General features: G+C 42.1%; 2 protein-coding genes across 3 annotated transcripts; both read right to left on the bottom strand.

Moving 5' to 3' along the window:
* Positions 1-386: 386 nt before the first annotated feature.
* On the bottom strand, positions 387-99,486 carry ttc17 (tetratricopeptide repeat domain 17). 2 transcript variants are annotated; one of them, XM_048545865.2, is made up of 25 exons: positions 99,318-99,486; positions 75,572-75,661; positions 74,148-74,317; positions 72,196-72,307; positions 70,801-70,932; positions 68,309-68,418; positions 62,705-62,852; positions 58,074-58,213; positions 57,411-57,571; positions 56,586-56,698; positions 54,551-54,703; positions 53,304-53,410; positions 51,829-52,003; positions 49,852-49,920; positions 41,537-41,761; positions 39,521-39,707; positions 32,315-32,476; positions 27,976-28,259; positions 25,919-26,093; positions 24,610-24,730; positions 21,333-21,492; positions 18,317-18,400; positions 11,943-12,062; positions 6,618-6,761; positions 387-892 (listed from the first exon to the last, which is right to left on the bottom strand). In XM_048545865.2, the coding sequence occupies exons 1-25, from the start codon at positions 99,462-99,464 to the stop codon at positions 761-763; spliced, it is 3,621 nt and encodes a 1,206-aa protein (XP_048401822.1). In that variant the 5' UTR covers positions 99,465-99,486; the 3' UTR covers positions 387-760. The 2 variants fall into 2 exon arrangements, with proteins under 2 accessions (XP_048401822.1, XP_059508132.1); XM_059652149.1 differs by lacking the exon at positions 99,318-99,486 and adding an exon at positions 87,627-87,729.
* Positions 99,487-111,666: 12,180 nt separating this feature from the next.
* Positions 111,667-146,000, bottom strand: api5 (apoptosis inhibitor 5). Its single transcript, XM_048545764.2, has 14 exons — positions 145,821-146,000; positions 132,011-132,172; positions 131,588-131,681; positions 128,090-128,155; positions 127,191-127,342; positions 125,382-125,588; positions 123,718-123,822; positions 122,417-122,506; positions 121,801-121,982; positions 117,481-117,574; positions 117,235-117,291; positions 116,561-116,637; positions 114,053-114,186; positions 111,667-113,444 (listed from the first exon to the last, which is right to left on the bottom strand). The coding sequence occupies exons 1-14, from the start codon at positions 145,887-145,889 to the stop codon at positions 113,365-113,367; spliced, it is 1,569 nt and encodes a 522-aa protein (XP_048401721.1). The 5' UTR covers positions 145,890-146,000; the 3' UTR covers positions 111,667-113,364.
* Between the last annotated feature and the right edge of the window lie 97,793 nt (positions 146,001-243,793).

Genomic DNA, 243,793 nt, shown 5'->3' with positions numbered 1-243,793 from the left:
ATTCTAATTTTTGAGATTATACAGTTTCAAAACTAATCATGGCACATGATATTTAATCCTTGAATTGTCTGTTTTTTTGTAAATTAAATATCAAGAATTTAAGCAGAAGACAATGCAACTTTCACTTCTGCATTAATTTACTCCTTATTCTGTACATTGCACCTCACTGCAAAAACCAAGGTTTTTCTAAAATTAAATAAAATCTAAAGAATGTTAGCAGTACTTCTGAATTTTAAGTGAATGGTATAAACTATACATTTTAGAGAATGGGATCTATATCTCTTTTTTAAAAAAAAGCAAGTTTTTTTACATCATGAGTAGCACCTACAGGATTTTACAAGTATTACACAACAAATGTGCACAAGAATACAACATAAAAAACTCAGTCATTAAGAAATGATTTATTGTTCCACCTTCACAAAGGTCCCCAGTATTTCCTAAAAGGAATTAGAAGTTTCCTGACTTGATTTGCATACACAAAGCATTTTGAAAACCATTTAAAGTTTTGTACATTATCATTTGAAATACAAATTCAATACTGCTGTAATCTGTTTGTAATGTAATTTATTTTTTCTTTTCAGTAATTATATTATGGCATGATAGTTACAATACTTTAAAACTTTGTTCCGTAGCTCATTTCATATTCCACCTATTAAATTCTCACACATGAAATCTCCCTTAATTAAACTAGGTGTTCACCATTTTAAACGGTCTGAAGCAGGAACTGGATAATTGTGTCTAATGGTAACGGTGTTAAGCCTTATGGAGAGCGCCTCTCCTTTTTCATTAACAAGTGGCACTGGATGGTGCGAAGACGATCTTTGGCTGGTGCAAATTCTGGTTGCAGCTTCAAAGTAGACTCGTACCATTGCATTGCTTTCTCGTAGTCTTCCTATGAGGAAGATAGAACAATTTTTAACAGCTTGAGAACAATGAATCACCTTTCCGTGCTTTAAACAAGACTATTTGAATGTCTCTGTGACTATACTGCCCTCTGTTGATCTCAATTATAATAGCAAGATTCTAAACAATCCGCTTTCGACTCAAGTTACCAGGGAAGTCTGTAGCTAGGGAATGGTATTTTTACAGGGTACTGAAGACAATGGGTTTGGTCTTCCCAATTCATTCAATGTTGGAAAATGGGCAAGCAGTTTGATCATTTAAAGACAGAAGAGTCAAGAAAGTTAGTGATGACAGAGTGTATTGGTGTCAGCTATTTGTGAAAACTACATATTTTCTGCTAACATTTTGAGAACTATGTTGTTAAGAAATAAATGGGGCTAAGGCTAGATCCACAGGAACTGCTAGATGTAGTGGTGCAGGAAGCAACTTAATGTGATGCTCAGGCTACGGTTTGACAGATGAGAATTAAACCAAGTAAGTTCAGTTCCAACCAGCTGGATGACTAAATGCTGGAAGTGCTGTCTAGAACCAGCAGATGCAGAGTAAGGGGAAAGCATCTTGGATTCAAAGGGGACAAATTCTGAACTCAAGGTAGTTTGCAATTCTCTACATCAAGAGGATGTGGAAGCCAAGTCAGAATATATTCAGAGATGGAGAGGGATATGGTGTTAGCACAGGAAAAGTGGCTCTGAAGTAGATTGTGATCTGGGATGGTACAGCAGGAATGAGGGGCTGAATGAAATATTCTTGCTCCCTCCTTTCCATAATACTCAAAAGGTCTTGCATGACATCATTTACCGTCTTGACAGGAATGCTCTTTCTCACTCCGCTTTGGGAAATCTAACTTACAGTGCTCTGCCTCCAGCTTTTATCTTTCTCTAGCCTTTAGATAGTCCCTTTTGTCTTCTACTTTCTCCTTAGATGTACTTTTCTTTATTTCCAGCAATAGGCTTTTTGGACAACATACAGTAGCTGCAATAATGTTAGGTTTCTCCCCCAATTGATTTTGTTTCAATGTCTCCCTTCTGTTCTTTTAGCTTCTGCATCACGTCTGTGCTGGTGACGCTGCCATAGCAAAACTTTCAAAATGACTGTTATTCATCTAGTTAGCTTCAGTCTAGTTTTCTTCTGCACAGGTTATTTGATTATGCGTGTTCTGTTTCCTAGGCTTCTGCTCTTACTTTGTCTTGCAGATCTTTGTTTTGTTCCATCAGCTGCTACATTCAAAAAATCATCTGCTTTCTCCCCATTCTACTTCCTTGAGGCACAATTCCCTTAAATGACTTCATGTTTCACTACAGTAGATAATACTTGCTCATTTACAGTTTCCAATACTGACCATGACCGCCAGTCAAAGCCAAACAGAAAGAAATATCATGGGGCCTGCTGCTTTTCCTACGTCCAGGTTCCCAATTCTCTGTCCCCCATTAACCCACTCCCACAATCTCACGATTTCCTTTCGAGATTTACCAATAATTACAGCAACATCCTGGCAAAATGACAATGTTCATTACTGGCATCTAACTACAAATATCAACCAATGCATATGCAGCATAGGTCATTAATATAAAGATCACCAATTATATAATTCAGTGATAATTGGTGCAAACGCCAGAGGTGATCCCAATGCAAGTATTAAACAAACCAGAGAATACAAATTTTATTCTAACAGCATAGTACAATATTGTTAAATTCACAAAAAACTATCCCATTAGCTATAACATGGATTTTGGTGACTGCTTCATTAACATGCTCTACACTGCGACATAACAGAGAATTCAAATTAAGAGAAGAATACTTGCGCAAGATGTAGACTACTTTCTCCAGCTTGGATACTGATATTATTCAATATTATTATTTTGTACAAGAATGTAATTGGATTCTATTTCATCAGTAACCTCCCAAGGTGGAAGATCAAATGACTCCAGAGCAACAATATGGAATGATTGAACAACATTGGTCTCACTGTCAGAGAGAGGTTGGAAGCCTTCAGGTATCTTGACACAATACAAGTTGCAAGGGGCCAGAGGACAAAGACTGAATGGTTCACAGCTGTGTCTGCACTTGCTTGATCAATAAATCTGAAAATTTTGCTGATTGCGGCTTCTCACTTATCAACATACTTTTTCAACATCTACTAATTCCACAAAAAAACTTAATAGAGAAGTACCAAAGTAGAATGAGATAATAGATAATTGGGCAAAATTAAGTCAAAATTAAGCTGGAAAAGACTCAAGAATAATGTGCAGTATAAAATAGGTTACTGATTCACCAAGAACATATTATACACTCCTGTCCTGGCAACTTTACCCCACAAAGCCTGCTTATAATGCATTCCGGTCTGCATGAAAATGTTTCTTCTCTCATCTCTTTTGTATCTTTTAGTCATAACATTAAATCTGTGCTCTCCCATTCTTGATCCTTTCATTTGAGAAATTTCTCCTGACTCACACCATCCAAACCCTTCATGATTTTGAATACGTTAAGTTTGGCCTTCTTTTCTGTAAGGAAAACATTATTTCATAACTTAAATATTTCGTTGCTAGAACCATTTTCATAAAACATTTCTGCACCTTCTCTAATGCCTGCACATCATAGAACAGTACAGCACAGGCACAGGGCTTCAGCCCACCAGTGTCTGTGTTCACCATGATGCCATTCTAAACTAATCCCATTTACCTACAAGATAATTAAATGTGAGGCTGGATGAACGCAGCAGGCCAAGCAGCATCTCAGGAGCACAAAAGCTGACGTTTCGGGCCTAGACCCTTCATCAGAGAGGGGGATGGGGTGAGGGAACTGGAATAAATAGGGAGAGACTCCGCCTCCCCCTCTCTCCCTATTTATTTCTGAACCCTCTCCCCATCCCCCTCTCTGATGAAGGGTCTAGGCCCGAAACGTCAGCTTTTGTGCTCCTGAGATGCTGCTTGGCCTGCTGCGTTCATCCAGCCTCACATTTAATTATCTTGGAATTCTCCAGCATCTGCAGTTCCCATTATCTCTGACCCCATTTACCTACAAATAGTCCATATTTTTCTATTCACTGCCTGATCATCTGCCTTCCTAAGTGTCTCTTAAACATTGCCATCATATGTGCTTCTACCGTCCTCTGGCTGTGCGTTCCAGATACTTACCACCCTTTGTGTAAAAAAATTGCCTCTTTTATCTCCTTTAAACATTCGCCCCTCACCTTAAACATTTGCCCCCCAGTATTTGACATTTCTATCCTGGGAAAAGGTTTGCAATTATCCACAACTCTCATAATTTCATATAATTCTATCAGGTCATACAGTAATACAGCATGGAAACCTTCGGCCCAAACTGGTCCATGCTGACCATGGTGCTCACTCAGCTAGTTCCAACTGCCCACATTTAGTCCATATCCCTCTAAACACTTACCATCCATTTACCTATCCAAATGTTTTAAAAATGTTGCTATTGTCCCTGCCTCAGCAACATTCCATATATGCCCATTCCATATACGCACGACTCTCTGCATGAAGAAGTTGCCTCTCAGGTCCTTCTTAAATCTATCCCCTCTCACCTTAAACCTGTGCCCTCTAGTTTCAATTTCCTATCCCTGGGAAGAATACTATATGCATTCATCCTATCGATGTCCCTCATGATTTTATACACCTCATTGGTCACCCCGCATTGTCCTACGTTCCAAGGAATTCAGTCCTATCTTGGCCAACCTGTCCCTGTAACTCAGATCAACAGTCCTGGCAACATACTCGTAAATCTTTGCACACTTTCCAGTTTAACCACAACTTTCCGAGAACAGGGTGACCAAAACTGTACACCACACTCCAAGTGCGGCCTCACCAATGAATTATACAACTGTAACATAACATCCCAACTCCTATACTCAATGCCTCGACTGATGACGTCCAGCATGCTAAATGCCTTCTTCACCATCCTGTCCACCTGTGATGCCGCTTTCAACGAACTATGTACTTGTACTCCTCAGTCCCTCTGTTCCATAACACACTGAGATAATAGGAACTGCAGATGCTGGAGAATCTGAGATAACAAGATGTGGAGATGAATGAACACAGCAGGCCAAGCAGCATCTTAGGAGCAGGAACGCTTCATTTACTGCAGAAGTCCTGAGGCTAGCCCTTAGCCTCTGACATTCTACTGAAAACAATCCAAATTTGCCCAACCTATCCTGCTAGCTAATGCACTCCAATGCAGGCAACATCCTGGTAAACATCTTCTGTACACTGTCCAAAGCCTCCATATCCTTCCTGTAGGATGGCTCCCAGAATTTCACATAATATTCCAAATGTGGCCTCACCAAAGGGAAATTGAAACTAGAGGGCACAGGTTTAAGGTGAGAGGGGATAAATTTAAGAAGGACCTGAGAGGCAACTTCTTCATGCAGAGAGTGGTGCATATATCGAATGTGCCTGAGGCAGGTACAATAGCAACATTTTAAAAACATTTGGATAGGTAAATGGACCATGACTTGCCAACTTTTATACTCAATGTCTCAACTGATGAAGGCAACCATGCCATATGCTGCCTTTATCACCTTATCCAAGTGCTGCCACTTTCAGGAAATTATGGACTTGCAACCCAAGATCCCTCTGTTTATCAATGCTCCCAAGGATCATGCCATTTACTGCTTACTATCCTCTTGCATTCGACCTCTAAAATGCATCACTTCATACTTGTCCAGATTAAACTCCACCCGTATTTCTCCACCCAATGTTTGAACCATTCGAGATCCTGCTGAATTTTTTGCTAACTTCCTCAATATCCACAATCCCACCAGATTTTGTGACATCTGAAAACTTACTAGTTAGACCACCCACATTTCATCTAAATAATTTACATACACATATTAAAAATAACAGAGGTTCCTTGTGGAACACCAGTGATCACACACTTCCAGTCAGAAAATCACTTCTTTACAACTATCCTCTATCTTCTATGACCAAACCAATTTTGTCTCCAATTTATTAATTTATCAACTCACTTTGGATTAACTTGCTCAAATACAAGTAATTTTTCTAGTTGAAAAATGCATTTCCTAGTTACATGCATTTCCTATTTGCTGCTCATATTATGGCTTGGAGAGGTGAATTAGGTGATTGCTTTGTGAATTGCTTTCCTTTGTCCCCAAATGTCACTTCATACTTTCTGTGGCTCAGTCGTCTCACTTTGACCTTGAACTAAGCTCAATGCAAAGTGTAGTTAAAGCATCCTATTTTGCACACAATGGTTTCTATGATAGCGTTATTAACTTCAGATATTTAATGCATGGCAGGGCCTACTTTAACAGCTGACGCTGTCAGTTTCAGACAGGTGGTGAATGGATTTATATTTCATGTTGCAGTCTGCTTATACATACAATTTTCAAAAAAATGGACTGCATTCACATTGACATTCTTAACCTAGAGATATAGTGTGGGTCTCACACAAATGCAATGAGAAACGCATGTTAAATCAAAGCAGAAATCGCAACTAATGGGACCATGGTTAAATAAATCTCAAAGTTTCTCAAAATTTAAAACTAAAAAGAGGGTTAACGGTGTACATCACTTGCATGCAAAACAAAACCTCCTGTTCATGACAGTTCCTGAAAAATCTGCATGTGTTCCAAAGGAGGTTTCATTTCATGCAAAGAGTGAAGCCTGCTGAAGTCAATACAAGCAGAAATTCAGCCCTACCAGTAGACCATTAGAGATGTTCGAACTATTACTTACCATTGCTAAATAGACGTTAGCCAGGGTAAAGTGATTGACAACAAAGTGGGGGGCAATTTCCACTGCCATAGTAGCGACGATGATTGCATCATCCCACAGTTTAGCATTGTGAAAAATATTCGCCAAACTAATGAGAGGCACATCCTGCTCAAAAAGAATAAAACAGATTAAAGAAGGAATTGATAAAATGTTTCCAGTCTAGTTTCCTGCATCTCAATATTACATCATCTACTGGAGATGATCCTACGCAACTAGCAAACTTGAACATCAAAGAAAGTCTCCAAAAATAAGTGAAGCAACATCACAAAAGCTAAAATATTGCATATTATGGAAGTTTAGAATAAAGCTGGAAATTCTGAAAATACGCAACAAATCTAACAGCAACTGCAGACAGAAATAATTTTAGATTGAAGACGTTTAGTCAGGAAATTCCACGAATATTAAAATATCTTCTCATCTTTTGTGTAATTGTGAATGTGGTATAATTTCACATCATGCATTTTCAAACGTTTATTGTTTTAATTTGGATTTTCATAATTCCAAAGGCTTAACACCTTGTGAATGCTGTACAAGGTTTGGTGATTAACAGTAAAGACCATAAGACATAGGAGTGGAAGTAAGGCCATTCAGCCAATCAAGTCCACTCCGCCATTTAATCATGGCTGATGGGCGTTTCAGCTCCACTTCCCTGCACTCTCCCTGTAGCCCCCGATTCCATCAGATCAAGAATTTATCGATCTCTGCCTTGAAGGCAATTTAATGTCCCGGCCTCCACTGCGCTCCGTGGCAATGAATTCTACAGGCCCACAACTCTCTGGCTGAAGAAATGTCTCCTCATTTCCGTTTTAAATTTACCCCCTCTAATTCTAAGGCCTTGCCCACGGGTCCTAGTCTCCCTGCCTAACGGAAACAACTTCCCAGCGTCCAACCTAAAACTACACAGTCTCCTTAGTTTAACTGCAGCATTAGGAAGTCTGAAAAAGTAGTTAAGTTTGGCATGGTGGTCAGAGCTAACAGTTTTATTTGCATGTGAAGAATTTAACAGGTTTAAGTCTTAAACCATAAATATTCAATCTTTTGAAGCTTGGAGTTGCAAATCCTAGTGAAAATCACAAGGGAATACACATTTATATAGTGGTACCGAGCTTGAATATTGCTAATAAAGACATTGGGCTGAAACTAGCATTTGGTTATGTTCCAATTTGTTCAGGTTTCACAGGGGATTTCTCTATGTGAAGTTGCCCAAAAGCGCTCAGTGAATCTTACCAAATCCGTTTCATTAATATGTATCCTGCTCCTGTGGCACAACTCTAGCCCAGTTCTACCCCATCCTACCACCACCCACTGTTCCTGGAAGAATGCCTTATTCACCAGATGTCTGCATGAATTCCTGCTAGATCTTCCTGTTTCCTCCCACATCAAAGATGAGCAGATTAGGTGGATTGGCCATGCTAAATTGCCTGGTAGCATCTGAGATGTGTAGGCATGGTGCATTAACCATGATAAATACAGGGTAATGGGAAGTGGGGAGGGGTGAGTCTGGGTGGGATCTCTTTTGGTGGGTCGATGCAGACTCAGTGGGCCAAATGGCCACCATTTGCACTGAAGGGATTCTATTCCATGATTCTAAATTAGAAAACATTCAACATAAAATATAAAAAATATATGCTAACTTTCTACTTAGGTTCCACTTGCAGATGATTTTGCTTCCCAAAACTTCTGCCCACCACTTCCCCATCTTGAACTCTTACTGTGAGCAAGGGGTTTAAATGAGAAGGACAGCTTCAACAGTCAGAAATAAGAGGGTGGGTTAGAGACCAACAAAGGTTGCAGTATTGGAAAGTCAGCAACCAGAGCAAGAGACTAATGCCACTTGAAAATGGTGCAAATCTGGTACCACAGCCCTACTCTATGCTGCAACAAAACTTCTTTCAAAACAAAACTCATGATGCAAACCAAGAACACATGCCTCATTAGATGATGTCAAAGCAAAGCAAACTAAAACAGGGACTTATTGTATGTGCTCCTTAGGTCTGTTCAATCACCAATGTTCATGATATTTCTGCACTGTGTGTAATCTACAAACTTTTGAAAATCATTGCTTCTATTCTCAATGAAGACCACTAATCTAAGGAGATTGTGGACTCAAAGGATCCCTCCAGCTAGTCTTTAAAGAATGCTTTAGGCTTTTCATCTGGGCTGGTGGCAGATGAACGTTCACTGAATATTGGAATTAAAAGGAGAAATAAAAATGAGAATGACAGACACTAAGGTATGTTACAGAGATTGGAAAACTTAAGTTTTAAAGGATGCAAAAATAGGTTAATTTCAAGCGTTGTGGAAATACCTGGAATGGTTAAAAAACTGCAAGTCTACTGTGGACATTGGTGATTTTCCTCAAACAAGGATTCTGAGAAATCAGAAGACTGGTGATGACTGCTTGTTACAGATCATTACAAATTGGTTTTGATCAGTGAGTGGTGGAGGGGGTTTTTGCGTCTTTTTTATTGTTACGAAGTTGGGTATAGTATTTGATGTTTGTAAAATGTGAAGGGTGTGTTGTCCCTTTAAAAGATTATGTGTTTTTTTCTGGTCTTTGGAAAAATAAGTCTGTAAGCAGTAGCAGATGCAAAGTTCTTGAAAGTGAAACTCTATATCAAAAGGCTATGCTGTGAGCAAGCAAAGCAGCATTTTTAGTGAGACAACAGGATTTTGAATTTAGCTAGTTAATTTAAATCAGGCCCTACATAACAAAACGGAATTAAATTTAAATCTGATGGTTTTAACAACCTACGGGATCAATTCTATTATAAGAAATTAACAGGTCATCAAGGGTATACAAAAAGAGGGCATTTGAAAATCAGTATGAGAGTTAACCGTCATCTGCCATGCCAACAGCTATCGACTATAAAAGAAAGAATTACTGGCTCTGACAGAATTCTTTAACCTCTCAGAAAACCATCATCTGAACTAAAGATACAGCGGCACTCTTAGCTAATATTCCTGATACAAGAATTTAACAGCGACAAGCATTCCTGACTGAGGATCAGCAGAAGAGTGTGGAGCATTCCAGAAGGCTTATCCTGGCTATAATTTTGAAAGATTAAGTCTTCATTTATTTTTTATTATTTTTGTCTGTATAATTGGTACTTCCATCCATTGGAACAACATATCATTAGAATTTTGTATTATTCAGGAATAGTCGGTAGTTAAGAGGGTATTCTTTGGTTTGTTAGTAGTTGTTAATTTGTTCACTGTCAGAATTGACAAAATGTTATTTGTTGATTATAGAATGACTGTCAAGAGTTCATTTCACTTAACCTCTCCTTTATAGCTGATGGGGGGGGGGGGGGGGGGGAGCGGTGAGAGGCAGGTTATACCATTTTTCACATTTCCTTTAACAGATTATGAGACAAGGCAAGTTTCTATGGTATTTTGATTTTAGTTATCAGAGGGTGGGGGAACGACCTCTGTTTTATAACATTAATCTAGTTCGGTTATAAGGAAGCCTTCTAAAAACAGAGCTGGAGGAAAGCTTACTCAAAACAAGCTCCCCAACTACCATCTTTCAATTTTTGATAAGAAAACTGTCTTGTTGAATTTAGGGTGAAATCTCTCTACTCTTTGAATGGGTGCTTGAAGAAGAATCTTAAAGTCATATTTCCTAAGCATGCTGTATCTGAAAAGCTTCAGAGACAACCACGCATGATTAGTGACTTGATCACCCATGTTAGGACATCAGAGGAACAGATGCCTAAACATTCTATGCTTTAACTCTTTGCCTTCAAAGACAATCCTTTGGCTGAAGTGTTACTTCTTTCTGAAAGTTCAAGTTTGTAGAGAAATAAATTTTTTGTTTCCAGTCCTGAACAATCATACAAGAAAGATAGATCTAATGTTTAAAGCCTGATACAGAAAAGGTCGCATCGGTCATACTGGCACTGGAAAAATACTTTAATTTTATGTAAAAATAGTGCATGCAAGAGAAACTGAGCAATCTGGCAGTAACAGCATACCTCATACTAGACTGAAAACATTAACATTTTTAAAAACAAAAACCTTTTCCTCTTTTCTAGATGTTATCAAACCTGCTGAGTTTCTCCAGAACTTTCTGTTTCGATTTAAGACCTCAGCATCAGCAATATTTTGCTTTTAGTTTATGATGTGATGTATGAAGTAGTTGGGCTACAGCAACAGTACACTCCTCTAGCCTCAGGCACAGCAATATTTTTATAGTTTACTTGCTGGTCACCATATTACCCAGTTAAATCAGCTGCATTTAAATCTTAGCAGTATCTGGAATGTTTGAGCTGCAGCTGGAGTACCGAAACAGTTCTACTCGGAACGTAAGGGTCAGGACCATGAGGCAGTGCAGAAAACAGGGAAGTGAATGGATAATGGCATCAGAGGAACCAAAAGGAATGAACGAATCAGGATAGGACATTTACATTGTTAAAAAAAAAGTCATCTTGGAGAATGCATGGCTTCTTTGGATACTTAGCACATTACAGAATTATTTTTTTAAAAAGTACAGCTTTCAGATATGATGAGGCAGCTGTAATTCTGTAGTTTCAAGATTATGTAAGGCAAATTTAGAATTAAAGCTCTAACACTTTCTTAATACGACAAAGTTTTTAAGGGATATGGTATAAAGGCAAGTTTCAAATCAGCTGTGATAACAACGAAAGACTGATAAAGCAAAAGGGGCTAACTGGCTAACCATGCGACTAAGTGTTCCTATGACTAATGACTGTAAGACTGTAAATGAGGTGGTGGTTCGGATCAGAAATGTGTTTTTGCAATAGGCTAGAATTACAGAGGATCTGATGCAAATCTAAGTACCACTAAATTACTAACTTAACCTGATAATTTTGGCTTCAATGCATTTAAAGTCAAAGTTCCTAGCTAACTTCACCTGGCCATCAAAAAAATGACTTGCATCAATGTGAAAGAAACAATATAAAGATCATCTAAGACCACATCAATCTGCGAGTAAACCTTACTATTCTAATTAATAACATGAAAGAAACTGAACTAAGTGTAGTACTCCAACCAGTGATGTGATTTTTAGGTGACAAGTCAGTATAAAGTAAAACAAAGAGAATTCAAGTGCAAATCTGAAGACTTACGTGTCAAGGAAAGTCACAGATCAATGATTTTTCTGGAATTGTGATAAAGTCACTTAAACCTTCATAAACACTGAATGCAAAGGCCCACCAAGAATAACATATGCAGTGTCTACTTTCTTACCCAAGATTATGTTTCTTTCAAACTAAAAGGTGCTTAACAATGTTTCATTAAAACATTACATGTGGAATTTCTCACTTTCATGTGATGCGGTGCATAGTGTAATGCTTGACGTAAGCAGTCAATAGCTTTTTTCCCTTGACCTCTAACTCTCCAATACAGCGCAGCCATACTTGAAATCACCCAGGAAGTTTGATTCTGTTGAAATAAAAATCATAACAATGAACTGATCAAACACTTTGAAAGGATTTTGATTCTGATAGGATAAATATGCAAAAGCTGTGGTTTTATTCCATGTATAAAACCAATGGTCACTAAATAGCTCTTTGAACATAGATGGATTTATATTAGTTTTTGTATTTAGACAGAAGTATATTCTACAGATCTGTAGTGGGACTGAAGTAAACATTTGAGACCACTAGAAAGTGCTTCTAGTCATACAACTACTGCTGCGAGCCACGAAGAGCTACGTGTGGTCAGGTTGGCTTGCTTTAAATCAATTGGAAGTTGTGTGGAACCCTAATGTTTTAATGTGCAGCAAAAGCCAGAAATTAGCATGTGAAAAACGGCAGATTCAAACCCACCTTTTTTAATATTCTGGAACAAAACATGATACATTTTGGCAGAAGATTAGAACATAGAACATTACAACACAGTACAGGCCCTTCGGCCCTCGATGTTGTGCCGACCTGTCATACCGATCTCAAGCCCATCTAACCTACACTATTCCATGTACGTCCATATGCTTGTCCAATGACGACTTAAATGTACTTAAAGTTGGTGAATCTACTACCGTTGCAGGCATAGCGTTCCATTCCCTTAATACTCTGAGTAAAGAAACAACCTCTGACATCTGTCTTATACTTTCACCCCTCAATTTAAAGCTATGCCCCCTCGTGCTCGCCGTCACCATCCTAGGAAAAAGGCTCTCCCTATCCACCCTATCTAACCCTCTGATTATTTTACATGTTTCAATTAAGTCACCTCTCAACCTTCTTCTCTCTAATGAAAACAGCCTCAAGTCCCTCAGCCTTTCCTCGTAAGACCTTCCCTCCATACCAGGCAACATCCGAGTAAATCTCCTCTGCACCCTTTCCGAAGCTTCCACATCCTTCTTATCACGCAGTGACCAGAACTGTACACAATACTCCAAATGCGGCCGCACCAGAGTTTTGTACAGCTTCACCATAACCTCTTGGTTCCGGAACTCGATCCCTCTACTAATAAAAGCTAAAACACTATGCCTTCTTAACAGCCCTGTCAACCTGGGTGGCAACGGATCTGTGTACATGGACACCGAGATCTCTCTGCTCATCTACACTGCTAAGAATCTTGCCATTAGCCCTGTACTTTGCCTTCCGGTTACTCCTACCAAAGTGCATCACCTCACACTTGTCTGCATTAAACTCCATTTGCCACCTCTCAGCCCAGCTCTGCAGCTTATCTATGTCTCTCTGCAACCGACAGCATCCTTCGTCACTATCCACAACTCCACCGACCTTAGTGTCGTCTGCAAATTTACTAACCCATCCTTCTAAAGGCCCTCCGCTACTTCCTGTCCCGCAGGCCTGACCAGTCCCCCACCAACGACACCCTCATCCACCTAGCTGAACTCGTCCTCACCCTCAACAACTTCTCTTTTGACTCCTCCCACTTCCTACAGACTAAGGGGGTGGCCATGGGCACCCGCATGGGCCCCAGCTATGCGTGCCTCTTTGCAGGTTACGTGGAACAGTCCCTCTTCCGCACCGACACAGGCCCCAAACCCCACCTCTTCCTTCGGTACATTGATGACTGTATCGGCGCCGCCTCTTGCTCCCCAGAGGAGCTCAAACAGTTCATCCACTTCACCAACATCTTCCACCCCAACCTTCAGTTCACTTGGGCCATCTCCAGCACATCCCTCACCTTCCTGGACCTCTCAGTCTCCATCTCAGGCAACCAGCTTGTAACTGATGTCCATTTCAAGCCCACCGACTCCCACAGCTACCTAGAATACACCTCCTCCCACCCACCCTCCTGCAAAAATTCCATCCCCTATTCCCAATTCCTCTGCCTCCGCCGCATCTGCTCCCACGATAAGACATTCCACTCCCGCACATCCCAGATGTCCAAGTTCTTCAAGGACCGCAACTTTCCCCCCAGTGATCGAGAATGCCCTTGACCGCGTCTCCCGTATTTCCCGCAACACATCCCTCACACCCCGCCCCCGCCACAACCGCCCAAAGAGGATCCCCCTCGTTCTCTCACACCACCCCACCAACCTCTGGATACAACGCATCATCCTCCGACACTTCTGCCATCTACAATCCGACCCCACCACCCAAGACATTTTTCCATCCCCACCCTTGTCTGCATTCCGGAGAGACCACTCTCTCCGTGACTCCCTTGTTCGCTCCACACTGCCCTCCAACCCCACCACACCCGGCACCTTCCCCTGCAACCGCAGGAAATGCTACACTTGCCCTCACACCTCCTCCCTCACCCCTATCCCAGGCCCCAAGATGACATTCCACATTAAGCAGAGGTTCACCTGCACATCTGCCAATGTGGTATACTGCATCCACTGTACCCGGTGTGGCTTCCTCTACATTGGGGAAACCAAGCGGAGACTTGGGGGCCGCTTTGCAGAACACCTCCGCTCAGTTCGCAATAAACAACTGCACCTCCCAGTCGCAAACCATTTCCACTCCCCCTCCCATTCTTTAGATGACATGTCCATCATGGGCCTCCTGCAGTGCCACAATGATGCCAACCAAAGGTTGCAGGAACAGCAACTCATATTCTGCCTGGGAACCCTGCAGCCTAATGGTATCAATGTGGACTTCACCAGTTTCAAAATCTCCCCTTCCCCCACCGCATCCCAAAACCAGCCCAGTTCGTCCCGTCCCCCCACTGCACCACACAATCAGCCCAGCTCTTCCCCTCCACCCACTGCATCCCAAAACCAGTCCAACCTGTCTCTGCCTCCCTAACCTGTTCTTCCTCTCCCCCATCCCTTCCTCCCACCCCAAGCCGGACCCCCATCTACCTACTAACCTCATCCCACCTCCTTGACCTGTCCGTCTTCCCTGGACTGACCTATCCCCTCCCTACCTCCCCACCTATACTCTCTCCACCTATCTTCTTTTCTCTCCATCTTCGGTCTGCCTCCCCCTCTCTCCCTATTTATTCCAGAACCCTCACTCCATCCCCCTCTCTGATGAAGGGTCTAGGCCCGAAACGTCAGCTTTTGTGCTACCGAGATGCTGCTTGGCCTGCTGTGTTCATCCAGCCTCACATTTTATTATCTTGGATTCTCCAGCATCTGCAGTTCCCATTATCTCTCCTACGCCCTCATCCAGGTCATTTATAAAAATGACAAACAGCAGTGGACCCAACACCGACCCTTGTGGTACACCACTAGCAACTGGTCTCCAGGATGAACACTTCCCATCAACTACCACCCTCTGTCTTCTTTCAGCAAGCCAATTTCCGATCCAAACTGCTATATCTCCCACAATTCCATTCCTCCGCATTTTGTACAATAGCCTACTGTGGGGAACCTTATCGAATGCCTTGCTGAAATCCATATACACCACATCAACCGGTTTACTCTCATCTACCTGTTTGGTCACCTTCTCAAAGAACTCAATAAGGTTTGTGAGGCACGACCTTCCCTTCACAAAACCGTTCTGACTATCCCTAATCAATTTATTCTTTTCTAGATGATTATAAATCCTATCCCTTATAACCTTTTCCAACACTTTACCAACAACTGAGGTAAGGCTCACTGGTCTATAATTACCAGGGTTGTCTCTACTCCCCTTCTTGAACAGGGGAACCACATTTGCTATCCTCCAGTCATCTGGCACTATTCCTGTAGACAATGACGAGTTAAGGATCAATGCCAAAGGCTCGGCAATCTCCTCCCTGGCTTCCCAGAGGATCCGAGGATAAATCCCATCCGGCCCAGGGGATTTATCTATCTTCACCTTCTGAAGGATTTCTAATACCTCTTCCTTGTGAACCTCAATCCCACCTAGTCTAGTAGCCTGTATCTCAGTATTCTCCTCGACAACATTGTCGTTTTCTAGAGTGAATACTGTTGAAAAATATTCATTTCGCGCTTCTCCTATCTCATCTGACTCCACACACAACTTACCACTACTATCCTTGATTGGGCCTAATCTTACTTTCGTCATTCTTTGATTCCTTAAATACCTATAGAAGAAAGCCTTAGGGTTTACCCTGATCCTATCTGCCAACAACTTCTCATGTCTCCTCCTGGCTCTTCTGAGCTCTCTTTTTAGGTCTTTCCTGGCTACCTCGTAGCCCTCACGAGCCCTACCTGAGCCTTCACATCTCATCCTAACATAAGCCTTCTTCTTCCTCTTGACCAGAGATTCCACCTCCTTCGTAAACCACGGCTCCCGCACTCTACAGCTTCCTCCCTGCCTGACTGGTACATATTTATCTAGGACACACAGGAGCTATTCCTTGAATAAGCTCCACATTTCTAATGTGCCCATCCCCTGCCGTTTCCTTCCCCATCCTATGCTCCCTAAATCTTGCCTAATCTCATCGTAATTGCCTTTTCCCCTGCTATATCTCTTGCCCAGTGGTAAACACCTATCCCTTTCCATCACTAAAGTAAACATAACAGAATTGTGATCGCTATCACCAAAGTGCTCACCTATTTCCAAATCTAACACCTGGCCGGGCTCATTACCCAGTACCAAATCTAATGTGGCTTCGCCCCTTGTTGGCCTATCTACATAGTGTCAGGAAGCCCTCCTGCACACACTGGACAAAAACTGACCCATCTATAGTACTCGAACTATAGTGTTCCCAGTCAATATTTGGAAAGTTGAAGTCCCCCATGACAACTACCCTGTCTCTCTCACTCCTATCGAGAATCATCTTTGCTATCCTTTCCTCTATATCTCTGGAACTATTTAGAGGCCTACAGAAAACTCCCAACAGGGTGACCTCTCCTTTCCTGTTTCTAACCTCAGCCGACGAGTCCCCAAACATCCTTTCTGCAACTGCAATACTGTCCTTGACCAACAATGCCACACCTCTGCCCCTTTTACCATCTTCTCTGTTCTTACTGAAACATCTAAATCCCGGTACCTGCAACAACCATTCCTGTCCCTGCTCTATCCATGTCTCCGAAATGGCCACAACATCGAAGTCCCAGGTACTAACCCATGCTGCAAGTTCACCCACCTTATTCTGGATGCTCCTGGCATTGAAGTTGACACACTTCAATCCAACTTCTTGCTTGCCGGTGCCATCTTGCTTCCCTGAAACTTTATTTCGGACCACCCTACTCTCAACCTTTTCTATAGTCGAACTACAATTTTGGTGCCCATCCCCCTGCTGAATTTGTTTAAACCCACCCGAATAGCCCCCCGATTCGGGGAGCGGCAACTTGGACTTAAAGATGACAAGAGATATTGAAAGGGACAAAGTTAGAAAGTACTCCATACAGCAAGGAGGCTAAGGGGAGATTTTGATAAAGGTGTACAGGGTTACGACAGGCAGATATGGACGTGGAAAACCCGTTCCCATTAACTGATTGTACGAGTAATAGGGGACACAAATTCAAGACTTTGTGCATGATTTTTTCACTTCAACGAAGGTGAGGAGTGACCTGATGGAAGTTTACAAAACGATGACAGGCATGGATAGAATAGATAGTCAGAGTCTTTTTCCCAGGGTAGAAATGTCAAATATTAGGGGACACAAGTTTAAGGTAAAAAGGGGGCTAAATTTAGATGTGAGGCGCAAAACTTTTTTTAACACAGTGGGTGGTAAGTGCCTGGAATGTGCTGTTAGAACAGGCGGCAGAGGTAGATACAATAGCAATATTTAAGAGACATTCTGACAGATAATAGTCAGGGAATAGTGGGATACGGACTGCGTACCAGCAAGACATTTTTAATTTAGAAAGCCATCATGTGGGTGGGCTGAAGGGCCTATTCCTGTGCTGTACTGTTTTTTGCTCTTTGACATACAAGGAGAATGAGAGGAAGAATTTCTCCACACAGGTGGTAATAACCTGGAACTTACGTTCACATGGATGATGGATGTGCGAACAATGATTTCTGCAAGAAATTAGATAGATATTTGAAGGAAACAAACTTCCAGAACACAGAGGTCATGTGGGAAAGTGGGATTGTCTGAATTGGTCTGCTGGGATTTGACATGGACTGAACAGCCCTCTCCCTGTGCCACAAACGATTCAGTGATTTTGGGTAGACAGAAAATGAGTCATTCGAGTTCCTTGTAAACCAAAGATTTGCAGGTCTAATCGAAGAAACTTCATTCTTGGCACAGATCTTAAATTAGCTCCACAATTCTCTATACATTCAGTAGAACAGAATGGATGAATGGCAACTGAAACCTGGACATCATATTTCAACTTAGAATTGCAATTAAAAATTAAATTATTAGGAGCAACTTACTTTTTCCAACACCTTGGCTATTCGTGTTCCAACCTGCTCAAATGACTGGGATGGATAATTGTCTTTGCCTAGATTTTGTAAAACCTGTTAGTAAAAACAAAGAGAACCATTAATACAGTTACAATTAGCATTCGGGGAAACTGTCTCTCAACACCCGTTACCATTTTGTTAACTATTTGTACCCTCTGGTTATTAATACCCTTGCCAGTGTAAGTTGGTTTTTTCACTTCCTCTGTTAAAACCCTTAGCAGTTTTGAATGCCTTTGTTAACTTCCCCATAGCCTTCTCTGTTAAAAGGAGGACAATCACAACTTCTCTCACTTCTGCAAAAAACTGAAGTTTTGCACATTTAGCATCTAAGAACTGAGGAGGACATGGCAAATAAAATTACAAAATAGAAACTCAATGTTTGATGTTTAGGCGAACTTTTCAAATTTCATGTCATACAACTAGAAACATTCACTGCCACATGGTTAAAACAAAATGCCCTGTTTAAGCGTTGTATATGGTTCTTGAACAAAAACAATTTTTACATGAAATTACATTGGAGGCACGGCACATAAACAGGCCCTTTGGTTCAATCAATTCACATTGCATTTAGTTGGTAGCCTTTCACCAGAGTCACTCCAGTGATTGGATTTTTTTTCATACATTGTAAACCCTGCTGATAAAGAAATCAAGGGTTATGAGAGAGGGGCAGGAAAGTAGGGTTAAGACCACAGCCAGATCAGCCATGATGATTCTGCAGGCACAGTAAGCTCAAATGGACGAATGGTCTACTCCTGCTCCTATTTCTTGTAATTTTATGTCCATGTTTCTGCCACACTTGAGCACCCTCCTCCTTATCCCATTTAAATCTACCATCATAACCAGCTATTACTTTCTTCCACATATGTTTGCTTAGTACTCCCTCAAATGCATCTACACTAGTCACTTCCACAAATCCCTGTGGTAGCAAGTCTCAGGTTCTTACCACTCATCAAGTGAGAATACTTCTTCATACAGGTTTCTTAATCTTATATTATTGCCCTCTCTCTATCACCTTCTTAATGTTCCCAAACTGTGAGCACTTCACTCAATACACCTGCAAATGGATTAAACTTAAACTGCACACCTATTTTTTCTGGGATAATCAGTGCAATATCAAATAAGAGAAGTGCACTTATAGCAGAAGATTCTAAAACACTGTAAAGCTACTTATGCAAACAATAAACTAATGCAAACTTTAAACATGGCCAAACATTAGAAGTCTTCTTTAACAACAGCCAATATATAAAAGAAAGGGGGAGATGAGAGGAGGTGGAAGACAGGAAGAGAGAAAGAGGAGGGGAGATGACTAATCCAGAACCCCAGGCTAATGCCTAGAGACATGGGTTCAAAGCCCAGGTGAACTGGGAATTCAATAAACAACTTAAACAAAAGAGGTAACTTAATGGTGACCATATAATCACTGGTGATTGTCGTAAAAACCTGTCTAGTTTACTAATGTCCTTCATGGAAGGAGATATGTTACTTTTTCTGTTCTACATGTGACTACAGGCTCACAGTAATATGGGTGACTCTTAACTACCTTCTGGGCAGTTAGGAATAGGCAATAAACGTTGGGTTAGTTGGCAATGTCCACATCCCATTACTAGATGAAAAAAAAGAGAACCAATTAAATCTATTCCAATTTATATACATGCATTAGGGAGCATACACTTCAAAAAGCTGTAAAATACCTTAATAACAATGCTTTATATAAACCTCCTTATTCCAAAAAATTCAGGACCAACTGCTTTTTGAATAAAAGAGATTTTTGTTTTTTGGATAAAAGTCAGTAAAGAGATTTGCAGAATTTTAATCGTTTGTTCTGATTGGCAAATAGGGTTTAAAATCAAAACTACAGTGTCTGTTTGGAATGCTGAATTATACAAATTATACATTAAGGAAATACAAAGAAGAGAATACATTTCAGATGCACTGATCAAAGAAACGGACTTTGAATCTTGCAAGAGTTTCTGTGACCTATTGAGTTCTGCCAACTGTGTTGGGAAATCTTTGCCACCTCACTTAATGAATCAGTTAAATAATTCAGTTTGGAACAAAGCTCACTGGACTCAAAACATTAACCCCACTTTCTCTCCACAGATGCTGCCAGATCTGCCATGTTTTTTCCATCAATTTCTGTTTTTGTTTCAGAACTTCAGTTTCCACAGATCTTTGTTTTACTACATAAATAATTCAAAATGGTTATGACCTCCTGTGATGGCTGTACTCGACTTTTATTGATCACATTGTGTGCACACGTTTGTATAAATAATTATCTGCAGAGGAAAAGAATCTGGGATATAACGATGACCACAGGACTTGCATTTACCAAGAAACACTTAGATCCACTATGGGTCCGTTTGGACCCTTTGGGGATAAAAAAGGATCTTAGTCCAAGTGGGCTTGAATGGGCCTGAAAGCGAAACTCTTTCCCACACCCCCAAGGGCTTAAAAGGATCCAAACAGACCCTCAGACATGCCAGATTTGGGCCCATTGGGGAAAAAAATCTTCTTTTAGGCCTGTTCAGACCAAGCAAAGTTCTTTTCCAAAGCATGTGAATTCAGCGTGTTTACATATCTATTTGGGGCTGCTTTCCAAAGATCTTTGGCTTTTGGACGTGTGTATAAAGGATATCTGAGCTGTACTTTAGGCAAACTGTTTCATCTATGTCTTGCATGAAACTATTCCCAGCATTCCAAAATCATATCACAGTAGACCAATAAAAGGTTGCACCACGTATACTACAGCATGATTTGCAATAAGTCACACGACTGAGAATAATTTGATTGCTTTGCAACATTGTATTTGGTTTTACAGGTAACTTGGAGATTTTATATATTAGTCACATGCATAAGATAATACACATTATTTGGCTGATCAATATAGTAATTTATAAGCTTCAAATTTGATTTAACATGTCATAAATCAGTAAAGAGAATGGGAAATTTCATGACAGAGGTGATTTCTTCCTGCAGTTCAGCTTACCTCCTTCAATTGGCTTTCTCCGGTATAATGTATACTTAATCGACTTGCCACACCATGTAAATGGTCTAAAGTGTGCATGCTGGCAGGAAGGTTAGCATTACAAACAGGTTCTACCGCTGGTTCTTGCAGGCACGTGGCAAAGTCAATATGTTCTGTAATACTAGAAGAAAGGCGCAATACATTATGGTGTGTTTCTGAAAACTAAAGGCAATCAATGGAATTTATTTACAATGGTGACTGCAGTGACACGAAGACTGATTTTCTCGACACTGAATGTTATGAGATTCCAAGAGGTATCTTTGGCATATTAGTTTTGTACTCCAAAACATTGTGAACAGGTTACTTTTCTTACTGTTTTAATATTGGGATTTTATATCTTTTCCAATGTTTCCCTTTTCAAACAGAGCCAAGTCAGTTTACTTCATTAAAAGGGGATGAACATTTTACATCATCATAGCAGGCTATTTGTCCTGGCTCTCTGAAAGAGTTATCCACTTAGCCCCAATTTTTCTGATATTTCTATGTCAGCTGTTTAATTTTTTTCCTCTTACAATTGTTTATCCAATTCTCTTTTAGAAGCCAAAATTGATTTCACTTGAACCACCCTTTCTAGTGATATTTTATGCCTAACAATAATGAAATATCTCATCTAAATTTTCACAGAACAGTACAGCATCAATGGCAGCCAGTGAGCCCATTTTTTTTCTCTAACAGCCAGGACAGATTCAATTTTGTTTGATCCATTTTCCTACTCTTCCCCATATATTTGCAATTTGAAAGGTTGCTGTGGAACCTCTGTTGACTACACTAGATGCAAACTCCAACCACTTATTGGTTAAACACATTTTTCCCCCCCCGATATTACTACCTGTGCAGCATTGTAGCAACATGAAATGGCTAGCTTCAATTATTGTTCAAATATTTGAAACACCTTATCTTTCTATTTGTAAACACATGCATTCCAGGTTAGAAATTAGTGGTCTTATGCCCATTCAGGAATTTGTGTAATATAAGGCAAATAATGACCTGATTGAGGTAACAGTTATCTTGCAGGATAGTCTTGATGCAGTCCATTTCAGCATCAAGTCTACAATGTAAGCAAATAGCTCAGGAATTATTCACAATGATGTTGATAAGGCAAATTTTATACCACGTGGAACTGCAGGAATTCCACCCTGTATATTGGCCAGTGACGGTATGCAGACAGACATACAGACCATTAACAGATTTCAAAAGTGGCATGTCAAAGAATGGAATTGTGTTGGAGTGCTCCATTATAAAGGTGAAAATGAGTGTGTGATCTAGCCTATTAAGCTATGTATGAAAATTCCTACATGTGGCTGCAGATTCACATGTCGCAAGCATATCATATACAAATTGCAAATAAACCAGGCGTAGGAAATTAGGAGTCATTCCATCAAAAATTGGTGGAATAGAATTTCCTGCGTAAATGGTGAAAATGTTCATAATAGGGATAATCCCATGCCTCCACCATCTATTTAGGCATACATGGTGCAATGTTAAAGTTGAGATTCAAGCCTGGAGGAAAATAGTGAATAAAACCGGTGACATAACATTCAGTGTTTAAACTTTCGGTGCACTTTTCAAATTTTATGTCAAATAACAAACAATACTAACTGCCAGACAGAGGTACAAAAGTACCCTGCTTAACAGCTGCACACAGTCCTTGATTGGAAGCAACTTTGAAATCAGGCAACATCGGATATTTGGGAGAATTAGGCCCTTTAATTCAAATTTTAACTGTTCATCAGAACTCATTCTAATTGTGGAAGTTTTCTAATGTATTGTAAAATATACTGACAAAGGAGTTCAGTGTTATGTGTACAGGCAGGAAAGTGGAGTTAAGAGTGCAACCAGATCGGGCATAATTTTACTGAATGGCAGAATGGTTTATCTTGCTCCAACTTTCTTAATCTTATGTTGGTGTTTCTGTTCTGCTCAAATTTCCTCCCTGCTTACACAACTCGAAACTCCTGTCGTAACCAGATTCATACAGCTGTATGTCTAGGTCATCATGATGTAGTGACACATCACAAATGTCTTGAGCTGCGTAAGTGAATGGGCTTATTGTTCAAGAAGCTCAGGGACATTACAATGTGTAGATCTTGGATAGTTTTTAAGATGAAAGATTCTTCCACCCTTCAAAAACTTAGCATGTCTAATTTTCCTGCAAAATTGGATAATTTTAAAGTAAAAGTCAAATATAAAAAAAAACAAAGCTATAACACCATAAACGAGATAGATAACTTTTTATATTACTACAAATTCATAATTTTAGAAGATGATCCAGGCAGCACAGAAAAGTATTGAGAGTGTAAAAGACAAATGTCACTGCAAAAACTTCTACATACAAAAAAGCTACTAATACGCATGAAATTTCCCAAACACAAATAACATTGCAAGAGTCCGAATGACAGACACAGAATAAATAAATTTCATATCTAGAACCAAAGTTTTATTCTTGCACCCTAAAACAATTAATCAATATTTTCAATGATGAAATTAAAGTAGTTTAATATTTTGGATTTTCTGTTACTTCTATATAAATTGCCTATTGCAGATTTATTCTCAAAATAAGAAAAGGTTAGGAATGAAAAAGACAGGCTGGCAACAATACTCTTCCACCTCTCGCTATGTAGGTTCAAAATTCATTAATGCCTTGAGTGTTTTTGTTATTTCATCAAATCTTCTGGAAATCAGACAATGTCACAATTTAAAACATTTTTAATGTTGGATAATAACAACTCATAGTATTTTAAATCTTGCCCTTAAAGTTGTACATACTTTAAAAATTATATTTATTTTTAAAATTATCCTTTCAATATTGAATTTCTGGTCATGTTCAGTAAGACTTAATTCATTTCTGAAGAATGCAGCTTGGATATGCTGGTTTTACACTGCTGGTGAACTGAAGTGCATGCATGGGATAGTTTATGCACATACAAAGTTAGACGAAATTATTTCATTTCAGCATGTGCTATTGCCCATATTAATTTGGTAGAAGTCCAATGATGACAACTAAAACTGTTTCAGCATGTATCACATTGTTATAAGTCAGCACACCACTGCCTTCTTGAGGTCAATTAGGGGAGTACAATAAACATCAGTCTAGCTAGCGACGCCCATGTCGTGTGAACAAATTTAAAAATCCCTCCAAAAATAGGGACTACCAGGCAATGTTAAAGTATTTGAGGATATATATATATACACGATAGAACAGATGTGGATTATCAAAAAGGAAAGAAATCTGGCATACTCTATATTTTTGGCTGAAACTGCTAGCCACGTGCTTGCAACCATTGTGAGCTCCACTCTTCGGATTTTCATACATTCATCAGGGCTAGGCCATCCAAGGCTGATATAATCTCGCTTCTTTCCTGAAAAATACATAAATATGAAGACACTGAAACAGAAGTATCATGTATCATAAATCTTTTTGTTCTTCATAATGCACCATTCCTAAATTTTAGTCAACTTGCACAATGCAAGACATTAAAGACATTTAAAAGGCATCTTCAGAAATACATGAATAGAGTGGCAATAGTGGGTCCTTGGAAGGGTGGGGGGAGTTTGAGTCGTCTTGGGCAACATGTTGAGGGCCGAAGGGCCTGTTCCTGTGCTGTAATTTTCTTTGTTCTTGTTGTATTACAAAGTCCATTCAAATTTCTCATAAAATAAGAAAACAAAATTATGTAAAAATACTACCTTCCAAATCAGACACTGCATCTATTTGCAGCAACTGAATTTCAGCAGTACTGCACTGGGCTGCCAGATGGAGCACTGCACAGTAGTATAGTGCTTCATCGCAGGAACTGAATGCCTAAAATTTAAGTTCCTTTTGTGACTACTAAAAAAAAGTGACACCTGCACTGACTTTCAAGCAGTGCTGCAAAGACGAGATCCAAAATTTCGATTTACCATAAATTGAAAGCTTATATCAAGCATTTAGGTCATTCTATTATTTTCACAAATCCGATGTGACAATGAGGATTTGCTGAGAAAAATTAGACAAAGTGAAACGCACCACATTAATACTGCTAACATTTAGGTATAGAAAAAGCACATGGATTTCAGTGATTTGCAATCATGCAATTTAACAGATATACAAAAGTTTCATGAGTATAACTGAGGCATGTGCCAATCACAAAGGAGTACACAGGCTTTGAAATTACAAATTGGTAATATTGCAAACTTTTCACCGAGATGAGGAGAAATCCCTTCATTTGTAAGGATATGAATCTTTGGACAGATTTTTCATCTCTAAGGGAATCAAGCCATAATGGGGCAGGTAGGAAAGTGGAGTTGAAGTCAAAGATCAGCTATGATTATACTGATTGGCAGAACAGATTGGATGGGCTGTACAGTCTAACCTCGCTCCTATTTCTACTATTTACGTAACGTCATAATCATTGATTACGGCTTTACTCTATCGAAGAGTTATCAAATTTCCATTCAGGTTAGACATGTGTGAAAGAGAGTCTGGTCCGAAGGAAAAAGAGATTGGTCCATGCACAAAATAAAGTAATATGAATGAATTCCAACCCAACAATTTGATAACCATTTACCTTGTGGTCCTGGAGATGGTATTTTAGGGCCACTTATTTCAAATGCAGACCGATAATGATCATCTTCCTCAGTTACTAGGTAACTGTCACTCTTCTCATCATTATGAATACTGTAGTCTGGATTATCTGCACTGTCTACTTTTGACTTCTTAATACGTTTAACTTGGACAGTTATCTTTTTCAAACAAAAATTTAAGAGTTATGATTCAAGAACATAAACAAGCAGCACATTTTGTCTTAACTGCAAAAATAATAATTGTTAAAGTATGAAAAGAAATCTGTGTAAGAATCAATACATATCTTGGGCAAATGCAATTGCTGACCACAAATATTACTTTCTCTGAAAAATACACATGAACATATCACAGCCGTGCTTTTTTTGAGCCTCTGTAATATCTAAATTAAAGTTCTAAATAAAAATCAAGTATGATACATTCCACAATAACATGATTAAATTTACTCAATAAACAGATTATTTTGTGTATTTTAATAGCTTCATTAAATCTTTGAATTCAACGTTTTGAACGATGCAAACAGCCTGAGCTCTGACATGTCATTAATATATCAATAACTGATTACTGTTTAAACCCCATATGCGCACTCTGAACATCTACAGTTTGCGACTTTCCAGCTTTCAAATTATGCATAACAGTTTTGTGGTCCCGAGAACATAAGAAATAGGAGCAGGAGAAGACCACACAGCCCAATGGGCCTGATCTGGTGTTCATTATGGTCATGATCTATTTTACCTATCTGCTCCCCATCTCACTTGGATCCCTGAAAGACCAAATGTCTGTCTACCTCAGCCTTAAATATATTGAATGATAGAGAATCATAATCCTCTGGAGCTGAGAATTCTGGAAACTCAATCTTTTGCATGAAGAAATTTCTCCTCATCACAACTCTAAATGATCGCCCTTTTAGCCTGAGACTGTGCTCCCTTGTTTCAGATTCTCTGGTGAAGTGTATCCAGCCTTTCAGCGGATAACTTGTCAGGTCCCTTAAATGTTCCACTAAAATTTCCTCTCATTCTTCTAAATTCCAGAACACGTAAACCCAATTTACTCAGCCACTCAAAGGACAGCAATAATGTCCAACATACCACTGCCTTTCATTTCGCAAGGATTTATTTTTTGCACGTTCATGTTAAAAACTGAGGTCTCTCAATGGCTCGTGGCTCCATTCAGTAGAAGGTTCTGGGGTTGATCCTTCATTTCTGTGCTAACTCACAAGACCTTACCAGGGCACCAGGAGTTCTCAGTGCCCTAATCAAGGGAATGAATTGAGGGATGAAAAGCCTGAGCTACTTCCCACCAATTCTAAATCTTCCCCCAATCCACTCGAAACACACATCCACTAAACTGACAAACTACATTCTTCACTCATCTTGCACCCTAACCTCCATACCCCAACATTTAACTTGTATATTAACCTTTCACAGTGGCCGTCAAACTGACTCCTAAACATTTAAGCTGTAAAAAGGGGGCATGAATTAGACTGTGGTTCTCACGATTAATGGCTTCAATGTTTCCTGGACAGGTCTTTGCTGTTTTGTAACAGAAGGCTCCTGGTCAAGGAATTTCCACAGCAGTAGCCATTTAATCATAAGAAAAGTTTTATGTCCGATTAGGGTCGGAAATAAGAATTCTAACCCTGATTGCACTCTCTTGGCCAACGTTTCAAATTTCGTTAGCTACCTCCAGGAGAATTCTGAGCAAACATGGACAGCATGGTTTATTAACATTTATATGAGGGCTATTGTCAGATGTGATCATCTTTAAAGGGGATGAAGCAGTGATTCTGGGCTGAGATGCAAAACTCCTTAATAAGCTATCGTGACCAGGGGCCAATGGAATATGCACATCTATACGTGTGTGTGTACATATATCAATAATTTATGGATCAGTTTATAAATAACACAGTAACTCACGGAAAAGAAAATATGACCAAGTGACATCAACAGACTCTCTCGGCTTATCCTACTAACCATATTAGTTGCAAAAACAGCATTAGTGCAAAAGAAAATTAAATTCCCTTTATTATCAAATTAATCTTACCCATTCGGCTTCGTCATCATCATCATCTTCACAATCTCCAAAACAGGATCCAGGTACTCCATCCTGGACACTTTTCTTTAAAACCCGAATACCCTGTAAATCTACTCGATGACCTTTAACTTCAAATGTTCCTTCAAATGCTCCTTCAAATGCTCCCAGAAGGTCTTTTTCGGAGGGCCAAGTATTTTCAAACACTTCTGACGTGGCAGATGGATTTTCATCAGTCTCCAAGGTTTTAGGAATTTCTCTTTCATTAGTGCTGTTGTTTTCTGCTATAATTACAGCTATAAACAGAAAGGACCCATAGATTAACAATAGTGGAACAAGAAGTAATGATTCCTTCAGGGTGCAAAACAAAAACAACATACCTTGAAGAACTGATAACATGATCTTGAATTGTCTGGAACTGATACAGTAGAACATACTATCTCTGCAGCAGAACAGTAAATGAGTCAAGAAATACTATGGACTACAAACAAAAGTGTTAGTTGTCTCATGTTCTGTTATCTACATGAAAATGTGTTATTGGCTTGTTTGATCACAGACGGACTACTGCAGTAGTGTCTGCCCAGATGTGCTCAAGCTTCATTTATGCAAACATACTCTCGTGCAGTGGCACAGCATTAGACCAATTATCCTCAATTCCAAATGGCTGACTGGATATGTAGACATGTTCCATTTTACGAAGAAGCTCACTTATCCCCTCACAACCTGTACTTCAATTTGACAGGAAACAATTACAAATTCCTAAAAGAACCACGGTTGCTGGAAATCATAAAAACAGAAATTGCTGGGATAACTTTGCAGGTCTGGCAGCATCTGTGGAGGAAAAGCAGAGCTAATGTTTCAGGTCCAGTGACCCTTCTTCAGAACAGAGCCTTCAAGGTTCCTGCATGCAACAACTTCTGAAACTGGAAGTCCATCTGTTGGTTTGCTGACCACACTGATCAATATGTGGAAACCCAGAAGGGCTGCTTAGCTGTGCAGCTTGCAGAGAATGTTGGAAGGATGGTGGGTGTTGTCTGAAATTTGGTGAGCATCATAATAAGATTAACAAACAATATTCCTCTTTAATAGGCAACTCAGGGCTACCTAGTGAGGATCTTACCATAGCATCCAGAATTTAGTTAAAGGACACAGTCATTCGCTCCCAATGTCAAGACAGATCTTATGGACTTCCAGTGTGATATTGCCACATTACTTGATATGACCCTCATCATTCAGGTCCCAATAAAATTCCACACTAATGCTAATGTACTATTAGCTACTTTTTTTTGGCTTCCTAAGCCAAAAGACAACATTTAGTGCACTTTCTTAACAATAATATTGTAAACTCCGACATGCTTCAACACTGATCTGGAATACTGGCATTTGATCATGTAAACTGTTAAGTCCACTGACTTTCCAAATAAATGTCTCCTTGCTTTCCATGGATTTCATTTGAAATTTTTTCATTGACTAACAGCAAGGGTATTTCATTTGCTGTTACATCTGTGCTGGCCAAGTGTTTTCACTCAACTATTTTGCAGGAAATCACCACGTCTTTAGTAATTTCTGTATGCTGTCATCTCCAAACCTAAAGCAGATAGAGCTTGCAAATTTCTTTCACTACAGAGGACTAAAGTAAGATTAAAGAACATTTTAACTAATCCACACACTGTAGATCTGCATCCACTGTCCAGCACAGTGTGACTGTTCAAGTCTGTGACAGAAACAAATATTCATTATTGGGCTGAAGTTTCTTATAACTCTTCTATTCTGCCTGATCAGTATCACTATCTTCACTTTCCAAACTGTCTGTGTGAAATGTGTAATTTCCAAACCCTTGCACTCTGTTTAGAACAATTAATTGCATAATGATATTATAATCCTACCATAGCATGGACATTTCTGAGATTCATTCTTCTGTTATAGTTCCCAGCTCCTGTCAACTGCCTATAAATGCCATAAGTGTCTCTAGCTTCATTCCTTTTAGTTATCATTCTTTCATACTGACGCTTTCAGCATTTATCTTGCTAATGTCTTGTTGCAGCCACAGGTCAATCCTCTATTCATTGTGTTTATATCAACTGAATGACCCATTTAAGCCATGAAGGTTGCTAAGAAATGTAATTTTCTCAGGAGTTCTTTTAATCCTTCTGATATCTGTTTCAAAAGTGTGTTTCTTTCTGAAAATCTAATTCCAGCTAGTACGAAGAGTCCGAGATAACAAGATGTAGAGCTGGATGAACACAGCCGGCCAAGCAGCATCAGAGGAGCAGGAAGACTGATGTTTCGGGCCGAGATTCAGAAAGAAGTGTCTAGGCCCGAAACGTCAGCCTTGCTGCTCCTCTGATGCTGCTTGGCCTGCTGTGTTCATCCAGCTCTACACCTTGTTATCTCAGATTCTCCAGCATCTGCAGTTCCTACTATCTCTAATATGAAGAGTCTATCCATTTTGACACCTAAGCGCAGTCCAACATTTCTAAAGGTGATTTCTAAGTTGGGAATCTCCAAATTTTTTCAGTCTTTAACACGGGAGTTGCAGATTCAACGCTGCCCGTATATAGTTGCATTACTCTAACGTTATTAAGTCACTGGGACTTGGAATCTCACTGCACATGATCAGATTTTTTTTAACACTGTAGATGACCCGATTGGCGCTGTTTTGCTGTCTCGCTCGCTCAGACTTGAGGTTGAACTGTTCCCAGCCATCCAACTTTAGCCTCTCTATGGAGCCTACAGTCTGCAACAGGCAGCTTCTGTCAACCATGACTGAGCCTATCTCTGACTATGCATCAGCTCAACAGCAACCTCAACACCTCCCCAACTGCCAACACCTCGCAAAACCAACCGTACAATATGGATTTCAACATCAATAACTGAGCCAGTATTTACTGTCCACCTCAAGTTGACTTTAGGAAAATGATGGCGAGCTGCCATCTTGAAATGCCACCATCTATTTGGTGTAGGTGAACCCAGTGATTTTGCTACCAACAAATAAAAACTGCAAAAACAAAAAAAAGGCTAGCCAGATCACAGGAACATAAGAGCAAGGCCCAGGTCATACATTCCTTCAAACCTACTCCACTATTCAATAGCATAATGGCTAACCTTGCTGTGGTCTAAATTCTATTTTCCTGCCTGGTCTCCACAATCCTAGATGCCTTCGTCAATCAAAACTCCACCTAACTCTGAATTTATTTGAGACAATCATCCAGCCTTTATTACCTTGAATTCCAAGGATAACAATCTTGAGAGAAATTAAAAAATCCTTAGACCTATATTAAAAGGCAAACTTATTATTAAACAGTGTCTCCTCGTTCTAATCTGGCCAAAATGAGGAAATCTTTCAAGTTCATTCAGGAAATTGTAAGTACCTTGCAGCTGCCATAATCTTAGTAAACAATGAGACAGACTTTAGCGAGTGAATGATCAATTCCTGTTCCTAGTTTTGAGGCTGGCTGCCAAGAAAGAAACAAAACTTCCCTTATTAATAAATGCAACTCAACCATCACTTCAACTCAGAAAGATGGCCTCAGAAGTTCTTTCCTTCAGGATTGCTGTTGACATCTTCAAGAAAAATAATCCACCTCTGCTCACCTGCTATGCAAAATTCCTTCAAACAGATATTTTGCATAATTTTCTTCTGCTGCGTATGGAAATCAAGCAGAGGAAATAATTTTGCAGAACATACATTGTATTTAACCCACGACAAGGTTAACTCATGGATGTAAAATCAAAGTATGTTCATTGGCATCAACTACCTTTTCTGCACCTTTCAAACAACGATTTCTTTGTGTGTGTAAATTGTCATTTAATTCTCTTTTAATCTTCAATTCTGGTTCTAAATGTGATTGGAAAATGACTGTTTTCAGCTGAATTTTACCAATTTGTATTTCAATTTTAATTACTTCACAGTCACTAGGTCAACACAAGTAAGCAAGAATGTTTTTAAGTTTATCATGTCCATTACAAAGTCCAGATGCATTTTGGGGCAGACAGTGATGTCGTAGTAATCCAGAGGACTAGGCTAATGCTCTGGGGATGTCTGTTTAAATCCCACCACACCAGCTGGTGCAATTTGAATTCAGTTAGTAGATCTGGAAATAAAGCTAGACTCAGTTACGATAATCATGCTATCATTGTCATTTTCAATATCATCCAACTGGTGCATGAATGTTCTTTCAGAAAGGAAATCTGTCATCCTTAACTCGTCAAGTGACTCTAGATCCACAGAAAGGTGGTCGACTCTTAAATACTCTTTGCACTGGCCTAACAAGCTGCTCACTTCAAAGGCAATCAAACGTGGATTATAAATACTAATCCATATCCCATGAAAGAATAAAAAATGACTCACATTTAAGTTCCGATGGTGATGAATCCCCTTGTGAGGGTCCAGGTAGCTGGGAATCCTCTTTGAGGATGGCTTCCTCTGAGGACTCTATTATCCTTTCTGGATCAGTAAAATACTTTTGATGTTCATGAGCTGATAAGTCATGTTCTCTGCTGTTACAATGGCCTTCCAGGAACAACAACAACATGCATGTTTTATATTATACTTGATTTGCAAAACTTGTAAAACACTTTTATTAAATCTAACAGAACGGTTAATAGATCAACATGTTTTTAAAATAGACATGACTTTACTTGGTAAGAAGCTTCATTTTCAAAACATAATAAAAACATACTAAACGTTGGGAACACTCAGTAGTCCAGACAGTATCTGCAGTGACAGAATTGTTTCAGATCGACAACCTTTCTGTCACAAAAAACAAGATACTGACTGTGCCAAGCAGTTTGTGCGTGTCAAATTTACAATTATGTGATTCTACAACTGGATAATATTTGGTATATAATCCCAAGTGCTTTGAAAATAATAATGAAAAACTAATAATGATTGCCACTTGGGTTTGCAATATGGTGCACTTGCTTGTACTGGAATATTTTAATACACAGGACCCTTTCTGCAGGCAAAAACAATATGTACATAGACTTCACCTGTTTCATCGCAATAAGTTAAGTGACAACCATTCTCTGGTTCATTTCTCAGGACAATATCTTGACCAGAATCAACCTGCAGTGTTTAAACAAAACCTGATGGTTGACTGACAGTCATCATTAACTGGTAGATTCTCCATGACAACACCTCCAGCAACCAGTTCATTTGCTAACCAATTAGCACACTGATAAGGGATAAATGCTATATTCCCTTTAAATTGGTAATTCTTCTGAATTGTGCTAATGACTAATGCAAGATGAAAAATGTAAGCAAAATGTCTCTTTTTCATAAATGTTAAGATTGAGGCCACATCTTAAAAATGCAACTAATGTAGAGATATAGATGATGACAGATGTGGAGACAAGGCGGCAAATTCAAATAAACATACACAACCTCCTATATCATGCAAGGCACTGGAGTAAAAACCAAAGCAATTTTCAGGTTAAACAAGATTAGAGAAGATAGGAGGTAATTTGATTAAATAATCTGAACAGACTTAATTCCTGATTTGAATATAATGTTATGTTTAGATAATACATTTTTGTATTTTTTTTAATACAGTTGAATAGGGAAAACAATTTGGGAAGTACAGAAGCACACTTATGAAGACTCACATTTGGCTCAATCTGGGTTTACGAGCTATGAAATGTAAACATTGGCACTAAAGCATCTACTGGTAAAGGGTAAAATTACTGCATGAAAGGTTTATATAGGCAATATCTACTGTAACCAAAGATAGCAAGGTGTAGAGTTGGATGGACACAGCAGGCCGAGTTGACATTTCGGGTCTGGACCCTTCTTCAGAAATGAAGGAGGTTCCAGACCTGAAATGTCATCCTTCCTGCTCCTCCTGCTATGTTCATCCAGCTCTACATTGTGTTATCTCAGATACTTCAGCATCGGCAGTTCCTACTGTCACCAACATGTTTTCTGACATGATCTGTCAGAGGGCCGAGTCCAGAGAAATTACACCCCTATCTCTATCTAGACATATATCCTATATCCCTGTGGAACATTGTGAAGTTGTTCACTTTGGAAGAGACAATGAAAGCACAGTATTATTTAAATGGAGAGCAACTGTCTGTAGAAATGTGATTCTTGCACATGAAACACAGAAAAGTAGCACACAGGGATAGCAGGTAATCAGGAAGTCGAATGGAACATTAGCCATTATTTAAAGATAGTGGGAATATAACAGTTGGAGTGTTTTACTGCAGCTGTACAAAGTTACGGTGGGACCACATTTAGAGTACTGTGAGAAGTTTTGGTTCTCTTATTTAAGGAAAGATATCATTTCATTGCAGGCAGCTAAGAAGAGGTTCACTAGAATGATCCCCGGTATGTAGGGATTGTTTTATGAGAAAAGGTTTAACAGGTTGGGTCTCGACTCATCAGAATTTAAAAGAATGAGGAGTTATCTCATTGAAATATGTAGGATTCTTAAGGGCCTTGACAGGTTAAATGCTGATAAGCTGTTAACGCCTCATAGGAGAGTCTAGGATTAAACGACATTGTGTCAGGACAAAGGGGCACCATTTAAGACTGAAATAAGGAGGAAATTCTTCTTTCAGAAGGCGAGTGTTTTTGAAACACCTTGCCACAGACAGCTGTGGGAGCAGAGTCCTTGTGTATTTTGAAGGCTGAGATAAGATTTTTCATGAGTGGGAGAATCGAGGGTTACAGGCAAAGGATAGGAAAGTGGTTGTGAGGAATGTCGAATCTCGCTTAAGCCTGCTCCTGTCCCTATTTCTTCTGATTTTATCTGGGTTTTTGTTAAAGGATAGTGTCAGGAAACATGCTAAAAGTTTGTTCTGTTCTGTGCTTTGAGGTCTTTCAAAGTGTCTCCTAGATTTAGACAGCTTGTTTTTAAAGAATAAGATCCTTTTGTGTAATGAATTTCTGTTCTGTTGTTAAAGAAAATCTGCAGTCTTGAGTAAATAGGTCTTAGTAACTGAAGGCCAGGTTAACTAACTAAATAAAATATATGGTTTATGTTTCATTCTGGGGCCAGATTTGATCAGTGGTGGCATATGCAAGGATCAGAGCAAAACAATGATCATTTAAATTAAAAGCATTGCACCTCGAAGTATAGGAACAGGAGTAGACCATTCAATCTATTGAGCCTGCCCTATCATTTAATGCAATCATGGCTGATCGAATACTTTATTTCTCACACACACAATCCCCCTAACCTTTTATGCAATTGGTAATAGGAATTCTATTCTATCACTACTCATGTTGAACTTACTTAAACTCTGAGGTTCCACAGTCCACTGTGGACAATTGCAAAGATACGCAACTGTCTTTCATCTCAAGTCGTCCTAAACCCCTCTTATTTTCATGTATGACTCCTGGTTCTAGAGCAAAAGAACAAAGAACAGTGCAGCACAGGAAGCAGGCCTTTTGGACCACCAAGCCTGCACGGACATGAGGCCTGGCTAAACTGAAAATATTTTGCCCTATGCAGTCCATACCTCTCTATTCCCTGCCTATTCATGTATATGACATGCCTGTTAAACACTGCTGTTGCACCTGCTTCTACCACGTCCTCTGGCAGCACATTCCAGAGTCTTGCCTCTCAAGTCTCGTTCAAACTTACCCCCTTTTACCTTAAACCTATGTCCCCTAGTAATTCACCTATCTACCCTAGGAAAAAGACTCCGACTATCCATTCTATCCATGCCTCTCACAATTTGTAAATTTCAAATCAGGTTGTCGCTCACCCTCTGGCACTCAAGTGAAAACAAGTTTGTCTAAACTTTCCTCATAGATGATACCCTCCAAAATAGTCAACATCCGGGTAAATCCTTACTGTTCCATCTCCATCCTTCACATCCTTCTGGCAGTGTGGAGACCAGAATGATGCATAATATTCCAAGTGTGGCCTAATTAAAGGACCTATATACCTAGAGCCTTCTGCATGTAAATGCTTCTACGGGTTCTGCCATTTACTGTACACTTTCCTCCTGCATTAGACCGTGCAAAATCCATAACATTGCATTTGTCGGAATTAAATTCCATCTGCTATTGCTCTACCCAAGGTGTCTATCTCCTGCTGCATCCTCTGGCAATCTTCCTCACTATCCACAGCTCCCCAAATCTTTGTTGTTCACAAACTTACGAATCAGTGGTCACAGATCTCCGGTCAGAAAAACACCCTTCCACCACTACTTGGTCTTCTATGCCAAGCCAGTTCTGTATCGATCTTACCAGCTCACTGCCGATACCATGTTATTTCACCTCCTGTATCAGCGTGCCACGATGAATCTTGTCTAAGACCTTGCTAAAGTCCATGTAAAAAACATCCACTGACCTGCCCTTACCAAGCATCTTTATCATTTTCTCATAACACTCAATCAAGTTTGTGAGATACAACCTCTGCTGCACAAAGCCATGCTGCCTTTTGCATATTTTTTCTAAATGTGAGTAAATCCTGTTGATAAGAATCTTCTCCAATAAATTCCCCACCACTGACATAATGCTCACTGGCCTATCATTTCGGATTATCTCTATGACCCTTCTTATATAAAGGAACAACACTGGCTATTCTCCAGACCTCTGGAACCTCTCCTTTAAATAAAGATACAAAGGCTTTGTACAAGTTGCAAGCAACTTCCCAACAATTTCTCCCTCAGTATTCTGGGACAGATCCAATCAGGTCCTGGGGACTTGTCTGTCTTAATGCTTTTCACAACACCCAACAACTAGGTTTAACATACGATGAATGGCTGAGGATCCTGCGATTATATTCATTAGAGTTTAGAAGGTTGAGGGAAAATCTAATAGAAACTTACAAGATAATGTATGGCTTAGAAAGGGTGAACGCTGGGAAGTTGTTTCCATTAGGCGGGAAGACCAGGACCCGTGGGCACAACCTTAGAATTCGAGGGGGTAAATTTAAAATGGAAATGAGGAGACATTTCTTCAGCCAGAGTGTGGTGGGCCTGTAGAATTCATTGCCAAGGAGTGCAGTGGAGGCTGGGACGTTAAATGTCTTCAAGGCAGAGATCGCTAAATTCTTGATCTCACAAGGAATTAAGGGTTATGGGGAGAGTGCAGGGAAGTGAAGTTGAAATGCCCATCAGCCATGATTTAAATGGCGGAGTGGACTCGATGAGCCAAATGGCCCTACTTCCACTCCTATGTCTTATGGTCTATGGTCTTAACTCTGTTATATTGACATGCCCGACTAAATCAACATTCTCCTCTCTAGACTTACCATTCACCGGTGTCCTTCTCCTTTATGAGCACCATTACAAAGTATTTCTTAAGGACCCCAACCACGTCCCCTAGCTCCAGACATAAATTCCCTCCTTTGTCCTTGAGTGGACCTATCCTTTCCCTAGCTACCCTCTTGCTCCTTATATATGTATAAAATGCCTTGGGATTTTCCTTAATCCTGTTTGCCAAGGGCATTTCATGGTCCCTTTCAGCCCTCCTAACTTCATATTTAAATTCTTTCTTGCTTTCTTTATATTCTTCAAGGGCTGTCTGCCGTCTTTGGTTTCCTAAACTTCACACATGCTTCAATTTTCTTTTTGTCTAAGCTTACAATATCTTGTCAGCTGAGGTTCCCGAATCTTGCCATTCTTATCTTTCATTTTCACAGAAACACGCTGGTCCTGTGCACTAAGGAGATGGTCTTTAAAGGATTCCCACATGGCAGATGTGGATTTATTCTCAAGCTGCTGCTCCCAATCTACATTCCTCAGTTTCTGCCTAATATTTTTGTAGATTGCCTTAGCCCACTCTTATCCTTATGAATAAGTAACTTAAAAACTTTAGAATTATGGTCACTGTTCCTGAAATGCACCAATACAAAGTATTGAAACTCAAATCACCTGGCCAGGCTCATTCTCCAATACCAGGTCCAGTTCCTTCCCTAGTTGGGCCTATTTACATATTGCTTCAAGAAACCTTCCCAGATGCACCTCAAATCAACCATCAACATGCGCCCTCCCTCCCACCTATGCCCCTGGTACTGAGGGAGATCCAGTCAATATTGAGGAAGTTAAAAATCACTATTTTTTACATTTCCCACAATCTGTCCACATATCTGTTCCTCTATATCGTACTGCCTGTTGGGAAGCCCACAGTACAACCCCAATAAAGTGACTGCATTCCTATCATATTCCTGAGCTGTACCCATATGGCCTCACCGATATAATTTAGTCATACTACTGCATCAAAAATAAAAATATCAAAATATGTAAATGCTATATATTTTCTCCCAACATCTCTGGAATTTCCCCAACAATACATCCATGAAAAACAAACATTTATATTTAATGCAAAGAACACTGTCATATTTAAAGATATGGCGCACAGTATACTCAACAACCTTCCAGTACCTGTAGTTAAGATATCATTTTTCTTTAGTGCATGTATGGGATTTAGCCCTGAAAAGTTTGTGGCAATGCACATGGGATTAGACTAACAATGCATGGGATTACATCATAATGGCAGGATCCTAGAAAGTGCTGAATATCAGAGAAACTTTGGTGTGCATATTCACAGATCATTGAGGGTAGCAGGGTTGGTAGATATGGTGGTCATGAAGGCATATGACCATAAGATATAGAGCTGATGTCGGCCAGTCAGCCCACTGAGCCTGCTGTGACATTCAATGAGATCATGGCTGATCTGACAATCCTCAATTCTGTTTTCCTGCCTTTTCCCAATAATCCTGGATTCCCTTACTGATTAAAAATCCATCTATCATAAACCTCAAATATAACAGTGACCCAGCCTCAAATTTCCTTTGTGGCAGAGAATTCTACAGACTGGATTCTTACCTTTATTAGCTAAAACAGAGAATACAAGAGCAAGAAGATGCTGGTTGGACCATAATTGGAATACTGCATGAAGTTCTGATCACCATATTACAGGTAGGATATAATTGCACTAGAAAGGGTGCAGGGGTGATCTACCAGAAGGTTGCTGGGCTGGAGGATCCATGATAAGGAAGGATTACACAGCCTGGGTTTGTTTTCTTTGGAACATTTAAGATTGAGAGGGTATCTGATAGAGGTGCATAAGATCACAAGGGAATAGAAAGGAGAGATACAAAGGCACCTTTTCTATTAGTAGAGGGGTCAATTACAAGGAGACACAGATTCAAGGTAACAGATAGAATGCTAACAGGAGAAGTGAGGCGAGTTTTCAGAGGGTGGTGGGAGTCCAGAATATTGTGTTGTGCTACCATAACCTCCAGGGTTTTAGGCCTAAAGCAGGAAAATGGGATTGGTGAAGTCAGGCATTTGTTGATGGGCCAAATGGTAACCTTCTATGTTACAAATGATTATGAAATCTACAGTTTGAAATGAGATACAACTCTTAATTATTAAGACTTCAGGCAACATTATATACTTGTAAAATGTCTCATGTCCATGTAGATGAAGCTAAATGAAATAATGCACATCTTTCTTGGCAGAGATTTTGTTTGCACTCTAACGAACACAAATACATGCTTCTAGAACTAATTCTTTAATGAACATTCACTTAAAAGATAACTGAATTATGGAGCTTCCTTTTTGCCTCCCTCAAGATCTATTCCGTTCTTACCTGTACACTTGGAAGATGTAAGGTTGTATAAGAAAGGATAGAACTGTAGGCAGCGAATTAACTTCAGGTTGCTGTCACATTCAGGGCATCCAGTTGTTCTGTCCAGCGCTGTTCGAAAGGCTTGAAGAGCAGCACTAATGTTCCTCAGAGCCAGATAGGCATTCCCTAAGCTTAGAAGGGTTAGAGGCTGGAAGAAGCAACATAATACGGGTTAATTCAATGCTCAGACAAACTAAAATGATGCAAATTTTGTCAGCTATTGCACTTAGAAATAAAGCAAACTGCCACACTCAACAGTTGGGATATTTAGTACCTTTTGCCTCTGTTAAGTTTACATCTAAAGTATTCAAAATGTGCAAGTGGAAAATTTTAAACATATCTTCTCTCAAGTGGAAATACCAGTATAGATTTGAGTACTTTTATGACTAATATAGAGATAAAATGAGGTATGAGCTATTATGCTGCTATGTGATAAGCACAAAGTGGAATAACACTATTAAGCCTGATGCGTTCAATTTGTCTACCTCTATATTTAAGTCCTTCATAGTTGCGACGCTACATTGATGGATCTTTGTTTATAACCAAGGAGACAAAGAAATGACAATGGTTAAAGTGCCAAGAATTAAAAAAAATTCTAATTTTTTTTTCTCAGATGGAGTTTGTGCCTACAGACTTTCATTAATTCCAGAAAGTGTTTGAAAATTGTATCTCATAACTTCTTGGTCATGATATAGTCCAGGCCTAAATTCTCATCTTCAATCTGTGCTCAGTCAACTAATCTTTGCCACAGTTCCAGTTTAAAACACAGAATTATTCAATGATACCTTACATTGTGCAATTTTTGGGGGGTGCGGGTGTTGAGACGGCATTTAAAAAATATACTTTTCTAGGATGTGGAAAGTGCAGGCAAACTGCAGTGCAAACTCCCCATTTCTTTTTGTAAATTTTACAAAATCTTGTTTAACTAATGACTGAACACCACACTGTTCCATTTTTTCTGAGTTACTGGAAAAAGCAACTAGTTCATTTTCAGTAACCCAGTAGTATCCAAACTTCCATTTTCTTTGCTGATGTTTCCAATTCAAATATGTGTAGTTCTTACAACTGACAGAACCACTGCTGTCAGGACTAGCTGACCATTGGGTCATTGATTTCATACTGTTGTTATTTGGTCAGTTTCACTCAATTTCTGCTGTGCATCTTTGTTGAACTTGGAAAGGTGTATCGACAGCATGGATCACATGCACCAAAAGAATCCAGGGTTTAAAAAAAAGGATTTAGACTTTTAAACTGCATTTCAAACTGTGAAAGACAGCCTAGTGGCTCAGTAGCACTGCTGCCTCACAGCACAAAGTTCAATTCTAGCCTTGGTTGGCTGTGTGGAGTTTTCACATTCTCTGTGTCTGCGTGGGTTTCTACTGCGTGGTCTGGTTTCCTCCCACAGTCCAAGGATGTGTACATTAGATGGATTGGTCACTGTAAATGTAGGGTTACAGAGGTAGAGCAGAGGGCTGGGTTTGTGTGGGCTACTCCTCAGACCATCAGTGCAGACTTGATAGGTCAAATGGCTCCTATGAAAAGGGATTCTTTGCTGGACTTGGAAGAGATTTGCAAGGAGGCTGAAAGAGAACCCAACCCAGAGAATGCTGGATGACATTGGGACCTCAATCTTTGTCAAATTCAGTAGATACAACTACTCCACATGCACTGAAACTCACTTCCTGTTAGGTGGGAAAATTCTTACCTCACATTTGAGGAGGCTGAAGCAAAGACTGCCAACCCATTAATACTAGCACAGTTTAAGTTAATTTAAATGCAATGCTCAAAAGGTACTTCAAAGTATCATAAATGCTAATTAGATCATACAACTTAAGGTTAATTTTGAATAGACTAATCATTCTTTGATCACTTTTCCAAGTTTAACCAGGTCCTTTATATAAATAAAATACATTTAATCTTTCTTCACTCTGAATTGACACAGTGTCAGTTTTTTTTTAATTTATCTGGTTAAATTACCTCTGTGCTGTTAATAACCAGTGCTTTTTGCAAAAGAGCAGCAGCATCCTGGTGTAGCTCAATGTGAATTAGCAGATTAGCCAGGTTGACAAGTGGAATGTCCATGTAATCTTCTGGAACCAGATTCAATGCTTGTCTTAAACAGTCAAGAGCAGAAGTTGTATTCCCAATGGCTCGCCAGTACAAACCTGCTTCATTCAATAGTAACCACATTGGTGCAGCTTGCTGGAAGAGAAGCAGATCTACTGATTTTTTCAAATAAAAACTGCTCACGTCATCACCAATATTATATATTAATCAAGAAATAACATCAGATAGTGTTAACAGTAACACGAACTGAAAACATTTTTCCCAGTCATGTACATATTATGGAAAGATGTAGGAACAACAGGGCGGTGGTGATGGGAGATTTTAATTTTCCCAACATTGACTGGGATTCACTTAGTGTTAGGGGGTTTAGATGAAGCAGAATTTGTAAGGAGCATCCAGGAGGGTTTTATAGAGCAGTATGTAAATAGTCCAACTTGGGAAGGGGCCATACTAGACCTGGTGTTGGGGAATGAGCCCAGCCAGGTGACTGAAGTTTCAGTAGGGAATTATTTTGGGAATAGTGATCACAATTTTGTAAGTTTTAGAATACTCATGGACAAAGATGAGAGTGGTCCTAAAGGAAGAGTGCTAAATTGGGAAAAAGTCAATTATAGCAAAATTCAGCAGAAGCTGGGGAATGTGGATTGGGAGCAGCTGTTTGAGGGTAAATCCACATTTGATATGTGGGAGGCTTTTAAAGAGAGGTTGATTACAGTGCAGGACAGACACATCCCTGTGAAAATGAGGGATAGAAAACTATGGATGACAGGTCAAATTGTGAGCCTAGCAAAAAGGAAAAAGGAAGCATACATAAAAGGTCCAGGCGACTGAAAACAGACAAAGCTTTGGAAGAATATCGGGAAAGTAGGACCAATCTGAAACGTGGAAATAAGAGGGCTAAAAGGGGTCATGAAATATCTTTAGCATACAGGGTTAAGGAAAATCCCAAAGCCTTCTTATTCGTACATGAGGAACAAGAGAAAGGGTTGGCCCACTCAAGGACAAAAGAGGGAAGTTATGTGAGGAGTCAGAGAAAATGAGTGAGATTCTTAATAAGTACTTTGCATCAGTATTCACCAATGAGGGGGACAGGAAGGATGTTAAGGTGAGGGATAGATGTTTGATTACTTCAAGTCAAGTTGGCATAAGGAGTTGGGGGGGGGGGGCAAGTGTTGGGTATTCTAAAAGGCATTAGGATGGAAAAGTCCCCAGGTCCGGCTGGGATCTATCCCAGGTTACTGAGGGAAGCGAGAGAGGAAATAGCTGGGGCCTGAACAGATATCTTTGCAGCATCCTTGAGTATGGGTGAGGTCCTGGAGGTCTGAAGAATCACTAATGTTGTCCCCTTGTTTAAGAAAGGGAGCAAAGATAATCCAGGTAATTATAAAATGGTGAACGTGACATCAGTGGTGGGGAAGCTGCTGCAGAAGATACTGAGGGATAAGATCTATTTACATTTGGAAGAAAATGGGCTTATTAGTGATTGGCAGCATGGTTTTGTGCAGGGAAGGTCATGTCTTATCAACCTGATAGAATTCTTTGAGGAAATGGCTGTAGATGTCATATAGATGGACTTCAGTAAGGTGTTTGATAAGGTTCCCCGTGGTAGGCTGATGGACAAAGTGAAGACGCATGAGGTCCAGGGTATACTAGCTAGATGGATAGAGAACTAGCTGGGCAATAGATGACAGAGAGTTGTAGTGGAAGGGAGTTTCTCAAAATGGAGAACTATGACCAGTGGTGTCCCCCAGAGATTCATGTTTGTGATCTGCAGGAAGGTATAGATGGTCCGATTAACAAGTTTGCAGATGACATTAAGACAAGTGGAGTAGCAAATAGTGAAGGGGACCGTCGTAGAATGCATCAGAATATGTAAAGATTGGAGAGTTGGGCATAGAAATGGCAGACGGGGTTCAACCCAGGCTAATGCGACATGATACAATTTAGAAGATCCAATTCAAGAGTGAACTATATGGAATGGAAAATCCCTGGGGAAAATTGATGCATGGAGATCTGGGTGTTCTGGTCCATTGTACCCTGAAGGTGGCAATGCAGGTTGATAGAGTGGTCAAGAACGCATACGGCATGCTTTCATTTATCGGACGGGGTACTGAATACAAGAGTTGGCAGATCATGTTACAGTACATAGGACATTAGTTCGACCACATTTGGAATACTGTGTACAGTTCTGGTCGTCACCGTACCAAAAGGATATTGACGCTTTGGAGAGGGTGCAGAGGAGATTCACCAGGATGTTGCTTGGTATGGAGGGCGTTAGCTATGAAGATAGGTTGAGTAGATTAGGATTACTTACAGTAGAAAGACAGAGGTTGAGGGGGCACCTGACTGGTCTAGGTTGAGGGAGAACCTGATTAGTCTACAAAATCATGGAAGGTATAGACAGGGAAGATAGCAAGAAGCTTTTTTCTCGAGTGGGGTCTCAATTACTGGGGGGTCACAATTTCAAGGTGAGAAGGAAAAAGTTTAAAGGAAATATGCGTGGAAAGTTCTTTACACAGAGGGTGGTGAGTGCCTGGAACGTGTTGCCAGTGGAGGTGGTAGAGGCGGCCACGATAGCATCATTTAACATGTATCTAGACAGTACATGAATGGGCAGGGAGCAGAGGGATACAGATCCTTGGAAAATAGCGACAGGTTTAGATAGTGGATCTGGATCAGCACAGGCTTGGAGGGCCAAAGGGCCTGTTCCTGTGCTGTAATTTTCTTTGTTCTATAAATTTCTATATTGTTTTTATCGTCAGAGTAACTTAGTCTGACTTGTATGAGTTTGAGTGAGCCATCAGCATAATGAGTCAGAAGAATCTGTTCTGTCTCACACAAAAATACTAGGTACAGATTGAAGTTTGACATCAACAGAACGCATTGCATAATAGTTTAAAAATAATTGCTCAGTTATTAGAATGGTAAACATATGCCACGTAATTATATAATAAACAAATAATTTTGAATGTAAATTGAGAGGCTAACCTTCACGTTATCCAATGAACAATAGCAAAAGTGCAATAATTCAAATCCACCCATCATGTTCAGGAGTCTAAACACATGCAATATAAACTAATTGGTCCAATTTTCAAAGGAGTAGAAGCTTGAGAATGTAGGAATATCTTTGACGGTGACAGACAAATTTCAGCAAGCTGTTAAAAGCTTAAGAAATTCTTGGTTTTATCAATGGAAGAGGAGTACAAAAGTAACTGTTATACTGAGCCCTCATAAATCATTTATGAGTAGTCGGGTTTAACTCAGGACACCAAACTTTAGGAAAGTTTGTCAGGGCTTTGAGAGGTGAGAAAGAGATTTGCCAGGATGGGCAAAGATAGAAAGATGCGTAGGATAGCAAAAGGGCGGATGGAATATCACATAGGAAAATATGATGTTGTCTACTCTGACAGGAAGGAAATAGCAGTTTATTTAAATGGCAGGACATAAAGAGGGATCTGGGTGCACTTATATATGAATCAGAAGTTAGAATCACAGCAAGTAATTAGAAAGACAAACGGCATGTTTGGTTTTTATTGCAAGGGGAACTGACTGTTCCCAAATGTATCAGCATTTCGAAGGATGAAGGGTGATCTTTGTGAAACTCAAGATTTTTGAGGTTGCTTAATGGGATGGACGTTGAGAGGATATTTCCCCACAACAACAAAAATAAAGTTGCTGGAAAATCTCAGCAGGTCTGGCTGTGTCTGTGAGGGGAAAAAACCCAGTTAACATTTTGGATCTGGTGGCCCTTCCTCAGAAATGTTAACTCTGTTTTTTTTCTTCACAGATGCTGCTAGATCCGCTCAGCTTTTTCAGCAACTTTGTTTTTGTTCCTGATTCAACAGCGTCTGCAGTTTGTTCAGTTCTTATTTAGGATATTTCCCCACATGGTAGAATTAGAAATGGAAGATTCTGGTCAAAATAAGCGCTTTCCACTTCAGACAAAAATAATGAGGAACTTCTATCAGAGCATCATCAGTCTTCAGAAATCTCTTCCAAGAAACGGAGGCTGATTTGCTGAAAATATTCAAGGATAGGTTAGACAGTACTCCGATCAGAGGGAGAGTCAAGGATTATTGGGGGGCAGACAGGAAAGCGGAGTTACGACAACCAGATTAGCTATGATCTTACCGAAGTTTGATAAGCTAAATGAATGGTCTACTCCTGCTCCTATTTCTTATTAGTTTATGAATTTGGTTATGTTTAGAGAAACTGGGCTCATCAGATTAAGAAGAGATTAAATGGTGTTCAAATTTACAAATAAGGAATAACTATTTCAATTGTTGCAGAGATAGCAGGAACTGCTGATGCTGGAGAATCTGAGACAACCAGGTGTAGAGCTGGATGAACACAGCAGACCAAGCAGCATCAGAGGAGCAGGAAAACTGACATTTCGGTCTAGACCGCTCTTGTAGTATTGCACACTGACCTCTACATCCCCCAAGCCAGGCGCCAACTCTCCAGCACCACCTCCTAGATCATGACTCCACCCCCAAACACCAAAACATCATCTCCCAAACCATCCACAACCTCATCACCTCAGGTGACCTCTCACCCACAGTCTCCAATCACATCGTTCCTCAACCCTGCACCGCCCGCTTCTATCTCCTTCCCATAATCCACAAACCTGACTGCCCTGGTCGACCCATTGTCTTCACCTGCTCCTGCCCCACTGAATTCATCTCCACTCATCTAGACACCATTTCCTCGCCCTTGGTCCAGGAACTCCCTACCTACATCCGTGACACCAACCCCTCCAAAAAGTCCGAATCCCTGGTCCCCAACATCTCATCTTTACCATGGAAAGTCCCTATATACTTGCATTCCCCATGCAGATGGCCTAAAGGCCCTCCGCTTCTTCCTGTCTTGCAGGGCCGATGAGTCCCCCTCCACTGGCACCCTCATCCGCGAATCCGAACTCGTCCTCACTCTCAACAACTTCTCTTTCAATTCGTTTCACTTCCTACAGACAAAGGGTATGGCCATGGGTACCCACATGGGCCCAAGCTATGCCTGCCTCTTTGTAGGATACTTGGAACAATCCCTCTTCCAAAGCTACACTGGCCCTATCCCCCTCTTCCTCGGTCACATTAAGGACTGTATGAGCACCGCCTCGTGTTCCCACGAGGAGCTCGAACAGTTCATCCACGTCACTGACATCTTCCACCCCAACCTTAAGTTCAACTGGTCCATCTCCAAAGCCTCTCTCTTCTTCCTGGACCTCTCTATTTCCATCTCTGGCAACCACCTGGAAACCGATATCCATTTCAAGCCTATCGACTCCCACAGCTACCTTGAGTACATCTCCTCTCACCCACCTTCCTGCAAAAAGGCCATCACCTATTCCCAATTCCTTCGCCTCTGCCCCCGAGATGAGGAATTCCACTCTCAGATATCCCAGATGTCCTCGTTTTTCAAGGACCGCAACTTCCCCTCCACAGTGGTTGAAAACGCCCTCAACTGCGTCTCTTGCATTTCCCGCAACTCATACCCCCTCCCCGCAATAACAACGAAAACAGAATCCCTCTTGTTCTCACGTACCACCCACCAACCTCTGGATCCAATGCATCATCCTCCGACACTTTCGCCAACTGCAATCCGACCCCACTACCAAAGACATTTTCCCTCCCCACCCTTATCTGTTCCAGAGGGACCACTCCTTCCGTGACTCCATTGTCTGCTCCACACTCCCCACCAGCCCTGGCACCTTTCCCTGCAACCGCAGGAAGTGCTACACCTGCCCCTACACCTCCCCGCAAACTCACATCCCTGGCCCGAAGAAGATCTTCCACATCAAACAGATGTTCACCTGCACATCTGCTAATGTGGTATACTGTACCCGCTGTTCTCGTTGTGGCCTCCTCTACATCAGGGAAATCAAGCGGATGCTTGGGGACTGCTTTGTGGAACATCTACGCTCGATTCCCACCAAACAACGCACCTCCCAGTTGCAAACCATTTCGTCTCCCCCTCCCTCTCCTCGGGCCTCCTGCAGTGCCACAACGATGCCACCCGAAGGTTGCAGGAACAGTAACTCATATTCCGCTTGGGAATCCTGCAGCCCAAGGGTATCAATGTGGATTTCACAAGCTTCAAAATCTCCCCTCCCCTGACCACATCCCAAAATCAGCCTAGCTGATACCCACCTCCCTAATCTGCCCTCCCATCTATCCCCTCCTCCCACCTCAAGACCCACCCCCATCTCCTACCTACTAACCTCAACCCGCCTCCTTGGCCTGTCTGTCCTCCCTGGACTGACCTATACCCTTCCTAGCTCCCCACCTTCACTGGCTCCAATCCCGCCTCCTTGACTGGTCTGAATCCTCTTCACCTATCTTCTCCTTTATCCATCCTCGATCCGCCTGCCCCTTTCTTCCTATTTATTTCAGAATCCCCTTACCCTCCCCCATTTCTGAGGAAGGGTCTAGACTTGGAATGTCAGCTTTCCTGCTTAACTATTTCAATTGACTTGCAGATAAACTCAGCACTCTTATATTTATAACATTTATAATATTCTTTATATTGTGAATTATTGTGATCTAGAATGTATTGCCTGAAAAAGTGATAATAGGCTCAATAGTAGTATTCAAATGAGCATAATATACATTTTTTAAAAAATGGTTACAGGGAAACAGCACTGGAACAAGACCCATTAGACACTCAACCAAAGAGCTTCCATTGGCCTGATAAGTGAATGACACCTTTCTGTGTTGCATCATCTTATGATAGGGTGCCAAGAGTTCATTGTATTAGTCCAACATAATACAGGGCAAGTGGCAAAAAGTACATTGCATTTCATTCTTAAATGGCTCTATTTAAGTGAAGTGAAGTGGCATAAGTCAGCTACAATACTGGCTATTCGGAGATACTGCTTCTCTCTATTAAATGGAAATTGTTGTGGTGTTTATGGATTGGGAGCACAAATATTAAAAGCGGACATTACATACAGGACACCATATTTTATAAGAAATATTTCTGAAGCATTACAGATCCATAATTTACACTAAAAATCAGATTCTGAAATACAGGATGGTTGCATGAAACAGTGAAACTTAACAGTCACAACCCAAAATAGAATATGAATGCTTAATTGCTCAGAATTGGCTGTAGGCTGGCATGTGTGATGCTGGGGACCTTTGGGGGAGGGTGGATGGATCATCACTTGGAACATTAGGCTGAAGATTGCTGTGAATGTGTCAGCCTTATCTTTCACACTGACGTTTGGGTTCTTCCAAATTTGAGGAATGAGACGTTTGTGGAGCCTTCTCCTCCAGTGAATTGCTTCATTGTCCACCACCATTTATGAATAGACGTGCAGGATTGCACAGCCTGGATCTTATTTGCTGGACGTGGAATCACTGAGCTCTATCTGCCACTTGTTGATTATGCAGTTTGGCATGCAAATGGCCCTGTTTAATAGCTTCATCAAGCTGACACCTAATTTTTAGGCTTTGCCCTGGTACTGCTCCTAGCATGCCCTAAAATCATCACTGAGCCAGATTTGATCCCCTCCCAGCTTGAAGGATATGGAAGAATGGAGGATATGCCAGGCCATGAATTTGCAGATGTGTTGGAGTATAATTTGGATGCTGTTGATGACCAATTAATTGCTAGATCTGTTCAAAGTCTATCTCATTTGGAACAGTCACTGAGCCACACACACGATGGAGGATATCCTCAACGTGAAAGCAGAGTTTTGTTTCTATGTGAACTGTGGCATGGTCACTGTGACCGATACTGTCAGGGGCAAATACATCTGTAGGAGGCAGACTGGGGACGATGAAGTCAAGTATGTCTTCCTTTCTTTTTGGTTCCTTAACCACCTGCCAAAGACCCAGTCTGGTAGCTATGTTCTTTAGCACTTGAGGATCAGCTCAGTTAGTAGTGGCGCTGTGAAACCACTCCTGGTAGTGGACACTGAAATACCCCATGCAGAGTATATTCTGTGCCCGTGCCACATTCAGTGCTTTCTCCAGCTGTTGTTCAACACGGAGGAGCAATGATTCATCAGCTAGGAGTCTGGGCAGCGGGTATGTGGCAATCAACACGTGGTTCCATGTCCATATTTGACCGGATTCTATGAGGCTTCATAGGGCCCAACATCTGTGTTGAGGGCTATTGGGCAATTCTTTCCTGAATGTATACCACTGTGCCACCACTTCTGCTGGGTCTGCCCTGCCAGTAGGAGGCATCTTTAATTTGACATACTAAAGTTATCAGCTTACCTTTTCAATAGCTCGCGAGATGACCTCTCCAACTTGTTCCTCAATAATACTCAAGTGAGAATACAGAGCCTTTTCAAAGAAAAGCAAATCATAGTTGCAATGCAAAGTACAAAAATGTAGCCTTGGGAGCATACATGCAAAAAATAAACGTAGACGTCTCCAGTGGATAAATGGAAGTCATCATTCTTCACAGTATAATAGTGCAGGAGGCAGCCATTTGGCCCATCATGCCTACATCAGCTTTTTACCCTCGTGTCAATATCCTCCCCACCCCCCATACCCTTGCACACCATTTCTATCCAAACATTCATCCAATGTCCTCTTAATGCCTCAATTGAACTTGGGGCCGCCATACTTCGGAACAAAGCATTCCACATCCTAATTACTCACTGAGTGTAAAAGTATTTTTTCATATCACCCTTCCTTCTTTTGTACATTATTTTAGATCTGTGTTCCCTTACGATTGGCAAATCCTAGCTACCTACCTACTCTATCCAGGCCACTCATGATTTAAAAACGCCTGTGACATTTTCTCTGGCCGTTCTCTCCCCAAGGAGAACAGGCCAGATTTTTTTCAACAAACCCTTCATAACTGAAGTTTCTCATTCTTGGAACCATTCTTGTATGACATCTATGTGTAAAATGACACTGCATGAAACATGACATATTTTGCAACTGTCAAGCCTTCTCCAAAATATCAAAACTGCCAACTCAGTTAGCAAGCTACAAAATTTCTTGAATGAATTGACTTAATCTAGTGTGACCCATAGCAGTTTTTGCATTACATTTTCAATTGAAATACAAGGATCATTTGTATTATTTTTGTCACTTTTATACTGTAGTTTATAGTTACTGCTCTGTACAAGCAGAAAACGGCACTCTCAACACTATCTCTGGTGCTTTGAATGGCAACTTATTAATTCTTAAAATAAAGTGGCAAACAGGTGAAACAATATTGAGGGATTTTTTTCAAAGTAACCAGATAGAAAGGAATGGTAAGATGAGGCTCTATCATGTGTCAGGAACCAAATGAAAACGTACACAAGGAATACATAGACCCAATTATAAAGTGTGAACATTAGAAGGGGTAAAGCAGGGTAATGACTGTGTCCTGCATTGGACTATAAATAGAAGGGATATCATCCAAAAACATGGGCTAACTTATCAACTTAGGACAAAACACTGCATTTACTTTTTAGCAAGTTTGACACCAAAGGCCTTGGTGCAAGGGGACTGGGGTCCAAGTAGGACAAAGTCTTGTTACAAATCAAGCGGGCTTTGGGGAGATCACATTTGGAGCACTGTGCGCAGTTTTGGTCTCTATATTTAAGGAAGGATATACTTGTCTTCGAGTCTATATAGTAAAGGTCTGATAGAGTAATTCCTGAAGTAATGGGACTGTCCTACAACGAAAGGCCAAATAAGCTTGGGACATATTCCCTGGAGTTTATAAGAATGATATGATCTCACCGAAACATCCAAGATTGCGAAGGAGTTTTGTAGGGTAGCTAGACAGGCTGTTTTGTCTAACTGAGGAATCTGGAACTCGGGCTACAACCTCAGGACAAGGGACTGATTATTTAGGCTGAAGGATAAATTTGTTGACTGAGAATGTTGCGAATCTTTGGAAATTTTTGCTAATGAAGATCATGGAAGCTTTGTTGTTAAACCAATTGAAGACTGAGAAAGTCAGATTTTTGGTCCATTAGGAAAATAAGACAGATCAGGGAGTTGGGTGGAAAGGGAAATTGTGTCAGACAATTAGCAATGAACTACTAAATGCAAGAGCAGGCTACAGGAGCCCAAGGTTTGCTTTGTTCTCAAAATCATTTTATTCTGGCTTATTGCTCCATTGCAGGCTCTGACACCAGTTCCTTTTTTACTGAAACATGCTCCAACATTTTTTTAAACATTAGCATTAACAATATTCAACAAGTGTTATATAATGTGGCCTTCGGTTAAGAAAACAAAACTTACCTGCTTGGCATAGTAGTCTGGTATTCCTGATTTCAAGTCTGGTGTATTTTCCAGTTCTTTCACTAGTTGATAAAGCTGTTCATTGCTGTGGAAATCTAACATCGAAGAACAGTCAGGAAGTCTGCCAGCCATATCTCTATCTTGGTTTCCTGAAGGCATCAGAACTGACCGGACACTAGTAAAAAGAAAAAAAGTTTTAATTGTTTATTGATTCACAATTTAGCAATATATACCCAAAAATGAAAGCAAGCTATATATATATGTAAGATATTAAATAGGATTAATGTGCTTAATCCTTGTAATTTTCCTGGGTTGTTCAAAATACGTTTATATGAGTATATGACTCGCGGTGGCAAATCCCTATTTGGATACATGGTTGACATTATATTACTCCATTTTATAAAAAACATTACTTTCAAGGGGTTGGAGATGAAGATCAGCATTAATTGCCCAACCCTACCCAACTGCGTTTGAACTGAGTGGCTTGCTTGGTCATTTCAGAGAATATTTAAGAGTTAGCCACATGACTGTGGGATTGGTGTCACACATCAGACATATGAAGTAAGGATTGAATATTTCCTTCCCGACAGAATGGGTTTCATGGCAATAAACAATAGTTTTTACATCACAGATTACTTTTATAATTCCAGGACTTATGAACTGAATTTGAATATCACCAGCTGCTGTACTGGTATTTGGAACTCTTTCCCGACACCATATGTCTCTGGATATCAATCCAGCAACCTAACCAATGCCATATCTTTGGACTTCTGAAAACATTTTCATAAAAGCATTCCCTCACAAGAACAGACATAAACCATGGTTTCAAACATATCTCAGAACTGAAATAACTGACAGTTTCACTCCTATATTTTATATATTCTGAACCACACTGGCTAACAATTTTAGAACTCTTTTAATAACAAGGTAGATACTAACAGATTGTTTCCCTTCATGGGTGAATCTAGGACCAAACGGCGTAACCTCACTCATTGACGGCAAGATAAGGAGGAATTTCTTCTCTCAGATGGCAATGAATCAGCGGAATTTTTACTGCAGAAGGCTGTAGAGGGTGGGTTAAGTATATCGAAGGCTGAGGTAGACAGATTTTTAATCAGTAAAGGAATGCTGAGTTTTGATGAAAAGGCAGAACGTTAAGGATTGTCTGATCAGGCATGATCTCTCTGAATGGTGGAGCAGACTTGAAGGGCTAAATAGCCTATTTCTGCTTCCAGATGTTATGATTTTATAACATGGTCAAAGCCTTGATATCTCTTGGCACATGACTTTAAAAAAACCAAAGTTTTAATACTAGAAAATAAATCTGTATGCATTACTGTTTTGCTTACATTGTTTTGCATCTGTGGTGTTATTACAGCAATGACTTACACTTTGCTGCTGTTAGTTTGTTGTTAAGATGACATCCCTGTACCTTACAAAATAGCCCAATTTTCCACAAGTCTCCAAATTCTTACCCAAATCCTCTGTATTCTGGAGGTAGAAAGTATGTAGGAAGATCAGCTGCCTTGGGAAGGGTGGGATAACTGTGTATGCAGTCCAACCTTTTTGGCCATAACATATCCTGGCAACGCAAGGAGTACATGAATAAATATTTCACATTTTAGTATTCTATTTCTAAAAGTAGTGTAACTTTTTTCTTGAATACTTACTTTTTTTTCCTAGCAAATTTCTAAGAATTATAAACAAGTCAGTATCTAAACTTGTGGTAATTGTTGAATAAAATAATACTCTAAACTACTTTTTGCAAACAAATATTTTTTACTTAGCCCCATTCCCTGCAATGAGTAGGTAGGCGATCTGCTAGCATAAGCCTGACTACTCCGTGTTATAACTAATTGGGACTGAAGTAGGCTATTGGAAAACTGGGGTGACCCCCTTGAACTTCTTGCCTTCCTTGTATGGGGCTTGAGCAACAGAACAAGCATAACTGTCTGCGCAATACATTGGCCAAGGAACAGACAATGCTTCATCACTTTGGGAAGCAGCACAAATGTTTCTGCGTCAGAACTGAAACAAAAATGTCATTAATAAGAATTATCAAATAGATTCAGAGAGTTATAGAGTAATACAACATGGAAACAGGCCCTTCGGTCAAACTGGTCCATGCTGACCATGGTGCCCACTCAGCTAGTTCCAACTGCCTACATTTGGTCCATATCCCTCTGAACTGTCCCCACCCATGTGCCTGTCCAAATTTTTTTTTAAGATGTTGCTACTGTACCCGCCTTAACCACTTTCTCGAGCAACCTAATCCATACACGCACCACTCTCTATCATAGCAGTGGCCCTAGTCTCTTAATACAGCATTTACCACAAGTTCAAAGGACATACCAATAAAGTATGGCAATCCTAAATAAAAATGGAACTGAAACAATTTAGCAAACGACTTTAAATAAATCGTTTGTCTCAAAGGACAGCTTCAACAACTTTGCCACACAATGTAAAATAAAAATAAATCAGAACAGAGGAAGTAATGGAAACTTAATGTTACATGAATATATTCAAACCAATACCAAAGGTTTGGTTTGGTTTGAATGAAATCCTGAAGAAAAAGAACTGCACTGAAATTTTTACATATAGGTGTTGGTTTGGAACATTATCCTGGCTCAAGGACACTGCTCTTGTAAGGATCCACAATCTAAGGGAGCACAAAGCAAAACAAGTCTCAAATTCTAACCCGCCCTGCCTCTCTGTTACTTACATTGTAGCTTGAGAAATCCTTTCCCCATATATTCAACACTGATCGACCTGGTGGTGATGATGGAAATTGCTGCTGTATGTTATCCCATGTCATATTCATCATCAACTTCATCTCAACAGGCATCATACTTGAGGTGGAACTATCCTCTCCGAACTGAAAGAAATGCACACTTGCATTTATTTAAAAAAAGGAACAGTTAAATACTTGAAAAAATATTGACTCTGCGCAATATTTCAACAATGTAAGATATACCCAAAGCAGTTAAACCTTCTGAAAGTGAAATCTTACAGACATCGAGAAGTGAAAGAATAAAAATGTTTGGTAGAAAATCACTGTACAGCAATCTGAAAGGGGATGAAAAATATCTGCAAGCTATTGGAATGATTTGTTTTGAGTAAATATGATGCAGTTAGTGAGTAACACAAAAGGGAGAATACCTTAAAATTCTTTCAAAAAATGACAGAGCCTGCAAAAATGTTCATTGCAAAAAAGCTCAATTAAGATAATATTTAAAAACTTAACTGACATTAACATCATAAAACAAAAATTTGATAGGGAGAATTTTTTAAATCCCCAAATTTTGCAGTTGCAATCATGGTCCAACTGTCAACATTTGTTACAATTATGCCATGAAACTGACAGCAATTCTGCTGTCCAGAAAAGTGCAGAAGAGCTGCTGTTGATTCTTTTCAACCTGAATTCATTAGGATAGAATCACATGAATACCAAAAACTCAAAGGGAACAACAATTCAAAGTGCATAAGTGATTGGCTGGCAAGCAGACTGTGATCGGTAGAAGTGGTCTTGTGGATAGTTCACATGTGAATGCCTTTCTTCCATACTTTTCGCTGGCTGAAAATCACACAATGTGTGGACATGTGTTTTCTGCTTGCAAAGGATAGGGACCATGTCACAGAGATTGCTGGATCTTTCTGCGCAGCTTTCAAGGTTAGATGTGAGTGCTGTCAGTTTGCTACTGACTGCAAAGTCTTGGCCAATATTTTAAAGAAATTGTACAACCTTCAAATTCCAACCTGCAGTGCTACTACATTCAGGAAAGGCATTTACACATCAACTGTCATCAGAAATTTCTGTCTTTCAAATTTTAAATTTCAATTCACTATTTTTTTTTAAGGACAATCTTACCTCAACAAGTAAATAGTATTTCTATGGCAAAGTTTTGGTGTCCTTTTTGGTGACCTTACCATTTTCTTTAATTTTATCAAAATTAATTACTACTAACGTGCAGTTATCCTGTGGCAGTGTCCAGAGGAAGTTCTGGATCTGGACTGGCCTCTAACATTTACATAGTCCTTAAGCAATTTAAAGCTATAACATTCCATCTAGTATTGAAGAATCACACTATAGTTTCAAGAAAACAACATGCAATCCTGATGTTGAAAAATAAAAGGGACAAATATTCCTAGCACTATTTTGGTCTGAAAATGAAGGTTGGTAAAGGATACAGACACATGGAAAGGGATCATGAGCAGGATGCCAAATATAACTTGGAAACGGGAACAGAAAATAGCTTTACAAGTTCACAGATGACAGTGGATGAGGTTAGGTAAATTAAGGAGCTGGGTTGATGAGTTGTTCACATTAAGCAAGACATCCAATGAAAGGTGACAGATTGAGGAGGAGAAATATACAATCTCTAGCCACTCTGGATTTTGCACACCCAAATGACTGGTGGGTACTGATGGTTGTGCTACTGCTTTTGCTAATGATGTTACTGAAATAGCATTCAGAAGTCTTGATTAATGGTCCAGGGTAACTTTGTTGACAGTTCAATAACAGTTAATTAAACAAATGTGGAACAAAAAGCAAATGCAGCAATGGTGACCATAAACCCTGGATTGCTATTTTTAAAAAAAAAGCCTAGAATATCCGGATCTTACAATGAGTTAAGGAGTTGGATACAGTGGAAGTGAACTGAAGATGAACAGGTACACCAAAATTGTAAAGGTGAGCGCAAACTGCTGTCACCTTATACCAAACATTAATTAAATTGTTATTTTACTTTAACTTATACCTGTACATGTTCTACTGTGTCAAAAAGATCGCCTCTGGTATAGCGCACAGGACGATCCCACTGACAATGTAAAATTTGCTGCTTGTTAATCCAGCGACAAAGCTGGTGGTTTCCTAAAAAGAATTAAAAAAAAACAAATTTAACCTAAATATTGGCCTTTATACTATTGAGTAATTTCTGATTGACCCCAATTCTGCAGTAACACAAGTTAAATAAATTTTGACATATTTTGTATGAATCTGATCACTTCTAGAAAATGGCGCTATAACATACAAAGGCTCAAGTCCAGACAAATTACACCACTTTCTCAACTTTACTTTGATTCAACTGACTCCCAAGAGTTTCATTAGATGGCTTGCTTTTTTTTGTACAATAAACTTCTGTTATTGAAGAAAATCTGCAGTCTTGGGTGAACATGTCTTGGTGACTAACCACATTAACCAGCGAAACACAAATAAAGATCAACCCAGCTTTCATTCTAGGATCTAATTTTTCCAGAAGTACCACTAGCTAGGATTGTAATACCTGTAAGCTACTTTTTATTAAGTTGCCTCTTGGATAATGTACTGGCTAATATAACAAGGAAATAGAACAAGTAGATGCAAAACTGTTTCCAAAAAGAATTTACAAATTAAATCGGTTAAATATAATTCAAAATTTAAATAACTGAAACCTGGAAAGTGTAAAAAAGACTGACTCTTGCACTTATGGCTAAATACAAAATAACCATCCACCTTCAGACAACTGTGAAAATACTCATTTGAGTATGATGGTATTTTCCAACAATGCTGTTTGATAATTTGCATCAAAAGACAGTGAATTTACCTAGCTGAGTTTCTTTAGCCATTTGTGTTTCATGGATTATATTTCTCAGCAGTTGCTCATCTTGCATAACTTTGTGCTTCTCCAGCAATTCTTGCTGCCTCAAGTAATTATCATGTTGCTTCTGGTATTCCTTCAGTTCATTTAACGTTCGCTGCAAAGATCTAAATACATGAATCACCATAATAAGTCCCAACAATCCAAAGGAAAAATAAAACTAAACGAGGACGAACTTGTGAGCGAAACATGTAAATTTACTAGCATTACAAACTGACACATTCTCCCCACTGAGCAATATCTGCAAAATATCTTTTTTAAGAATAAAGGGTAAGAATAGATCCTTTGGTGCAGTTGTTCGCTAAGTTAAAGGAGGGTCATTGCTCAACTGGAGTTACTTGCATGAACTAAGAAAAGCATTGACATTTATTATGTAAAGCAGATTCAAATGCTGTTTCCAAAAGAGAATTGGATAAATGGTTTAAGGAGAAAATATAATGCAGGAATATAGAACAATAGTATGTCAGTGATACGAGAGGATTGCTTTCTGAAAGATTTGGCTTAGACTTTCTTAGACTTTGAGCTGACTGATTTCCTTTTGTGCTGTACTTTCCTAAGGCAGCACACGAAAACAAAATTGCAACCATGTTTCTGTTACATGCATCATACCTGTGCTGTGCCTCCAATTTTTGTTCCAATTTCTGCTGGCACAGTACGGCATGTTTCCTTCTCAGCGCATGTTCAAAGCCTGGCCTTATAAGCAATGCTTGATCGTAGCATAGCACTGAATGGTTATATTCTCCTAACATCTGGGAAAGAAAAATTACAAGTCATATCAACATTTCATTTCAAATGATTAATAATTCTGCAAACACTCTCATGCTTGACTTGATACTGATGGTACCGTAAAATATGGTAATTTTCCACTTCTGTGCACTGACTTCCCTACTTGGTCATTACAGTTATTTGGAACTTAGTTTTGACAATCTCTACTTGTCCTCTACTGGCTCTTCATTGGCAGATTTGTTATCTAAACTGTCATATTGCAGAAAATCACATTGTTGATTGATTAATAAAAACACTGGTGTTTTAATTTAGGGACATTCACATCATAATTTCCTAGCCCTCAGGTATTTTCCTAGTACGATGGGTACTTCACAGGATGATGGAACACATTAATGCATGCTAACTGTAACTGTACAACATATTGAGTTATACTGATGCAGTACAATAGTGAAATTAGCAAATATATATATACACCATATGACAATTTGTTTACTTATTTGGAAACAAATTTTTTGAAAAATTTAATACAATATAGAAAAACAAATAAAAGTAACTTGTCATAAGAAAACAATTTCATTTCTGATTCGCAATAGATAAATTACCTTAACAATGCTTAAATGCAGCAAAGAACATTTATCACAGTCTATATGTAAAAATCAACAGAGGTTGATCTGTTGCACTAGGTTGAACTAGATGCCCAAAATTCGAATTCTAGTTCTAGGGAACAAAAGGGAAAGATGGAGCGGGGAGAAAGAGGTAGGAAAAAAATTTCCAAATTTTGAAATTTCAGTCAAAGATGTCGTAGGCAATGACTAGCAGAGTATGGCAGGGATCAGTACTTGGGCCCCAGCTACTGACGGTATATATTCATGATTTATATGAATTAAATCTCCAAGTTTGCAGAGAACACAAAGCTGGGTAGGTAGGTAAATCTGTGAGGAGGATGCAGTGATGCTTCAGTGTGATTTGGAGAAGTTGAGAGAGAGGGCATATGCATAGAAGATTAAATATAATATGGATAAACAGGAGGTTATCCGCTTGGGTAGCAAAGAGGAAGGTAGATTATCAAATGATGACTGATTGACAACACTTGGGTATCCTTACTGAAAGTATACATGCAGTGCAGCAGGTGGTGAAGGCGGCAAATGCTATGTTGGCTTTAGAGCAAGAAAGATCAAGTACAGAGCAGAGATGCCTTGCTGCAATTGTACATGACCTTGCTGAGGCCATAACTGGAGTATGGTGTGCAGTTTTGGCCTCCTCACCTGAGCAGTATGTTTTACTTATGGAAGGAATGTAACGAAGGTTTACCAGAGTTATTCCTGGGGCAGTAAGACTGAAATATGAAGGCAGACTGGATTGGTTACAACTATATTCACTGGAGTTAGAAAGATTGAGGGAGGTATCACATAGAAACCTGTAACATTCTAACAAGACTAGACAGTCTTGTTAGGAAAGTTGCTCTCGGACCAGGGAGTCCAGAACCAGGGTCACAATTTAAAGACGACACATAGGTCATTTAGGACTGAGATAAAAACAAATTCCTTCACCCAGAGAGTGGTGAGCCTGTGGAATTCTCTGCCATAAAAGTAGTTGAAGCCAAAACATTGAATGTTTCTAAGAAAATAGATATAGTTCTTAGAACTAAGGGGATCAGAGAGTACAGGGAGAAAGAAAGAACAGGGTATTGAGTCTGATGATTAACCATAATCATATTAAATGTCAGAGCAGGCATGAGGGCCCAAACGGCCTACTCCTGCTTCTATTTTCTTTGTATCTAAGTGGAGGTAGCCCACAGCAAAGCTGCAGTGAAAATCTGGTTTCTCTCCATAATATCTTTTGTGAAGGAGTAAATTCCCATTTTCAGATAACAAGAGGAAAACATAGGGGGCAATACATTACATACCATACACTGTCATGATACAATACAGGATACTGTTTACCAAATTCCAACGGCTCATTTCATACCTTGGACTTTAATAGACAGACATGGTCTTTTTAAACAAAAGCGGACCAAAATATAGCCTAAAATGGTACTACATAAATAGGCTAGCCAAGTTTCATGGAACCAACATGGAACTGACCAAAAACAGCCTGAAATTCATATTTTTCACAAGGCGTCTGAAATTAGTAATTAAAACTGTGGGAAGCACAGGTTTGATTGACATGGTGGCTAAGTGACACCAGTGCCTCTCAGTGCATTGACCTCAGTTCGATTTCAGTTTTGGGCAACAGTCTGCATGGAGTTTGCACATTACGTCTGTGTCTGTGCTGGTTTCCAGACAGCGCTCCAGTTTCCTCCCATAGCCTAACGGTGGATTAAGCTATGGAAAATGCAAGGTTACAGGGACAGAATGGGGATGATGGGACGCTCTTCGGAGGATCGGTGTGGACTCAATGGGCCTAATGGCATGCTTCCACACTGTAGAGACTCTTATGATTAAGAGAATCTTCATATGTTGGAGATGATACATCTACTGCAATTGAGAATCTAGAAACAATAAGCTCCACAGACAAAGAATACACAAACAGCTTCAACTTCAAAGAGCTTTTTGGTAGAATGGTGGAGATAGAATTTGGAATACAGCACTGAAAACAGGCAGCATCGCCTCTAAGTGGCAGTGCTCTGATGTTACATGCGCAGTGATTGGCGTGCCTTCAGGGATTACAGCACTGACTTCAAGTTCCAGAAATCGCTACTGAGCATGAGCCTCAAAAGGTCTACGCAGAAAAGGGAAAGCTGAACACAGGCTAAGAAGGCTTTTTCTCTCTGTCAAGTAGGAAACAGTCTGGTTGGCAACATTGAGTGAAAGGAACACAAACGATCCTGAGAATTTTAAACAACATAAAACCCATAGTTAGAGTCAGGGCAACACTGGATTTAAACTGTTGATACAGCAACATCACATCACAGATCTTGAAAACCACTGGAAATTTAACTTCTTGTTGAACTTTTAAATGCTTCACCTACCTCCACTCTATAATTCAAACTTATTTTACTTCGTATGCTGCATGTATTCATGTGAAAAGGTTGGGCTGGAGAATGGGATTATTGATTTTTTTTGGAAAAGGTTTTACTTGTAATTTTTTTAAATCCTCAACTGTACTTTATTAATAAACATAGTGAAAGAAAAACACGGAAGAATCTCTCTGATTTGAGCCTCATATCATGTATGACTAAGATATACAAAACTGGAACATAAAATTCGTGTCATACCAGTCTCTGATACAGGAAAAGGAATGGAATTTATTCACTGCTCTAGACTTGTACCAACGGGTTTACATTTCAAATCTTTACTTCTGTCAGGACAAATAGAATTAGTATATCCATTTCCACTAGGACACTAGAACTTTTTTTTCCCCAAAGATCCTGTTAGATCAAATGCAATATCTTTTTTCTTCAAAGGCAATCCCTCTTCTTGCTGCAATGACAATCGGCTACAGCCATATTATCATTCATCTTAAATGACCCTCCTCTACATCTTTGCATACAGACTATTAAATACTTCTGTTTTAACTGACCTATTACCTTCTTCCTTGAATCAATCATCTTTTAACTTCTATCCCTGTCACTGGCAATTGAAGGCATGGTTGAGCTGATGACTATTTAATGTGTTCTAAATTCTTCCTGCAGCTGAAAAATGTCAAAGTTTGCGGAATGAATAAATCAAAACCAATTAGGATTCACCAGTTAGGAATGAAGAAAAGCACAGATTTCCTGTTGGAACTCCATTAATTATCAAAATATTAGCCAGTTACAAGTGTTTAATAAGTTTTTTTTAAAATTCCTTGTGAGTACAGAACTTGAAACATTGTAAGAGTTCATCTTGCACTCATCAGGGCTGGGACACAATAAAAATGAAAGGGAATACCAATGCATACAGCATGAGGAAAGGGCACTGAATACAGTTCAATCATAGTTAGCTTATTAAACTCAGACCAGGCACGCAAACTGTAATTGGTCAAGGCATGACCATGGGGAATGAAGCTGGGATTGGAGATTTCTGTAACCCTTTCCTCAACTGCAAAGATGCATCACAGGGACAAATTCATTTTGCATAGAAAGAATGGGGTCCTGCTTGTGAATAAGATTTTTTTCTTGTGTGAATGTAAAACAGACGAAGTTCAAAATATATTCACACAATCCATTTAAAATACAAAATAAAATGATACAAATGTAATAGTCCCCCTTTTAGTTCTAACTTGACTGATGTTAGACTGCTTAGAACTCAAGTGTTGTTTAAGAGAGACAGTTAAGTCATCATTTTGGTTCATCATGTACTCATCAGCACAAAGGCACGAAATCTGGCGTTCTTATGTTTGCGGTGATGAGTGCAAGATGAAAAGCTTCAGTAACACATCTCTTTGCAGTAATACCTAATATGACAGTTGAATACTTCTGTGTGCGTAAACTATGTCAATGAGAACTGCTGCATAAAACTTTAAAGACCTTTAAACACACTAACAAGAATGTAAACAAAATTAAATCGTAAAGAGACATTCAGCATACTCACAGCATAAATGTTTCCAAGAGTGTAATGACTTGTGAGAAAGTCCGTGGATACATCCAATGCTGCGTGAACCAGTATGGCCGCATCTGCTGAGAAATGGGCTCGGTGCAAGACATTGGCCAAATTCATCAATGCTACATCTTTATGTTGCCTGTTTAAAAAAGTATATGTATACAGCATAATGCAGGAGTTTTGAACTTTTTTTCTGCTTCTGGGAATGCCTTTCCTGTATCGTAAAATTCCAGAATCTCTGCAGCAAGTTGTTCTTCAATACAAAAAAGATCATACAATTAACTGTGAAATAACACAATGTGGAACTGGTGGAACACAGCAGGGCAGGCAGCAGAGGAGCAAGAAAGTTGACATTTTGGTTTAGGACGCTTCTTCAGAAATGGGGAGGGGAAAGAGAACTGGGAAATAAATAGAGATGAAGGGTAGGGCTGGGGTAAGTAGGTGGGATAGTGATAGGTGAATGCAGGCAGGGACTGAAGGGGATTGGTCAATGGGATGGGTGGGATGGATAGGTGGGAGAGATGATGGACAGGTTATGTCAGGAGAAGGACGTGGGGATGAAAGGGAGGACTGGACATGGGGAGATTATAAAACTGGTGAATTCTATGTTAAGATCATCGGGCTCTAGGCTCCCGAGGCAGAATAAAAAGTATTGCTCTTTCAGTTTGCATGTGGAGGCATTGTGACACTGGAGGAGGCCTAGGATGGACATATCATCAGGGAATGGGAGGGTGAGTTAAAATGGTGCGGACTATAAGTTGTTGTAGTTTGTCGCGTTGAGCGCAGATGCTCTGTAACGGTCTTCGAGTCTACGCTTGGTCTCACCGATGTAGAAACCACATCGGGAGTAACAACAAGTTGGAAGATGTACAGATGTACCTGTCTGGTATGAAAAGTTTGCTTTGGGCCTTGGATGGAGGTGAGGGGAGAGTATGAGGCGGGGGGTAAAGAGAACATGAGAGGAAGGGAGGGAAGGGGGAGGGGATGGGGGGGTAGGGGAGGAGACAGTGAGGTGGGGCAGGGGAGAAGAGATGTCAGGGCAGATGAAGCACTTCCTGCGGTTGCAGGAAAAGGTCCCAGGTGTGGTGTAATTAGTGGAAAGTGTGGAGCAGATGAGGGGATCACGGAGATAGCAATTCCTACAAAAGGCAGATAGGAGTGTGGAGGGAAATATCTCTTTGGTTGTGAGGAGGTGGTGAAGAATGATACGCTGAATGCGGAGGTTGGTGGGGTGGTATGAGGGGACTGGGGGATTCTGTCTTTATTTTTGTTGGGTATATCTAGGATTTAGAAATTGGCTGGCAAACAACATTGGGAGCAGGGGCAGTTTGATCAGCTGATAGGTCATGCTAAGTTCTGTAAACAGGTGCTACATATGAGCAGTGGTGCAATGCTTAAGAAATAGAAAGTGAAGTCTGTCATACATTCATTGACCTTTGATTAATTCCTGACCTTTTCCTCCACAAAGCAGGCATCAGATTCCATCAGCTTCTGGCACTGCTTTTCTCATTTAATATGGCATGCAGGACAGCATGCACACTTACAGGAAAAAAAAAAGTTGATGTCAATTGTCATTATGGATCTGAGGAAGAAGTGACACTCTCTCTTTGAATATCAATGGCAGTAGCTCCTGTACATTCTATTTGTGCTTTTTTAAATTCATTCATGGGATAGGGACTTCAATAAATAGGTCAACATTTATTGCCCGTCCCTAGTTTTTGTTAAGAAGGCAATGGTTAGCGGCCTTCTTGAACTGCTGCAGTGCATTTCGTGTAGGTACACCCACCTCACGGGGAACGAGTTCCAAGATTTTAATCCAGTAGTGAGAAAACAGAAATATATTCCCAAGTCAGGATGGTGAGTAGCTTGGAGGCAAACTCGCAAGTTGTGGGATATGAGCCACCCTTGTCCGTCTAGATGTAGTCATGGGTTAGGGAAGCTGCTCTCTAGGAAGTCTTGGTGAAATTCTAAAGTACATTTTGTAGATGCTCCCAGCTTCTATGAGTGTTAGTGGTGAAGAGGCATGGAATTTTGCAGATGTGGTGCCATTCAAGCAGCTGCTTTTTCCTGGATGGTGTTAAACATCTTTAGTGTTGTCGGAATTACACTCATCCAGGAAGTGGGATGTATTCCGTCACACAGCTGACTCATATCTTATAGATGGTGGACGGGCTTTCAGGTGAGTTATCTGCTGCAGGATTCATAGCCTCTGACCTGCTCTTGTAGCAACTGTATTTATATGGCTAATGCAGTTCTTTCTCTGGTCAATGGTGATGTTCTGGGTGTTGGTAATCAAGGCTTCACTGATGGTAATGTCAATTAATTTCAAAGGGCAACGATTAGATTCTCTTTTGTTGGAGATGGTCATTGCCAGGCAATTGTGAGGGGTGAATGTTACTTGCCACTTGTTGTCCAAACTTGGATATTGACCAGGTCATGCTGCATTTGGGCAAGGATTGCTTTACTAGTTGAGGAGTTGCTATGAGCGTTAAACATTTCGCTCTTCTGAACTTAAGATGGAAGGAAGGTCATTGACGAAGCAGCTAAGATGGTTGGACCCATGACACTACTTTGAGCAACATGTGCAGTAGTGTCTTGGAGTTGAGATGACTGACCTCAAATACCCATAGCTATCTTCCTTTCTTCCAAGTTGGACTTCAACCAACAGAGTTTTCCTCCAATTCCCACTGACTCAAATTTGCTGGGGCTACTTGACACCACACTCGAAGATATAATACAACCATGATGTCACAGGCAGTCACTTTCACCTTACCTCTGGAATTCAGCTCTTCTGTCCATGTCTGAATGGGGTTATAACGAAGTTACAAACTCAGTGACCTCAGCAGAACCCGAACTGAGTATCAGTGAGCTGCCTATTGTGTTCAATTCTGGTCACCATACTACAGGAAGGATGTGGAGACTTTGGAGAGGGTACAAATGAGGTTTATCAGGATGCTGTCGGGGATTAGACAGTGTGAACTATAAGGAGAGGCTAGAAAATCTTGGGTTGTCTTTTCTTGAGCAGTGGAACTGAAGGAAGACTTGATAGAAGTCCGTAAAATTATAAGTTGCATAGATAGGGTTGACAGTAAGAATCTTTTTCCAGAGTTGAAATATCTAATACTATGGGGCATGCATTTAAAGCTGGACGGGGAAGTTCAAGGGAGACATGAGGGGCAAGATTATTTTTTACGCATAGAGTGATAGGAGTCTGGAATGCGCTGCCAGGAGTGGTGATGCAGGCAGATACAATACAGGCAATAAAGGAACTTTCAGGGAAGCACACGAACATGCAGGGAATGAAGGGATATGGGCCAATGGCAGGCAGAAGGAATTAGTTTCATTTGGCATCATGTTCAGCACAACATTGTGGGTCAAAGGGCCCATTCCAGTGCAGTACAGTTCTATGTTAGGAAAGATTAGGAATAGGCCAATTAGCACCTTGAGGTTATTTAGTGCTATTCAATGAGATATGATTACAGTGGAAAGAATGGAGAACAGATTAGCCAGGATGTTGCTGGGTCGCAGCATTGTAGTTCTGAAAAGGCACTAGAAAAGGTTCAGATAGTTTTCTTTGATGGGCGCCTGACAAATGTAAAAGATTGGGAGGGGCATGGACAGGCTGGATGGGAAGGAGCTGTTCCCTTAGTTTAATGGTCAATAATGAGAGGCGCTAAGTGAAAAGCAGGAGGTTTAGAGGGAATTTGAGGAATAAAATTTGTACTCAGAGGGGATGGGAATCTAGAATGCACTGCCTGAGGGGGCCAGCAGAGGCAGGAACCCCTCACAACCTTAATAAAGTGTGTGGATGAGCACTTGAAATGGCATAGCATTCAAGGCTATGGGCCAAGGGCTGCAAAACATGACTCATGAAGATAGGTCATGGCAGGCTTCATGGGCTGAAAGACCTGTTCAATGCCGTATGATTCAATGACTGAGATTTTTGCAAATATTCAACAGAAGTACAATTGCATTTTCCCTATTCCCTTAATGTCTTTAGCTAGTAAAATCAGTTTGAAAATTAACAATTGGTTCAGCCACCAAGTGTGGTTTTTGAAACAGAGTTCAAAAATTCTACTATATTTTAAGAATAATTTCATTCTTGTCAGACATAGCTCTGATAGCAGTAGAGGTACTGCTGAAATTCACTAAAGATTCACTTTTCAAACCCTTGGAGGAGGACAAAGGCAGTAAAGTAACATAATCACTTGCAAGTCCCCTCCAAGCTACTCACCATCCCTAATCTGGAAAGTCATACAATACAGAAACAGACCCTTTAGTCGGACTTGTCAATGCCAACCTAGCTTCCCAAACTAAACTACTCTCATTTGCCCATATCCCTCTAAACATTTCCTATTTATTTTCTGGTGCAAATGTCTTTTAAATGTTGTAACTGCACCTGCATCTGCCACTTCCTCTTGGCAGTTCACCCCATTAATGAACCAGCCTTTTTGCGAAAAAGCTGCCGCTCAAGTGCCTTTTAAATTTTCTCTTCTCACCTTGAAAATACGCCCTCTAGTTTTCAACTCCCTAATCCTAGGGAAAAGACTTTTGCTAATCACCTCATCTATGCCCTTCATGATTATATAAACCTCAAAAGATTAACCTTCAACATCCTACACTTCAGTGAAAGAAGCTGCAGGTTATCAAACCAATCCTTGTAACTCCAACCATCCAGTCCCAGCAAGATCCTTGTAAATACTTCTGAACCTTCTCCAATTTAATAATATCCTTGCTATAGTAGGGCGACTACAAGTGGCCTCACCAACGTCCTCTACAACTGCAACATGACATCCCAACTCCTGTATTCAATGGTCTGGGTAATTAAGGCAAGCATGCCAAATGCCTTCTTTATCACTCGGTCTACCTGTGACGTAACTTTCAATGAACTATATCACTATTGCATCAGAGTTCCTGGGAGAAAATCCTGGAATCCCCTCTTAACAGCATCATGTGTCTACTTGCAGCATATGGACTACAGTGGTTCAAAGGTCAGTGCACCACCACCACCATCTCAACAGTAAAATGGGTTGAGCAATAAATATTGGTCCAGCCAATGACACCCACTTCTCATGAGTGAATAAAAAACATGTCCTTGATTCCACAATTAGCAACAGAATTTTCTCCATTTGTTACCCTTAATATCTTAAAAACATGATCAAATCAACTCTTAATCTTCAAAATACCATGGATTACAACCAAAGTTTATTTAATCTCTCCTAGTAACTTAAAACCTGGAGTCTAGGTAGCACTTTAATGAATCTATATTGCCCTCTATGCAAGGCCAGTGTATCCTTTCTAAGATGTAGTGTTCAGAACTGCTCACAGTACTCCAACTGTGGTCTAACCAGAGCTTTGTATACCTGAAGCATGACTTCCACGCCACGGATTCAATTTTATCACACTGCACACATTGTCCCAAAGCATTTTACATCTAATTAGTTCTTTCTTCAAATGCAGCCACTAGTCATGTTCAACTAAGCTGCCATTCCACACAAAGAAAATGAAAAAAAGTAAACACTGTGAAATATTGGTCAGGATGCAAGGAGAAACCCTATCAGTGTTAAGTTTATCACTTGGCTTTTGAAAGCTTACCGTGGAGAAAAATGTAATGCCCGAATGACACATTCTACCACCTGATACGGCTCATTCTTCATCCTCCAGTAAAATGAAGCCATGTTATACAACACCCATGATGATGTATTCTAAAAATAATGAAAACATTGCAATAACAGAAACATCAGATTAATAGGAACGATTGTATCATTGTGGACACTTGAAATCGGCTATTTTAATCCATTGCAAGGTATTGCAATGTGACCCTGTGATCACTGTGCTCAACTATTAAGGACTTAACAATTTAGTCCCAGTAGTCATGTGAAAATACATTTCTTTAATAATTCTTACTTAGGTTTGTGAACAGTTTAAATATTAAAGAAATATTGATCATGCTCTTTTAGATTAATGACATTTCTAAATGTTGCACAGCCCTCAAACTGAAGTAGAAGTATCTGAAACAATAATTTTATGGCACTCAATATGATTTAGAATTGATGTGACAATTTGGTGATGTATTAATATGGTAGATTTCAAAATATTTTCAGTCACATCCTATTTTACATACGTACAAATTGTGTTGAAAGGATAAATTCGTTTTATGTTTACCATTAAGCTTGGACAATATTAATGTGGTTGCAGAGAAATGGTGCTGAATAAATTGATATTTAACATACAAAATATAGTTTGTAAAATGGGTTTGGAAATTTCTTACAATTATGGAAACAACTTAAACAATGAAAATTATTTATTGAGCTTTTCCTTGGAAATGTCATCAAAATTATCAAGTTATTTATCGTTACACCATCACTTTTATTTAAAACGTTACTATTAGCAAAAACTCTCCTTTGAGAATAGCAGCTTCGGAAGTTGCAGAGACTAAACCTAGTTCAAATCTCCTCAATTCTTAGAGCAGCTGAAAAGAAGGATGGCAACTTAAGATTAGGTCTGAAGTAATGCAATCAAAAGTGACTGCAATTGAGTATGCTACCCAAATTCACAACTGTATTTCATTCCAATTAACATTTTGGATGTATTAGATAAGTAGGTGTTATACTGTTTGTCCAATGCGTAAATAAATTGAATGGAAGATACTGGTACAAGATATCAGAACCAGAGCTGACAAAGAGCAGTGGCATTATAATGTCTTACAATATCATCTGCTGAAGGCTCAACAGAGTAGGAAGATATTCTACGTTTTTAACAGTAAGAATTTAATGATGTATTAATTTTAGAAGGTACTAAGAACGCATCTTGTTCACTGTCATTTTCATGAAGTAATAAATGACAACCAGCACAATTTTTTAAAGGCAAATTGTGTTTGATTTGATAGAGATTTGAGAATGAAGATAGCGTGGTTAATGTGTAACTATCAAAAAGTCTTTGCTAAATTATCACATTATTAATCTCACTGACTACAAATTTTCTAATCAGTCTAAGCGATAGCAATTTCATAAACATCAAATTAGTTAAGGAACAGAAAGTAGAGAACTGTGGTGAACTTACTCGTACAGATCAGTAGGAAGCCAGAGATGAGTACAAGACTACATTGCTTTCTGATTTATATTAATGGAATGAAGCTGGGTAAATAGCTCCAATATAATGTTCAAGCTTTCTAATTGCATGAGAGTTTGAAATGCACAACAGCAAACAGAATAGTCATGGGCTTGAAGCAAAAGTATGGCAGATGGAAGTTAATGGAAAATTATGAAAGAAAGCATTTTGGTACAAGTATTGAGAAATGGCAGCATGAATTGAATAATACATTTAAGAGGGGATCAGAAATAGACACAAATTCCAATCAAATAATTGGAGGTGACAGGGCAAGATAAGGTTGTTAAAGTGTGTATGGTCGCTTTGGTTTTATAAATAGAAGCAGCATACAGTATAAAATGAAGTCATCTACTGCCCTTTGAAAGTCTGTATTCAACTGCCTTCCGACACCTTTTAGGTAGTGCATTCGAGAGCATCACAACACATGTAAAGACAACGTCAAAAGCTTGCAGAGTGGAGAACTCCTTTAAGTATGGTATCATTTAAATAATTAGAGGAGCTTGGGCTGCTCTTTCTACAGCAAATAAGTTGAGGGAAGATATTATACAGATACTCACAAATGTAAAAGTTTTGATAAAACAAACAACGATAAACTGGTTCCAGTAGTAGCAGGGCAAGCAACCAGAGGTCAGAGATTCAAGGGGGCTGATGAACGAACTTGCGAGAGATTTCTTTTGACACAATAATGAGCTAGATTGCACTGGCTAATAGCATGTTGAAACTGATTCAACAATAACTTCCAAAGGAAACAGATACACCCAAAAAGGGGGAGAAAATTTGGAAGGCTGTGGGGAAATGCAAGAAGGTGGAAGTAAGTAGACTGACATTTCAAGGAGCCAACAGCATGGGCTGATTTGCTTTATCTGAACTTGAATACATTGCATGAAATGCATGCACAGCTTACATTACCTGTATTCACATGCTAACAGTTAATAAAAGTCAGATGTTAAGTGAAGATTACAAAATGTAAATCGTACCTTCAATAAGGCTGCATTAATTCTATGGCCTATTTCTTCAATACTTCTACCTAATCTCCTTGATAAGCTGACAAAGATAGGATCTTCTTTTGATAATACTGGTGCTGTAAGATTGATCCGTTCTTGGATACCCTAGAATTAAAGTTTAAAGTTTAATGCATTACTTGTCATTTCAATTTTCAAATCCTCAAACTTGGAAAGTATAAACTGTAATCTTTTGGCTAAAGGGTCTAGGCCCGAAACGTCAGGTTTTGTGCTCCTGAGATGCTGCTTGGCCTGCTGTGTTCATCCAGCTTCACACTTTGTTATCTTGGATTCTCCAGCATCTGCAGTTCCCATTATCACTAGTTCTGTCGTAGTATCATTTTTTAAAATCTAAATTAGTTCATGACACATACTATAGCATGTTGATAACTTTTCTGGCCCTTCATGCTGCGTACAACACTCTACATCGATACGTATTAGTACAGGAGTATCTTTTGAGTAGGACAATTAACTCTGCTATGTAAAGATGATTACATTACGAATTAGATTAACATGAATGGTAAGATTATGTCACTATTTGACTGTTAGCATTCAATTGTTTTTTAATATCAATTAATTAAAAACACAGCAAATTCATATTTCTCTTAACACCTCGCAGAATAAAACTGCTACCAGTTATAAAAAAGATTAATTAAATTTAGTTTTAATTAGGACCTATGCAACTAGTACATAGTATTTTAAGGTCCTCATGTGGCAATGGATTTCAATGCAACTCTCAAGGGTTAAAGGTCATGTCATCCAGCATATTCTTTCAAATGAAGTCCTCATCAGAAGCAGACAGTGGCTTAAAAACGCTCTACATAAAATAACATTCGCACAGTTGTTTTACATTTGTTGGCACTTTCTGGGTATAAAATTAAATTGCCAATAGAATTACACACTTCCTTCCTAGGAACCTCTAGGCCTGCTATTGCACACATAGAATAGCTTAAAAACAAGACTTTTAGGATACCTGTGGTTCAGCAGAACTAGGTTATTCGTGGTAGTTCTAGGCTGCAAGTGAAAATGTCACTTTATTGCACCACAACTTTTCATAGGGACTAAAACATTTTCCAACTGTTGGCTTTGTAATAGAATTGATGAATTTTACAGTACAGAAGACTCCTAAAAGAGCTACACAGCTAATTCTCCCATAGACTCCTCACCACCTACTCAGTCTCTACTGTTTTCTTCACGCAAAGCAATTAGATGGTCTTTTACATGAAAAGTACTATAAAAATGAAAATTACTATTGCATTTTATTTAATTAATAAATATTTAAAAATTAAGAAGTCCCGTAAATAATCTCAGAAGATTTTAATTAAGTGTTATTTTAAGTTCAATTCTTGTTATGATCAGAAAAACATTCACCCTCAAATGCTGAAAAGCATGAATACTAAATGGAAGATCCATCATTTTCGTGCAATCAGGTGTGTCTAGGTCTTGAGGTAATGGGGCCTTTGTATCAATGTATTCTTCAGGGCTATAAGAGAAGAACTAAATGTTAATTTCTGCAGTTTACAAGAAGCTGTAGCAAAATCAAAAAAAAGTCTACTGGAAGGCGAACTGGCTTATAAATACCATATTTACGAAATACAAATGTATAAAAGATCTATATAGACACATATATATCAAGAGGGTTGGAGTTATAAGGAAAGACTGAACAAGCTAGGACTTTTTTGACTCATGGAGCATGGGATGCTGAGGGGTGACCTTACTGAAGTTTGTAAAATCATGTGGGCACAGATAAAGTGAACACCAAATGTCTTTTCCCCAGGGTGGGGAGTTGAAAACTAGAGGGCAGAGGTTTAAGCTGAGAGACAAAAGCTTTAAAAGGAACCCGAGGGGCAGCTTTTTCACGCAGAGGGTGTTTTGTATATGGCATGAACTGCCAGAGGAAGTGGTAGATGCAGGTACAATTGTAACATTTAATACATACATAAACATGTAGATTAACAGGAAAGGTTTAGAGGGATGTGAACTAAATGCAGGCAAATAGGAACCACTAGTTTGGGATACCTGGTCAGCATGGTCAGTTGGACCCAAAGGTCTGTTTCCGCACTGTTTTAATGTATAATATATATGCAAAGTGAAAAAATATCCTTTAAAATCAAGTTTCCATAGATCCACAGAATCCCTACAGTATGGAAACAGGCCCTTCAGCCCAGCAAGTGCACATCGACCTCAGAGCATCCGACCCAGGCCCATTCCCCAAACCCCCTAATCTACACATCCCTGAACACTATGGGCAAGTTAGCATAGCCAATTCACCTAGTCTGCACATCTTTGGACTGTGGAAGGAAACTTGAGCACCCGGAGGTATCCCCAAGCAGACACGGGGAGAACATGCAAACTCCACACAGACTGTTGCCGGAGGGGGAATCGAACCCGGGCCCCTGGCACTGTGAGGCAGCAGTGCTAACTACTGAGCCACCGTGCCGCCCACAATAGTTTATAATTTAAGAATTAAGAGCCTGTACATAAATTAGTCATTTTTTGTTTTAGCGAGGCCTAGATTTCACAATTCAGTGGCTTCAGATTTTAAGTCTATATCTGAAAAATACTGTATTCATCATTCCATTTGATAGAATTCTGTCAGTTCTTGGTATATGCCTTTGCAGTCTCAAAGTAATGGAATTTGACCTCAAGAGAAATAACTGGTTTTATCTTTTTATTTACTATTTCTTAAGTACTTTTTGGATATCAATTTAATGAGTTAACAACTGAAAACAGGTTCTGACTTGAATTCACATTTCATGCTACTAAAAAATGGCATTTTCACAACTTATTGCCAACTGCTTCGCATCCAGAAAAATAAACTGGTAATACTGTAACTTTACCACCAGCTCACTTCTGTTATTAAGTTTTACTTTTCGGAGGTCCCTCTGCATCAGACACAAAATCTGATGTTGCCATAAACAAATCATTTCATTAGGAAATTCTTGAGATCAAAGTCAAGCTTGAAAAGAATGAAAATTAGGAGACAATTCAAAGCATAACTCTAGGAAAACTCTTGTTAGCAAATATTTCCCTTCCTCACTGGCTCCCACACATTATTTAATGGGCTATCTCAGTGCTGACTTCCAGAGCTTTCATTGGAGTAATCCCTATACTGCTTCATAGTTAATATTGCTGCAGCAGCTCCATGATGTCATTTAACCAGAAATGGCTGATCTCAGATACTAGTCAACGTAAATTAATCTCTGAACTGTCATGACCGTCACAGACGTGAAGGTGAATAGCCTTCTTATCCATCAGCTGGTGAATGATACACAGTTGACTGGGAAGCTAAAAGAACACGTTTTTAAAATGCCTTTTTAAACCTGATATCCTTGTTTTCCAGAGGAATGAATGTTCCATCATATAGATCGAGGTCTCCAAGAGGTACTTTGGCTTTAATGCAGTCAGAATCCTCTTTGTAGTGTCTCTGTTCCAAACCTGTGTCTCGATCTTCATTTTCTTCTATATGAATTTTCTGAGCAACCAAGTGTTTCTGCATATAAAAAGGAGAATTATTGTATCCAACAGCAAAGATGAGGCTTTAAAGATTTCATTTTATTCCAGCTGAATAAAGACACACTACATCTCTTAAAGTAACTGTTTCAAGATTAGTGGAATTCATACTGAAATTGTTAAATCATGCACAATTGAAGTAAGAAAGATTTGGTAATAGGTCTTTAGTAATAACTTAAAGATAAATAATACCCAAGTTCAGATTCTCCTGGAGCCTACATTCTTTTCCTTATCAAATAAGTGAAAACACTCATCTTCTCCAGACAGCTAAGTTGAATAATGAGTGGTTTACCAATTTGATGTCCAAAATTAAAATAAGGAATTAACAAGGAATAAAACCAAAATTTCCTACTAATTTAATAGCAATGTTTTTCTTCTATCTTATCCAAATGCCCTGTTCACATCCAAATGCTCTGAATGTTACATACTGGAGTTCGTATATGGGATGGAGGAGCTGGGGGTGGGGGGGAAAACAGTGTCAGCACACGATTAAGACTGCGTGAGGGACCGTTCCTTTATTGCTAGACAAGGTCACCCATTTTCAACTTTGCTCACTAACATTTTACCCATACGTAATCATTAGTTTCCATTCTGATGATTTTAATAACCTATAGTTTCACTAAAATGCCACATTCTCCTCCTGTGAAGCAGTGCATTTGATAGCTAATGCGTCAAAAGTCTCTGTCCTTCAGAGCATAGGTTAGGATCTTTAACCTGTGATTTGGAAGAGTTTGGCATGTTCAAGATTATAATCGGATCAAGGTTTTCCTTATTTCATGTGGTGTCCACAGCAATTTTGTTCAGATTATATATCCGTCTAACCACAAATTCTCATGAAATCCTGTCTACAAAGGATTTTGATTCAGTGACACCAATCCAAATAAATATAATAATTGAGCACTTGCCTAACCCATATCAAATTGGAAATTTTCAGTGATTCAAAATCTGGATGGAAGGGACTAAAAATGAGAAATTTTGACACAAAGCCGATAATAATAGAAGCCACTGTACAGAAATTTTTAAATAAACTAAAATGGGTAAGTGGGACTAGCCAGCTTGATAGTTATAAGTCTTGCAAGTTGATACTCTTTAGCCTTTATTACAATATAAAACTTGATATTAATCGTTGCGAATAATAGCTGCAAAATATTTGAAACATTCAGCTGTTTTACTAAAATTCGTCTTCTCTCATGTTTCATGTACCATAATCAAGCAAAAGGATTTTTCGACTTACTTCCAGCTCTTTGAGGTAGTTGAGTGTAGCTTCCTGTCTCATAAATACCACCAAATCATGGGGATGCTTCAGATTAAGAGGGGAATCAACCTGCCATCAATAGAAACATTATAGCACTTCCAATCATTTCAAAATACATTTTTACAATGGCATAGCCAAATTATCACAATTTGTACACATTTTAAGATGGCATTTACATGGCGTAGGATTGAATTATTTTTCCAGAATTACCAATTTTGGTTCCATTAAGGTGTTTTGACCAGAGATAGCAAGCTATGACTTAAACCCAATCTTCTTTGATCATCATCCACTCTCACAGACAAAAAGACAAAGTTAAGGGATAAATTAAAAAGAGAAATAAAAGAATCACAATTAAACAGTTTCAAATAATGGAGGCCATGTCTCCATGCAATCCTTGGATGATAAGATTTCCACAGGCACAACTGTCTAATTTTGAAGTCGCTGGTGAATTCAAATAATTTCAGTAGATTCCCAGAATTTTTTTTACTGATTTCTTACAGGCTGGGATTCTTTTCTCAGGATATTCAATAATTCTTTAACTGAACAGAAAACTAGACAATTTTTTAAAAAAAGCAGACAGTCCCAAAGTTCCCAAAAATATCTCTGTACCTACAAAACCAGTATGAGCAGGATTTAAAAAAAAATCAATATTCTCTCTGGTTAGCCGGTTAATATTGGTCCTCTCACGATTGACCAACTCAATATTAAACCAGCTGCCAGTTCTGGGCATGGTGAAACATTGGGTTGAATTGTCCCGTGTGTTCCTTAGATTAATAATTAAGTTACATTATTTTCTGGGCTAGTCATCAACAAACCTGTGAGTCTGTTCTCCCTTTATTAAACACATAGGTGTTAAAAGTTCAACTAACCCTAGCCTCAACTAGGTCGACACAGGTCTACCAAAAAAAAGGAGCCAACTAAAAATAGTAAGGGTCTCTATATAAGCAAGTGAGGAATTAAATTATATCCTGTTTGAGCGTGATTAGTTGTAAAACATTTTCAGCAAGGAAGAAAGCCATATGACACAGTTCAAACCACAAGCTCATTGGCTGATTGCTAAAGGACTCAAATCTGGATCTTTTGGATGAGAGGGAGGGGTACTTCCACTATAAGAGTTCAAAAGTATGGCAGTTTTTATGACTCAGGATCATGTAAACAGACCAACAAATAAAAATGCTTTGAGGTAAGATGCTTTGTTTGAAGCTCACAGGAATGTTTTAAATTTGTTTAGTTGTGAAACTTGAAGTCTATTAGGTCTCTTGGAAGACAAAAGTTTGTATCAGTCTTTGGAAAATGGCCATGTCTTGGGCTTTATTAGTTATTGTGGAGTCATATGTGCTTCTTTTAATTAAAATATAATAACAATGTATCAGCTAGAACATTTGACGTACAGTTAATCACTGGAAGGTGACAATACATACTCAAAATAGTTAGATAAATTGTTCAGCTAGTGCCAGTTTATCTTGGTAAGGATAAATGAAGTTAGTAAACTGAAAGAGAGAAGCCATTACAAAATGGAAGATCTTACAAAGTCAATGGCACGTCAAAGAATAAATCAGGAGATAGTGGGAAGTGATGTCACTAAGGCGACCATAACTTTTTAAAAAAATCAGGAATTGAAAAGACAATATTGAGCTCATGCAAAATTAACAATGAACTGCCAACGCACAAATAAGCCAATTAGTGCTAGAGAAGTCTCTGATCATGCACAGGGAGTATTGGCTATCAGGAGTTAACAGGTTGTGATTCTTAAAGGTTCGATACACAAGGAAGATGACTGCAGACAGGAGAACTTCAGTCATGAGAAGAGAAAAAGAGACAAGCAGTTGGCAAATCACTACCATTATCTGATGTTATAAAATGGCTGAAGATAGCTTTTATTGAGTATCATTTCTTTCATGACAAACTTAATATGTTCCGTAAAACTTGTGAGAATACACCTGCAGCTGTAACTGGGCTTGCAACCAATTAAGATCATTAAACCCTTTAGATTAACTCTCTCAATACAATTTATAACTGTTTAAGTAAGTTACAACAATAAGTGCTACCACTTCTGGGCCAGAAGACCCGAATTAAAGTTTAATCTGCTCCATAGGTGTGTCATTACATGTCCCAGCAGGTTGATTAAAAATGAGTAAAACTGACTGTCCTACCCATTATTCCAACCATGTGTGCCTGATTCGCAATAATAAGACCACTGATATGTTAACAGATGTACAGGCAATGTTAGAGGTGGTGCATAAGGGATGATTGAAGCTTGGCTCCACCTCAGTTTGCAGTATTTTTCTAAGTCTCTATGCATGCTGTTCCACCTATCCAGCTATGCCTGGGACTATTTTTACCTTCTTTCCACACTGCGTGTCGTTTCATAACAGGAATCATAATTGAGTGTTCAATAAAGAATGGTAACCATGCCAATGATCATTTTCATCCCCTAGTAATGGGAACGGATGCTGCATTGTTCACTGTATCATGAAAAGATATGTAACAGCAAGAAGATCTACACTGTTAAAAAGATATCAAATTAGCTTGGATAACTTCAAGGAACTAACCTGAACACTTAGAAGGGTTTATATGGGTATGTAACTAGATTTGTATCCGAGGACAACCTTTACATGCCTCAGGTCTCACAATTAAAGACAACGTGAACCCAAAATTACAAAGCATCCTGCATACAACTAATTAAGATAGATGTTTGATGAAGTCAATGAGACGACTGTACGCAAATATTTCAAATGTCTTAACTTCCCCTGAAGCTTGGAAGTATCAATTTAGAAGCAGCTTCTATTGGTTCTAAGAACTTTAAAAACTTTAAATTCAATGTTGTTAAAAGCCGAGAAAAGAACCTAGCAGCTGCTTCGCAGGTTGGATCAAAAAAAATCTTGTGGACCACACAATGGAAATATCCCACAGTAGGGTAAATTCTGAATCTGGAGTAAAGGGTATTGTTGGAACAAAGTTCAAGAAGCTCACATTCCAAACATAAGAGCAAATCTCTTTCATTTTGGCAAGTACACAGGTTCAAGCTTTTGTGGGGGGTCAACTGCAGAAACATTTGCAATGTTCAGGCTTACGTCTGCTCTCCTGTATCTGTGGACTTGTTTTGATAGTTAGTTTCCAGGCTTGACGTGAATGCCTGTGCAGTATGTACACAAATAAGATGCTGTTCAAAATTACCTCAGTTGCAAATATTTGGCAACTTGCTAATTTTTAGATATTTTATCTTGAATGAAATATTGAGTGAAATCAGGACATCAAGGGTAAATTGGAGATTGTTAAAATGTATTTTTTAAAAATTCAATGACTTTTCTTACATTCACTGATGAATTATTTTGGTAGCGGTAATAACTCCAAAGGCTCCTTAGACTAATAACCTGTAGAATGCGTTGTCCCTGGTTATATTGATTTTGAGGCCTTGAGTTGATCATTTCAAAGCATCCATATTTGTCTGTCATTGCAGAGGAGCTCGGTCAATCACTGCACAAAATTTTAAATGGCATTTTGGTCAAGGAAACTGGATTGACTAGCTAGGTATCAGGTATCCCTAGGCCAAAAAATTACTGGAGTGTACAAAATAGCTTGACATTTAGTATTATATTCAGTTGTTGCACTTCAAACAATGCGCCCAATTCCTTTAAGAAGTGAAAGACGTTTTGAGGAATGAAATATAAAAAGAAATGTGGACGAGAACTTTGCAGGAAGCATTAGGAAAACCACCTGTTCCAGGAGATGGAAGAAAGGCACTGAAGTATCCCAGAGCAAGACAACAATACAATACCAAAAGGGGAAATCAGTTATTGCACAGAAAATTATATTGATAGAACCGAAAGGATTCCTGGGAACTTTGTCCATAGGTTGACGATTCTTAATTTCAAGTGGAAGCTGAATAATTAAAGCAGTTGAATTACCTATGTTCACAAGGGAGTGGGGAGCACCCTATCAAACAAAACAGTTCAGCTGATAATGGACTGTTTCTGGACACTGGACACAGGCTACTACATCAAGGAAAGAGATAAAACAAACTTAACTGCGAATCTGAATAAGCCCAATTTCTCTAATGTATCCTTGTACCTAAAATCCTTCGTTCCTGGCATCATTTTGGTAAATCTCCTTTGAACTCACTCCACGGCTTTAACATTCTTCCTGAAATAAGGTGTCCAGAACTGAACACAAGGCTATGATCAATGACTTGTAGAGGCATAGCATAACTTCCTTGCTTTATATTCTCTGCCTTTATTCATCAGCCCAAGGATACTATAAGCCTTCCTAACAGCTGTTTCAACTTGCCTGGCTGCCTTCAGAGAATCGTGCATGTGAACCCAGAGGTCCCTCTGCTCCTAAACCCACTAAAAGTTGTACCACTGAGCCAGTATTGTCTCGACACATTTCTCCTTCCAAAATGCAATATCTCACATTTCTCAGCATTGCAATTGACAGGTGTCTGCCCATTTGAGGAACTTGTTTCTCTGAGGTCGATCAGCATCATCCTATCAATTTCTCATTCTTCCTAGCTTAGCACCATCTGTAAATTTAGAGATTTTGCTCTCAACAACCACCTCGAAATCATTTATATAAATCAGAAAACCAAGGGTTTTCAACAGCAATCCTTCGGGGACACCATTTTCAACTCTTCTCCAATCTGAACAATGGATGTCAGTTTGCTCGCTGAGCTGGAAGGTTAGTTTTCAGACGTTTCGTCACCATTCTACGTAACATCATCAGTGAGCCTCCGACGAAGCGCTGGTGTTATGTCCCGCTTTCTATTTATCTGGTTAGGTTTCCTTGGGTTGGTGATGTCATTTCCTGTTCTTTTTCTCAGAGGATGGTAGATTGGCTTCAAATCAACGTGTTTGTTGATGGAGTTCCGGTTGGAATGCCATGCTTCTAGGAATTCTTGTGCGTGTCTCTGTTTGGCTTGTCCTAGGATGGATGTGTTGTCCCAATCAAAGTGGTGTCCTTCCTCTTCTGTATGTAAGGATACGAGTGATAGTGGGTCATGTCGTTTTGTGGCTAGTTGATGTTCATGTATCCTGGTGGCTAGCTTTCTGCCAGTTTGTCCAATGTAGTGTTTGTCACAGTTCTTGCAAGGTATTTTGTAGATGACGTTTGTTTTATTTGTTGTCTGTATAGGGTCTTTTAAGTTCATTAGCTGCTGTTTTAGTTTGTTGGTGGGTTTGTGGGCTACCTTGATGCCAAGAGGTCCGAGTAGGTCCTCTTTTGGATGACTCAAAAAAGATAAAAACATTCGTTATCCTACCTGCAGGCAAAGGACGCTTGACAGTCATCTTAAACCGAACAGACTACATTGAGAAAGCGAACACACTGCTTGCACATACTGACACTTATCAACAGGTGGCGATAGACCCGACCCCACAACTAGAGAACCGAATCACAGCCTTACTCAAAAATCTTCAAAAATCTGGCGAATTAAACAAGAGAGGCTTCCAAAAAAATGAAACCAGATGGATCCAACACACCACGCTTCTACGGACTACCAAAAATTCACAAACCAGGAGTCCCCCTCAGACCCATAGTGTCGCTACCTGGAACACCAACCTACAGATTAGCCAAGGAATTACACCAAAGGCTAAAAGTAGAAGACTCCCACCACTCCATTCGCTCCACCCAAGAATTCCTGAACACCAAAGACACCGAGATAGAAGATGATGAAATAATGGTCTCCTTTGACGTAACAGCCCTGTTCACATCCATCAACATCAACCTGGCCAAACTGACTACACTATTACAAGAACTGAAGACACATACACTGGACACCACCAACCTCATCAGCAAGGACAACATCACCAAGCTAGTGGACCTATGCCTCACCACCCACTTCACTTTCAACAACAAAACCTAGAGACAAACCAACAGTACACCCATGGGATCTCCGATATCAGGGTTCTTAGCAGAGGCAGTAATGCAGAGACTCGAACAAACAGCGCTGCCAAGCATCCAACTCAAACTTTGGGTCCGTTATGTGGTTGACACCTCTGTCATCACTAAACAGAACAAATTAGAGGAAACCTTCAAGACCATCAATAACACCCTTTACTGGCGTAACATTCACAAAAGAGGAGGAAAACAACAGCAAACTGCCATTCCTAGATGTCACAGTAGAGTGAACAGTCAATGGGGAACTTCAAACCAGCGTCTACAGGAAAACAACACATACGGACCAAATACTGAACTACAGGAGCAACCATCCCAACACCCACAAACGAAGCTGCATTAGAACATTATTCCAACGAGCCACCACACACTGCAGCACAGAGGAACTACGCAGAGCAGAGGAAAATCACCTATACAGCGTATTCAAAAAGAACGGGTACCCTATGAACACAGTCCGCCGATTCCTCAGCAATAAACCCAAACAAACAAAACGGGCTCAGAAACCATAACCACTCTCCCCTACATCAAAGACGTTTCCGAAATGACTGCCAGACTACTCGGACCTCTTGGCACCAGGATAGCCCACAAACCCACCAACACACTAAAACAGCAGCTAATGAACTTAAAAGACCCTATACAGACAACAAATAAAACAAACGTCATCTACAAAATACCTTGCAAGAACTGTGACAAACACTACATTGGACAAACTGGCAGAAAGCTAGCCACCAGGATACACGAACATCAACTAGCCACAAAACGACATGACCCACTATCACTCGTATCCTTACATACAGAAGAGGAAGGACACCACTTTGATTGGGACAACACATCCATCCTAGGACAAGCCAAACAGAGACACGCACGAGAATTCCTAGAAGCATGGCATTCCAACCGGAACTCCATCAACAAACACATTGATTTGGAGCCAATCTACCATCCTCTGAGAAAAAGAACAGGAAATGACATCACCAACCCAAGGAAACCTAACCAGATAAATAGAAAGCGGGACATAACACCAGCGCTTCGTCGGAGGCTCACTGATGATGTTACCTAGAATGGTGACGAAACGTCTAAAAACTAACCTTCCAGCTCAGCGAGCAATCTCCCATCCAGAACCTCAACCTGAGCTACAAATCTTCTCAATGCTCGCTAATCTGAGCAATGCCGATCTGTTTCCTTTTAGCCAATTTCTAATCCGTGATGTCATGGGCCCATCAATCCCAAAACGTTCTAATTTGATAAACAACCTGCCACGTGGCACCACATCAAATGCTTTCTGAAAGTCTAGGCACACAACATCGACAGCACTGGGGAGGCAATGGCCTTGCGGTATTATCACTAGATTTTTAATCCAGAAACTCAGCCAATGTTCTGGAGACCTGGATACAAATCCTGCAATTGCAGATAGGGGAATTTGAAATCAAGAAAAATTTTGGAATTAGGGTCTAATGATGACCACAAAACCAATGCAGATTGTTGAAAAACCCATCTGATTCACTAATGTCCTTTAGGAAAGAAAAACTGTTGTCATGACTCCAAATCCACAGCAAGTTGGTTGACTTCTAATTGTCCTTTGGGCAGTGAGGGATGGGGAATAAATGCTGGCCTGGCTAGAGACACCTATATCCCACATTTGAATAAAGCAAACTACCCTCATCCATTGCCTGTGATACCTCAAAGAACTCAACTAAATTAGTCAGACATGACCTGCCCTTGACAAAGCTATGTGGACTGTATTGTATTAACTTATTTTTATTCAGGTGTATATTCACCTTAGCTCATATTATGGCAACCACCATTTTTCCCACTATTGTTGTCAATCTGACGAGTTTGCCACTTCCTCTGTTACCTTTTGCCCCTTTCTTCAACAACAGTGTGGCATTTGCAATTCTCCAGGCTCCCCCATCCCTTCCCCCATCAGAACTAATCTGGTGTTCAGAGAGGCCTGGAATATTTCTGGGTCATTCCCAACTACCCTTTCTTTTACCTTGCCTTCCTTTCATTCTCCCACCACTCTGTTCTTCTTGGGTTTATGCAGATGACCGAAAAATAAAGGTTCAGTCTTTTAGAGCAGCTCATAATTATCAGTCAGTACTGTGTCTTGTAACTCTGGCCCTCCATGAGTTCTTATTACAAAGAGGTAGTGAGTTCTTAAATTCTTCCAAGTATAGCATACATGGATTCAATTCCTAAAACTCGAATCCACCTGTCAAAATTATTTTGCTTAATCTTTCAAATTCAATGCAAGTTTGCCGGGCTGGTTCCTTAAATTTCAAAACTTCTGCCTGTATGCTTCTCAGACATACGCACTTAATACAAATCTCTGAAACTGAAGCATAAAATTCTTTTGCTTTAGCAATCAACCTACTCTGCATGGTCAATTCATTGATCTCACTGTTTTCCCAAATTACCTGAAGAATGCCCTCTGATGAAGGGTCTAGGCCCGAAACGTCAGCTTCTGTGCTCCTGAGATGCTGCTTGGCCTGCTGTGTTCGTCCAGCCTCACATTTTATTATCTTGGAATCTCCAGCATCTGCAGTTCCCATTATCTCTGATACTATTTCAACCTCACTGCGAAGCCTCTTCCAGGGATGCCTAACCTGAAGAAGTTACCCTCCTCCCTCCGGACCAACCTCAGGGAATCTCTCTCCCATTGCAACTCTCTTGTAATCTCTTCGGCCTTGAAACTGCTCGACCATGTCCTGAAGCAAACCAGGTACCACAGCCACATCACCTTCCTCAGCACCTGCCTACGGAACCAGATCATCCCAAAGGGACTACAGTCCACATTTCAGCCTTCCCAATTTGGCCCCAACCGTGACCACCTCTACACCCAGCTTATTCAGACCCTTCAGAAGCGTTTCTCCCTGCGACTCCTGAAACAGACTCTCGCAGCCATGCGCCGGCACCTCCAGGCACTGCAATCCAGCCTGCCCCAGCTCAGAGCCTCCCTCTCCCAGACCTGCAAAGGACCCCTGCTGTTTTTCATCCTCCGCAGGATCCACAGACTGAACACCCAGTTCCACTCAGCTTTACTGGACACCAAAAATCGTAAGTACAACAAACTCACTGGCCCCTGCCCCCCACAAGAGGATTCCTGCGCCTCCCAAATCCCGAGTCTGTCCCTGCCCCTCCCCCACCATGCACCCGCCGCCATTGACCATGAGGACACGGCCGGAGGCCCCACCGATGACGTCACATCCGCCTCCGCCGGCCACAGCACTTCCGGAACCGCTGCTGCAGTCACCACCTCCACGTCCAGGTACTACACCCCACACACCACCCTCACCTCAGCTGCTGCCGCCCACCCCGATCCTCCAACCGCCGACGGAACCCCGCCCACGGTCGACGCCGACGGAACCCCGCCCACGGTCTCCGCCGACGGAACCCCACCCACGGTCTCCGCCGACGGAACCCCGCCCACGGTCTCCGCCGACGGAACCCCGCCCACGGTCTCCGCCGACGGAACCCCGCCCACGGCCAACGGAACCCCGCCCACGGCCAACGACCTCATCGCTCCGCCCACAACCTCCACAGCCTGCAACCCCAGAGGAGACAGCCACACTGAGCCCTGCCGCATCTTCACCATCCCCCCAGACCTCCCACTGACTGAGGACGAACGGTCAGTCCTTAGCAAGGGGCTCACCTTTGTCCCCCTACAACCACACATCAACGAATACCAGTCACGGTTGGACATAGAGCAGTTTTTCCGCCGTCTTCGCCTCCACGCCTACTTCTTCAACCGGGAACCTAACCCTCCTTCCACTGACCCCTTCACCCGCTTCCAACACAAGTCCTCCTCCTGGACACCACCCCCAGGCCTCCTACCCTCCCTCGACCTCTTCATCTCCAACTGCCGTTGAGACATCAACCGCCTCAACCTCTCCACCCCTCTCACCCACTCCAACCTCTCCCCCGCAGAACGGGCAGCCCTCCGCTCCAACCCCAACCTCACCATCAAACCCGCACACAAGGGTGGCGCAGTGGTAGTATGGCGCACTGACCTCTACATCGCCGAGGCCAGACGCCAACTCTCCGACACCACCTCCTACCGCCTCCTCGATCATGACCCCACACCCGAGCACCAAACCATCATCTCCAACACCATTCACGACCTCATCACCTCAGGGGACCTCCCACCCACAGCCTCCAACCTCATTGTTCCCCAACCCCGCACGGCCCGTTTCTATCTCCTTCCCAAAATCCACAAACCTGCCTGCCCTGGTCGACCCATCGTCTCAGCCTGCTCCTGCCCCACCGAACTCATCTCCCTCTCTGATGAAGGGTCTAGGCCCGAAACGTCAGCTTCTGTGCTCCTGAGATGCTGCTTGGCCTGCTGTGTTCGTCCAGCCTCACATTTTATTACACTGAAGAATGCCACCAGGTCCTTTTGCTCAAAGTTTGGTCGGGCCAGTACAAACATTAACATTTCCTCACAGAACTTTGGGTAATGATATACAGTTTATGATTTTCCCGTTAGAGTCTGCATCAGCAATTAGATTTTTTTAAAAAGTGCATCACTTTAAGCTAAAATTCTTTTCCTCTCTCCTTTGCATGTGCAGTTCAAGCCTCTCAAATTCTTCTTCTCATGCCATTTCCTCAAATTCCAATCTTTTAGTTCCATTCCCATCCACTGTTTCCATCAAGCCCAATGCTGTACTAAATCCTCAGTTATTTCTATGTTTTTTGATTTGGCAGGTAATTCCACATCCAGTTTACTTGCTAATTCACACAACCTGGCTTTTGGATTCTCGTCAAAGTTTGCCAAGGGTTTCTCTTTTATCTGCAGGAAGGTTTGAGCAGTTTCTACTGCAATCTTAACTTTCCTTAGTAGAAGATCTGTTGTTTTTTCCCCTTTTGGTCCCTTATCACTTACTAACTTAATAGTCAATCTTCTATTACCTGCATTATAAAATCCTAGTCACAGGACTCAAATTGTGACACTGGGTTAGTGCACTGAAAATCAAGTCCAACAACTCCAGATACAGCATACATGTCAAAAGATTGGTCAAACTATCCAAATTCTCCATTTTCCTTGACTGGATATCTCTGATTTAATGGGAACACTTGCCTGTTGCATACTTAAGAAAATAACATTATTCCAAACAATGTTTCTTTCAATGGCAATTAGGAAATACGCATTGCTAACTGAAACTCTACATCTTCCCAAATACACAGCTGAAGGGATATGCTATTTGATGTGATAAGCTGTATCTCCCAAAGACTAGCTTATGTAACTGGCATCTCACCAGCACTAAATTCATATACTACATTACTCATTTGTGTGATAAGCAGAGCATCTTTCTGGCTTGAAGGCAGCAGCCTGCTAATGATGAATACTACTCACATTGCTAATGCATAGTAATAGTATGAGAAACATGCTGCCGCTCCAACTTTGGAAACACTTAACCCTTAAACTTGACAAAGAAAGACTGCCTTAGATCCAGTCATGAGTTTATGTAATATACACTAAGATATGGTCTGCTCAGGGTAGCCATTATCCTGCAGGATGGCTCTGATGTAAAAACTCAAAGAACTATGAATGCTGTAAATCAGGAACAAAACCAAATTTGCTGGTAAAGCTCAGCAGGCCTGGCAGCAGCTTCGAAGGAAAAAACAAAGTTGACATTTTGGGTCCGGTGACCGTTCCTTAGGACTTTGTTTTTGCTGTTGACTCTGATGTACCCTCTTTTAGCATTAAGTTTGCGCAATACACACATGGTTTTGGTGCTCTGTACAAGGTTGCTGAGAAGGCCAATCTTACAGTGTATGGAACTGTATCAAACCTATGGAGCAAAACGACTAGTGAAGGTAGGTTTGCAGCATTGTCAACCAGTGTATTGTGGAAAAGAAATTTCTTCCAGTTTTTGATTTGGTCCATTAAGTCACAATGTTGCTTCAGTAGAGGATTACATCATAAACAGGACTCGTTTAAAACATGCCTGGATTGTAAACTTACTTAAGTGGAAACACATTGCCAATGCAATTAACAATGTCACTAAACACAGTATATTTTTCTGACTTTGTCCTGTCTGAAAGTGAGTTTGTTCTTGCACATGATTTAATCTTTGGTGAATCTTCATCTTTTAATCAACTTTAAACTTTGAACTCATCTACTATACAGCAAATCAGTACACACCGAAGGCAGTGAATCCTTGAAGGCACGGCCAGATAATCTAGTGCAGATACCACAGGATTTTTAACTACTTGGCTGATGTTCATTTCCAACGTGAATGCCTGGCAGCATTGTGAGGACTCAGAGTCAAATTGGACATGTACGTCAGTAGCCCTGACAAAAGGAATAGAATAGTCACCAATAAATAGCATGGCTATATCAGCAAAGTACATGCCACTTTTATTGACAAGTCCAAACATGTATCGATCAGGCCTTTTGCTCAGTATGACTGGACAAGCATTATTCAAAAGGAAGCTGAAAAATGTTTGCAGGACTTGTGTCTGAATAATGAGCTCATGATTTATATACAATGGGGTTATACTCACACTTACTCCATCCACGTACACAAGATGCTCAGAGTGCACATACGTTTGTCACTTTGTGCCCAATCCGAGTGCACAACGTAAACTGGACAAATGGTTGGGTAAAATTGCTACAACCAGTTTTGAGCAAGCAGAATCCATGTACTCATCTGACATTACTAGCCTATTCACCAATGTACCACTCAAGAAAGCCATAGACATCAGCGCTGCAGCATGGTAATCTAGATCCACCATGACTTCATGAATCGGTATTCACTGAACTTATGAACTCAGTTTTAATAACACCAAGCACGCCTGAATACATGGTTTGGCCATTAAATCCCTAGAAGGCCCAGGTCCCATAAGTATTCTGGTTGTTTTCCACAAGAAGTGCATTTTTGAAGGAATGACACCAACTTCATACTATGTGCATATTTTTGACATGAAGAAAATCTGCTTACTATGCTTGGATCTTCACTTACATCTTACAGAACTCCAGGTCATGTTCAAATTCAAATTTAAAATGGAAGTCAAGTGAGCTACCTGCATTCAACGTCCAATTCAAAAATCAGCCAAGGGTTCTCTAGTAGTACCTTACCTTCTGCAAACTCACCTTCACAGGTCAGTAAATATATTTGGATCCTCACTGTTTCTAAACAGTGTAACACTAGCTATTGGCAATCTTGTGAACAGGACTCGAGATATGTGTTTACTGTGCAAATTTGATGCAAAAATTGGGCACCATAAAGCCAGTGGGATAATGGCTACCTTGATCAGATCATCTCTTGCTGTACACTGTGCAAACTCCTGATCGAGTCAACAAGTCCTTGCCTTGAAACGTGCTGAGTCTACCTCGCTTACCTTGTAATGGCAAGGTATTTCAATAAGGACATAAACAAAATGCACCTTTTTTCAGCACTACAAGCATGATTAGACTTTCTACTTAATTTTAAAACAGCATTACAAAAATCAGAGTAATAAAGAATTTGCATTCAATACCCCAAAGCACTTCAGTTTATTATCTTATACATTCCTCCACTTTATAGAGACCAATGCTATAGGCCAAAGTTTGCAGGGTTAATTTTGTCAAGAGCACATACAGTACTTCCTTTGGAAGTGCAGTCACCGTTGCCACCTGGGAAACATGCCCACCAATTACTGCACAGCACTGTCCTACAAACAGCAATAGAGGAAAAAAAAATGTTTCTGATAGTGCAGATTGTGACATAACATTTGCACTGATAATAGTGTCCTTCTGGAGCACTGGATATTTCAAAGCAATTTGCAGCCAAATCATTCAAATTTGAAGTTTAATAAGTTTCAATGTAGAAAATGCAGAAGACCCAATTGTGCATAGCAAACTCTAGCAACAGCAAAGGAGTAATGGTTAGATAATTTTTTATTAAAATGATGCTGATAGAAGAATAAATATTGGCTAGGACTTGGGAGATAACTGCCCTCTCTTTCTTTTACAAAGTCAGTTGGAAGGACAGAACTTTATGAAGACAGATATGTTTTCAATACCTTTCATCTCACACACATCAGGACAACACAAGATTACCAAATTTCACACAGATACAACTACTACTATCACGGGAGAAAAGGGTGCTGACCAACTGATTGGATAAAGCATTCCAATACAGAAAGTTATGTGGAACTACAGGCTCCGCTAAGCTCTAACATAATTCAAAAACAGAGACAAGGCTTAAACACATTCCTTTTGTTTCCAGAGAATGGCTCAGTGAATGTATGCCACTGCTACCAAGTGAAATGAGCCACATTACAAGCTTCAAAGCTTCACTGTTAATTGTAAATTTGTTGCTAGTACAGCTGGGATTGTTTAGCAAGTGCACTTAGATCACACCAAAATATTTAAAGAGCAGATATTTTGTTTAGATATTCGCAGGTGTGGACTCGTCTTTGCTTTGACAAAGCCGTTAGGAAGGGAGGTCTGGATTTTTTGACCAGCAACAGTGAAGGAATAGCAATATGGTATTCCCATGCATTTGCTGCACTTTTCCTTCTAGGCAGTAGAGGTCACAGGTTTGGATGGTGCTCTTGGAGTCTTGTAAGTTACAACAGTGCATATTGTACATGGTGTACACGGTTGCCAGGGTGCGTCAGTGACGAAGAGAGTGAACACAAGTGGTAGATAGGGTCATAATCACGTGGCTCTGGAAGATAAAGGTTTTTATTTTCTGTGTGTTGAAGCTACAACCAATTCAAGCAAGTGGAGAATATTTCATTAGGGTGAAAGAAGGTGAGTTGCTTGCTGTAGAATTCCTAACCTCTGACCTGTTCTTGTAGGCACAGTATTTATTTGGCTGGTCCAGTAGAGTGACAATGGCCAAGATTTTGATCGTGTGGATTCAGTGGTGGTAATGTCATTGAACATCAAAGGGTGATGGTTAGATTCTTGCTTTTTGGAGACAGTCATTGTTTGGTACTTCGGTGGTGCAAATGCTGGCCAAAAAAAAATGGTCAATTCTTGCTGTAATGAGTAGTGAACATTTTGCAAGAGAAAGATAATTGATGGAGCAGATGAAAATGACCTCCAAAACCATAATCATCTTCCTAACCCTATTGCAGATGCATTCACCTGGAATTTAGTTCTTTTGTCTTTGTCTGACTAAGGCCTAATGAGGCCAGAAGCCAAATGATCCAAACTGAACATCCTTTTGCCAACGTCACTTGTTAGTACTGTTAATTACCTTTGCCAATGAACAAGAGTAGACAGACGTGGCAGCAAGTAGCTACAATAGACTTGTCCTGCTTTTTGGAAACAGAACCTTCCCAGGCAAATTTCCACAATGTTTAGTAGATATCAGTGTTGTTCCTCTGTAATTTGTAATGATGAGTGTAGATTTACATATTAATGTACTCTATAGTGTGAGAGAAAATTTACTTTAGTCTAAAATTTCTCAGCTATTAAGTCAAAGATAAGTGATAACTGAAGACCAGCTGCTTCCAATCAGGTTTTGAAACAACAATCAGAAGGCAAATAGGGTCTAGGCCTGAAACATCAGCTTTCCTGCTCCTCTGATGCTGCTTGGCCTGCTGTGTTCATCCAGCTCTACACCTTGTTATCTCTAATGTATATTTGTACTATTGGTTTTGCTATAACATGATTGCTGCACTCCAGCACAACACTGCATTACAGAAAATCATGCCACAGAAATGAGGAAGCCTATGGGAAAAGTGGGGTTAGGGCAAACCACCAAAAAAACCCCCTCAAAAATCGATCGAAAAAAACACTCAAAAGACAAACAAAGGATAGCACAGTATGAATAAATGTTTAATTCACATCGAAGAATGAAATAAAGGGCAATTTAACACCTTATCTTGAAAAAGTGTCAAAATGACTTGCTGGGGGAGGAGTCTTGGACATTGTTCTGTTGTTAATACAGGGGCTGAGGGTTGTTGTTGTCGTCATCATCATCATCACCAGTACCTTCAGTTACAGTTGTGTTTGTAGGGTAAGAGTGAAAATTAGTTAATCCAGAAGTGGATGGCTGTGGTTCATTGTCTTCTGACTGTTTAATTGGGAGTTGGCTTAAAAAAGCCATCCAGTTTTTGCTGCTTTGCCCTTTTTCCTTCTTTCATGAAGAAGCTGTTCATAAGGTGCCAAATAAGACCTAATCCCTCAAACTGCTACTCTGCTGCGTTCTGCATTGTAATCGTAATTCTCTAAGAGCTAAAACTGCTTCTCAATATCCCTCAGGATAGAAGACAAAACAGAAGTGGAAAGCTCTGTGGCACTGCATTCTGGACTATACTTCTTCATCTCCAGCTTCCACTATCCTGTCAGCGACAAGTTGTTGTACATCAGCTGTACAGGTCTTCACAGTGGGACTCAAGCAACTCTTCAACATCCTCACACTCCCCTACTTCAGATCCAACTTGTTTTGCAAGATCAACACAATGTCTTTGAATGTTGAGAGCTCCTCTGATGGATCAAAGCCTTTGAAATCTTGAAATAAATCTGGGAGAAGCTTCTGCCAAACTGCATGCAAGCAAGTCCTTATGGACATTAACCTTCACAATAATATCAACTTAGCCTTCACAATAATATCAACTGCATTCTTAATATTAAAGCTCTTCCAAAATTGAAGAGCAGTCTTTATCCCCCCTCAGTGGCTACAATCAGTCCCTTAAATGATAAGCTTTAAAAGCTTCTATTGCACCCTGGTCCACGTATTTAAGGAGAGAGGTTGTGTTTAGAGGTATAAATAGCACATCATTTTCAGAAAGCTGGCCGATGGTGGGAAGATGGCTTGGCGCATTATCTAGGATGAGGTGAATCCTGAAATCCAAATTTTTGTTCCAGCAACACTTTCTGAAAACATCTTCCAAAACATCAACATAAGGTCAGAAGATATTTGCTCTGTCATCCAACCTCTTTTGTTTGACATAAAGTAGACACTTGGAGTAGGCTTAAGGTAACTTTTCAAGGCTCATGGGTTGGCAGAGTGATACACCACCAAAGGCTTAAGTTTTAAGTCTCCACTGGCAGCACAATCATACTACCCTTTGCTACCTTAAAACCTGCAGCATGTGCTTCATTCATAGAAATTTAGGTTCTTGATGGCACTCTTACCTAAACTGAAAATTTGATCTAAACTGTAACCTTTATTTTAAATCAATTAATTTTATTTTTACTAGGGGAGGAAATGCCATTGTATGCTCCGTGTCTGCATGAGAAGATATGCCACATAACTTTACATCGTGAAAAACAGTGGTTCTTAATACCAGCAAATCAGCCACTGCTAGCACTAAAGGCAGGGACAGCTGAAGGATTTCCAGTTTTATTTTGTTAGATCTTCATAAACTGAAACTCTTTTATGGTGAGAAAGGTGGTCCCAGATCGCTTTTTTGTTTGATCTTCTATCCATACACTTAGAAGCTGTTCCATCTCCTCAAGTTCCTTTGTCCGTGACCTCTCAGATTTGCTAGCACTCACACTTGTTCCAGCAATATGGCATGCTTTAATCTTTTCTGCATTGTCTCTAATGGTGCATAAGGTAGAGTCCTTTATTCCTGTCATGCAAACTGTACCACATGTTCTCTCATTACGCTCAAAACGCTTTATAATATCTAACTTCTCTTCCAATGTTATAGCCTCTCTTATGTTCACCACCCATAATTTTATCCCCAGAATGCTTCTTGCTAACATTCTTGTCACTTTGTTTTCCTATTTATTTTGGGTAACACAGCATAATTTTCAAAAGATATGAAAATCACAGTGAACAGCATCTCTCACAGAGAGTGCTTCATGCCAAAGTCTGCGAAATGAACGAGATGCCGGTACCGAGATTCTATCGGCGCTAACATTGCACATGCTCAGGACGAAACCTGTGAAATGATCATGTGATGTCACGCGTATTCTTCCGCAAACTGATGGAATTGTGTCATAGCCAACACGAGTTCCCAGTTTAGAAACAGCGTTGCCCTATTCGTGTTGCCAGTACATGCGTTATAGCAGAACCAACTGCACTGCCAAGCAGCTAGCTAAACTGGCAGAATCACAGAAATCATTTGAATAGCTCTAAACCTAGCAATGGTGCACTGAATGAATAAACAGGGAGGCCTAACAGGGAAGATACAAACCCAAGCATATTCACTTCAAAATATTCAGCTTTACTGAAAATCTTCCAGCATTCATTTTTAGCTTTATCAAATTAAAGATTTTCAATGCACATCACTGTTTTGCTTGAAATTTTGGGTAGTAATAATGGTGGTAATGGCCATTATTGTTGTTACTGCATAATGCTGAGTGTAACTTCTGGTACTCACACATGCACATGAAGTGTGGAATTTTGAAACTGCTATCAGCAATAGCTTGCTCCTGTCCAGGCTGTGCTGTTGCAGTCCTGACATCACTGGTTCATTGTGAACATCTGCTACTGACCTATTCGCTTTGCAAAAACCAATGCGAATATTATGGCTTGTTCAATATAGGAGTAACTGAATTTTGAACCAGCATATAAAGTTTAATTACTGAATAACCTCTCAAGAGGTGTAAAATGAATTTTACAAGCTGAATTCTCAGTTGTTCTCATATGTTTCTCCAAAATCCCAAGTTATTTTCCAATCTTCACTTTGCATTCTGTAGAAGTGTTTCAACTTACTATATTTCATGTCCTATCTCACAATCAGTGTGAATGCTTCAAACAGTTTGTTACTGCTGTGTTTGTGTGCATCATAAATCTATTGTAGCTATAGTGAATTGAACTGGCATAGGAAAAGAGGAAACCTACACTCGAGAGCCTGTTAAACCTCTATGGCCAGTATAACAGGTTGCTTACAAAGCCAGGCCACTAAATATTTTATGGGTCAATACCAATGAGCAATTGTTGCGCTTGGAGCCTGGTTTGTTCAAATAAAAGAATGAATTCTCTGCTAATGGTTGTGTAAAGGTCCTGCATCAGCAAAATTACCAAGAAATTTCATAAATATTAAAAATGCAAAACTTGGTACTAGAATACAAAGTAAAGTCAATTTCCCTGCTTGGCAAAACTAATTTAGGCAACTCAATTCAACTAAACATTCATTTTATTAAATTTTGCATAAAAAGGTTGAGCACCCATTACGTTTTCCGTGTAGTACATTCAGACATTGAGAAGCTAAAGTTAACAGACACAAAAAGGCATACTATTAGAAAGATCAAGCCATTGATCTTGCAGATAAAGATGCTGTGCCAGCCACATTTGTGTACTTAGTCATTTTGTTAGGTTGAAATTAGGGCTGAATCTTATTGTTACTTAACTCTGCATATATCAGCATTGCACTGCGCATTGCGTAAATTTAAATGATCTTTGTTGAATCATAGATACCCTACAGTGTGGAAGCAGGCCATTTGGGCCATCCAGTCCACAGTGATCCTCCGAAGATCACCCCACCCAGGCCCACCTCCTAATTTATCTCTGTAATCCTGTATTTCCCACAGCTAATCCAGCTAGCCTGCACAGCCCTGGACACCAAGGGCAATTTAGTACAGCTAATCCACCTAATCTGCACAACTTTGGACTGTAGAAGGAAACTGGAGCACCCAAAAGAAACCCACTCAATGAGAATGTGCAAACTCACAGTTGCCTGAGAGTGGAATCAAACACCAGCCCCTGGCGCTAATGAGACAGCAGTGTTAGCTCCTGAGCCGCCATGCTGCCCCTATCTTACATTTAAATTTAGACATGAACTTTAAATCTGCAGCACATATTTCCAAACGTAACTAGAATTCAACCCACTTAAACACTGGCTGAAAAATCAGTTTAAAAATGCAAGTTATGAATAATTCTATTAAGAGTGGGGAAACTTACAATAAAAGACAGCCAGAAAAATCCGAATTGAGTATTTTTTTTTAGTCCTTTTAAGTGTAAAAGCAAACAATTAATTCAATTTATTTCAGGTTAAAATCCGATGACTTCGATAATGCAAAAGTATAGATAAAATATTCGATTTCTTACAACTTCAATTGGCTTGTAATATTTAAACGTACTGAGTAGTTGTGAATAAGGGCCAGAATGTTTTGGCACAAAAGAGCTTTTTTAGCTTTACTGTCTGGGTGGTAATCTGGTGAAACAGATGTGTCACCAATTTTTCAGGGTTCTTAATTTTGACTCCACTGTGGAATGAAAAGTGGATTTAACAAGGAGTGACTCAGTGTGTCAAGTTACCGCCCAAGCAATGATGCTGATGTTACCTCACCAGATTTAAGTTCATCAATGGGCACAGCTCAGTTTTGTCGAACTTGCAAGGCTATCAATCACAGATCACAAAGGTTGCTAGTTTACGTACAAGATTATAGAAGTGTGCAATTAAAAAGCGGTCCCATGGATGCCATCAATTCCATTAAAAGATGAAACTATGGCACTTCTGATTTAAGTTTCCCTCTACAATAAAAGGTTCATATCTCAACATACAGAAATTTGTGAATTTGTCATTAACCCTAGGTTTTGTGTGTGTTAAAATGTTAAAAACATCTGAAACTTCCCCATGCCAAATCAAATTGTAACGATCATTTAGTATTTTTTCCCGGAGCAATTCAGCAATTTTCAAAAAGATTTTAGGAAACTGAGATTAAGAGATTGACAGTCTTGAAAGATGAAGGAAAAAGCAGTTGGGCCAATTTTATATTGCTCCTTGGTTGATAGCGTACGAAAATTAATTTCCAATTTGAACTATTCTTTTGTCTATGCAGAGGTACGGGTAAAGAAACTGAAATGCTTCAGTGTTTTTTTTTCTGCTGCTTGATCTCTATAACAAAGGTCAACCTGTCACAGAAAATCCAAATGCTATAGTATTAAAGTATCAAAAAGGTATCTACATGTGACACTTCGACAACTTCTAGCATTGTATTCTAATCACTAGCTCACACTAAATACTTGGTGGCATGTATCTGATTTTCCAACACAAAAACAAGCATTTTAATAATAGATCAGATTAAAGTCAATCTATTTCTTAGCATCTCACAGTACAGGAGAGGCGCTTTGGTCCATCAGGTTGGCATTGACAAAAATACACCCGAAATCTACAGAGATAGTGGGAACTGCCGATGCTGGAGAATCTGAGATAACCAGGTCTAGAGCTGGATGAATACAGCCGGGCCAAGCAGCATCAGAGGAGCAGGAGAGCTGATGTTTTGGATCTGGGCCCGAAACATCAGCTTTCCTGCTCCTCTGATGCTGCTTGGCCCGCTGTATTCATCCAGCTCTAGACCTTGCTAACTCTAAATCTACAGTAGTCCCATTTTCCAGTATTTGGCCTATAGTTTTGAATGTTATAGCATTTCAAGTTCTCATCCAAGTTCTTTTTAAAAGGTTGAGGTTTCCGGCCTCAGCTACCCTACCAGACAGTGAATTCCAGATTTCCGACACTGAGTGAAAAAATTTTTTCTCCAATTCCCCTCTAAAACTCCCGCCTTTCAACTGAGAATTATGTCACCTTGCTACTGATCCTTTAACTAAGGGGAACAGCTGCTCTCTATCTAGCCCATCCATGCCCCTCAATCGGGTCCTCTCTCAGCCTTCTCTGCTCCAAAGAAAACAACCCAAGCTTGTCCTGCCTTCCTTCAGATCTAAAACTGTTCCATTCCAGGCAGCACCCTGTGAATCTCCTCCAAACTCCCTCTAGTGCAATCACGTCCTTCCTTTTGAACTGTGACCAGAAATGCGCACAGAACTCCAGTTGTGGTCTAACCAAAGTTCTGTACAGTTCCAACACAACTTCCTTGTTCTCATGACTGATAATGACAAGTGCCTCATATCTTCTTAACGACTCTATTAACCAGTTTTCTTGTTTTCAGGGATCTGTGGACAGGCACCCAAGATCCATGTCATCCAAGATGTATCAAATCACTTACCGTACAACTTCCATACTTCAGCTAAAATACGTCAAACATATATAATATGCATCAGAATTAATACCGACTCTAAGAGGGTCAGTTACTCTTATGTAAAAGCAGATGCAAAGCCGATACTTCTCAGGCATTTTTTCTGACTATCATAAATTATGTATGCAAAGCCTGGATAAATTTTTCGAAGCACCTCTAATCCTGATTTTATATTTACATACACAAACCGTTAAATCCTATTAAACTACTTCTTTGGGAACTTGACAGGGTAGATGCAGAAAAGTTGTTGCCTCTTTTGAGATAGCATAGGTCCAGAAGGCATCATCTCAGAAAAAGGATCCTCTACTGAAAACAAACAAGGCAGAATTTCTTCTCTGAGGGTAGTGAATCTGTGGAGTTCTTCACCTCAGACAGCAGTAGAGGTTGGGCGGTTAAGTATTGTCAAAGCTAAATAGACAGATCTTTAATCAAAAGTTATGGGAAAAAGGCAGGAAGGTAAAGTTGGAAGACTGTCAAATTAGCCATCATCTCACTGAATAGGACAGAAGACCTGATGGACTGAACGGTCTACTTCTGTATCTATGTCACACGATATTAAACTAAACACAAATGTAGACTATCATTTTCTTTTTAAAGAATAGCGTTCTGGGGCACAATGCATGAACAATGGCTGTTATAGTTTTAATTGCATCATGGTTTTCTGAAACCAAAAGTACCAATGCAACGTTCTGATCAACAGAATACAGCGATTTGGCCATTGTCTGGAAGATAACACAAGCAAAAAGTGAGTGTCTCTTTACCTATCCAAAGAGAATTCATAAACTTGAATTGCTTTTGATATGAATCATTGACAAGCAAGCAGTGACGAGACAAACTCTCGAGCAATGTGGTCCTTTGTCATGCTAGGCTCATGAGAAGATGCCATCCTCCAAGACACAGCACTTTGGTAAGCAGGCTATGTCTCCCTCAAAGAATCACTCAAGACAAACTACATCAAGGTGCTAAACAGAAATGATACGATGACCACTCAAAAATGTGTCTAACGTGGCAGATCACCGCCCTGGGGAAATCGTTGCAACTAATGTGGTGACAAGCTGAAATTTGGGGTTTGGCACAGTGGGGGACAACCATGGCAAATCCCATCTCAAAAGGTCCTAGAACATGGTGATGCACCATCCTGAACTGTTACAGTCTTTATGCAACAGGTATATCCGTGGTGCTGGAGGAACTAAGTCCCAATTTGCCCTGGCAACAGTGACAAAATGATATATTTCCAAGTTGGGCATGTAGCTTGGAGGTGAACCTTTCGTGTTACTATGCACCAGCTCCCTGAGTGCTTCTAGGCAACAGACAATGTAGATTTGGAATTGAGTGGTGGCACATTGTATTTGACATGCCCAGAAGAGGACAAGATGAAGGAGGGAGAAAAAAAAACAAAATTCTGAGGAAAGGTCACTCGACCCAAAACGTTAACCCTGATTTCTCTCCACAGAAGCTGCCAGACCTGCTGAGCTTTTCCGGCAATTTCTGCTTCAGTTTTACAGCACTCGCAGTTCTTTCGGTTTTTTATCAGGACGAAGGAAGGACCATTCCGTGGGCACGCGTGCCACCCTGCTCTTGAGTCACGGGGAGGGCACAGTGGAAGCCGGAGTCACTGGCTAATTGAGGTCGAACAGGAATCAGGAGGGTTTTAACCACTGGCTTCGATCAGCAGGTGAACCCGCCCGGTGGGGAGGGAAGGCAGAAAGGAGAGCGAAGCACGGCACAGGTGGCATTGCGAAATGGCCTCTCACCTCCACAGTCCCCTCCCAGGCCCGCATCGGCAAATAAAATACACACAGACTTCGCCAGCACCGACTAGGCTTGTTTCAGCAGCAGCAGCAGCAGCCATGCCTATGTCTCTGTCAGAGAGTATGCGTGTATGTGTGTGTTGGGGAGGAGAAGACAACAGATAAATCACAGAGACGCTCATCCCCCTCACCTGCCCCACCTCCCGGCCCGTACCTGCTGCTGAATCTTTCCGTCCTCGGTCACAATCCAGTGCGTCGTGCCCAGCGACCCCCCCAGAGTGCTCAGGAAGACGGCCAGGAGGAGGCGGGAGTGGCAGTGGCCGTGGCCGCCGCCGGCTGCGCCCTGGCTCCGCGGCGCCATCTTCAATTCCGAACGCCCTACCTTCTCCCGGCCCACCGATCGGAAGCACGTGACTCGGGGCCGCAGGAAACGACGCCATCATGGTGCGGGGCATGTCCACAAGCAACTGGACGTTGCCGGCAAAGGTGCCCCTCACAATTATGGTCAGCGGTCACTCTGGCGCAGTGAGCTTCGCCACAATAGTTCCTGGTGACCAAGGGTCAATGACCCCCTCACTGTAATGGCCAACATGTCTCATTGTCCTCACCAGATTGATCACCTGCCACTGTCCTTCACTCATATAGTCACAGGCTCATGAGCCACAGTCAGGGTTCATTCATCATAGAATCTCCGCATTGGGTCGACATCGACCGTCCAGAGGGCATTCCACCCAGACCAACCCTGTCCATAAAAAGTCCTGCATTTATCATTGCCGATCCACCTAGTTTACCCATCCCTGAACATTCCAGGGCAATTTAGCATGGTAAATCCATGCTTGCTGATTGATTGATTTTATTATCCCATGCACCACATTATAGCAAAAAAGCTTTGTTCATGAGCAGTAGAGGCAAATCACAGCAAACAAAGGATATACAGATCAAAAAGACTTAGAACAATGGAGATTACATTATTTGAGGCTAGAGTCCATTCAACAGTGCAATACAGCCAGAAAGCAGCTGTTCGTGAAGCTGCTTGTATGTGTGTTCAGGCCATTGAACAGAGGGGTTGGGAGGTCATTTTACAGCTCTACATGACATTAGTCACACCTCTGTTGGAATACTGCATGCAATTCTAGTCTCCCTGCTATAGAAAGGATGTTGTGAAGCTTGCAAGGGTTCAGAAAAGATTGACATGGCTGTTGCCAGTGTTGGAGGTTTTGAGATGTAGGGATAGGCAGGACAGACTGGGGCTATTTTCCCTGAAGCATGAGGCTGAGGGGTGACCTTATAAGGATTTATAAAATCATAAGGGCATGCTTAAGGTAAATAGACAAGGTCTTTTCATAAGGGTGGGGGAGTCCAAAACTAGAGAGCATAGATTTAAGGTGAGAGGGGAAAGATTTAAAAGTATCCTTTTTCACGCAGAGGGTGGTGTACAAATGAAACGGTGAAAGCTAATACAATTACAACATTTAAAAGGCATCTGGACTACGATATGAATAGGACAGAAGGGATATGGGCCAAATGCTGGCAAATAGGACTAAATTTATTTAGGATAGCTGGGCAGCTTGGACAAGCTGGACTGGAGGGTCTGTGCCTGTGCCGTATATCTCTAAAATCACTGCCCTTCACAACAACCAAACTGCAACAACAAACAGAAACTGCACGTACTTTATCAGTGACAGGATGCCATTAGACAGGAAACATGACCCAATATTGTCTGGCTTAATATATGAGTGGAAGATGTTTTGATGAGTTTGCCAAATGCACTGCAATGATCTGAAAATTGCTGCCAATCCCCATAAAGAAAGTATGGTTAACAAACATGCAGCCATAACAAGCAGGTTCCACAGTTGTGCACCAATCCAGCTAGCACAGCAACACTTCTATTACCAGCTAGTGTCATTTATGTAAATACCACCAGAAACATTGTGATGCTGTGGCAGTTTCACTGGTCAATTGGAAAATAGGTAAAAGCTTTCACAAGATCAAACTGACTGGCCTATAATTCCTGGACTTACCTTTATGGGGCTGTTGTAGTTCAGTGGTAATTTCTATGCAAAGTATGTCTTATTTAGTAATTAATTTTCAAGTTGGAAGAAAGAGGAAGCTTTTTTTGGATGCTACTTTGTTTTTCCCTTTTGTGGCATGGCATGGCTACATTTCCATAACTCAATTTCATATTTAAGGTTTACATACTAAAATGAATGCTCTCTTCCCCTTGGCTGGTTTTCCAATTGAATTATTGAATTGTGCAGCACAGAACAGGAAAAACAGCACAGAACAATGTCAGAGCATGGGCTTAAGCATTCAAACCTGAAGAAACACAGCTAATAGGTTTTGTTAATTAGAGATAATGGGAACTGCAGATGCTGGAAACTCCGAGTTAACAAAGTGTGGAGCTGGATGAACACAGCAGGCCAAGCAGCATTTTAGGAGCACTAAAGCTGACGTTTTGGGCCTAGACCCTTCATCAGAAAAGGGGGAATGGGGAGGGACTTCTGGAATAAATAGGGAGAGAGGGGGATGCGGATTGAAGATGGATAGAGGAGAAGATAGGTGGAGAGGAGACAGACAAGTTAAGGGGGCAGGGATGGAGTCAAAGGAATGGGAGGGGGAGTTAAAATGGTTCACGACTGGGAGGTGCAGTTGTTTATTGCGAACCCAGCGGAGGTGTTCTGCAAAGCAGTCCCCAAGCCTCCGCTTGGTTTCCCCAATATAGAGGTAGCCACAACAGGTACAGCGGATGCAGTATACCACATTGGCAGATGTGCAGGTGAACATCTGGTTAATATGGAAAGTCATCTTGGGGCCTGGGAGAGGGGTGAGGGAGGTGGTGTAGAGGCAGGTGTAGCACTTCCGGCAGTTGCAGGGGAAAGTGCCGGCTGTGGTGGGGGCGGATGGGAGTGTGGAGCGGGATCCCGGAGGGAGTGGTCTTTCTGGAAGGCAGACAAGGGTGGGGATGGAAAAATGTCTTTGGTGGTGGGGTCGGATTGCAGATGGCGGAAGTGTCGGAGGATGATGCATTGTACCCGGAGGTTGATGGGGTGGTCGGTGAGGACTAGGGGGATTCTCTATTGGCGGTTATTGCGGGGACGGGGTGCGAGGGGTGAGTTACGGGAAACACGGTCGAGGGCGTTCTCGACCACTGCAGGGGGGACACTTGGCAGTCCTTGAAGAACGAGGACATCTGGGATGTACAGGAGTGGAATGCCTCATCCTAGGAGCAGATATGGCGGAGGCGAAGGTATTGGGAATAGGGGATGGAATTTTTGCAGGAAGGTGGGTGGGAGGAGGTGTATTCCAGTAACTGTGGGAATCGGTGGCTTGAAATGGGCATTGGTTTGTAGGTGGTTGCCTGAGATGGAGGCAGAAAGGTCTAGGAAGGTAAGGGATGTGTTGGAGATGGTCCAGGTGAACCGAAAGTTGGGGTGGAAGGTGTTGGTGAAATGGATGAACTGTTTGAGCTCCTCTTGGGAGCATGAGGTGGTGCCGATACAGTTATCAATGTAATGGAGGAAGAGGTGGGGTTTAGGGCCAGTGTAGGTGGAAAGAGGGACTGTTCCAAATAACCTACGAAGAGGCAGGCATAGCTTGGGCCCATGTGGCACCCATGGCCACCCCCTTAGTCTGTAGTAAGTGGGAGGAATCAAGAGAGAAGTTGTTGAGGCTGAGGACGAGTTTGGCTAGGCAGATGAGGGTGTTGGTGGAGGGAGACCGGTTGGATCTGCAGGACAGGAAGAAGCGGAGGGCCTGTAGGCCACCTGCTTGGGGAATGCAGATGTATAGGGACTGGACATCTATGGTGAAAATGAGGTGCTGGGGACCGGGGAACTGGAGGTTCTGCAGGAGATGGAGGGTGTGGGTGGTGTCATGAACATAGGTAGGGAGTTCCTGGACCAAGGGGGAGAAAATGGAGTCCAGATGTGGTATAAACACAAAAAAAATGCAAAAAGGATCAAAACGTGAAATAATGGTCAAAGGGTAAGATTAATGGCTCTTTACGTGAACATACAAATTAAACACACAAATACAGGGTAATAGGTAAGATCTTGTAGCTATTTCAGAGGCATGTTTAAAGAGAGATCAAATTGGATCAGAAACAACTGTAGTAAGCTTAAAGGTAATTACAAAGGAATAAGGGCAAAGCTGGCTGGCATTGACTGGAGAAGGAATTTAGCAATGACAACTAAGGAACAAAGGCAGATGTTTAAGAAATTATAGCTATCAGGGAAATTAAGGATGCTAACGGAGTAAAAGTAGTATGAAAGATTAGTGGTAAGCTAGAGGATTGGGAAAGTTTTAAAAATCAAGGCTGACCAAAATAATAATAGATGATGAAAATTAAATTTCAGGCAAAACTTGCAAGTAAGATCAAGACAAACAGCAAGAGTTCCTTCAAATATACAAAAGGAGAAGCACAAAAGTGAAAACAGGCCCCTTGGAAAATGAGGCCGGTGAAATATAAATGGGGGACCATGAAATGGCAGCTGAATAAATACTTTCATCCGTCTTCCCAATAAGAGACAGATATCATTCCAAAATTACTAAATATTCAAGGGGCAAAAGGAGTGAAAATAAATACAATAACTGTCACCCAGAAAAAAACATGCTAGGGAAACTAAATGGAGCTAAAGTCAGATAATTCACCTGGACAAGATGGAACAAATCCTAGGATATTAATGAAAGAGATATTGGGTGCATTGGCAATAATCTTTAGATTCTGGAAAAGTCTATGAAGATTGGAAAACTGCTAATGTAACACCTTTATTTAAAAAAGCATGTAACCATAGACCAGTTAGCTTAAAGTCTGTTCTTGGGAAAATATTACAGGCATTTATAAAGCAGGTAACAGCACAGCATTTAGAATGCACATGATCAAACAAAATCAGCATGGCTGCATGAAGGGGAATTCTTTCAGGCAACAAGGATAAACAGGAAGCAGTTCATATATTTTCAGAAGGTGTGTGATAAGGAAGGTAAATGTCTTATGGTCAAGTTTGTGGAGGACAAAAATAGGCAAGTGGTGTGGAGGATGACAGTCTGCAGAGGCACACCATCAGGTTACATGAGTGGGCAAGAGCTTGGCAGAAGGACTATAATGTGGGAAAATGTGAGGTTATGCATTTTTTCTAGAGGAATATAGCAGTGAAAAGTTATTTGAATTGAGAAAGACTGCAAAAAGTTACAGATGAGGGGGATTTGGGAGTCCTTGTCAAGTGAATTACAGTAGTCAATCATCCAAGGTCAGCAGGTAATGGAGAACACAAATGGTCTTTATTGCAAATGAATTGGAGAATAAACGTGAGTATTTTTTTCAAAAACTCTACAGGGTATTCATCTGACCACAGCTGGAATATTGTGAACATTACATCCACTGCTGCTTCTTTATCCTGCTTTTGCCCCAAAGAATTTCCCTTCACAAAGCCATGCTGATTTTGTTCGATCATTTGCATTTCTAAATGCTCTACTATTGAATGTTTTATAATAGACTGCAACATATTCCTAATAACAGACTTTTAGCTAACTGGCATATAGTTACATTCTTTTAGGGCTACTTAACTAAGTAAAGATGTATGGGCCTTGGGACCCGTGAAGTGAATGTTCTCCGGGCTGATACCAGGTATGGAAGGGCTGTCTTATGAGCACAGGTAAATTGGAATTTAGAAGAATGGAAATAGCCTTACTGAAACATACACATTTTTAGGGGGTTCAATAGGACAGATGCAAAAAATTTGCTTCATCTTGTGGGATGGTCTAGGACCAGAAACATTAATCTCAAAATAAGAGGTCTTCTCAGTGTTGTGAACCCGTGTAATTCTTTACCTCAGAAGACTATTGAGGTGTGGGCATCTAGTATATTCAAGGCTGAGATAGGCAGTGTTTAAATCAATTAGAACAAGAATGGTTGTGGTGAAAAGGGAAGCAAGTGGAATTGAGGATTATCAGAGCATCCATGATCTCACTGAAGTGCAGAACAGACTTGATTGGCCTACTTCTGCTCTGATTGTGTCATCTTCTAATCAGCTCCCAGTAAGGTACTGGCTGGGGTTGCAGGATGGTATGGGCCACTGGAATTTTTTTGCACTGTTATAAGGTATCAACATTATTAGTAGTAACCTGGACTGAGTTATCACTGGAAAGAGTAGAGAGAGCAGGTTGAGCCAAGTTTAGTAGCCCTGGAGAGAAATGTGTCCACTACATTGGGCTTGCAACTGAGACAAGAATGAAGTTTCAAATTTAAACAGCAAGTATTTCACAAACAAAGGTTAAATTCTTGACATTTTCATTATATCAATGCTGTACATGAAGCAACATTTCAGTGGCATCCCAAGTCTGGGGACATTCAGAAGTGCAAAAGGATTTTTGCTTGACATGAAATCCCCTGCTGCTCTTTTGCTTTCGGTTCCTGAGTATAATGACAAGTTCAAATATACATACATCTCTAGAACTCTTGACCAGCACGAGTAATGAGGCCAGAAAATTCTAGTTCAAGTTGATCAAAAAACATGATACCATGAATTGAACAGCATACATTAATTACTCAAAAGTCGTGCAAATAAATTCCAAACTATATACGAACTTAATCAGCACAATCATACTTCGCAATCACTATCCTTGGATGTGCTGTTGCACAGGCATCAAAAAGCAAGCCGTTTTCTGGTCAAGTGTTGATTATTGGACAATACATTTGCATATAATTCAGTTCCCATTTTTTAAAAAAAAGTCATTTTATTACTGCAGAAATCTGGATTCTGTACGGGTTATGTTAGAAATTAACTGCAATGTGAACATTTAAATTTCTCTGTAATGCAAAACTGTGGTAATACACTAGCACTATTGTCAGAATGGCATAATTACAGTGGGTCTAATTTGCACAGCAGTTTCTATTCTAAATGTTGACTTGGGAAAATTATAAAGCCAGAAGTTGACAAATGTGACAAATAACATTTTGCAGGCAGGAAGTGTGTGCAGACACATAGTTAATATATTAAAGATATAATTGATAGTTTATTTTTGTACATCGATAATTCATCACACATTGCATAGATTAAACTCCACACAATATGAAACTGCACAACATGGTAATAGCGTTTTATGTTCTCCCTGTAATTCCTACAGAATAAAACAATTTACTATAGGTTTTAAACTGCAAAAATCAAAGAACTATTTTTATCCAAGACATAGCAAACTCTAGATAATTTACATCTGTTGATGCCCTCTTCCCATGTGGCTCAATCAAATGAACTTCTTAGATCTTAAGAGCTAAAAATTTTGTACAAATTAATTGTTAAAAATAAACACATCTTTAATGATTTTCTGAATATTTTTCATGCAATTACTTTACAACAATTACTAGTTCTTCCAGTAACGTTATTTTGGGAAATCTATACCTTAGGTTGATTCATCAATTGGGTTAGATTCTTTGCATTGGTGCAAAACAGATGAGTGAGCTTGGTTGCCTGTTTAATGTCTTCCCTGTAACTGTGTTCATTCAGACCTGCATTTAACCTTTTTCCACTTGTAATGATTTGCCCTACTTGGTTGAATACAACCCACACGTTCTCAAAGCGTCCCCTCACTTTTACTACCTATTCACAGATGTTTTGTATTTTCATCATCAGGTTTAATCTTTGGCTTGTTGATGACAGGTTTTACACATTTTCACCCTCATTATGCTATGTTCATACCAAACATACCTCAGGGCCTCCATCTTAATCCTGATTCTTTTGACTGGTTCCTTAAATTTTCCTCAGAGGATTCCTTTTAGTTGTTTCCTTTTTCATTTATAATTATTTTTATTTGGTGCATTCCCTTTTATTTTGCTTCAGCTACACTGCATTTGTTCACGCTAATGCAGTGCTGACGTGCTTCCTTGTGAAGTCTGACCTTGAGACCATAGATATCCAAAATACTACAAGTAGCCATTGTGATTTTGGATAAGTTTTAAAATTCAGAAATTTGAGAGTCAGGTGCATAATCATGAGACAGCCAATTAAGAGGCAATGGATTAGGTATGGTTGTTCTGCAATTGAATGATGGGCTGAACACCTTTAAGAAAGGATGCAAGGCACGTGGGATAGTTGTACACGCCTGAAATTCACGGGCATAAACCAGGCAAGTAGTAAATTAATGGACCAATAAAGAGAAGAGGTAAAATCCCAAAGGAAGCAAGTGAAAGGTGTTTACTGGGGTTAGGAGATGAACAAATGTCATATACATGAAAAGGGTGATTCAAGAACATGGGTTTCCTAGAAAAGAAACAACACCAGAGCCAAAATGTAACGAAAGAAGATTCTTTCAGAATGTTAGCGGATGTGTAATCAGGAAAGATGCGAGAACCGTAAGGTATGCTGATAGGCTGGAAAAGAAGGAACATACGTATAAAGCATACTGGGTGATCATTTCCTTCAACAATTCCATTTGGGAATACATTATCAATATTCCACACAAATAGTCCCAAATATAATGATTCTGACACATAGGAAATGCAGTTTAGGATCAGAAGTGCTTCAAAAACAGTACATCTCCCAGTGCCCAGGGGTAATTGACATCTAAGTATAAATGTGGAGCTTTTGAAGATATTGATAAACTGGACTCAAGAGGTATTGAAGAGGTGCTAATAGATTGGAAAAGACCCTTTTAAACAAAAAAGTGACAAAGCAGACACAGGCAACTAAGTAATGCAAGACTAAAGATTAGCTGGACAATTGCTGTCAACATGGGCTGAAAATTACAGATTCTGCCTGACAAACTTGCTTGATATCTTTAAGGAGAGTCCAGGAATGACAAAAATGCATCATACCTAGACTTCCAAAAGACATTTGAGAACATTTCATAATTATCCAGCTCAAATCAGTAGGGATTCAGGTAAGGTAGTTGCTAATAGGATTAACTTTGAATTGGGCAAGGAGGGTGGGCGGGAATGGGCAAAAGATTAAGCAAAGTGCCTTTGGGATCTATCTGGGTTGTGGCAAACTTTTTTAATTTATTCAATAGTTTGGCTTTAGGAACACAAGTAAATTGGGAAAATTTTCAGAATAAACAAATAAAGGGGGAGTACTGAAATCAAAAGGAGGAGTTGGAAATTATGGACTTTAAAATCATGTTAACTACTTGAAAAATCATCTGACATTTAATGCAAATATGCAGAAGATTAAAAAAGGTAAATTATATAGGAAAGGAGGAAATGGGAAATACATATAGTTCATGAATAGTGTTGAAACAGCCAATGGAAGAGACACTGGAATATTTATAATCAACGTATCCAACCAATATACAGCATTAAACAATTGAGAGAAGATCAACTAAGTAGCCACAACAAATTCAAATCATAGAGAATAAATCTATAGTTTTCTGATCCAATTATATTTTAAATATGATGTTCTGGTTATCACAGCAGATTATGACACTCAATCTTTTCCATAAATCTTCTTGGCAACTGCCTCTTCTATTCCAGAGACAACCAGCGCTTCTTCAGGCACTAGGAACTCAACTTTGTTAATCCTAATCTTTTTGAAACAAGTTACTGTATCAAAATTATATCACTATCAGGCTGGGAAGAAACACATGAAAGATCAGTTATTAATCCACTCTAGACAAAGAAAAATGTCAAGTTTCATTAAAAAGGTGCAGTTATAGGCACTGCATTGTTTGACCAATCTGTATCCCTCTTCTTTGTCATCCACTCAATGATATTCAAGAACTGAGAGTACAGTATGAGGCAGTGTGGGAATGCAACAATGTTAAGTTGCTTTGATTGGAATTAAGCTTTTAAGAAGAATTCTTTCCAAAAGTAATCCAGTTTCCATTGGACCTAAATTTCAATTTCATACTTAAAATTAGAACTAAATATGCAAATGACCAGATTTGACATCAAATTGCAGACAGCAAAAATGTACGCAGCGCACGTACTACATCTAAAAACACTTGATATTTTAGTATTTTCATGAAGCTGTTGAAACCACTTTGAAGCATTTCAGTAGTACAGCAAGGCACTAGAGCTTACATATAACTTTAATCCTAAGATTATATTTCATCTGAAAAAAATCTTGGGTTCAATTCCCTTCATATGATTCCTGTATTTTTTTCATTTATTACTTTTGTAGGACAATGTAAAAATGGGTGTTGCTGTTTAGAAACAAGGAATTAGCCATTTAACTCAAAGATGAGGAGAGGGTCAAGTGACTTTGGAATCAAAGTTTTTGAATATTTTTAAGGCAGAGATCGATAGATACCTGGCAAGCAAGGAAGTGAAAGGTTATGGGGTGTAGGTAGGACTGTGCAGTAATCAAGTCAGCAATGATTTTATTGCATGGTGGAACCAGGGATTGGGGGGAGGCTAGTCTTGTTCCTAAATCATGCCTGCAAATTACAGCATTCTAATAAGCATTTATATATAAAAGGTAAAGCTAAGAGGTAAATATTAGAATCAAATTTGCAATCACAGAAATTAGATGAAAACTTCATAAATCCACAAATACCACATATTTTGAGCGTTCATATACATGACAATAAATTCATTCAAATGTTAGAATGTCTAAGTAGCTGAAGACATTGTGCACTTTATATGGGGCCAGATATCAGCTCACAGGAAAAATCATGGCAATTTTACTGCAAATCACTTGAAACAAGCGAGAAATTTGTGGTTTACTTTGATGCTTCCTTACAGTATGACTTATTGCATAATTTGTCAGACCAAGATATTTCCAAATTAGTACAATTTATTTTCCGGAGGGGGTGGGTTGGAAGGAAAACATTTCATGCAAGGTGACAAACCGTGTAAGAATGAGACACATGCAAATTCATTCTGAGAATTGCTGTCAATATATTTTGGCAAACAATAAAAAGTCATTTGCTCTTCAATTTTCTGAAGCTGGTCCAAACATGCCACCTTTTGCCAGCACATGGTTACACACATCCTCACAATTAGAAGTATTTGCCCTCCCAATTAGAATTCCTATTGCTAGAATGCAAATGAGCATCCAATTTTGCTTTCCATCTAGGAAGAACATCTAAATTTTGACTGAATGTGTCAGTATTCAGCAACTTGCTGGGGTTCTGTACCATTTACTTATTTTCTGGATTTTGCAAGGTCACACATTCTAATGACATACTGTCTAAGCTGCTCTCAACACTGCTGTACACTAAAAGAAGTGCTCACCTATACAAACAGATCAAACATACAGGCTATATAAAAATACTTAAATTTTTTCAATAGTTATTGGTTAAGTGTAATTCTTGAAAACCTGATAGTTGACAATTTACTTCCGATCTTCCATCACAGTTTACGAATTGATTACAGGTGCACAGTACAAAAATATCCGTATGCACCATTACTGTACAAAAGATAGTAGGAACTGCAAATGCTGGAGAATCTGAGATAACAAGGTGTAGAGCTGGATGAACACAGCAGGCTAAGCAGCATCAGAGGTGCAGGAAAGCTGACCTTTCGGGCCCGAAAGGTCAGCTTTCCTGCTCCTCTGATGCTGCTTGGCCTGCTGTGTTCATCCAGCTCTACACCTTGTTATCTCTTATTACTGTACAAAATGTTGTATTCCAAAAGGATGGGGCAACACACATTTCCTTCCACTGAAGGAAAATGAGGCAGTGAACAATTAAACTTTGTTGCATTTCTAAACAGAAGCTGCAATGGCATTAATAAAACTAGCAAAAAATCTCCAAAATGCATTCTCTAAATATATATGAGCATCCTTATAAGAAGGTTACATGCAATTATATCTTTCCTAAATAAAATTTGAACAAATTGCTTTACCTACGGCCTTACAGATGAAATTCATTAATTACTTTCTACATCTCAATTTGCATTTATTTAAAGCAAATGTTGAAATAAATCTTTCTGCACAAGCAAAAGACAGTTGGAACTTTCCACATGTTGCTACGTCTTGCATTGTTATACTGCAAATCAAAGACTAAATAAATGAAAAGGTTCCACTATATTCCTTTTTCACAAAAGGAAAAATGCATCTTTCCCTCAAATACCTTCTTTATCAGTAATGTATTAGGTAACTTCCACGCAAAGAAACTGTACAATAACTGGCTTTTAGAAAATCAATATGAAAATATCATTCATGCACACTTGTGCCTATTGTATTCATTCACCTCCAACAGCAAGTTTCCAAAATACAGCTTCTACTATTTAAGTATGCACTATGATAAATTTAAAATCTAGGTCGTTAAGCAGTTAAATTGTTCAGCATTACTCATATCCGGAAACACATGTAACATTGACAACTGGCATTTAAGAACCAACATACATATATGTGAATGTTAATTCAAAACCATTTTGTTTTGTCACTTAGATTTCTTTTTTCACAGTTCAAATTTTGACATGAACATTAACAATCCCCCGTGGCCTTTATCACCACAATGTGCACAGTGAAAGAACTTTGCCCAATTTTTGTATAGCTGCTTCACCTATGCACAGCAGTTACTGCCTTGAATTGACTGTTGTTCCTTCAATTTAGATACCAGGGTTTTTAAAGCTGGGCTCACAAGATCACTAATGTAAGTGAACATTCTGCAAGATCATGACGCAATAATGCATGACAACTTGCAGTTTATTCACAATCGTACTGGTGTTTGTCACATTCAGATAACAATAACAAGAATCATAATGTAATGCTTTGTGTAAGTATGCTAGACATGAATTCCCACAACCAGAACTGAAGTGTGATAATGTATCACTTAAAGCATTTGAAGGCTTTTGAAAATAGATTAGCAAGGGTTAACCTGCTGCTTATGTAGGTTTGCTCAAGACCACAATCAAATGGCAAATGATTCTGCTATATAGATGTAGTACTCAGCCCAATAGAAATATGCATATAATCAGAAAAAAAAATAATGTATGAAAGTTAATAGCTGTCTGTTTACTGGGACAGAGGGATAAACTGAGGAATTGATCAGAAAATTTACCTCATAACTGTTTAAACCTGACATCAAAATGAAGCCCATTGCACGATGCAAATGCACAATAAGGTAATATTGATGTCAAAAGATTACTGACTAGGCAACTTGGCAATGAAGTTGGGATCAAAGCACAAATGCAGACAAAGCTTTTGAATCAAGCAATCATTCTTTTTTTAAAACTACAAGTACTTTTTGAATACAGTACTTCAGTGCTATAGCACTCAACAATTAATCCACACAGATCATAAAAATGCAACAGGTTATGTAAATATCGCACAGTACTAAAGTTTTATCACAGCATGAAGCCTTATGTTCATTAATAGGGATAGTGCCATTCATTTGCCAAAGGACACATACTGAACTGGGTTTGGGTTGCATCCACCTAAATTCAGAGGAGGAACGTCTGACCCAGTCCCAACAAAGTAGCACACCGTATATGAATACACCAGTACACAAGTGTGCTTTTACCCATAATTTCAACACAATTAAATTCACCAATCTCAACTGGGAAGAAGAGAAGGCAAAGGCAAAATATAATCGAGAGAGATAATGGGGGGAAAAAAAACATTTTAAAGTTCCTATCAATTGTTAGTCATAAGATGCCAGCCTTTGAAAACCATTGCTAATCTGCTATCAGACTAGGAAATCTATTGCAGGGAGTTAAAAGGTTAGGTATTTCAACATGAGGAGCACGAAATCCGAAGTTTGGAAGTGCTAGTGCTGCAAGAGTGTTTTCATGAACTGTTACCATGATGCTACTTGGTCTAGTGGCACATATTTATTTGGAAATAAAACAATGGTACTGGGAATCCAGTACAGCTCGAAATTTCCCATACTGGCCAGAGATCACAAAAGGGCTATTTTCAAACATTGCTGCAAATGCAGGTTTTATGTCATATAATGGGAAACTGTCAGTTGGATAATATGTAGCACACAAGAACTGTTCACCAATTTCCTACCATATTTCAATTTATCCTAGTGCTTTTGCCAAGATGGATTTTGGAATGTCAGTTGTTGCTGTGCTTTATGTTTTGAAAATTCCTCCCAGCCTACAATTATTATAAATGTCAGAACTGCAGTATAAAACAAAGAAAGAGAAATTAAAAGCACATTTCAGAACAATTGTGGGGGCTTGGAAAAACAGCTTCACATTCCCACATATAAACATAGATTGAAATGTACAAAGTTATTTTCTAGAAATTAGGTTTGCTTAAATACAGAATTCTCCTTTGAAGGCTACTAGCAGTTCTTGTAGGTGCTCTGTAGCAATCCCAAGATTATAATACACAGTAACTACTGCACAATGGACAACGGTGAAGAAGCCTTCCATTCTAATAGAGGCGTCCCCTGCTACGATTTCCTCGTCCACCCCAGCCTCGACCTCTACCTCCACGGAAACCTCCTCGTTGTTCTGTTAGAGAAAAACAAAAAAAATTGTGCTTGATGAGCTTTCTTAACAAATTGTAACTTGAATAGCACTGTTAAGGTATGAAAATTCTACTGAATTATACAAGTGCCTACTTGTCACGTGAGCATGCAGTTTAAAATTTTGCTCAAAACTTGACACCTAACCAAAGATTAATCTTTGATTTTAACAAAGTGTTCCTTTTCCAAATGAACTAGCTGAGGTAACAAAAATTCAAAAGGACAAAAATGTATTTCTTCTAGCCGCTTCTTCTTCCAAAAGGTATGCATGGCCTTCCCAAGTTATTTTCTCCCTTTATTGAAAAAGTAAACTAAATGAAGACAGACAACTGAATCCAAATTCAATCAATGCTGGTTTGACCCAATTACCAAACACAGGCTGAGCAACAGACTGACGCTTTCTCTTGTCACATTGACATAATACTCGAGTTTTGTAGGTGGCACTTTCTCCACAACAACACTGCTGAGATGAGAAATCTAGTCACTTAGCAGCTTACAGATAAACTCTCATTCCACCAATGATGCTATTCAAATTGAAACATCATCAGAGAAAAACCAACTAGCCAGATCTACAATTCGATTCAGATAGCTTACCATAGGAGAAATTACCAAGATTACTGCTGTATTTGCCACTGGGTGGATTGTAAATCTGCCTGGTATCCCGTTTTTGCGCTGGAGATTGTTTCTTGGGCGGGGATGAAGTATTTTCTTCAGCCATTCGTTTTTGCCTATTAACATGAAACACATGAATTATCCTTGACGTTCCTGTTAAATAAAGTTATAAATTCTGGCAATAAACATTCTGACAATGCAGAATGTAAGTACTTTATTATCGTAGTCATTGGTCTTTTACCCATGGCTACCTGAAGCTCCAGGGAAATTGTTCTTTGTCAACTCATATTGTGCAACTGAAAGAAAACTAATAAAGCTGGACAAAACCAACAATCATGGCCTTAATCCTAAAACACTCAAGTTTTACTCTAGAAATTTAGTACAAAAGCTCATGTCCAAAGGGTGTCATATTTCAAGTGAATATAGTTCAAAAAGTAGCACTTGGTTGAAACAACCATTATTTGTATACTTTCTACTTTAAATATTAAGTTAGGCATACAGCAAATAAAAATTTCTTCTATTCAGCAGACAGGAAGGCCAGTTCAGAATTAATAAGTACTATAAGCCTGGTTTGCTACTCTTGTATCAGCACTAATCTTCAATCTTAATCTACCTAGCACTTTCACATTTAAGAAAAAAATCATTCAAAAGAAATCTGAAGATTCCTACATACAACTAAAAAGTAATATCATGAAATAAATTATTTAATAAATAACTATTCTGAAAATAACTGCAAATCTATTCAGAATATATTTAAAAGGTTACAAATCCTTGTAACAAATTATCTTGCATTGACTTGCCCTTCTTATTGGACTCTGGACCTTGATGCCAATGTTGCAAAGGAAGTAAGTAAATACTAGAAGTAGTTATGTTAGCATCAGTCAGATGATATCAGTTCAGTTCATTAAATTTGCAATTTAAGAGTCAGCTGTCATTCAGATAGTAACTCTCATGCCTGAGTCAGAAGGTTATGGATTTGAGGCAAAAAATGGAGGTTGACACTCTTGTAAGGTACTGAGATATGTTGCACTTGTTGGAGGTACCATTTTCTTAAAATGAGCATTAAACTAAAGTTTAATGATGCAAATGATCCCACTGCATTATTTTGGAGGGGAGCATGGGAGCTATCCCCAGTGTTCAAGTTCATATTTATCCCTCAATCATCACGACAAGAACACATTACTTGGTCATTATTACATTGCAGTCTCCGGCCGTTTGCTCTGCGTTTGCTTCTTCCTACGTGACAATAATGACAACACTTCACATGCACTTCAATGACTGAAAGCCATGAATGGCGCTACAAAAATGCAATTTTTAATTTCATTTTGCAGTGATATGGAAACTGTGGTCATATTTAGGATATCCCAAGGCACGGTCAGTATCAAAAACTTCACATTAGTTTCGAACTTCTCAAGCCTTGCCAAAGGACATAAAAATACAATATTAATTTAGCTTATCTAATTCTTGTCTTCCCATGTGCTCCCTGCACTCATACCTTCAATGTTACTGTTCTTTAACTATTTAGCATCCCAGTTCCCAGGTCAGCTAAATAAAACCACATCAAGTCTAAATTTTCTAAGCCTCCTTTTGTTTTGAAAGTAGACTAAATGACATGTGAGGGGTACTCCAAAACAACTGTAAAAATCCTACTACCTAAAAAAAATTCCATAACGGCTGTACACTCCAATTTTCTAAAACAGCCCATATACTCCCAGAGGATTCTTGCAGTCCAGGCATAACTGACGTTTTTCACAGAGGCAAACTGTACGAGCTAGAGTGATGGTGTCCACTCGTGTATACAAACCTATTGCAGAAATTTGTTATTCCTTGCATGACATCACCACTGCCTCGTATCCATGCACTGGTGGTTCTCTTGGCACTGGAAAACATATTCTGATTCCCCCTTTACTAGATAGATTTTTATTTAAAAATGCTGAAGATAAGAGCTCTGAACTTTGTTGATAACTAAAAGAGCAGTAAAACAAGTGTAACATTTGGCTAGTTGCATTTGGGTTGGCTTTCTCTATTTATTCTGCCTCTAATACCCATTCCATAGATCCTTAAAAAATTAAGAAAATAATTTTTACCATCTCCCTTTGTTCTTTTTCCAACTTAGAAATCTTACAAGTCTGAGTTCTTGCTTTACTTGCTCTTACTTTTCTCTTCCACAGAAAAGCCAAGGTCAATTTGTCTCACATCTACTTAGTAAATCTCTTCTGTATTCTACCTTTGGTGTTCAAATGTTTTCAAATGGGTAGCCTAAACTGTTTCATCATTCATTTATAATTTATAAAATCTAATATAAAATCTAGGATCCCATAGGTCTTTTATTTTAAAATGGCAACAACTAAGGCAAATAAGTTTTAGGGATCAGGACTTCAGCAATCATTTAAAAAAAACCTTGAGTTATCAGTGCTGTTTCTTACAGTTAGTTTATTTACGAGAAATGAAAACAATGTACAATGGTAGGAAATACAAAAGTAACCTTACCCTACTTCAACCTTCTGTACAGGTTTCCAAGAAAGGGTGACCGTGCTTTTATAAGAGGGAGGGTTGTGGAACAGATCCTGACCAAAAGAAAACATGCAAATTACTCAATGCTGTTTTCAGATCAGTAAAGTCACCACCAGTTTCAGAGGATGATAAGCTTGCAGTCTTAGCAGAAAGACATGACGAGTAGTGAATTTAACTTGAGGATCACCATGTCTGAGACTAGGGGCTAGATTGAAAAGGCAGAACACTCATGGTAACCTCAGCCAGTGTGGGAACTGAACCCGTACTGTTGGCACTAGTACACATCAGAAACCATTCAGCCAAACAAGCTAACCAACCAGGCCAGCTTACAGAATGAATCTACGCATCTAGAAAATAAGTTATATTATAATCTATTTGCTTAACTGCACAAATATGCAAGGCAGTAACTAATACCATTTAAAAATTCCCATCCAAAAAAGGCAGATGACTGTGCATGGCAGTGCAATACTTTAGCTTCGCTTTGCAATTTGTTTTTAGAACACCAATCACTTTTACAAAAATGCTGTTATGACAGCATTTTAGACAGTGCCAAGCTTTGTCAGGAACTATTATCAATTTCCAACTGCATAAAATCCCAAAATAACACAACAGCTGCCCTTTTTTGCAACAGATATGATAAAAATGATTACCTTGATGAGAACATTAATGTTATTGGTTATCTTCAAAGCAACAACTTTAATTTTGTTCTGTGGAAAAGAAACACTTTGTGAAATACACATTTTTGTTTGGAAATATATTCCAAAATCACATGGCTACAAACTTCACAATTCTGCCCTAAGAAACAATTCAGCACAATGTAGTTTCTAGAAGTATCTAGCCTTTCCCCAGCAGTCTCATTTGATTCTGAAAAACAGCCACTGTGCTAGACTACATACCTCTTCCGTTTTCAAAGCTTCACCCGTTTTTCCTTGCAAAGCAAGACGTAGTTGTCTGATGTAAACTTGCAGACCTCTTGCAAAATACTGTAATCTGAACATAAAAGTACACAATTAAAGTCAGGGGACTGGCTAGTGTGATGTATTCCACACTGTTAAGTTTGAGACCAAAATTCAATCCAATACTGACTCCGTTATAGTACTGAGGATGACTGTAACAATACAATAAAATGTGCAGAATACGATGCTTGGCCTGCTGTGTTCATCCAGCTCCACACTTTGTTATCTTGGATTCTCCAGCATCTGCAGTTCCCATTATCTCTAGGCATATGGGTAGTTGTCTTGGGAGAAAAAGTTGAGCAGATTGAACTTCCTTTTACTGGAGTTCAGAAGAGAGATGACTTGATTGAAAAAGAACAGAGACCATTGATGCCACAATGGAATCAACTATAGAACAGTCCAACTTAGACTGAGTATTATGCAATGAGAAAGGAAAAATTGGCAATGCTCACCTTGAGGGTAAGCAACCATAACTGGACAGAAGTCTTCATCAAGAAGAAGAATAGGCTCCTGAATTTTAATAGGGGAAACTAGTAGTATGAAGTGCGTGTTGGCTATGATGGGTGGGGAAATGTTTCTGAAAGGAATGACAAACATTCAAACAGCAAATGTGTGAGCTACAAAATATGTTTCCGCCTGCCTGGTACCAGAGTGCAAAGAGAACAGTGGCCAAACCATGGCTTACAAGGGAAGTTAGAGACAGTAAGAAACATTCAAATTGACAAGAAAAAAAACAACAAACCTGAAGATTGGAAACAGTTTACAAGTCAGCAAAGGAATACCAAGTGATAATGGGAACTGCAGATGCTGGAGAATCCAAGATAACAAAGATTGGAGCTGGACGAACACAGCAGGCCATGCAGCATCTCAGGAGCACAAAAGCTGACGTTTCTGGCCTAGACCCTTCATCAGAGGCTCTGATGAAGGGTCTAGGCCCGAAATGTCAGCTTTTGTGCTCCTGAGATGCTGCTTGGCCTGCAGTGTTCATCCAGCTCCACACTTTGTTATAAAGGAATACCAAGGATTGATTAAGAAGGGGAAAATAGAATATTTGCAGGAAACATAAATTAATGTTGATCCCTAGAGTCAGAAGTGGGGGAAAATTATAATTGGGAACAAAGAAATGACTGACAAACTAAATTCATACTTCACTTGTCTTCAAAAAGGACTTGAATAAGATGCCAGGAATGATGGGTACACAGGGTTTATTAACAGGGACAAATGGAAGCAATTCTGCATTAGTACAGAAATAGCATTGAAGACTGAAAAATCCCCAGGGCCTGACAATCTACATCCCAGAGTGCTTAAGGAAGTAGTCCTAGAAATAGTAGATGCATTAGTGGTCATCGTTAAACATTCTTTAGACTCTGAAATAGTTCCTACAGATAGGAAACTTGTTAATTACCTGTTATTTTTAAAAAAAATTGGCCAGTGAGTATGACATTGGTAGTGAGGAGCATCCTAGAGTTTCATTTATCAAGAATTTTATAGCAGAGCACTGAGAAAACAGTGAGAATCAAACACAGTCAACATGGACTTATAAAAGGGAAATCATGATTGATAAATCTACCAGGATTCAAGGATGTAAATAGTAGAATTGACCAGGGTGGGTGGAGAGCCAGTGGTTGTGGTTTATTTGGACTTTTGAAGTTATAAAATTATATAAAGTTATATAATTATATAAAATTAAAGTGCTTGCAATTGGAAGTAGCATATTGAGATGGATAGAAAATTACTTAGCAGACAGGAAACAAAGTAGAAATAAATGGGATAACAAGGTGTGGAGCTGGTTCGGGTCTGGACCTTCTTCAGAAGAAGATCCAGACCTGAACCATCAGTTTTCCTGCTCCTCTGATGCTGCTTGGCCTGCTGTGTTCATCCAGCTCCACATCTTGTTATCTCAGATTCTCCAGCATCTGCTGTTCCCACTATCTCTGCAGAAATAAATGGGTCTGTTTCTGAATGGCAGACAGTACCCCAGTAGTCACTGCAGATACTAGGACGCCGGTAATTCACAATATATTTTAATGATTTAGTTGAAGGAATGTTTTTAATATCTCAAAATCTGCAGATGATGCAAATTGGGTGCATTATGAGGAGGATGCAGAAAAGTTGCAGTGTGATTGGGACAGGCTGAGTGAGTGAGCAAATTCTGTATATTACAGATAAATGTGAGGTTACCCACTTTGGGTAGCAAAAATATTTACTTTAATGAATATAAACCAAGAGAGAGGAATGGTCAATAAGACGTGTGTGGCCTCATGCACCAGTTGTTGAGAGTAAGTGTGCAGGTGCAACAGGCAGTAAAGACAACCTTTGTAGCAAGAGGATTTGAGTACAGGAACGAGAATGTCTCACTGCAATTATACAGGGCGGCATTAGTGAGGTCAAACCTAGAATGTGCATGCAGTTTTGATCTTATCCAAAGAAGGATGTTCTTACTAGAGAAGTACAGTGAAAGTTTATGAAAATTGATTCTTGGGATGGCAGAACTAACATGAGTCAGGATTATATGCACTCTGTTTGGATGAATGAGGAGAGAATTTCATAGTAATATGCAAAATTCCAACAGGACTGGGCATGTTAGACACAGGGAGAATGATCCTAACAGCTGGGGAGTCCAAATCAAGGTCACTGCTTAAGAATAAGAGGTAAACCTTTTAGGATTGAGATGTGAAATTTCTGCACCCAGCGAATGCACAGTCCGTGAAATTGACTACGACAAGTTGTGGATGAGAGTAAAACTTTGCATGTTTTCAAGGAAGTAGTAGATATGGCTTTTGTGGCTAAAGGAATCTAGGGATGTGATAGGAGGGCAGAATTAAAGTATTGAGCTCCATGATCATATTGAATGGCAGGGCAAACTCAAGTTACTTTGGAAAGTGTGGTTGGTTTGCTCAGCGAGCTGGTTCGTTAGGTAGCAGACATTTGATTACCCTGCTGGGTAATATCATCAGTGCAGCCTCCGATGAAGCATTCTATTTTCCCGCTTGTTGTTATTTAAACTTTGGAGTCCACTGGAGTTGATGAACTCATTTCTGGTTTTTCCTTGCAGTGGTGTGTACATAAGGTTTAATTCTGTGTGGTTATTGATGGCCTTCTTAGTGGAGAACCAGGCAGATACGGTACGCCCCGACATACTTGTCACCTTAAATCAAGAACGTATCTGAACTCACCACAAGACTCCTATGGCCACTGGGCATCAGAGTAGCACACAAACCTATATCAACCCAACGCCAACTGCTAACAAGAACCAAAGACCCCTTCACCCATAATGGACAAAACCAACATAATATCCAAGATTCCATGCAAGGGCTGCAACAAACATTACATGACAGACAGTAAGGAAGCTGGCTATGAGAATGCATGAACACCAACTAGCAACAAAAAGACATGACCAATACTCAATTGTCTCCATACACACAGGCAAGGAGAACGACCTGTTTGATTGGGACAACATCAGGATCCTAGGACAAGCCAAACAGAGACAAACATGACAATTTCTAGAGGCTTGGTTCTCCACTAAGAAGGCTAGCAATAAATATGTAGAATTAGACCGTATATATAGAAACCACTGCTAAGAAAAACGGGAAATTATGTCATCAACTCTGACGCACTCCAGAGTTTAAGTAACAAGCAGGAAAACACAATGCTTCTTTGGAGGCTGCACTGATGATGTTACCCAGCAGGGTAATGAAACATCTGCAAACTAACAAACCAACCACAGTATCCACAACCCGAGCTACAAATCTACTCGATAACCTTAGACTTTGGAAACTGTTCCAACCACTTTGTTAGGCCTGAACATTCCAAATTACCACCAACTTTACGTATACCAAATAATTCCTAATGTTACTTCAGGTTCTTTTGATTAAGTCTATGTTCGGTAACTACTGGTCTTTCTGCTCGTGGAAACAGTTTCTTATATAATCAATCAAGCTCCATGATTTTAAGAAACTACCAAATTTCTCATGTCTGCTTTAAGGAGAGCAATCCCATTTTTCCAGCCCCTCAAAATAATCAAATGCAGTTCTAAATCATCACTAATTCCTTCTAAACTATCTAGAAAGTGAACTAGACACCCGTTACAATTTTTTGGGAAAACAATTGATTTTTGCAAATAACAGAACAATTTGAGTCAAACCACTTACCTTGGAATGAACAGACATCAGAATTAAATGACCATAATCAAGTTGGCTTACTTTCACAAAAGAGAAACAACTTTTAGTTGAAGGACATAAACAAATAACATTTGCCCACCTTATTTTGAAGTCCTTTAGTCGATCGGCATTGAGTTTTGCTGTAAGGAAATCAGGAAGTTTCTTTCCGAGTTGATGAAAGCCAAATAACAGACATTCAACATAACTAAACTGTAGTTTTGGCTCTTCATTGCCTGCGTTTTCACCATTTTCTGCTTCTTCTGGGGGTAATGGCATATATTCCTAGGTTTTTCAGGAATTCAAAGTTATACGATATACTTTGTGTTTGATTGACAAATATTTTTAAGAGGCTGCACAAGCATTTCTCTTGCATATGTACAATTTTCATGCAGCCACAGTTCATATATAGTTAATCTGTTCTCTATCTTTACAACTATTAACAATCCAAATCAGACAAGTACTTCAGTACTTAACATAGCCAGCTGCTTTGAAAGAAATCAGAATAAGCCAAATATGGTGAAATTTCTATAACTGGCTTGTAAAATTTAGATCTGAATGAAGTGATGTTGAAACAATGCAAAATAAAAACTGTGAAATTAGCAAATAATGTGATCCGCAATGCAAAGAACAATTCAAAACAGATGTTCCTCTGAATGATATACCGCAAGTGAATTTATAAAGTAATTACAGTTTCCGGAAAAAAGCTGCATGCTTACCAGCAATTTTTCAAACAACTGTTTCAAGTTACTTTCTAACTTTTCCATATCACCACAGAAAGGTGTCATTTCTCCCAGCAACTTTAAAACCTACAAGGTAAAAATATTGAACTGTCACTGAAGAATGAAAGGAAATTAACATTAAAGTACAGCTAAACAATAAGCTTTAAATATGAATGTACTCAGATTTCTGCACTGGACTTCGATCTGAAACTAATCTGTGACCTTAGGTCAACATTTTATGGAGCAGTCAGTGCCAGGGTTTTGGGGGTGGGTCGAAGAACAGAGAGGGAAGGGGGTAGGTTGAGGTATGTGCATACATGCTTGATCTGTGTGTGGTTTTGGACAAGATTGGAATTTGCAGAGGGTGCATGTGGCTGCAGGCCTCCAACACTATTGTGGAATGTGTAGAACCATTGGCACAGATCCAAAGGAATACGTGTTTTTCAACTGGAGAAGCATCTTGGGCTGCATGGTGGCACCGTGGTTGGCACTGCTGCCTCACAGTGCCAGACACCTAGGTTCCAGTCCACCCATGGACAAGTTAGCACACATGCCCCGCGTCTGCGTGGGTTTCCTCCCAAAGTCCAAAGACATGCAGGTTGGATGGATTGGCCATACTAAATTGCTCCAGTGTCCAGGGGTGTGCAGGTTAGATGGATTCGTCATTGGAAATGTAGGGTTACAGGGATAGGGTAGGGGGCTAAGTGTGAATGGGATGCTCTTTAGAAGGATGGTTTGGACTCGATTGGCTGAGTGGTCAGCTTCTGCACTGTAGGGATACTATAAGGAATACTGTAGAAGGTGGTGATGGCCTAGTGGTATTATCGCCGGACTGTTAATTCAGAGACCCAGATAATGTTTTGGGGATCTGGCCTCAAATCCTGACATGGCAGATGGTGGAATTTGAATTCAATAAATATCTGGAATTAAGAATCTAACAATGACTGTGAATCCATTGTCGATTGTCAGGAAAAAAACCCACATGGTTCACTAATGTCGTTTAGGGAAGGAAACTGCCATTCTTACCTGATCTGGCCTACATGTGACTCCAAGCCCACAGCAATGTGGCTGACTTTGAACTGCCCTCTGGTCAATTAGGGAGGGACAACAAATGCTGGCCCAGCCAGCAACACCTCTTATCCCGTAAATGAATAAAGAAAACTGCAGAGTGCATGGGCTTGGGAACAGGGATGTATGTATGCAAAGGACAGAATCCGTTACTAAGAAACTTTTCCACACAGTTCGCAAATACTTTATAATGGGTCATAAACAGTAAATTACTCAGGTTCACGCATTACCTCCAACTGAATGTCAAGTCCTTCCACTGGGCTGGTAAGGGAGCTGAGGTTTGGCAGTACTTGTTCACAAAAGTAGGTGACAAACCTGGTTGAATGGACATTTTTCTGAAAAAGTGAGCAGAAATCAAACTATGCACAAGACAATGCTAAAATAACCACTTCCTCTTAATTTGAGACAACAAGGTGTGGAGCTGGATGAACACAGCAGACCAAACAGCATCTTAGGAGCAGGAAGGCTGACATTTCGGGCCCAGGCCCTTCATCAGAAATGTCGGAGGGGAAGTGGGTTCTGAAATAAATAGGGAGAGGTGGATCGAATTTGCTGCATTTTTAAGTCCGTCAAGAATCAGAGTGTTAATGTTTACACAAGGCATTATTCAGAACACATGTTCTAACTTTACAAATCGCCTCAAAATATGGATAAGCAGCATCATGGATAAGCAACGGCTGCAGTGTTATAGAAGATGCTTTTAATGTGGAACATCTGCCATAAAATGCATTTTAATTAAGGTGTAACGTACTTTCTAAAGCTTGAAAATCTGATTGCTCTCAAAATACACAAAACTTGAGCAAATATATGACAGAGGTAACACGGTGTGAAGCTGGGTGAACACAGTAGGCCAAGCAGCATCTGAGGAGCAGAAAAGTGTGATGTTTTGGGTTGAGACTCTTCTTCAGAAAACTGACTTTGTAAGATGCCTTGGAAGAGATTTCTCTGTAATAATTTTAACCCCGCTGCAAAAGTCAGTTTTGTGAAGAAGGGTTTTGACCTGAAACGTCAAACTTTCCTGCTCGGCCTGCTGTGTTCATCTAGCTTCACACCGTGTTATCTCAGATTCTCCAGTATACGACAGAGGTTATTGTTCTCAGTTTTGCAGTTCTACTACTGTTGGTTCAATTGTACAAATTGACAAAACATTTGCCACCCATAAATATCTGATCAGGTTTCACAGGTGCGTAGACAATATTCAGCTTTGCCACTTTACAATCTCTAACTCCATGTATGACACTGTTTGGAAACTTTTCCAGCATTAAGCTGATGATTCACTCCAATTCTCCAGCTACTTGCATAACCAAATTTCTTCTATTCAGTTTGAGACAGGCTCAATTTCTACTTGAAAATCTATTCCCTCTACCTGGCTACAGTTCGACTAAGCATTTCACAAATTATTCTTGCTATTCTCAAGAACTCTTCAACAGCATTATGAAATATTCAAAATTGACACATTCAAGTTCATCTGAAAGACACTAATAAACTATGACCACTAAAATGTTGAATCACCTGAATGAATGTGAATCACTTAACTAAAGAGATTGTTAAACTCTGCATTAGTTATATTTGATCCACTTCAAAACAAAATAGATGATGAATATTAACCATTTTTTGATGCTACATTGAGAGCATCCAGAACTTCATATTTTCAGGATTTCCAAAGAGGCTCAGGGTCAGAAAACTCTAGATTCTTCTCACCTTCAAAACAACACAAATGCCTATTTGTAACAACAGATTCAAAGACTTTTTCCTACGTTAATTGAAATTCAAATGCAAATTCTCAGGTTTATTCAAAATGTCTGGCTAAGGAAACAGTTATGTAGCATGTCCTAAAGTCAAAAACAAGAACAGATCAACAATTCTGAAATACACAAATTAAATTTAGTCTTACCGAGAAAAGTGGAACTGCCTGTCTTGTGCACTGTAGTAGTCTGTCCACAGAATCTGGATCTGCAGGATTAAATACCTGCTCTAAATCAGCTTGTTCAGCCACCAACTCCACCAGCTGTTGTCGACCACTTACAGTCTGAAGATTCTTAAGGCTAGACAGAATCTTCATGAATAAAACAAACTCCTCTCCTGTCACATCATCCAGTACCTGAAAACAAAATAAGTTCATCTACATATGGAATAAGATGGCGTTCCCTACAAATTATCTTCTTGCTCTAAAAAACCCTGGTGGTAGAGGGTGGGGGACATGTTCATCATTGAAAATATACAAGTTAGATTGCCTAGATTTAGGAACTTCTCAGTTCAATTCAATCCAAAAAAAGTAGTAACAACCTGAATATAGTTCTTTGGTATTAACTCTTCTCAAAAAAAAAAGGAAAAGTACACTTGGGATTGATTTTCTTTTTTATGTTTGACTTTTAAATACAAAGTAGCAGGAACCTGTAAAAAGTAAATGGTCAACATAAAACATTTTAGTACTCAATTATGTGGGTTATTTTTCAGTTTGAACCAGATAAATGTTTTGGTACTGAGAGTTCATAATGGTGTATATCAGGAAAAAGGCTTAAATGGAATGTATTATTTTTCACAAATCCATTTGAATCCTCCCATTAGAAACTGCGATGCATTCCAAAACACACCAGTTGAGATCGTACTGCAGCTCAAGCTGGATTGAAGTAGTGGCATATATCTCTTTTCAGTCATTTCCTGCCTTATAGAAAGCATTAAACTAGCAACACTTCAGTGAAAATTTTAAGATCATAAAACAGAAGAGCAGATGACATTCAGTCCATCAAGCCTGCTCCACCATTCAATAAGATTATATATAACCCCACTGCAATTTTACCCACTTTCCTGCCTCCTCCCTATCAGCCTAAATTCCTCTACAGGACATTTTACAGTATGAGGAAAGCTCTCTACTAGAATGCACCCTGACAAAAGGTTAACTACCTAAAATGTGAATTTTTAGATAATTCTTTCCTGGGACATGGAGTCACTGGCAGGCCAACATCTGATGCCTATCCACTGATATAACGTTGCCAGTATTCGAACCTGTCGTTACAGGTTGTAAACTAAGCTCATTCCACAATATTGTTTTACATTGAGTTGTCAGAAATGTCCAGTGCCACCTCATCTTCATAAACACAATACATATGCCTGCATCCACAAAATCCCAATTACACTATGCTTTCAAATTAATTAACTGACTGACAAATTAACCTGATTGATTTTTAAGCACTGTCTAAAGACAGTCTTGCAATTTCCAACATCACACAACCCAGTGCACAACAATTTAGATTACTTACTGTACTGAATAGCCCTTCAGAACAACACAGAAATGATACAGGGCAAAGGTAAAGTTTTACCAGACCATAGGGCTTCCCCTCCATTAGTGACAGACGCTGGTAGTTTAATGAGGGTCACTACACCTCAGTTGAGGGGAGAGGCCTTCACCGCTACTTCAATTCAACACAGTACACTGCTTCTAACACACCACTATTTTGAGGGGTCCGTTCTGTTTGCAACAACAGTGAACGGCTGCACTACATGAATAACTTTAATTCAATCAGAAGCATTAAATCATTCAGGAATATTGCTCCCATCTCACTCCCTTTTTGAAAGGTATCAAGGTTTCTTTTGCGCCCACCGAGACAAATTACAAGAAGTATCTATTCAATATTTTAAACATAAAAATGGTTAGAATTTTCCTTATTGCAATTAGGTAGATGATGCTTTATTAACGAGTTACCTTTTTGGACTCCACAAAAATGTATTCTTCTACTTCTTTGGTCATTACTTCCTCTGGTACTATCTTCAGTTTTGTCGAAAGGAACTTTATGGCACGCTCTCGCACAATGTCCTCCCCCTGTATTATCTGTGTGAAAAGACCACCTAAGGTTCCTTTGCGTAAAAGAGTAAATTAAGAACACAATTAATTTTAAACTCAGTGTGGATATATGAACATAACAGTTTGTAAAATAGGCATAACATTAGCCAGTAATAACGCAAGTGATACATATGTACACTCAAACAACTGGTATTTCACAATGCATTTTATGTTCCATTAAGCCATTGATAATGTACCAAATGACCCAAATTTAAATACTTGTCATTGTTATGCCTAAGAGTAAACTTATGTCACCTGTCCTAATTCGCCTCCTCAATCCTAAAAAGATCTTACAAGTGTTAGTACTTAACTTTTCAAAAACACTTTTGCTGGTTTTAATTTTTCTTCTCTGTCACACCAATTTTCCTGCAAATTCCAAATGTTTCAATTTATTCCACTTCTTACAATTCTGCCACTTTACATCTTATTGCAGGTATCTAATCTGTCAGCCTTCACAAACAATTGCTACTAGATGACATTTCACTGTGACAAATTCAAGATAGATGAGATAAAAGACATAAGTCTTCCTGTCATTAGTCAATATGCAGATACTGACACATCAAGTTTTTCAATATTGTGTGCCTTCTCCAAACAAACTGCATATTCAGTAGTGTGAGATAAATGAACAATGGAAGAAAAAAATAATTTTGTATTACGCCCGTGCATGGTTTGAAACAGCCATTTTATTTTCATACCATATATCCAACTAATGTGTACCTTGATAACACAATCACAATAATGAGGAAGAAAATGATAGTTACCTTTGGCATCAATCTTGAATATACATATTAATGCATTATTAACCAAATTGAACTCCGCACTATCATCTGCGAAAAACAAAAAGGGGAAATTCTTGTAATTCAGAGCTGAAAGTAACTCGTTGAAGTAACTCACAGATAGTAAAAACCGCCGATGCTGGAGTCAGAGATAACAGTGTGGAGCTGGAAGAACACAGCAGGCGAGGCAGCATCAGAGCAGCAGGGAAGTTGTTGTTTTGGGTCGGGACCCTTTTTCAGGAATAGGATCTGAAGAAGGGTCCCGACCCGAAAAATCAACTTTCCTGCTCCTCTGATACTGCCTGACCTGCTGCATTCCTCCAGCTCCACACTGCTTTATAGTTGAAGTAACTACAAGGTTTGGAAATCATTTATCTTTAATCTGAACTGATAATAGCACATTGAAAGATAAGCTTAATCTGGCAGCCCTCAACTGCTCCAGATACTTTGTTAAAACCCTAGGTGATAAATTGAGTTTGTGTTGCAAAATAATTGATCTTATACTCTTCAAAGCACAAAACAAGTTAGTGTAACTTGAAATGCAATCACATACAAATGTATGACATTGGAGTAGGAGTTGGCCCTTCAAGCTTGTTCTGTCCTTAATTCCAACATCCCTGCCCACGCCTTACAATCTCTGAAACCCTTAGTAGTTAAGAATATGTATCTATCATAAAAACATAGACCCTGCCTCCCGTGTTCTCCAGAGAAGAAAGTTCCAAAGACATATAACCTCCTGAAAGAAAAAGGTTCCCTTTGCAATATCCGACAACAATACATCTGCCTTTTTAAACACTTGCTGTGCCTGCATAGTGAAGTTTTGAGATTCATGTACGAGGACAGCAGACCCTTCTGTGCTTCTCAGTTCTGTAGGCTTCCTCAATTTGAATAATATGCAGCTTTGCTTCTTTTTCTGCCAAAGTTGAAAGTCCATTTTCCCACATCATGCTCCATCTGCCCATTTTTCCCACTCACTTAACCAATCTACCTTCCTCTGCAGACTTATGACCTCTTCAGAGCTTTAACTCCCACTCTGACAAATTTTGCAATCGTACATTCGACACTTAATCCGAGTCATTTATGTAGACTGTAAATCATTGATGCCCCATCACTGATCCCTGTGTCCCAACACTCATCACATTCTGCTAATCCAAAAATGCATTTACGTCCATTCTCTGCTTCCTATTAGCCTGCTAATCCGCTATCTTTCCTAACATTACCCCCTACACCGTGGGCTCTTGTTCTGACCCTTCAAGTGGCACCTGGTCAAATATCTTCTACAAATCTAGGTACAAGACAACTACCAGTCCATCGCTATTTATATTGCTTACTCATTCCTGAAAAATCTCTAATCAATTAGTCAAACATCATATTTCTTCCACAAAACCATGGTCACTCTGCATTATTGCATTAAGATTTTCTAAGTATTCTACAATAACCTTAATAATAGAAAGGTTAACATACATAAGGATTACACTGCCTCGAAAACAGATTAGGCTGAGAGTGAAGTGATGGCCCTTTTTCTACCAGCAAGTGGCAGGGCATAGAAATTGCACAAACAAAAGCAAGTAGGAGCATAAGAAGGGGTAGTGAGGGCACGCAACAATCAAATAATTGGCAACCCTGGACCACAAAAACTCTAGCTAGTGTCTGCAGTTCACAGGAATTCAACTGAATTGTTGAACCTGAGTTCAGGGCATAAATATATTAGGAAGGGGAAAAGAGTTACCTTCATTCCCTGAGGTTACATAATAATAAATAGAATCATGAAATGGTTACAGCCCAGAGGATGACATTCGGTCCCTGCACCCGCTTGCTCCAAGAACAATTCACCTGGTAATAACAAAGCCCCCAATCTCCAACTTGCCCAAAGTTATGCTGCAAATGTTTCATTTCAGAAAATGATTGTGCTATTTTTAATCTTCCTCCACCACACACTCAGACGGTGCATTGCTCATGTCACTGTTAATTCTTATGTCAAGCATCCTAAGCCAGTGCCCCGTGGTTCTCAATCCTACCATCAATTGTTACATCTACTTTATCCAAAATATCTCTTTCAAATATCCACTTAACCTTTGTTTCTTGATGGAGAAATGCCCCAGGAACTCCAAGCTATTTTAAATTTAATTTATAATCCATGGAATCATTCACTGCTTGTCTTTTCAGCACCCTTCCCATCCATTCTTAAGTGTGGCATACGTAAGTTGAAGTGCCACCAGCATTTTTACTTAGGCTTTAATAATAGGTCCATAGAGTACAGAAGCAAGGTGGTTATGCTAAACTTGTATAAGACATTAGTTAGACCTCAGCTGGATTACTGTGCACAACTTTGGGCTCTACCCTTTCAGAAAGACTTAAGTGCATTGGGGAGTGCATTAGAGGCTTTTGAGAATGGCTCCAAGGATAAGAAATTCAGTTGTGAAGGCTGATCAGAGATGTTTGGAATTGGAGAAGAGATGGCTAAGAGAAGATCTGATAGAAGTTTTCACTATGAGGGGCGACAGACAGGGCATACCGTTTCATCTCTTAAAAGAACTGAGAATGAGAAGGCAGGGATATTACACAGGGAGTAGTTCAGATCTGGCAGTGTGTTGGAAGACAGGTTCAATAGAAGCATACAAGAGGACACACTCGGGGCGATGAGGAAAGGGAAGGAGAACGGCATCAAATCATAATGCTTAGAGGGCAATCGCAGACATAATCGCCTAATTCACTTTGTTTTCGGACGTAATAATTCTGTGATTATACAGATTCATCATACAGAGGATGTGGAAAGATGATGGTGTAAAGGTAACATTATTTGAATAGTAATCCAGAGGCTCAGGCTAATGGTCTTGTGTGAAGAAACTATCAGTTGCTTTAAAAATACATCTGGTTCACGAATATCTTCAGGGAAGGATATCTGTCATCCCTACCTGTTCTGGCCTACATTAAATTCTGGATTCTCAGCAATGTGGCTGATTCTTAAATGCAATCTGAAAATGGCCTGGTAAGTTCAACAGCTAAATGATTGGGAATGAAATGCTGGCCTTGCCTGTGACACTGGACCCTACAACTGAGGATTTTTAAAATTTTCAGCTCATAGTACTTCCATGTTTCGTGCAATCTGCAAATTTTCAAACTGTGCCCAGTACAACTTTAAATCAGGGAGAGAAGGGGTGCTAACATTGACCAACAGGGAACCAGAACAGAAACTTTAATCTGCACAAGTTGCTACGTCTCTCACGATTAAATTATACTAATTCAGACAGACAAGGATTCAATTAAAAAGAAAATTCTTCCCAAAGAAATAACACTCTAATTATTCATTTTCCATCTGCTTTGCTCAACTTCACAGGTGAAAAGAGCAAATCACAAAGTGTAGAAATATAATTCATCCAATGTAAAGGATTCTTATTATTCTCACAGGAAGTAACATGCTTAAGGAGTTTTCACAGCAGTACAGGATGAACTAGAGCTCTGTATCGAAAACAAAATACATACCGGTTTGTAAAAGCTGTGTTAATATATCAGCGACTCTTGGTAGGTTTTCACCTGTTGCAAACTGAGGCAATTCTTTAATGGCTTGACGACGAATCTGAACAGAAAATTTCACCCTCTTAAATTTTACACATTTTACTTGCAATGATGTAAAGTTTACTTAATTGTATGTATTAAGACAATTTATATTGCTTTACAACAAACTTGTGAAAATTCAACATTTAATTCTTCAGCACCAAACATGCAACTTTCAATGCCCTGCTTTTTGAAAGTTAACAAAAACTCAATAAAACTAAACTTGTGTCAAAGAGGACTACTGAAAATCAGAAAGAATAGAATAGTCATCTTCTCATTTTCACCCTGCCCTACCCATCTAATCAAAATTAACAAATTCAGATTGGAATAGAAATGGAACATGACCCTTACAGAAAGATCTTCATCCTCACAGAGATCCAACTGGGCATTGATAGCACTATCAGCCAACTCAGGAAAATGTTTGAAAAACTTGGGAATAAATTGTGCTGCCAATCTTTTCTCTTTGGCTCCGCTCTTCACACCATCAAGAATGGCCTGATATGCATCTTTGTACTGCAAAATAAAAATACATTTTGTCATAATTTGATCTAAACCCCTCAAAATATTCATATCATTCAGCTTAATAGAGATCCACTTTTTGCTTCAGGGATTGAGATGCTCCTTTCGTGAAACCATGAACTTTCAGAAGCTGGGTGTTATAACACCGTTTTCGGAAAAATAAAAAACTTAAACAAGTGATCACAATCAGAAGCACAATTTAGATAGCTGCCACCTTCTCAGGAGCGATTATTGACAGGCAGTAAATGTTTGACTTGCCAGGGACTCCCAAATCCCCTAAATGAATAAAATACCTGTGTTTCAAACAATGCATGGTTCTCTCCATTCACTCCCTGCACCCATCCAGAAGTGTTGAGCTCTTCACTGGTTCACATGTTCTTTTAATGGCAGATTTTCCAGACCATTCAGAATTATAAAAAGGACCTGTGATGTCAGCTTTTAGTGGATGACACTTTGTCATCATTAAATGGACCAAATTAGGAGAGACAAACTCAAACAATACCCTCACCAGAATAAAATTCACCAGAGAGGAGGAGAAGAACAAACAACTCCCATTCCTGGATGTCATGGCAGAGCACAAGACAAATGGGGAACTGCAAACAAAAGTACACCAAAAAGCCACACACACAGACTAGGTATTGAACTTCAATAGTAACCATTCCAGTACACACAAATGAAGCTGCTTGTGAACACTATTTAAAAGGGCAACAACACACTGCAGCAACATGGAACTACGCCAACAGGAGGAGGAATATCTCTTCCAAGTGTTCAAGGATAATGGATTTCCAAAGAACTGGGCCAGGAGATGCCTACAGGTACAGCAGAGAGATTCCACATGCCCCAACACACTCATCACACTACTCTACATCAGAAACATGTCAGACTCACCACAAGACTTCCACCATCGCTGGGCATCAGAGTGGCACACAAGACCACATCAGCCCTACGACAAGTGCTCACCCGAACTAAAGACCTACTCCCTCCATGGACAGGACCAATGTTACCTACAAGATTCACTGCAGAGACTGCGAGAAAACACTACATCAGACAAACAGGAAGAAAACTAACAACAAGAGTACATGAACACCAACTGGCTACAAAAAGACACAACCAACACTCACTCATCTCAATCCACATGGACAAAGAGAACTACCCCTTCGACTGGGACAACACTAAGATCATGGGACAGGCTGGGCAGAGACAACCACGAGAATTCCTGGAAGCATGGCAATCCATGAAGCATGCTACTAATAAACACATGGAACTCGACCCCATATACATTCCACTATGAAGGATAACTGCAAGTGAGGCAATCCACCTCAATGGACCTCAGAGTTTAAAAACCAGGCGGAAAAACACACCTACGCTTCATTGGAGGCTGCACTGAGGATGTTACCAAGCTTGGTAATGAAACGTCTGTGAAATAACAAACCAGCTTAGTGAGCCAACTAACCTCAACACCCTCAACCCGAGCTACAGATCAACTCCAAAACCTTCAACAAACTTCCTCTGGGAAGTCAGAAAACATAACTGTTATAAATAAACAGACTACGATCATTCAGACCTGGTTGACTGGGCAGAAAGCTTTGCAGATGGGTAAAGCTTTGTAGTTTTAAAGTGTAACTCAGAAATTGTACACATTTTAAAGATAACTTTGGAACTGCAAATGTTAGATCTGTATTGCATATGTATATATTTGCACATATTACTAATGGTACCCTGTTTTATGTTATATAAAACAAAATATATGTATTAAGATGGAGGTGTGACATTTTAAGACACTAATGATTCAGAACAGCAAACACAGGAGATGCACAAGTCGAGATGCACAACTGACCAGACAATCCAGCACATTAAAACCATTTCCTCAGAACATCATCTTTCAATAAAAGGTTTTACTTTTCTAAATCGGTGAAATGTCTACATGTATCAATATACCATCTTTAATTTCTTGTTCACAGAATGTTACATACAGTGCCCTTTTCTAAGGGGAAGCAGTGCTACACATGCAGAGCACATTACATTATTCTACTGCTAAATCGTATAGGTATATCAATGAATCTACAAGATGTAGACTTTACTTGAGGGTATAATGGCTGGATCATAGATTAGAATTGTTTAAGAACATGTTTAATTATTCAATAAGGGTACTGAATTGCATCAAACACGGTCAAGTTATTCTAAATAATGGAAAGCGCAGGTTAGAGGAGCCCAGACCTTTTTTGCACTGGCCCTTCCTCTGTTTGTATACACGTTGTAAACAGAAATATGGCATGCATATTTTTAGTATGTAAAAACACATTCACAACGGCCAGACTTCAAAACTAGTAGTAAAATGACTGGCCCTGGCTTCAAAGAAAACCAGGTTTGTAGTCTGGATTATCTACAATGTGGATTTCCCTGGATTTAATTTGGAAATGGCATAAAGGCAAGGAATCCACAAGTCTTCAGTAGCAGTGATGCAATCAAGCATCATTAAACAGCCAATCACACAATTACCCTCTCAGACAGCAAACCAGGAAGTAAAATGGAACATTTTTTAAAAACTCAATTATGATGAGATTAAAATAATTGACTGGGCACACACATGATTGTAGTGGAAAGTGAAATGCCATTATTTAAAAATTAAACTTGGACTTAATCCTAATGGAGAAAATTGACATGCCACAGTATAAAATCAGATTTCAGAACCAGAAGTAGTCAAGAACGGAGTACACTCTTCAAATCTGAGTTAGAAAACATTCAAAAGTTTTTCATTTGTGTGGCTTCAGCTATACATCTTATGGAACTTAGAAACACTGACAGGAACCTTCAGCATTCACACTCAGGCAAATTCAAAATATCACTGTTAGTTTCAGAGGTGTAATAGTGTTGTTACTCCTGCAAAACCCACAGCAATTACATTAAACCTCAAATCAAATGAGACTTCTGAATACAAAATTTTCTTGTAATATTTTTTCACAATTGTCAAATTTCTCATGTTATGAATTTGCAGCTCCACATCTAATAAAGCACTGTGTTTCTGTGTCGAGATACGAACAACAGCAAGGATATTGATGCTTTAGAAGATAAATGTAGATTCAATACAATGTTAAAACCGAAAAAAACCTCCTAATGCTGAAAAATCTCAGAGGGCATGTCAGCATCTGTGGACAGAGAAACCCAGTGCCCTTCAGTTCCGAGTTTTATTCAGCGACTTCTGTTTTTGTTTCCCACCACTGGGAAATAAATATACTGAATTGCATTTTGTTTGAACATTACGATACACAGAACTATGAAAATTAGATCAATGCAGATTAAAGCAGCACGTTTCAAGTCATTGTTTCAAACAGCACAGAAAAGGCCCTCGGCCCATCGAGTCTGCACTGACATTAGCTACCACTAAGGGGCGCTAATCCCAATTTCCTGCACTTGTCTCATATCCTTGAATATTATGATATTGCACATGCTCGTTGAAGGTCCAATCAGAAGTTAACTGGCACAAAAGTTAAAAGGAAAAAAAATTAAGTAGAGAAGAATAAAACACAGCCACTGACTTCCACCTATAAGAGCAACCAGAATCTTTGCTGTCCTCACTTTATAAAAATATACCAGTCATGATCAGAATATGTTAAACACAGAATATTAAGGCAAATGACATGCAACTATTCCCAGTGGGCGAAAACAAAATAGTCATTGAAACATTCAAGAAAAAAATCTGTAGATACAAAATAAAAGCAAGACTCAAGGGGTTAAAAAGTTCCTTTAGAATTAGGAGTCGCTGGAGCTTTGAATATATCCAGATTAGACTTAACAATGGATGAATAAACCAGCTTAAGGGGAGATGAAAATAGAGTCGGCAACTGCGACTAGAATGATTTGCTTACAGGAAAGCCAAAATGTCAAGAGGAACTGATTGGCCCTAATCCAGGTTCTGACTTGGCTTCACAACAGAAGTCACCTGCCACAGAAGCTACTGCATAAGTTGACCTCTGAAGCCTAGCAAAATTTCTCTTTAAAAATAGGTGTTGATTAATACATAGGGAAAGTTTCAGTCACAATTTTATCAAATGGCAGAGTAGGCTCCAAGCGCTAAACTACCTACTCTTGCTCTGAATTCTCAAGCTCATACATCTACAAGTAGAGGTAGTAAAAAGTGGAACCACCAACTTGGACAGTGGCTACTTTGGGTAACTCCTCTGTGTGGGCCTATATTAAACATCTTCACAATATAAGTATCGGAGGGGAAGGGGGAAGGACAAGGATGATCAGCGGGTGGGGGAAAACCACTAGGACAAGTGGAGGGGAAGGTGGGAAGAGGATGAGGTGGGGGTGGCAGATTGGAAGAAATGATGACCAGAGGAAGGTTGTTTTTTGGACTGGAGGATTGTGACTAGCAGTGTGCCACAAGGACTGGAGCTGCGGTCACCGCCTTTCATCAGTTGCATTAAAAATTTGGATGTGAATATAGGAGGAATGGTTAGTAAGTGTGCAAATGACATCAAAATTGGTGGTGAAGTTGACAGTGAAAAAGGTTATCTTGGAGTACAATGGGGCATTGTTCAGACGGGCCCAGGGATAGGAGATAGAATGTAATGTATATAAATGTGAGGGGTTGCATTTTGGTAAGGTAAATCAGGGCCAGACTTCTACACTTAATGGTCAGGACCTGGGGGGTGTTGCCAAACAAAGAGACCTTTCACACCCTTGCAAAATTTTTGCAGGTTCACAGTTCCTTGAAGGTGGCGTTGCAGATAGACAGGAGAGTGAAGGCAGCATGGTGCACTGAATACAGGAGTGGGGAGGTCATGCTACACCTGAACAGGACATTGGTTAGGCCACATTTAAAATACTGCGTTCAATTCAAGGAAGGACGTGTGGGGTTGGGGTGGGGGTGGGGGTGGGGGGTGGGGGTGGGGGGTGGGGGTGGGTAGGAAACGGGGGGGGAGTGGGGGTAGGAAACGGGGGGGGAGTGGGGGTGGGGAACGGGGGGGGAGCGGGGGTGGGGAACGGGGGGGGAGCGGGGGTGGGGAACGGGGGGGGGAGCGGGGGTGGGGAACGGGGGGGGGGAGCGGGGGTGGGGAACGGGGGGGGAGAACGGGGGGGAGCGGGGGGGGGGAACGGGGGGGGGGAGTGGGGGTGGGGAACGGGGGGGGGAGAGGGGGTGGGGAACGGGGGGGGAGTGGGGGTGGGGAACGGGGGGGAGTGGGGAACGGGGGGGAGTGGGGAACGGGGGGGAGTGGGGAACGGGGGGGGTGGGGAACGGGGGGGGAGGGGGGGGTGGGGAACGGGGGGGGAGGGGGGGAGGGGGGGAGGGGGACGGGGGAGGGGGGGTGGGGAACGGGGGGGGAGGGGGGGTGGTGAACGGGGGGGAGGGGGGAACGGGGGGGGAGTGGGGAACGGGGGGGAGTGGGGAACGGGGGGGGAGTGGGGAACGGGGGGGGGGAGTGGGGAACGGGGGGGGGGAGTGGGGAACGGGGGGGGGGAGTGGGGAACGGGGGGGGGAGTGGGGAACGGGGGGGGGAGTGGGGAACGGGGGGGGGGGAGTGGGGAACGGGGGGGGGGAGTGGGGAACGGGGGGGGGGAGTGGGGAACGGGGGGGGGGAGTGGGGAACGGGGGGGGGAGTGGGGGGTAGGAAACGGGGGGTAGGAAACGGGGGGTAGGAAACGGGGGGTAGGAAACGGGGGGTAGGAAACGGGGGGTAGGAAACGGGGGGTAGGAAACGGGGGGTAGGAAACGGGGGGTAGGAAACGGGGGGTAGGAAACGGGGGGTAGGAAACGGGGGGTAGGAAACGGGGGGTAGGAAACGGGGGGTAGGAAACGGGGGGTAGGAAACGGGGGGTAGGAAACGGGGGGTAGGAAACGGGGGGTAGGAAACGGGGGGGGTGGGGGTGGGGAACGGGGGGGGTGGGGAACGGGGTGGGGGTGGGGAACGGGGGGGGTGGAGGTGGGGAACGGGGGGGTGGGGGTGGGGAACGGGGGGGTGGGGGTGGGGAACGGGGGGGGAGAACGGGGGGGGGAGGGGGGGTGGAGAACGGGGGGGAGGGGGGGTGGAGAACGGGGTGGAGAACGGGGGGGGAGGGGGGGTGGGGAACGGGGGGGGTGGGGAACGGGGGGGGAGTGGGGGTGGGGAATGGGGGGAGTGGGGGTGGGGAACGGGGGGGGGGAGTGGGTGTGGGGAACAGGGGGGGGAGTGGGTGTGGGGAACAGGGGGGGGGAGTGGGTGTGGGGAACGGGGGGGGATTGGGTGTGGGGAACGGGGGGGAGTGGGGGTGGGGAACGGGGGGGGAGTGGGGGTGGGGAACGGGGGGGGAGAGTGGGGGTGGGGAACGGGGGGGGAGAGTGGGGGTGGGGAACGGGGGGGGAGAGTGGGGGTGGGGAACGGGGGGGGAGTGGGGGTGGGGAACGGGGGGGAGTGGGGAACGGGGGGGGTGGGGAACGGGGGGGGTGGGGAACGGGGGGGGTGGGGAACGGGGGGGGGTGGGGAACGGGGGGGGTGGGGGGGTGGGGGGGTGGGGGGGTGGGGAACGGGGGGGGGAGGGGGGGGGTGGGGAACGGGGGGGGGGAGGGCGGGGTGGGGAACGGGGGGGGGGAGGGCGGGGTGGGGAACGGGGGGGGAGGGGGGGGTGGGGAACGGGGGGGAGGGGGGGTGGTGAACGGGGGGGGAGGGGGAACGGGGGGGGGAGTGGGGAACGGGGGGGGAGTGGGGAACGGGGGGGGGGAGTAGGAAACGGGGGGGGGAGTAGGAAACGGGGGGGGGAGTAGGAAACGGGGGGGGGAGTAGGAAACGGGGGGGGGGAGTAGGAAACGGGGGGGGGGAGTAGGAAACGGGGGGGGGAGTAGGAAACGGGGGGGGGGGTAGGAAACGGGGGGGGGGGTAGGAAACGGGGGGTAGGAAACGGGGGGTAGGAAACGGGGGGTAGGAAACGGGGGGTAGGAAACGGGGGGTAGGAAACGGGGGGTAGGAAACGGGGGGTAGGAAACGGGGGGTAGGAAACGGGGGGTGGGGAACGGGGGGTGGGGAACGGGGGGTGGGGAACGGGGGGGGGTGGGGGTGGGGAACGGGGGGGGTGGGGGTGGGGAACGGGGGGGAGAACGGGGGGGGGAGGGGGGGAGAACGGGGGGGGAGGGGGGGTGGAGAACGGGGGGGAGGGGGGGTGGAGAACGGGGGGGAGGGGGGGTGGAGAACGGGGGGGGGAGGGGGGGTGGAGAACGGGGGGGGGTGGAGAACGGGGGGGAGGGGAACGGGGGGGGTGGGGAACGGGGGGGGTGGGGAACGGGGGGGGTGGGGAACGGGGGGGGTGGGGAACGGGGGGGGAGTGGGGGTGGGGAACGCGGGGAGTGGGGGTGGGGAACGGGGGGGGGGAGTGGGTGTGGGGAACGGGGGGGGAGTGGGGGTGGGGAACGGGGGGGGGAGTGGGGGTGGGGAACGGGGGGGAGGGGGGGTGGAGAACGGGGGGGGAGGGGGGGGTGGAGAACGGGGGGGGAGGGGGGGTGGGGAACGGGGGGGGTGGGGAACGGGGGGGGAGTGGGGGTGGGGAATGGGGGGAGTGGGGGTGGGGAACGGGGGGGGGAGTGGGTGTGGGGAACAGGGGGGGGAGTGGGTGTGGGGAACAGGGGGGGGAGTGGGTGTGGGGAACGGGGGGGGATTGGGTGTGGGGAACGGGGGGGAGTGGGGGTGGGGAACGGGGGGGGAGAACGGGGGGGGGAGGGGGGGTGGAGAACGGGGGGGAGGGGGGGTGGAGAACGGGGGGGGAGGGGGGGGTGGAGAACGGGGGGGGAGGGGGGGTGGGGAACGGGGGGGGTGGGGAACGGGGGGGGAGTGGGGGTGGGGAATGGGGGGAGTGGGGGTGGGGAACGGGGGGGGGAGTGGGTGTGGGGAACAGGGGGGGGAGTGGGTGTGGGGAACAGGGGGGGGAGTGGGTGTGGGGAACAGGGGGGGGAGTGGGTGTGGGGAACAGGGGGGGGAGTGGGTGTGGGGAACGGGGGGGGATTGGGTGTGGGGAACGGGGGGGAGTGGGGGTGGGGAACGGGGGGGGAGTGGGGGTGGGGAACGGGGGGGAGTGGGGGTGGGGAACGGGGGGGGAGAGTGGGGGTGGGGAACGGGGGGGGAGAGTGGGGGTGGGGAACGGGGGGGGAGAGTGGGGGTGGGGAACGGGGGGGGAGAGTGGGGGTGGGGAACGGGGGGGGAGAGTGGGGGTGGGGAACGGGGGGGGAGTGGGGGTGGGGAACGGGGGGGAGTGGGGAACGGGGGGGGTGGGGAACGGGGGGGGTGGGGAACGGGGGGGGTGGGGAACGGGGGGGGGTGGGGAACGGGGGGGGGGGTGGGGAACGGGGGGGGTGGGGGGGTGGGGGGGTGGGGAACGGGGGGGGGAGGGCGGGGGTGGGGAACGGGGGGGGGAGGGCGGGGTGGGGAACGGGGGGGGAGGGGGGGGTGGGGAACGGGGGGGGAGGGGGGGGTGGGGAACGGGGGGGAGGGGGGGTGGTGAACGGGGGGGGAGGGGGAACGGGGGGGGGAGTGGGGAACGGGGGGGGAGTGGGGAACGGGGGGGGAGTGGGGAACGGGGGGGGGAGTAGGAAACGGGGGGGGGAGTAGGAAACGGGGGGGGGAGTAGGAAACGGGGGGGGGAGTAGGAAACGGGGGGGGGAGTAGGAAACGGGGGGGGGGTAGGAAACGGGGGGTAGGAAACGGGGGGTAGGAAACGGGGGGTAGGAAACGGGGGGTAGGAAACGGGGGGTAGGAAACGGGGGGTAGGAAACGGGGGGTAGGAAACGGGGGGTAGGAAACGGGGGGTAGGAAACGGGGGTGGGGTGGGGGTGGGGAACGGGGGGGGGTGGGGGTGGGGAACGGGGGGGAGAACGGGGGGGGGAGGGGGGGAGGAGAACGGGGGGGAGGGGGGGTGGAGAACGGGGGGGGGAGGGGGGGTGGAGAACGGGGGGGGGGTGGAGAACGGGGGGGAGGGGAACGGGGGGGAGGGGAACGGGGGGGGAGGGGAACGGGGGGGGTGGGGAACGGGGGGGGTGGGGAACGGGGGGGGTGGGGAACGGGGGGGGTGGGGAACGGGGGGGGAGTGGGGGTGGGGAACGCGGGGAGTGGGGGTGGGGAACGGGGGGGGGAGTGGGTGTGGGGAACGGGGGGGGAGTGGGGGTGGGGAACGGGGGGGGAGTGGGGGTGGGGAACGGGGGGGGGAGTGGGGGTGGGGAACGGGGGGGGGAGTGGGGGTGGGGAACGGGGGGGGGAGTGGGGGTGGGGAACGGGGGGGGGAGTGGGGGTGGGGAACGGGGGGGGGAGAGTGGGGGTGGGGAATGGGGGGGGAGAGTGGGGGTGGGGAACGGGGGGGGAGAGTGGGGGTGGGGAACGGGGGGGGAGAGTGGGGGTGGGGAACGGGGGGGAGAGTGGGGGTGGGGAAAGGGGGGTAGAGTGGGGGTGGGGAAAGGGGGGGGAGTGGGGAACGGGGGGGAGGGGGGTGGGGAACGGGGGGGGGAGTGGGGAACGGGGGGGGAGTGGGAAACGGGGGGGGAGTGGGAAACGGGGGGAAGGAAACGGGGGGGGTAGGAAACGGGGGGGTAGGAAACGGGGGGGTAGGAAACGGGGGGGTAGGAAACGGGGGGGTAGGAAACGGGGGGGTAGGAAACGGGGGGGTAGGAAACGGGGGGTAGGAAACGGGGGGTAGGAAACGGGGGGTAGGAAACGGGGGGTAGGAAACGGGGGGGGGGAGTGGGGGTGGGGAACGGGGGGGAGTGGGGGTGGGGAACGGGGGGGGAGTGGGGGTGGGGAACGGGGGGGGAGTGGGGGTGGGGAACGGGGGGGAGTGGGGGTGGGGAACGGGGGGGAGTGGGGGTGGGGAACGGGGGGGGGAGTGGGGAACGGGGGGGGAGTGGGAAACGGGGGGGGGGTAGGAAACGGGGGGTAGGAAACGGGGGGGGGTAGGAAACGGGGGGGTAGGAAACGGGGGGTAGGAAACGGGGGGTAGGAAACGGGGGGTAGGAAACGGGGGGGGGGGAGTGGGGGTGGGGAACGGGGGGGGAGTGGGGGTGGGGAACGGGGGGGGAGTGGGGGTGGGGAACGGGGGGGGAGTGGGGGTGGGGAACGGGGGGGAGTGGGGGTGGGGAACGGGGGGGGGGAGGGGGGGTGGGGAACGGGGGTGGGGAACGGGGGTGGGGAACGGGGGTGGGGAACGGGGGGGGAGTGGGGGTGGGGAACGGGGGGGGGAGTGGGGGTGGGGAACGGGGGGGGAGGGGGGGTGGGGAACGGGGGGGGGAGTGGGAGTGGGGAACGGGGGGGGGGGAGTGGGGGTGGGGAACGGGGGTGGGAGTGGGGGTGGGGAACGGGGGGGGGAGTGGGGGTGGGGAACGGGGGGGGGAGTGGGGGTGGGGAACGGGGGGGGAGTGGGGGTGGGGAACGGGGGGGGAGTGGGGGTGGGGAACGAGGGGGGAGTGGGGGTGGGGAACGAGGGGGGAGTGGGGGTGGGGAACGAGGGGGGAGTGGGGGTGGGGAACGAGGGGGGAGTGGGGGTGGGGAACGAGGGGGGAGTGGGGGTGGGGAACGAGGGGGGAGTGGGGGTGGGGAACGAGGGGGGAAGTGGGTGTGGGGAACGGGGGGGAGTGGGGGTGGGGAACGGGGGGGGAGTGGGGGTGGGGAGTGGGGGTGGGGAACGGGGGTGGGGAACGGGGGTGGGGAACGGGGGTGGGGAACGGGGGTGGGGAACGGGGGGGGAACGGGGGTGGGGAACGGGGGTGGGGAACGGGGGTGGGGAACGGGGGTGGGGAACGGGGGGGGAGTGGGGGTGGGGAACGGGGGGGGAGTGGGGGTGGGGAACGGGGGGGGGAGTGGGGGTGGGGAACGGGGGGGGAGTGGGGGTGGGGAACGGGGGGGAGTGGGGGTGGGGAACGGGGGGTGGGGAAGAGGGCGCGACGCGCGGCGGGGGGTCTCGGGGGGTGGTCTCGGGAGGGACGTCTCGGGGGAGGGCGGGACGTGCGGCGGGGTGGGGGAGGGCGGGTTGTGCGGCGGGGTGGGGGAGGGCGGGACGTGCGGCGGGGTGGGGGAGGGCGGGACGTGCGGCGGGAGGAGGGCGGGACGTCTGGTGGGGCACGTCTGGGGGGGTGGAGAGGAGGTCTCGGCGGGGGAGGAGGGACGTCTCGGCGGGGGAGGAGGGACGTCTCGGCGGGGGAGGAGGGACGTCTCGGCGGGGGAGGAGGGACGTCTCGGCGGGGGAGGAGGGACGTCTCGGCGGGGGAGGAGGGACGTCTCGGCGGGGGAGGAGGGACGTCTCGGCGGGGGAGGAGGGACGTCTCGGCGGGGGAGGAGGGACGTGCGGCGGGGGGGAGGGACGTGCGGCGGGGGGGGAGCGGGGCGGCGGGGGGGGAGCGGGACGTGCGGCGGGGGGGGGATCGGGACGTGCGGCGGGGGGGGGAGCGGGACGTGCGGCGGGGGGGGGAGCGGGACGTGCGGCGGGGGGGGGGAGCGGGACGTGCGGCGGGGGGGGGGGGGAGCGGGACGTGCGGCGGGGGGGGAGCGGGACGTGCGGCGGGGGGGGGGAGCGGGACGTGCGGCGGGGGGGGAGCGGGACGTGCGGCGGGGGGGGGAGCGGGACGTGCGGCGGGGGGGGGACGTGCGGCGGGGGGGGGACGTGCGGCGGGGGGGGGGACGTGGGGGGGGAGCGGGACGTGCGGCGTGGGGGGGGAGCGGGACGTGCGGCGGGGGGGGGACGTGCGGCGGGGGGGGGACGTGGGGGGGGAGCGGGACGTGCGGCGTGGGGGGGGAGCGGGACGTGCGGCGTGGGGGGGGAGCGGGACGTGCGGCGTGGGGGGGGAGCGGGACGTGCGGCGTGGGGGGGGAGCGGGACGTGCGGCGTGGGGGGGAGCGGGACGTGCGGCGTGGGGGGGGAGCGGGACGTGCGGCGTGGGGGGGGAGCGGGACGTGCGGCGTGGGGGGGGAGCGGGACGTGCGGCGTGGGGGGGGAGCGGGACGTGCGGCGTGGGGGGGGAGCGGGACGTGCGGCGTGGGGGGGGAGCGGGACGTGCGGCGTGGGGGGGGAGCGGGACGTGCGGCGTGGGGGGGGAGCGGGACGTGCGGCGTGGGGGGGGAGCGGGACGTGCGGCGTGGGGGGGGAGCGGGACGTGCGGCGTGGGGGGGGAGCGGGACGTGCGGCGTGGGGGGGGAGCGGGACGTGCGGCGTGGGGGGGGAGCGGGACGTGCGGCGTGGGGGGGGAGCGGGACGTGCGGCGGGGGAGGGGACGTGCGGCGGGGGAGCGGGACGTGCGGCGGGGGGGGGAGCGGGACGTGCGGCGGGGGGGGAGCGGGACGTGCGGCGGGGGGGAGCGGGACGTGCGGCGGGGGGGGAGCGGGACGTGCGGCGGGGGGGGAGCGGGACGTGCGGCGGGGGGGGGAGCGGGACGTGCGGCGGGGGGGGGGAGCGGGACGTGCGGCGGGGGAGCGGGACGTGCGGCGGGGGAGCGGGACGTGCGGCGGGGGAGGGCACAAGCGGCGGGGGAGGGGACGTGCGGCGGGGCAGCGGGACGTGCGGCGGGGCAGCGGGACGTGCGGCGGGGGAGCGGGACGTGCGGCGGGGGAGCGGGACGTGCGGCGGGGGAGGGCACAAGCGGCGGGGGAGGGGACGTGCGGCGGGGCAGCGGGACGTGCGGCGGGGCAGCGGGACGTGCGGCGGGGCAGCGGGACGTGCGGCGGGGGGGGGTCGTACGGCGGGGGGGAGCGGGACGAGCGGCGGGAGCTGGACGTGCGGCGGGGGGGGGAGCTGGACGTGCGGCGGGGGGGAGCGGGACGTGCGGCGGGGCAGCGGGACGTGCGGCGGGGGGGGGTCGTACGGCGGGGGGGAGCGGGACGAGCGGCGGGAGCTGGACGTGCGGCGGGGGGGGGAGCTGGACGTGCGGCGGGGGGGAGCGGGACGTGCGGCGGGGGGGGGGAGCGGGACGTGCGGCGGGGGGGGGGAGCGGGACGTGCGGCGGGGGGGGGGAGCGGGACGTGCGGCGGGGGGGGAGCGGGACGTGCGGCGGGGGGGGGAGCGGGACGTGCGGCGGGGGGGAGCGGGACGTGCGGCGGGGGAGGGGACGTGCGGCGGGGGAGCGGGACGTGCGGCGGGGGAGCGGGACGTGCGGCGGGGGGGGGAGCGGGACGTGCGGCGGGGGGGAGCGGGACGTGCGGCGGGGGAGGGGACGTGCGGCGGGGGAGCGGGACGTGCGGCGGGGGGGGTCGTACGGCGGGGGGGAGCGGGACGAGCGGCGGGAGCTGGACGTGCGGCGGGGGGGAGCGGGACGTGCGGCGGGGGGGGGGAGCGGGACGTGCGGCGGGGGGGGGGAGCGGGACGTGCGGCGTGGGGGGGGAGCGGGACGTGCGGCGTGGGGGGGGGAGCGGGACGTGCGGCGGGGGGGGCGTGTCGGGTTGGACGGATTTGTGGGGGGGCGGGGGGGGTGCGGGAGTGGTGTTGCGAGTAGGGGGGGGCGTGTGTGTGTGTTGGCGCGGGGCGGGTAACACTTTGATGGCGCCGGGCCTGGACGAAACGTAAACGCCCCAGCCTCCCTGTCCCCAGGCCAGGCCAGGCCAGGCCCGTGCCCGAGGGCCCGACCCGCCTCCCCAGGCCCCCACACAGGCCCGTCCTAAACAAAGCGCATTTACCGCCTGATTTCCGCCGCCCGCGCACTCACCTGACCCACATTGTCCGTGGCATCTGCCAGGATACCGTAGTTACGGTACAATTCCTCCACCGTGGTCATTGTTTAACCTTCCCCCCCACCCCCCGCCACCGGTTATTGCTGTTACTGATGATGTGATCACGAACGTGAAGCCACGGCTCACGATTCTTCACCGCCGCCTGTCAATCAAGCGGTAAACCTCGCGACAACCTCCAGCGACACCGCCACCTCGCGCTCGGGAGTTCCTCCGGCGACACCGCCACCTCGCGCTCGGGAGTTCCTCCGGCGACACCGCCACCTCGCGCTCGGGAGTTCCTCCGGCGACACCGCCACCTCGCGCTCGGGAGTTCCTCCGGCGACACCGCCACCTCGCGCTCGGGAGACTGGAAGTGTGTAGTTGGACGAACACAGTCGACCAGGCAGCATCAGAGGAGTTTCGAGTCAGGACCCTTGTTCAGACTACTCCTTTCCTCCAGGTGCTGCCTGCGATGCAGTGTTCTTCCAGCTTCCTGTTTGTCTGCCTGATTTGATTTGATTTTCATTTTATTGTCACGTGTACCTAAATACAGTGAAAAGTTTTGTTTACGAGCAGTACAGAGATCGCAGCAAGCAAAGGTGTACAGATCAAAAAGACTTAGAGGCATACAGGTTACATTGCAGGATAAAATCCGCCGCCAGACCTGCTGAGCTTCTCCAGCAACTTTTTTCTGATGAGGGGTCTAGGCCCGAAACATCAACCTTCCTTCTCCTCTGATGCTGCTTGGCCTGCTGTGTTCATCCAGCTCTACACCTCGTTATCTTGTTTTTGTACATTTCAGACTACATTATTTGAGGCTATAGCCATTCAATTGTCTGATATAAGCTGGAAAGAAGCTGTTCCTAAATCTGCTTGTGCACATGTTAAGGATTCTGTAACTTCTATCTGATGGAAGAAGTTACAGGAAATCATTACCAGAGTGCAATGGTTCTTTGATGATGTTGGCTGCCTTTCCGCGGCAGCGAGCCATGTAAGTACACTCCATGGATGGAAGGTTGGCTCCGCTGATGTTCTGGGCTGTGCGTACCACCTTCTGTAGTGGGGAGAATAGTTGCCGTGCCAGGCCGTTCTGCACCCGGACAGTTTGCTTTCAATGGTGCATCTGTAGAAGTTGGTGAGGGGCCTTATGGACATGGCAAATTTCCTGAGCCACCTGAGGAAGAAGAGGCATTGTTGTGCCACCTTGACTGTCGCATTTACGTGGGACATCCAGGAGAGATGGTTGGTTATTGTCACACCAAGAAACCTGCACTTTGTCAACCTCAGTTCTGTTGATGTAGACGGGGCAATGTTCTCCTGCTTTCTTTCTGAAGTTGATGACCAGTTCTTTAATTTAGCTGACATTGAGAGACAGATTGTTTTCATTGCATCACGCCATCAAGCCCTCTATCTCCCTTTTGTATTTTGACATGTCATTTGATGGTGTCGTCAGCGAACTTGTAGATGGCATTTGTTCAAAATTTGGCAACACAGTCGTAGAATTTGTGAAAGTTAAAGAACAAAAAAGGTCCATTTACGATGCTTGGTGTAGGCTTCAGGCCGCCAACTGGTGGAAAAATATGGGGAACAAATTGCAAGGAAGTTACGGAGAGAAACAAAAATGATGTAGAGCTAATGGGCATTGTTAGTTATCCCAATGTAGATTCGGATAGCCATAGTGCAGGTGGCCTCTTTCAGCATTTCTCAAACAAAAATCTGCAGCAGCCACATGTTCCGAACAGTAAGGGGATTGCTAGACCTGGCACTTGAAAATGAGGCGGATAAAGATGGTCATGTAGTAGAACATTTAAGCGACTGTCACGGGACCAGAAGTGTTAACTGTTTTCTCTGCACAAATACTGCCCAACCTGTTGAGTTTCTCCAGCATTTTCTGCATAATAGTGTCTCAATAGAAGAGTCTACCTTTGGGCGACTGTCCATGTGTCTGTGTGGGTTTCCTCCAGGTGCTCCAATTTTCTCCCACAGTACAAAGATATGCAGGGCAGGTTTGGTGGATTGGCCATGCAAAATTACCTATAGTGCCCAGGGATGTGTAAGTTAGGCTGTGGGATGGGACAGAGTAGGCAGGTGAGTCTGGGTTGGATGTCCTCGGTAAGTCAGTGTGGACTCGATAGGCCAAATGGCTTGCTTCCACACTGTAGAGATTCCATGATTCCAATAGAAGAGTTGCTGGAATTCCCAAGTGTAAGAAATGATGAATCTTGGTAGAGACTGAGATGCAGCAGAGTTGGACATCTAAGGGAGCAGTCTCTTTGCGGTGCAAAGTGGAACCTGATTTGCAAACCTCATGGCAGCATAACCATGAGGACTAATCAACTAAGAGTTGTACGGGTGAAACCATAGTGGTAGCAATCGAGACTCCACAAGTTAAAACCATGCACTGAAGTTTATGAAGTGAAGAATCAGCAGGCCTCAGCAGGAAAAACAGTCAGAGACTTGCCGAGGTCAGAGGTGTATTGAATCTCATGATGATGGCAGCACCAGTTCAGTTACTGCCCCTACCAACACTTTGAAAATGCAGAATGCACACAGAGAGGTCAGCATCGAGAACTGTAGTCAAAGCAGTTCTGATGATATTGAACAGCAACAAGTTCACAGCTCAAGGAGCAGAAGCACCAGGTTAGTCTGTTCCTATCACTTTTAATGTTCTCATGTGATCACTACAGATTTCAGGCTCACCCATAAGGTATTTGAAACATATTTAAGCCCAAAACAGAATTATACATTGTATGAATGTGATTTGATCAAAGATCCTACTGAACAGGGGAATTCAGCACTTGTTTCATGTGTTTTAAATTCACTTATGGAATGTGGATGTCACAGGCTGGGCCAATATTCATTGTCCAGTCATAGCTGCCTTTTATAAGGTGGTGATGAGTTACCCTCTTGAACAACTCTTGTCAACTTAGTGTAGGTGGAGTAACAAAGCTATTTGAGAAGGAGTTCCAGAGTTTTGACCCAGCAGGAGTGAATGCCTGGCAATATTATTTCCAAGACAGGGTAGTAAGTGGCTTGGAGAGAGATAATGGGAAATGCAGATGCTGGAGAATCTGAGATAACAAGGTGTGGAGCTGGATGAACACAGCAGGCCAAGTAGCATCTTAGGAGTGCAAAAGCTTTTGTGCTCCTAAGATGCTGCTTGGCCTGAGGTGTTCATCCAGCTCCACACTTTGTTGTCAGTGAGTGGCTTGGAGTTGAATTTGCAGGTGGCAACATTCCCATGTGTCTACTGCCCTCGTCCATGTACATGGTAGTGGACATGGGTTTGGAAGGTGCTTTACCAGGAGTCCTAGTGACTTTCAGCAATGCACGATAGCACATGTTCTATTGGTGGTGGAGGGAGTGGATCCTGTGGATGTAGAGCCAATCAAGCGGGCTGGTTTGTCCTGGATGTCGTTAAGTTTATTGAGTGTTTTTGGAGCTGCATTCATCCAGGCAGGTGGGGAGTATTCCATCATATTCCTGACTTATGCCTTGTCACCATAGAATCATAGAATCCCTACAATGTGGAAACGGGCCATTTGGTCCAACAAGACCACACTGACGATCAGAGCATCCTGGACCAGACCCATCCCCATATAACACACCTAATGGTGGTTAGGCTTTGGTGAATGAAGATTCAAAGCCTCTGACCTGCTCATGTAGCCACTGTATTTATCTGGCTAGCCCAGTTCAGTTTCTGGTCAATGGTAACACCCAGGATGTTGATAGTGGGGTATTCATTGATGGTAACACCATTGAATGTTGATGTGTGATGGTTAGATTGTCTCGTATTGAAGATGGTCATTACCTAGCATTTGTGTGGCACGAACATTACTCGCCAGTTTTCAAGCCCAGGCATAGATAATGTCCAGGTCTTGCTGCATTTGAGCATGGACTGCCTCTGTATCTGAGGAGTCGCAAGTAGTGTTGAAACATTGTTATTATCAGCAACAACCCCATTTCTGACCTTGTGATGAAGTGAAGGTCATTGATGGAGCTGTTGAAGATGGTTCAGACCGGGACACTGCTGTGAGAAATGCTTGTAGAGGTGCCTGGAACAGAGCTGATTTATCTCCAATAACCTCAGCCATCTTATTGACTTTTTCCAGCTAGCCATTACAAATATGGGGCATTACAAGATGAGCTGATTCACGATTGGGTTGTTGTGAGGGCCTGCAATGAGAAGTCAGTTTTTTTTTCACAGTTAAAACAGGATTTGACTTTGGAGTAAGCGATTCATTCCGTGATGTGGAGTGAGCTCAGATGGGCCATTTTCAGAGGAAATCTGAGGCTTTGGCTGATTTGGTCAGTTGGGCCACAAGAGGGCAGCATTATCCTTCAGAAAATCTGCACTAAATACAGAGAGAGTGAGAAACTGCCTCCAATGGCCACTTTTGAATGTTCACATTGTGGAGCAAAGCAATTCCACAGATACTAGGAATGCCTAGTCTTAGAAACTGAGAGTTGCCAATGCCTTTTGTATCTGTAGTGATCGCACAAGAACATTAAAAGCAATAGGCCTGATTGCATTCAGTAACAGACTAACTGGGTGCTTCTGCTCCTTGATCTGTGAACCTGCTGCTGTTCAATATCATCAAGACCTTATGCAAATTTAAGTGCACATTATCACTACAGAAGCAGAAAAAATTGGCAGTTAAGAGAAAATTCCTGAGAAGAAAATTTCTTGAAAAGTAGAAAATTTAAGAAATTACAAGTGAAGAGCAACAAGGGAAGAAACGTTTTCTTAGGTGCACGCAATCAGAGATTCTGGATATTAGCACCAGAAGTGAAAAGCTTCATGATAGCTTTTAAGTCAAATAATGGTGCAGCAGTTTAACTTTTAATGTTAATTTCAACCAGTAGTTGCCTGTAAGTAAGAATTAAACTACAAGTCCAAGGGGCAAAGAACTTAAAAGCTGAGGCCAGTTAATTGCTATACTTATCAAAGATCAAGGAGATACTTGTATGTTAAGGAACCAAGCAATATCTCTTTTAAGTAGGAATTCATGTACAAGCAGTTCCCAGGTTCAGCTCTGGAGTCTGTTTGCACATTGATTTGTATGTAAGTTGCAACACAATGCAGGACAATATAAAGAAGCCGTTCATAAGTACAGGAAATGTTTGTATTTCTGGTCTTTAAAATTACACTCTGGGATTGCGTTTGTGAGAACGAGCGTTTGTAACACCTCAGCGATAAAATGTCGTCGGGAATTCTTCTAAAGTCCACGAAGAACGTCATATCCCATTACTTCAGAATGCTTAAATCCAAGAAAGAGGCACACAATTAACCAGCAAGTAACAACAGACCAAGTATTGGGAACAGTTTATGATTCAGCAGAGGAGGACTAAGAGATTAAGGAACGGAAAATAGAGTATGAGAGCAAGCTTGTGGGGAACATTAGAATTGACTCTAAAAGTTTCTATAGATACGTGAAGAAAAATAGGTTGGTGAAGGCAAATGTAAGTCCCTTACAATAAGAAATACAGGAATTCATAAGAAGACCAAATAAACGGTTGACCAGCGAAGTACACACATTGATTCTGTGCTCATCAGGGAGGAAACAAATAACATACCAGAAATGTTGGGGTGCACGGGGCTTTGTGAGAGGGAGGTACTGAAAGAAATCAGAATTAGTAGGGATATGTTAGGATTGAAGGCTGATAAATCCCCAGAGCCTAAATCTACATCACTGAGTACCTAGGGAAGTAGCCCTAGAAATATTGGATGCATTGGTAGCCATCTTCCAAGGTTCTGTAGACTTTGGAACTGTTCCAACAGATTGAAGGGTAGCTACACAATCCCTCTATTTAAAACGAGAGGTAGAAAGAAAACTGGGAATTATTGATCAATCAGCCTGACGTCGGTTGTGGGGAAAATGCTGGAGTCCATTGTAAAATACATTAATAGCAGAGCACTTGGAAAATGTGCCAGGAGTGGACAGAGTCAGCATGGATTTACAAAAAGTAAATAATGTTTGACAGATCTCCTGGAATTCTTCAGGATGTAACAAGTGGAGTTGATGCAGGGGAGCCAGTGGATGTGGTTTATTTGAACTTTCAGAAGGCTTTTGGGAAAGTCCTGCACAAGCGATTAATAAGTAAAGTTACGGTATATTATCACCAAATCTTCCAATGAGACAATGTTGGATGGGAGAGTGAGTTGTGAGAAGGATGAGGAGACAATTCAGTGTGATTTGAACAAACTGAATGAGTGGGCAAATGCATGTGGCATGCATTACAATGTGGATAAATGTACGGTTATCCACTTTGGTAGCAAAAACAGGGAATCAGATTACTACGTGAATAGATATAAACTGAGAGAGGGGAATGTGCATTGAGACTAAGGTGTCCTCATACAGCAGTTGCTGAAGGCATGGGTGCAGGCCGTAACGAAGGCAAATGGTATGTTAGCCTTCATAGTAAGAGGATTCAATAGAAGCAGAGATGTTTTGCTGCAATAATGCAGGGGTTTGGTGAGACAACACTTGGAAAATTGTGTGCAGATTTGATTTTATCGGAGGAAGGATGTTCTCACTATTCATGAGTGCAGGAAAGATTTACCAGATTGACTCCTGGTTTGTTGGGACTGACGTACGAGGGGAGGTTAAATTGTTTAGGGTTATATTTGCTGGAGATCAGAAGAATAAGGGGGGATGGTGGGCATGTCAGAGAAACCTACAAAATTCTAACAGGATTAGACAGGGTAGATGCAGAAAGGACGTTCCTGGTGGCATGGGAGCCCAGAACCAGGGGCCACAGTAAACCATTAGGACTGAGGTGACGAGAAACAGCTTTGCCCAGAGATCGGTGAGCCTGTGAAATTTGCTACCACAAAAGGCAGTTAAGTCTACAACATCAGATGATTTCAAGAAGGAGTTGAATAAAGAACTTGGGGCTAAAGGGATCAAAGGACATGGGGGAAGAGTGGGAACAAGCCATTGAGTTGGACGTTCAGCCATGATCATAATAAACAATGGAGCAGACTCAAAGGGCTGAGGGGCCTAATCCTTCTATTTTCTATGTTTCTACATTAATGTGCCAAGCCAATATGTTTATAAACACACTGGAATCTACCAGAGTTCCTACTATCTTGGAATCTACCAGTCTTTGTTGAGGAAAGTTCAAGTACAGTTTGACAATGTGTATACCCTGTAACATACCCTGACACAGAACCATTAAGGTGGTCTACAGTGCTTGTAACAGTTTCTAAGCCAAATGGTGAACTTAAGTTGTGTCTACACCTCATACAATTGAGAAGCGCAGTCCACAGAGAAACCCACCAATTTTTTTTTAATGGATGACAATCTGACAAAAGTAGCAGGTAGTGTCCCCTTTATGAAGTTAGACATTATCCTTAACCACTTTTATCACATCATTCAGTTGATTAGCTTCAATAGCAAACCTTTTAAAATATCAACTTCAACTGACAATATCTTGAGTCCGAGGAGAAAGGAATTGAATTGAACTGAATGATTTATTGCCACATGTATTCCATGTAAAAATACAGTGAAAAGTGTGTACCTTTGCTGTACATACATAGTGCCATTCACATTAACTTACAATGAGGTAAGAAAAAAAACTTAAGAGAATCCAAGTGATAATGGGAACGGCAGATGCTGGAGAATCCAAGATTACAAAGTGTGAAGCTGGATGAACACAGCAGGCCAAGCAGCATCTCAGGAGCACAAAAGCTGACGTTTCGGGCCTAGACCCTTCATCAGAGAGGGGGATGGGGAGAGGGAACTGGAATAAATTTGGAGAGAGGGGGAGGCGGACCGAAGATCGAGAGAAAAGAAGATAGGTGGAGAGAGTATAGGTGGGGAGGTAGGGAGGGGATAGGTCAGTCCAGGGAAGATGGACAAGTCAAGGAGGCGGGATGAGGTGGCAGGTAGGAAATGGAAGTTCAGCTTGAGGTGGGAGGAAGGGATGGGTGAGAGGAAGAACAGGTTAGGGAGGCAGAGACAGGTTGGACTGGTTTTGGAATACAGTGGGGGGAGGGGATGAGCTGGGCTGGTTTGGGGATGCAGTGGGGGGAGGGGACGAACTGGGCTGGTTTTGGGATGCGGTGGGGGAAGGGGAGATTTTGAAGCTTGTGAAGTCCACATTGATACCATTGGGCTGCAGGGTTCCCAAGCGGAATATGAGTTGCTGTTCCTGCAACCTTCGGGTGGCATCATTGTGGCACTGCAGGAGGCCCATGATGGACATGACGTCTGAGGAATGGGAGGGGGAGTTGAAATGTTTCACGACTGAGAGCTGCAGTTGTTTGTTGCGAACTGAGCGGAGGTGTTCTGCAAAGCGGTCACCAAGCCTCCGCTTGGTTTCCCCAATGTAGAGGAAGCCACACCGTGTAAAATGGATACAATATGCCACATTGGCAGATGTGCAGGTGAACCTCTGCTTGATATGGATCATCATCTGGGGGCCTGGGATGGGGTTGAGGGAGGAGGTGTGGGGGCAAGTGTAGCACTTCCTGCGGTTGCAGGGGAAGGTGCCGGGTGTGGTGGGGTTGGAGGGGAGTGTGGAGTGGACAAGGAGTCGCGGAGAGAGTGGTCTCTCTGGAAGGCAGACAAGGGTGGGGATAGAAAAATGTCTTGGGTGGTGGGGTCGGATTGTAGATGGCGGAAGCGTCGGAGAATGATATGTTGTATCCGGAGGTTGGTGGGGTGGTATGTAAGAACGAGGGGGATCCTCTGGGGGCGGTTGTTGTGAAGTAGAATATGAGTTGCTGTTCCTGCAACCTTTGGGTGGCATCATTGTGGCACTGCAGGAGGCCCATGATGGACATGTCGTCTGAGGAATGGGAGGGGGAGTTGAAATGTTTTGCGACTGAGAGGTGCAGTAGTTTGTTGCAAACCTAGCGGAGGTGTTCTGCAAAGCGGTCGTATTCCGCTTCAGAGAATGACACTGTATCATGATGCATATTGGGAGAGCCAGTGTGGACGTGATGGGCTGAAATTCCTCCTTCTGCACTATAACAATTCTCTGAATATTGCAATGCTGCAGTTGGAAGCTCAGACTGAGGTCATGAAATATTGTTAGTTGGCTATGCAAACCCAGGCTGCTGCTACCATGACTGCAGATACCAGTGCTCAAAGAGGTTTACAAGGTCTCACAGCAGTATGACAATCCGTGCTCAAGTACATTACAAGGATTGCTAAGATGCTGCCCTGGGGAGTAGCACCAATCTGTTGTCACCTAAGAATGGTAATTGAAATTGTAACCTTTCCCTGAAGCACTAACCTCCCAGAATGCATTTGATGAGACATCTACCAAGGCTCTGATGACTCTCTCATTTGGATGTACAAAGTCTCATAAATGTATTGTTTTGAAAAAGAACAGCAGACTTATCTCTGTTGTTCTAGACAATACTTACTTCTCAATCAATACGTAAGAAAAATAGATATCTGGTTATTGTTGCATTGCTATGTGTAGGAGCTTGGAGTGTGTAAATTGACAGCCACGTCTTCTTGCATTATAACAACAATTGCTTGAACAGCATTTCATTAGGATGTAAAGTACTTTGGAACACCCTGAGGTCGTGCAAGGTGCTTCAAAATTGGCAGTTTTTTTTGTGTATACTTGATCTCCAGAATAAATTAGATGTAAAGGCTATTCAATACACCAGGTGGTAGCAGAAAACAGTGTAACTAACGTAATGGCCACTTGTAGGAGGGGAAGAGTTTTGAAAAACCAAATTAAGTATTTCCCCCGTGACTGCTAAAATTAATTCAGTCCACAAAGCATGTAATACTTCAGTTCGCTAGAATGGATTTATGATATGGTTCACATGAATGGTCAAAGAAAGTTTGTGTAGATATCGACAGAGAGTGGGATGGGAACAGGCAGATATTTATTAAAATAAATAAAAAGTGTATAAAATAATAAAAGGTTGCACAATAATGAACATTTCAGGATACAAATAACTATAATGTTGTCAATATGCAGGTTTCCTTAATTTACAGAATGGAAATGAAAGAACTCTTGCATTTTATATTAAGGTCCATAGATTACATTTTAGTGTAATACAAAGATATAAAACCATTTTTATAATGTGATTTTACAATTAAATCGCTGATCTAGGAGGGGCAAGAACTACGTTTAAGTAGAGACTAATGAGGAATGTTGAGATATGGCTGGCATTTGTTTTGGTTAGATGGAGGGTGAACGGGAGTAAACATTTTTGACAGAACAGGGGCTAACAACCAACAAATACAGCTGTACAGAATAATAGACAAACACTGAATCCTAAAAGAAAGCAAAAATCTCTGAAAGATAATGAGGGTGCTCGAGCATTATTAGGAAAATGCTTAAAATTGAAGCAGCGTGTAATAAGAATATTACAATTCAGTTCTTATTGCAAACAAGACACGTCTACGAATGCTGACGAAAGTTCAGATCTGAGAAGCGTAAGCATAGATGTATACGTCAGAGATACACGGTTGGTTAAAAATGTTGATCATATGAGAAGCAGAAAATAAATATATTCTGGAAAGATATTTTTAACAAGAAAACACAGAGCAAACATCAGGGGTCTGTTATAGACTGTCACAGCAAAAAAGATATTCGCTTGCTGTGTGAAGTGAAAACAATGTTACAGAAAGGACAGTTATTTTAGATCAAGACTTCAATCACTAAATATAAACAAGGTACAGCTGAGTGGTTTGGAGTTGAAATTAGTAAATGGAGCGTTAGAAATGTATTGCTTCATCATACGATAACGAGGAAACACATATCCATATCACCAGATAGCAAAATGTGAAGCTGGATGAACACAGCAGGCCCAGCAGCATCTCAGGAGCACAATGGCTGATGTTTCGGGCCTAGACCCTTCTCTGATGAAGGATCTAGGCCCAAAATGTCAGCTTTTGTGCTCCTGACCTGCTGTGTTCATCCAGCTTCACACTTTGCTATCTTGGATTCTCCAGCATCTGCAGTTCCCATTACCTCTATTCATATCATCATCTCACTGACAAAGTAGTCTATCTCTTTTCACTGTCAAAACCATTGGTAACATTACTAAATCTTTGCACGCTTCTTTGTTTCAGTCAAAGGAATAGTCATAGCCTATAAAGAATGTGGGAACTTAGGACTGAGGAGCAGTTGTCTGTACAGCCTTTTAATTTGTTCTTTCAGTAAGGCCACGGCTAATTTGGTTTGGTCTCAACTTTACTTTCCTGTCTGAATTAGAATCGAATTAGGTTTATTGTCACGTGTACTCAAATTACAAAAGAACAGGAGTAGGGTGAAAAGTGCCCAATGTCATGGACATATAGCACCATTTCAGATACAATGTATTTATGTACAAAAAAAAAGAAAATAAAGAAAAAAAAGCATTAGACTACACTACAGAAATACATAGTATAAGTCAGGAAAATAAGAAATAACGCTTAAAAAAAATGTTACAGTCTTTCTAAAAGGTGGTCTTCCCAGAGTCCATCAGTTCCCAAACAGTAGCTATTTTCTCTCCTGGCCAGCCAGCCATTGCCTTCACTTCAGGCTGTTGGCTGCTCCCACACTGCTCCAGGCCACCGGCCACTGTCCTCGCTCTATTATATGCCATTACCCCGAGCTCCCTGATCGTTTAAAATTCTATCTAACTCTGGATTGAATAAATTCAAGTCTTTACTGTTTTCTGACAAAGTCAGTTCCAAAGTCAGTTCCAAAGACCCATCGAGAGAAAAAAAAGTTCTCATCTCAGCCTTAAAAGGGAAATCTCTCATTCTTAAATCGAGTCTCCAAGTTCTGGATTCTCCTATAAGGGAAACTTTCTCCCTGTTATCTGCCCTATCATGTATCTTCAAAATCTTATATTGCTCAATAAGATAATGTCTCACATTCTTTTAAGTTCCGGTTGATACTAACTCAATCTGTTCAACAGTCCTTCATGAGATACGCCACTGATTCTATAGTTGAGTGAGCCTTCACCGAACTGCCTCAATTTTGCCCAGTCATCTTTTTCCCATTAGTTTAAGATGATGTTCCTTATGCCCAAGCTGAAATCCAGTATATTGATGATGATACCATTGCTATTTCTCAATAGATGCACAAAAGTGACAGCTGGAGACTGAGTGCAGTGAGGCTGAGTACTAATATGGTAAATGAGGGAATTTTAAACCTGGATTTCTTTCCAGCATATAGCCAAGGTTGCATGTTGCATTTAACCTAATTGTAATGGTAAAGTGTAATTTTTCTGAGTCTATCAGTGTTAGACAAGCTCACTGCTGGAGGCAACTGCTGGGGATTTGTTAATTAGGAAGCTAGTTGGAATTTTTGTGTGGAAAGGTATGATGAAGCAGCTTAATATATAATTATCATTTGGGAATTTAGATTTTCATTGATGTATTTTCCTTCTGGTTTCGTGAATGTACTTTTTTTGTTAAAGCAATAGGCAAGTCATATGGCAGAGTAACCTAAATACATAATTTCCAAGAAAGTAAGTGACTTTGTAAAAGCCTAGCAGATACCTTTGATGTTAATTGATTAAACGTTTATACTGCTGAGGATTTGGCATAGAGAAAAACAAATGATTGTGGTCACGAGTTGTTTAGTTTGAGTTCAGTTCAGAAGAATCAGGTTACCATTCATTCTGAAAGAACTATTAGGTTTTCAGTTCAGACAACAGTTTTGCCCTAAGCTGAAAGGCAGATTTGTGAAATCTTCAAGCTGTGAGAGTTTTTATATAAGTTTTTAAGGGGTCTGAACTGAAAATAGATATAGGCCATCAGAACGGGTAAGGTGTCTTACAGCCATTTCAGAAAACCTAGAAGAAAAACTGGAAAGAGACAGTTAAAGAAAAAGTTAAAGAGTTGAGGTAAGAGTGATTTTCCTCTAGGATTGAGTATCTGAAAGAATATTGTTGGGATAAAGATGAACAGCAAGTGTTTCTTTCCCTAGAGTGGGGAACTTCAAAGCTAGGGAGCATATTTTTAAGGTGAGAGGAAAAAGCTTTGGAAAGGTAATGAGGGGCAACTTTTTTACACACAGAGTGGTTCAGGTGTAGAATTAACTGCCAGAGGAAGTGGTGGATATGGGTACATTTACACCGTTCAAAAGGTATTTGGATAAATGCATGAATAGGAAGGATTTGGAGGGATATGAGCTAAATGGCGGCAAGTGGATCTCGTTTAGTCTGGGACCATGGTTGCTGTGGGCTAGTTAGACTGAAGGTTTCCATGCTGTATGACTCTATGAGTGCTTTAAGGTGATTATCCATTATTCAGAGTTAAAAGAAAGAAATCTGAGAGGGATATTTACCACAAGAATGAATTAAGATTCAGTTGGAAATGAGAAAAAAACTTGAACCTACCTACCATGTATGAGATCCTGCCCCTGTCTTCATGGTCTAGTATTGCAGAGCACAGTGTAATTAACTTTTTCATGAAGACCTTAGGGGCTAATAGTGCAGCAAGAAAAATAGCTGCTGATTTATAAATGCATGGAGCTTTCAACTAAATTTTGAATTACTGCTTTGAAACAAACTGGTGGCTGGCTGTGACATCTTGTCTATGCAATTTAGTTTGGTATTACATCCACTAAGAAGCCATTGATCTACAGTGTAAAGGAGTTGAATGTTAAAATGAGAAGACTGAGTTAGTTGCTCTATAGCAAGCACTGCTAACTTATTTAAATCATGCTGTCTGGCTCAAACTGCTCAATGCTAACATATTATTTGGCACTCTTTTTATTATATTTTGCAAGAGCTTATACTTAAGTGCATTTTTGAGTGTTATTCTCTATTTTAATTGCACAAGTGCTATGGGAAGAGCATGTTTATACACAAAGTTTTCCAGTTATGATTGTGATTAGATTTGTAGCCGTGTATGTTCAAGGATTGATATAATTTATTTATTCTTCGTTCCTGACTTGAGCTTGGTTGGGTACCACATGTATCCTGCTAACCAGTGGTCTTTAGAATAGGGATCCAGTTATGGCTGAGGCTGCTGGAGTGCACTGCTCTCTCTAGTCCCACAACTCAGCTTGTCATATCATAAATGTATGTGTTTTACTCAAGTATGAGATGGCCAATTGCATAATTTGTTTACATTAGGATTCACATAAAGGGATCCATCTATCAGCTTCTTTAATTTTAGTAATATATTGTGAAAACAGGTCTTATTCAAAAATGATATAATTCAGATTAACACATAATTTGAAAACTAATCGTGAGAATGAGCAGATTGCCTTATGAGGAAAGGCTAGACAAGCTAGGCCTTTATCCTCTGGAGTTTAGAAGAGCCATGAGACTGAAAAGGAATCCAAGCACTCAGAGCTAAAAAACAAATTACTTTAGGTTGTCAGAACTAGAAAGAGTCAATTAAGTAAGAAATGAAAGAGTTGAGATGGGATTGAGTATCTGTAAAGGATACTGTGGGGAGGAAGGCTGAATTTATCATTTTGCCAATTGTGTTAAGACTTTTTAAAGCTGCTTCATATGTGTATAGCCCTCTTTATTTCTTTCTCTTTAACGTAATAAACATTTGTTCTTTTGTTAAGTGAAAATGTGGGAAATTGTGAAGTTGTTCATTTTGGAAGGGAGAGCAAAATAACAGAATCCCAGTGAAATGGAGAGAAACCATAGAAAGCAGCAACTCAAAGGGACTTGGCCATATTCATGCACAAAACTCAAAAAACTAGCACACAGGTACAGTAAGTAATCAGGAAGGCTAATAGAATGGCCCTTATTTACGAATGGGGAAGTCTAACTGCAACTGTATAAGGTGCTAGTGTGGCCACCTTTGCAGTACTGTGGGCAGTTTTGATCCCTTATTTAAGGAGAGATAATTTAACAAAGGCAGTACAAGGAAGGTTCACTTGGATGATCCTTTGTGAGGGGAAGTTTTCTTATGAGCAAAGATTGAGTAAGTTGGGACTCTATTCACTAGAATTTAGAAGAATAAAAGTTCATTTCATTGAAATAAATGGAATTCTTAAGGGGCTTGACAGAGTAAACGCTAACAAATATATTTCCCCCCCACAGGAGAGCCTAGGACGAGGGGGCATAGTCTCAGAATGAAGAGATACTAATTTAAGACTGAGATGTGGAGGAATTTTTTCTCTCAGGGGTTGTGAGTCTTTTGAATGCCGTGTCACAGAGTACTGTGGGGCACAATCTTTGTGTAAATTTAAGGTTGAGATAGATTCTTGATTAGTTGGGGAATTAAGGGAGAAAGGACAAGAAAGGGATATGAGGAACATTGGATAAGCCAAGATCCTACTGAATGGTGCAGCAAGCCTGAGGGACCAAATGGCCTACTCCTGTTCCTTTCTATTCTTGTCGTATGGTCTTAAAGAGGGCGGTAACCAAAGTGCAAAAATTAAAGTTGTCTGATCTGGAATCATTGCCTGTGTGAAATGAGTACACTTTGGCACAGATTGTATCCAGTTTAAGCCCATAAAGTTGCTATTAGTCTGGCATTCTGTTATCTGTAACTCATTTTTTTCAAATATTGGCTATCTTTAGTTTTCTGGAAAGATCTCTTTCATGCTGTTTGTAATGTGAAATCACAAAGAGCTCCTTTGCAATGTTGTATAAGGGAATAAGTCTGACTATGCAATATGTTACTGAGACATTGTACATGTCATTCATAGGAGGTGATGGAATGTCACATGATCTTTCTCTCTCGCATCCTCGTGGCTGGATGAAGCCACAGTAAAATTTTTTTTTAGTAAAATTAATATTTTCATTTCCTCAGCATATTCTGTAAATGTGCTTTAGCAGCAGGACAAGACCATGAACATGTCTCTCATTTGATTCTAGTTCCAACCTGCTGAGTTAGTAAATCACCTTCACTTGTAAACAACTCCTCAGCTTCTGATCATCTGCGCAGTGCAGGAACCAAAGGTACAAAAACAGGGTTCACAGAACCACAAAATTTTGGAATTATCAAAACACAGAAAGAGGCTGTTCTGATCTTCATGCCTGCATCAGCTGTACAAACAAAGATCATTTCCAAATGCCTCATTAACTTACAGTTATAACATTTAAAAGATATTTGGACTGATACATGAATAGGAAACATTTAGAGGGATGTGGGCCAAACACAGGCAAATGAAACTAGTTGAGTTTGGGTAATTTAGTTGGCATGGCTGCATTGGAACAAATGGCCTGTTTCTGTGCTGTATGGCTCTATGACTGTATGATTCTACTGTAAACAGAAGAACACCATTGCATCCTGGCCTTACATGTGTTGGCTTCACATCTCAAACTTTGCGTGAGAACTTTGCTCCTTCTTCAACTAAAATAAAGGGAAAATTATATAAATATTATTATTATAAATTATTGAAGTATATAATGTATCACCAAAACCTATATTGATCGCAGAGATCTCCATATATTAATTGAATAAAAAAGCTTTCAATGATGATCTTTGTTTAAATACAAATAACTAATCATCATTATTTCCTCCTGTTGAAAACCATAGTCCAAATACACTCAAAGTTTCAATATATTAACATCTAGCCATTTGACTAATTCTTATGTGAGGATGACAAAGTGACAGTGATTTTTCTATTCCTGCTACCTGTACGAAGAATGGAGTAGTGATTATTATGTATTTATACAACTAATGAGGATAAGACAACATAATTTTTCATCACTTGACTTGCATATTATTTATTTGAACTTGACCACTGTAATTCAAAGAAAAGCTATTTAAAAAATATTAGAATGCTTAATTTGCTCTGTAAGTAAGAGATAGCACACACACTAATTGTGTTTCAAGGGGTTGTAATTTTCTTGCTTGATACAATTAATTGTTGCAGCTTTTGCATGTGCTTCTGAATATATCCCAGGGAGGAAAGACTTTTAACACTAAATAATGAACATGTTGAATATTTTATTTTGGTTATTAAGCAGTTATATATCCTTCAAGGTGAGGAAGGTTGTATTCAACATGAGGGAAATTTATTTGGCTCTTGGCAGTTAAGGCCAATTGAAACCAGTCAGATTCTGCTGTAAAAAGGACAGACTACCACATGTTATGGACCAGACCAGGCTCCCTCAATACATTTAGAGAAGATAAACTAGCCCTAAGTTTTTCTTATTTTAAAGGTAGATAAGAAGTGTTGCGTTACAGGTGCAGTGCACTGATCAAACTACTCAACGTTAAGCAGAACACAATTTATTTTAACACTTAAGTTAAAAAAAACAAAAAAAGAGGAATTTAGAATAATTTAACAATTGGAAAACATAACCAAACAATAAATCCAGTACCTATTACTAATTAACTTTTCCAGCATAGTAACATCCATAAACACATCACCTGGCAAAAAGACAAATTCAGACATGGATTCTCACATGCCGCTCTCCAATCCAGGAGGGAAAAAAAAAAATCAGGAGAAAACTCAGAGAAAGTAGCAGCTGGGAGACAGTCACTGAAGCTTCGAACTCTTTTGAGACTCCAAACACTTCTGCTTAAAACTAAACATAAAAATTTAAAAAAATGTCTAGAAAGACTGGTCTGTGAGAGCTGGCCACATCCAGGCTGCTTGCAATGTCCCAACTTTTCAAAAAGGCCCCAAGGCCTCATAAATTGTGTACTTTTTTAGAGACAGCTCAGGACCTCTGCCTTACAACCACTCTTCAAAAAACAGGACAAAATAACCTCTTAAAGTGACAACATCATCATACACAGATGTTTGAGTTTTGGATGAGTTACTGGATTGAGATTTCCTTTCCTTGAATTTTCTTTTTGCCTCTGAACTAGGTTGCATTTGAAAGAAGTGGCACTGATTTTAATTTGTGATCCTGAGTGATCTTTTTCCAGGACCGGAAAGCAATATCAAAATATCTAAATGAAGCTTTTGGGTTGGTGAATTAAATGGCAAATTATGTGGAACAGAAAAATTAACTTGGATGCATTTCACATCTTCCTAGTTTTTAAAGTTAAACCTCGTATTAATCAATGGAGAGGGTAATTGTGTTGAAGACTAAGCAGAGCATAAAAAAATTAACTATAATCTTATGCCAAATTTAGATAAAGATGTGGAGAAGGATGAGAAAAAGGAGCATCAGAACCTTAATTCTTGAAGTTTAAGAGCGCAGACAATGGAGCAGCTAAGCCTCAGTTAGACAGTATGGGCTGTGTACAATTTTATTCTCCTCACACAAGGAAGAATATAATTGCATTAGAAGCAATTCAGAGAAAGTTCACTTGACTGATTTCTGGGATGAATGGTTTATTTTATGGGAAAAGATTGAACGGGTGAGTCTATACCTATTGCAATTTAGAAGAGTGAAAGGTGATATTGTTGAAATCTGTAAGATCATGAGAGGTTTTGATAGGGAGGGCAATGAAAGGATGTTTCCCCTCATAGGAGAGACGAGCACTGTTTAAAAACAGGTTACACAGTCTAAAAATTAGCGACCTCCCATTTAAGGCTGGGACCAAGGGAAAGTTTCTTTTCCCAGAGTGCTGCTAATTTGTAGAATTCTTTTTCCCAGGGTGAAGTGAAGGCTGGGTCAATGATTAACTCCAAGGCAGAGTTAAATAGATTTATGATAGACATAGGGTATGTGATTTATATGGATTAATATAATTTATTTTAGAGTTTGGATTTTGAACTGTGGGCAGATATGTTTGGCCTACATGTGTGAAGATGTTTCATAATTTGCTGTTCACTCTTTCTGGAAACATGATTTTAAACAAATATGTCTCAGGCTGAATGTGACTGGATCGTTTCTGGAGGGATAATGTAAGATTATTTCTATTGTGAGAGTTTTACAGTTGGACAGAATGAATTTTGAACGGCATCAGCTTGATTTTGGTTTAGAAGAACCAACGCTGAATGTTATTTAGAAAAACCCATAGATGGGAAGGCTTTTGTTTTCAGTTCACACAGTAAGGACTGGAGGACAGACAGTGAAGTTGAGATCAGAGATAATGGGAACTGCAGATGCTGGAGAATCCAAGATAACAAAGTATGGAGCTGGATGAACTCAGCAGGCCAAGCAGCATCTTAGGAGCACAAAAGCTGACATTTCAGGCCTAGACCCTTCATCAGAAAAGGGGGATGGGAGAGGATTCTGAAATAAATAGGGAGAGAGGGCGAGGCGGACCGAAGATGGATGGAGGAGAAGATAGGTGGAGAGGCGCGTATGGGTGGGGAAGTAGGGAGGGGTTAGGTCAGCCCGGGGAGGACGGACAGGCCAATGGGGCGGGAAGAGGTTAGTAGGTAGGAAATGGAGGTGTGGCTTGAGGTGGGAGGAGGAGATAGGTGAGAGGAAGAACAGGTTAGGCAAGCGGGGACAAGCTGGGCTGGTTTAGGGACCCTTTAGTTTTGAATTCTCCTATCCTAGGGAAAAGACTCTTGCTATTCACCTTATCTACGCCCCTCATGATTCTATACATCTCTATAAGGTCACTCCTCAACCTTCTATGCTCCAGTGGAAAAAGTTCCAGCCCATTCATCCTCTCCCTATAACTCAAAACCTACAGTCTTGGCAACATCCCTGTAAATCTTTTCTGAACCTTCGCCAATTTAATAATATACTTCCTGTAACAGGACAACTAGAACTGTACACAGTACTCTAAAAGTGGTGTCATTAATGTCCTGTATAACGTCAACATGAGTCCCCAACTCCTCAATGGTCTGGCCAATAAAGGTAAACATGCTTAACACTTTACAAAAACTGAAAGAACTGCAGATGCTGTTAATCAGGAACAAAAACAAAGTTCTGAGGAAGGGTCATCAAAAGGTTTTCAATGCTAAACACTTTCTTAACCATGAACAAAAGCAGGAGTTGCTGGAAAAGCTCAGCAAGTCTGGCAGCATCTGTGAAGAATAAATCAGAGTTAAAGTTTCGGGTCCGGTGATCCTTCCTCAGAACTGAAGGTAGCTGGGAAAACGTCTGTTTAAATGCAGAAAATAGGGATGGGGTTGGGATAGGCAGTGAACAATAGGATAGAGCCCAAAGAGAGAGACAAGCAGTGGAATAGACAAAGGAGTTGATAATGATCTGGCTAGGAGGATGAATAATTGTTAATGAGGACTGTTAATGACTAACAATAAATGGTGTGTAATGGCAGGCTATATGATAACAAGGCCTGGTGCCCCGGGTAGGCAGCTAGGACACGGGAGAGTTTAGCCCCTAAAATTATTATTGAACTCAATATTGAGTCCAGAGCTCTCCAAGTGCAAAGTGAAATGTTGTACTTCTAGCTTGTGCTGAGCTTCGCTGGAACACTGCAGCAAGTTAGAGACAGAGATGTTGATCAGGGAACAGGGTGGTACGTTAAAGTGTCAGGCAACGGGTAGCTCAGGGTCTTTTTTGCAAGCAAAATGTAGTCACCCAGTCTACTTTCTTAACCACCCTGCTTACCTGTGATGCAACTTTCAAAGAATTATGTACTTGAACCCCTGGTTCTCTCTGTTTGACGACACCCACCAGGGCCCTACCATAACTATATAATTCCTGTCCTTGTTTGTTTTACCAAAATGCAATACCTCACATTTATCCAAATAAAACTCTATCTGCGACTCCTCAGCTGATTGGCCAACTGATCAAGATACATTTGTAATTTTAGATAAACTTCATCACTGTTTATTGTACCACAACTTTAAGGTCATCCACAAACTAACTAGCTGTTCTTCCTAAATTCTCATCCAAATCGTTTATATAAATGACAAACAGCAGTTGACCTTGCACCGATCCCTGCAGAACACCATTGGTCACAGGCCTCCAGTCTGATCAACAACTTTCTACCATTGCGCTCTGTCTCGTACCATCAAGCCAATTCTGCATCCAACAAGCTCCCCCTGAATCCCATGTGATTTAACTTCACGATCCAGTCTACCACACAAAACTTTGTCAAAAGCTTTACTAAGATCCATGTAGACAATATTTACCACTCTGCTCTCATCTATCTGTTCGGTGACATCCTCAAACAACGCAAGTTTTTGAGACACAATTTCCCGTCCACAAAGCCATTCTATCCATAATTAATCCTTGCCTCTCCAAATGTATGTAAATCCTGTCTCTCAGAATCCCCTCCAACAACTTACCCATCACTCATTGGTCTACTGTTCCCAACTTGTGTTTTTTTCAGAGAACGTCCCTGTTTATGAAATGGTGTCACTTCTGGCACACATAAATGAACCACGTTATGAGCTTTGCTGATTGTCTTAAATTAGTTTTTAGTGTAGCTTTTAGCACACTCAGGATTGCTCAGCCAGTGCTGCCTAATTGCAGATTCACATCTAACACGTTGCTTTCTTCCTAATTTTTGGAAATGTGTGTTGGTTGTAGTACAGTTTGTATTCTACCTATTGCTAACAACTGAAGGATCTTGTTTCGATCAGGTAATGTCTGAATATATGGCCAATATACCTGACACTACATTGGCCCTGTCAGTACCAGGCACGGAGACTGTATAATTGCCTCCTGGGGTTCAAGATGGAAAGCTTTGGCAACATGCTACTGTTTTTGATGGTAGTCTGTACTGTTGAGTGACTGTTCCTAATCTCTTAGCTTAGTCAAAATAAATAACACTGTTCTAACCTTTGCAAGTACCTATGCAATAACGTCTGAGTGGACATGAGGTGAAATCTGGAAGACCTTCTCAATGACAATGGAGCTAAGAACTAGAATGGACCAAGTGACCACGTATCCCATGACCAAGTTCCCTTTTATTTACACATGGAGAGTCCTTGACACTGATCCAGATTCCTCAGAGCCAGCTCTCAGTGTGAACAGGATGTCTGACACTCCTGTTTATATCTGTCAGCCAGGGCTCCATGATTGGACCAGATTAACAGCCCTAATCAGGGAACTCATATTCTATGAGGACTGCCTGTCTGATTTCATGACGATCATGACACGAATCACTGAACTGGATCGTTGCAGGGTCAAGCTCCACCCTGAGGCTTGAGCACAAACATCAATGTTGACACGCCTGCGTAGCAACAACTGAATACTGCCCATCAAATGATGTGTTAAACTGAGACCCTGTCTAATCCATCCTGGGATGTATGAGATTCCCATGGGACTATTCTGTAGGAAAGCAGGGGAGTTCTCCCTGGTATCATGGGTAATAGTTATCTCTTTTATCAATATCTCAGAAACAAACTATTTGGTCATTAGCACATCGGCTTTTGTGGAAGCTCGTTGTGTAGAATTGGTGACTGTGTTTCCTTCCTTTCAGCAGTGATTACACTTGTACAGGCTGAGATGATCTTGTCGGGGTGCAAGGAGTGAATGATGGAGTGAAATACGCAGAAAGTGCTGGGAATACTCAGAAGGTATGGTAGTGTCTGGGAACGGAAGAACTGCTCAAAGAATGACCATGTGAAGGGTAGAAATTGGAGGCAATGTTGATGAAACTTTCCAAAATGTGGTGAAAGCAGGAAACAGCACCGTCAACTCTATTTGGCTAAGGAGCTGACTTGCCATCCAATTGGCAATCCTTTCCCTCATGCAGTGTTGTTTGTCCTTTTGAAATTTGGCATTTTTGTACTTGTCTTGGTGATTACCCGAGAAGAGCATTAGCAGCACACTGTTCCAGTCGCAGGCCCTGTGTTCGCCAATTGGTGTGCTGATGCATTCAGTTCTAGTTTCCCCAGTTGTTGCTGCGCGTGGGCCTTGGGGTCCTAAAAAGGGATTGGAAAAATAGAGGGAAAGTTGGAGGCAATGGCCAAGTGGTATCATCGCTGGACTGTTAATCCAGAGACCCAGGTAATGGTCTGGGGACCCAGGTTCAAATCCCACCAAGGCAGATAGTAGAATTTGAATTCAATAAAATATCAGGAATTAAGAATCTAATGATGACCATGAATCCATTGTCATTTGTTGGAAAAATACTTCTGGTTCACTCACGTCCTTTAGAGGAGGAAATTGCCATCCTGACCTGGTCTGGTCTACATTTTACTCCAGACCCACAGCAATGTGGTTCACTCTTAACTGCCCTGTGGGCAATTAGGGATGGGCAATAAATGCTGCCTGGCCACCGTCGCTCTCATCCCATGAATGAATAAAAAAAAGGAGGACCACATGACTCTGTTTCCAGTAGCACCTATATAAAATCAAGAAGGCTGATAATGAGAAACCAGTGGGAGGCTCTGGGTAGGGAAGGGTCTGCTAAGATGAGGAGGCGTCCAGGCCAACAATGTGTCAGCAGAGGTGAAGATGTCAGAAGAGCTAATGGCTGGTCTGAACTTGCAAATCAATGGGAATCTGAATGGGTGTAGCTGAGGGCTGTGTCGAGCACAGGTCCTGTCACAGGAGAATGTCAAAGTGAATTGCGAAAACCAAGTATGAGATCACAATGAGAGATGGGATCAGAGAAGAATGGAAGTGAAAATGCATCTGAATATTTTGTAATTCTGATTTCCAAAATATAGGAGAACGCAGATGGTGGTGTGAGATCACAGTATGCAATATCTCGAGTAGGTCTTGCTGTCAAGGCCTTTGTGTCATGTCACAATATAATTAAATGTATGGCAGAAAAGATGCTTTCTTGTTCATGGGGAAGAACAATTTTTGCTTTCCACATTGACCTGTGATGAGGGATATGAAACAGTGAGTTCTGTAGAATTTATAACAATCAGAGAGTCTGGGTAGCACAAGGCATTTTGCATTTTCTCTTGTGATTCTATGGTAATAGAAAGGATTTATTATTCAGCTCATGCATGTTATATTTTGAGAAAGTTTTGTATATAAGTTCATGTTTTGGTTCAAGGCCATAGAAGATTATAAGAGCAGTTTTATTAAGTTAAAAGCAGCTGATGAAACTTGGAATATATATGTGTGTATAATATGTACAGTTTTATTATCAGAAAATCAAACTGCTTATAGATCTATATTTTATTATTCTGTTTATACCTGATGTAATTTGAAAATGTCATTTTTCCCCCAAAGAATTTGTTGACATTTGTAAAATGATGTCATCATGCACGTGCATGTCGCAGTTTCCTTTATGATTTGAGTGGACTGTAATAGTTTAAATTTGAGGGAAAAGCTCTCTCCCACAGAGTTGAGACAACAATTTAAAATAAGAATAATTTGCAACGTTACTGAAATGGGTTTGCAGCTAGGCCATATTACTGCATGATGTCCTGTGCTAACCTCCAAAACTTTTATTTGACCATATTCTCAAACAGGTTTCATACATAAGTCAGCAAATGCCTTCAGAATTATGGGCTGAATCTTTTCAGAAATCAGTAAATGTCAGTTTAGTCAAGTTTCAAGGAGAATTCCCCTCAGCGAGTGCAATTTCTCACACGGTCATCTCAAGTTCTCCTCAATAACTGGTGCCACGCCTCTGCGGCATCATTCTTCTCTGACACTAACCTGATTCTCTCTCTTGCTGTAGGCTGAAATATGTGTCACTGCTGACAAATCTCAACATCTTGGGTGCCATTTTTGATCTGCAGTCGTGTGCCTGTTCAAGCATTGTCTCGGGTTGCCCTTCACCGCTAATGTAGTGGCACAGCAGTCACAAAGTAACACGTTTCATGGCACGGAGTTGGCATGGTGACATTTCCTTGAACTTGTAACTGTGCATTCCTGCTCCGATAGCTGTTCAGTCACCAGACCGCTTAGGTTTACCTGTCCTTACCAACACGCCCTCTGATGACCCTCTACATCACTCTTACTTTTACCCCAATACCTTCTGTAGCTCAGCACTTATTGTTGTTTGATGTGAGACCATTATGCACAGGGAAGACTTCAAGTATTTCAGAATGTTAACTTTCATTCACCAAAAGTGAACACAAATCAAAAGAAATAAGTGAAAAGAGACCTACTGCTTGCATGTCAAGTGCCAACAATTTTACAGTTGATAAATGATCACTGCACGCAGCTCTCATCCACAAGAATCAAGTATCAATTAAGTCCTGAGATAACAAGATGTAGAGCTGGATGAACACAGCAGGCCAAGCATCATCAGAGGAGTAGGAAGGCTGACTTTTCAGGCTTAGACCGAAACGTCAGCTTTCCTGCTCTTCTGATGTTGCTTGGCCTGCTGTGTTCATCCAGCTCTACACCTTGTTATCTCAGATTCTCCAGCATCTGCAGTTCCTACTATCCCTATCAATTAAGCCCCATCTGGTTTGTAGTGCCTGATGCTACACTATGTTGAATGTGATATTCCTTCTGTTTAAATCCTGCTCCTTCAATGAGTGCTGCTGCTCTCCCAGGTCTGCAGCATCCGTTACATCCCCTCTTTGCCTGCTCCAGATGTGTGCAACGACCAGTGGTCTGATGTGATCTGGCTTATATGGCCTCTGCAGCAGCTTTAGTACGTTTGTGGTGGGCTATAGCGAGATCGCATGCAGATTCTCTTTGGCTCCTTTCAAGAAGCCAGTTGGAGAAGAGCTCAACATAACTACCATCTTGACAACCACCAGGATAAGATGGCTACTCACACCCTCACCTTGCAGGGTCTATCCCACCAGCTGTCCTGTGATAGTGTCCTAGAACATCCTTTGTACACACTGCCACTTTGTCTTGCTCAAGTGGAAGAAATAGTGCTGGGATTCTTGTACCTCCTGCACATTCTGAGGCAACCTTCAGCTGTGACCTGTTGATGTGGAGGCTTCTCAGTCATTGAAGCAGCTTAAATGCAGCAAGACCCAAACAATATCAAGGAGCAGTGGCAAGTAACATTTGTGTTACACAAGTATCAGACAATGACTATCTCTGATAATAGAGAATCTAATCATCAATTCACTGGCATGCAATGGCATCGCCATCACTGAATCCCCACTGTCAACCCTCTGGGGCTACCATTGACCAAAAACTGAACCATAAAAACAATCCATGTAAATGCAATGGATACATGAAAAAGCCAAAGGCTACAAATCTTGCAGCGAGCAGCTCACCTCCTAACTCCTAAAGCTTGTCCACAGCAGTGCGTGCACTATTCCCCAATGTCCTGGATGAGTGCAGCTCCAATGACACTCAACATGCATGGCATCGTCCAGGTCAAAGCAGGCAACTTGATGGACACCACATCCATTCCTCCCGGCACTGATGCTCAGAAGTGGCAGGGCTACTAAAGCAAATCTCATCCTTACATGCTGAGCGCTATTACCACAGTCTAGTTCTGCTAACCATCATGATGAGCACTTGTCCCTCCATCATCGCAGGTTGCTGCCTCTAATTCCCAGTGTTGCGCATCCCTACTTCTCTAATATAACAGTGTTTGCTCATGCACTTCCCTGCCCACCTTGATATTCATTGATAATAAAATGTGAGGCTGGATGAACACAGCAGGCCAAGCAGCATCTCAGGAGCACTCCTGAGATGCTGCTTGGCCTGCTGTGTTCATCCAGCCTCACATTTTATTATCTTGGATTCTCCAGCATCTGCAGTTCCCATTATCTTTGATATTCATTGAGTTGAGCCTCCAGGACTGACTATGGACCACTTCCCCTATTGACTTGGATAGACAACCCCGAATGATGTCTCATTGGACCCCTGACTGATTTCTGTGCAGATCCCTGACTGATGTTTTGTGAATCCCCTGACCATGTGCATTTGAACTGCTGGTGTGGTTGTAGTCCACATCCCAGATTATGGAGAGATGTAATCCCTAAAGTTGGCCGTGCAAAGCAGATGGCTGACTGTGCCCAAGCACCTGGACTTTGTTAGAGAAAGCTGCCCTGGCCTGTCTGCATTGGGACCCCTGACTACGGCATCCCCACTTGAGGTGACTATGGGTTGCTCCCCCTTCGAACTAGAGGCTTGGCATTTGATTGATGCACATGCAGTGGTTTTGCCAAGTAGGAAGCTGGCACATGCTGTCAGTGAGAGTTGACAAAGCACAACATGTCCATCCCTTGACTGATGGCTTTTACAAACTATGCTAAGCTACCTGGCTTTATGTCTATGCTAAACAGCAAATCAAGACACAAGCACTGTGAGACTTTAACACCTTGCTAAGGGGGCAAAATGCAAAAAGGCAAGGCAATTCAATGCAGAGCATTGCAGGGATGTCGTGAGCATTCGGGTGGACCTGAAGTGAGTGTACGCTAACAAAGGAAGTGAGCAACCTTGCGATGCTGTTCAGTCCAATCCATAAACTGCAGCTTGTCAGCTCTCTGATGAAGGGTCTAGGCCCAAAACGTCAGCTTTTGTGCTCCTGAGATGCTGCTTGACCTGCTGTGTTCATCCAGCTTCACACTTTGTTATCTTATTGTAGTAGAATTTAGTGTCTTGGTTTTATTAAGAGAAAAACAGAAATGATTAAAAGAGGGATGTAGGAATGGTCACTTGAGCCACATGAGAAAAGAACATGAGTACCTATTTACTCTTAGAAAAACAGCACCTTATGGAAGCTGGAAACCTGAAATTAAAACAAAACCTGTTGAAAATACTCAACAGGCCAGGCAGCATCTGTGGAGGGAGAAAAGCAGAGTTAACATTTCAAGTTCATGATCTTTAATCAAAACTGAAATGTTACTCAGAGAGAGATAATTATAGGAATGTGATTTGCTTATCTTGGCTATTTGGATAGTGCCAATATTTTGTCTGCTGCAAGCATATTCTAATTATTATAACATTAATAAAGTAGTGTAAAGTCACCATAGTCCTCTCAGACAATAGAGCTGCTCTCTTGTTAGAGTCTGAGGGTCACCATGCCGCAGGAAAGGTTGGGATAGAGAGTCCTTCATGGTAACCCCGGCCGGTGCAGGGATTGAACCCACACTGTTGACATCACTCTGTGTTGCAAACCAACTGTCTGTGCTAACCAATCCCTGAACAAAGTTATGCTGTACCAAAGAGAATGTTGAGCAAAATTAAACAACACCAGCTGGATTCATAGATAATGCAACATAGAGCTGAAGGAACACAGCAAGCCAGGCAGAATCAGAGGAGCAGGAAAGTTGATGTTCCGGTCGGGACCCTTCTTGCCTGCCACCAAACACAGACCTCTTCCACTGTCCAAGTCCTCAACCCTAGCCAGGACCTCCCCTACAATGTGCCTGGTGCCATTGACCATGTGGTCACCATCATATCTCTGACTCCAGCATTGGCAGTTCTTACTATCTACAAGCTGCATTCATGTAGCGATGGACCTAAAAGATCTTTGTGAATTATGCTGAATTGGTAATAGATTGCCCCATCATTCCAATGACTGGATAGAGGTGTACAAAATGATCAGAGGTATAGATAGAGAAGACAGCCAGAGACTTTTTCCTAGGGTGGAGGTAGCTTTTATGAGGGGGCATAGTTTTAAAGTGAGTGGAGGTAGATATAGGGGAGACATCAGAGCTAGGTTCTTTACTCAGAGAGCGGTTGGGGTGTGAAATGCGTTGCCAGAGAGGATGGTGGAGTTGGCCTCATTTGGGGCATTTTAACAGCTGTTAGACAGGCATAAGGATGGTAGCACAAGGTAGGGGTGGAAGTTAGATAGACTTTAGGATTAGGGTTTGGCACAACATCATGGGCCAAAGGGCCTGTACTGTGCTGCACTGTTCTATGTTCTATTACTGGCAATACTGTTATCTTGATGTCATCTACAAACAACATTTACAGATTAGAACATGAATCATATTACAATGGGTTTTTAAGAATTGCCACACAAAGAGGAACTTAAAGACTGATTGACCCAAGCACAACCTCTGGCACTATTTCATAAGGAAGAAAAATGTTTAGTAATCTGTAACAGTGCTAATTCATCTCTTCTACAGTATTAGTTTGCAAGATCTTGGCTTATATGTTTTCTATTAACCTTGGAAGGTTCCTTCCCTTGCTTATTCAATGTAGGATTTGTGAGAGAAAGGCATTTGCTGAATATTGGCAAATGTTATTTGATTTGATTTTGGATGGTAGGAAGTTAATCATCTTGGAAGCAATGGTGATAATGCTAAGCAATAAGGATGGCACTTTTGTAGAGTTGCATTGGCTTTGAAGAATTGTTTTATTGTGTAGAGCAGCTGCCTATGTTTATACGTTGTCTTTAATGCGTCCAATTAAATATTGGAAAAGACTAAATTCACCATCTTCAGTCACTATCACATACCCTGTTTCTAAGCCAATATCTCCATCCTCTTCCTGGTCATATCTGAGGTTTCATCCTGAGCTGGGCCATTTACGATTTACCCACTTCAGCCACTTAAACCTCTCATTCTTGTCATTAATGAGCCCAGGTTTGGCCATTATTGGAAGGTAAATCCATGTCTTTGTAACCTCTAGACTTAACTTTTCCAATGCTTTTCCAGCCAGCCTCCCAAATTCTACCCTCTATTGCTCATGTATTAACTTGCACTGAATTTGTGGGTGAAGTCATGTTCACACAGTCTCTTCTTATGCTGGTTGACACTAAGACTAACAATGCTTGAATTTTAAAGTTCTCATTTTTTTGTTCAAATTCATCCATGATCTCCATCTACACTATGTCTGTAACCACCTTCAATCCTGTAGTCATCTGAAATCACTGTTCTTCTCTGATTCTGGCCATTTGTCCATACCTAGCAGTTCCTTTTAAACCTTTGTGCCTGCCAACACCTCTTAATTCCTTTGAAGCTCCTTAAAGTCTACATCCTTGACAAGTTTTGGTCATCTGTCCTAATGTCTCCTTATTTGGCTTAGTGTTAAATTTTGTCTGAAATTGCTTCGGTAAAGATCCTTGAGACATTTCAAATTTGTTCATTGTATAATACTGAGGAAAGAAACATACTGTCAAAGCTTTTCATTTTGCATTCTTGAAGGACAGAATCATGAAAATACCAAATCTCAAAGGAAATAGACAAATTATACTGTATTAAGAAAAGTTTGCAAGTTGACTTTAATTAATAGAGGCATTGTGACGCAGTATAATTTGTTGGTCTTGCAAGCCCAATCTAAGTGAAAAATGTATATGTTTTCTCAACAATACTCATGCTCTGTACCACCAAGTGGCATTTTGCAAGTAGCTGCTACTGTTGGAGCATCTATTTGGATTTCTTGACGGCCTTTGACAAAGTGCCGTGGAGGAGGCTGCTAAATAAAATAACAGCCCATGTGCTAGGGCCAACGTACCGGTATGGATGGAGGATTGGTTAACTGGCCGAATGCTGTGAATGGGGATAAAAGGCTCTTTTTCAGGATGGGAGCTGGTGACTCGTGGAGTTCTGCAGGGGTCAGAGTTGAGACCACAATTATTCATATTATACATTGCTGATTTAGAATTAGAAACTGAAGGCGTTGCTGATAAGCTTGCAGCTGGCACAAAGGTGGAGGAGCAGGTAGTGTTCAGGAAGTAGGGAGGATATAGAAGGGTTTAGACAGGTTAGGAGAGTGGACAAAAAAGTGATGGATGGAATACAATGTGATAAAGTGTGAGGTTATGCACTTTGTTAGGAAGAATAGAGGCATAGGCTATTTTCTAAATGGGGAAAGGCACCACAAAGCTGAAGCACTACAGACTTAGTAGCCCCTGTTTAGGATTAAAGTTAAAATGCAGGTTCAGTTGGCAGAAAGAAAGGCAACTGCAATGTCAGATTCATTTCGAGAGGCTAAAATACAATATCAGAGATGCATTGTTGAGGCTGTGTAAGTCTCTGGTCATGCTGTATTTAGAATATTGCAAAACGTTTTGGACACCATATACAAAGAAGTATGTGCTGACCTTGGTAGGGCTCCAGAGGAATTTAACAAGAATTATCCTGAAGCTGAAGGGCATGCAATATGAAAGGTGGTTAAGGACTCTGGGTTTGTACTCAATGGAGTTTAGAAGGATGAGGGAGGATCTCTTTGAAACTTACAGAAAACTGAGAGGCCTGGACAGAGTGGACATGGAGAAGATGTTTCAACCAGTAGGAGACACTAGGATCCAAGGGCACAGCCTCAGAGTGAAGAGATGGCCCTTTAGAATTGAGTTGATGAAGAATTTCTTCAGCCAGAAAGAGTAGGATTGGTTGATATTATTGCTGTGGAAAGCTGTGGAGGCTAAGTCATTGATTGTCTTTAAGGCAGAGACAAATAGATTCTTGATTAATAAAGGGATGAAAGGTCTCTGGGAGAAGGCATGAGAATGTGGTTGAGATATCAGCTACGATTGAAATGTGGAGCAGACTTGATGGGCTGAATGGCCCAATTCTTCTCCTATATCTTATGGCCTTACGACCTTCTGGACTATGATTCCGAATATTCACTCTCCTTCATCATCTAGAATGGTTTTGTTAATATCCTGGAAAATCATGTACACTTTGAGAGATGCAACAATCTGGTTAGATTTAGATCATGAGTTCTTTTCAAATTTTTTTTATTAATGTTTGTGAGCAGTAACACTTCATCTAGGAATACAGTCCGTTCTGCTATGTGTGTTCCTACAGTACGAATTGGCTACAACATGACAGACAAATGGGGGGAAGCTATTTCAAAAGTAGCGAGGGGCATGGAAAGGGTGAATAGCTAAAGTCTTTTTCCCAGGGTAGGGGAACCCAAAACCAGAAGGCATAGGTTTAAGGTGAGAGGAGAAAGGTTTAAAATAGAATTAAGGGGTAGTTTTTTCACACAGAGGGTGGTGCGTGTTTGTGATAGTACGATTCCATCGGTGCTTCTCATCCTGGATAACACGCCAAGCCATCCTTCCACCATTACTGAACTTTCTGAAGACAGCAAAGTGCTATTTCTACCCCCAGACACAACTTGTCTCCTTCAACACATGGAGCAGGATGTAATAGCAGCTTTTAAAGCTTCTTATTTAGGCACACATTTAAGAGGCTGATTGTAGCCACTAAGGGGGATTGGGACAGTTTTCTCCAATTTTTAAAGACCTTTAATATCAAGAATGCAGTTGAAATTATCACGAAGGCCGGGGTAATGTCCATAAGGACTGCTTGCATGCAGTTTGGCGGAAGCTTCTCCCAGATTTATTTCAGGATTGCAAAGGCTTTGATCCATCACAGGAGCTCGCAAGATTCGAAGAACATTGTGTTGATCTTGCAAAGCAAGTCGGATTTGAAGAAGTGGAGAGTGAGGATGTTGAAGAGTTGCTTGAGTCCCACTGTGAAGGCCTGTACAGCTTGGCACTTGTACCTAAGATTAGATTAGACTTCCTACAGTGTGGAAACAGGCCGTTTGGCCCAACAAGTCCACACCGCCTCTTGAAACATCCCACCCAGACCCAGACCCATCCCCCGATAACCCACACACCCCTGAACACAATGGGCAATTTAGTATGGCTGATCCACCTAGCCTGTATATCATTGGACTGTGGGAGGAAACCGGAGCACCTGGATGAAACCCACGCAGACACGGGAAGAATGTGCAAACTCCACACAGACAGTTATCTGAGGCTGGAATCAAACCCAGGTCCCTGGTGCTGTGAGGCTGCAGTGCTAACCACTGAGCCACCGTGCCACCCCATAAATGATGTACAACAACTTGTCGCTGAGGGGATAGTGGAAGCTGGAGATGAAGTATAGTCCAGAATGCAGTGCCACAAGAGCTTTCGACTTCTGTTTACTCTTCTATCCTGAGAGACATTGAGAAGCAGTTGCAGCTCTAAGAGGACGATAATTACAATGCAGAAAGCAGCAGGGTAACATTTTGTGGAATAAGATCTTATTTGGCGCCTTATGAACAACTTCTTCATGAAAGAAGAAAAAGGGCAAAGCAGCAAAAACTGCATGACAAAGTATGGGGCTGGATGAACACAACAGGCCAAGCAGCATCTTAGGAGCACAAAAGCTGATGTTTCGGGCCTAGACCCTTGATGAAGGGTCTAGGCCCAAAACGTCAGCTTTTGTGCTCCTAAGATGCTGCTTGGCCTGTTGTGTTCATCCAGCCCCACACTTTGTTATCTTGGATTCTCCAGCATCTGCAATTCCCATTATCTCTGAAAAACTGGATGGCTTTTTTAAGCCAACCCTCAAGAAACAGACAGAAGACAATGAACCACAGCCATCCACTTCTGGATTAACTAATTTTCACTCTAACCCTACAAGCACAACTGTACCTGAAGATAATGGTGATGATGATGACCCTCAGCCCCTGTATTAACAACAGAGCAATCTCAAAGTCTCCTCCTCAGCAAATTGTCTTGACATTTTTTCAAGGTAAGGTGTTAAATTGACTTTTATTTCATTACTAGATATGAATTAAGCATTTATTTAAACTGCACTATCCTTTGCGTTAAGCTTTTGGCTGATTTTTGAGTGATATATTTTGAATTATATTTTTTGGTGCTGTGCCCCAAACCCACTTTTCCCATTTACTCTGTTATTTCGATAGCACAATTTTCTATAATACAATATTGCACAGGAAAGCAACTATTGCATTACAGCAGAACTGACTGCACTGTAATCAATAGAGTGATTTTTCCAAATGATCATGAAATTACTGTGTGAATATTAGTCCTAATCAAGTAATACTTTGAACAAAATACAGATGTTATCAGTTGTGAAAAGATGTCAAGAATCTCCACTGACTCATGGGAGATCTTGACTGGTGACCAACCAATATCAAGAAGGTCATTTGGAAATCCAATAGACATGTTGAAAGACTTCATCTGGGATATGTTGTGCAGAAATTAAAGCTTTGGAGAGGGAACATAAACCTTCAAGTAACTCATTCTCTTCATCCTTTTACAACAACTGTCCTGCATGTGGCAGATTCTGCTGACCGCACATTTGACACATCAACCATCTCCGAACCATCGAATAATATAGACCAAAGCATTGTATAGAAACATGTAAATAATCAAATCCCATTATCAGCAATGTAATTTCAAGCTTGAGGTGAAGAATTAATAACATTCTGACCATTAACTTATTCCTGAATGAACTTGTACACGAACTTCTCTGAATACAATTGATTAATATTAGTGCACTACACAGTAAGATTTTAAAGCCCTGGCCTTATTTAGCATTTTGGATTCAGAATGCTGTTAACTAGTGGTTAACCTTAACCATTTTAGAAGGTACTAATGTTCATGGGAACAAGGCCCCTTTTGAGCCAGTAATTTTGAGTAATTTGACTTTCTACTTAAATTCCTCTTCATTTTACTGCATTTGTTTTACCCAGAATGGTGTAACAGAGGATGGGATGGACAGAGTGCACTTGTTTCCACTGGACTTTAGAAGTATGTGGAGTGACTTGATGGATGTGTGTGATACCCTGAATGCTCTCGAGAAGGTGAACATGGAAAAGATATTTCCTGCTGATAGTGGATAATGAAGGATAGTGAAGAGGGCATTCAGTATGCTTGCCTTTATTGGTCAGTGTGTACTATATAGGAGTTGGGGGTCATGTGGAGGCTGTACAGGTTAGGATCACTTTTCGAAAACTGCACTCAATTCTTGTCTCCCTGCTATGGGAATGATGTTGTAAAACTTGAAAGGGCTCAGAGAAGATTTACAAGGATGTTACCAGGGTTAGAGGTTTTGTGTTATAGAGAGAGGCTGAATAGGCTGGGACTATTTTCCCTGGAGTATCAGAGACTGAGGAGTGACCGTATAGAATTATAGAAATTTATAAAATTTTGAGGGGCATGGATAATGTGAACAGCCAAGGTCTTTTCTTAAGAGTAGCTGAGTACAAAATTAGAGGACATAGGTTTAAAGTGAGATGAGAAACATTCAAAAGGGACATAAGAGGTAACATTTTCATGCAGACCGTGGTGCAAATATGAAGTGAGCTGCCAGAGGAAGTGGTGGAAGCTGGTACAATATGAACAGTTAAAAGGCATGTGGATGGGTATATGAATAGGAAGGATTTAGAGGGATATGGGCCAAATGCTAGCAAATGGAACTAGGTTAATGTAGGATATCTGGTCGGCATGGATGAGTTGGAGTGAAGGGTCTGTTACCATGCTGTACAACTCTATGATTCTGGTAGGACAGTTCGAACTAGGGAGCTCTACTTTGAAATCAGGGCTCACTCTTTCAGAATGGAGTTAAGAATTTTCTTTTCCTCTCAGAGGGATATATGACTTTGAAACCCTCTGCCTCAGACAGTGGTAGAGGTGATGGAGGTGCATAAACTTTTGATAGGGGAAAGATTGGATATTGGGGAAGATCAAAATGTGGAAATGAAAACACACACAGATCAGCCACAATCAAATAGTGGAGCAGGCTCAACAGGCCAAATGGCTTATCTCTGATCTTGTTTCATGCATTCACAGGAGGTAGCAAGCATTCCCTTAGAATCCCTACAGTGTTGAAACAGGCCGTTCAGCCCAACAAGTCCACATTGACCATCAGATCATCCCACCCAGACCCACCCCTCCTATAACTCTCCTAATCTACACATCCCTGGACACTTTGGGCAATCCACCTAGCCTGCACATCTTTGGATTGTGAGAGGGAACCACAGCACCCAGAGGAAACCCACACAGACACGGGGAGAATGTGAAAACTCCACACCAACAGTCGCCCAAAGGTGGAATGGAACCAGGGCCCCTGGCATTAGGACAGTGCCATCCTGTAATTTGAGCTTGACATTCAATAACTGGAATTCTCCAGTGAAAATCTGGCTTGATGGTATAGAGAAATGATGATCTTCTACTCTTTAGTAGTTCCTGATCTTGGAAATTTAAAAGTTGAGCTAACGCTGATCAAAATATGAGGCATTAGAATTCAAAGGCAGAATGAAAGAGTGAGGCTGTACAGAACCAGTAAATGCTGAACAAAAAGGGGAAGCTGAGGGGTGACATAACCAAGATCTTTAAAATTATGGAACAGTTTGATAAGGAACATGTGGAAAGAATGTTTTCACTTATTGTCAGCACTCCTATCTCTGAGTTATACAGCTGTGTGTTTGCTTTCCACTCGAGAGAATTAAGCACAAAGTTCTAGGTTGATACTTCACAGTATTATGCTTTGAATTATTGTGAGACCCTGTTTGAGTTTGAAGGTGGGAGTAAACAATCCCTTCACTACTTGAAACAAGAGCAGGGGTATCCTTCCTGGTGTTCTCACCAATACTTATACCTCAGCCAACATTAATGTTGAACAAACATAACTATTGCAGTAAGTGAGAGCTTACTGTGTGCTAATTGGATGCAACATTCACAGTGCAACAACTGAAAAGACACCACAAAACCAAATCTTTCCATTTTTTATGAAGTTGTCCAAAACAGATGGTTCGCAAATGTAAAATAGTCACCAATAAATCCAATAGGAAATGCAGGAGAAACTGCTTTCAATGAGAGGATGCAAGAATGTGGTTGAAAAAAGACACATTTTATCAAAGCCTTTTGTCTCTTACTGACTGGCCATTTAACAAGAAATACCAGGGTAAAGAGAAAACAATATTATACTGTATGAGAGTGGAGCACCGATTGATTGGCTAGCGGACACTGATTGGTACAGGTGTTGCCATGGCGAATGCAACAGAAAATGGTTGATTTAAGGCTGGAATGGTCTGTGCATGTGTTCTTTCTGTCTGCAAAGAACGACTCCCTGTGTGTTAATATATGTAGTTGGTAGTATGCACAAGTCAAGTTCACCACACAGTGAGCCTGATTTGACAATCTTAAATTGATTGTCAGTGTAATTCTTGGCAGAATCTGGATTATTTAACGAATCTTGTCCAATTGTGGAAGCACATATTGAAAAGGAACAAATATATCCACTTAGCCATCTAAACCTGCTCCACCAATCAATAAGATCATGGCTACCAGATTTTAATTCCACATTGCTGTATACTCCCAACAATTCGTCACCCATTGGTAATCAACAATCTATCTACCTTTGACTTAAAATATTTAATTCTTCTGCCTTTTAGTGTAAAGAATTCTAAAGACTCATAGCTCTCTGAGAGAAACATTTTTTCCTTATCTTATTTTCAAATGTGTGACCCCTTATTTTAAAAATATGACCCCCAGTTCTAGATTCTCCCACAAGAGGAAACATTCTTGCAATGTCCACCCAGTTAAGTTCCTTCGGGATCTTATATGTTTCAGTTAAGTCATTTTGACTCTTCTAAACTCCAGAGGATATAGGTGTAGCCTGAGTAGCCTTTGCTGCTAAGGCAATGATTTATTCCAAGTGTTAGTCTGGTAAACCTTCTCTCTAAATTGCTTCTAATGCATTAAAAGCCTTCCTTAAGTATGAAGACTAACACTGTACGCCATCCTGTGGGTGTGGTCTCAGCAATGCCCTGTAGAACTGAAACATAGCCTCCCTACTCTGCATTTAATTCCCTTCACAATATGCTATAACATTCTATCACCTTTCCTGCTCACTTGCTGCACTTGTAAACCAACTTTCTGTGATTCACGCACTTGGATACCCAGGTTTCCCTGTTGAATGGTTGTATTGTCTTGAGCTAATGCAGTGTGTAGCTAGAACCTGTTTAACCAGCCTGCAGTGCTTAAAGTTAGCTGTGCATCTCAGAACTCTGTAACCTCTCACTGTTTAGTTAATACGCTTTTAAAAAAAATTCTTTCTGTGAAAATTAACAATTTCACACTTTCCCAAATTGTACTCCATTTGCCAGATCTTTGCCCACTCACTTAACCTATCTATATCCCATTCTCACCTCATCACATCATCTTTACAACTCACTTTCTAGCTGACCTTTGTTTCATCAGTAAATTTCGCTATCATATCTTTGGTCCCTTCATCCAAATTATTGATATAAATTGTAAAGAGTTGGGGCCCCAGCACTGACCCCTGTGGCACATCCCTCATCACACCCTGCCAGCTTGAAAAAGACCCAGTTATTCTTACTCTTCACTTCCTTTGTTAGCCAGTCAATCTTCTATTCATGCCAATATGTTACTCCCAACAGCATGAGCTTCTTTTTTTTGCAATAATCTTTGATGTTGCACCTTATCAAATGCCTTCTGGAAATCATATTTATGGCTGGAAACTATGTTCTGAGCTTTGCAAGTGTGGGCTGGTTGAGTCTAGTCACTATCTTACTTTTGTGAACTGCTGAAATTATACGCTATTTAATATATTTCACCAGTTTTGGGACATACTTACACACCTACATACCTCGTCTAAGTGCCTAAGGCTGTCAATCCCAAAATGTTTACCTCAGATTCTATGAAAGTTTTCAGAAATGTTTCAGCAATGGGTGAACCTAGCTGCCTCACGCTGCTATTATGCAGTAGAAACATGAATAAAGACGACAACTGATGAGATTCTGCCTTCAGACCAATAAGACAATTTGCCTATCACACAAATGAATAATGTATATTTCAGTGTGATACCAGCTATGTAGGCCATTTGTTCCAAAGACTATATAAGTTGCCAAAGAATGTATAAAACAGACTATGCCTATGGCTATTCACGACAAATAAGGTATTAACTACATCATTCAACTCTACCTAGCAATGACTTCTGAACATCATAAAATCAATTTTGAAAATATTCAGAAATTAACTTGCAGATATCAGATTGTTATTTGACTTAAGTCGTGCTTACTTTGAAAAGGTTTTAGAACTCACTGTTCAAAAAAACTTTCTGAGCTTAGTTAAAAAAAGTCACCTTCCTAGAAATGTACACTTCTGAGCAATGCTTATTCCAGTTTTGAATCCAAACTCTCAAATAATAACAATACACAACAAACATCACCAAACTTGCTACCGCAAGGACTAGTTGAGACAAATAGCATTGACACTTTGAAGAGGAAGTTAGATAAACACACGAGCAAGAAAGGACCAGAAGAATATCACAACAGGATTAGATGAGTTATTGGGTCAGTTATTGCTCTGTCAATGGTGGTGTCCTCTGAATCGCAGGTTCTGGGTTCTAGGCCCACCCAACGGATTGAGCACAAACTCTTCGGTGCACTGTTGGAGGTGCTGTCTTTCAGGACGATGTGAATGACCTCATTATAAGAACAACGGAGTTATTCCCAATGTGTCAACCTGTGTCACGGAATCACAATCTCATTGTGCCTGCACTGGCTTTTAAAATAAACTTCATTACTTGCTGCCAATCCCCTGCTTTCCCCCCATTCCCTTGCACATTACTTTTATTCAAATAATCATCCAGTGCCCACTTGAATATCTCAATTGAATCTACCTCCACCACATTTCCAGGCTGTGCATTCCATACCCTAACTAGTGATGACTGAAAAGATTTTCTTTTATCACCCTTGCTTATTTTTCACATCACCTTCATCATATGCCTCATTGTTCTTGTTCCTTTCTCAAACACAAATACTTTCTCTCTATCAATTCTACTCAGCCTGCTCGTAATTTTGTAAACCTCAATCAAATCTACACTCAGAGATAGTAGGAGCTGCAGATGCTGGATAATCTGAGATAACAATGTGTGGAGCTGGATGAACACGGCATCAGAGAAGCAGGAAGACTGACGTTTCGGGCCTAGACCCTTCTTCAGATATAGGCTTTCCTGCTTCTCTGATGCTGCTTGGCCTTCTGTGTTCATCCAGATCTATACTTTGATATTTCAGATCGACACTCAGCCAGCCATCTTCACTTGACGGAGGACAGGCTCAACATCCTTAATCTACCTTACAATGCCTGGAACCATTCTTGTAAATCGCTTCGATACTCTCTCACATCCTTCCCACCATGCGGAACTATATAGAATACTCCAGCTGAGCAGCAGCAGTCTTACACAAGTTAACATCATGTCCTTGCTCTTGTACTCTACACCCCTCTTCATAAATTCAAGAACACTGTGTCCTTCACTTACTGCTCTCTCCATCTGCCTGCCATCGTCAATGATCTGGACACATATACACCCAGTCCATCTACTCCTGCACCCCCTTTAGAATTGTACCCCCATTTTCCATTTATCTTTCAATCGACATCATATAAAAAGAAATTTGGTGATTATTAGCCACAATATTTCTGGTGTATATTCATAATATATACACACATGTAATCATAAATGTTGGCAGCATACAGATATTAGTGTGTAATGCTGACGCAACTACAGGGGGTGCCCCGTTTTTGAATGGCCCAACTTGGTGCTTGCACTCACTAAAGTGATCCCATACAGGGGTGTAATTTTAAAGATCTGAGTTATGAACATTCCTTGTATTTATGTACAGCTGCTTTATATGGTCCTGGATTGTGTTGTGATTTGGGTATAAATTGACAAATGAATGGAAGCCGTTTGTAATCCGGGGATTGCCTGTAAAGTAGAAGGAGTGTTGAAGGAGACTCATGCATGTTACAATCACTAACACACACTAGATTGAGCCAAAGGGCTTGTTTCAGTGTTTACATTCCAATAGATTTTCATCGGAATGTTGCCTGCGTGCCATTCTGAATGCGAATTAGATTTGTCTTCATTGTCATATTATCTACAATGACAAGCCAATCCACTGGATGGCACTATTACACCAACAATATTATCTCAAATAACAAAGTGCGGAGCTGGATGAACACAGCAGGCCAAGCAGCATCTTAGGAGCACAAAAGCTGATGTTTCGGGCCTAGACCCTTTCTCATGAAGGGTCTAGGCCCGAAACGTCAGCTTTTGTGCACCTAAGATGCTGCTTGGCCTGCTGTGTTCATCCAGCTCCACACTTTGTTATTTCGGATTCTCCAGCATTTGCAGTTCCCATTATCTCACCCATTATCTCTGATACATTTTTTCAAATACTTTGTTTAAACTCACCCATTTAACTTAGGTTAAATTAGGGAAAGGAACCTGATAAAAATGGAATCAGGAAACTTGATCCTGCACTTGTTGACTGCATTTCAGGCCTTGTGCTAGCTAAGTGGGAAATACTTCAGCATCCAGCAGCACAAAGTGCTTTGTTGAATGCTTGTATGGTCTTGAGCTAATGCAGTGTGTATCTAGAACCAGTTTAACCAGCTTGCAGTGCTTAAAGTTAGCTGGCTTCTCAGAAAGAGGAGGCGTGTTGTGCCTCGAGCAGGCACTGATGACTGTGTAGGGAATGAGTCTGACCTGGGAAGCATCAAAGAAATACTGGAGAGTGGAGGCTTCTTGGACATTGCCCAAGAGGTCCTGGCAAGGAAGGAGATGTGTAGAAAAAATATTCAGGATCAACGAGATGGAGATGGCACAAGACTCTTCAGACATACTCTCAGAAGATCCGGATCATAGAACATAGGACAGTACAGCACAGTACAGGCCCTCAGCCCACGATGTTGTGCTGAATTTTTTCCCGAAACCTAAGGTCTATCTAACCTCCACTGCTATGTTATACTATCATCCATATGTCTATCTAATAGCTGCTTAAATGCCCCTAATGAGGCCAACTCCACTACCTTCTCCAGCAATGCATTCCACTTCCCTACCACTCTCTGAGTAAAGAACTTACCTCTGACGTCTCCCTGATATTACCTCCTTTCATTTTAAAGCTATGTCCCCTCATAAAAGCTACCTCCACCCTTGGAAAAAGCCTCTGGCTGTCTACTCTGTCTAAATCTCTGATCGTTTTGTACACCTCTATCAAGCCACCTGTCATCTTTCGTTGTTCTAAAGAGAAAAGCCCTTACTCTCTCAACCGTTCCTCGTAAGACCTTCCCTTCATTCCAGGCAACATCCTGGTAAATCTCCTCTGCACCTTTTCCAACACTTCCACATCTTTCCTGTAATGAGGTGACCAGAACTAGACACAATACTCCAGATGTGGCTGAACCAGGCTTTTGTATAGCTAAATCACCATGAAGGGAATGGTGGAAGTCTGGCCTAGATGCAGTGCCACAAGAAGATCAAAGAACTCACATGGCCACTGAAAGTCAGTGAACATATCTTCAAGCGTCACATTCTACCAGGTGTACCATTAGACTCTGGCACTCCCCAATCCACTGTAACCCCATCACTCACCAACCAACAACCTCTGTTGCATACCCAACATTTGTGTGATCCATTGCACCCTACAGTTTTGGACCTCCCACTAGTCTCAGTTCCATGACTCACAGCTTCCGTACTCTGCTAAATATTCAACCATGACAGCCACATCATCCAATCTTTTTTCATTCAAGGTGGCTCACAACCAGAAGCAGCAATAGGGAACCGGAAAGGTAGAGGTCACCCATGTCAGCGAATTCTCCCAGAGGAAGCAGTGTTGGCCATTATTGCAACAGGCACTGTGGATACCGAAGCCATCAATGATAACATGGGGCAAATCTTATAGGGGCCTGAAAGATGTGGCTCACAGTGGGAAATGTTGCAGAATCAAGCAAGGCCTATCCCACTGGGAGCAATTTGCTGCACCTTTTAACTAAGTTTCAGTTGTTAAAACAAGGTTCTCACTAGGCAGTGGTGAGTTGCTTACTGAGGAGGATTAGCCTTTGTTGATGACTTTATTAATGGCACACGTCAGCTCAAAATAACCATCCTACTATCCTACTACCCATTATGGGTAAACTAGACTTCAAAAACTCTCAGCATGGAGGCCAGAGCAAGTACCTAGTGACTTCAAGTTGCCACTGACTCCCAATAGCCTCTGCAATGCCAAGTACACCATGGCACAAGCCATAGGCACCAGCCCCATGCAAGCCTCGTGCACGGATATTGGCGTCTGGGAACTGCCAACCTCTTAGCGCGCTCCTTGTACCTCTCCAATCTATTTTCAGGAAGTGCCAACCTACAGCGCAGGGCCACACTAAAACTAACATTGAAAGGGTGCTGCAAAGGTAGTTTGCAAGCAGAGACAGGTACACACCTCCGGACTGCATGTCAGGGCTTCTCACTTGTTCTCTTAGTGCTCACTCACTTAGCACCAACCTATGTGCTACAGTGCCCACGCATTACCTAACTTTGCCATATCTGTTGTTACATTGGAACTTCAGCCACACTGAGGGCAATCAGAACGGTCATATTGAAGGCTTCCTTTTGCACAGATACGCAGGCAGACTGCTTGACACACTTGGAAATGGGAATCTGTCTGGGATGGAGGAATCCATCTTGCTGTCTGGCACACTGAATCATCAATGCAACTCTGACAGTCAGTGCAAACACCCTGCATGTTTATTCAACGAGTAGCCGTGACGTCAAGTTGTTCGCTGAGGGGCGTGAGGTCTGGGAAGGGGCTTTGTGTCAGAAATTTGCCAAAGATCCTCAGGGTGATCACATGGGAATTTTGTATCATCAATAAGGAAGCTGCAAAGCCAGAAACCAAGGGTCTGGTCAGTCTTTTCTAAGGGCTGTTCATCTCAAGAAAAATCAATGCGATGTTGAAACGTTAAGTCCGTTTCTCTCTCCACAGACCCGCTGGGGTTTCCCCAGCATTTTCTGTTTTCATTTTGTTGTACAGTTACTGCCATTGGATTACAAACATTTCCGTGAGCCACAAGCTACAATCAATGCAAGCCAATGTCAGAAAGTGCTGGGCTGTGAAGAAATTGTAATTAAACTTGTAGCCTTAACTTTGTTTTTTAAAAAATCGTTTCATGGGATGCGGGTATCACTGGCGGGTGCTAACATTTATCATCCATCCATGATTTCCCTTGGAGGGCAGTTAAGAGTCGATTGCATTGCTGTGGTTGGGAGTCGCCTGTAGGCCAGACTGGGTAAGGATCACAGATTTCCTTCCCTAAAGAACATGAGTGAATCCTCTTAGTATTTCCAACATTCAATGATGGTTGTCGTTTTCTTTTATTCATCTGTGTGATGTGGGTGTTGCTGGTTGGCCAGCATTTATCACCCGTCCCTTGAGAAGGAGGTTGGCTTTGACCCAGCAACAGTGAAGGAATGCTGATATATTTCCAAGTCAGGATGATAAGTGGCTTGGAGTGGAACTTACAGGGGGTTGGTGTTCCTAAACATCTGCTGCCCTTGTTCTTCAAGATGGAAGTGGTCACGGGTTTGGAAGGAGCTGTCTGAGGATCTTTGGCAAATTTCTGCAGTGCATCTTGTAGATACTACACAATGCTGCTACCGTGTGTTAGTGGTGGAGGGAATGGTGCTCATACTTGTCGTGCTAATCAAGCAGGCTGCTTTGGACTGGATGGTGTGAAGCTTCTCGAGTGTTGTTGAGGCTGCATTCATCCAGGCAAGCAAGGGGCATTCTATCACACTCCTGGGTTGTGCCTTGTAGATGGTGGACAGGCTTTGAGGAGTCAGGAGGTGAGTTAATCACTGCAGTATTCCCAGCTTCTGACCTGTTCTTGCAGCCTCTGTGTTTACGTGGTGAACCCAATTGTGTTTCTGGTTAATGGAAACTGCCAGGATGTTGATATTGGGGGATTCAGTGATGGAAACACCATTGAATGTCAGGGGGTGATGGTTACATTGCCTCTTATTGGTGATGGTCACAGCCTGGCATATGTGTGGCTACCATGACTGAGATTAACTTTTATTCCAGATGTTTTGTGATTAATTGAATTCAAATTTCACCAGTTGCTGTAGTTGGGTTTCATGGCCCTAGACATGGCCTCTAGAGTATTAATCTAGCGTCAGCTCCATTATTTGTACTCTCCCATGCTCCCCCGATTCCCCTGCCTCAGAAGCTGCTGCATCCTGCTGAGTATTTCCAGCATTTTCTGTTTTTAGTTCAGATTATCAATGAAATCAGTTTTTGGTGCTGGTGATATATGGGTGAATCTTAAGTAAGACACCAGGAGTGTTCTGTGCTCCTCTTCCCTCCACTTATGCCAGTGGGGCTAATAGAGCAGGCACTTGGGACTTAAATGAATATTCCAGATGAGGGAAGATAGCACCTGCATTACACCACTCCTCAGTATCTGAACTCAGTGATTAGTTTGAATTTTGTGCTTTTACCCAGGACACAGATTTAAAACCCTATCCTGCAGACCCTGGGGAAAGCTAACATTACACTGCAGTATTGATTGAAGGGAAAAGATACATATTTTGATATATTTTCCTTACTAAATTGCTCAGTCATCCCCTAACTGTCTGTCTTGTATGCAAGGGGACGGGGGTGTTTGGGATACTGAATGAAAGAGAATTAATTTATTGCAGAAGTGACTCATTTTTGTCTACTTCACTAGCTTAACAGTGCTTCATGTTCCGTTTTGGGATAAAACACTTGTCTCCTCGTGTGAGGCAGTGGAAGTTCTTTGCAAGGTGTACTTTTTCATTTAAACCTGACTTTGCATTTGGCCAAATCTTACCCATAAATACAGTTGCAGAATTTTCATTAGATTTTGATCCAATAAGTGGGGTTTCAAGGAGCCCATCATTTAGGACTGAGATGAGGAGGAATCTCTTCACTCAAACGATTGTGAATCTTAAGCATTCTCTATCCCCGATGACTGTGTGTACTCCATTGCTGAATATATTTCAGCTTGAGACAGACAGGCTTTCGGTCTCTCAGGGAATTGAGAGATTTAGAGGGATGGGGATGTGGGATGCGTGCAAAAGGTGAATTTGAAGTGGAAGATCAGAACATGACAGAGCCCCTTGATGGGCTGCATGGTCTCGCCACGTTCCTGATATGTTTATTTATGTGTTTAAGTTTTACAGCATTATTGTTTCCAGTCTCAGTGCCATTGTTTTTTTAAAATCACAAAATAATGTCGTACAGAAAGAAGCTGTTGGGTGCATTCAGTCTGCAATAGGTCATTGGAAGAGAAATTCTGTCAGGTCTGCTTCTCTACTTCCACTGTACCCCTGAATTTTTTTCCAATTTAAGTATTTATTCAATTCACTTTTGATGATCTGTATTGAATCTGTATCCAGCATCCAATCAGACAGTATGTTCCAAATCCTAATTCTCATTGCATAAAATAACTCATCACCATGTAACTTCCGATTCTTTTGCCAGTCACTTTCTGGTTATCAACTCTTTAGCTATTGGAAACAGTTTCTCTTCAACTACTTCATCCAATGCCTTTCTGACATTGAGCTGCTCTATCCCACCTCTCCTTGAACTTCTCTGCTCTAAGGAGAATAAATTAAGCTTCTCTCATCCAGTGATAGGACTTTGAAGTCTCAATGATGTTGGAATCCTACCATTCACTGCTTGAAGTTCTGGTAACTTTGACAAATCTGTAGTCCACATGTGGTGTCCCTGAGGACAAGAATGTTCACACTGCTGTTTGAATTGACTTTGTGTTATCTAGTTCTATTAACATTGTTGATCAGTACACATTGTAACTTCCAACACCAAATACCAATGGATTTTGCCATGTTCAGCTTAATTGTATTTGTTAAACCGGCAAAAACTGAAGAAGCAATCATCCGTGATTCAGTTTTGAAGACAAAACAGTCAAAAACAGCTGATTTTGTTTAAAATAAGCCTTATTACAGTAATGTTAATGTAAAAAAAATTGGATTGTTTTCTCACCCTTGAATTTACTTTGAGAGTAGTCTGGTAAAGTTTGGAGGCAATGCCTCTTACATGTTTTAGTGAATGCAATTTTACAAGTTGCTTGATCTGAACTGGCCCTACCAGTGGATTTTGACATGGTAATTGTCCCTGACTAAAATGGATGTTTTAAGATTCACCTGGATTAACTGGAAGCAGTCATACCTGTCCAAAGGTTGCGGTGGGAATCCCCCACTTTGGGATTACCTTGGTTCATTGATTTGCCTTAGTTGGTGACGCATAGCAATAAAAATATGAGCAATCCAGCTAGGAGGCACCGCATCGAGAAGAATAAAGATGAAATAAAATTTGGGTGATTCTGCAGCTTTGTAGTACATATTTAAGCAGCTGGTTATAGGTAGTACGGGAGACATTTCCTGAATGGTTTTGGAGAAGTTCTTGAAAATGTATAAATATCTCGTGTGACAGGCCATTTGTCAGAAATATAAAAGTTAAAAATTGATGGAATCCTTTATAATGCAGTATCCTGGCCCTTTCTTGCATTGTTCAGAGATTATTTGATAACAGCTGAATTGTGTAATGTACAAACATGAATCACTTAAACAACTTGCTGTCATTAGAACCCCTCAAATTAAACAGGAGGTGCAATTTCCCTTGAGTTATGCAAAAAATTCTATGACTAAGCTGCTTTCATCAACACAATAGCAACATAAACACATGACAAATGAAACTTGCCACTGCATAGATGGGCCACAGATAAACTTGTCGTTTATCATATTTGTCATGTTAGAATTGCTGCTTTTTGCTTTTAGGCTTCATTGTGCAGTGAACCTTAAATCAGTGTGCTAGGAGAATTGCTATCCTATGTGTCACACGTCAGGAAGCAGAGTATTTAATTGTAGGGGATACATTAGTTATTGGCAAAAATATTATAACATCAAAATCTAAATGAATTGAATGAAAGATCTGCAGGCATAAGGAACAGGGTGACATTATAGCCTTTTGAAATTACAGGTTATCTGATTTCATAGCAATGCATGAACAGAAGGAAGTCATTCTACCCCTCAAAACTGTTCTGCCATTTTGTGAGATCACAGCTGATCTGCAGCTGAACTCCATACACTTGCCTTTGCTCTCTATCACTTAATGCCCTGAGCTGACAATGCGTATCTATCAAGGGGCTAAAATTAACAAATTGCCTAGATGTTAGCGTGTTTTGAGAGGATTTGTAGCTCAGGTTGAGGTTCTGGATGTGAGTTTGCTCGCTGAGCTGGAAGGTTCGTTTTCAGACGTTACGTCACCATTCTAGATAACATCATCAGTGATCCTCTGATGTCATAACACCAGCGCTTCATCGGAGGCTCATTGATGATGTTACCTAGACTGGTGACGAAACGTCTGAAAACGAACCTTCCAGCTCAGCGAGCACACTTACATCCAAATTGCCTAGATTCAATTGCCATCTGTGGAAGTGAGTTTCAAACTTCTGTCATGGTATAGATCAATGAGTAGCAGCTCAACCATTAGACAGGTTCAAGATAGAAATTGATAGGTTTATGAAGACAAATGATATTGAGGGATACACAGTACAGAGATAATGTGGGAAGGTGCCACTGAGGACATGGTCACCCATGAGCGAGAATTGCAGAGCAGGTTTGATGGGCCGAATGTCCTATTCCTGCTCCGATGTCTGCCTGACTTAGCAGTGACTCCAATCCCAAAACAACATGATTGACTCTTACTTTCTGTCTGAAATGGCCCTAGCAATTTACTCACTTCAACTTATGAGCTACAATTCTGTGATTTATGCACAGGACACTGAAACCCGCTGTGTTGTAGGTTTCTCTTACTCCATTCAAATAATATTCAACTCCCCTACTTTTTCTGCCACAATGCATGGCCTGACGTTTTCCCTTATTCAGCTCCATCTGCTAGGTTTTTGCCCACTTGCAGAAGGGGAAAATGTGTCTGCGTAGCCTTGGAGGGCCAAATGGCCCGTTCCTGTGCTCTGTTGGTCTTTCTCCTTTGGTCTTTGTTCTAAACCATTTATATTCTTGTGCAAAGTGTGGAGCTGGATGAACACAGCAGGCCAAGCAGCATCTCAGGAGCACAAAAGCTGACGTTGCGGGTCTAGACCCTTCATCAGAGATGGGGATGGGGAGAGGGTTCTGGAATAAATAGGGAGAGAGGGGGAGGCGGACCGAAGATGGAGAGAAAAGAAGATAGGTGGAGAGAGTATAGGTGGGGAGGTAGGGAGGGGATAGGTCAGTCCAGGGAAGATGGACAGGTCAAGGAGGCGGGATGAGGTGGTAGGTAGGAATGGAGGTGCGGCTTGAGGTGGGAGGAAGGGATGGGTGAGAGGAAGAACAGGTTAGGGAGGCAGAGACAGGCTGGGCTGGTTTTGGGATGCAGTGTGGGGAGGGGATGAGCTGGGCTGGTTGTGTGATGCAGTGGGGGGAGGGGACAAACTGGGCTGGTTTTGGGATGCAGTGGGGGAAGGGGAGATTTTGAAGCTTGTGAAGTCCACGTTTATACCATTGGGCTGCAGGGTTCCCAAGCGGAACATGAGTTGCTGTTCCTGCAACCTTCGGGTGGCATCATTGTGGCACTGCAGGAGGCCCATGATGGACATGTCGTCTGAGGAATGGGAGGGGGAGTTAAAATGGTTTGCGACTGGGAGGTGCAGTTGTTTGTTGCAAACCGAGCGGAGGTGTTCTGCAAAGCGGTCCCCAAGCCTCCGCTTGGTTTCCCCAATGTAGACGAAGCCACACGGGGTGCAATGGATATAATATACCACATTGGCAGATGTGCAGATGAACATCTGTTTGATATGGAAGGTCATCCTGGGGCCTGGGATGGGGGTGAGGGAGGAGGTGTGGGGGCAAGTGTAGCTCTTCCTGTGGTTGCAGGGAAAGGTGCCGGGTGTGGTGGGGTTGGAGGGGAGTGTGGAGCAGACAAGGGAGTCGTGGAGAGAGTGGTCTCTCCGGAAGGCAGACAAGGGTGGGGATGGAAAAATGTCTTAGGTGGTGGGGTCGGATTGTAGATGGCGGAAGTGTCAGAGGATGATACGTTGTATCCGGAGGTTGGTGGGGTGGTATGTGATACAACATATCCGGATACAACGTATCATCCTCCGACACTTCTGCCATCTACAACCCGACCCCACCACCCAAGCTATTTTTCCATCCCCACCCTTGTCTGCCTTCCGGAGAGACCATTCTCTCCACGACTCCCTTGTCTGCTCCACAATCCCCTCCAACCCCACCACACCCAGCACCTTCCCCCGCAACCGCAGGAAGTGCTACACTTGCCCCTTCACCTCCTCCCTCACCGCCATCCCAGGACCCAGGATGACCTTCCATATCAAACAGATGTTCACCTGCACATCTGCCAATGTGGTATACTGCATCCATTGTACCCGGTGCGGCTTCCTCTACATTGGGGAAACCAAGCGGAGGCTTGGGGACCACTTTGCAGAACACCTCCGCTCAGTTCGCAACAAACAACTGCACCTCCCAGTCGCAAATCATTTCCACTCCCCCTCCCATTCTCTAGATGGCATGTCCATCATGGGCCTCCTGCAGTGCCACAATGATGCCACCCGAAGGTTGCAGGAACAGCAACTCATATTCCGCCTGGGAACCCTGCAGCCTAATGGTATCAATGTGGACTTCACCAGTTTCAAAATCTCCCCTTCCCCTACTGCATCCCTAAACCAGCCCAGTTCGTCCCCTCCCCCCACCGCACCACACAACCAGCCCAGCTCTTCCCCCCCACCCACTGCATCCCAAAACCAGTCCAACCTGTCTCTGCCTCCCTAACCGGTTCTTCCTCTCACCCATCCCTTCCTCCCACCCCAAGCCGCACCCCCAGCTACCTACTAACCTCATCCCACCTCCTTGACCTGTCTGTCTTCCCTGGACTGACCTATCCCCTCCCTACCTCCTCACCTATACTCTCTCCACCTATCTTCTTTACTCTCCATCTTCGGTCCGCCTCCCCCTCTCTCCCTATTTATTCCAGTTCCCTCTCCCCATCCCCCTCTCTGATGAAGGGTCTAGGCCCGAAACGTCAGCTTTTGTGCTCCTGAGATGCTGCTTGGCCTGCTGTGTTCATCCAGCCTCACATTTTGTTACCAGTCCAACCTGTGTCTGCTTCCCTAACCTGTTCTTCTTCTCACCCATCCCTTCCTCCCACCCAAGCCGCACCTCCATCTCCTACATACTAACCTCATCCCACCTCCTTGACCTGTCTGTCTTCCCTGGACTGACCTATCCCCTGCCTACCTCCCCACCTATACTCTCCTCTCTACCTATCTTGTTTTCTCTCCGTCTTCGGTCTGCCTCCCCCTCTCTCCCTATTTATTCCAGTTCCCTCATCCCATCCCCCTCTCTGATGAAGGTTCTTGGCCCGAAACGTCAGCTTTTGTGCTCCTGAGATGCTGCTGGGCCTGCTGTGTTCATCCAGCTCCACACTTTGTTATCTTGGATTCTCCAGCATCTGCAGTTCCCATTATCACTGATATATTCTTGTGCAGATTCATTCAATTGTCCTCACCACTTGCCTTAACACCTATTTTTGTGCCATTCACAAAGTTAGCTATAAAACAATTCCTTTTCTCATCCAAGTCATTAGTCTGTATAATTTTGGCCCCAGCACTGATCCCTGTAGCACTCCACTCATTATGGGTTGCCATCCTAAAAATGCTCCCTTATCCCAACTCTCTGTCTCCTATTTGTTAGCCTGTCCTTTATCCATGATATTGTATTATCTCCAACGCCATGCCTTCTTAGTTTATTAAGCAGCTTAACTTGCAATGCCTCATCAATGTCTTCTGAAAATCCAAACATATTTCCTCTTTATTCATCTTACTTGTTCCCTTCTCAGGTAATGATATAAATGTATTGGACATGATTTCCTTTTTCTGAAGTGATGTTGACACGGCGTGATTATATTCTATATGTCTAAATGCTCTGCTTTTACATTCTTTATAATTGACTCTAAGATTTTCCTAATGTCAGATGTACCTCACTTGGAACAGCCTGCCATCCTGAGAGTCCTGTCTGTGTACTGACCAGTTTTTTAAATAAAGTAATATATTGGGTGTATTTCCTCATCCCCCATGCTCTAAGTTTATTTGGGAGACTTTATGGAAAGCCTTCTGAATATCGAAATGCACCACATCCACATTCTTTTCTGTCTGTATTACCAGTAATATTCTTGAAAAATCTCTAAATTTCTCAAACTCTTTTTTTCTGGCCTGAAGCTTATTGAGGTTGGGAGATTTATCATCCCTCAGCAATTTCTTTAAGTACTACCTCTTTACTAATACTCATTACTTTCTGCTCTTCAGTTACACTAGTCCCTTGGTTCTCCTTCTGTTCGCATCTGTAATGGTCCCACAGTTTGCTATCTTAGTCTTTTCTAATTTTTTTTCCTTTACATATTAATAGAAGCCCTTAAGTTCTGACTTTATTTTCCTCGCTAGGTCCGATTCATAGTCTCTTTTTAGTTTCCTTTTAGTTTCTTGAGCCTTCTTTGCCAGATCCTAAGTTGTTCCCAATCCTCAGGTTTACCTATTCCTTTGATCTAATGCAGATAGATAATCTTTAACTTATTTCGTTCGACATCATTGACCCATCTTTCCCTTTGGGTATTTGTGTCCGCAGAGGAATAGATTCTGTTGTAGATCTTGCAGAATATTTTTAAATTGCCTCTCCACCATCAAACGTTTAATGTATTTTCCCTGGCTGGCTCTCATACCCTCAGAGATTTCTTTGTTCAAATTTAAGATCCTAGTTCCAGAATGAACTATGCTCCATTCAATCTTCAAGTATTACGGCCACTACTTTCCTAAGGCTCCTTTATAGTACTGTTATTAATTAACCTTTTCTCATCTCACAACATTAAACCCAGAAATAGCTCAATTCCTCATTGACTCCTTAACATACTGCTCTAAAAAAACCCATCACGTACACACTTGAGGGCTTTGTCCACCATAGTATTAATATTGACTTAGTTAACCCAGTCTATATGCAAATTGAGGTTACCCATTATCACTGCATCACTGACATTACAAACATCACTAATTTCTGATTTATGGTGTGCCAAGCATTAACACCACAGTTTGGTGTTCTTTAGACACCAGGAATTTGTGTATATGTTCTGTTTGCAAAGAACACAAAGCTACATGTATTAACTGACAGGACCCTTTCTATTGGGCACACACAAAGGACATGTACATGCATTGCACCTGGTTTAACTCAATGAAGTAGATAAGACCTGAAGTAACTGCACAGAGGCTGGTAAACATCACCAAGCCACCCTTTATTCACTTGTACACAGTACACACTGGCTGTGATCAGCCAGCTTGGAGTCAGTCCTTCATTGAGGAGATTCTAATCTCCTGGTCATAGTTTTTGTTACAGTCATATTTATCTTCCCCAGTGCCCTTGTTGTGCAAGCACAGTATTCAAAAAAGTGTGCAAATAACTTTATTAACATACCACCGGCAGGAAAGTCAGCCATGTGACCAAAGCATCAGTATCAAGTGGAGCCCCTGTAGGGACAATGCCTACGTGAAAGAAAAAGTGAGGAGGAGGGTAGGGATCAAATTAAAATAGAGTTTGTGGGGACACCATGCCGTGCCATGCCAACGTCTCCCAAAAGGCATCAAGAGCACCAGCATATACCACTTTTTTTCTCCTCCGGGGACACCAGAGCACCAACATAGCCTTGGAAGGGAGGCAGGTCTCCTGGTTATATTGGTCTGTCAGGGCTTTCCTGATTGGCCCAGGGTAACAACCCCAATCAATGACCTCATTGTCATTGAGGTCAACCTGATTTCAATCACTACAACAACTCTTGGTGGCTCATTTCTCAGGGCCATACCAATCAGAGTCAAGCTGTTTGATTTAAAATATAAATAGAACATGCAGTTAATTGTCAATCATCATTATTGGGTACATTCACCATGTCAATGCATTTACAATCAGAGTCCACTTGACAACTTATCAGCACTTTCCTTTCATACAGTATAAATGATGGTGAGCCTTTTAAATTGATATTCTTGTGAACTATTTTGTAAAAAGGAATATTGAAAAGCTTCAAAAAAGTTCTCTTGCTCAGCAATATTCATGCTCTGTAGTACCAAAGAACAACCATTGACATTCTACCCCTCCCCCTCTTGCACAGACAGAAAGATACAAACTACAAGATAATGTTCCTCATTCCTCTTCTCAACATCCAAAACACCCATATCCTACTATCACACAAATGAGAAACATATCATACATCCCTCAGCCAATCCTGCCCTTTCCAATTTCCTGCTTTCAGACGTCCAAAATTGGCTAACTGAAAGAGTTGTGGATGCTGTGAATCAGAGACACAAGTGGAGATTGCTGGGAAAATGCAGCAGGTCTGGCAGAGTTAGTGTTTCGTGTCAAATAACCCTTCCTCAGAACATCCTCTATTTTTGTCCAACATTGGCTAACTGCCCAGTCTTGGGGATCCCAGACTGAAGAGACGGCAATAACACAGCACTAATGAAGAGCACCCATACATAACCTGAGATTCTCTGCCACCAGGTCAGATACTGGAAGTGCATGTAACTTAGAGACTTGTGTAGAGCTGGACGCTACAGGCTGAACCAGCCATGAGGAGAGCACAGTTTATGTGCAATCTTACCGCAGGCAAAGTCTAAAATGAAACTTGCTCTACAGAATTTAAATGCTGACTTGTGGCTTACAGATGTCTATATGTGAAGTTCATTGGCTCACCTGTCAGACAGCTTCTGGTCATTAACAAGGAGCATGGAGGAATCCAATCTGAGCTTGCCAGAGGGCATGCAACCTCTGTACCGACTCTCAGCCACACTGTAGGCTCTGAAGCACTGCCACTGCAGTCCCATTACTTTGTGACCGTCACGCAGACAAGTTAACAAATTCTCACCCCTCTCCTTGATGATGCACTAATGCTGTCTGACAAAATCCAAGAGCCCAAAAATGTACCTCCAAAACACACTGCCTAGTGAGGTTATTCTAAATAATTGCACCTGCAAGTTATGCCTTTCTCTTGAAGTAAAACTTCTGTTAATTCCTTCTTGAAACTGAACACATGTGTTTTTGTGAGTGACAGGCGAATACCGAGTGTGGATTTGTGAGGCCAATGTGTGCAAACTGTGAGTTAAGTTGGCTGAGCGGTTTCATGGCTACACCAGTCAAGCGGTATGCGGTAGGTCCAGATGAGATCTGCATGAATAGCATCCTCTGAGCAGGATCACACTAGAGGTGGCTGCAGCCTTGCTTGGTGGACCTTTGATGTTCATGGCCTGTCGAGATCTGGAGTTGCCTGCTCTTTCAGCAGCGTAAGTCAAAACTAAAGACTAGCTTCTCTCTTCACTATATAACACCATGATACCTTAATCAATACAAAACTGGAAAAATACATTATAAACGGTAGCCAGTCAAAGAAAACACCTCTCTATCACTTCTGACCACCCAATGGTGAAGATTTCAACATGTTCACGTTGCTGGAAGGAAGGTTTGTGTTGCTCGGCAAGGCGTTATGTAGTAATACATCTCTACGTGCTGCAGTGTATTAGTGTCTGTTTGGATGGGCAGATGTGTGCTTAATGCAATCCTTATATTCTCAGGGCGGGTAGTTTTAGGATTGTCTTCTGTCAGAACGTGAAGCAACAGCCATAAATCATAGAAACAACTGCACGGCAGCAGCAGCCAGACCTTTGATTCCACTTTACAAAATGCGATAAAGCTGTGGATACTGGAAGTCTGAAACGAAAACAGAAATTGTTGGAGAACCTCAGCACACCTGGCAGCAACTATGGAGAGAAAACAGAATCAATGCTTCCAGTCCAGTGACCCTTATTCAGATTCAGTCGTAGGGGAGGGTCGACCCAAAAGATTAACTCTGTTTGCTCCAGACCTGCTGAGTTTCTCCAGCAGTTTCTGTTTCTTTTTCTGTTTTTATATTGTTTAGTGGCACTTTGTTACATATTTCTGTTAACACATGGATGACAATCTAGAGACTGGACTATCCTCGAACTGGGCCCAACTGGTGAAAGGAAAGGACATGTGTCCAAAGCCATGGAGTGGCCATATTTAGGCAGTATGAGTGAGATATGGCTGTCAGTTTGCGCAAGATAAGCAAGACTGGTCAGCAATGGCAAACCGCTTCTGCAAAGCCGAGAGGAGGAGGCAATAAAGGATTGGGGCAAATGGTGACCAACGAGTGGTGACCCTTTAGATTAAGAAGGTTAAGAAGGTGTTTAGCATGCTTACCTTTATTGCTCAAACCTTTGGGTGTAAGAGTTGGCGTTTTTATTTTGAGGTTGTACACGACAATGGTGTGGCCTCTTCTGGAGTACTGTGTCCAGTTCTGGCTTCCTTGTTATAGGAAGGATATTTTTAATCTGGGTTCAGAACAGATTTACCATGATGTTGCCAGGAATGGAAAGTTTGAGTTATAAGGATAGGCTGGGACTTTTCGACTGAAGCATAGAACCTTAAGAGGTGACCTTATAGAGGTTTATAAAACACATGAGCTGTATAGATAAGGTAGATTGCAGGTGTCTTTTCCTTAGGGTGGAGGACTTCAAGAGCAGGGGGCATATTTTTAAAGTGAGATAAGAAATACTTAAAAAAAGACACGAGGGGCAATTCTTTTATACAAAGAGTGGTTCATGTTTGGAATGGAGTTCCAGAGTAAGTGATGGATGTGGCTACAGTTACAATGTTTAAAAGCTATTTAGATAAGTACATAAATAAGAAATGTTTGAGGGATATGGGCTCAGTGTGGGCAGGTGGGACTGGTTTAGTTTGGGATTATGATTGGTGTGGACTGCTGGACCGAAGGGACTGTTCCCATGCTGTGTGAATCTATGAATTTATGAAGAAGAACTGCAGTCCAGCTGTATGTATGAAGAAAGGAAGCTGAAAATGGCTAGTTATCTAGTTGGGTGGCAGATTTGTGTGGTCCCTTCAAGGGTCACTGATTTGGTTTGGTTGTCATGTGATTGAAAAATGTGATTGTAGCCCACAAGAACTGTGCTGTCTTCAGTTGATCCTTTTGAGTCTGCCCTGCCATTCAGTTAGGTCAGGGTTGATCATTTACCGGAATGTCACATCCCTGCACTATCTCCACGTGCCTTTGTGTCCCAGAGACCCGAAAAAAGCATAAAGCTCCTCCCTGAATTGTTAGAATCTAATCAGCAGTTTCAGTCGTCAGTGAACAATGTGATGCATCATGGTGGGTGCAGATTCCTGCATAAATGATAGCACCACACCAGCTGCTAATGTGAACTTTCATACTTTTAATTGCAGCTCAATTTAATTCCTAGGCTGTGTTGCTTTAAGTGTTTAGTTATATGACATTCCAATCAAGGTAATTAACTGGAAGGTTAACACAAAACAGCAATTTTAAATTGGTACCAACTATCTTCTTGATCTTTCTCATCTATTTGTTTTGTTACAAGAGGTTGCATTTCACCAACAGTTGTAATTCATCAATGTTGATTATTACTTTAATTAGGAAAAATAACAAATCACACTGATTAAAAAAGATGGAAACTTATAGTAAGGCAATAAATTTTCTTAGCCTAAATTGGTTTATGGATATAGCTTGCGCCGAACAATTAGATAAATTGTTTTCTCCCAGTTAACACAAGCTACCAATCTGAGAGAACATTTCTGAGTTCAACAACCAACTGTAGAAAGCTGCCCAGTGGGAATATTAGAGTTGACAAGATAAAACTACTGTCTTTATACAGAGGAAACATGAGACCAGCGAGCTTTATGAAAACCTTAGTTCACCTTTTGAAAAGTGCCCTTCACTTGGACATCCCTAACTTAGTTGAAACACAGAACATCTACGTTGTCCTATCCAACACAATAGTTTTCATAATTTCACCTGAATGATGTATATGTGTGGTGTCCTGCACATGTGATAATTACCTGTGGTACTCAGTGCAATACGAACATTCTAAGATTGGAAGGATGTCGTTTACTAGATCATCAAACTTTAGAAATAACGCTGAGAAAAAAGCCTGGCCTCAGGAAAACTCTGCTTCCTTTATTCATTCTTGGAATAGGCATTGCTAGCAATCTGTTGCCCAATCTTAACTGCCACTGTTCGATGACTAAGCTAGCAACCATGTTGCTGTGGGGCTGAAGTCACATGTAGGCCAGACATAGTGAGGGCAGCAGATTTCCTTCCCTAAAGGGCATTAGTGAGCCAGATGGGTTTTTACAACAATCAATGATAGTTGTCATGTTCACCCTTACTTATAGCTTTATATTTCTGATTTATTCATTGAATACACATTCCTAGTCCAACAGCAGCTGCATTGGGAAATATACAAGTACAAGAACAGGTCAGAGGAATCACAGCAAAAGTAGAGGTGGAGGTGTGTAGGTGTCAGTGAGAGTCCCCAAGTTCCTCATGTTCCATGCCTTGATTGGGCACTGTGCACTCCGTATGAAGTCATGCCTGCCTGCAGCTTAGTTAATCACTGCAGTGTTGGTGTGAAGCTCTTCATTGGCTGTCCCCATAAGGGCTTCAATTGGTGGCAGGACAGGTAGGTTGGCCACAGGCCTTCCCCACCCAAGGGATATTCGTGGCAGAGCAAGGATGTTAGCGAAATGTAAGTTTTTGAAAAGATCTGTAGCTTGCATTGTGGGTGAGGCTGTAGACTTGCTCACCGAGCCCGTGTGTTTGATTGCAGATGTTTTGTCACTCTGCTAAGTAACATTGTCAGTGCACCTCCAGTGAAGCATTGGTGTTCCAACCCGTTTGTTATTTATATGCCTCACTTTGCTGGGCTGGTGAGTATTACTTACAGTTTTGGACTTTAGTGGTTTGTATATTGGGCCCAATTCAATGTGTTTATTGATAAGACTTCCAGGTGAAATGCCAGGCCTCCAGGAATTCCCTGGCATGTCTCTGTTTGGTTTGTGCTATTATGGATGTTTTGTCCCAGTTGAATTTGTGTCCTCCTTTGTCCGTGTGTATTGAGACTAGTGAGAATTAGTTGTGTCTCTTGGTGGCCAGTTAGTGTTTGCGTATCCTTATTGCTAATTTTCTTCCAGGCCTATGTAATGTTTTTCACAGTCCTAGCATAGTATTTTGTAAATTACATTAATTTTGTTGGCTGTGGGTATGGGATCCTTTATGTTCATCAGTAGCTGCTGTGGGATGGCTTTTGATTTGTGGGCTACCCTGATATCTAGGGAGCTGAGTAGCCTTGTGGTCATCTGAGGTACGTCTCCAGTGTATGGTAGAATGACTAGTGTGTCTGGTCATGTTGTGTTTTCTTGTTATGGTTTGTTGCGGAGGTAATGGAAGATTGTGCATTTTGAGTATTCATTCCCTTTAAAAACTCTGTATAAGTGCTCCTGTTCTGCTTTGCGCGATTCCAGGTTGCTGCAGTGTGTTGTGGTCTGTTTGAATAAAGTCCTGATGCAGCTCTGTATATGGGTGACGGGCTGGTTGCTGGTCTAATTAAGTATCTGGTCCATATGCGTGGCCTTTCTATGTACACTAGTTGGGAGTTCCCCATTGTTCTTATGTTCTACCATTAAACCAGGAAGGGTAGTTAATTGTTGTTCTTTGCTTTTGTGAAGTGTAAGTATACATTAATCACATGACATCACTCCTCTGAGATCACCACCATCACAAGCCCATGAAATCATACCTTTTACCAAAATACCTGGAGCAGAATTTTTCAGTCTACCACTAATGGGCGCAGGCGGTGGGTGGGCACCTATTAATTTGCCCTGGTGACATTCCAAACGACCGCCTACAGGCCCCTAATCCTGGTCCACAACTTTACTCTGGCTTGCCCACCGTGCCCTAATTGAGGCCCTCTACTGGCCAATCATTAGTCATTTATTCCCATGCGACTTCAACTTTCAGACTCGTAGGAGCAGTTCCAGGGCAATGGGACATGAGGGTGTGCACGGGTGGGGAGGGACTCACAGGGACATCTTTGGTAAGAAAGGATGTGCTTCTTTTTCAAGGGCCTCCTTCACAGGAGTCAAGATCTGCCCCAGCAAGTGTTTGATTTCTACTCCACCCTCATCCTCTCCCCCAGTAGCACGAGCATTGTATTTCTCCACACCTCTAGGGGGGGTCTAATCTCACTTTAACACGCTGCTTGACCCCACACTCACCTGCTCCTGATTCCTGGACCCGGATCCTGGCACCGCTTCTAAGCCTGGGCACTGCTGTCACTGGCGCTGCTGGAACAACAGGTCCACCAGGCAATCAGATTGGCAGGTGGCCATCTGAATGCTGATCAATTATTGCATATTTTATTGCACCAATGATCCCCATGCTTCCATGTCCTTGGGAGGCTTTGGTGGCCTACAGTAGTCACTTGGAACATTGGAGGGATATTAGTTGTGGTGGTCATCCAAATTGGAATGTAACAAATGCAGCCCACAAGCAACGACATTCCCAAATTCCCATCCCAATTACACAGAGGGCAGAAAAGAGTCAACCACTTGCCAGAAGAGCATTAGTGAACTGGGTGTGTTTTCATAATGATTGACACCGGTTAGACAACTGCCAATTGGCTAGCTTTTAATTCCAGGTCTTTTTATTGAATTGACATTTCATCACCTGCCGTGGTGAGATTTGAATCCATGGTATCAGACCACCAGGCTTGGCTTCTGCATTACTAGCTCAGTGACAATCATCAGGCTATCATCAGGCAAAACTAATTCTTTAGGCAAAACGTGTCAATCGCATGCTTGATGTAATATTTCCAGAGCAATGATAGTCTACTCAAAAACTTGCTTGGGGCAAGAGACTCCCAGGAGGACAGTAGAGATAGTTTACACTTAAGCTGTAGCAGCCTACTTTGTAGAGTGAAGAGACCTGCAATCTCTAACTGACAGGCATTTTGACCTTCTGAGGCAATCACTTTAAGTCATCACTGAGGAGGTCAAACATATCCACTGACTCGTGGGAGTTTGTGACTGACCAAAATGGAGAAGGTTAATTCGGGAAGACACTGAACATGTTGAGACAGTTTGCTGGGAAAGGGCGGAGGTGAAGCTGTGACATCAGAGGGAATGCAGAATCCTCCAAACAATCATTCAGATACCACCTGCCCTACAATTGCAGAGTCTGCAGGTTGTGCCTTATGCATACCAGTCACCTCAGGAGCCATCGAACCGGATTCAAGTCATCCTCAATCCCAAGTGATTGCCTTAGAAGTTCAAAATGCCTGTCAGTTAGAGATTGCAGGCCTCTTCACTCTACAAAGTAGGCTGCTACAGCTTAAGTGCAAACATGATGTAGAAATTACTGAAGTTCATTTGTCCAAAACACAAAAGAATAATCTGGTTTCTTCAGAGGGGTTGATTGGTATTCATTACAGTAACTAGGTATAATGTGATACTCACTGAAAAAATGGAAATCCATTGATGCCATTGGAAGTATACATGTAACTTTAAACCAAAATTCACATACACAATGCGTCAATCCATTATTCCATAGCCTTCTAAGTAATTATACAGGGATTATTTTCATGAAAATGATGTTGTTTGATCGTACGATTGAAGCTAATGGCCCATCACACTCAATTTCCATTTAAATATTTATATGACCTTAAGGGTACACACCTCTGCCCAAGCTGGGGGAGAAATCACTCAACAGTTCAAATATTTGATTATGTAAGTGTTTTAAATTTGATCTTTTCAGTTCTCAATCTATCCTCAATTTAAACACCATGACCAAACTGTGACAGGTTTGCTTAGAGATAAGTTCAATTACCTTGTGACAGCTATTATCCCCTTGTGAAGGTGAGAGGATGCCTAGGGATCATTTCATTTCACTATCAGGCATGCAGGTACATTCCTTGGAGAGCAATTAAACAGCATTTCATTTGCAAAGATTAAAAACTGTCAAAATGTTTATGTCTATATTCTCCAGTTGTTGCAATTACCTAAGTAAAAGGAGAATTATAACATTAAATAATTAACATGAAGACAAATGAAGTTTACAAGACAACATGTTTGCAAGGAAGATGAAGCATTAATTGATGACTTATTGTTAATACATTTATAATTCAAATCTGCTTTTTTGCTAAGATCACCATTAGTGGCAATTAAAAGATGACATTCATAAATTGAATAAAAAGATAATTAAGTTGCAATAATGAAATCATTAGTGGATGCTACTGAGGTGGAACTGTGCTATAATTAGTTGCTGATACATTAAGCTAGTTTGGGATGCAGTTTATTCCTGATCTAATGCCAGTTGAGTGACTGCCGGGGTCAGTATTCATTAGTAGAAACTCATGACCTTGGCATTGACATGAGAAACATAAAAATTCTGTTCAAGATATCTGCAGTTGGACATGATTGCAATGTTGACTACAGACAAACAGTAGACAACAAATTTTAAAAATCACAAGGTGAAAACAGAGGTGGAGCCTGCTGATAATGAAATGATAATGGATTCTTGATTCGCTCAGCCGTAAAATGCAACTGCAATCATGTTACTGAGCGCAGCTTTAGAAATAAATAGTGGTGAAGACTATGTTGCTACAGTTATATTTAATGTAAAATTTATATCTTTGCAACTTTCTTTATATATCAAAATATGCATTAGTTCCCCAGTTATAATTATCTACACAGTGGCTCAGAAGAACTCCATTATCACGTCACAGAAACAATGAGTGTTAACAACACTGGAGGGGGCATCAGACCCATCTTGTCCATGTCGGCTCTTTGTAAGAACTACTTTCATTTCTGTATCTTATCCCCTGCTTGGGCATTTTTTTTATCTTCAGTTAATCATCTAACTCATATTTTGAAGGCCATAATTGAATCTGCCTCCACCACAGCCTCAGGTAGCATTTCTTGACTACGCACAGATTATTTGGGAATTTGATTTGCTAACCGGTCATTGAAAAGATGCAGAAGTAAGGATGTTGTTTTGCCTCAAATATTTTTCTGTGCTTAATAGAGTAGTTCCAAAAAGATATTTTTCTTCCTGCTATCTATGATCTTTCTACCACACGCTATGCAACATTATATAAGATGTTGAATGTAGTTATCAGTTTACATCAGCTGACCAGTGTCACTGACTAAAGTTTTATTTATTGTCGAATTGGAGATGGGGTGGGCTGAAGGCATATATGCGAATAAACATTTTACAAAGACGACTCTTGCGATAGCGATCTCTTTATAGCCTTACAATTTCAGCTGATGATCTGGGCCAACCAAACTTATCTTAAACTTTAAAAATTAATGTCTATAAAACGCAAGAGATTTACCAGGATGTTGCTGGGTATGGAAGGTTTGAGTTATAAGGAAAGGCTGGATAGGTGGGTCATTTTTCACTTCAATGTAGGAGGTTGAGAGGTGACATTAAAGCAGTTTATAAAATCATGAGGGGTATAGATAGAGTTAATGGTAGGTGGCTTTTCCCTAGGGTGGGGCAATTCAAGACATTTGCATGCTGTATACCTCTATGACTCAAAAATAGGTCATAGAGTCATTGAGATACACAGCATGGAAAACGATCCTTTGGTCCAACTTGTCCATGCTGACCAGATATCCTAAATTAATCTAGTTCTGTTTGCCAGCATTTGGTCCATATCCCTCTAAACATTTCCTATTCATGTATCCATTCAGATGCCTTTTAAATGTTGTGATTGTACCAGCCTCCACCACTTCCTTTAACAGCTTATTCAATACACATACCACCCTCTGTCTGGAAAAAGTTGTCCCCTAGGTCCCTTTTAAACCATTCCTCTCTCAACTTAAACCTATGCCCTCTAATTTTGGACTCCCTGGTAGTAATGGGAGATCTGTGTCAGTGGACACTCTTACAAAGAGCCCATTATGTTTCTGGAAAATAAGTAGTTATTTACTTGAGCAACAATCACGATTCTCTAAAATTAATGTGTGTACAGCAAATGCAATACTAGTACAATGGATTGACTTCTCGCTTAATTGTACCAGTGTGTGGGAGTTGGACATTTCTTAAAAAGAACAAACTTTGACCCCTGTTTTGTTTGAAAAGCCAATTGAGACCATGAGTCAGGAGAGTAAAGAAAAGCAATCTTCTCAAGCAGTTAATTAATATTCACCATGAAGGACTTTGAATTGTTTGTGAAGCTCTGACAAATAACAACTCTGCTCAGGGCAATGTCTGGTACAAAAAAAAACAAGAGAATGCCATCGTGTGACTGAATTTTCTCTGAATGACCTGACATGGTCGTTCAGCTTTTACTTCATTTGAACTGTATTATTTTGGTATGAAAAAAGCAAAAATGTGTACAGAATTTAAGGAACCAAAACAGAAGTTGCTGGAAAAGCTCAGCAGGTCTGGCAGCATCTGTGAAGAAAATTTAGAGTGAACATTTTGGGTCTGATGATCTTTCCTCAGAACTGAATGTACGTCCACTGACCTTATTCCAAAATATTTCTGCAACACACTGTGCAGAAGCCAAACTGCTAATGATTCCATTGCTCTAACTCTTCTTTATAACTCGGTCCATATTATTGACAGCCACTGTACTTCACATTCCTGAATTCGCTTTCCGTATAGAACTCTTCTTAAAAACCACAACAGTCCCAGAATGATATTTTATAGCAGAAGAAAAGGTTCATTGCCTGCACCCAATAAGAAAGAGTTATCAGGTGTAATGTCTCCTGCTTTTGCTCTGCAGCTTTGTAGTCTATAGCATTACTTGATGACTTGCTCAGTCATCTGTGTAGGGGCTTCTGTCAAATTACATAAATTGAGCTGGTCAATGGGGAATGGCTGAACTGCCCTATAAAAGAGCAAATGCCTTGATAAAGTCTCCTGTACTTTTCCAGAATGACATTGTGGCATAAATATTGAGAGTTTTGGTCACATTGACAACTTTCATACTCTGAACATCATTTTGCAGATCTAGCCACATCAGAGACCAGAGCCTTATGCCTGAAGCTCAGCCACCTGACATTGAGCATCAAGGGATGATTGTCATCTAAATTAGCCAGAATGGACAGACTCTGTTGAATCAGCAATGAGCAGTGATGGGAGAGTTTGGAGCTTCTCCTTCAACAAGAGATTTGATCCTGTCAAAAGAGTAGAGACCGGTCTAAAACATATTAAAAATTGATGTGTAATGGTTTTAATCTGAGTTATATATTAAGGACATGTAGTACAATGGGACTGATTGGAGGAGTGGAGTAGATCAGTGTGACCACTGGAACACTGAATCCGATCCAGACGCCTGTTGTAATTATAAAATGAATTATAAAACTAGAATTATAAAATGCAAGTTCTAATATATAGTCCTAATTGATAAATGCTGCTCATGGAGATGCCTTGTTAGAGAAGTGAAATTGCCAATGTGTTACATAGGGAATCCTATTTTCATTGTTTATAATCAGCTGCTGCACATAAAACCCACTTCTTTCATTAAGAGCATTTATTTTAATAAACTTATCCTTAGTCCATAATTACAGCTTGGCAACTTTGTTTTTTTTTGTTTTGTAAAAGAACATTCTTGGAAATGCATATTAACTATAATGCACGGTGGCTCAGTGGTTAGCACTGCAGCCTCACAGTGCCAGAGACCCGGGTTTGATTCCAGCCTCAGGCGACTGTCTGTGTGGCGTTTGCACATTCTTCCCGTGTCTGTGTGGTTTTCCTTCGGGTGCTCTGGTTTCCTCCCACAGTCCAAAGATGTGCAGGTTAGGCTGATTGGCCATGCTAAATTGCCCTAGTGTTCAGGGATGTGTAGATTAGGTGGGTTATAGGGGGATGGGTCTGGGTGGGATGCTCTGAGGTTTGGTGTGGACTTGTTGGGACAAGGGGCCTGTTTCCACACTGTAGGGATTCTATGAATTCAAAGTAAAAGGGGAAGATGAGTTATATGGAGAGGCTGAATAGACTGGGGCTATTTTCCCTGGAGAATCGGATGCTGAGGCGTGACCCACTGAAGTTTATAAAATCATGAGGGGCATAGTTAGGATGAATAGCCAAGATCTTTCCCCCAGAATAGTGGAGTCCAAAACTCAAGGGCATAGATTTAAGGCAAGAGGGAAAAGATTTAAAAGGAATCAAAAGGGCAACTTTATCATGCAGAGGGTGATGTATGAAATGAGCTGCCAGTGGAAGTGGTGGAGGCTCGTATAATTGCAACACTAAAAAGGCATCTGGATGGGTATATGGGTAGGAAGGGTTTGGAGGGAAATGGGACCAGACCCATTTAGAATATCTGGTCAGTATGGATGAATTGGACCATGTTGTTTGTCTGTTTCCATGTTGTAAAGTTCTATGACTCTATAAAATAGTATACAAATAAGATAGTCACTAACAGATGAGATAAGGAATGTAAGAAGAATTTATTTATTCAGCATGGTGGAAGTGTAAAGCTGGTGGCCGCGCAGACTGGTTTAAGGAGGTAAAATAAAAACTGTTGTATTTAAGGGGAGGTTGATTCATATGAAGATGAAGAGAATAAAGAGAAATTGGAGCATAGTGGGAAGAGTAATTAGAGTGTGAGAATGTTCATTTGGAATATCAACATAGGCATATACCACAGAGTCTGTGCTAAAGATTCTATGTATTTCTTTCTGAGACATTGGATAATGTATCACCTTTTATAAAAGTAAATACAAATGCTATTTTGTGTGCTTTTTGACTGCTTCATTTCACAGAAGGTGGAAATAATCTGCTTATGTTATGCTATACTGTCACAAGGCATTCAACATGGTTACAGAGATATACATGTATATGTTAACTTTCTACAAGTAAAAGAAATGTCAGATAGGGCAATCAATTTACTTGGGATGAAGCAAAATACTCAATTTATTTTAGATAGCACAGAATCTTAAAATAAAATTAATATGCAATTTGTGCATCTAAACAGTTTGCTGTGTAATTTGACTTCCTTTTTTGTGCGACTGGGGCAACGACTTACATTAAATTTTCATTTCCATTCTCACATTGACAGTAATCAAATTTCAGATACTGTCAAATTGAGTAAAGATTCTACAGCCCATAATACATGTGAATACTAACAAAACATGAACTATTTTAAAAAATGTCAACGTTAACTGTGGTGATATCCACGTGTGTCCGTGTGTTCAGAAATTAGAGATTGTGGAGAGAGAGTTAGTTGGAGAATTGTAACTTGCAGGGGATGTAGTGACCCAATATTACATTACAAAGTTACATTTAATCCTACCTAGTAATATGGGAAGTGTTTGTTGTAAGTTTTCTAAAGAAGGGTCCCGACCCGAACCATCAACTTTCCTGCTCCTCTGATCCTGCCTGGCCTGCTGTGTTCATCCAGCTCCACACTGTGTTATCTCCGACTCCAGCATCTGTAGTTCTTGCTACCTCTCAGGCTTGTTGTGAAGTTTGTAACAGGCTACCCAAAACTGTTCAAGTGTCAGTGATCAACTGTTCAAGAATCAGAGTCAATTTGAGTCAGGTGGTTGGCAGTAGGGAGAGGTGACTGTACCCTGAAAGGGGTGCTGCTATCACAGATTCTAAGACGTTAGGGCTCAGGTACATCCTGGGAAGCAGTCATTGTGCAGCTAAAGGTTGGGGCTAGGTATTAAAAAAAAATCCTGGAGCTGTGAGAGCTCAGAACAAGCCTGTGATCCATTAATAGCTCAGTGCAACTGCGAATGGGCTGAAGGAAGCACACAAACAGAATTTGCTTGATGCAGGTGAGAAATATTGTAGCTTAGAGAAAGCTGGGGCAGTACTTGCATCGTAAAGCTAGCTGTCTGCTAAAAAAATTCTGTAAGTTTATGTCCAACAGGCCCAGAGGGAAGAATCAAGACTTTAGAGGAGCACATTACCAGGAAAGGAGAATGAACTATCAAGATGTAAGAGGTCAGTGAGTTAGTCCATTGTTGAGTGACTTTTGAAGGAATTTCAAAGCCAAATCTTCAAATGTGAAGAATTGCTGACAGTCCTGTGGGATCTGTCTTGAGTACATTTGTTATTAGATGTGTCCTATGGAATTTCAACCATAGTTTACCTGCTGCCTATATTTACCTCTGGGCCTTAGAGTAAAGTGTTATGATCTCATCTAATGGTGATACAAGTCAAGTCAGATCCTAGTATAAAATCTAGTTTGATAAATCATAAGATCACCCTAACAGATAACAAGGTGTAGAGCTGGATGAACACAGCAGGCCAAGCAGAATCAGAGGAGCAGGAAAGCTGATGATTTGGGTCGAGGCCCTTCTTCAGAAATGTGGGAGGGGAAGGGGATTCTGAAATAAATAGGGAGAGAGGAGGAGGCAAATAGAAGATGGATAAAGGAGAAGATTGGTGGAGAGGAGACAGACCGGTCAAGGAGGTGGGGTTACAGCCAGTAAAGGTGAATGTAGGTGGGGAGTTAGGGAGTGGGTAAGTTGGTTCAGGGAGGACGGACAGGTCAAGGAGGTGGGATGATGTCAGTGTGTAGGAGATGGGGGCGGGGCTTGAGCTGGGAGGAATGGTTCAGGAAGCAGGACGAGTTGGGCTGCTTTCGGGATGCGGTCGGGGAAGGGGAGATTTTGAAGCTTGTGAAGTCCACATTGATACCATTGGGCTGCAGGGTTCACAAACGAAATGTGAGATGCTGTTCCTGCAACCTTCAGGTGGCATCATTGTGGCAATGCAATGATCTTAAAGTGGTGAGAGATAACAATGTGTAGAGCTGGATGAACACAGCAGGCCAAGCAGCATCATAGGAGCAGGAGAGCTGATGTTTCAGGCCTAGATCCTTCAGGGGCCCATCTTAAAGTAGTGATGGTTAGAGTCTCTCAGTTTGGAGATGGTCTTTACACGAATATTAATTGCCACTAAGCAAGCTCATCATCCTGGTCTTTCCGAATGTGACTTGAGCTGTTTCAGAATCTGAGCAGTTGTGACTGGTACAATTGTTTGTGAACTTCCCCACTTCTATCCTTTTGAGGGAGGGTGGGTTGTTTATGAAGACTGTTGGACAAAAAACATTACCCTGATGAATTTCTACAGGGATGGCCTGGGACTGTGATGGTTGACCTCAAACAATCATAAAAGTCTTCCTTTGTGCCAGGTATGACTCCAATCAGTGGAGAGTTTGGCCCCTGATTCCCACAGACCCCAGTTATGCTTGGGCTCCTTGCTGCCACCAGCGGCCATAAGGTGCCTTACTGCCAAGGGCAGTCACTCTCACCTGGTTTCCGGAGTTTAGCTCTTTTGCCCATGTTTACCTCAAGGTTCTAATGAAGTCAGGAGCCAATTTGCCCTGGTAGAACCCGAACTGAGCATCAGTGAATGAGTTAGTACTTTGCAAATCCTGCCTGATGGCATGTTCAACAACACTTTCAAACAGTTTGCTGATGACCGCGTAACTTATAGGTTGGTAATTGGCCAGCTTGGATTTGTAGTGCTTTTCCACATAGGACATACCTGAGCACTTTTCCATAGTATTTCTTATTTGACAGTAATGTAGCTGCTGCTAAATACAATTGGCACAATTTTTTTGTGGCCATTGGAGGAGTGGGACAAGGAAAGGAATCAGCCCGCTCCTTCTAATTTGGTCATGACACCATAAAATAATAAGACCATCTGAGATACATTGTAAAACCTCAATAGTTTGAGCAAGGGAGTAAAGAGAATTCTGGCTAATATTCTGGGATCACCACACTAAATGTTCTATATATTTTCTAATAGAACAGCATATATTATTGCAAAATATGAACAGGGAACTTCATGTCTTACTGAATCAGTGTTTTGTAATTACGTAAAAGATCATTAGAAGGAAAGATTATTGATATAAATTCATCAGACTCTATGTTCTTTGCAAAAACCAATGATACGGGGATCCAGGGCTAATGTAACCATACTAACAACCCAGAGTTGTGGGTAAATTCTCCAGAGCCAAGAGATCGAGCTCCATTTGGTAGCTGCTGGAATTTAAATAAAATGAATGAATTAATTTAACTATTTTTTTTACAAGCAACTATTAAAAGATTTAAATGGTCTTGAAGCCACTGTGTTAAGGCAGCTAGAAACTAGCAACAAATGCTGGCCCAGCGATGACCACATCCTACGAAAGAATGAAAACAGTAAGGTATACAACACATTTTTTGAGAAATTGACGCATACCTTGTGGTCTTGGAATTGTTGGCAAAAGCCTAGTTTAACTCCTGACTCCAGCAGCTGCTGACAAACCCCCAGAGAATCCCCTTGACCTTGTAACAGCGCCCCCCGACTCCCAGAGTCCCGGCCTATTCACCTACCACCTTATTCTCCAACACCCTGCCAGTCTACTCGACGAAAACCTTTTGTATCTACTACCTCACCACCCCGTCACCCTGTCTCCCAACCTGTCTGACTGACACTTTTTGAAAGATGCAAGCCAAATGTGTTTAAAATTCAATGTGGAGATAATGACGACCATTTAGAAATTAACGTATTTAGGTTTTGATAGAAATTTGATAAAGCTCCAGTTTAGCTTTCAAATGAGATTGAGCTGCATGGTAAAACCTGTATTAATAAAAATTAATTTGGAATGGGTTGCAAAGAAAATGCTAGCATTTTGAATAGCTTGAATTTGTGGGTATGTGTTTTTGAGTTATTTATCAATGGGTACAGATATAACAATGGCCTGGAAGTTCCACATAATTGGAGAAAGATCAATATTGTCAGTCACTGGTTCCTTTAGAGCGAAAACTGACATCTGCCCGAGCAATACTGACAGACCTACAGAGACAGGTCATGAGGAATCACAAAATATGTAAGATAGAAATGTAATAACGGTACTTTTGTACATCAGAGATCACCCGATATCTGCAGTATTTTGCTTTTGAAATCATGAGAGGTTGTGATTTAAAGCCTTCAGCTCTTCTAAGATACGGGAATTAGTATTCCTTTACCCAAGTGCTATTCAGATTTCTATGACTTTCTGTGTAGCTGTGTGAATGTGGGTGGCACTGTCATAGCTTTCAGTAAATGATTGCTGAACCTGTAAGGGAATCAGGGTAGATTCTGACTCTTCCATGGAATGATGATCCAAAGTTGACAAAGAATATATTTTATTCAGACTTAAAACAGCTACGTTTTTTCTCCCTAGTCTCTTTTAGATTGCCTTTGAATACAAATGCAATCCCTTGATCAATAGTCAAGGAAAACAAGGATCTCCTCTAAATATTTTTAATCAACTCATTCTGATGTCTGGAGCAGGTAGGACCTCAACAAAGGAGTTCTGGCCCAGAGACAGGAACACTACCACTACACTACAAAAGCCCCTCGAGCAATCACTTTGATCTTCTGTTTTAGTTATATTTGCAAGAACTGTAGTATAAGGGCTTCGATCTGACAGTATACATAACCATAGGAGGCAGCACAATGATCATGCTGCCTCTCACATCCTCATAATAAGATGAAGCCGCAGTTAGTTGTTTTTTAGTAAGATTAATGGTTTCCTTACCTGAGCATACAGTAAAAATTCTTTAGCAGTCCGTGACAAAGAATTTTATAAAACTTTAGCAACTCTGAAAATTTTCCAGAACATCCGTACACTACCTACCAATATTAGACTATAAATATTGATATAGTTGGGAATTAACTCTTAATTAGCACAAGATCAGAATTGACAAGAAAGGTTTGGTTGTGGAGTAGGTTTATTAAGAGAAAATGAGGACAAATTTATGTATGTAAAGTTCAGGCAGTGGATTGCAGAAGGATATGAGCTGTATATTTCCCTGGTAGAATTTTGTCCTTTCTTGAGCCTTGTGGCTAATGGTGAGAAATGAGGGAAAGTACAGCAATAGTGACAAAAGCAGAATTATTTCCCTTAAAATTTAAAATGTAAATTCAGAGTCTGGCTATTGAGCAATGACAACATTGTTTCCATGCATCTGCGACTCATTACTAGTCTGAATCTCCTCATTTCTGTGTGGTTTCCAATTCTCTTCTCCCGTCCTGAGAAACTAGATGCCACAAATTCCCAAACATGATAGTCAAAGGGGGCTTTGATCTAATGCTGTTTTCAATGTGGCATCCCTGCATGTGCATGAACACTATCCTTCTCCACCGAGAAAATTGCCATCAGCACCATTGATCATTATTTGGTATCAAACCTGCTCTTGGACCGACTCTCACACCACTTCAGCCCTTCAGGGTTTCATTTTGGGGCTGAAGGACCCCCGTGACTTGCATATTTCTGCCATGCTGCTTTGAGCACAGGGACACAAACATCTCATGAATCTAAATGACAGTTGCTGTCATTTCTTAACACTCACTCACTTTGCTACCAACCTCAATGCTTGCATTGTCTCTCCTCCTGCACTGAAGAGCAGTCAGCGGGTGGTTCGGAATACCGAACAGTCAAAGGAGTGGACACGTCACTGTTTGTCACCATGCTGCATCAATTTCATACCCATAGCATGTAGCAACAATTTACAAAAACACACTGCACATGCTTCAAGGAAGTGATGATATCTTAGTGAGGCTAAAGGAAACTTCAGTCAGTAGGCAAATGCTACCACAGTCTAAGAGGCCTTTTGATTCCAGGTCGGGGGTTGATCATGGCCAATCAAACCATGATCAACCCCCGACCTTACAGGGCCCAGGGATCCATGTCTTTTGCTCTCTGGGGATTGGACCATGGTCAGTCCTGCAGATCAAGTATAACCGGTCTGGGGCTTATAGGCAGGTTAACCTGGATGCTGTGGAGACATTAGTCCAGTGGGTGCACTGACTTATGCTAAAATAAGATCTATAGGACATAGCAGCAGAATTTGGCCATTCCTCCTATTGAGTCTGCTCCTCCATTTGATCAAGGCTGATCTGTTTCCCAAACCCATTCTCCTGCTGAGAGACAGAAATCACTGCAGGTTCTGGAAGCTAGAGTCAAAAAATGTGGAGTTGAAAAGCACAGCAGGTCTGACGGTATCCGAGAAACAGGAAAATCATTTTGCGTCAGAACCGGTCTTCAGGGTTCTGAGCCAAAGCACTTGCTTTCCTACTCCTTGGATACTGTCTGACCTGCTGTGCCTATCCAGCTCCATATTTTTTGACCCATTCTCCTGCCTTATCCCTGCAACTATTGAACCCTTTGCTAACCGAGGAGCTATTGGTCTCTGTATTAAATATATTAAATGGTTTGGCCTTCACAGCCTTCTGTGGCAATGGGTTCCTCAGATCCATCATATTCCGGCTGAACGAATTCCTCCTTATCTCAATTCTAAAGGATCATCGCTTCACTCTGAGGTTGTTCCCTTGGCTGCTAATCTCTCCTACTATTGGAAACATCTCCACATCCACACTACTCAGGCCTCTCATTATTCTGTAAGTTTCAATGAGATCCCCATTCATTCTTCTAAATTCCAGTGAGTACAGAATCAGAGCCCACAACTGCTCCTCTTATGAAAAGACCTTCACTCCTGGTATCATTCTTGTAGACCTCTTCTAGACTCCCTTCAGGGTCTGTGCACTCTTCCTTGGGTATAGGACTCAAAACTGCTCACAATAATGAGACAAACAGAGAGATCGACTGTGATGGAAGTGAGGGACGAAAGAGGTAGTGAAGTGTCCCATATGAATGAATAGGAAGCTCAAAGGGCAGGAGGAGATAATAGTTTGGGAGATGAGGTGGGCGAGAATGATTGAGTGATCATGATGTGTGCAGTAGGAAGAGTTATGGAACATGAGCCTTGATGAGATACATGTGGAGAGACAGAGTCAGAGAGAGGGGTACACCTGTGAATGCGAGATGATAGTGGTAAAATGGTGGCCTTATTCTTGTTGGGCTGGGAGAGGAGGTGGAAATATGAACTGGCTTGCTGTATCTGGTATAGGGTCTAGAAGTTGGTCAGGCTAGCAGAGATGGGCTAGAGCAGGGTAAGGCTGGTGGGAGTGAGGGTGTAAGGTCAAGATAAAGGCAATGTATTGGATTTAGAAGGTTTGAGTTGGTTCCCAGTGGGAAATGGGATGGTGTTGCGATAGTGGGTGTCGGCTTGAGGGTGTCAGAGTATCTGGGGGAGTTGCAGTTCAGGAAAGGGGCTGGTCAGTGGTAAGTCAGGGTGGTCATTATAACATTTATCTAGGAGTTAGAATAGCTTTTTAATCCTCTAACGTTCACTGAGTAGCTATAAAGATTAACCGAGTTGGAAAGCTGAAGTTTTTGATATTTTATTGACTTTTGGGATCGTGGGGGCGTGTGGGGGTGAGGGGGTGGGTGGGGGAAAGGGGAGGGGAGATTATAAATTTTGGCATGGCCTTGATGAGGCACGTTCAAACGATCGGTATATCTAGGCCTATCTGTTGAATTCGCCATTTGAGTTTAATGACGCTACATGACTCCATTGTATCTCCTATTTACAATAAGACACTCTGAACGATATCATACAAATTAACCGAACACAACATTGTACTGATTTAATCAATTAAACAAATAACTCTAAAATAGCACACTATCTTTAAAGGATGTGATAATATCTCCACAAAAGGAAATAAATTCACATCATCAAGGCCATGCCAAAATTTATAATCTTGCTGTTGGATTTAGATTTTCATTTTTGCATTTAATTTATTGGAAATCTCTCAATTCTTTGCTCAAATTGTTTTGCTGGAATGCAAGAAACTGTATAACTCTCTAGATGAATATTAATCCTGGGGTTTGAGTTAAATTTTAATTTTGAATGAAGATATTAAATTTCTCCCATCAGGTAACAATTCATACAGCTTATAATTAATGTACTTGACTGGTTCTGATCTAGTTCAAGGCATAAAGCTCAAGTACACAATACTATTTGGAGTTAACTGACACTAAAAGGAATGTGGAACCGCACACTGTAGCACACACAGTTAAACCTTCAAGGTGGTACTTCCATTTTTTTGCCCAGTCGTGAAATAATTGTCACTGCATCTCATTTGTAAATGCTTGTCACTGTATTGGGTGTAAGGTTGCAATCATCATTCACAATATGTGCACAGAGTTGAAATTGTTTGAATTCAGAACTCTCTCTGGAAATTTTGACCAGTCTTGCAGGTTTTGACTTATAATAATATTAGCTGGATTTAGCATTTTAATTATCCATGATTTTATTAACAAATCAATGACTATCCAATGGGATGTAAAATAGATGAGGGTGAAGTAGGGGGTACTGTTTAGGTCATTAAAATGTTCAGGAGTTGTCTTATGAGCAAACGTGAAACAGGCTCGGCTTTCTGGATACAAAACTGGCTGTCCAATAGAAGACAGAGGGTGGTAGTAGATGGAAAGTACTCAGCATGACCAGTGATGTTCCGCAGGGATCTGTTCTGGGACCTCTGCTCTTTGTGATCTTTATAAATGACTTGGATGAGGAAGTGGAAGGGTGGGTTAGTGAGTTTGCTGATTACACGAAGATTAGCGTGGCTGTGGATACTGTGGAGGTCTGTTGTAGGTTGCAACGGGACATTGACAGGATGCAGAACTGGGCAAAGAAGTGGCTAATGGAATTCAACCCAGAAAAGTGTGAAGTGCTTCATTTTGGAAGGTCAAATTTGAATGCAGAATACAGAGTTAATGGCAGGATTCTTGGCAGTGTGGAGGAACAGAGGGATCTTGAGGTCCACGCCCATAGATCCCTCAAAGTTGCTACCCAAGTTGATAGGGTTGTAAAGAAGGCATATGGTGCGTTGGCTTTCATTGGCAGGGGAATTGAGTTTAAGAGCCATGAGGCTATGCTGCAGCTTTATAAAACCCTGGTTAGACAGCACTTGGAAAATTGTATCAGTGATAATGGGAACTGCAGATGCTGGAAAATCCAAGATAATAAAGTGTGAAGCTGGATGAACGCAGCAGGCCAAACAGCATCTCAGGAGCACTTGGAAAATTGCGTTCAGTTCTGGTCACCTCATTATAGGAAGGATGTGGAAGCTTTAGAGAGGATGCAGAGGAGATTTACCAGGATGCTGCTTGGACAGGAGGGCAGGTCTTATGACAATAGGTTGGGGGAGCTAGGGCTTTTATCATTGGAGCGAAGAAGGATGAGAGGTGACTTGATAGAGGTGTTCAGGATGATGAGAGACGTAGATAGAGTGGATAGCCGGAGACTTATTCCCAGGGCAGAAATGACTATTATGAGGAGGCATAATTTTAAGGCGATTGGAGGAAGGTATAGAGGAGATGTCAGAGGTAGGTTCTTTACATGGAGAGTGGTGGGTGGGTGGAATGTGCTGCCGGCAGTGGTAGTGGAGTCAGATATATTAGAGACATTTAAGCAACTCTTGGATAGGCACATAGATGATAGTATCATTTAGGGTATGCAGGGTAGTTTGATCTTAGAGTAGGATAATAGGTCGGCACAACTTTGTGGTCCAAGGGGCCCGTACTGTGTTGTATTGTTCTATGTTCTATGTTCTAGGTTGGAGCTCTACCCATTGGAATTTAGAAGAATGAGAGGTGAACTCATTAAAACAAATAGGGTTCCTAAGGGAAAATAAAAACCTAAAGAACTGTGGATGCTGTAAATCAGAAACAAACGCAGAAGTTATTGGAACTCAGTTCCAAGGAAGGGTCACCCGATCTGAAACATTAACTCTGATTTCTCTTCACATATGCTGCCAGACCTTCTGAGCTTTTCTAGCAACATTTGCTTGCATAGGATTCTGAACAGGCTTAACAGAGTAAATGTTAAAATGATGTTTTCCCCCATTGGGAGGGTCTAGGGCCAGAGGGCGCGGTCTCAGAATTAAGGCGCACCAATTAAAGACTGAGGAAGGATTTCTTCTCTTGGAGGGTTCTGAGTCTTTGGAACTCCTGACCACAGCGAGCTGTGGGGCCAGAATCCTTGCATATATTTAAGGCTGATATAGATAGAATCTTGGTCAGGAGGGGAATCACATGATATGTGAAAAGGGCAAGAAAGTGGATGTGAGGAATATGGATCAGCCATGATCCTATTGAGAGGCCAAATGACCCACTGCTGTTCCTATGGTCGTGATAAGGTTAGGTGAATTAGGATTGGAAGATTATAGCTCCTGACAAGTTTGAGATACATGAGCTGTTTCATAATCTGAGATGCTGGAAGGAATGAACTAATGCAGGAATTTTTATTTTAAATTTGTTCAGGGATAGGGAGGAGACATATGTTTAAGAGGTTGAATTAGAAGTTCAAGAGGAGCTTCAGCAGCCATACGGTTATCAATAAAATAGAGGAAGACAAAGAGGCTGGCATTTGTTTCCAATTTAGATTTTCTCTTTAAGTTTAGAACATGTTTTCAGCCAACCTCATGCCCATTTCTCTTACATTCCTCTTCCCAACCCAAAATCTGGTCTTTCACTTAAGCCTGCTCTAAGTCACCAACACTTTTGGGTCAATGCAACATATTGATATTTCTTCAGTCTTGTTGTGATGGGCAATACCTTTATTCTACAAGGCCATACACTATTTTCATCACTGAGGTCCTTGATAGGCCACAAGTCAGAGTTGGTATTGGTGAAATACCTATAAATTAAAACAGAAATGTGCAGCAAATGAAACAATAGCTACAATCTTTTTAGGGTGACAGGAGTTTCAGTCGCTAACTGGAAGGCTGGTGAGACCCCAACTTTGCCTCTTTTTTGGGAGGGCCCATTACACCTTGTTCCACGAAAGCATTTGACTGGCCAGTGCCTGGCCTTCCCATGGGATCAAGATCTACCAGCCAAGGAGCTGATGCTGATAAATCACCAGTGTGACACACATTGCTGAATGCCAGGCTGGAGTGATGGTCATGGGGTGGGGTTGCTGGGGAATGGGAAGGGGAGTTGGCAGCAAGACCTGGTACCGAGTGGTACATCCTGCTTCTGGATGTGGACGTCCATTGATTGGGCTTTGAGTGCCTTTGAAAGATAAAAGCCCTCCATTAGGGAAACTGAAAACAGCACTTTGTTTGTTGTGCTCCTAACATGGTGAAACAACCCCTGGTCACCACTAGACCAATATCAGTGCTTTTGAATGAGGCACTTAAGATGGCAGTAACTGGCCACTTAAGGGCTTCATTGGCGTCAGACTGGATAAACTATACACAGGCCTTCCCACCACAGATTTAATCGAGGCAGAGATAGGCAGGTCCGAGATCCCCATCTGCCAGCCTCCTGTCTGATTTAGATGCCACCAAGATTGCCCATGGACAAGGACAAAAGATTTTACTCAATATTACATTTCGGTGTGGGTGTGGCCAGTTTATAATTATTCAGTTAAATTGGACAACTGATAATGCTAATACAAAATGGTTACCCGGATGTGGAATGATCACCCTATAAATATTCAGAATTCTACCAATGAATAATCAAAACTGCAAATCCACTTATAACCTTGATTTATTTCATTCATATCTCTGAAGGTTTAATTTGTACCTGTTGAATTCAGATTACTAAATTTATCACATTAAGTTATAAAGCTCAGCTATTCAGAATTACAATGGCAACATCACTATTAAAGTGTCTTACAAAGAGTAAATTCTGAATCAATGAAGCTAAGATGGTTTATTAGATGAAGAACACATTTCTAGACTGGCAATTTATGGCACTGAAAAGATTTTTTTCTGTTGATTACATAAGTAACAAATCAATCTACTGAAAAATTGAATTGGTTTCTATCTTGATATTTTATTGCAGCTGCAATTAAAGCAGCTATCGCGGGAAGTAGAATTTAATCATCATTTTGTTCTGAAGAATACATACTGTTTTGCTGAGAGAGCAATGGCCCACGCTAGATATAATTCAAGGCCAAGAAACTTCTGTATAGTGCCTCACTATCAGTTATGCCTTTTATTGTTTAAGTGAAGCTGTATTTCTTTAAAATAGTGATAATGGGAACTGCAGATGCTGGAGAATCCAAGATAATAAAATGTGAGGCTGGATGAACACAGCAGGCCCAGCAGCATCTCAGGAGCACAAAAGCCGACGTTTCGGGCCTAAACCCTTCATCAGAGAGGGGGATGGGGTGAGGGTTCTGGAATAAGTAGAGAGAGGGGGGAGGCGGACTGAAGATGGAGAGAAAAGAAGATAGGTGGAGAGGAGAGTACAGGTGGGGAGTTAGGGAGGGGATAGGTCAGTCCAGGGAAGACGGACAGGTCAAGGAGGTGGGATGAGGTTAGTAGGTAGATGGGGGTGCGGCTTGGGGTGGGAGGAAGGGATGGGTGAGAGGTTAGGGAGGTAGAGACAGGTTGGACTGGTTTTGGGATGCGGTGGGTGGAGGGGAAGAGCTGGGCTGGTTGTGTGGTGCAGTGGGGGGAGGGGATGAAGTCGGCTGGTTTTGGGATGCAGTGGGGGAACGGGAGATTTTGAAGCTGGTGAATTCCACATTGATACCATTGGGCTGCAGGGTTCCCAGGCAGAATATGAGTTGCTGTTCCTGCAACCTTCGGTTGGCATCATTGTGGCACTGCAAGAGGCCCAAGATGGACATGTCATCTAAAGAATGGGAGGGGGAGTGGAAATGGTTTGCAACTGGGAGGTGCAGTTGCTGATTGCGAACTGAGCGGAAGTGTTCTGCGAAGCGGTCCCCAAGCCTCCACTTGGTTTCCCCAATGTAGAGGAAGCCACACCGGGTACAGTGGATGCAGTATACCACATTGGCAGATGTGCAGGTGAACCTCTGCTTAATATGGAAAGTCAACTTGGGGCCTGGGATAGGGGTGAGGGAGGAGGTGTGGGGGCAAGTGTAGCATTTCCTGTGGTTGCAGGGGATGATGCCGGGTGTGGTGGGGTTGGAGGGCAGTGTGGAGCGAACAAGGGAGTCACGGAGAGAGTGGTCTCTCCGGAAAGCAGACAAGGGTGGGGATGGAAAAATTTCTTGGGTGGTGGGGTCGGATATTAGATGGCGGAAGTGTTGGAGGATGATGCGTTGTATCCGGAGGTTGGTGGGGTGGTGTGTGAGAACGAGGGGGATCCTCTTTGGGCGGTTGTGGCGGGGGCGGGGTGTGAGGGATGTGTTGCGGGAAATGCGGGTGACACGGTCAAGGGCGTTCTTGGCCACTGTGGGGGGAAAGTTGCGGTCCTTGAAGAACTTGGACATCTGGGATATGCGGGAGTGGAGTGCCTCATCCTGGGAGCAGATGCGGCAGAGGCAGAGGAATTGGGAATAGGGGATGGAATTTTTTCAGGAGGGTGGGTGTGAGGAGGTGTATTCTAGGTAGCTATGGGAGTCGGTGGGCTTGAAATGGACATCAGTTACAAGCTGGTTGCCTGAGATGGAGACTGAGAGGTCCAGGAAGGTGAGGGATGTGCTGGAGATGGCCCAGGTGAACTTGAGGTTGGGGTGGAAGGTGTTGGTGAAGTGGATGAACTGTTCGAGCTCCTCTGGGGAGCAAGAGGCGGCGCCGATACAGTCATCAATGTAATGGTGGAAGAGGTGGGGTTTGGGGCCTGTGTAGGTGTGGAAGAGGGACTGTTCCACGTAACCTACAAAGAGGCAGGCATAGCGGCATCTCCTACCTACTAACCTCATCCCACCTCCTTGACCTGTCCGTCTTCCCTGGACTGACCTATCCCCTCCCTACCTCCACACCTATACTCTCCTCTCCACCTATCTGCTTTTCTCTCCATCTTCGGTCCGCCTCCCCCTCTCTCCCTATTTATTCCAGAACCCTCACCCCATCCCCCTCTCTGATGAAGGGTCTAGGCCCGAAATGTCAGCTTTTGTGCTCCTGAGATGCTGCTGGGCCTGCTGTGTTCATCCAGCCTCACATTTTATTTACTTTAAAATGGTCCAGGTTTGCAGCAGGTTGGCAGTTGGCAGGATTTTGACCTCTGACTTCAAGGTGACTGTTGTACAATTAGACTTTGCATAACTTCATACCAGTTGTTATACAAACAGTTACCACTTCCAGAAATTATTGATTTAACAAAAAGTAAAACAATAATATATTTAATTGCAGTTTTAACAACTTTTTCCAGTGAGAATAAGAAATGACAAAAATTGTGCGGAGAACAAATGGACAAAGCACCATCACTGTTGTATCATAAAGCAGTAGACCTTTTATTTTCACCTGCCGATTGTGCAAACAATGCTGTTTGGCTCTGACACAGATCCTGTCAATTACACATGCCGACCATGTCTATGTTTTTCCAGCAATGCATCTTAAAGACAAATTGTCATTGTTTTGAGGATAAAGTTTGAACTAATTGAATTCCGACACAGAGAGTGAAAGTCAAGAGACAGTGTGTTCCTGTTAGGGTGAAAGGCAAGGCTGGTAGGTGTGGGGAATGCTGAATAAATCGAGAAATTGAGGTTTTGGTCAAGAATAAGAAGGAAGCAAACGAGAGGTATCGATAGCAGAAATCGTGTGATTCCCTGGAAGTGTATAAAGGCAGTAGGAGTACACTTAAGGGGGAAATCAGGATGGAAAAGGCGGACATGAGATAACTTTGGCAAATAGGGTTAAGGAGAATCCAGTGGGATTCTACAAATAGGGTTAAGGACAAAAGGGTAACTAGGGAGAGAGTCAGTGCTGTTAAAGATCAGCAAGGCCACCTAATGTGTGGAACAGCAGGAGATGGGGGCGATATGAAATCGAGTATTTTGCATCAGTGTTTACTGTGGAGAAGGATATGGAACACATAGAACATGGGGAAATAAATAACGACATCTTGAAAAATGCCCATATTACAGAGGAGGAGGTGCTGGGCATCTTAAAATGCATGAAGGTGGATAAATCCCCAGGACCTGATCAGGTGTATCCTATAACTCTGTGGGAAGCTAGGGAAGCAATATCTGGGTCCCTTGCTGTAGCTGCAGGTGAGGTGCCAGAAGACTGGAGGTTGGCTAACACGGTGCCACTATTTCGTAAAGGTGGTAAGGAAAAGCCAAGGAACTATAGACCAGTGAGCTCAACATCGGTGGTCAGCAAATTGTTGGAGGGAATCCTGAGGAACAGGATTTACATGCATTTGGAAAGACAATGACTGATTATGGATTGATAACATGGCTTTGTGCGTGGGAAATTGTGGCTCACTAACTTGACGGAGTTTTTCGAAGAAATAACAAAGAGGGTTGATGAGGGATGAATGATGGATGTGACCTATATGGCCTTCAGTAAGGCAGTCAACATGATTCCTCATGGTAGACTGGTTAGCAATGTTAGGTCACAGGGATAGAGGGAGAACTAGCCTTTTGGACACACAACTGGCTCGAAGGTAGATGAGACAGGGTGGTGATGGAGGGTTGCTTTTCAGACTGGAGGCCTGTGACCAGCGGTCTGTCACAAGGATTGGTGCTGGGTCCACTGCTTTTCATCATTTATACAATTGATTTGAATGTTTACATAGGAGGTATGGTTAGTAAGTATGTAGATGACACAAAAATGGAGGTGTGGTGGACAGACAAGAAGGTTACCTCAGAGTACAATAGGACCTTTTCCAGATGGGTCAATGGGCTGGGGAGTGGCAGATGGAGTTTAATTTTGATAAATGTGACGTGTTACATTTTGGAAAGGCAAATCAGGTCAGGACTTACACACTTCAAGATAAGGTCCCGAGGAGTCTTGCTGAACAAAGAGACCTTGGGGTGTGGTTCATAGTTCCTTGAAAAGTGGAGTCTCAGGTAGGTAGGATAGTGAAGAAAGGATTTGGTATGCTTGCCTTTATTGGTCCGTGCATTGAGTATAGGAGTTGGGAGGTCATGTTGCGGCTGTACAGGACTTTGGATAGGCCACTGTTGGAATACTGAGTGCAATTCTGGTCTCCCTGCTGCAGGAATGATGTGAAACTTGAAGGTGTTCAGAAAAGATTTACAAAGATGTTGCCAGGGTTGAGCTATAAGGGAGAAGCTGAGTAGACTGGGGCTATTTTCTCTGCGGTGTTGTAGGTTAAGGGATGACCTTACAGAGGTTGATAAAATCTTAAATGGCATGGATAGGGTAAATAGACAAAGTCTTTACCTCGGGGTGGGGGAAGCCCCAAACTAGAGGGCAAAGGTTTGAGGTGAGAGGGGAAAGATTTACAAGGGACCTAAGGGGCAACTTTTTCACTCAGAGGGTGGTGCATGCATGGAATGAGCTGCCAGAGGAAGTGGTGCAGGCTTGCACAATTACAACATTTAAAATGCATTGGGATGTGCATATGAATAGGAAAGATTTAGAGGGATGTGGGCCAAATGGTGGCACATAGGACTAGATCTGCTTAGGATATCTGGTCAGCAAGGACAAGTTGGACCAAAGGGTTTGGTTCCATACTTTATGACTCCATGGCTCGAGAAGGCAGCTCATCACCACCTTGGGGATAGGCAAACATTCCTGGCCTAGTTGGCGATGCCCACATCCCATAGAAGAATGAAAAAGATTGTTATTTATGGTTTACTGCTGGCTTTTGCTGTGTTTGATTGGCCATGCCTGAGTGCCAACTTGGAAAAGTAAGCAAAGCTTTAGGAAGAATTGGAAACCAGAGCTGAAGCATGGACGAGACATTTTAAAGCATTGAGGATAAAACATGTCACACACAAAACAAGTATCTTCTCTGGATGTATCCAAGATATAACATATACAACAGGGTACTGGAGAAATCTGATATGATGCAAGACAATAAAAACGAGCAAAGGAATAATTTTTGAATGCTTCAAAATGCTGTCTGAATGCTCACGAGTTGAAAATGTCAAGCTCAAAACTGACACAAGTTGCATATTAGTGATTATGTGATTGTAAAGGACAGCCAACCACATTTAATTGAAATGAGCTCTTGATATGGGGAAGCAGCACCCTCTCAAATTAGTGTACATTTGATTCAAGCCTCTTCAACAGAAATTGATAATTATGGACAGTGCAGTCTTTTTCTAACCTTTTATAGATGTCGGTGTTCCGATTAATAAAGCATCAAATGAAAAGATTTGTTGTGCTTTGGCATAATAGCCATTTATCAGACAAACAGGAGATAACATTCCGCCTGCAAAGCTGTAATCAACTCAAACATAAGTGTTATTCTGCACCTGTTTCACCAAGATATTGACTTTGCCAGTTTGGTAAGGAAGAGTGAGAGTAGGTGCAGAAAGTAAGTGCCTGAGGACGTTTCCTAAGTCTTACACTACTTTAACTGCTTTCATGGGATGTGGACATCACTGATTAGGCCACCATTTGTTTCCGATCCTTAACTGCACTTCGTAAGGAGATGGTGAGGCGCTTTCTTGAATGGCGAGTGGTGTTGTTGGTAAATGTAACCCAATAAAACACTGTTGGCATCAATAACGTCACTGGATTAATAGCCCAGAGGCACAGATTGATTTTGTGCTCATTCATTCTCACCATGGCAGCTGGTGGAATTTAAATTCGACCAATAAATCAAGAATCAAAGTGTAGTTTCAACAATGGTGCCACGAAACCAGCGGCATTTGTTGTAAAACTCATCAGGCTCGCTCATGTATTTTAGGGAAGGAAATCTGCCCATTGGGTGTGACCTATATGTAACTCTAGCCACACAACAATGTGGGTGACTCTTACCCACTCAAAAGGAAGAGGGATGGACAGTAAATGCTGGCCTCACTAACAAGACCTCCATTCAATGAAATAATATAAAACAAAATCCATGTGGTGTCAGGATATCCAAATGCTGTTAGGAAGGTGATTCCAACAATTTATCCCAGTCACAGTGAAAGTTATGAGTTGAATTCGAGGTGGTGCGTGCTTCAGAGGGGAACTCACAGGCAGTGGTGTTCTCATGGATCTGCTACACTTGTCCTTTAAGGAGTATTGATAAGCACTGTTGAAAAGGGCTTGATGTGTCCATCTAGCTCGCCAATGTTCTTTAGGTGAGGAAACTGCCGTCCTCACCTCGTCTGGCCCACATGCAACTCCAGACACACAGCATCTGCTCCCTGGGTAATTAGGGATGGGCAGTAAGTGCTGGGCCAACCAGCAACATTCACATCCCATGTATGATTAAAAAAAATGTTGATCAGTTTGGCTCATTTCTGTGCTGTAATTCCTATGTAATTCTACAAAATGAAATTGAAGCACGATAGGTTAACAACTGTGTGAATTTGTCCTTTGTGGTGACTTCAAGGCTAGTTGGAGAGTAACTGTGTGGTCATTATGCGCGATCACCACCCAACTATAAGAATGTCACTTTCCACTATTTCACATGGAGATTTATTCATCTGCCCAATAGAATATAACATGTAATAATCCAAATTAAACTGCTTTACAGCCTGAAAGTTCCCACTTGATTTTTGTTAATGAGCATAACAATGATGAACCAGTCAATCATTTCACTTATATTTCAGCTTCACTTTTTTGATGGAATGACACGTTGAAAGAGAAATGTGTCTAAAATGTGTCATGTCCACTTATTATCTGGGCTGAACTTTTGCAAATGTAAACGGTTGCTGTGGAAGTTCTACAATTCAGATACAAGAATGGCAACGTTTCAGACACTCAGGAGCACATGCAGAAGTAGTGGAAAGTTACAAATATATTTAAATTAACTGTAATAAAACCTAACAATGCCTAAAAATGAAAAAAAAAATAAAAAAGTACATTGGACAATAGGAAAAAAGTCAAACCAAAGACTTTTTTTTGTTTTTAAAATATGTCTTATATTGCACATGCTTATGTGCTGTCTGAAAAAATTGGAGGTGAGCCAACACAGTCGGCATTCACCATAAGAGCTTTGGTGTCAGCAGCCATGTAGGAACCTACAAAAATTTGCCCCTTGTATCTTTTTTTAAATTTCTCTGCCCTTTACCTTAAAAATGTGAGCCCTATGTCTTGATCTCCCCCATCCTAGGGAAAAGACAATTGCCTTTAACTCTATCTATACCTCTCGCTAGCTTATAAACTTCCATAAGGTCACCTCTCAACCTCTACTGCTTCAGTGAAAAAAGTCTCAGCCTATCAGCTTTTCTCTATAACTCAAACCTTCCATATCTGGCAATATCCTGGTAAATGTCATCTGAACCCTCTCCAGTTTAATAATATCCTCGGTGTAACTGGGTGACCCAGAACTGGACACAGTATTCTAGAGATAATGGGAACTGCAGATGCTGGAGATTCCAAGATAATAAAATGTGAGGCTGGATGAACACAGCAGGCCAAGCAGCATCTCAGGAGCACAAAAGCTGACGTTTCGGGCCTAGACCCTTCATCAGAGAGCTCTGATGAAGGGTCTAGGCCCGAAACGTCAGCTTTTGTGCTCCTGAGATGCTGCTTGGCCTGCTGTGTTCATCCAGCCTCACATTTTATTATCACAGTATTCTAGAAGAGGCCTCATAATGTCTTACACAACCTCAACATGACTTCCTAACTCCTTTACTCAAAGGACTGAACAATGAGGGCAATTGTGGCAAATGCCTTTTTAACCACCTTGTCTATATGTGATGCAAACTTCAAAGAATTATTCACCTGAACTTTTATGCCCCTCTGTTCGACAACACTACCCAAGGTCCTACCACTAACTGAATAAGCCCTACCCTTGTTTGTTGCACCAAAATGCAATACCTCACATTTGTCCAGGTTGAACACCGTCTGCCATTTTTCAGCCCGTTGGCCAGTTTGATCGCGATCCCTTTGTAATCATGCAATGCCACCAATTTTGGTGTCTTCCGCAAACTTACTAGCCATGCCTTCTATATTCTCATCCAAATCATTCTGTTTGACCTTTTTTCTATTCTTTGATGTGCTTTTACATTTTCAATTTTAGGTGTTTGTTAGGTTTTTATTACTCATTATTTAAATATATTTGTAAAATTTCACTGCACCTGCGCATACTCCCAAGTGTGGGCAAGCATTGCAGCTCTGGTCCCTGAATTGTAGACCTGTTGAGGGCAGAAGGTTATGTTCTTCAGGCTGCTTCTGTTTGAAATCTGACATGACCAGGTGAGATCCCTTCCCAGCAGGGGCCAGTGTGCAGGCTGCAGCGCAAGTTCAGGATACTCCATTCTGAGGGCCTTCGACATTTGTAGCACCTGTCCCAATGGTGCTAGGAGCCAAATTTCTTGTTCCATAACCAGGGAATTAAATTAAAATTAAAATTGAGTGATGACAGACTTCCTCTGCAGTTAGCTGTTTCTGGAATTATGGAGCTGGTTTCTAACAGTAAGTGCATTTCCAGTTTAATTGTCCCCTTTCTTAACAGATTTCTGCTGAATGCATGTTCTGTGATGTGCAACAATACCAATGTATTGCTGGTAAAATACGCAGGAAGCTTTACTTCACCCAGTACAAAGCTGCCCATTTGAGTAGTGCCTCATTCACAACTGTCAGCATTCACTCCCTCCATCTCTGATGCACAGTGGTAGCATTGTGTACAATCCACTAGATACTCTGCAATAACTCACTAATGGTCGTTTCAACCTTCCAGACCTGTGACCTCTGCCACTCAGAGTGAGGGCAGCAGCTGCAGAGCCGTATCACCACTTGCAAGTTCTCCTCCCAGCCACATGCCAATGTGACATAGAACTACAACAGCGCTTCTTCACTGCTGCTGAGTCAGTAACCCAAAATGCCATTCCTTCAGCATTGTCAGTGCAAGGATTGCAGAGGTTCAAGAAGACAGCTCAACTCACCACTAACTTTCAAGAGCAATTAGGATTGGGTGATAAATTCTGACCTAGAAAACAACTCCCACATCCAAGAAAGTTGTGATTGAAGTTCTATGAAATTGCATTAGGATCAAGATCAGCCTAGCAAAACAGGCTCTTGCATGCTCTTTGGAAGAGCATTCTGTACCCATTTTGGAATATTTCCGGAAATGTGTATAAGGTATGAATTAAGATTGCAAGCAAATCTCTGAGCTTGTCTTCTGATGTTCTTTCTGATCATTGGTGCACTTGTTCAGACCATATATCCGAAAGTTCCTGGAAGAATTTCCTTACTCCGCGTGCATAATGTATAAACCTTTTGCAAAACCAATTGAATAGAATAGAATAGCAATTTATTGTCATGTGTATTTTTATACAGTATACAGTGAAAAGTTTTATAAGTTGTCATACCTCAGCATCTAAATTAATAACAGAAGTCATAAATAAGAAGGGAACAAAAATGTGAAAGTTCATCACAGTTCAGTTGATGATTCCTGGGTTATGTGTGCTTTGGAAAACCAGTTCAAATCTGGGGTTGATCTGTACCGCACTGAATTCGCTGAATATAGCAACCGAATATTTAGGTGCTAAGTTTGTTGAAGGCACAAATTTAGGTCTGAAAATATGTTGTTAAGAGGACATAAGATGTGTACAAGGGATTGCGATAGGTTAAGTGAGTGGGCGAGTGGAGTATAATGTGGAAAAATATGAGCTTGTCCACTTTGGCAGCTAGAGTAGAAAACCTCTGCACTTTGCTCTTCTGTACTTTTATACTGAGTGTCACTGCTAATTCTTAAAACAAAATCCACATAAAACACCTCAGACATTTTTCTACCAACAGATACACTTGTTGGGAAATGCACAGATTCACATTTGGTTCCCCTCCTGTCCAGCTTCCAATGTATCTTGTTGTTGCATTAGAATCAGAGAGAAGAACCTCAATCCTGAATTTAATCATCGCTCAGCACTGAAAGCACAAAAATATTTTAATGCTCTGTTTTATCCTGTGGGTTCTTTTAGGGCAGTTTGAAAATTCAGCTGATTCCCTGTTGCATTCAGTTTAAAGCACAGGGCTTGCTGAGTGCGTTCATCCCCAAAGCTGTGGAATTGTCTGTGTGCTGACATCAAGAAATTACACCTAATTTGTTCTTCCTGTTTGCAGCCTATAATTAACGTTCTGCAAAATGAAAGGAATGCACATTAACATGTAGGCAAAATGGTGAACAATTGGAAACTAACAGAAACACTGAACTCCCATTGTGTATTCCATTGTAAATGATGATTAAAGTTTCAAATTATCAATCGCAGAATCACAGAATTCTTACCACGCTAAAGGAGGCCATTCAGCCCGTCATTTCTGCACCTGCCTCAAAGCATTTTTACTTTGCGCCGATGTCCTGTCTTTTCAACACAACAAAAGCAAAGTTGCTAGAAAAGCTCAGTGAAGGTAAGAAACAGATTTAATGTTTCGGGTCCAGTGGCCCTTCCTCAGAAGGGCCCTGACTTACTGCATCTGCAGTTCTTTCGGTTTTTATCCCACCTTTTCAAAACTATTATTTGTGCAGTCTAGGAACTTCTCATTCAGCTTTTTAATTTTTAATTTGACTTGTACTGAACTCATAAAATAAAATCAAATAAACAAAAATATAAGGTCCCAGTGATGAGAAATTGAAAAATAATTGCGTTAGCAATAGTAATAAAGCCAACAAAAATTACTTTGTTTCCCTAAGATTCCAAACTTTATTTTACACTCATTTGACTCAGGGCAGTTGCAAGAATTCTGAGTGTTTGGTAGCCTGAGAGGATTACCACTTTGATTAGCTGAAATGCTTACAGAAGCAGTGATAGTGGTGTAAAAGAGCAAAAATTTTCTGCCACGGACCCAATTATGTAAATGACACACTCCCTAATGTTTTATGTTGGAGGTTTGCTTTAGTCCTTGACTAAACATGTCCTGAGATGTAAATATGCAGGAAACATAAAAGGCAAAATGCAATTTTTTTGTAGTACACCAAAGCATTGATGCAGAAATGACAATTAAGGCCTGAAAAGTCACTAATTAAACTGCAAAAGTCAACTGACTTCTTTTGGTAATAGCTTAGAACAAGTATGGAGGCATCATTGGTGTGGGTATACACAATCAACTTTCAACAACTAATTTGGTGTTTTAACTGGGCCCAGTTCTACTGATGCGAAGATAATCATTGTAGCAACGTAGACTGCAGTTGTCCACAAGGACCATGGAGAACTCCCCAAGTAGCTGATTCTTTAGGAATTGTGCTGGAAATTGAAAGCTCTGATGGATAATCATTCAGTGGCTAGAAGCCTCCAAAGAACTGCTCTGTTGTGAGTTGGGGCAAGAGACTTTGAAGGGATCTCATTGTCTCAGCTCAGGGGTTACTCAAGAAAAGCTAGAGGAAGGAAAACCAGCTCCAACTTCTGGATAGCTTCCAAGACCACTCCCTGGCAAGATCCACACATAACCTGGCACCTCAATTCCATCACATGGTTACCATCTTACTCCCTCATACATCTTCCAAACCAAAAGCAGTAACCCGACCCCCTCAATCAACTAGCGTCCTGCACTTCACCCACCTGGCACCCAATCCCTGACCGTCTTGGTACGCCAAACCCAAACTCACCCAGCATTCTAATCCTTCACCCTCCCCCCTTCCCATATCTGCAGCCCTTTGTCCACCTGGCACTCCACTCCCAGCAATCTAGCCCCCCATTCCCTCACTTAAGTTATGCATTTACCTTCTCTCAGTAACTGTGGAAGTTGCTTTAGAACTTTTAAATTCTGAAGTGCATTAGGAATTGCCATGAAAAAGGAGCATTGTCGCAATGCTGGTTCACTTCACTGTGGGTTCCTGGTCTAGAGACTGTCATAAAGCAAAATACTGGGAATGAATCATGGAGTCATACAGCGTGGAAGCAGGACCTTCAACCCAGCTTGTCCATGCTGACCAAGTTTCCTAAACTGAACGAGTCCCATTTGCCTGCTTTTGGCCCATATCCCTCTAGACCTTCCCTGTCGATGTACCTGTCCAAATGTCTTTTAAATGTTCTAATTATACCTGCCTCTACTACCTCCTCACGGCTCATTCCATACACACACCCCCTCAGGGCCCTTTTCAATCATTCCCCTCTCGCCTTAATTCTGTGCTTTCTAGTTTCGGACTCCCATACCCTGGAGAAAGCCTTGTTATTCACCATTTCTGGGCTTTATAAATCAAGGAATAGACTGAAAATGGAAAGTTTTGATGAGCTTTTATAAAATACTGGTTTGACCTCTATTTGCGGATTGTGTTCACATTTGTGTTCACAATGTCCCCTGTGGGAAAGAGTGTCCTAGACTATCTGGCCTCTTCTTATAACTCAAACCCTCCAGTCTTGGTTATATCCCTGTAAATGTTTTCTGCATCCTTTCTAGTTTAGTAACATCCTTCCTATAGCAGGGTGACAGGAAATATATGGAGTACTCCAAAAGGGGCCTAACCAATATCTCATACTGTTGTGACATGACATCCCAACTCCTATAGTGAAAGCACTGATCGATGAAGGGGCTTCTGCTGAGAATTTTACTGGCATGGAATTTCTCACTGGACTCTCCTCTCCAGGAAAGGGGGTATTTCTTTGTTCAATTATAATTGGAAAATCTGGGCCCTGAAAGCGCTCATATCTGTTGGCTTCTGCGAGAGCCATCTTGGGCTGATTCACTGCCACTCGTTTTCCTTACTGCTGTCAGTCTAAGTTACCGATCCCATGTGGGCAAAGATGACTACACAACAGTTCAGTAGGAGGTAAACCCAATGATGATGTGCAATTAATAGGTTTAATTCATCTTACTTAGCTAGTTGCATTACATCTGAGATACATGAATGCCTCTAATGATATTATCAGGCTCAACTTACACATGATTACATTAGCTACATGCTGTTAGCAGTGATCTCCAAAGTACTGTACACTCTCTAATGAACAGATGCGGAACTTGTGGGGCACACACACAACTGAATAGCTCACCGCAGAAACAGCCATTTCAATCTTGATGGGCAGATCTTATCTTGTGTTGCCACTTGACCCTTTTCAGGTACTAACAGCCTTATATAACATTGCCTCATGTATGTCTAATGGTCTAAAGCAGCAGCAAACCCAGAAACTCACCAGAAATTCCTTTCATCTTTCCAGAAGAGAATTGAAAGTTCACAGAGAAGAGAAGTGGCTTCATTGAATCAAAATTGGCTCACTGACTGAAGAGGGTGGAGGAGAGCAGTTGATTTTCGAACTGAACAACAGTATGGTGAGGCATCAGAACTATAACCTCTGTTTCTCTTGACATACATTGTTGACCTGGAGCTAGATGCAGAGGGTGCAATTTCAAAATTTCTGATGACTCAAGTCTTGGAAGTATTGTGAAATGTGAAGAAGATAATGGTAGACTTCAAGAAGACATCGAAAGATTCGTGAAACAGGTAGACACTAGGCAGATGAAATGTAATGCATCAAAAAGTGAAGCAATAGTTCCTGGAAAGAAGATCAGAAGCCATATTACATCAGGTAATAGTCAGGTAGGTTTATTTGAAATTACAAGCTTCTTGAGCCCAGCTTCCTTGTCAGGTGAAGTGACTGCACCTCATGAAGGAGTATGCTCTGAAAGATTGTGATTTCAAATAAACCTGTTGGACTATATCCAGCTGTCATATGGCTTCTGACTTTGTCCACACCACTCCAACACTGGCACCTCCACATTGTGATCATAAGAATGAAGCTGAGCCATATCAATATACAACTCTAAAGTGGGTGCGGAAAAAGAGAAACCTGAAGCTACATATGTGCAATCATTGAAGATAATGGAACAGATTGAGAAAGTTAATCATGCGTGGAGCAACCTGGGCTTTGAAAATCAAAGAATAGACTGAAAATGGAAAGTTTTGATGAACTTTTGTAAAATATTGGTTTGACCTCAACTTGTGGATTGTGTTCAAGTCTGGACATCAAATACACAAAATCATTAAAGGTATAGATTGAACGAGTAGGGAGAAAATGTTGTCATAGATGGAAGGGTGGAGATCCAGAATGCATTGATTTCAGGTGATTGGCAAAAAAGCATGGGATCCCTACAGTGTGGAAACAGGCCATTTGGCCTATTGAGTCCAAACTAACCCTCTGAAAAGCATCCCACCAGTCCCATCTTAACCCTGTATTTTCCGTGGCCAATCCACCTGACCTGCAACTTCTTTGGACTGTGGGAGGAAACTGGAGCACCCGCAGGAACCCACACAGCAATGGGGAGAACATGCAAAATCCACACAGACAGCTGTCCGAGGATGGAGTCAAACTTGGTTCCCTGGTGCTGTGAGGCAGCAGTGCTAAACACTGAGCCACCCCAAATACGAGCAATGAATAAATCTCCTAATGTAACAAGTTATTAGGATCTGGAGTACACTGCTTGAAAACGTGATGGAGGAAGGTACGGTTGTGGCTTTCAAAAGAAAATTGGATAATTATCCAAAGAGGAAAAAAATGCAGGGCAGTAGGGAAAATGTAGGAGAGTAAGATTGACTGTTCAGGCTTTGCAGAGAACTGCAATGGGCACAATGGGCCAAATGGCCTCCTGTGCTGTCACTATTTTATGATTCTATGATTAATAAGCAGTAGCTAAGACCCAGGATTTCAGTGGTAATATTGCTTAAAGAGTGTAATAAATTCAGCAGAATGTAAGAGATGAATAAAGTGCATAGTCGCAAGGGAATTCAGGCTTAGAAGTTTAATTTGTTCGGTGCATAAAAATTAGGACATACACTGATTGTGAATTTTAATAACGGTCATGTGAAAGCAGATGTTCATGCAGAAGGCATTAATGGTTTTCTACGCTCCTAAAGTCATTTCTGGATGCATACGCTTCCAATGTACTTTATCACATAGACCCAATGATACTGCATTTTCTTTGTTTACTCCTGAGACGTGAGAATTGTTGCCAATGCTACAAATGCAGCAGCTGTCAGTCATGACAAAAATAAGGACAAGACTTTCAACTTGAATCATTCTATTTCTTGTGATGCAGGTACTTCCTGGTCAGCATAGATGAATTGCGCCAAAGGGCCTGTTTCCATGCTGTACGATTCTACGACAAGACTCTATTTGTTCCAGAGGTAATGGGAACTGCAGATGCTGGAGAATCCAAGATAATAAAGTGTGAAGCTGGATGAACACAGCAGGCCAAGCAGCATCTCAGGAGCACAAAAGCTGACGTTTCGGGCCTAGACCCTTCGTCAGAGAGGGGGATGGGGTGAGGGTTCTGGAATAAATTGGGAGAGAGGGGTAGGCGGACTGAGAGGAGAGTATGGGTGGGGAGGTAGGGAGGGGATAGGTCAGGCCAGGGATGACGGACAGGTCAAGGAGGTGGGATGAGGTTAGTAGGTAGGAAATGGAGGTGCGGCTTGGGGTGGGAGGAAGGGATTGGTGAGAGGAAGAACAGGTTAGGGACGCAGAGACAGGCTGGGTTGGTTTTGCGATGCAGTGGGGGTAGGGGAAGAGCTGGGCTGGTTGTGTGATGCAGTGGGGGGAGGGGACGAAGTGGGCTGGTTTTGGGATGCAGTGGGGACGGGGGAGATTTTGAAGCTTGTGATGCCCACATTGATACCATTGGGCTGCAGGGTTCCCAAGCGGAATATGAGTTGCTGTTCCTGCAACCTTCGGGTGGCATCATTGTGGCACTGCAGGAGGCCCATGATGCCACCCGAAGGTTGCAGGAACAGCAACTCATATTCCGCTTGGGAACCCTGCAGCCGAATGGTATCAATGTGGACTTCACCAGCTTCAAAGTCTCCCCTTCCCCCACTGCATCCCAAAACCAGCCCAGCCTGTCTCTGCTTCCCTAACCCGTTCTTCCTCTCACCAATCCCTTCCTCCCACCCCAAGCCGCACCTCCATTTCCTAACTACTAACCTCATCCCACCTCCTTGACCTGTCCGTCTTCCCTGGACTGACCTATGCCCTCCCTACCTCCCCAGCTATACTCTCCTCTCCACCTATCTTCTTTTCTCTCCATCTTCGGTCCGCATACCCCTCTCTCCCTATTTATTTCAGAATCCTCACCCCATCCCCCTCTCTGATGAAGGGTCCAGGCCCGAAACGTCAGCTTTTGTGCTCCTGAGATGCTGCTGGGCCTGCTGTGTTCATCCAGCTTCACACTTTATTATTTGTTCCAGAGATGTAGGTATTTCTCGCTAGACTGGAAATCATCGTGTGTTGAAAGGTATACAAATATATATCATTATCATTTTTGGAAGCTGGATTTTAAAATAGAGCCAGATAGATTTTGGCTAGTCATATGAAGATTTTTTTTTCAAAGACCAGAAAGTCATTCTGAATGGTGACCTAAGAAAATCGTTATGAAAACGTATGCCTACAGTCAAGTGCCTGGGAGAACCCAGGTAGCATTAATGGATAAGCTATTTATACTGTTGGGTTCATAATGAGCAGAGTAAACAGAACAAAGCTCGATCTTAGAGATAGTTGGATTTTTCTGAAGAAGGGTTCTGACCTGAAACGCCAGCTTTCCTGCCCCTCTGATTCTGCCTGGCCTGCTGTGTCCGTCCAGCTCTACACCTTGTTATCCTCAAAGCTGGATCTTCCATCTTTTTTTTTAACCTGAGTTGTGTCGAACCTTTTGGAGAGTTTTTGCAGCAAGGCCTAATGTGTTTTCTTGCTCTAACCTAGTAAACTCACCAAATTAATTACCTACAATGTCTCTCTGGTGTCCTCGTGTTTGATTTTTGTCACATCTTGTCAGTTACTGTTCTCAGAACAACTCACCACATGGCAAATATCCACTGAAGTACTGGAGTCCATCGGTGCCATCTTTAAAAAGCCATTTGTGCAGCTAGATGAGCACTGGCTTTCTGAGTCTGCCATGCTTGTTGAAGGACAGTGTTTGACCATTGGCAGAAAAGGGGAAGGACTGTGAGTATGGCTGGTGCCCATGGATAATGTCCTGGGCTGCAGTTTATTTGCAGGCAACATGAAGGTCATCGAAAGCAAGTGGTGAGATCAATCTTACTTTACTCCCACCACCTAAATTGTTTAGTGACTCTTGTGCAATGGGAGACTGAATATGAATGAGGTAAATTGGGCCATTAACGATGCATTTAGAAAACAATATTCACTGTACATTGGCAACTTTTGCTGAACTTGCTATGCTGCTTGTGCGTTAAAGCATGCAAGATAGGGCAAATTGCTCCTGATGTTGGGATGGGCCTCACTGGGCTTCTTATCCGAATTCGTCTATACACAGTTCACATCACTCAGGCCCTTGTAAAATTCCACCCAGTAGTTTTGCTTTGACTTTATAAAACAGAAGGATCAAGTTTTTCAGTTCAGACCTAGAAGAAACAATGGTTTCATTCAGCAGGCAGACAGTTTTCTACTAGCAAGAGAATAAATACAATTCAGGGGGACCAGATAATTCAGCAAAATTGTTTTCCAGTTTTTGAACCTTCCAAGCGCAGTGTAGCTGTTTAGAAATCTTCAAGTGGAATTGGAACTGAAAATTTGGGCTCTCGGATTTGGAAAGAGATCATAGAATTACCTCTGTGGTCCACGGAACAGAAACTGGTGTTGAAACCTGAAGAGTTGAGGTAGGGTGTGATTTCTCTGGACTTGAATTTCTGCAGGGTTTAATCCTGAGAAACAGGTTGGAAATTTGCTTTTCCATTACTGTTCAGATCTTTCTAATAGACTCTTTTCTCTCTTGCGTGAAGAATTTATGTTGTGTTTTTAAAGAACACTCACAATTTTGTGTGAGTATATCTCGGTGACTAACCATCATATTAGCTAACTTTAAAAAAAAACACATGATCTATCAAGACAGGTTTGATTCTGGGATCTAACTTGGTCACAAGCACCATCTTAATAATTGTCCATTTCTCAATTGAGTTTGAGAAGGTCTTGACACACTGCATTCTTGAATTGCTGCAGACCATGATGGGGTAGGGTATACCCAGAATGCTGATCAGGAAGCAATTCCAGAATCCTCTCCCTGTGACAGTGGATGAATGGTGATGAAGTTCAGAATCAGGATGGTGGGATGGTGCTCACATTTATCTGCCATCATTGCCCTTCTGAGAGTGGAAGTTGCAGGTTTGGAAAGTGCTGTCTCAGGGGTCCTGGTGAATTGCTGCAATTTATCTTGTAGAGGGTGCACACTGCTGTCACCACATGTGAATCAGGAAGGGAATGAAGATTGAAGGCAGTGAATGGGGTGTCGAACAAGCAAACTGCTTTGTCCTGATTATGTCAAGGTTCTCAAGTATTGTTCAAGCTGCACAAATCTAGGTCAGCGGAGACAATTTTAACACACTTCTGATTGTTTTTGTTGATTGTCAACAGGCTTTGGGGAATCACAGTGAATTTACTCACTGCAGAATTCCTAGTTTCTGACCAACTTTTGTTACTGATGTATTTATATGGTTGACAACAAAATGTGAGGCTGGATGAACACAGCAGGCCAAGCAGCATCTCAGGAGCACAAAAGCTGACGTTTCAGGCCTAGACCCTTCATCAGAGCTCTGATGAAGGGTCTAGGCCTGAAACGTCAGCTTTTGTGCTCCTGAGATGCTGCTTGGCCTGCTGTGTTCATCCAGCCTCACATTTTGTTGTCTTGGATTCTCCAGCATCTGCAGTTCCCATTATCTCTGATGCTATTTATATGGTTGGTCCAGTTTAGTCACTGGTCAGTAATAACTCCCAGGATATTAACGGTATTGGACTCAGTGGCAGTAATGCCATTGAACATCAAGGGACAATGGTTAGATTCTGTCTTTTAGGAGATAGTCATTGCTTGGCATTTGTTTGGCATGTATGTTCCTTATTGCTAAGCTGCTGGCTTGATGCTTAGGACATGGCCCCTGGTATCCAGATTTTGCATCCTATTGTTACTCATTTAATCTTAGTGTCTTTATCTTCCTATGAGTGTTTTAATCTTAGTTGCATCATGAGTAACATCTTATGGCATGTTTGGCTAATTTTTTTTTGAAGTAAAATCAGCAATGCGGACTGGTGAAATACTGTATGCATTTTACTTTCTCAATGCTTTTTCTTTGATCTGTACTTTTGCTCTGTTTCAATAAAACCTATTAGTCAAAGGACAATTGTATTGACATTGTTCTTTGTATTGTTACAAGATAATGATCTGTTTTATTGGTGGGGAATGTTCGATATTTTGAATCTGATCAGAGTGGAAATCCTTTTTGCAATGAACATATGCAACTATCATTCCATGAATTGGGACTGTACAAACCACAGTGTTCCTCAGAGCCAGCTTATCTTCCTTGCTGATGATCTCCAGACTGCCCTTTGTGTTACAGTCAAATGTTTCCACTTACTGTATAATGTCTATGAACACTGGCTTTCTCTAATTGCTTGATATATAATTTTACACAAAACCTAATGATGCATATTGCTTGCTGTAGTAGAATGAGATGCAGGTACCTTGCTAGCTTTTAATACATTTCTATTTAGTTAACTGTAAATATAAGTATAATTAGTGAACAATCTTCTTTTGATGTTATGGCATGTCTGCCTTTACAAGCCTGTTCCAATGTTTTGGAAATATTTTCATTACTTTCTGGCTGTGCTCCATTTGCAGCCATGTACTGGCTAATTACAGATTAATACTTATGAGAAATTTGAACTTGTCACAGGTTTTCAGTTTTGCTGGAGTCAGTTCCTCCAGGGTCTGAACAATTTACTTTTTGACTGGAATCGTCTTCTGTCTACTTGCATGGTAGTGTGAAGAGGTGCTATAAAAATGCTGCTGCTTTGTAACCTGGACCAGATGCATTTGCCTTTCACATATGTACATTTAAAAGCTGGACTGAGCTGATATTGGAAGTTAGGTTTGACGCATAAAGTCAGTTTATTTAACAGTGTGATAAAATAATCTGGCAATAAAATCTCCTCATCTCTGTTGCACTTTTAGACTGTGATCCTTGGTTCTGGAAATATTTATATAATGATATAAACCTAATGGAAATGTGAAGTATTCTAATTCAGTGGTTTTCCAATTTAACCGTAAGTAGAATAACCTTACTCCACATTCTGTCCACATATTCTCGTAAATCCCTACCTACTGGGTAGACTACCATTAACTTCCTGGTAATGACCTGTGATTGAGTTCAGTCAGAGGAAGTGCAGTGGACATTCATTAGACTGATATTAGGGATGGCAGGACAATTGCATGGGGACAGATTGGTTCATCCAGGCCTGCATTTGATAGCGTTTAGGAGAATGAGAGTGGATCTGATTGAAACACATAACGTTCTAACAGGACTAGACAGGCTAGATGCAAGGTGGATGTTGATCCTGACTGGGGAATCTCAAACCAGAGCTAACA

This window comes from Stegostoma tigrinum, chromosome 17 (genome assembly GCF_030684315.1).
Source record: "Stegostoma tigrinum isolate sSteTig4 chromosome 17, sSteTig4.hap1, whole genome shotgun sequence".
Taxonomy (NCBI): domain Eukaryota; kingdom Metazoa; phylum Chordata; class Chondrichthyes; order Orectolobiformes; family Stegostomatidae; genus Stegostoma; species Stegostoma tigrinum.
This window is presented reverse-complemented; position numbering and strand designations above follow the sequence as displayed.

What these genes read in the sequence shown, in the direction of transcription:
- ttc17 (XM_048545865.2), bottom strand. Translation starts at nt 99,464, where the DNA reads ATGGCGCCGCGGAGCCAGGGCGCAGCCGGCGGCGGCCACGGCCACTGC. An exon ending in CTGGAAAACAAGGATATCAG is followed by an intron (nt 72,308 to 74,147) that starts GTTTAAAAAGGC and finishes CTTCTCTTATAG; the next exon opens with CCCTGAAGAATACATTGATA. An exon ending in CTCTTGGAAACATTTATGCT is followed by an intron (nt 58,214 to 62,704) that starts GTGAGTATGCTG and finishes TTTCTTTCCCAG; the next exon opens with ATGTTAGGAGAATATAACCA.
- api5 (XM_048545764.2), bottom strand. Translation starts at nt 145,889, where the DNA reads ATGACCACGGTGGAGGAATTGTACCGTAACTACGGTATCCTGGCAGAT. An exon ending in TTTTTGTGGAGTCCAAAAAG is followed by an intron (nt 125,589 to 127,190) that starts GTAACTCGTTAA and finishes TTTTGTTTTCAG; the next exon opens with GTACTGGATGATGTGACAGG. An exon ending in GACTTGACATTCAGTTGGAG is followed by an intron (nt 122,507 to 123,717) that starts GTAATGCGTGAA and finishes TTTACCTTGTAG; the next exon opens with GTTTTAAAGTTGCTGGGAGA.